Source organism: Anolis sagrei, chromosome 5 (genome assembly GCF_037176765.1).
Source record: "Anolis sagrei isolate rAnoSag1 chromosome 5, rAnoSag1.mat, whole genome shotgun sequence".
NCBI classification, from domain to species: Eukaryota; Metazoa; Chordata; class Lepidosauria; order Squamata; family Dactyloidae; genus Anolis; species Anolis sagrei.
The window spans coordinates 25,790,329-26,066,686 of record NC_090025.1 but is presented as its reverse complement, the minus strand read 5'-3'; the positions used below and the strand labels follow the sequence as shown (position 1 = coordinate 26,066,686).

Genomic DNA, 276,358 nt, shown 5'->3' with positions numbered 1-276,358 from the left:
CCCAATGTATGTCTTTCACTCAAAAAAAAACACAGCAGAAGGGACTTAAAAGCCCCAAAAAGCTAAATGACGAAAAGATAAATGACAATACAGAAAAGGGGAAGAAAGAGGGAGGTAAGGGGAGAGAAAAAAGAAAGAAAGGGAGGGAACGAAAGAAGGAAAGGAAAGGGAGAAGGAAGCATGGAAGCAAAGAGAGAAGGATGGAAGGAAAGAGGTAGAAAAGGAAGAAAGGAGAGAAAGAGGGAGGGAAAGAAAAGGGGGGAAGGAAGGAAATTTAGAGAAGGAAAGAAGGAAGGAAAGGGAGCAAAGGAAACGGGGGAAGATGTAGAGAAAGAGGGAGGGAAGGAAAGAGAGAAGGAAGAAAAGAGAGCAGAAGAGAAAGAAAAAGGGGGAAGAATGGAAAGAGATAGAGAAAGAAGGAAGAAGAGAAGGAAAGACGGGAAGGAAGGAAGGAAAGAGGGAGTGAAGGAAGGAGGGAAAGATGGAGAGAAAGAGGGAAGGTTGGCCACAGCAACGCGTGGCGAGTACACCTAGTTTATATAAATAAAAATGTAATGTTCGTTTGTGGGATTAACATAGCTCAAAAACCACTCGACGAATTGCTGCCAAATTTGGTCACAAGACACCTACTAAACCAAGGAGTGACCATCACTCAAAAAAATTGATATTGTCATTTGGGAGTTGTAGTTGCTGGGATTTATAGTTCATCTACAATCAAAGAGCATTCTGAACCCCACCAAGGATGGAATTGAACCAAACGTGGCACACGGGACTCCCATGACCAACAGAAAATACTGGAAGGGTTTGGTGGTCATTGATCTTGAATTTGGGACTTGAAGTTCACCTACACCCAGAGAGCACTGTGGACTCAAACGATGAAGGAGCTGGACCAAACTTGGCATGAATATTCCATATGGCCAAAATGAACACACATGGAATTTGGGGAAAATACCAGCAGACAAGAGTCCTTTGTCTCACCCTAGTCATTCCGCAGATATATAACCCTTTTTCCTAGTTCCAACAGACCTCAGTATCTCTGAGGATGCTTGCCATAGATGTAGGCGAAACGTCAGGAGAGAATGCCTCTAGACCATGGCCATATAGCCCGAAAAAACCTACAACAACCCAGTGATTCTGGCCATGAAAGCCTTCGACAATACAAAATAGACCTTGACATTTGGGAGTTATAGTTACTGGGATTTATAGTTCACCTACAATCAAAGAGCATTCTGAACCCCACCAACGACAGATCTGGGGCAAACTTCCCACACAGAACCCCCATGATCAACAGAAAATACTGAAGGCCATCCAGTCCAACTCCCTACACCAGGGCAAGAAAATGTAATCAAAGCCTTCCTGACAAAGGGCCATCCATCCATACACATATATATGATACACAGAGAGAGAGATATAGTGTAATAGATTTGAAAGTGACCTCTAAAGAAGGGCAATCATATGTTGCATGTTCCAGAGTAGGCAAACCAGACAATCTCTACATTAACACTGACAAAGGAACAGCAAGAAATACTGTTTACCCACAAGCATAAAGAAATCACATATATTAGAAACCAACACTTTCTCATTACTTTTCCAGATCACCAGACTGGGCCACAGCGTGGCAAGGGATGGCTAGTAATAAATAATAAACTTTATTTATACCCCACCACCATCTCCCCCAACGGGAGCTCGGGGCGGCTTACATGAGGCCAAGCCCGAACAACAAATTGCAATCAAATAAGATACAAATTGCAATAAAAAACAACATAGCATCAAAATATAAAACATATATGCATATAAACAATATACACTAAACATAAAGGGGGAAAAAGCAGGAAACTAAACATAATGACAGTGAGCGGGCTGCATGTACATGAAATGATTTAAAAGGGGGGGGGGGCATTTGGGTGTGGCTGGAAGGCAGCCAACTATCCCATTCCCTAAAACAGCAAGGAATCATAGAATATTAAAGTTGGAAGAGACTGCCTAGGTCACCTAGTCCAACCCCCTGTCATGCAGGAAAAGCACAAAGTATCCCTGGATAACCAGTGCCTCTTTAAACGTTTCCAAGGAAGGAGCTTCCACCACACTCCAAGGTAGAGAGTTCCACTTTGAACCCATTGCTCTTTGTCCTATTGTTTATTTGTTCGGCTACTTCCATTCCTGTCGGCCGTCACCACCCACAGCTCCAGACATGTAGCGGGTGGGGGGGGGGGGCTTGAGGGGCTTCAGCCCCCCCCCCCAAATTCTCAGGGTGGTCCGCGAGAAGGCCTTACTGGTACATTATTTAAACTGTTATGTTTATTCATATCATGATCTGATCACCACGCTCAATATATCCCATATGCATGGGTGTATTGGGATAACGATACAAAAGGTTTGCTAGGGTAGATCCTCTCTCACTCAGCCCCCCCCCCCCCTCGCGCATCTAAATCCTGGCTAAGGGCCTGTCCAGCTCCTTCAAGGTCAAGCCAGTCACTTCAAGGATACCATCCAGCCATATTACCCTTGGTCGGCCCCTTTTCCTTTTTCCTTCCATTTTTCCCAACATCATTGCCTTCTCCAAGCTTTCCTGTCTTCTCATTATGTAGACAAAGTACTTCATCTTTGCCTCTAATATCCTTCCCTCCAGTGAGCAACTGGGCATTATTTCCTGTAGTATAGAGTGGTTGCATCTTTTCACAGTCCAAGGCACTCTCAGAATTTTCCTCCAGAAACACAGTTCAAAAGCTTCTCTCTTCCTTTGCTCAGCCTTCCTTATGGTCCAGTTCTCGCATCCACAGGTTACTACAGGGAATATCATTGCTTTAACTATGTGGACCTTCATTGCCAGTGTGATGTCTCTACTCTTCACTATTTTATCAAGATTGGTCATTGCTCTCCTCCCAAGAAGTAAACGTCTTCTGATTTCCTGGCTGCAAGTGCAGTAATCATTGCTCCTAGTCCTAGAAAACAAGTCTGTTCCCTCTTCCTTATGACGCCCTTTCACATATTTATACATGGTTATCACATCTCCTCTCAACATTTGTTGAAAGACAGGTGTCTTTGGGTAATAGATAATGACTGGGGCGTCCATGGAAGTTGGACCTAGGTTGGAGTGGTGGAGACCAGATAAGCAACTTTCTCTTGGGTACACAGAAGAGTGGATGACCTGGAAGGTGCTGAATAGGCTGCGCTCTGGCACCACAAGATGCAGAGCTAACCTCAAGAAATGGGGCTAGAAAGTCAAGTCCACAACATGCAAGTGCAGAGAAGAGCAAACCACTACTACAATGCAACCTGAGCCCTGCTACATGCACAATGAAGGACCTTCTCACAGTGACACCGGAGGCACTCCAACATTTAGCATAATGCCGATTTCTTTTTTTTTAAACTTTTTTTTAAATGCATTTTAACTGTAGCCTCAACATGCTTCTGACATGATAAATAATAATATAATGAGTTGAAGAGGAAGACTGGAGAATAGCCTACTATCCAGTTTCCCCTATTACCTAGTTCCTCCTGCTCCAAAAGACAAGCCTTCATTAGATGAGTATTTGAGCATAAATGGATAGTAGGCAGGCTTCATTTTTAAGATGGGCATTTTGTGAGAACAGGATAAGAGATAAGGCTTAATTGGGGGAACGGGATAAGCAGGCTTCATTTTTATGATGGGCATTTGGAGATAAATGGGTAGTAATTGGAAAATTGGCATTTTTGAGAAAACTGGCTGGTAGGTCAGGCTTCCTTTCTGTTAAGACTCAGCTTTCTTCTCCTTCTACTTCTGGCTCCCCTGCTGAATCACTGGGCTTAGCCCCTCTCCTCCTTGAATCTATAATAGTAAGATATGAGAAAGTGTTTCTCATCTCTGGACATTTGTGTCATGGTTCCTGCAGTTTTTATGAAATGTATCTAAAGAGAAGGTTAACTGTTGCACTGGAGCACCTAGAGAGGTATTTTCTCAGGTGTAACAAAATAGAGGTTTTTTCCCACCATCTCCCCCTTCCACAGGGGTCCTGTGCCCACAACCCAGGTAAATGTTGTATTTTGCATCTGTTTCTGAATGAAACCAAGACCGACACAATCCAGCAAATGTCAGCCATGACTAAAGCACCTTTTTAAAACACACATATTAGAGTGTCTCATCTTTAAACAAAATTAAATTTATTCCAACAGAAATATTAATAAATCCTCTGCAAACTTACAGTATTTGGGTTCAGCTACAGATTTAGCTATGAGTCCTATTCAGATTTATGAGACAAGTAATTCATGACTAACATCTCATTCCATTGTGTTGCTAAGAACTGATAATCACCAAGTAAGCCAGTGTTTGCTGTGCGCTGCCTGTTATCTTTTAAAAGTATTATTAAAGCTAAGTATAGAACGAAAGGGTATTGTTCACTGTGTGTTTATTTTCCAAAATATATAATTATTTCCATGTGCATGCTTGGTAGATTTTATTTCTGAAGCAGCCATTACATGGAAAATTATTGCCTTACCGACACTAATAAATAAACATTATTCTTCCTGGGCTTGTTGTCTCCCCCTGGTTCCTGCCTAATCATACTCACGTCACTTGGGTTCAGCCTGATCTTGTCAACAGCATATGCTCACCTAAAAATGAATTAATAAACCAGTTTCTCCTCAATTTATTCAGCCACACAAGTTCATTTTGAACATTGGGTTCTACCCTTTTTAACATGGTTTGTACAAAGGCCTTTCTAATACATGTCTCCTTTCCCTGCCCCCAGCATAAACAACAAGCACCCTGTGTTTATGGTAGAACAACAAAAATCACAAAATCCTATGGCTAGGTTATATTAAGATGAAGCACACGGTGACTCTGTGCAATAACAGATGCTGACAATAAACACAATGATCAGGCCTTTAAGCTTTTTGATAAAAACAGCACATATTTCTTGAAATCAAGGAGGGAAACATGTAGGAGTACAGCTTCTAGCGGCTATAGCCAGCATTGACAATACTGCAGAATGCTGTGAGCTGCAGTCCATTCCTTTTTTGGCGTCTCATGATTCCCAACTTCGTCCCAAATCCAGTTGCTCGTGTGAACTTCAATAGACTCCGTTAAGTAATTGGATTTATATAAATGTTGACATGTAATTTAGGGTCACCTTTATTGAGCCAATCCAAAAGCATAAAAATATTTGATGCAAGACAACAGGAAATGAGAGAAATCTACTTCTAGGAAGGGAAATTCACTCCTGAAAGAGTTATCATGGGGGAAAGGTGTCTCCACTGAAGCTTTATCACCACTCCTTGTTTCTACAACAAGCCAAATTTTTTAAAATACAATTATCACAGGGATGGAAAGTGAGGTGAAATCTGAACAGGAGCACAGACAGCAAAACAAATGCCACAGGATGTTAACCATTCCCTATGCTAGCCAAAGCTTTTAGATAGATAGATGATAGGTAGATATATCTATTGAGCCCCCTGTGGCACAGTGGGTTAAGCAGCTGAGTGCTGAACTTGCTAACCAAAAGGTTGGCAATTCGAATCTGGGTAGTGGGGTGAGTTCCCACTGTTAGCCCCAATTTCCACCATCCTAGCAGTTTGAAAATATGCAAATGTGAGTCTATCAATAGGTATCACTCCGGCGAGAAGGAAATGGCACTCCATGCACTCATGCTGGCCACATGACCTTGGAGACATCTATGGACAGCGCCGGCTCTTCAGCTTAGAAAAGGAGATGAGCACCACCACCATCCCGCTGCCAAGTCGGACATGATTAGACTTAATGTGAAGGGGAAGCCTTTACCTTTATACTCTCTCTCTCTCTCTCTCTCTCTATATATATATATATATGAGGCCACAGAGTGAAGAGGGGGCAGCCAGAAAAAGGGGGAAGCTCCACCATGTCTCGCCCACCACCAGTTGGGATTGAGCCCTGGAACTGAGGGAAAGACAAGTAGCTAGAGGGTCACAAGGGCTAGTAACCCAGATGATACTGCTGCAAAATTTAATTGCTAAATTACCGAAGTCAGAATATTATCCAAAGTTAAGCTATTCAGACAGAAATGCAAAAGAATAACACAGGATCATATATTTTGAGAAATGGTAGATTTGCATGAGGCTGAAAATAGTGGATCTACAACAAATCAGATAAAGGTAAAGACTTCCCCTTGACATTATGTCTAGTAATGTCCAACTCTGGGGTGTGACTGCTCAACTCAATTTTTGAGTCAAAGAGCCAGCGTTGTCCGTAGATGCCTCCAAGGTCATGTGGCCGGCATGCCTGTACGGAGTGCCGTTACCAAGCGCTGTTACCTTGCCGCTGGAGCAGTACCTATTGGTCTACTCACGTTTGCATGTTTTCGAACTACTAGGTTGGCAGAAGCTGGGACTAACAGCAGAATCTCACCCTGCCCCCTGGATTCAAACCGCTAAACTTTCGGTCAGCAAGTTCAACAGCTCAGCGATTTAACCTGCTGCGCCACCAAGTGCTCCAAAGGAATACAGGAAAGGAATATAAATATAATTGGAGTTATACTGAAAAATGAACCTGTTCCAACTTGCATACGAACTTAAGAACAAACCTACAGAACCTATCTTGTTTGTTGCCTGTACTTTTGGATTTTGCTGCATCCCTCACTATATAATTTTTCTTGTACCGTTCAGCTGTTGATTGAGTGGGTCTGATCTACTCTTCAGGGCATCTTAACCTTGTATATATAGGTAGAATCAAACACAATAAATCAGTATTTGCAAGCTTTGAGGAACAGGCTGGGTTTCCTTTTCGTGGACTGCATCTGAAGTATTTTCTGCAAAGGGTTGCTATGAGTTTTCCAGGCTGTATGGCCATGTTCCAGAAGCATTCTCTACTGATGTTTCAGCCACATCTATGGCAGGCATCCTCAGAGGTTTTGAGGCCTGTGGAAAACTAGGCAAGTGATGTTTACATATCTGTGGAAGGTCCAATTTGGGAGAAAGAACTCTTGTCTGTTTAAAGTGTTAATGTTGCAATTAATCTACTTGATTCGCATTTAAAAGCCTTGCATTTTCTGCAGAGTTAATGTCATGGATAAATAGGATATATGGTGTGAATGGAATTCATAGAATCATAGAATCGAGTTGGAAGAGACCTCAAGGGCCATCCAGTCCAACGCCATGCCAAGAAGTAGGAAAATCGCATTCAAAGCAGTCTCAGCAGATGGCCATCCAGCCTCAGCTTAAAAGCCTCCACCACACTCCAAGGTAGAGAGTTCCACTGCTGAACAGCTCTCACAGTCAGGAAGTTCTTCCTAATGTTCAGGTGGAATCTCCTTTCCTGTTTTGTTGTTTATTCATTCAGTCGCTTCCTACTCTTCCTGACCTTATGGACCAGCCCACGCCAGAGCTGCCTGTCGGCTGTCACCACCCCCAGCTCCTTCAAGGTCAGTCCAGTCACTTCAAGGATGCCATCCATCCATCTTGCCCTTGGTCGGCCCCTCTTCCTTTTGCCTTCCACTTTCCCCAGCATAATTGTCTTCTCTGGGCTTTGCTGTCTCCTCATGATGTGCCAAAGTACTTCAACTTTGTCTCTAGTATCCTTCCATCCAATAAGCAGTTGGGCTTTATTTCCTGGAGGATGGACTGGTTGGATCTTCTCGCAGTCCAAGGCACTCTCAGAACTTTCCTCCAACACCACAGTTCAAAAGCATCTATCTTCCTTCGCTCAGCCTTCCCTAAGGTCCAGCTCTCACATCTGTAGGTGACTACAGGGAATACCATGGCTTTGACTAGGGAGATATTTGTTGTCAGTGTGATGTCTCTACTCTTTACTATTTTATCGAGATTGGACATTGCTCTCCTCCCAAGAAGTAAGCGTCTTCTGATTTCCTGGCCATAGTCTGCATCTGCAGTAATCTTTGTGCCTAGAAATACAAAGTCTGTCACGGCCTCCACAATTTCTCCCTCTATTTTCCAGTTGTCAATCATTCTTGTTGCCATAATCTTGGGTTTTTTTTATGTTTAGCTGCAACCCAGCTTTTGCGCTTTCTTCTTTCACCTAGTGCTTTAAATCTGTTTAAATCTTATGTATCCCAATCTTGAACCAGTCTGTTCCTTTCCTGTAGTTTGTTTGAAAGGAGTATGAATGAGGCCTAACTGGGCTGAAGGCACTATTCTAAAATATTGCCTGGGCACACTTGGGCCCTCCCTCCAGGTGTTTTGGACTTCAACTCCCACAATTCCTAACAGCCTACCGGCTAGGTTCTTGTAGGTTTTTTCAGGCTATCGGGCCATGTTCTAGAGGCATTTCTCCTGACGTTTCGCCTGCATCTATGGCAAGCATCCTCAGAGGTAGTGAGGTCTGTTGGAATTAGGACAATGGGTTTATATATCTGTGGAATGGCTGGGGTGGGGCAAAGAGCTCTCTGTTGAAGCTAGGTGTGAATGTTTCAGCTGACCACCTTCATTAGCATTTGAAAGCCTGGCTGCGCCTGGGAAAATGTTCTGTTGAGAGGTGTTAAGATGTGCCTGGTTGTTTCCTCTCTGCTGTTTTGCTGTTGCAATTTTCAAGTTTTTTAATACTGGTCGCCAGATTTTGTTCATTTTCATGGTCTCCTCCTTTCTGTTGAAATTGTCCACATGCTTGTGGATTTCAATGGCTTCTCTGTGTAGTCTGACATGGTGGTTGTTGGAGTGGTCCAGCATTTCTGTGTTCTCAAATAATATGCTGTGTCCAGGCTGGTTCATCAGGTGCTCTGCTATGGCTGACTTCTCTGGTTGAAGTAGTCTGCAGTGCCTTTCATGTTCCTTGATGCGTGTCTGGGCGCTGCGTTTGGTGGTCCCTATGTAGACTTGTCCACAGCTGCATGGTATATGGTACACTCCTGCAGAGGTGAGAGGATCCCTCTTGTCCTTTGCTGAACATAGCATTTGTTGGATTTTCTTGGTGGGTTTGTAGATTGTTTGTATGTTGTGTTTCCTCATCAGCTTCCCTATGCGGTCAGTGGTTCCCTTGATGTATGGCAGGAACACTTTTCCTCTGGGTGGATCTTCATCTTGACTCTCATGGCTTGTTCTTGGTCTTGCAGCTCTTCTGATGTCTGAGGTGGAATATCCATTGGCCTGTAGAGCCCAGTTGAGGTGGTTCAGTTCATCTTGGAGGAGGTGGGGTTCGCAGATTCTTTTTGCACAGTCTGCCAAGGCTTTAATGGTGCTTCTTTTTTGACTTGGGTGATAGTTGGAGTTTTTATGTAGATATCTATCTGTGTGTGTGGGTTTTCTGTAAACGGTGTGACCCAATTGTTGATCTGGTTTACGGATGACTAGGACATCTAGAAAAGTCAGTCCTCCTTCCTTTTCTTTTTCCATAGTGAACTGGATGTTAGGGTGGATGCTGTTAAGATGTTCCAGGAACCTGTTGAGTTCTTCTTCTCCATGGCTCCAAATGGTGAAAGTGTCATCCACATATCTGAACCATATAGTGGGCTTTTTAGTTGCTGTTTCAAGAGCTTGTTTTTCAAAGCGTTCCATGTAGAAGTTAGCTATAACTGGGCTGAGAGGGCTCCCCATAGCTACTCCATCTTTCTGTTCGTAGAATTCATTGTCCCACTGAAAATATCTGGTGGTGAGGCAATGGTGAAACAGCGCCGTGATGTCTTCTGGGAACCTCTGGTTGATGAGTGCCATGGTGTCTGCAACTGGGACCATGGTAAATAGAGACACCACATCGAAGCTGATCAGTTTGTCATTTGTATTTAGCTTGAGATTGCTGATTTTTTCAATGAAGTGGGCCGAGTCCTTGATGTAGTGTGTTAGGCTGTTAGGAATTGTGGGAGTTGAAGTCCAAAACACCTGGAGGGAGGGCCCAAGTGTGCCCAGGCCTGGTGCAGTTGAGGCCTGTCTTTGGGGGCGAGGTGGTCTCTCGGGGGACGACGACGGTGAGGGGCAGGCCTTGCATCACACATGCTGACAGACACACCCCTGAGTGACGAAAGCCCGGCCTCCTCCTTTCCTTTCCTTCCTCGCCGCCTCAGCGTGACAGGCCCACGCCTGCCTCTCCCACGTGACCTGAAGAGGCTGGGAAGGCGAGGAGAGAAAAAAAATACACCGGGGACTACACTTCCCAGAAGGCGCCGCTCTCCCCCCTCCCCCCGCGCACGCGCCGAGCCGCCCAAACCGCCGCCGCCTCCACGTGACCCGCGGGCAGCCAATCAGCTTCGAACCTGGCTCGTTTCCCCCCTCCCCTCCGCGCTTGGGCGAGCAGAGCGATCTAAGATGGCGACGGTGGAACCGGTGAGTGTCCTCCTCGCCTCGCGTTGTGCGGCTTCCCTTCCCCCTTTCCCCCTCTTTTGAGTCCTTTAAAAGAAATCTTTAAATGTCTCGTCATGATTAAAAGGCGGTGGAAGGAGGGAGAGGAGGGGAATTAGTCAAGGGAGGGAAAAAGAGAGTGAGTGTATGACTGTGAGTGAGTGTGTGGCGCGCGCATGTACGGCAAGCGAAAGGGGCCGGCGTGCGCGAGGGCGAGACGCTTCGCGGGAAGGAAGGGAGGGAGGGAGGGAGGGGGTGAAGGAGGAGGAGGAGGCCGGGTGGGTTTTGATCGGAGCGCGCGAGGGATTGTGGCGTCACAACTTGGGCGGGGGCAGCGAGGGGAGGGGTCGCGTGGCGAGAAAGAGAGGAGAAGGAAGGCCACATAGGCCTGCTCGTTTGAGAGACCACTCGCTATGGCCTTTTCTCTAGATTGGCCCATCTCTTCTCGCCTACTTTGAGAGCCCACCCCTTCCCATGCTTATAGTATAGCACTAGATATAAATTATAACATTGGGGGAGAGCTGGGCGGCCTTTGCCTTTTCTCTGCCCCTCCCAGTCCCCCTTTTCCTTCTGCTTTTGAGGTCCAGACCACTCTCCTTTGAAGCCTCTCTTTTTCTCCCCACTTTTGAGGAAAATTCATATTACAAATATTAAACATTGCTGTAGTCTCCTTTACTTCCTGTATTTCCCCACCTCCCATCTCTTTTTCTTCTATTTAAGAGACCCACTGGTTTGAGGAGCCAGCACTCATCAGTATAAAGACAGAAGAATTAGACCCAACCACTCACCATAACTTTAGGATAAAGATATAGATATTAGCCCCACATCCTTATAGGCCAAGAAGAGCCTGCTCTGGGGCTTCTCTGGCTTTTGCTCATTTCTACTTAAAAGATTCAGTAGTTTAAGAGGGAACTACTCACCATTACTTCATTATAAAGATATAGATATTAGCCCTACGTCCTTATAGGTTGAGAAGAGCCTGCTCCGGGGCTTTTCTGGCTTTTGATCATTTCTTCTACTTAAAAGATTCAGTTGTTTGAGGGGTGACTACTCACCATTACTCCAGGATAAAGATATAGATATTAGCCCCACGTCTATATAGGCTGAGAAGAGCGTGCTCTAGGACTTTTCTGGCTTTTGCTCATTTCTACTTAAAAGATTCAGTAGTTTGAAGGGTGACTACTCACCATTACTTTAGTATAAAGATATAGATATTAGCCCCACGTCCTTATAGGCTGAGGGGAGCCTGCTCTGGGACTTTTCTGGCTTATGCCAGACTGCTCACCATTACTTCAGTATTTAAATATTAGCCCCACGTCTATATAGGCTTAGGGGAGCCTGCTCTGGGCTTTTCTGGCTTTTACTCATTTCTTCTACTTAAAAGATTTAGTAATTTGAAGGGTGACTACTCACCATTACTTTAGTATAAAGATATAGATATTAGCCCCACGTCCTTATAGGCTGAGAAGAGCCTGCTCTGGGGCTTTTCTGGCTTTTGCTCATTTCTACTTAAAAGATTCAGTAGTTTGAAGGGTGACTACTCACCATTATTTCAGTATAGAGATATAGATATTAGCCCCTCATCCATATAGGCTGAGGGGAGCCTGCTCTGGGACTTTTCTGGTTTTGCTCATTTCTTCTACTTAAAAGATTCAATAGTTTGAGGGGCGACTACTCGCCATTACTCCAGGATAAAGGTATAGATATTAGCCCCACATCCATATAGGCTGAGGGGAGACTGCTCTGGGACTTTTCTGGCATATGCCAGACTACTCACCATTACTTCAGTATAAAGATAAAGATATTCGCCTCATGTCTATATAGGCTGAGAAAAGCCTGCTTTGGGATTTTTCTGGCTTATGCTAGACTACTCACCATTACTTCAGTATAAAGATATAGATATTAGCCCCATGTCCATATAGGCAGAGGGGAGCCTGCTCTGGGCTTTTCTGGCTTTTGCTCATTTCTTCTACTTAAAAGATTCAGTGTTTTGAAGGGAGGCTACTCACCATTACTTCAGTATAAAGATATAGATATTGGCCCCACATCCATATAGGCTGAGAAGAGCCTGCTCTGGGACTTTTCTGGCTTATGCTCATTTCTTCTACTTACAAGAATCAGTAATTTGAAGGGTGATTACTCAGTATTACTCCAGGATATAGATATTAGCCCCACATCCATACAGGCTGAGAGGAGCCTGCTCTAGGGCTTGTCTGGTTTTTCCTCATTTCTTCTACTTGAAATACCCATTAATTTGAGGGCCAACAACTCACAATTCTTTCACACACACAAATATTTGAGTCTTTTGTGTATCTGTATATAACAGTGGTCCACATTATTATAGGCAAAAGAGGAACCATCCATCTCTTCCCCTTATGACACCCAGTTGTTTGAGGAGCAACCATTCACCATCCTATATATATGTTAGGTCCACATCCTTATAAGCAAAGGGAACCTCCTCTAGGGCTTGTCTGGCCTTTTTTCGTCTGTTTTCTTCTACTTTAAGAGACTCAGCAGTTTGAAGGTTTGGCAGTTCAGTCACTATTACTTCAATATACTGGTGATAAAAAAATAACATTGGTCCACATCATAACAGGCCAAGGAGTTTGGGTGTCCTTTCCTTTTGTCTCTTCTCTCCCTCACCCCAACATCCTTTTTCTTCTGCTTACCAGGTACAAGATTATCTAGAGACATTATCTTCCTTTTCTTATTTTTCCTTTCTTCTCCCCAACTTTTCAGTCTGGCCTAAGGAAACCTAATCATCACCTGGTCTGTAGATTGCGATCATTTTTTCCTTATCTTAAAAATCAACTTGTTCTCCCCCCCCCCCCCCCACACACCTTTTTCACATCCTCAGCTATTTTTGGTCTCTTCTGGTTTTTCCTTCAGTCTCTAGTAAAAGACGTGCGACAATGGGGCACTCTTTGGGATCAGAGGTGAAAAACGACCATTCAGATTTTTGTGATCTAATCTGAGTTCTGTTTTTTGAATAGTATCTTGCATCTGCCCAGTTTCCACAGTTAACAAAAAGATTGGCCTTCACCAAAGCTGCCTGCATGCTGTCATTTTAGACTTAGCAGATATGTTGTTCCCTTCAGCTGTGACCCATTATTGTGAACCAAGGGTCATTTGAATTATTAATTGTAAAACATTTTTTTTCTTTTTTCCTGTGAAGTGTCCTAATGTAAAGCCAGAGGCTGGGGCTCTGAGAATTTTCAGATATTCTAGGATTTGTAGGTAAAATCTTTGATCATAGTAAAGCTTGACCTGTAACATTGATTTCATCACTGCGTAGAGCTGAAAGTCAATTTCCTGGGTTAAATAGCAAGATACAGAGACTGAGGGTTGCTGGGTTGTAGCATGTGTTCATTATGGCCTTTTGCCACATTCTTTAGGAAAATGTCACATTCTATTTCAATCATAATTTTGCAGAGTAGGCATAGTTTTAAAACATTGTTTTTCTTGATCCACAGATGTTTCTGAATCTGTAGGGATTTTCATTGGGATAAATGAAAGAGTATGGATTGATCAATTATTGCTAGTTGTAGTCTTAAAACTTGAAACTGCTTTCCAGTACTCCCCTGTGTTAACCAACCATACATTTTGTCAGTTTTGTCAATTTATAAAGCAAGTGTGGGTGGATACAGGGCTCTTGCCTCAAAATACTAAGTTCATAACCTATTACTCACCATGATTAAAAAATTTCCTGGGCTATCTAATATAGTAATGGTAAGTATTAGTTCTGTAATGCCCTGTCGTAATTTCATATTAAAGTGTGGTAATTTGTTAATCTGTATTAATGCTTATACAGAAGAAAGGTGTAGAAATGCAATGCTCTGCTATACCATGAAATGATAGCTGTAAGCTTCAGATCATCTAATACCAACCAGATACAGTTTCTAAAGTGCTTAAAATTTCGGTTTTATACAGCTATACTCACTATTCAGAAGAATTGTTTTCCTGTTCCAAAGGTATATTACCACATTTCTTCAAATGTAAGACAGCATCGATTGTAAGATGCACCCTAATTTTAGTACCACCAACACCAATAAAAATAGATGATACATCTGCAATTGTAAGGCCCACTCCATTTTTAGAGATGTTTATGTAGGTAAAAACTGTGTCTTAGAATTAAAGAAATATAGTATTTTAAAAGTTTGAAATGGATGCTACCATGTTTTTTTCTTGAACAATAAGTCATATGAAATAGGCAGGATTTTTAAGACTATAAATATTTGTTCTATTGTTTCCTTGACACATTGGGTAAGTACGAAGTGTTGACTTCAACTTGTGGTATCCAACAAGGATGTGTCAACACCAATTTCATTGCTGCTTGGATTCATAGTTGAAGGTGTGATTATTTTAATGTGGATCATTGACATATATCATGTACTTAAAGAACAGTGTGATTAAATCTTGTAACTACAAGTAGTGATTCAGGTAATAAAACCGAGTTGCCAGTCTGCTCAAGAGACAAGGAAGTACTCCCAAAGCAATACGAAGAGACCCAGAGAAATCCCTGATTTCTGATAAATGAGTTTGAATTCTGAACTTTCATTTAAATTCATCTGAAATTCTTTGATCTCTTTTCTTTCCGCCTGTGATTGTGTATGGATTGTCTGACTCTTCACACAAATTCTTTCTGCTGACACAAAATTGTAATCCTATCCATGCTATAAAGATCAGGAAAGTTAGTTTCTTTTACAAGGTTAATTTTTTTCCAGCATGTTGTAAATAAGTTTATTTACACAGTTTTAAATAATCACTTATTTTATTTATGTAGGAAACCACTTCTAATCCTCAAGCTTCAGAAGAAGAGAAAACTGAAACACCAGCAAGTCAGGAGGTAGTCAGTCCTGAACCATATATTAAGCATCCATTACAAAACAGGTGAGGCATGTGTCCTCTTGAGTAGTATAATGGCATGTTATAACATTGAAAACTCTGTCAAAAAGCGTACTAGATTGTTTATGCTTCATGCAAATCTGATTTACAAGTTACGTATTCCTTATCCAAAATGTTTGGAACTAGAAATGTTATGGAATTCAGATTTTGGAATGCATGTATAACAAATTATCTTGGAGATGGGATCAATGTCTAAATATGAAATTCATTTATCTTCCATATATACCTTATATACATAATCTGAAAGTAATTTTATAGACAGATTTTAAAGATTTGGTGCATGAAACAAAATTTGTATACATTGAATCATTAGACAGCAAAGTGTCACTATCTAATTGGACAGTTTGGTGTATTTTGGAATTCCAGATAAAGGATGCTCAACCTGTTTCACAAACCTACATTTTTGTGTTACTATAGCTAATAATATACACAGCATTCATTTTATTTGTGAGTTTATTAGGCACCATTGTTAACCTCTGAAGTGCAGTATTGTGATTGATTAATATTTCCTTTAAAAAAAATTATCAGCTGAATAACAACCCTCTGTTTTGCAAATAGTATTAGATTGTTTCCTTTCTGAGAAGTTTTTTATTTAGGCTTCTGCACCAGCGTTTAATTTTGAATGTTACTAAAATCTTTAAACATTCTTTGTCCCTTTATCAAGCTGGCTGTTGTCTACTGCTTCTAAATACTCTTTTTCTTTAGTGTATATGTGTGCGTGGATGCACAAAAGATGGGTTAAAATAACTAAAATAATCCCTATAGTGAGGACTATAGCTAGATTTCAAACCAATCAAGCAAAGTTCAAAATAACCATTAACTACAGTACTGTTCTTTTAAACCCAATGCATAATCAAATTAGTAAGAAATAAGGGGAAAATCATACTTACTATTTTATTCCATGCATAGCCTTTCCTTCAGGTGCTTCATTTTCCATTTGACTCTTTGAATATCATAGCAAGATAATAGTTTACACAAGGGTCAGATTTAATCAGATCCAGTATCCAGTAGTACTTTGTCAAATGTTTCTGGGTAGCCATTCATCTCCCAATGTTTAGCCCTCTCAGATAGAATCTGTGGCCTTTGAACATTAAGTCCATTCTACATTTAAGTGTGTGGAAATTAGCTGGTAGAAACATATTCCTCAATCACTTTTCCCAGTGATGGTCCCTCCAGTCCCGATAAATTATATACTGAGAAATTGGGATAACTACATTTTATGAACTTTGCTCCAATCCTGCAAATGGTTTTCACCCAATTTTTGATTTCTCTCAACTTCATCCCCTTCAGCAGAATCTTACAACTCTGTGTAACATTTTCAGATGGCCTTGAGGTTATACCATGGGTAGGAGGGAACAGAGAAGTCTGGTTTCATGAGTCCGCCTCCACACCCCTAAATATGGATCCAGCCATTTATATAGACTTATCAATTATCAATATGGCATGTCACTGGCAGTTGTCTTTTTTGAGAATTAGATCATAATAGTGCAGTAAATTCTGTATTTTAGAATGTTCACCTCCATTTTGGGGGGAGGGGGAGTGACAAGATGAAGAACATGTGGCCCAGATCTTATGATTTTTTTACCATGGGTGCACTTATTCTGGCTTATTCTGTGAGTGTGGTCCAGCTACATTTGAGCCTCTGCCTTGCTCACCCTTGAACTACAGGAAAGAGGAAAACAAGTGGTATTTGCATTTGTCTGTGTTAGAAAACTACTAAATATATGTTGCTTTTTAGGCCTTCTTACATTAATTCAATTTTCTGTCTTGCTTTTACTAACCTTGTTCCTTTGCACTGTTGAAATTAACTTACATTTTTGAGATGCTGTATATGTAAAAACTGACCTCACGGATAAGTCAACAGTATTGAGGTGGGGTATGGCTCTTTTTAGTTAGATCTCCTTTCTACATTCAGATCAGTATTATCTCAAACAGAGAAACTCTAAACTCTGCAGATAACAGCCTCCAATGCTGTTATAGAAGTTCACAATCTGCCCATGCGCTGAGAAACTGCTTTCATAGAAAAATGTTCTTCTGCAGCAGGATGTGTAGTTTGGTGGGAGGTATGGAGTTCTGGCTCCCATTCCCTTCTGACATGAAATGGATAATACGCATTTGGAAGGAAATAGTCTATGGACCTCACCACCGCCATGCATAAACATTATTAATTGTTATTTTAAAGTTTAGTTGGTTTAGGTGTTAAGTATAATGCTGTATTGCATTTCCATGAGTATCTTAAAATAATATAGACCGTATTTTCTCAATTATAAGTAACCATCAATTTTAAGATGCACACTAATTCTAGTACCACCAACAGGAAAAAAAGAAATACACATATATGTCGAGAGAGGACACCTCTAATTCTAAGATGCGCCCCATTTTTAGAGATGTTTATGGGAGGAAAAAGTGTGTCTTAAAATCGAAGAAATACAGTTTTATTAGTGTAATAAAGAATGCCTTAGGAAAGCATATAATTTGTATGATGTTATTTGATACTATGACATAGCAGGATGTTATTTTTTAAAGTGCATCCTGTGAAGGTTTCCCTAAGGCAGTATCCTCATTCAAAGGAGCACATCCATAGCCACCATGTATGCCAAGCCTTTCTTTTTAAAATCTAGTGTCAGGTCAGTTCTTTAGTTGGAAGGAGTGGTGATGCCTGAGGATCATCTATACTGTTGAATTAATCCAATTTGATACCGCTTAAACTGCCAAGGCTCAGTGCTATGAAATTCTGGAAGTTGTAGTTTGGTGAGGCACCAGCTCTATTTGGCAGAGAAGGCTAAAGACCTTGTAAAAACTACAGCTCCCATGTTTCCATATCATTGAGCCATAGCAGTTAAACTGTTGGCATGCTTCATTAGTGCAGATGCACCCTGAATTCATCGCCCTCATTGAAGTGCTTTACTATTCTCACAGGCTCTGTATCTTCAGCACTTGATTTTGACTCACGGATGATAATTTGCAATACAGCATCTATATCTGTAGGCATGGAAGCTTGCCTCCTACATGTCTTTTCTCTAAATCAGCTGTGGCATTGATGTTTTGTTAAGTACATGTTGAGAGTCTATGTTTCAAACATCTATCCCTCAAAGGAGATTGAATAGGTATTTATAATCTTTCCCCCCTTTTTTGGCTTAGTCATTATGTCTAAATATAAATATAGATTGGCAGTCAAGTTTCTTCCTCTGGTTGTCAGTACTGGCATATACAATTTCAGTACCACATCAAGAGATCTGAAAATTAAGTTGGAGTTGGGGGTTTCCTTGATTTGTGTTTTCCCTTTTCAGATTTCTTCAGTGCTCCGTGCCATTAAGTTTTCATCTTTAAAAACATAATTGGGTGCAAGGTACTGCACTATACCTAACTGAAATTAATTTTTTTTCAGGTGGGCGCTCTGGTTCTTTAAAAATGACAAAAGTAAAACCTGGCAAGCAAATCTTCGTCTGATCTCAAAGTTTGATACTGTTGAAGATTTCTGGGCGTAAGTGAAGCTTTCCAGTGCCACTACCATTAGTTGCTAAATGTCATACTTTACCTTATAGTGTATTACTATGCTGCATTTTGAAATCACTGTTGAAAAACTATGTACACTAGTTTTGGAGACCATGTGGAAAGTTTCACATTACGATTTTTAAACTATCAATTGACGTTTGATTTTTTTCTCCCTTTCTGTTCATCATTCAGAATGATCTAAGGAAACAGGGAAGAGAATAAGTTGAATGAAAGGGTTTCTCCAAGAAACAGAAAACAACTGGGCAGGGACTTCAATTTTTAAAGTTTATATATTAAATTTAATTTAGGGCCCTTTTGGATACGAAGAAATCCAGGGGATCATGCCTCATTGTCTTAAATTGCAACAGTGTAAATATACATGAGAGAGTTCATATCCCTGTTGCTGCTATTTAATAATATGGTGCACAGTGATTTGTAGTCTGGAAATTGCAGCTCCAAAGCCTGCAGGTCCAGGAAGCACACTGTACTTGGCTACCCCCCTCTCATCCTTATAAATAAGGATGTATTTATATTCAGAAACAAGTTAAGATGATATCATATATCTTATGTTTTAGGTTTTTTCCATATCTTTGTACTTTTAGAGTTTACAGCAATTTACTTCCTTAAGAGTATTTTGTGTCTTCCCAAACAGGTTGTATAACCATATCCAGCTTTCTAGTAACTTAATGCCTGGTTGTGACTATTCACTCTTTAAGGTAGGTAAAGAATGTTGGTTGGTTGGGTTTTACCATTTTGGAGTTTGGGAATGGAGGGAGGGACAGTCACTCCAGAAGAAAGTACCTTAAGTTGGTATCTAAAATGCAACACTGTGCAAACTGTTTACCTATTGCTTTAGACAGTTGCCTTCTCTGTCCAAAGCATAGCTCTTTAATTCTAAAACAAACATGAAATTTAAAAGATGACCTACACCAAACACAGACTAACAAACTTTGCTATTTGGAATTAGTATGACAATTACCTTAAATGTCTCATCTTGTTACTCATTGTCACTTTTTCATACTGATCTCTCTAAATGAAATTATTAATCTAGCCAGTCTCTGGACTTCTAAAGCATTTGGAAAGATTTTTCAATACAGTAGCTCATACACGAATATTCAGAAGAGAACAGTTCTTTGTGGTATATGCGGTTGTCAAGTTACGAACAAGATATGTTCTGTAGGTTTGTTCCTAAGTTGACTGTGTATGTAAGTCGGAACAGGTAGATTTTTAAAGTGTAACTGCATCCAAATGTAAAATATATATTTAGCTGGGGATAGCATAGGAGGGTATTAACACCCCTGTGATGTTTGTTTTGCTGTCTGTGCCCCTGTTCAGAAGATTTCACCTCACTTTCTGCTTTTGTTGTGAAAACAAGGATTGGTGATAAAGCTTCAGTGGAGACACATTTTTTCCCATGATAACTTTCAGGAGTGAATTTCCCTTCCTGGGGTAGATTTCCCTCACTTCCTGTTGTCTCACCCCTGTTCTTAACTATGAGTCATTTGTAAGTTGGATGTTTATGACTCGGGGACTGCCTGTATATATGAGTAATATATTGTAAATGTGAGGATAATTGGACTCCCAATTGATACTTTAAATCAAGCTGTGCTTGATTTTTCAATATACAGATTGTTATATATTTAAATTTCATTTTTTTAGGATGGTATTGAGCCCATGTGGGAAGATGAAAAAAATAAACGAGGAGGACGATGGCTAATTACACTAAACAAACAGCAGAGACGAAGTGACCTTGATCGCTTCTGGCTAGAGACAGTGAGTATTTTGTGTTGTTTGTCTAGTAGTCAAATGTGAGAAAGGAGTTGTTATTTTTTTTCTATATTTCTAAAGGGTGAACATAATAGCTGTACCATTCCTTGATGAAAGCTTATTTAGCTTGACAAAAGGAGTGGAGATCAATTGATGCAGCAAATCTTTGAGACTTTTAAAGCTTATTTGATTCTGGAATTCTCTCCAGTAGGTAAGGCTGGTTCTATAGCTCTGATACTTCTGGATGTGGGTAGAGGAAATGCAGTTATGAAATAGGGAGACAGCTTAAGGGCATAATGCACTAAATCTGAATGAGCATATTATGGAATAGGGATGGGATTCCTTCATGGTCAAGGAATGGGCACAGGGCACCTCTCCAGGTAATGTTGGTCTCAACTCTCTGTGTTCTTACCAAACATAGCCAAGAGGGAGAAATGTTTTAGGTTGTTCAGCAATACTGGAAGAAAAAAGAATCTTCTGGGGTTACATGGAAGCAATGGGCTGGACCAATTCCAAAAATGACTAGTTAACATTCTTTATACATTTTTATTCATACACCTCTATATAGTCACTCAATCCGCCCATTTACACTGCCTACAGTGATTACTTTAGCCATTTATCACTTGCAGTTAATACTGTCCTTTGCTTGGGTTGCCCATACATGAATCCTTAGTTATTGACTTGGGATGCAGCTGAGTAGGATTTCTTCCTAATGGTATTCCCAGCAAAGGGATGTCGGAAGAGCCTCTTCTCAGCAATGTTAAAGTCTTGTGAAGTTCTGGAAACCTTATGTGGTTATCATGTGCTCTCATTGACTTCTCAAAATACATCAATATATTAGAGCACAGCCAAGGATCTGGAAACTGCTGTAAGAAAAATTGCTGCAGAGAAAGTTGTATGCTCACATTTTTTTCTGTTTATTTTGTTAGAAAAAATCTTTTATTGTATTGACTAATTATGTAGAGTACTTGCTGTCTTTAGCAGGATGGCATTGGAGTGTGTGAGTGGCCTAAATAAGAGATGGTTTTTAACCTTGAAATTGGCTCCTTGTGCTCCAGAAGCATTGATCATTTCAGATGACATTTTAGGTCATGGAGCAATGGATCACTGTGCTGGCTCAATCCTTTCCATACTGACAATATAATATTCCATTCAACTAAGTGTGTAACCTTTGCTTTTGAATATCTATGAGAACGTTGGAAGTTTGGGTTTGAATGACATCAATTCCTTGAAAATTCCAGAGCTGTCCCATTTCTTAATACAGCAGTTGGAGGCTGTGGTGAAACAGATTGAATTTGCTCCAAGGCAAGAAGGCATGTCCTCTAAAGTGGAATGTGTTCAGGTGGTTGGTGAGGGTGTGAATCTCCCATTCTGATCAGGTTAGGAGATAAGAGATTATTCTAGTCCCCATTTGGTCTTCTCCATGTGCCAACTGTGACCCAGAACCCAATTTAACAATTTCTTACGCAAGTTTATTGTTCTTACTGGAGAAAACATCTAAACTTGGTCCATATTTCAGAGATATACATGTACATTGTGGCTTACAGGGATTGTTCAATGGTGGCTTGGAATTTTCAGCTAGTCCAGAATCCTTCTGTCCAGGGGCAGAAACATACTAGTAGCCTCTTCTGTGACAATGGCATAAAGATAAATTTTAAAATTCCCAAAAAGGCAAACCTTGATTTTGCCATACACTGTAGCCTTCCCAGCCATTTTACCTGAGCATACCCATCTGTAGCCTTCCCTGCCATTTTACCTGAGGTTTCTCTAGCAATAATTTGAATAGCTCCACTTTTGATACAGTGGACACCATTTTGCTACACCATTGTATGTCATAGGATTTGAGCATCCACAGATTTTGTTATTCCAAAATCTAATCCTAGTGGATGCTGAGAACTCACTGTATGGGTCATTCCTTTCTTGTGACCACTGAATGCATTTCCGAGTATATGAAAAAAAGATATTGGCTTATAAACACTGCTCTTTATGTTATGCGGGGCAGACTCTGTTTTTGTTTCTCCAAGACTAGAAGAAAGGAAAGAGGGAAGAACCTACCAAATGCCCCAAGATTATGGAACAGCCTCTCTGATCAGGCTTAAAACCATAGTGGTTTTTAGTGATTTCTCAGTGGCATCCAAATGAACATGTTTGTTTGTGGAATATTGTATGAATCATATGTAAGCACATGTAATTCATTCTGTTGGATTCTGTTTAATATTTTGAGAGAAATATGCATACATATTTAAAACAATATTACCTCCTTCCTTACGTTTGATGTATTTGCTTTACCTTCCCCTCTCACAGTGAGGCAGAAAGAGCAAGGGTGAAACTTGGTTTTCCAGACAAAAATCTCTTCTGCTCCTTCAGTCAGAGAAATATTATTTGTCATCTAACACAGTTTAGAGAATGTATTTACAAATTATGGGATTTTGGATAAGATAAAGGTATTTTAAAGGGTTAACTAAAGCTGTTTCAATTTATATGGACCATATACAAAGATCGAGCACACAGAAGACTCTAATTATGCCATTTCCCAGTCCATCCTGAGCAATATATGTATGACTCTCATTGTAGACAGTTTGAAAGGAACCAAACAGTATACTTGAATTGACACACCTTCCTCCTAAACTTACAATCCTCCATGACACCAATTAATTGTGTTAATTTTGATCGGTACTTACAGGAGTTAAATATTTTGTGGAATTGTAAAGTCCCTGAGAGCTACTGAAACCCTTCTAGATTGGTCATTCTGAGGAGTTAAGGAAGCAGCTATTAGAAGCAGGAACTTTTTTTTATAGTGGATGAAAAATAGTCACCCAAGAAATCAGAGTAAGCCTCTCCTTTATGTAGTAATAACTTGCTTCTGTTTGCTTAATTTCACTTGTTCTCTTATGTGATTTTCACTTTTATAGCTGCTGTGCCTTATTGGAGAGTCCTTTGATGACTACAGTGATGATGTATGTGGCGCTGTTGTTAATGTTAGAGCTAAGGGTGATAAAATAGCAATATGGACTACTGAATGTGAAAACAGGGATGCTGTTACACATATAGGGTAAGTCGTGTTAATTAGTTACACGGTAAAAGTATGTCTCTTCAGGCCACCCTGTACCCCATTGCGCCGGCCGAACCAGTTTTAATTGTGTCTTGATGTAGTTATTATTGTTATTTTGCTTAATTGTTTTGATTTGCTTGTCTATTATTGTGTTATGTTTTATTGTATTGTGTTTTGAGGCTTCGGCCTGTGTAAGCCGCATCGGGTCCTGCGGGGAGATGCTAGCGGGGTACAAATAAAGTTAATAATAATAATAATCTTTCAGCTCTTGAGTTTCACAGTTTTCTTAGGGAATATTCTGAGGTCATTTGCCATTGCCGTTCTTAGAATATAGCCTATCGCACCTGGTATTCCATAGTGGGGTCCTTAGTGTGACATTCACACAATTAGTTTTGATACAATAAATCATAATGGCAACAAACTGCAGCAAACCTTAGGTTTGTGTGCCTCCCACCCCAAAAAAGCACAGCCAAAATGACACAATTTCTCTTTAATTAACCACAAGCCATTTCATACAATTCCCATGCTGTAATCTTACATTCCAGTTAAATTTTAGAATAATTTGTTTTTCTAGGGATGCTGTTCTGAACTATGCAGAAATTAATTTGCTTTCCATACAGTAATGGTCAGCTTCTGGACTTGTACATTACCTACCATTATTTTCATGGAAAGTATAGGATAAACAGTAGTCGAACCATTAAACCGTCTTCATTATGCTGAAATGAAATGTTTGATATGCAAATAAAAGCCGCATCGAGTCCTTTGGGAGATGCTAGCGGGGTACAAATAAAGTTTAATAATAATAATAATAATAATAATACTCTAGCTAAATATCATAGTTGTCAGGAATCAGATTCTATTTGGCTACAAGTCCAAGAATGCTTATCTGAAATGCAAGTAGAATTTCTTGCTGAACACAGTGGAACCTCTTGCTGATAGTCATGTATAGTATTGCACTGTTAGGCTTGGATCTGTATGCTATTTTAAGCATACTGCTAACTTTTCTTTTTAAAATCCCATTGTAAAAGCAATATTTTAAAAATCCGATTGCAAAAGCAGTTGGCTAAAAACATGATGTTTTTACTGTTACTCACTTTTCAGTGTCTATTTCCTGAAAACCTGTTAAAAAATTAAGTATTTAGTACAGTGCTGTGTTATAGCTGTAGTTTGTCTATTGAACAAACATACATTGCCAAAGGCAGCTGTCTTTAATCTTTTGGTCTCACATTAAACTTAAATATACAAAATATATAAGGAGGAAGAGGGCAGAGAAGATGATATGCTGCTAGGTCTGCAGAAAATGAGTTTTTTTTTTCAAACCTTTGTGAATACTTCTGCTCACCAAACATTTTCCCCTTTTGCATAACTGTTCAAAAGGAAGGTGTTCTATACTTCTTTTGTCAGTAGATCCTTCCTGCCTTTCTTGTTAAATATCCTAAGCCAAAATATAAAATATTGAGTAAGAGTTCGTGTTTTTAGTTTGTTTTTAGTTTGGATTGTGATTTTATTTTTTTTGTAAAGGGGGAGCCAAAGGTTGGTCTCATCTTCTGGTGGGCTCTGTTTGATTTCCATGAGATCAGCAAGGATTTCGGCTGTTAGCAAGAGAATGACTCTACTTCATCCTAATTTGTTCTCTCAAGAAAGCTTAGATATCCAGGACTGGGAGTTTTGTGTGGAAGGACTAGGATTTCTATTTACTTGTGATATATTAAACAAATTCCCATGTTCTCTAATTTGAAGTGTAGGTTTTTGCAGTACAAAATGTTAGGTTTGCATCCAAACAAATATGAATTTTCTGCCTGGTTTGATAATAGGCTAAAAAGTAATAAGATTCAGCATGTGGTGTTGATTATTTAGATTTAGTAGGGAACATTATTAATTGTATCAGTAATTGTATTATTTGTACAAATAAGTAGTATATGAATGTGTGTCTGTGAAAATAATGTGCTACTGTTTTCCTCTGAAAAATACTGCTTAAATTAATTTTTGTGTGTTTTTTGCCCCCAGGAGAGTATACAAGGAAAGGTTAGGACTTCCTCCAAAGATAGTGATTGGTTATCAGTCCCATGCTGACACAGCTACTAAAAGCGGTTCCACCACTAAAAATAGGTTTGTTGTTTAAGAAGACACCTTCAGAGTATTTCATAGGAGACTGCGTCAAGCAATCGAGATTTGGGAGCTGAACCAAAGCCTCTATAAAAAGCAGAGTGGACTGCATTTAATTCTGATTTCCATCTAAATGTTGCTAAATTTGTGAGTCTTATTTGCTTTTGTCTTGTACGTCTGTGTTTTTTTTTCTCTATCCCATTTTTTTTGGCTGAAGTAACTTTTATTCATCAATCAGAGAATTTCAGTACAACATTTGCCCCCTGAATCTATGAAAGGTCTCCCAGCCCACTCTGTGATGCTTCTTAGGAGAGTAATTATTATATGGAAAGAATACCTGAAAACAGTGCCATTTCTACAGGGGAATAAACTGCTACCTTTTTTCATCTTTGCATTGTATGCAATAACATGTTTTGCTGGTTTGGAAGAAAAGTATGATGCATACATTTTTCTAGCAAATCTTTCTTTATACAGCATTGTCATTGCTGTAACGGAATGCTGATGGCTGCTAGATTTAATTTATTTGTTTCCCTTTCTGATAACATTAGTGATATTCTGATTTCAGTTCTTGCTCATGTAACATTGGTGAAGGATCTGGGAATATGACAAAAGATTTAATAAACATTAATTTTGTGCATTCTTTGGTAATTATTTTGTAACATCAAAGCTTTGCTACAAGTTTCATGCATTTCAAGTCAAATCAGTGATATGTTTGTGTGATTTCCTGAACATAATTGTGGATTTTTAAAAAATGTAACACCATAATTACATTCCTTACTAGAAATAGTATTCCTGTTTTTTGTATCTTATGCTGTATTTTAACACTTTGTATTCCTTAGGTTATATTTTGCTTTGGTTTAAGAGCGGCTCAAATAGAAAAGCAGTCCCATTCATATTAAGACAGTGTACAAAACTGTAAATAAAATGTGTACAGTGAATTGTCTTTTAGACAAGTAGATTTTGTCCTTTTATTTCATTACACTGATGTGTTTTGTACTACTCCTGACAAGACAATCTCTGTTGTGGCTTCTGTTGTAGTGTATCTTCCAGAAGCAGTTAAGTCTTAATCTACAGATGAATTCAGGCTGTGCTAATTTTAATAAATCTTAGATAGCATTATCTTCAAATGGAATCTCATTACTGTGATTATATCTTAAATTAATATGTTCACTTAAATGTTCAGTGTGTGTTATTGTTGCCTGGTCAGAATATTAAGAAATTGAACAGCATAATTAGAAACTGGCCTACCATTACATTATCGAATCTAGAACTACTGAAACTTATATGTTAAGAAAATGAGCCAGTTATGCATTTAGCTTGCAGGATCACATACTTTCCATCCTTGAAATTTTTTGTCCAGATTCTAGCAGGTTAATTTAAATAGCCTTTTAAGGGAAGTCCCCTGGAAAATTAGCATGTCCATTTCCAAAATATGTGAATTAAAAGCCAATGTTGTATAGTGCTTTGAGTGCTGGACTACAAGTAGCAGGGTTCAAATCCCTGCTGATCTTTGGGCAAATCACATTTTCTCAGAGGAAGGTAATATCAAACCCTCTTACCAATATAATCCCGTGCAAATCTTACCAATATAATCCCGTGATAGGCTTGCATTGGGATCACCAAAAGTCAGAAACAACTTTGAAGGCACACTACAACGACATAAGTGGATACTGTGGCCCTAGTCCAGTTGAACAGTAGAATCCAATTAATCCCAGGAGAGTTTTCAGATGGTTTGGTTTGGTTTTGTAAGTTGTCACCAAGAAGACAGTGCTTGTGTTCACTTGTAGAACGCTCCACACACCCTTTTACATCAACATTAAATGTCTTAGTAAAAGGTTTTTCCCATATTGTGAACTTTATACTTTGGTTCCTGCAGGCTATAGAGCATGAACCCAAATAGCTTTTTATATTGTCACTGAAACTATATTTTTTCAGTAAACTCCCCCCCCCTCCCCAACAATAATGGAATAGCCCTTGTATTAAGGTGAATATGGTCTGTAGTAATGTCTAATTCAGTTGAAGGCATTGAAGTGACTGATCAATAAGATCTTATCTGACATTACTCCCATCAAAACTAATGTTTTTCTTTACCCTTGTTTATGCAAAACCATTTTGAATTCACAGTCTTGCAAATGACCAGTGTAATATGTTTAAGCATTTAAATATTGTGCTTACCGGATTTTGGTCGAATGATAAAAAAGGTGACAGCCATGGCTTGCTATTGTCTTTATGCTGTCTTTTGACACAGTTATTGAATGTTGTAGAACCTAGTTGGAGATTGTTTCACCTTTCACTTAGGCTTCCAAAGTCTTGGTACAAATGTAGAAATATGGATGTATTCACTGCTGCAAATGTTTGTATTCATATGTTTTACTTCCTTATTTTGTTACTTCAGCAGAATGCTTCATAAATAATTGTAGAGCTTTCTCAGTCAGTTGGCCGCTGTCATTGCTAGTAAACGTGATACAGAGTGTAGAAATATCTATAAACGGTATTAGGGAGAGGTATGCGATTTTGATTAGCAGTTGTTGTTTCCAATTTGGATTGGACTCCACAATGGTGGCAGGTTAATCTGCATTGCAGACCCTTCCATTATCATTAATAGTATCAAACTGCTTGATTTTCTTAACTCTCAGAATTGGCACAAATGTGTTGCCTCACCTTGCAAAATAGTTCCCATTGGGATAAGGTTAAAATTTGCATCATTGAGTTGCTTGATCAGGATTGCTTACTGTGCTTACTTCCTACTCATGTCCATTTCAAGCTAACATCTTTAACAGTTATGAAACTCTTGAGGTGCATATGTGAAATGTTCCCAATCACCCTGGCAAATCTGATTCACGAGTGGGGCAGCATTGCACATGAAAGTGACAAGAGTAGATAATAGCCAAATGTAGCCTTCTTATTGGGATGTTTATACATTAATTTCTTATGGCTTTCCAAGTATATTTTCTATTGAAAAAGGCAGGGCTCATAGGAAACAGCCATTGTGATGAAAAGTTAGAAAATCTTTAGGAAATGAGTGTGTTTACATTCTGGTGCATTTGCTATTGCCTAAACTGGCATAGAACATATATTTTCCAACAAAATATTGGCCATGGTCAAAATCATCTCCGTGAGGGAGGAGCATGCTACAGGTTCTTTATCATGCCAACAAGGTTGATGAAAAAGATCAAGAAAATTATTTTCCTGCATCAGAAAGATGGTCAGTTAGACTGTGTTCAGAGAGTATAGTGAAATGTTGAGAAGAAATAGAAAAACATATTTTTAGGGGTTTTTTTCTTGCCAGTTCCTTGAAAGATATTTTGGGAAGAAAAAAGCTGATTAAAATCACATTTTAGAATAAATGCTGTGTCAACAATAATCTAATGGTGCTACAAAACAGAAGGATGAGTGTTCTTGTAATTAGAACTACAGGCAGTCCCTGAGTTACTAACATCCAATTTGTAAATGACTCATAGTTACAAACAAGGATGAGACAACAGCAAGTGAGAGAAATCTACCCCTAGGAAGGGAAACACTCCTGAAAGAGTTATCATGGGGAAAAGATGTCACCACTGAAGTTTTATCCCCAATCCTTGTTTCCACAACAAGCCATTTTTTTTTCAAAATCCAAATCTCACAGGGACAGAAAGTATGGGGAAATCTTCTGAACAGGGGTACAGACAGCAAAACAAACATCACGGGGGTGTTAACCCTTCTCAGTGCTATCCAAAGCTAAACATATCCATATTATTAGCTAGACTTAAACTTCAAAAATCAACCGTTCTGACTTACAAACAAATTCAACTTAAAAAATCTACAGAACATTGTTCATAACTTGGGGACTGCCTGTACAGTAATAATAATAGTTGTCATGAAAAGCTTATCGTAACATGAATACTAACATTTTTTAAAAAATGTATTTTTAATTATGGCTCTTCTAAGCTACATTATGCTGAAACATTGACTCAGATCAGGTGTTTTAGGTGTGTACAGTTAAATAAAATGATTTGTATAAAGCACACAAAGCAGAAATGTTTCACTTTTAATACTGCATATAAGCAAAAAGCCTCATGGAAACTGAATATCCTTCTGAAATGTCACAACCATCCAAAAGGAAAGGCATAAAGGCCACTGCAGGGATCATGTAAGTAGACTTCTGAAACATAAATTCCAAGATTCTTAATTACATAGTTCAGGGTTATTTTGTTCTGGAGGTGTCATCTTTCTCCTTTGCACCCAATGAGTTTCTCAGATGTGTTGGAAATATTTAAACCTGGGGGTAAGGAAGAATACTGATGTCAAATGAGTGTAATGGGGCAAGCAATGCATTATCTATAGTGAAAGCCCTGTCTGCCAAACAGGAAACTACAGCTCTGAATGCATGTTTTCCATCTGAGATACAAGATCTCTCTTATCAGAGAATGCTTGGACAGAAGGAGATACCACTATTTTTCAGCTACATGACTCAAGCTGAAAGGATGTCATTATTTTGAAAGTCATGTCAAGGGCTGCAACAAATCTACTGCAGGTATATCATCAAGTCTTCATTTTGTCCAGCTATTTGTAAGAGAACTGTTCAGAGTGGTTCAGTAACAGTGGAAGATGGTTGATTGAACATTTTCCCTGCTATGTCATGTTCCGGCTCAAAATTCCCCTTCAAAGCTGCTGTAAGCCACACAGCAATCAAAAGGCCTAAGTATTTGCAGCTGGTCTTTTTATCTCTCTCCTCTTGGTCGGGTAATAGCTTGGAAGGGTATATATATATTGGTTGAGGGAAAATACTAGAGGGAGGTTTACATCCTCCCTTAGTTCCTACTAAACTTTGAAATGGGGATGGATGAGGAAGATTTCGTCAGACCTCATGCATAGCTTTTGTTTTGCCAGTAAAGCTGCAAAATTGTTCTTGGGAACAAAATCTACCAAAAAAATTAAAAACAAAATCGCAGTGATACACTATCATTAGGTGCAAAGGCTGCAAATATGAGCAAGATGTCACAAAACAAATGAGGGAAGAGGAAGAACTGGAAAGTTGGACAAAGCTGATGTGATATCCACCTCAGATCAGTCTCCAGAAAGAATGGGATGAGTTTGCAGACATTCCAATAAGACAAATAAAATGTGGCAACTTCTGCCTTCTACCTAGCACAGTCAACAGTGGAGAATGGTGAGGACTACAGTCCAATATCTGGAAGGTTGCAGTTAGCCCATACCATTTCTAATTTATGATTATTTTGGAGTCATCACCATGTTGTAACAGTTTGAGTATTGCAGTAGGACTCCCAAGAGCCCAGAATTTCAATTCATGTTTATCCACCGAGTAACCTTGGGCATGTAACCCCATCAGTGTTTGAGAAAGGCCATAGCAAACCACTGCTAAGAAATCAGTTGGTGAGCGTGTTATCTGTAAAATGCAAGGCACGAAGCTGATTGGTTGGGCCACGTCCGGTGAGCTAGCTGAGCCTGGGAGTTTCAGCAACTGTTTCATATTCAGGTTTTAGTTGCGCAGGTGCTTGCATAGAGAGAAGACAGTTCTTGCTTCATGAGCTGCTGGAAGGAGATGTTCTACATGGACACCAAAAGACCATTTATATGTCTCTGTAAAGGACATTGTGTGAGTCAGTGCAACTGATCTCATGTTTGTAAATATGTTCTGTGTTAGAGTAAACTACTTGTTCTTTATTGATCATATGCATGGCATATTTTCTTTCTCTGGCAAGACCGTTGGACTCATAAAATGGGAACTACATGTGATTTTCATTAAGCCAACAACCACCTCTGAATAAATCTTGCCAAGAAAATACTGTGATCGATAATGCTGCACATATGGCTTGGTGGCTGGTGTTTAAAGTCAGTCTAACAACATACTTGTAAAGCTGCCATATGCAAGCCAAACTTGTGATGCAGAAAAAAAGAGAAAGGAAAGTAATGGAGCTGTGAAGATGATTGGGAAAACTTTTGGCAGCTGAAGCTGTATGTGGACAAAGTCCAGGGGAACTTGTCAAAATGCCATCAGCTGCACAGCAGTTTGCAACTGGCATTTTCTGGCAGAGAGACCCCTCCTTTCTTCTGCAGCTGTTGCTGGGAGTGAGTCAAGCCAGCAGATGTTTAAGTTATGGTGGGGTTCTTGAACAGAAATGTTTAATCGTGTCAGGGTATGTATGTGTGTTATAAGGAAAAGCCATATGAATAGATTGACCATCATATATCTGGAGAGAGAGAGAGCATGTACTCATTGTGTGTATATAACTGGTCCTCCATATCTGCAGAATCAACCTTCCAGTCTTCAAAATATTTAAAAAATCTAAAAAGCAAACCTTGTTTTGCCATATTATATAAAGGACACTATTTTATAACACCATTGTATATAATGGGGCTTGAGCATCCATGGAATTTAGTGTCTACAGGGGATCCTGGAGAAACATCTTAAGGGGTACAAACAAGCCATGGTACACACATACACTGTGTGGGTGGGAGTTATGTATACACTATATAAACATTCGTGAAACCAAAATGAGGTCAGTGCCCCACAATAATCTGACACTGCCTCCATGAGTTCCCTCCTCTAATCTCCAAATTTATGGCACTCCAGAGAGTAAGACACTGAAAAGCATTCACACCTAAAACCCAATATTTTCTGTGTTGGCATTTTATTAGTAGTACTGCATTCTTCTTTCTTTGGATGCATAAACTATTTCTAAATGCTTAGCTGAAGTTTTAATTTACTGCACTGGAGATGACCTGGAAAAAAATTAGTGCTTGGTGGATATATTATTTTTTTGGACTACACAAAGGCCAAAGTGAATGGTAGAGTCCATCTGCAGAGCACAGATAATATTTGCCAGAACTAGGCTGGCCATCTTAAGGCACTAAGGACCACTATCAGTTACATACAAGTGTATTGCTTTGACTTGGGCTGTATTCTTAATCTGCAAAGAAAAGATAGCAACTACATTTCTGTCACGCTGACACCAAAGCTGATAACAAAATAAAACCAAGTTGCCTTTTCTACTAAACCTAACATACTTCTAGATTCATTGCTTCGTGTGGTTTATTGTTATTTTAATGGTTTCTTGTTCTAATTATTTTAAACCAATTGTACCTTTAGATTGTAACATGAACCTTGTATCTCAGTCAGTGGTTCCCAACCTGTGGGTCCCCAGGTGTTTTGGCCTACAACACCAAGAAATCCCAGCCAGTTTACTAGCTGTTAGGATTTCTGGGAGTTGAAGGCCAAAACATCTGGGGACCCACAGGTTGAGAACTACTGATTGAAATGAAGGTATGGGGCATGGGGTTTGAGGGCATATTGCAATGGTAGAAGTTTGGAGAAATTGAAGAAAACAATTAATTGGAAGGGTAAAATTATTATTGTGAGGCAAATGCCTAATTCTCTAGATACAGTAGAGTCTCGCTTAACCAACCTTCACTCATCCAACGTTCTGTATTACCCATTGCAGTATGGCTCCCACCTGGATCCACAGCTGTTTCAATACATTGCTATGTTTTGGTGCTAAATTTGTAAATACAGTAATAACTACATAACATTACCATGTATTGAACTGCTTTTTCTGTGGATATCTGTCGATTTGTTGTTAAACCTGATGTTATGGTGCTTAATTTGTAAAATCATAACGTAATAGGCTTCTCCTTAATCCCTCCTTATTATCCAACATTTTCACTTATCCAACATTCTGCCAGTCCATTTATGTTGGATAAGCAAGACTCTACTGTACATCCCTTGTGAGAATAGCCTGGATTGCTCTATCTTGGTTTCTTTCCAGAAGAATCAACAGGATAGTACATACTTAACGAAATCTGTTTGATGAGCAAGCTTCCACCACAAACCTGAAGTTAAATGAAAAGGATATTTCATACTCACCTATTTGCTTTTAGAATATAAAGCAGGAATATCACCTGCTGTCAGAAGATTCCAATATATCTGAGGAGATGCAAAATACTCTCCTTCGATTGTGGCTATTTGCATGTTAATGCAAATTGAATAAATCTGTGCAACTTCATGAAGATACAAAAAGTTTCACATACCCTTAACATAGCCCAGTTTTAGTATATAGTTGTTTTCCACAAAGATATCGCCAGACTGAGAGCCAGGGAACTCATAACTATTGGCCTAAGCATCCAAAAAGAGAAAATATGTAAAAACATGGACATTTTAAGATATGGAATAAATTGCTATGGTGCGGCTTCTACACAACAGAACATTAATAAGCCTTTGTTTTCTGCATAACTTATGTACATATAGTGATTCCCAATTTTTTAGGCGTAGCCTCCTATTTTTCATCACAATCTAAATAGTTGCCTTATTTTCTATGAACATAGGTTGAATCTCCCTTATGCAGATTCTGAAATACTCCAAAATCCAAATTCACCACAAGAGTCCTTCAGACGGTGACATTTTTTCTTTCTGGTGGTTCAATGTATACCAAATTAATTACATGCACAAAAATATGTGCATGTTTTGAAGACTTACACAAGGTTTATTTATTTATTTATTGTCATGTCAGGAGCGACTTGAGAAACTGCAAGTCGCTTCTGGTGTGAGAGAATTAGCTGTCTGCAAGGACGTTGCCCAGGGGACGCCCAGATGATATGATGTTTTTATCATCCTTGTGGGAGGCTTCTCTCATGTCCCTGCATGAGGAGCTGGAGTTGATAGAGGGAGCTCATCCGCCTCTCCACGGATTCGAACCTGCGACCTGTCGGTCTTCAGTCCTGCCGGCACAGGGGTTTAACCCACTGCGCCACCGGGGGCTCCTTAAGGTTGTTGATGACCCAGGTTCAAGGAACTCTCTCATAGTTTCCATATCTCAAAACTGACGTGATGCCACAGAATAACAAATAGTCTTCAATCCAAGAACAAACTGGACCTCAGTTGCTGATATGAGAAGACTTCCTTCTCATTTCTTTCTGTAGTCTTCTCTACAGACATGAAATCTGCTCAGTGGAATTTCATAGGGATCAATAGGAGGAGAGAGGATCACCACATTCCTTAGATCATGGACAAAAGCAATTTCAACATTGAAATAATGCTATTTGATCATTCCCAAACTGTTATTTGGGAATAAGCCATATTGAACTCAGTTAAGCATATTTCACTGTAAACATGCATTGGTTTGGATTGCATGAGTATGAATTTCATCATACTTTAGACACTGTTCTAAATGTACTTTTTATTCTTATGTGCTCTCAAGTTGTTCCTGACATGGCAACACTAAAGTGGCTCTTTAACAGGGTCTTCTGGAGCTGAAAGTGTGTGATTCATCCAAGGTTGCCCAGTGGGTTTTCATTACCGAGCCGGGAATCAAACTTTGTCAAACCATGCACCACGTACAATAAAGTCAATCTACTTTACTATGGAATAAATCATATAGGAGTGGGAGTTATTTCTGTGTAGGCATGCAAAGGACTGCATTGCAAAAAGAACATCAGTTCACTTAACTTGATGGAGCCTATTCTTGAGTAAACATACACAAGAGCGTTGTGTTCAAGATGTTAATTTTAGAAGGAATGGGCTGATTATATATGGAGGGATGGTGTTTAGTGCGTGAGTAGCATAGCAATTACAAAATCCTGCATTTATTTTTGGAAACATGGTGGGGGTGGTTAGCAGCTGTAACAGAACTCCTTACCTACATTTTGCAGTATGCACATTCAAGGAGTTGGGTGGAGGGGGGGGGGGGTTAATGGTAAGAAAACCACAGGTTTTTAAAGAACAGAGGCATGTAAGAGCCTGCTGATGGAAGACGAAGCAATGATTCAGTTGCCACAGATCAGTCCCTGCTAAACTGCGCCCTATTGCTATTACTAACTCATCTTCCATTTCACTCCTTAGCCAAAGCTTTAAGGGCAAAGAATGTTGCCCAAATTTGTAGCATTTACACAAAGGCTAACAATCTAACATCCTGTTCATGACATATGCTTAGGTGACAACATCTATTTTTGGTTATTGCAGAGGGAGAAATTCAACACCTCCTTTTGTGGAAAGACCCTCATCCCCAGACAGTCCCTGGCAGCAAAAATACACTCCTAATGAATGAAGCAAACTACGACCCTAAGGATAATGGTAAATCAAGGTCTGGGGGATTCTGAGATTCGTAGCCTATCAAGATAACTTTCCCATTTTTGAGGGTAATGGCCCAAAAGCTAAGATGGAATTATGAAGGAATTCTACAAATGCATAAATAAGAAGGATATTGAAAAGAATGGCTGGAAGCTCCAATATCAATAAAGTGATGATTCCAATTTGGGTTTTAGTCTAAACTTTAATAATAATAATAATAATAATAATAATAGTAATAATAATAATAATAATAATAATAATAATAATACAACTTTATTTGCACCCCACCACCATTTCCTATAGCAGTGGTTCTCAACCTGTGGGTCCCCAGGTGTTTTGGCCTACAACTCCCAGAAATCCCAGCCAGCTGTTAGGATTTCTGCGAGTTGAAGGCCAAAAACGTCTGGGGACCCCAGGTTGAGAAACCCTGTCCTATAGGGACTTGTGGCAGGTCACAAAATAGCACACAAAGATGCCATACATAAAATAATACATAAAATAAAATACAACAACATGAAAACAACAATATATAGGGACTTTATAGGGATTGTTCAAGATTCTGAGTTGCATTCGGACGGTAGGGCTCAGCTTCATTCAGTGTCAAACTAAACCTAAAGTAGATTCGCTGTCACAGCAACATCAAAGCCACCAGCTGCCACAGTGGAAGCATCTGTTTAGATTAGATCTACATAAAAAGCAGAGTCTAACAGCCACTAGAACACAAATATTAATTTCCTGTGAGGAAATTAGGGAAACCATATCCTAGCGTTCAAAATAATAGTCCTATGCAGAAAGCAGCTGAGTCAAGGCTCCTTTCAGACATCTGAAAACGCTGAGTCTGGACTCAGGAATGAAAAAGATGCGAACTGCATGTACTGATTAAAAAGGTGATTCATGTAAGGGCTATCCAGTGCAGTTTCCTTCCATTTAATGCAGCAGTGGCTGCTAGCAATCTGAGCCACCTCTGATGTAATAGAAATAATTGTACACCTCTTTGCTTCCTATGTAGAGCTCACAAGGAATTTATGTTAGTGTGTTTTTACTTGATGCCTGGCTGACCTAAAAGATGGTGTCATCATCTATAATTAGCAGATGGTCCATAATTAGTAGTCTTCACATCTTCATTTCCTTAATACCTTTTACTTGGTGTACTGGTTTTTTACAACGTTGTGGAGAAGGAAGATTGCTCTGGTGGATATAATCAATTTCCCTGGAATGTATGATCCTTCTATCCTCCATCACACTGTTTGGAAGATACTATTTCTTCACCAACTTTCAAAAATGGGAAAGTTATATTGATAGCCTACAAATCTCAGAATTCCCCCAGACCTTGATTTACCATTATCCTTAGGGACGTAGTTTGCTTCATTCATTAGGAGTATATTTATACAAAATCGTAACATCAATTTAAAAAATACTTTAAGGACAAGACTTAGAATTGACACAAACTTCCAAGTGTTAAGAGCGGCAATCAATGAAAAAAACTTTGTATTGACTGAGGGCCCTTGTATACTGACCATTGCCTTGAGTTCCTTCAGGGAGAGGTGGCAGGTTGTAAAGAAAGTATTATTATTATTATTATTATTATTATTATTATTATTACTATTATTATTTATATAGGTTATTACCTATAAAGCTGTGGGTGCCCCCCAGCTGGCATACCCTCCCAAAAGAGATTAGATTAGCCCCCACCCTTCTATCCTTCCGTTCCAATCTGAAAACTTGGATGTTCAGAAGGGCCTTTGACCTTGAGTAGGCTGAATGGGCCCATATGAAGCTGACACTTGGCACCTTGTGAATTTTTATCTACTGTTATTTTAAAACTGTATTATTTTGATCATATGCTACATGTGTTGGCGGAGGTTGTTGTTATAATTTTATGTGACTTGTTTTATACTTTCGTATCATTTTTACCTGTTGTATGTTATATGTGCACCCTGGAGTGCCTTGTAAGCCACCCCAAGTCTCTTTGGGGAGATGGTGGTGGGATATAAATAATGATGATGATGATGATGATGATGATGATGATGATGATGATGATTCCCTAGGACAGGAGGTACATTTACACTGTAGAATTACTGCAACTTAACACCACTTTATCTACCATAGCTCAATGCTGTGGAATCACAGCACTCTTTGGAGAAGGCTAAAGACGTTGTAAGACACATCTCCCATGAATCCATAACGTTGAGCCTTGGCAGTGCCAAACTCTATTAATATAGTGTAGGTGGACCCTTGATTATTCTGAACTTCATCACCTAGAATGTAGAACCAAATAATAGGTTTTAAAAAAATAAATGTAAGTCACATTTTGATTAGTTGAAGCCATTTTCCCCACATCACACTATGGTTTGTTAACTTACTGCAAACCATAACTAAAAGCTATGGACTATTTTCTGGGTTTCCAGGGTATTTCAACTCTGGCTTCTAAAGGACCACAAACATGCCTTGTGCCCACCTTGTTTCTACAACTGTCCATTCTGAAATAGAAACTAACAAAAGCAATGAGAAAGAAACAAAAGAGAAATTGGGAAAACTGTTTGGTAATTCGCTAAAAAATTGTTTGTCTAAAACAGTGGTTCCCAACCTTTTTTGACCAGGGATCACTTTAACAGGGACCACTTGAATAGGGACTACTTTGATGAGGGACCACTTTCCAACATTAGTACCAAAAAGGTTATGGATCAAGTTTTGGTCAACTTTAGATTGGGTTGAGTTATTTGGGGTGCTGATTCAGAAAATTGCATTGGATAGCTCTAGTTTCTGATACAGAACATATGCCATCCAGTAGTTGCCATCTACTCGCTCACAGAAAACCATATTTAATAATCTACAGCTGATGTAGTAGTAGTAATTTTTTGTGAGTAGTCAGCCTCTCACTAAAAGAAGGTATTGCGAGACCAGTCACTCTCATGGTTGCATGGTTTCAAGCCAATGGTGTAGTAATGGTGAGGCCACGAATCATAGTCTCATTCTTGTGGACCACTGGTTGTCCATGGTCATAGGTTGGGAACCACTGGTCTAAAACAACATACCATGGCTATGTGGAACCATGGCTTACCATTATATGTAAATTTTGTCTGAAGCTGGCTTTTTTTTTTTTACATTTGATAATTTAGTTCTATGATACTTGCAGGAAAATTAATGGGTTTACATAGGATCCAGCAATATCTCTTGTAGAAACTGAGTATCCTTTACCCAAAATTCTGATGTCCAAAATACTCTAAAATCCAAAAAGACATTTGTCTTTTGTGATGGTTCAATGAACACAAACTTTGTTTAATGTACAGTGTTATTAAAATATTGTATAATTTAAAGTTCAGTCTACGTGGAACACACTCCCAAATGAGGTAAGATCTGCTCCCTCCCTCCTGGCTTTCAGAAAGAAATTAAAATCATGGCTTTGGGACCAGGCCTTTGGACAGTAGATGTTTGTAGAATTTAAAGGGCATGGACTAGAATGACAATACTAGTGTATTGAATATAGGAACATGGACAACGGATTATGAGATTGGATCTTGATTCTACCTATGAGACACTAATGAGATGTTATAGTTATGTTTAACTGATTGTTTATTATATCATTGTTCTTAACTGTTTTTTAACTCTTTTTATGATGTTGAACATTGAATTTTGCTATTGTTAACCGCTTTGAGTCGCCCAAGGGCTGAGAAAAGCAATATATAAATGAAGTAAGTAAGTAAGTAAATAAATAATAATAAATATGTGTGTTAGGTGTATATGCAACATAAATAAATTTTGTATTTATACGTGAGTCCCATCCTCATTATATATCTGGAAGTATTCCAAAAAAATTTACAAGTGAAATGCAGAAAACTTCAGGTTCCAAACATTTTGGATAAGGGATAACCAAGCCATATAAACTCAATGTATGATTCATTTGTTCAAAGGTCCACTTTAATTCATCATACTAAAGAGGTTACTATCCCGCTGGTGCAACTGCAAAAAGAACCATAATATCTCTGTGGCCAATTCATTTTACAAAGCTTTTTCATGTACAAAACTTTGCTTGTGGAGTGGCCCAGAAGTTTGACACTTCTTTGGGTCAAAGGTTCCACTGCATCAGAGTCCAACAGAATAATCTCTGTTTTGAAGCTCTGACTGGGCATGTTAATTGGGGTCACTTCAAGCAAGAAAGAGCTATATTTCTTCTCCATTGCCAATAGGCTTCAGCTACATGACAATGTAAGGCAGGATCATGGAGTGGATCAAGTACAAACGTGATTAGAAGAGAAGGAGAGTGGCAGGTTGTTTTCTCAAACACAGCTACTGCTGTAATCACCACACACAAAACATTTGGCACTATATTCTTTCAAAATAATACTGTTATGGATAATTCTCTGGGATTCAGGCTCTCAGTAGATGTCAAAAATGTGGTGGTGTTATTAGATCCACTGTTTTGTTGTTTATTTGTTCAGTTGCTTCTGACTCTTTGTGACCTCGTGGATCAGCCCACACCAGAGCTCCCTGTCAGCCGTCACCTTCCTCAGCTCCTTCAAGGTCAAGCCACTCACTTCAAAGATAACATCCATGCAACTTGCCTTTGGTTGGCCCCTCTTCCTTTTTCCTTCCATTTTCCCCAGCATCATTGTCTTCCCCCAAGCTTTCCTGTCTTCTCATTATGTGGCCAAAGTATTTCATCTTTGTCTTTAATATCCTTCCTTCCAGTGGGTAGTTGGGGTTTATTTCCTGGAGCATGGACTGGTTTGATCTTCTTGTGGTCCAAGGCACTCTCAAAATTTTCCTCCAACACCAGAGTTCAAAAGCATCTATCTTCCTTTGCTCAGCCTTCCCAAAGGTCCAGCTCTCGCATCCTTTGGTTACTATGAAGAATACCATTACTTTAGCTAAACAGATCTTTGTTACCAGTGTGATGTCTCTACTCTGACTATTTTAATGAGGATCTTCGTTGAGTATTTTATTGATGATGGTTTTATTATACCATATCTGCTCCAGGTTAATTTTTAATAACTAAAAATCAGCAATGCATTCTGTAATTAAGAAATAATCTATCCATCTGCTTCGTTTTCTTCTACTGAAGGAAAAATAATAAATAGCTTACTAGGTAGCACTTTCTGCCACTAGGTGGCTAAAAAATTCATGTTTTTTTCCACAATACAGACAGGTTGAAGATCATTGTGTTGTTGAAGGCTTTCATGGCCGGAATCATTGGGTTGCTGTGAGTTTTCTGGGCTGTATGGCCATGTTCCAGAAGCATTCTCTCCTGATGTTTCACCCACATCTACGGCAGGCATCGTCAGAGGTTGTGAGGTCTGTTGGAAACCAGGCAAGTAGGGTTTATATATCTGTGCAATGTTCAGGGTGGGAGAAAGAACTCTTGTTTGTTTGAGGCAAGTGTGAATGTTGCAACTGGCCACCTTGATTAGAAAGAAAAGAAAAGAAAAAAGAAAAGAAAAGAAAGAACAAGACTCAGAAAACAGGGGAATTCCAGACAGGAAACAATCAGGACCAGCTAACACCTCCCAATAGGAGCCCCCGGTGGCGCAGTGGGTTAAACCCCTGTGCCGGCAAGACTGAAGACTGACAGGTCGCAGGGTCGAATATGGGGAGAGGCGGATGAGCTCCCTCTACCAGCTCCAGCTCCTCAGGCGGGGACATGAGAGAAACCTCCCACAAGGATGATAAAACATCAAATCATCCAGGCATCCCCTGGGCAACGTCCTTGCACACGGCCAATTCTCGCACACCAGAAGTGACTTGCAGATTCTCAAGTCTCTCCTGACATGACAAAAAAAAACCCCACCTCCCAACAAAGGATTCCCCCAGGCAGAAAGCAGCCAGGCATTGAAATTGCAAGGCCATTCAATGCTAATCAAGCTGGCCAATTGCAACATTCACACTTGTCTCAAACAGACAAGAGATCTTCCTCCCACTCTGGATATTCTACAGATATATAAACTTCACTTGCCAAGTTTCCAAGAGACCTCACAACCTCTGAGGATGTGTGCCATAGATGTGGGTGTAATGTCAGGAGAGAATACTACTGGAGCTTAGCCATACAGCCTGGAAAACTCACAGCAACCCAGGTTGAGTATCCTTTATCCAAAATGCTTAGGATCAGCCAGGAGTGTTTTGAATTTTGGATTTTTTAAATTTTGTAATACTTGCATATTTGTGTGTGTGTATTCATTGATGTTTCATATGCACTTTTTACACAGGTAAATATATACAATTTTGAATAAGTTTGTGCATGAAGCAGAACATGTGTACACTGAACAATTAAGAAGTAAGGTTGTCACTATCTCAACCACCCACATAGATAATTGTGGATTTTGGAATATTTTGGATTCCAGAGTTCTGGATAACCTGCATTTCTGTTTTTGACTGATTGGAATCTATTAAACTTTGTAGAATAAGGTGCATATTATTAGCTCTCAGAATTCTACTAGTATAGTCCGAACCATACCTCTTTCTCATCGACAGTATGTTTTTATTCCAATGTGCTTACAGAATTTAGATTATTGTAAAATTTGGCATTGTTGATAGGAAGTGCTAGAATCTGGACAAGAAAAGGTACAAGCCTTGCCAGCGTTTTCCCTTCTTACAAGCTCACAAATGAATCTTTTGGTTAATTCCAGTTCTCAGTTAGCTTTATATTCAACACATGCCCACAAATGTCAGTTTGGAAGTGGGACAACAGGATTCTTTTATTGCAAAGTTTATGTGAACTGCAGAGTTGTTGTCCTGCACCAACCACCAACAAATGTTTTGAAACTAAACACAAAAGCCAGGCAGCTATTTCTGCTTCCTCCTTGAATGCTGGAAGAATATCTATTTAATTTTTTTTCAGGACTGAAAACACATAGAAAAGCCATGATTCTGAAGAATTGCTTCTTGAGTATGAGCAGCAAAGAATCCCAGATACCTTGAAGAATAACAATTTTGTCATGAAATTTGTATTAAAGTTATTTCTTTATTACACCAACTGAAAGGACACAGTCGTGCATGCAAGATGCTATAGAAAGATTGCTCTCGCTTTCTCTCTGTTTCCAGATCTTTGATGGTCCTTTTCTGAACATGTTGTAGCTTGATAATATCTTCCCTGAAACGTGGTGCTGAAAACTAAACATGGAATATACTTGGAATCCAAAGTCCTACCAAAGCAGAATAGTTTCTCTACTTCTTTCTTTGATCTGGTGTTGACTCAGTAGGAGCTGCAAAAGAAGGGCTGGGAAGTGGGGAAGGGAGGACAAAAAGTTGCTGGGAATGCACAATTTAACTTTTTAAAAATTAATCCACTCTTTATATTAAAAAGGATAATGGAGGAAGAAAGAGTGAGTGAATGTGTGAGTGAGAGACCTAGATGTCACAGGAAAATATTTGGGGTTTTGTGTGTAGCAACAAAACAATCCCCTTCTATAGTGGAAGCTCCGGTTAAGGAGCAGGCAAATACAACTTGTCTTGTCAGTAGAAAAGTTTATATAGAAATATTTACATATGTGTAGCAGAATATTTTGTCTCTTCTCCAGCCCTCCTTCCTGATACTCTCAGTTAGTTTATACCAGTGGTTCTCAACCTTCCTAATACTGTGACCTCTTAATACAGTTCCTCATGTTGTGGTGACCCCCAACCATAAAATATTTTTGTTGCTACTTAATAATTCTAATTTTTCTACTGTTGAGAATCGTAATATAAATATCTGATATGCAAGCTGTATTTTCATTCGTTGGACCAAATTTGGCACAAATACCGTACCCGATACGCCCAAAGTTGAATACTGGTGGGGTTGTGGGGGGGGGGGGGGTGATTTTGTCATTTGGGAGTTTTAGTTGCTGGGATTTATAGTTCACCTACAATCAAAGAGCATTCTGAACTTCATCAATGATGGTCTTGAACCAAACCTGGCACACAGAACTCTCATGACCAACAGAAAATACTGGAAGGGTCTGGTGGACACTAACCTTGAGTTTTTGAGTTGTAGTTCATCTACATCCAGAAAGCTCTGTGGATTGAAACAATGATGGATCTGGACCAAACTTGGCACGAATACCCAATATGCCCAAATATGAACACTGGTGGAGTTTGGGGAAAATGGACCTTGACATTTGGAAATTGTAGTTGCTGGGATTTATAGTTCACTTACAATCAAAGAGCATTCTGAACCCCGCTAAGGATAGAATTGGGCCAAATTTCCCACATAGAACCCCTATGACCAACAGAAAATAGGAAAGCCCCTACCTTAGAAACCTTTAAAAAGAATCTGAAGACCAGGCTCTGCCGTTGCACTTTTGGAGAGTAGTCACATAATCTTAAACTATTGCTCCCCTCAATGTTCTTGTCCTAGGAGCACACACCCCCCCCCCCTTGTATGAAGGTCTGTCTATCACCCTATCTCTCTACGAGTTCTCCCTTACACATAATTCTGCTCCTTTATCTCACCCTGAGTTTTTAAACCATTTAAACATGCTGCCTGCTCACTGTCATTATGTCTAGTTTACTGCTTTTTTATACTTTGTGTATATTGTTGATTGTATTTATATGTTTTATACTTTATTGTGATGTTGTTTATGTTATTGTAATTTGTATTTGATTTTATTGTAATTTGTTGTTTGGGCTTGGCCTAATGTAAGCCGCCCCGAGTCCCTGTTGGGGGAGATGATGGCAGAGTATAAATAAAGTTTTATTATTATTATTATTATTATTATTATTATTATTATTATTGGTCTTCAGTCCTGTTGGCACAAGGGTTTAACCCATTGCGTCACCAGGGGCTCCTGGAGTGATAACACACTTCATTTTGGGGAAAATAACACTGGGTTATCGAGTGGAAATAAAAAGTTCTTAGGGGTGCTGGGAGCTCGTAGGAAAGATTTTGGGATGAAGTAAATGGCACGTGGATTACCAAAGTAAAACTGGAAATATAATACCCATGACATCCAGGACTTTTACAAAAATCTATCTAGTGGCAACCAAGAATGAAATTAATTCAATTTCTCAAATCTATCCACAGTTAAAAGATGCCGCAATATCTTGTTTAGTGACATGCTGTTGTTTTGTACAAGCCCCTCAAAAGCTACTTTCTGCCCTCCTTTTCCCACTGCCAAAATGTCATAGTAATGCGAGAAGTTGTCATGCATTTCACTTATCAGCTATTTGCACCCTGTATTCTATACAATTCTATGTATGCAATTTATTTATTTCAAGTATGTAATTGCATTTAGTTTAGCCTCATATTACATTGAAAGATTACGTGTAAATTGGTTCAAGCTTCCGTTTCCAGGGGATGTGGCTGCTATACATGCTGTTGGCACATCTCTGTGCCTGTGATTTAATACAATAAGGGCAGGAAATTAAGAGTGAAAGGCTCAAGTGCACAGTGTAGAAGTGATACAAATAAGGCCAGCAAGCTGGACATTCCTGGGAGATCAAGATTTCAGAAGCAATTGTCCCACTGTCACGCATTGCAAAGAGCATTGGCAGACCTGGTGTTGTTGGCTGGCAGGAAGCTTTTTGATGCCAGGCATACAGACTGACAGAGGAGGCATAACAGCGGGGAGTTGGACAGCTTCAGTACTCATAGTTCACAGTGTTGCCTGTCATTCAAATCATCCTGTTTATTAAATATAAAATATTAAATATATGTATCATCATAACTTTGGGCAGTAAGAAATGATTGGTTAGTAAAGCTTACGTAGTACTGCTGGATGGAAAGCCCTGTTGGCTTTAAATGGCATCTGTTTCTTTGTTTTTTGACCTCATTTCCTTTTTAATTGTCCAGTTACACTACAATCAAACCTCTTTTTACCCATCATTTATCTCTGGAGATATGTTAATATTATGTTAAGGAAACATGACTTGTTCCAGCTAAAAATCATTAGAGGATTTCACTTCCCCCATGGTCCATTTGAACATAAAATATGACTCACAGCAGGCCTATCTGAACGTGAAAAATAAAACTTGTTTGCCCCATATTTTCCAGATCCATATGAAGCCCACATTTTCCCTATTAGCATCTTAAGAGGCCACGTGTGTTCCCTAGGTACTCTCTCCCTTATGTAAACTTGTTTGTGGAAAACTCCTCTCATTTGTATTATCGGTGGCCAGATGGCAGTGGCCTCATTGCCTTTTTCCCCTTCCTGTCATGCATGCAAATATTTGTATTTCCATCTTAGTTATCCAGTTATGCAAAGGTACACTAATCTTGATTTGTAAGTATATTGATCTGCAGTTATTTTCATTGAATGAAGTTATAACATTGAATGAAACATACAGAATGATCACAGAATGTCTAAAACATACACCTGTTGATTAACTCTACAAGCTAGCTGGCATTGCTCCCCCTGATGTGCGACGGGAAGTTGCTGCCAATTTTGAGAGAAATAAAAGGAAATTTGGATGGCTTGTGAAAGCCATCCATAGCATAGCTATCAGCCTCCTCCCAGTAGACTCAAATCAAGGAAAAGATTCTCTTAATGTTCCCCTAGCAACAGCAAGAATATCCCTCTGGGCAGCTAAAGCAGGAAATTGGAACTAGATGACCCCCCATGAGGGTCTACTTCCAGGGGCAAACCAAAATGGGCAACTTGGAACAGACTCAGAAGTGGAGTGGGCAGATCAAAAAACAACCTGACAAAATGGCACTACCTAAAATAATCTTCCACCTTGTATGACTGTGGAACAGAACAAACAACTCTACATCTGTATGCTTATCCACAATGTGCTGCCTCATGCACAGAGGAAGAATTGTGACTGTGGGGCTTTTTTTTCCCCCCGTTTCTTATTGGCTGAGATCCTACTGGTGCACATAGGTCTACACATGCCCCAGGAGAAGTGTCTGCTGCTACATCCTACCCATGGAGGAAGCAGAAGGTCATTCATAACAGAGAAAACTTGCTGGCAACTCAAGAGAGACCTTAGGGCAGACTCTAAATGGAACATGCCCACTTTTTCTTCTCCCAGGAACCCAGAGCAGCCAGATATTCATGATTTGAACCATCTTGCTTTTCTTTCAATTTCCTACTAGTAACAAAGAAGAGTACCATCCCCTCCTAGGGCTTGATAGTTGCTGGGTGGAGGGAAGTTTTTGGATTGAGCACAAGGACAGTCTATACAAAAGGGAACTAATTGGTCCATAAGGCACTAACATGATGTCAGCCACTGTAGGCCATTATTAAAATACTTACCATGCAAGGCTATGGATTCCATGAAAGTCTCTTGGAGGTCATGGGGTAGCTTTAATCTCCCTCTCCGGCCATGGAAAGAGAGATCTATGTTTAGAGGAAGAGATTTGAGTTTGATGTGGAGATGGTATCCTCATGCAAGTCCTTGCCATGGTTCTTATTTAATGACCTTAGGAAAGGGCCACAGTAATGATAGGCAAAAACTTGCATGACGCGTATCTACTTAGTATCAGTACTCCAACATCAGAGCTGACAGAAAAAAACTGAATAGGCACAAAAATTTCTGCTACACCAAGCATCCAACGCTCTTCTGATCTGTGGCTATGGGAACATGGTAGGAGCTGATGGATGGCATCCTGTTTGTGACATGTCATATATAAATGCTATATATTCACACATATCCCTTTTTGGATGAGGTGCAGAAGGTTAATCTGTTAAATTTGCACTGTGTGCCCATATTCCTCCCACAGGCAGTTATCAAATCGTGGGAAGGGTTGTTATTTCCTTCCTACCCATATAAAAGTAAGAAGGTATACAGACCATGAAGAAACAGCTGCTCTGGTTTTTTTGGAGGAAGGAAAAGAAGTCTGCATTACACTCATGAGCACACCCTTGTTTCTCCTTCCCCAGCTGAGTCCAGCTGCTCCTCCATGGCCAGAATTGCTTCCTTTTCCCTCCCCTTCTCGTCCCTCTAATAAGCCTGAGCCCTTTCTAGGACTTGACAGCTGGTTGGAAGGTGCAGAACTATATGAGCAGAGGTGTACTCTGTAGGATCTTGAACAATTTAAATAAATCTCCATCTATTGGTAGGGGGCATCTTGACCTGCTATGCCAGTCCATGGTTCATTTCATACAAGCATCAGTCATACAGTTTTCTTTCCTACCTGGCAGCTAATCAAGAAACACCCTGATTTGTAATTATGCTTATGGGCTCAATCTCTCTCTCGCTCTCTCTCTCTCTCTATATATATGCACTGTAATCTGTATCTAACTGTTATCAAATATTAGCTCCCAAAATTATTAATTATGAGACGCCATTGCCTTTTCCATTTTGCCCTGGAATAGCCTCTCATGAATTTCCTTGAAATGTTTCTTTACCACATCATGGACTTTAGGACTATCATAGTCCTTTCATAATGCACCAGGAGACTCTGGAACACACAATGTGCATAAGAGCCCTTGAGTCCTTTTCCTGAGTCTCCTCGGGGAGATAGGGCGGGATAAAAATAAAATAATTATTATTACTATTATTACTATTATTGTTACCTGATATGATCTATCTCTGGGAATGCTTTCTCTTCTATGCCCCCAAACCAGACCCATTCTTTTGACACCCATTGAAATGGCCATTACATTTAACTCCCTTTATTTATCTGGACGGATACCATTGTATCAACCAGAGATGGAATATTAAGACCCATTTTAGCCATTTATTGATGCTCCATCACATTCTTTTTCGATCATGGATCAATAAATGGATATACTCTTCAAAATAGTCTAATAACAGTTTTTAAAAGTTCCCCACCATGGAGATAACCAACCAGCGATGACATAGGGCATAGCCCTGAACCACTCAGGGAGTAGACCCTAGTTGGACACATTTTAAGCCAATCAGGAGTCAGCACAGTATTCTTGAATAGCTGTAAAATGCAATGAATATGCTATGTATTCACAATTGCGGTATGTCATTTCTTTGGAATGCTTTCTCCACTGACACCTCTGTGGCCACTGAGTATAAAAGTCTCTGATTTTGCCTTCAACCCGTCAGTGTCTCATTCAGTCTTCTGCGAAGCTAGGCACGCCTGACTCTGAACCTGCGGCCCTTGTGGAAGCTGTAATCACATAATGTAATTGTAGAGTTCACACACTAATTCTGCCTGCTTGGCTGGCAAGTTGCAAGACTGTTCCAGCTAGCTATTGTAGCTTTGCTAAGGAAAACGGAATTTTAAAGTTCTGAATACTTGTCTGTTTTGACAAATCAATCAGATATTATTGGGCAATGATCCAAAAAAATGGGCATGTGTATGACATCTAAAAGTTGAAATGTGCCTCCTGGGATATAAGAAATGTATATTTTAAAGATGATTATCTCAGCAATTCTTCAACGGAGCATGTCATCACCACAAGGCTCACAGGCAACTGGCTCATTTTACTTCAACATGTTCATACGATGAACCCCTTGAGTATAGCTGTTTGCTTCCATTATATGTTGCTTTCATTATTCTGCCATCTGGAATTAATCACCACAAGGTTTAGCAAAATACTTTGCTCTGTAAGGTGTGAGATGTTATGCTCAAATGAGGTAACATTCTGGGTTATCTATATCAAACAATATAAATGGGTCTAGATAGCAATTCTCTTACACATACCTCTTACCTGAAAGGAAGTCCCATTTAACTCAATGCATCCATTAGATTAAAATGTTAGTAATAATTCCAGATATCTTTGGTACTATAAGGGTGAAGATCCCTTACCTGAAATGCTCAGGAGAAGCATTCAGATTTCTGAATACCTGAATATTTACTTATACGTACATAATGAAATATCTTGATGGGACCCAAGTCTAAATATGACATTCCTTTATATTTCATAAACATCTTATATACATAGCTTGAGGTAGTTTTACATAATATTTTAACTAATTGTGTGCATAAAATAAGATTTATGTATATTGAACCACCAGAAAGCAGCTGTGTTACTATCCCAGCCTTTCAGGTGGGCAATTTCAGAGTATTTTGGAATTGCAGATAAGGGATGCTCAACCTGTATAGTTTTGTGATGGAAGAGGAAATGGTAATCTTGTCTTTAATTGTCAGAATTCCTACCACAATGCATTTTCTGAAATTATTACAACAGAATCCACAACTTTTTGAAAGTTGAAAAACAATTTACATTGATGGTGTCATGATACCCTCCACTTTTTCACACTTCTTCTACTACTCACAAAGACAATGTCTACAGGGATAATTCAATTAATCTTTCCTGTAGCTCTCTTTTAATACCCCTGACTTGTTTCTGAAAACAGGCTTTGGCAATCAATGTTCTATTAAGCTCAAACTTATTGAACCTGTATTTCTGGAGGTCAAAGTTCAGAGACAGGTCATGGTTCTGGACATGAGGCAATGGCCTTTACATTGTTTAATATGCTTTGTCCTTTTGCCTTTTGTGGCAATCCATTGCTAAAGAGATGTTGAGCCTTGTTATACCTCTCGGGGACAGCTTTTGCCCAGCATCCTTCTCTGTAGGTATGGTGGATAAGGTGAATTTGGTGATAAGTTTTGTTGTTTTTTAAGGTGAAGCCTGTTACTGGAAAAGGAAAGTAGAAAAGGAAGAACAGGAAAGAAAAGTGTAGGAGTAAATAAAGGGATAGTTAAAGCAATGGTATTCCCCATAGTCACCTACGGATGTGAGAGCTGGACCATAGGGAAGGCTGAGCGAAGGAAGATGCTTTTGAACTGTAGTGTTGGAGGAAAGTGCTGAGAGTTCCTTGGACAGCGAGAAGATCCAACCAGTCCATACTTCAAGAAATAAAGCCTGACTGCTCATTGGAGGGAAGAATAGTAGAGGCTAAGATGAAGTACTTTGGCCACATCATGAGAAGAAAGGAAATCTTAGACATTATGCTGGGGAAAATGGAAGGAAAAAGGAAGAGGGGCCGACCAAGGGCAAGATGGATGGATGATATCCTTGAAGTTACTGGATTGACCTTGAAGGAGCTGGGGGTGGTGACGACCAACAGGGAGCTCTGGCGTGGGCTGGTCCATGAGGTCACGAAGTGTTGAAAATGACTGAATGAATGAACAACAACAACAAATAAAGGGAATAAAACTAAAACTGATGTAGCGGTCCTTTAGTATCTGTTAGGGCAGGGGCTCTCAAAGTATGCTCCGTAGAGCCCTTGGGGCTCTGTGAAGCATACTGAGGGGCTCTACTGTTTTCTCCTCCTCCTCTTCCCCTCCAAGTTTTCCCTCCTCTTTCCTGCTCCTCCCCCACCCCCAAAAGCCTTTTCCTCTTTTTCTTCCTTGCTTCCAAAACCCTATTTAATTCCTACCACCCAAGGAATGCTTTGATTATGCTTTTCCTGTATGGCAGAAGGGTGTTGGACTGGATGGCCCTCAGGATTGCTTCTCCTCTTACTACTACTACTACTTCTACTACTACAACAACTACAACTACTACTACTATTACAAAGACTATCTGTTGGGGGTGCTTTGATTGTGCTTTTCCTGCATGATATAATATAATAAATAAACATTTCTTGAGGCTCCATGAGAAACTTTTGCTTCAAAAAGAGCTCAATGGCTGAAAATATTTGAGAAGCTCTGTGTTAAGGTTTTGTTCCAAGAACCCAATAGATAAGAAGCTCCAATATTGCCCAAATCTCATTACATACAATGGTATAGCAAAATGGTATGCTTTATAGAAAATTGTGAAATCAAGGTTTGCTTCTTGGAACCTTAAAATATATATTTTTAAAGCTGTGGTTGGTTTGTTTTGAGTATTTATACTGTGCTTTTCAAATTTCCCAGAGTGGCTTACAATTAGTTGGTTTGACAGTTCCCTGCCCATAGACTTGCAGTCTAAATGGGGTATCACACACAAGGAAAATGGGTTGCTATTGTTGTACATCTTCAGGTTATTGTATGTCTTCAGGTTGTTGTTGCATGTCTTACGGCCACTCTAAGTTGAACCTATCATGGGGTTTTCTTGGCATGATTTGTTCGGAGGGGCATTTGCCATTGCCTTCTCTGAGGATGAGAGATTGCATGACTTTCACAAGGTTACCCAGTAGATTTCTGTGGCTGAAAAGGGATTCAGACCCTGCTCTCCAGAGTCATAATCTTATGTTCAAACCATGACATCACATTCTGAAAAAGGATAGAAGTGCGAATTAAGTTCTGCAGTACCTGGTTGTTGTCCTTCCCACTCAGAGGTGGCAATAATGGTATGGAAATGGAGGGAGGAGACTCCTGCCAACTGTATGGATTCAGACACAATGGACCTCAGCGTGGCTGCCCTTTTTGCCCTAAGAGACCAGAGCAATGACAATTGGACAGAATAGATGGGCTCTCATTTGCTGTTGGAGTCAAAAACACAAAGGGCCTGTTGGCATGTCATCCAAATGAGAAGCGACATAAACTAGGAAGTACCCAACATAATCCACAAGAATGAAGAGTCACATCTCCAAGTGCTCAAAGGATGGCTGTTTAATTTTGAAAAAAGCCCATTGTGTTTTTCCTATATATATAGTACAACCCCCATATCTGCGAGGAATATGTTCCAAGACCTCCTGTGGATATCTGAAACTGTAGAGAATAATGAACTCTGCATTTTGATTGTGCTCGGGCTGGAAGCATACCAGAGACTCAAACCAGAGGACATACGAAGGCCCACAAACATTTTCAGGGGAATCTTTTTTCAAGCGGGGGTAAATTAAACTGCAGATATCAAATCCACTGATAAGGGGGTTGTACTTCAATGGCCTTCTTCAGGTGACATAAAGATTTTGGTGAGTTTTAATTTCAGGAAACAGATACAAACATCTCCGAACATTGTGATGGGTGCAACCAGACCCACAGAATGCCACCCTATGGCCATTATCTCTACTACAGGTATATTTACCAAAATGACTCAATTTGAGAACTGTGTTAACAAGCAGAGGTACACTTTAGCCAATTTTACCTCTTGCAATAGCAGTTTTGCCATCTATGTCAGTGGTTCTCAACCTGTGGGTCTCCTGGTGTTTTGGCCTACAACTTCCAGAAATCACAGCCAGTTTACCAGCTGTTAGTATTTCTGGGAGTTGAAGGCCAAAACATCTGGGGACCCACAGGTTGAGAACCACTGATCTATGTTATACAATGAAAGTGTCCTACAATTCATGGGGAAAAGACAGTAATAGCACAGGGACTGTGGCGCAGCTGGCTGGGAGTCAGCTGCATTAAGATCACTGCTGACCAAAAGGTCATGAGTTCAAAGCTAGCCTGGGTCGGAGTGAGCTTCTGACCAATTTGTGTAGCTTGCTGTTGACCTTTGCAGGCTGAAAGACAGTTGCATGTGTCAAGTAGGAAATTTAGGTACCGCGTATGCTAATTTAACTAATTTATGATACCATAAAAATCTCCAGCAAGCATGCAAAGAATGAGGAAGTACTTCATCAGTGTCACAAATGGACAGTGAAGCGACACCTCCCCTGGTAGCCAGAATGCTCTCATCAAAAAAGCTGTAGTGTTAAGTAGCCTCTGTGTGTCTATATGTTGTGTGTCTATGGTATTGAATGTTTCCGATGTATATGTACATTGTAATCCGCCCTGAGTCCCCTGCGGGGTGAGAAGGGCGGAATATAAATACTGTAAATAAATCTCTCAAAAACCATATTTTAAATATAAGAAACACTAAAGCAGGTGATCCCTTTACTGAGCCATTTTTGCAAGGTGATGGAATTCCATCATCCTGCAACCAACCTCAGATTTTAGAATAGAGAAAAGTAAGTTTTTAAAAATTGTTTCCTGGAGGACTAAAGTATATGAAGAGTTTGATTTTCTCCCACTGAGAAAAATTAACTGAGAACTTTTTTTAGCACCATTACATTTGTCCTTGAAGAGTATTTCACTTCCCTTTCCTCCCCCCGCCCACCATCTGCTAGCATTAAAAGCCTTGAACTCAGTTCAGGTGTTTCTTTTCTGTTCAGGCAATGTAATTGGAATATCGGCTTCAGCTTTAGCTTCAGAAATTTCTGCATTAAGATCTCATGTTAGTATGAACAGATTTTAAACAGAGTACATTGATTAGAATGACTTCTTGGCTCCTTCCTTATGGAAAACAGCTTCTACTGCCCCTAAAATGACAAAGAAAGGGAGACAAAGGGACACAATTGTTTACAGGCTGTTGGGAAATATTTTCAGGCATTTTTTTTATTTCTCCCCCAAAACAATAGGACAATAGGAGGTGGAGTTCGAAAGGTAAGGAATAGCCCTTTTTACTTTGAATAAACAGTGGTAATTCCAGTTAGGTATTAAGGAGAGAACAAAATCAGAATGAATTCTTTGTAGTGGAAATTCCATTTGCATCTATTTTTTATTTTTTAGGACTTATGGTTGCATATAAACATTGCAATATATGAAGACTTTTTCAAGAAAGCCCAACACTGCTCTATCCCTCTCCAAAATTTCTATCCTGTTTATATGTCACCTGGTCACACCCAGCATTATTTTTAAATGTTTAATTAGTACATTGGCCCTTCCATAGGTTTTTAAACATCGCTGTGTTATTGTTAATGTTTATTGTTATTTTCTGTTTATGAGTTTATTGTTTGTATTACTGTTGCTATTGTTTTTGTTGTTGTATTGTGGGCTCGGCCTCATGTAAGCCGCAACGAGTCCCTTGGGGAGATGGTAGCGGGGTACAAATAAAGCTTTATTATTATTTATTATTATGCTGGCGCCTTATTGGAAGCATTCTGGGCTCAATTCAAGATGTAAGTTATTACCTACAAAGCCTTATACAAGCAATCTTTGAGCTTCAGGTCCAACATATCTTTGAGACTACATCTCTTTCTATGAAATGGCTTGGGCTTTGAGATCAGCAGAGGAGGTCCTTCTCTCGGTTCCACCACCATCTCAAGCATGGTTGATGGGAATGAAAGAGGGGGCCTTCTCTGTAGTGGCTCCCCAGCTCTGGAATACTACCTCCCTCGAAAGAGATTAGATTAGCCCCCACCCTTGAATCTTTCCAATCCAGTCTAAAAACATTTTAAAGTAGGTTTTTGGCCCCAAGTAGGCTGAAATGGGCCCATATGAGACTGACACTCTGGCACTTTAGTTTGAATTACTGGCAGCTAGTTTTAACTACTGATGGTTCTGCATTTTAAATTATGTTATTTTATGTGTTGATAGTGGTTGTTTTGCAATTTTTATGTGGTATTATTTTATACTCATGTATCGTTTGTTATATGCTGCACTGCAGTGTATTGTAAGCCGCCCAAATCCCTTTTGGGAGATGCTGGTGGGATATAAATAAAGATGATGATGATGATGATGATGATTATTATTATACTTTTGAGACAGTTCATATGAACCATATTTAATATATAATGTTTTGTATTGTTACCAAAAATATACTGGAACTTAATCTGTAATTAAAATAATAATAATAATTAGAGTTGGCCCATAGAACCCAGAAAATGATTCACCATCAAGGGCTACTGGAACTTGTAGCCCAACCGCTTGTGGAACCATAAAGTTTCCATCGTTTTCAAGGAGGTCTAGAAGATTTGGGAACAGTGAGAGGTCAAAAATTGACTGAACAGTTATAGCCTCCATTGCGTTAGGCAAATGGCTGGTAAACATTAGGAAGGAACGCTTCCCTCTCTCCTTTTCTCTCATCCTAACACATGCCTGTGTCAAATTCAAGTAGTTTTTCAAGCTTTACAGTTAGAAAAATAATCAGATGCGTTAGTCAGAAAGTTGAGCTGGAGCCCAGAAACCATCTTTAGGAATTTAACAGGGAAAGAGTACTTACTGGAGTGTTATTACTGTGAACGGCCATCTCTGCACCACTTACACATATGTAAATAAATAGCAAAAATACCATAAGCCTTCAATTATTCCAAAGGAAAACTGAATTTTGCGGAATAAACTCTCCAGAGAAGTATAATTTACAGTGCTGGATCTCTCATTATTCCATGATCTGGTGATTGTAATAAGTATAAATGTTTAATACAGTATTATCACATAATTATGAGGGCTAATAGAACCATGTCCTTCTTACATCTGGTCACTTTTGTAGGCATGCACGACTTCAAGTAGAACTAATCTTGAATTAGTAGTTTATACATTGCAGCCTTTGTTTACCCCAGTTAGATCTGTTAGGAAGACTAATCTTGGGAGCACATACATACCATAACACAGCTATCACGTTGTTCTTTTCCAGCATTTTGCAGAAGTCTTCAAGGGCAATTTCAACTGTCTGTTCATGGAAACTACCACCAGATGTTTCCATGCTGTAGTTTACAGCTATTTCATAATGGAAAAAATGTTATGGGATTTGCTCATGCTCTCTCGTGTAGAGAAAAGAGGAGACCTGGGGCTCTGGAAAGGAGATCCTTTTGAAACAGAAGGAGCACAAATCATTCTACAGAGACACCTTGCCCTTTTTGTGTGGTTTGAACCATAAGAGAATTAGGTCAGTGTTAATGCCAGCACATGTTACTGTATCCCAACAGCATTGCACCAAACTCAAGAGCCCAGATCACTTTTCTTTGTCTTCAGGGTGTGTGTGGCCATCTCAATGTGAGAAAATTGCCTTGAAATGTCATGCTTCTTTATGTTTTTCCTCTTTGTGGCTACAGGCTACTTTACAGCAGCTCCTGTAAATTGTTCACTAGATCCTGGAAAACTTTCTTTGGTTAGGGGACAACATCCAACTGCTCTTAAAAGCCACACTTGCAAAGGTGTTAAAAACAGAGCTGGGAAAAGCGTGTGTTTTCCAGTTCAGTACAAGGGTTGGAATATTTAATTTCCAACCAGTTAAATATTTTCCAGTTTGCTAGACCTTGTGACTTTGAATTGTGTACTGTGAGCAACTGTGGTTCATGCTTAACTGACTTGTGATTAATGATATCAGTAGGGGCATCTCTAGCTCTCAGGATTTGGACTTAAAATCTCAAGAATAGGATGCTCCTTATCCGATTCCTGCCAGAAATGCAGTAGCAAGGGGAACTGGAAGAAGAATTTGACTGACAATGCAAAATTCCTACAAAAGTCACACTTTCCAGCTCCTCCTTTCCCCAAAATCTGAAGCTTGGCTTGGTGGATCTCATTATAACATACAGTGAAATACCCATCTGGTTTTCAACCCACTATAGTGGTATTTTTGGATAAATTATTATCTTTGGAAATGCATTAGGTAAAGGTAATGTCCGACTCTAGGGGTTGGTGCTCATCTCCATTTCTCCGGTGTTGTCCCTAGACATCTCCAAGGTCATATGGCCAGTGTGACTGCATGGAGCACTGTTACCACCTATTGATCTACCCACATTTGCATGTTTTCAAACTGCTAGGTTGGCAGGAGCTGGGGCTAACAGTAGGAGCTCACTCCACTGCTTGGATTTGAACCGGTGAACTTTCGGTCAGCAAGTTCAGCATCTCAGTGGTTTAACCCACTCCACCACTGGGGGCTCCTAGTTAGAAATCATAACGTTTGGGGAAAATGATATAACCTTTTGGAAAATGGAATCTACCTGAGAAGAGTTAAAAACTCGCTTGAGTCAACCTTCTCCTTAGTGGTAAACATCCACCAGTATTCATGCAAGCCAATTAGGTTTCTCAGCTGTTAAACTGATATTCTAAATATCTCGTTGGACTGTTAGGGATAAAGATATGCCAATGCACAAAAACATATATAGCAGTTTCAGAAGTGTCCTTTCAGTTCCTCAAAAACATCTACCTCCCTTAAAACATCTTAGTTCAATTCATGCTCTTGAGAGACCAAAAAAAAAAAAGTAGACTTCTTTAAAATAACGTAGTTGGTTTACTCATAAACTTCATGTATTTAGCATACAGGTACATTGCTTTTCAATTCAGTTACAGATAGGATTTGAAGTAGTTTCTCTATGTAGGTAACACAGGGCATCTTTCTTATAATCAACAGCTCAATAGTCTAAAGCATCTCTCTGTTTTGAGAGTCTAATACAGTCCCTGTCTAGTCTGAAAGTCCAATAGAGTCGAAACTGTACTGTTTCTACTGAAGTCTCCACATTGAAAGTCTAGGTTTCTGCCTTTCTAAAAACGGAGTCAGAATCCTGAATAGGCCCAGTTCTGATCACATGATCTGCAGCCCCTCCCACAATATAGAGTTAAGGAAATTGTATATCAATACACGCATATACAACACAGTAAGCAATTTGAATTATATACATAACAACTAGTGTAGGAGGCTTGTAGAAGGTTGCTAGGATAGGTAAAAGGCTGCAGCTACAGCACCTTAAGAATGAACATAAGTAACAGAAATCCTACATGGCAGCTGCAAGGTGTCAATCCAGACCAGCCCTGTGTAATGTTTGGGCCCCACAAATGACCAGTAAGTGGATACTGAGTCTGACATCTTTTCTGGTGTACACACAAAAAAAGTTTTGACTGCAGTCTGTCACAGTTTAACACAAGTCCATTATCAGGCATTACTATCTCCTTGTACAGTTAAGTAATTCTGATTAATAGTGGGCAGGCTTTTGGGATGCAGAATTAAATTGATTTTTTTTAAAAAAAAAGGCCAAAAAGAAACACTATTGGATCATTTATATCTATCTTTTCTCCAGTGAGCTCAATGTGGCATATATTGACCCTGTTATGCACTCTTCTCCTCAAGGCTGAGAGAGAATGACTGATTCTCAGACATCCAGGAGGTTTTATGACTCAGGGAGGGTGAGAAGTACCATGACCCCCAAATTCCAGTCCAATGCTATATAAATACTTCACTACTTGATTAGCAGCAAACCATGGAAATCGTTATTCAAGACATTCCTATGAACTCTGGATACTGGTATGATTCAGGACTCAGAATCATGTAGTCCTCTAGATGTTGTTGGATTGCAGTTCCCGATGTACCTCACCATTTGTGAGACTAGCTATGGCTGTTGGAAGTTGAAGTCCAACAATGTATGGAGGCCACATAATTTGAGCGCTCTAACTGGAGGTCAGTTGTGACCAGCAGTGCTGCAGAATTCAAAGAGGCATGAATGGAGAAAGGGATAAACGTGCCAAGAGGAAGGTACATCAAGCCAACCCTGACCAAAACCTCCTTCCACTGATGTCCTCACTGCGGGAGAACATGTGGATCAAGAATAGGGCTCCACAGTCACCTACAGACCCACAGCTAAGATACCACATCTGGAAGACAATCATCCTCGAGCTACGAGGGATTGCCTAAGTAAGTAAGTAATTCCCATCACCGAGGCCCCATCTATACTGCCATATAACATCCAGAGTATCTGCTTTGAACTGGATTATATGGCATTGTTGTTGTTGTTCATTCGTTCAGTCGCTTCCAGCTCTTCATGACCTCATGGACCAACCCACGCCAGAGCTCCCTGTCAGCCATGGCCCCATCCCCAGCTCCTTGAAGGTCAAAGCAGTCATTTTAAGGATACCATCCATCCATCTTGCCTTTGGTCGGCCCCTCTTCCATTTTCCTTCCATTTCCCCCAGTATAATAGTCTTCTCTAAACTTTCCTGTCTTCTCATTATGTGGCCAAAATACTTCATCTTGGTCTTATATGGCACTGTAGACTCATATAATCCTGTCCAAAGCAGATCTGGATTATTTACTTTGATAATGTAGATTATATGGCAGTGTAGATCTAGCCTGAGACTGGCCTTTAGTCTGATGTAGATAACTTCTACACTGCCATATAAAATCCAAATTATCTGCTTTGAACTGGATTATGTGACAGTGTTGATTTATATAATCCAGTTCAAAGCAGATAATGTGGATTATCTGCTTTGATTATCTGGACTATATGGCAGTGTAGAAGGGCCTGTAGTCAGGTTCTTTAATCCTCTTGATAGTGTGCTGAACAAAAATGTTACTAAATGTTAATGGTTCATATTAACTAACAGTTATCTTCAAATCTTCCCAGATTCTAGCAAATCTTTCCTGATTCAGCACAACCTTATTGTCTCTGTGGCTTTCAGCAACCAATCCGCGTCACTCCTTTTAATTACTGCCCTGTTTAAATAAGATTATAAGACCTCATAGCAGGCAGGAACTGACACTTCTGAGTACACAGTGTTGAATAAAATGTTAAATAGTACAGATAGTTCCAGCAGCAGATGAAAGAACGAAGTAGAGACTCCTAGTTGAAAACAAGCTGCAGTCACGTAAACAACAGAACTTAGCACTAACTAGGCAAAGATTTATTTTTACCACGTAAGTTTTGGATAATTTCTTCTCCTCCTCTCTGATGTAAGAGACCAGATGGACAGGATTGGTGTCGTATGCAAGCAGCAAAGAAATTGATTATTCTTTTATTGTTCAAAGAATTATATTTATTTTAATGTATATTCTGTCTCTCCCCAGGGATGGAACTCAGAGGCAGCTTACTCAGCTTGAATAATCAGCCCCAGAAGTACATCTGTGTGCCTTCAACCTGCCTGATGACTTATGGCAACCCATGAATTTCATTGGGTTTTCTAAAGCAAGAAATATCCAGTCCTGGATTTACCGGTTTCATCCTCTGAAATATAGGCTCCATCTACACTGCCATATAATGCAGTTAGAAAGTGTATTATAAAGTCACTGTAGACTCATACAGATCAGTTCAATGCAGTGAAATTTCATTACATGATAATAATAAAAATAATACACTATATTTATATTCTGCCCTTCTCCCCTAGAGGAGATTTACACCATTTACATACATAGGCAAACATTCAATGCCTTTACAATCATATACAATGAGACACATAAACAGAAACCAAGGCAGAGGCTTCTCCTTTCATTTCTGGCTTCTGGAGGTGGTGCTCATCTCTAGCTCTGGGAAAGCACTTTTCTCCTTTTTCAAGCTGAGGAGCTTGCGTTGTCATTTTCTGGTTGAGAAACACTGCCTAAATGGTCATCCTCCAAGGAAGCCTTGCCTATTATCCAGTCCCTCAAACATATGAAGTCTTGCCTACTGAACATGGTCAAATTTTCCCCATGCCTGGTGCAAGATGCTCCCTCAGTCCTCTTCCACACAGCTGAATAAAATCTCACATTATCTGCTTTGAACTGGGATATATGGCAGGGCCACCTACACCCAGGGACCACTGTGGACTCAAACAATGATGGAACTGGACCAAACTTGGCACAAATATTCCATATGCCCAAATATGAACACAGATGGAGTTTGGGAGAAATAGACCTTGACATTTGGGAGTTGTAGTTACTGGGATTTATAGTTCACCTACAATCAAAGAGCATTCTGAACCCCACTAATGACAGAATTGGGGCAAATTTCCCACACAGAACCCCCATGACCAACAGAAAATACTTAAGGCCATCCAATCCAACTCCCTTCATCAGGGCAAGAAAACGTAATCAAAGTCCTCCTGACAAAGAGCCATCCAGCCAAAGATATAGATAGATAGATGATAGCCCCCGGTGGCGCAGTGGGTTAAAGTACTGAGCTGCTGAGCTTGTTGATCGAAAGGTTGCAGGTTCGATTCCAGGGAGCGGCGTGAGCTTCCGCTGTCAGCCCTAGCTTCTGCCAACCTAGCAGTTTGAAAACATGCAAATGTGAGTAGATCAATAGGTACTGCTCCGGCGGGAAGGTAATGGCGCTCCATGCAGTCATGCCGGCCACATGACCTTGGAGGTGTCTACGGAAAACGCTGGCTCTTCGGCTTAGAAATGGAGATGAGCACCACACCCCAGAGTCAGACATGACCTTTAGATAGTTAGATATGATTCACAGACAGATATAATATCATAGATTTCAAAGGGACCCCTAAAGAAGGACAATGATATGTTGCATATTCCAGGGTGGGCAAACCAGACACTCTCCACATCAACACTGACAAAAAAAACAACAAGATATACTGTTTACCCACAAGCATAAAGAAATTACATAGATTACAAACCATTACTGTATTTTCCAGATCACTAGACTGGGCCACAGCAACGCGTGGCAGGGGACGGCTAGTCTATATAAATAAAAATGTAATGTTCATACGTGGGATTACCATAACTCAAATACCACTGGGCGAATTGACGCCAAATTTGGACACAATACACTTATCAGACCAACAAGTGACCATCATTCATAAAAACACAGCGGAAGAGACTTAAAAAGTTAAAAAAATAAATAAATACATTACAACGCATGCACAAAACCACATTTATACACAAAGATATATATACACAAAAGACACATATACACAGACTGGGACACAGCAACACGTGGCAGGGGATGGCTTTGTTGTTGTTCATTCGTTCAGTCGTCTCCAACTCTTCATGACCTCATGGACCAGCCCACACCAGAGCTCCCTGTCGGCCGTCACCACCCCCAGCTCCTTCAAGGTCAGTCCAGTCACTTCAAGGATGCCATCCATCCATCTTGCCCTTGGTCGGCCCCTCTTCCTTTTGCCTTCCACTTTCCCCAGCATAATTGTCTTCTCTAGGCTTTGCTGTCTCCTCATGATGTGGCCAAAGTACTTCAACTTTGTCTCTAGTATCCTTCCCTCCAGTGAGCAGCCGGGCTTTATTTCCTGGAGGATGGACTGGTTGGATCTTCTCGCAGTCCAAGGCACTCTCAGAACTTTCCTCCAACACCACAGTTCAAAAGCATCTATCTTCCTTCGCTCAGCCTTCCCTAAGGTCCAGCTCTCACATCCGTAGGTTACTACAGGGAATACCATGGCTTTGACTAGACGGATCTTTGTTGCCAGTCTGATGTCTCTGCTCTTTACTATTTTATCGAGATTGAACATTGCTCTCCTCCCAAGAAGTAAGCGTCTTCTGATTTCCTGGCCACAGTCTGCATCTGCAGTAATCTTTGCACCTAGAAATACAAAGTCTGTCACGGCCTCCACGATTTCTCCCTCTATTTTCCAGTTGTCAATCATTCTTGTTGCCATAATCTTGGTTTTTTTGATGTTTAGCTGCTTTTGCGCTTTCTTCTTTCACCTTGATTAGAAGGCTCCTCAGCTCCTCCTCGCTTTCGGCCATCAGAGTGGTGTCATCTGCATATCTGAGGTTGTTAATGTTTCTTCCAGCAATTTTCACCCCAGCTTTGCACTCATCCAGCCCCGCACATCGCATGATGTGTTCCGCATACAAGTTAAAAAGGCTGGGTGAGAGTATGCAGCCTTGCCGTACGCCTTTCCCAATCTTGAACCAGTCTGTTGTTCCGTGGTCAGTTCTTACTTTATATAAATAAAAATGTAATGTTTGTTTGTGGGATTAACATAACCCAAAAACCACTGTACGAAGTGACACCAAATTTGGACACAATACATCTAACAGGTCAAGGAGTGACGATCACTCATAAAAACATGGAAAAACATAGAAGAGACTTAAAAAGCTAAAAATCAAAAATTACATAACACATGCACAAAACCATATATATATATATATATATATCTGCTCAAACACACATATACATACAAATATATACACACATATACACACACACAACGCATATACACAGACTGTGCCACAGCAACGCCTGGCAGGGCACGACTAGTAAATTAATATATTGTCGAAGGCTTTCATGGCCGGAATCACTGGGTTGTTGTAGGTTTATTCGGGCTATATGGCCATGTCCTAGAGGCATTCTCTCCTGACATTTCGCCTGCATCTATGGCAAGCATCCTCAGAGGTAGTGACTTCCAACAGACCTCAATACCTCTGAGGATTCTTGCCATAGATGCAGATGAAACGTCAGGAGAGAATGCCTCTAGAACAGGGGTCCTCAAACTTTTTAAACAGAGGGCCAGGTCACAGTGCCTCAAACTGTTGGAGGGCCGGATTATAATTTGAAAAAAGCATGAATGAATTCCTATGCAAATTGCACATATCTTATTTGTAGTGCAAAAAACACTTAAAAACAATACAATAATTAAAAAGAACAATTTTAACAAGTATAAACTTATTAGTATTTCAATGGGGCCTGCTTTTGGCTGCTGAGATAGGATTGTTGCTGTTGTGTGCTTTCAAGTTGTTTCAGACTTAGGTTGTGGTCTGGGCACCACAATGGAAGAGAGATGTTGACAAGCTCTTCAATTGTGTAGTTGCCGTCCAGAGGAGGGCGACTAAAATGATCAAGGGTCTGGAGAACAAGCCCTATGAGGAGCGGCTTAAGGAGCTGGGCATGTTTAGCCTGAAGAAGAGAAGACTGAGAGGAGATATGATAGCCATGTATAAATATGTGAGAGGAAGCCACAGGGAGGAGGGATCAAGCTTATTTTCCGCTGCCCTGGAGACTAGGATGCGGAGCAATGGCTTCAAACTACATGAAAGGAGATTCCATCTGAACATGAGGAAGAACTTCCTGACTGTGAGAGCCGTTCAGCAGTGGAACTCTCTGCCCCAGAGTGTGGTGGAGGCTCTTTCTTTGGAGGTTTTTAAACAGAGGCTAGATGGCCATCTGTCAGGGGTGATTTGAATGCAATATTCCTGCTTCTTGGCAGGGGGTTGGACTGGATGGCCCATGAGGTCTCTTCCAACTCTTTGATTCTATGCTATGACCCTGAGTGAGGGCCAGGTAAATGACCTTGGCGGGCTGCATCCGGCCCCCGGGCCTTAGTTTGAGGACCCCTGCTCTAGAACATGGCCATATAGCCTGAAAAACCCCACAACAACCCAGTAAATTAATAAATAAATAGGGCTGAGTGGAAGGGCCCTGAGTGTGGACTCAGATAACCCAGTTCAAAGAAGATATTCTGAGATTTCTGCCTTGATATCCTGGAGCCCCTGCCACACAGCTGAATAAAAGCCCACATTTTCTGCTTTGAACTGGAATATATGGAAGTGTGGACTCAGATAACCCAAGCAGGTATTGTGGGCTATTCTGCCTTGTTGTTCTAGGTTATGTATCTGTGAGGAAAATCCCACATTGTCTGCTTTGAACTGGAATATATGGCAGTGTGGACTCAGATTAACACAGTTCAAAGCAGATATTATGGGATTTTCTGCCTTGACATTCCGAGGGCCCTTCCTCACAGCTGAATAAAATCCCACATTTTGTACTTCGAACTGGAATATATGGCAGTGTGGACTCATATAACCCAGTGCAAAGCACATATTGTGGGATTTTCTTCCTTGATATTCTGAGGGCCCTTCCACACAGCTGAATGAAACCCCACATTTTCTACTTTGAATTGGAATGTATTTATTTATGTATTTATGACATTTATATGGCGCCCCTCTCACCCCAAAGGGGACTCCGAGCGGCTTATGGCAATATGGACTCCAATAACCCAGTTCAAAGCTGATATTGTGGGCTATTCTGCCTTGCTGTTCTGGGTTATGTGTCTGAGGAATGGACTGAAGCGCTCCCTTCTTCACCCCCTGTGTTTATAAGGAGCAGCGCCAGGCTCCTCTCCGCCTCATTGGGCAGCGTGTGGCTCCATCAAACCCTCCGCAGCCAATCGCGTGCCTGGCCCCGCCTTTCCCCCTCCCATCGATGGCCTGAGAGAGCGCAGCGCCTCATTCGGCGGAGGCGCCTCCTTCTCGCGGGCTCTGAGGAGGCATCGCTCTCCCTTCAGGGAAGCAGGGCAGGCAGGCGGGCGGGCGGGCGGGGGCGGCTCGAGAGAGGCCACCTCCATGCGGCGCCTCGGAGGCTGCCTGGCGGTGCTTCCCTTCAGGGAAAGGTTGGCCGGCCGGCCAGCGGGGGCCTTGTCCTCCTAGTCCTCCCTCCCTCCCCTCCCCTCCTGAAGCCTTTCTCTGCCTTGGCTGCTCATCCTCCCCCTCTCCACACACACACACTCACAGAAGGGGGGCCCTGGCTGCCAGTCACGGGTCTTCATGAACCCTAAGGATGTCCGGGAAGCACTACAAGGGTCCTGAAGTCAGTTGTTGCATCAAGTATTTCATCTTCGGCTTCAATGTGATCTTCTGGGTGAGTGCCATGAATGGGGATCATGAAGAGGAGGAGGAGGAGGAGGAGAAGGCTATGTTATGGAGCTGGGGAGCATACCTTCAGTCAAGGTTCAGAGACATTATTATTATAATTATTATAGTGACACAGTATGTCACAGCAAACGACATCTATATGCTGGGTTCCGTATTATTATTATTATTATTATTATTATTATTATTATTGTAGTGACACAGAAACTCAGTATGTCACAGCAAACGAGATCTATATGCTGAGTTTTGTATTATTATTATTATTATTTTAGTGACACAGAAACACAGTCTGTCACAGCAAACGACATCTATATGCTGGATTTCGTATTATTATTATTTTAGTGACACAGAAACACAGTGTGTCACAGCAAACGACATCTATATGCTGGGTTTTGTATTATTATTATTATTATTATTATTATTATTTTAGTGACACAGAAACACAGTATGTCACAGCAAACGAGATCTATATGCTGAGTTTCGTATTATTATTATTATTATTATTTTAGTGACACAGAAACACAGTATGTCACAGCAAACGAGATCTATATGCTGGATTTCGTATTATTATTACTATTACTATTACTATTATTTTAGTGACACAGAAGCACAGGATGTAACAGCAAACGAGATCTATATGCTGGGTTTCATATTATTATTATTATTATTATTATTTTAGTGACACAGAAACACAGTATGTCACAGCAAATGAGATCTGTATGCTGGGTTTTGTATTATTATTATTATTATTATTTTAGTGACACAGAAACACAGTGTGTCACAGCAAACGACATCTATATGCTGGGTTTCATATTATTATTATTATTATTATTATTATTATTATTATTTTAGTGACACAGAAACACAGTATGTCACAGCAAACGAGATCTGTATGCTGGGTTTTGTATTATTATTATTATTATTATTTTAGTGACACAGAAACACAGTGTGTCACAGCAAACGACATCTATATGCTGGGTTTCATATCATTATCATTATTATTATTATTATTATTTTAGTGACACAGAAACACAGTATGTCACAGCAAACGAGATCTGTATGCTGGGTTTTGTATTATTATTATTATTATTTTAGTGACACAGAAACACAGTGTGTCACAGCAAACGACATCTATATGCTGGGTTTCATATTATTATTATTATTATTATTATTATTATTATTTTAGTGACACAGAAACACAGTATGTCACAGCAAACGAGATCTGTATGCTGGGTTTTGTATTATTATTATTATTATTATTTTAGTGACACAGAAACACAGTGTGTCACAGCAAACGACATCTATATGCTGGGTTTCATATTATTATTATTATTATTATTATTATTATTATTTTAGTGACACAGAAACACAGTATGTCACAGCAAACGAGATCTGTATGCTGGGTTTTGTATTATTATTATTATTATTTTAGTGACACAGAAACACAGTGTGTCACAGCAAACGACATCTATATGCTGGGTTTCATATTATTATTATTACTATTATTATTATTATTATTATTATTATTATTATAGTGACACAGAAACACAGTATGTCACAGCAAACAAGATCTTTATGCTGGGTTTCGTATTATTATTATTATTATTATTATTATTAATATTATTATGCTCTCTCAGTAACAGTGAAGTGAGATGTTCAATTATTATTATTATTATTATGCTTATTATTATTATAATTCACAGTAACAGTGAAATGTTCTGTTATTTATGGAACTGGGGAGCATACCCTCTAACTGTTCAGAGATATTTTTATTATTATTATTAAGGTTCAGAGAGAAATGTATTATTATTATTATTATTATTTTAGTGACACAGAAACAGTATGTCACAGGAAGTGACATCTATATGCTGGGTTTCGTATTATTATTATTATTATTATTATTATGCTCTCTCAGTAACAGTGAAGTGAGATGTTCAATTATTATTATTATGCTTATTATTATAATTCACAGTAAAAGTGAAATGTTCAGTCATTTATGGAACTGGGGAACATACCCTCTAACTGTTCAGAGATAAATTTATTTATTTATTGTTAAGGTTCACAGAGAAATGTATTATTATTGTTATTATTATTATTTTAGTGACACAGAAACACAGTATGTCACAGGAAGCGACATCTATATGCTGGATTTCGTATTATTATTATTATTATTATTATTTTAGTGACACAGAAACACAGTATGTCACAGCAAACGAGATCTATATGCTGCATTTTGTATTATTATGCTCTCTCAGTAACAGTGAAGTGAGATGTTCAGTTGTTATTATTATGCTTATTATTATTATTATTATTATTATTATTATTATTCACAGTAACAGTGAAGTGAGATAACAATAATAATCTGTCGTTCATGGAACTGGGGAGCATACCCCTCAGTAACTGTTCAGAGATAATTTTATTTATTTATGATGATGATGATGATTATTATTATTATTCTTCACATTAACGGTGAAATGAGATGATAATAATAATGTTCTGTCCTTTCATTTATGGAACTGGGGAGCATACCTTCTGTAAAGGTTCAGATAGAAATGTATTATTATTATTATTATTATTATCATTATCATTATTATTTTAGTGACACAGAAGCACAGTATGTCACAGCAAACGAGATCTATCTGCTGGATTTCGAATTATTATTATGCTCAGTAACAGTGAAGTGAGATGTTAAATTGTTATTATTATGCTTGTTATTAGTCACAGTAACAGTGAAGTGAGATGATACAATAATAATAATGTTCTGTCCTTTGACTCATGGAACTGGGGAGCATACCTTCAGTAACTGTTCAGAGATAAAATTATTTATTTATTATGTTGATGATTGTTATTATTCACAGTAACGGTGAAGTGAGATGATACAGTAATAATAATGTTCTGTCCTTTCATTTATGGAACTGGGGAGTATACCTTCAGTAAAGGTTCAGAGAGAAATGTATTATTATTATCATTATTATTTTACTTACACAGAAACACAGTATGTCACAGCAAACAAGATCTATATGCTGGATTTTGTATTATTATTATTATTTCTCAGTAACAGTGAAGTGAGATATTCATTCATTATTATTATTATTATTATTATGCATATTATTATTACTATTATTATAAGTCACAGTAACAGTGAAGTGAGATAATAATACTCTGTCATTTATGGAACTGGGGAGCATACCCTCAGTAACCATTCAGAGAGAAATGTATTATGATTTATGATTTATTATTATTCACATAACGGTGAAGTGAGATGATCCAGTAATAATAATGTTCTGTCCTTTCATTTATGGAACTGGGGAGCATACCTTCAGTAAAGGTTCAGAGAGAAATGTATTATTATTAATAATAAATAATATTATAAATAATAATAAATAATAATAAATAATATTATTATAGTAACAGTGAAGTGAGATAATAATCATAATGTTCAATTATTGTTGCTATGATGCTTATTATTATTACTATAATTGTAATTCACAGTAACAGTGAAGTGAGATGACAATAATGTTCTGTCCTTAATGGAAATGGGGAGCATATCTTCAGTAACAGCTCAGAGAGAAATTTATTATTATAATTATATTATTATTATTATTATTATTATTATTATTATTATTATTATTATTATGCTCTCTCAGTAACAGTGAAGTGAGATAATAATGTTCTGTCATTTATGGAACAGCAGAGCATGCCCTCAGGAACTGTTCAGAGAGAAAATTATTATTATTATGCTCATTCAGTAACTGTGAAGTGAGATAATAATAATATCGTTCTGTCATTTATGGAATTGGGGAGCATACCTTCAGTAACAGTTCAGTAAGAAAATTATTATTGTTATTATTATTATTATTGTGCTTATTATAATTATAATTCACAATAACAGCAAAGTGAGAAAATGAGAATAATGTTCAGTCATTTATGGGACTGGGGAGGTAGCATACCCTCAGTTACCATTCAGTGATTTAATTTATTATTATTATTATTATTATTATTATTATTATTATTCTCTCTCCATAACAGTTCAGTGAGAACATGATAATAATGTTCAGTCATTTATGGGCCTGGGGAGAGAGCATACCCTCAGTAACCATTCAGTGATAAGTGTATTATTATTGTTATTACTATTATGCTCTCTCAGTAACAGCTCAGTGAGAAAATAATAATAATAATAATAATACTTCTTCTTCTGTTCTCTCAGTAACTGTGAAGTGAGATAATAATAATAATAATAATAATGTTCTGTCCTTCCATTGTTGAACAGGGGAGCATCCCCTCAGTAACAGTTCAGAGGGAATTATTATTATTATTATTATTATTATTATTATTATTTTCAGGGCCTTTCCACACAGCCATATAACCCAGAATATCAAGGCATAATAACCCACCATATCTGCTTTGAAGTGGGTTATCTGAAGCCCCTTCCACACAGCTGAATAAAAGTCCACATTATCTGCCTTGAACTGGAATATATGTCAGAATGGACTCAGATAACCCAGTTCAAAGCAGATAATGTGGGATTTAATTCAGCTGTATGGAAGGGGCCTCAGTAACTATGAAGTGAGATAATAATAATGTTCTGTCACTTATGGAACTGGGTAGCATCAGTAACAGTTCAGAGAGAAATTGTTATTGCTATTATTGTGTTTACTTCTATCCCACTTTATCTCGCTAAATAGGCACCCGTGATAATAATGTCATATTATTCATGGAAATGGGGAGCATCATGCATGCACTTTCTCAGTAACATGAGTCAAATAACAACAACAGAGGCAACAACAATAATAATGTTCTGTTCTTTCATTCATGGAACTGGGGAGCATAATGCACGCACTCTCAGTAACATAAGTGGAATAATAATAATGGAAATGGGGGCATCAAGTGTGAACTTTTTCAGTAACAGTGTATGAAATCATAATCCTAGTGTTATATAATATGATTTTTATAGGTTATATTATTTAATTCATGGAAATGGGAAGCATCATGCATTGTCAAGTGAGAAACATACTCACCCACAGAAAAAGACTGAAAAAAATCAACACAGAGTTCAGTAGTAAATTTCTGATAAGGGTTTGTGTTGTGTGTCTTTATGTGCATTGTGTGTGCGGGAGCATTACAATGAACGTCCTAGCAGTTCTGGACTATGTGTGTGTGTATGCATTCTCTTGGGGATTTGTAAGCTTTCTGTGTTGCTTTCCCTGCCAATCTCTCTCTCTCTCTTTTTTAAAAACAACAACAACAACAGTAACAACAATGAGACAACAATGGGATTTCAGTTCCCTCTTCAGTGGTTCTCAACCTGGGGTCCCCAGATGGTTTTGGCCTACAACTCCCAGAAATCACAGCCAGTTTACCAGCTGTTATAATTTCTGGGAGTTGAAGGCCAAAAACATCTGGGGACTCCACGTTGAGAATCACTGTGTTAGCTAAATAGATTTCATTTGTCAGTTGTGTGACTCTCCACAGCTCGCTCGCTCGCTCGCTCGCTCGCTCCTTCCTTCCCTCCCTCCCTCCCTCCCTCCCTCCCTCCCCCAGTTGTGTCTGTATTGTTGTGATTAAGCTGATAAGAATTTCCCAGTCCGGTTGGAGAATTTGGTGGTTCCAGAGTGGAAAGGGTTACACAATGAGTTCTAGGCATTAAATGGGTTTGTTATGGTTGAGTCCTCTTAATGCAGCAGGAACAACAGTAGGGAGGGGGAGAGAAGACTGTATTTAGCTACTGCACACACACACAACTCTAGGATTTTTCAGGATTAGAATAAGCATTTGCTTGAGACTGCCTCTGTATGCCAATCTCAACCTTAGGCACACTTCCCTGACCTTTTATATTCTTCAGATATCTGAACTGTGTTGTTGGAACTGTGTTCTTCTGCTTATTACATCACTTTGTGATTATTATATCATGATGTATGTTTGGATCCACTTTGAGTTCATTTCCACCTCCTTTCCACAAGCATTTTGCCAAACTTGTTTTGATCTCTTGCTCCCTAAGCTGAAGAAATCTTGCCAAGAAAAACCCCATGATAGGATCACTGAAAGTTAGAAATGACTTGAAGACACACTGCAGCAACAAGAAGTAGGTAGCTTTAAGGAGGTTTTTACTTGGCAAAATTATGTCGAACTGTTTTTTTTTTAATTAAATGAATAATTACGAGTCTAGAGGAAGGATAAAGTGGGCTGTTCAGGTAACTGGAAGAGTATTGACCAGTATTGGGTTTACTGGCAGCAACTGAGTGAGTAGCCTTTGATGTGAACATTAGGGTAAGTAGGTCAATAGGAAAATCTCTGAACTATTTCTGATTTCCATTGCTCTCTCTGAGCAGGATGTTATGTAAAGGAAATTGCTTCTCTGTTAACAGAGGCATGGATGCACATGAGTGCAAAACCAGGAAAGGTGTGTAGTATCTCTGTTGAGAGACAGTGAAAGCAGGCTTGGTTAGAGCCTCCAACTGTTAAATGGGAAATGTGTTAAAACTCATTCTGAGCTGTTGTTCCAGATGGAAAGGAAAAGGAAATGCACTCCATTCATTGCCACCTTGTTGCTAGGATGACACTTTGTTTATATCTGGCACTATGATCAAAGGTTCATGGAGATGCTGTTGAAGACCGGAAGAGGAGCAAATTATTAATGCGGCTGTCCAAAACCTGCTGATAGGGGATGTTCCATGTATACAACAAAAAATGAACTTTAGTTCACAAAAACTGTTAACACATTAAATATATGTGTTCTTTAAAATTTCAGGGTTCTTGGATATATCTGGATGTTATATAAAAAGAAGACCAGGATATGTAATTTTAGAATAAGCTTTTTCTTGAAAACTGAAAACAAACTGAGATAAAAGATGGTAGTAAGTTTGTGTGCTCCTTCTGGTGTAGCTCAAGGAGCTGTGTAGTCTTGTGAAGATTGTAGTCAAGTTTATAAAAATCGATGGTACAAGCAAAAAGATCATTTTAGATGCTTTTCATTGTTGGAGTATTAGCTTTGTTATAAACATTTTGAAGCTGTTTCTGATTTATGGTGATTGTAAGGTGACCTTATCATAAAGTCACATTGTAAGTTTTCATGATTCAATGGGAATTCGGACCTTGTTCTTCAGAATCTTAGTCCAGCTCTCAAACCAGTATACCAGACATTCCTTTCTGTATTTCCAACCTTAGAAATAAGAAAAAAATATCCAGTGATGACTTTATTGTTTCTTAAATATTCCTGGTGTCATCTTTGTATTTTATTTGTTTCATTACGAATCGGAGGCAGTATTCGATATGGAAGGCGTGTCTATTCTCCAGTATACAAAAAGAATACATCTTGGAATGCATAATTTGGTTTTGTACAATATAATTTAAATACATCATGTTAGTTTTGATCCTTTGTCATAATTTTATTGCTTGTAATCTTTTAAGTGTGTGTGTGCATTTGCTTTTGAAGGGCAGCTGTGTAGTTTAATAGACCTCTGGAACAATTATGGGAAAATACCATAGGATTTGAATTTCCAGTCCAATTATCCCAGGAAGTAATGCTCTTGTATTCTAAACATTTCTTCTTAACCAAGAGATTAGAGATGTGTTAATGGCTGTTGGAGTGATTTGCAGAGATAATTTACATGGAACTGGAGTGAAAGGCCTGGCGTTGGTATTCTCTCTAGCTTTTATCTAGGTTTTGAATCCTCATCTCACCCTGTCTCCTTTTTTCCTTCTATTTGAGCTTTAGACCTAGAGTTGTAGCATGTTCTCAGACAGAATGCTTTCTGTATGGGGTTTAATATTTCCGTTGTTGGCAAAAGAAACTTCCTACTTCCCAGATTCTTTTACTCTGCTAATGCATTCAGTGAGCGTGGACTACATGTATCATCCAACACTAAGTGCTTAATCTGCTCTAATGTTACTTGGAGACTTGAGTATCATTTCTCTGTTGGTTTACCTGCTCTGATGTCATAAAAGCAGAGCAACATTACGGCTAGGCAGTTAAGTGTATTGCAGACATGTAAAATTTAAGTTAGGACCTCAAAACACTTATCATTTGAAAAAGTAGGTAAAGTGTATGCTCACACTTTAAATACTGTGGCTGACTCCTGCAGAATTCTGGAGTTTGTAGTACCCTATGGCTGAGAATTTCAAAGGCCCTCTCCTTAAACTACAAACCCCAGAATTCTGCAAGAGGAAGCCACATGATATAAAGCAGGAGCACACACTTACTCTTTCAAAAGCTAGCATGATGAGGCAATAATAGGTGTTAAACCAGCGAAAGAGTTGCCTGCATGCACTACACTGCTTCAATGCATTTTGTTTCCAAAAATTGGCTGAATAAGCTTGAAATTGATTGATGGAATGCCTTTTAGCTAAAACATTGTTTTTTTCTGGTGTGTCTGTGTAGGAATAGAATTAATGTAGGGAAACATGCTTTAAACATGAAATAACTCCTGGCTTTTTGCGAATTCATCTGCTTCTCAGGCAACGAATATTAACTTTGCACTTTCTCATGAAATGGTTTGGCATGTAACCCAAGTCTGGTTCACATATCAGGGCTGATATTTTATGTTAGTATTTTATTTAACTGGCAATCCATGGAGCTAATTCTACAACCCCTATGATGTTAGATCTATGTCGTCATGAATTTTCATATGGCTAAACTGCCAGTTATTGGTTTGCACGTTACATTGAGAAATTGTATTGCATAGTGGTTGGATTGCGTGAGACCCAGGTTCAGAGTCTTACTCAGATGTAACTTGGACTTGGTGATCTTAGATTGTTCACTCTTTTTGCACTACCCTCCATCAAAGGATGATAAAATGGGTGGGGAGGGATTATGTCCATACCTGGAACTCTTTCGAGGGCAGGTGAAATAAATCCTTCTGAAAGGACAAATCATAGAATGCCATTTCTAATCTGTAGGCATTTTGAGATGTGGGTGCCTCAGGGTAAAGTGTTCTGTATGTGCAGAATATTGTAATGTATTTTGTTGTGTTTTGCTGCCAAGAATGACAAGTGGTGCTCTATCTTCTGTCACAAAATGTTTTGGCTGGCTTTGGATCTTAACCATGCACCTTATTTGGGGTAGCTCAATTTTCTGATCTGTCTCAGGTAACAAAATGTGAGATGACCCTTCTTCTGTACCATATAATAACTTATAGGCTACAATCCTATATTCACCCATAGGGAATAAGACTGCTGAGCTCAAAAGGACACTTATGAGTAAATATGTATAGGGTTGTGCTGTGCAGATTCTTTTCTTCAAAAAAAAAGAAAAAAAAAGAATCTCACACTAGGAGGAAAACCATAAAAGCATGCTTTCTGTCTTTCTGCAGTTTGGTGCCAACTCATCTTGTGCCCTTAAAAACCCTTTATTCTGTAGTTTACTTCTATTATGCTTTCTCTAGTTTATCTCAGCCTGGCCAGCCACCAATTGCTGTTCAGGATTTGTCACACAAATCAGAGACTTTTCTGATGTAATGATACACTTGTCTATTTCTGATGCATTCTGGCATGGAGATCTGAAAGTAGCTTAAGTCATACTCTGTGTCTTAATTTTTGCTGAGCATGTGGCTGGGCTTATTTTTGTGATAGTCACAATATGGGAGGTTTAAATGTCTTCTGGCTTAGTAGAAGTGACAGAAAAAGTAGGCTGAAGCTGGTTATGTAAGTTTTCTGTAGGAAAAGCATGTAAATGTGTAACCCTGCCTCCCCTTCAACAATAACTAAGTTGACTGTAGCTTGCACTATGTAACACAATTTTTCTTCTTGGGTTATAAATGTCATTTCCTAATTGATTCTATCATAAAAAAAACATGGAAAAAGTTTATTAAATTGCAAAAATGCTTTTATGTGACATCCTGCATCACATTTTTGCTATAGTTTTTTAATGAATATATTGAGTTTCAACCAATTCAACATAGTTTGTGACAGCCACAACTACTTTCCAGAAAATCAAGTCTGCCAGTATTTTGAACTAGTCTGAAGCTTATTTAAAGAGGAAATTTTGGAATAGACCAGGGGTCCACAAACTTTTTAAACAGAGGGCCTCCCGCACAAACTGTTGGAGGGCCGGATTATAATTTGAAAAAAATATGAATGAATTCCTGTGCACACTGCACATATCTTATATACAATACAATAATTAAAATGAAGAACAACGTTAACAAATATTCACTTATTAGTATTTCAATGGGAAATGTGGGCCTTCTTTTGGCTGAAGAGATAAGATTGTTGTTGTTGTTGTTATTGTGTGCTTTCAAGTCATTTCAGACTTAGGTTGACCCTGAGCGAGGGTCGGGTAAATGACCTTGGAGAGCCGCATCCGGCCCCCGGGCCTTAGTTTGAGGACCCCTGGAATAGACTGTAGTGAATAAATGCCGTATTTCCTTATGTAATAGTCACCACTGCATAATAGTTGCACCCCCCCCCCCCCTTTTGGGGTCCTGGTTTAGGGATTTAACAGTTTCTCGCATAATAGTTGCATTTCCCCCCTTCCCCGCCACCACCCCTTGGGGCAGCTCCTGTAGCTCCGAGGGGCAGCCATAAAACTGGGTGAAGGCATGAGAGCTGGTAGGCTTCCCATGGCTGCCACTAGCTGATTAAGGACTCCTAGTTCTCCCTGCAGGTGTGTGTGCCTACATGTCTACCGTGGAGAGCTGGGAGACCTCAATCAGCTGGCAGCAGTTGAGGGACACCTCCCAGCTCTCACTAGTAGGCATGTGGTAGGGTGAAGGCTCACCTGTACGCATTTGCCACGGACTTCTCCATGTGACTCTCTTCTCCAAGTTCTGGAGCGTTGCCTTAGCGAGACAACCCTCCAGAGCTTGGAGGGTGAATGTGAGCCTTCACTCACCAGCATACCTAATAGTAAGAGATGTCGGGCCTTCCTGGCTGGTGGCAGCCAAGGGAAGCCTGTAGTTCTTGCCAGCAGGCACACAGGTTGTGAGGTTTCTCTTGATTGCTGAGGAAAGCCCCATAGGTGTAAACATTTTTCACCAAATACTACCCCTTCATCAAACTAGAGAGAAAAAATCACTTAAAATTTAATTTCTGCCTCCTGCAGAATTCTGGGGTTTGTAATTTAGTAAGGCTGTTAAAGCTCCTCCCTAAAGTACAAACCCCAGAATTCTGCAGGAGGCAGAAATCAAATTTTCTGCCTCCTGCAGAAAAAAAAGTGGATTTTTTCCTCTAGTGTGGGAAAAGTGTGACTATTATGTAGTAAAATGCAGTATTTAAAAAGATAGGGCTGTGTGTTTGGAGATGTCACCCCCAAAAGCAGTACAATATAATTCCAAAGTCTTGCTTTAAAAATGAGATTTATAGTAGGTTGTAGTAAAACTTAATTAAAATGTATTTACTTACTTACTTACTTACTTACTATATTTATATACCGCCCCTCTCAGCCCCTCTCACAAAACAAAACTGAAGATTAAGACAGAGTAAAATTAAAAGTGTAATTTAAAGCCATGCAGCCCCGCTATAAGTCCAACTTAAGAACATATCATTACAGAAACTACTTTGTTCAACTGATAAGAAACAAGAAATAATTGTTCAATATTCTTTGCAATTAACTGCTATATTGCAGAAATTATTTGATTTTTGTTGTAGGTTTTTCGGGCTATATGGCCATGTTCTTGAACCATTCTCTCCTGATGTTTTGCCTGCATCTATGGCAGGCATCCATTGATTTGTTTTGATAAATCAAAAAAGCAAGTTGCTGTTATTACTTCATTTATATACTGTTTTTACTCCCACCCCAAAAACACAAAGCCACAAGCTAAAAGGTCACATTGAAATACTGAGAATGCTCCATTGCATACAATTTTAAGCAACTTATACTCTTTTTACACAGTTTAAGCTAAAGAAGTGCAGATATTCCCTGAGTGTATCTTCACTATACAGTTAAAACCGTTTGATCCCACTTAGATTGCCATGATGTTTCCATGGAGAATTCTGGTATTTGTAGTTTGTTCAAGGACTTAGAATTCCCTGTTAGAGAGCTTTAGTGCTGAATTTCTAATTTAGGCAAGCGTTTTGACAACTGGCTGATAAATGAGTTTATCACTTAATGGTGATACCTTACTGTCTTGATACATGTGTTGAGGAAATTTGACGTGATGCTAAATATATTGTTTAACAGCAGTAGAAGATTTGTGGTACAGATAGTTGAGAAATCCTAAAAACAGTTAAAGTAACTAATAGAGTGAGAAAAAGAAAAGAGCAACAGAAAACAGAAAAACGTCAGGAGAAATGCCTCTAGAACATGGCCATATAGCCCGAAAAAACCCACAAGAACTGAACAGAAAATATTGTTTCTGTGCAAAATGACATATGCTGAGTTGTTGAATATAGTGATGTATGTAAAGACATGTAGATTACTTTGTCCCCATAATAGCTTGTGGAGGTAGGAAATACCATATTGTTATATTCTCTTTGCCTGTTTCACTGTAGATATTTGCTAAAATGTTGGAAATAAAGCTTTAAAATGCTTTAGCAGAAATAGACTGAATTATACAAACAGTCTAAACAAATGGTTTATGCCAGCTGTATGTTTAATGCAATTCACAGTGCCCAGCTTTTCCTAGTATAAAATATAAAGGCAAGGAATGGAGGGAAGAATTTTAATTTCTATTGTAGAGAGCACACCGCCCTATATTATCTTTCAAAGTGTAGCCCAACCTGCCACTTGCTACTATCCCAGGGGGTGATTCCTTTTGGCAGTTGTATCATTCTGCTGCCTGGAGCACATGTTAGTGTTTAGTTGCTGTGTCCAGTGACCACTGATATATTTATTGCCAGGTAGTAAGCTATAAGATGAACACAAATGATGTTTAAGAATAAGTTATCAATGCTAAATGGGGATCTTTTGTAATAAAAGCTTGCTTGGTACCTTACCCAAGATGAGACTTATGTACCCTAAATTAAGATGTGGGGAAAAAGTCATTAGCATCTGGAGATTTTCATGTGCTGCATCCAGATTTGCCTCCCAAATCATTTCCTCTTCCTGTCGAGTCTTAGATGCCACTTTAGAGGAATCTGATAGGAAAGAGCAGTTTAGAAATCTGTGCTCTGCAGGAAATCCAGACCTGAAAAGAGATATTTCCTCACAGTTTCCATTAAAATTAGTAAAAGATATAGGAGCATGCACAAGGTGTGGCCTTGGAGTGGTTATTGAAGGACCCTATGTGGCCCTTTCTATTCGGCATATGAAGTAGAGAAGTTTAGCATGTGTGAGATTGTGTCCAGACACTCCTACATGGAATATTTTGTGTATAAAAACTCAGGGAAGCCATATGCAAATACAGTGGCCTAAATCCATTTGCTAATCGCATCTAGACTAAAGCCATTAAATAAATTGCTGAATGATAAGTCAACACTTATACAAAATCTCATAGATTCATTGAATCTGTTGTAGGGATGTATCCATACTACAGCTATGGCATGTTAATTTGACTATCATAGCATCACTTTAAATGTTTTGGCTTCATCCTATGGAATGGGGTTTATAAATAGTGTGATTCTTATGTTTCTTTGCCAGATAACTCTGTGCTATATATATATATAGTTCAGGGGGACTAGAAATTCTAAATAGTTTACCAGACTACATAACTTGACGATTCCATAGGATGGAGCTATGGCAGTTAAAGTGGGATCAAACTGCTATAATGGTTCAGTGTGGACACACCTTACCTGGGTGAAAATCGTGTATGCAGAGTATGGTGGTCTACATGGAGGTTTCATCCACTGTCATATGAATAATTGATTTGCATAGGGGGATCTGAAGCATCCCTAAATCATTGGTTTAGTACAGCAGGCATAATACAGGAGTAGTAAAAACAATAGCTAATTAAATTAAATTTGTTTACCTTGCTGGCTAATTTTAGTTAACATTAATCAAGGCTTCTATCTTCCATCATGTTTTGAATTGAATTTTCTAATCAAGATTTAGAGCAACAATATAAATCAAGACAACAATATAAAACATTGTAAAGGTACTATGTACTTAAAATAATTGGCATACAGATCCTGTCTATTAAAATCCCATTTAATATATTTAGAAATATCCAGTTAGCATTGTAACCCTGTTGTTTTGGTTTAAATGCAATGCTAAACAGTGTTTAAAGCCAGCACAGAAAAGGAGAAAACAATGCATTTGCCCAAAATTGCTCCTGGTTTGCAAATAATGGCTTGAATGGAACTGACATTAATGTTTGTGCCACACCAGAGAGGGAGTGATTTCACTTTCATTTGCAGGAGTAGAATAATAAATTGTGAAACATTCATTATGAGAAATGATTCAGACACAAAATGAAATACTTAAACCACATGAGGAATGGCTAATGGTTCTAACCATAATATAGTGCCTCTCCAAGACTGCCTGTAAACTGGCCCATATTCTTTTAGTGTATGTGAGAAGACAGTAGAGAAGTAAGATATGGCATTTCTATCTGGGGAAAGGATGCATAATGAAATAATGTAAAACCAATTATTTACCACTTGAGGTCTGATCCTTCAGTTAGATTATTGTATTCCCTTCTTAAGTGTCCCTCTATGTAATCCAGTTACTGTATTTTTAAATGGCATTTCCCCCAAAGTTTTCATAAATGCATCTGAGCCAAATTTTAAGAACAGGTACTTGTTGATAGTTATTGCATTAAAGGGTGGCTGGCACTGAGCTATAAGGTATTTAAATTTGGAAAGAGCAGCTGGTGTGTGAATAAAGTAGCTAGACTATCTGCTTTTTTCCTCTGAGTACCTTGAGTACTTCTAACTACCGCAGTTTGTTTTCACCCTTCTTTTCAAACCTATTTTGGAGTGCAACAAGACATTTTCCAAGTGAAATATGTATTGATGCACACCTTCAGAATGCAGGACCTAGGCCTCTTCTACACAGCTGTGAACTGAATTATATGGCAGTATAAACTGAGTTCATCCCGTTCGAATCAAATAAAGAGGATTTTCTGCTTTGATAACCTAGATTATCTGGCAGTGTAGAAGGGGCCCTAGATACAGGGTTTGATTTGAGTTGGGTCTAAGATGCTTTGTGCTGACTTGAAAATGGTAATGTGACTGGTTGCATTCTTCCCTCTCCTTCTATCTGTATTTTTGTTTTTGTATTTTTCTCATCTCCCTTATCTCATGTCTATATCCACATATTTTGCAAAAGGCTGATCTGAATGAAAATGGAAATGACTAGATTTTTTAAAATAAGGATCAATGCAGCTGTGCATATTTTTGCATTCTCCTTGGATGCCTGGCTGGACCAACTGTATAGTGTTCCTGCACTTCATAGTTTACCATGATACCATTGCTTGTAAGCTGTAGATGATGTCTTCTCCCATGCTTTATGTTGCCAGTCTTGTGTTTTCTGAATAGCTTTCTGGTGTATTCAGACAGACTTCTTTGTTCGTCTGCTAATGAGGGTCAGTTGCTATTTATCAGTGGAGTTTCAAGTTCTGTATTCTCCCTTTGTGTGACCTCTTCCTACGAGGTCTGAATTTAGTCCTAAACACAACTAGAGTAGACCCATTGAATCAAGGGGATTTTAAAAAATAAATATTAACACATTCAACAGTTTATTCCAAGGCTTTACTCCCTGTGAGATCAAAGTAGCAACAATAGACATGCTCAAAAATTTGGATTTTTTTACGACATTGAAGCTATAGACAACTGTGACTGCACTGTTACAGTCACATATTGGCAGCTAGTTGAAATGTTTCTGATTGTAGGAGTGTAGGGTACACTCTAAAAAGCATACAATTGCTCCATAAAGGTTTTTTAAAATGTTTATTAAGAGTGCTTTTTGAATTAGAGAGAGATAGCAGTCTCTGATCTGTATGTATTTAATTTATATCCCATTTCCATCCCATATGGGACCCAGGAATACTTCCATTGTATGGGTGTATCTCACTTTAGGGTGCTTTGCTTTAGAGCAGTGGTTCTCAACCTATGGGTCCCCAGATGTTGGCCTTCAACACCCAGAAGTCCTAATAGCTGGTAAACTGGATGGGATTTCTGGGAGTTGTAGGTCAAAAACCTGGGGACTCACAGGTTGATGACCACTGTTTTAGAGCATTTTGTTAATATGACATTTTTTGTTATGCTGCACAGCACCATTTTATTACTCATGTTCCATTTACTTACAGCATCTCTGTATTTAGTTTGTTTGTGCGCTTTGTATCTGAGTGTCATATTCTGGTGATTTTAAGCATATATTATTTTTATGCATATTTTAAAGGCCTAGTGTTATTGCTCTCTTACAAAATGATGGCATAAATATGTTTTTAGACCACTGTAACCAGTGGCATGTGAAAAAAAGCTGGGATTCAGTTTGAGGCAATGTTTTCTTAAAGATGATGGTATGGAACAGTGGTTCTCAACCTGTGGGTTCCCAGTTGTTTTGGCCTACAACTCCCAGAAATCGCAGCTGGTTTAACAGGTGTTAGGATTTCTGGGAGTTAAAGGGAGTTATCTAGGGACACACAGGTTGAGAACCACTGGTCTAGAACCTGACCCTCCATATTAATAAGATATGACTGAAAAATATGAATACAATTAAAAATAATAATAAAATAAACAATCCACTCTTTCCCCTCTAATAGTACATTGAAGCCCGGGGGGGGGGGGGGTGCTGTGTGTGGAAGGGAGGGACATTAGCAATCTCCCTCATTAGATAGCCTTAAGAAACAGTAGCCTAATATAAATAAATGGATACAAGAAACTGAATGAGTACAAACAAAACAAGCCAAAACTGTTGCTAATTTTTAAACAAAATATAGGAAAAACAATCAAGAGCTTTCTTCTGTTTCTCTATTGCTCCCTCCCACCACAAGCTATGGAAGACTATTACCGGTAGCTCTTAAGTAAGTGCTGTACAAATTTATAAGTGTGCTTCATGCCTAGCTTCTGCAGCAATGATTTCACAGTGCAATGGGAGAGTTTTCCCAGGCTTTATAGTGAACCTCATTTGTGCAGGTTCTATTTACAAGGTGTTCCCATTGACTTTCAGTGTAAGTTCCTTGGTGTGTCAGCTACATATTCAGACCCACTTGGTTTTATCCAGTATGAGGGGGAAAGAGGTGAAAAGACTTTAGAAGTACCATATCCATTGTTTACAATTTGCCTAAATGTCTGAAGAATAAATGCAGTGTAGTGGGCAGTGTAATCAAAAAGTACCCTCTGATAAAAATGAGTTTATTTTCCCATCTTTTGGAATAAATTTACTTGCTAAAGAAGTGATAGTTCATCTTGCATATAATGCTGTGAGAAAGGTAATAGACTTTAATTGGGGAATAGGGCTTATATCAAGAAATCATGTACAAATACTGTGGCTTGGTGTATTTGAATATGTTGTCTCAGTGCAGCTAAAATTTTGCCAGTAGCATATGATAAGTGATTATTCACCCTCAGTTTGTTGTCTGTAAAATGGGGATGATAATGACTTGCATCACTGGGAAGTAGTGAGAGGGAACAAAACCTGGGTTGTGAAATAGCTTGCACTGTAAGTAATCTATACATGGTACTAATGGAATGCAGCAGTGGATAATGGCTCCCTTGTCTTGCTTTGGCTATCATTGGTGCTGGGGAGAATGTCAGCATTCTTATCTCCATCCCTCACCAGCATTATTGTACCTCTGAGTCCTATCCCTGTCAGGCACTCTTTAAAATACTGGACAGTAGCTTAATGTCTTCTCTGATGCAAGCTTTAAGAATTAGGAGGAAGTTAATGGATCAAAGGCTACCAGGAAATGTGTTGTGTCTTTAATAGCTTTAATAGTATATGCAGATAAATATGGAACACTTCTGTTTTTACGGGAAATATTTATGCTTTATCTTTTAGGACATTGTCAGTGCAAGGTGGCTTTCAATCATAGTGAAAACAAATATAGTTGGCCCTCCAATTTTACAGGGTTTAGGGGCACAATATCATGGCAAAAGTGGAAAAACTGTTCAGTGAGGGGTGGTTTTTTTTACCTAAGAGAACACACATCTAGGCAGTTTTAGGTCCAGCAGCACAATTTTATGGTCAGCTTTGATGTTGCCCATAGAATTGTGCTGGAGGTCCTAGAAATGGTTACAACATTTTTGGTCACATATAGGGCAGAGGATGCAGTGGCAAATAACAGTAAGCCATGAATAATTAAAATATAAGAATGTTTAACTTGCAAATATGAAAAAAATAATAATATAACAAGCAGTGTTAAATCAGCTTAATTTAGAATGGTTGGTTGGCTCTCCTTGAAGACATCTGAGGCATTGTTTAAGCAACATTCTTACATGAAATTTAAGTGGACCTAACAAAACATTCCTAAAATGTACTTTCTTCTCTTTCATAGCCTCCATTTCTTCTATTACATAGCCTCCCTTTCTGTGAACCAAATCAATTAATTGTTAGAAATGTATTTTTGAAGGCTCTAATGGCCGGAATCACTGGGTTGTTGTAGGTTTTTTGGGCTGTATGGCCATGTTCTGGAAGCATTCTCTCCTGACATTTCATCTGCATCTATGGCAGCCATATAGCCCAAAAAACCTACAACAACCCAATTGTTAAAAAGTTAATTAGTTCTGAATTATTGCTGAAAAACAGGACATTCAAAAGCACATCTGCACATTCCTTTTTTGGTGCACTGACTTGCTTGTAACCCATTATTTATCTTGTATATATTCTTACATGAATATAGACATGGGGTTTTTTAGATAAAGGTTTAGAGATAAAAAAAGTTGGAGTCATATTAAACCTCGACATAGTTCTGCTTTAAAGCCATCCTTCACGTACTGTGAACAGACAAGAAGGCTTCTTTTGACAACCACAAATAGAGCACAACTTGGGTATTTTACTGCTTACTTTTTGAACTCCCTTGTCAAAAAGGATTCTGTGTGATTTGGCCAATGTTATAAAAGGTGAACAATTTATATAACCTGAAGAGAAACCAGACTATTTGAAGAGAAACCAGAGAAGGTTAGAAGAATAACCTGTTGATAGACTCATATGGTGGCCTAGGCTCATTGACCTCAGTGTTCCCTGCTTGTCCTTTGGGAATGAATAATCCACCATCTAAGGATGTGATGCTGGATGCACTGTGGAAGTGCTATAAAAATGGTAGAAGACCAGAACCAGATGTGATTGCCAGGAGGCTATCTCTTAATTCTTAGCCTTGAACTTTGTCTTTGCTGTGGATTTTTATGGACTGTAATGTTATGTCTGATATTTTCAATTTTTCTAATGGAATAGGAACAACATTGCTGTAGTATAGAACCTTCATTTCCTATCTAGTGTACATGACATAATTAAGAGCCGGGCTGCATAGTCTGTTCCTCATGGTGGGAAGTAGCAGTTCTTCTGCACTGAGGAGGTTTTGTCTTCTATTGTTTGTCAGCTTTCCTGTCATTTCTTTTGTCAGGCCATCTGGAACTGGAGAAATCATGTTGATCCATACCTTTGGACATCTGCCTTACTGGTGTAAACTGAACTGGAATAACTGTTGAGTTAAGGAAATGGAAAAGTGGGAGCTTTGTTTTGTCTTAATTCTCCAGCTCCTATGTTGAAACCACCCCACAGCTCCATTTGCTTTGTTTTCTTAAGCAAGGTGCTTCCTGGCCTGTGTGATCACAGAGTAAACAGATAAAAGCTTGCTGGAAGAAGGAAATACTTTTGGACAAGGGTTCAAAGCAGCAGGCCATTCCAGATTATACAAATCTGATAAATACAAACTCCTCAGCAGGAGTTTTGCGATTCCACCTAGCTTGTAGTACTTAGATGGAGAACTGGTGCAGGAGCTATTGGTACATTTGCTAAGACTTTGCATACCCGTAGTGGCCTGGGAGTGGCCTTAAAGAGAGGAAAATAGGGCCATCATCATAATATGGCCATGGTGGTCCATGCTCTCGTTACACCTAGGATAGACTACTGCAACGCACTCAATGTGGGGTTGCCCTTGAAGACTGCTCGGAAGCTTCAAATAGTCCAACAAGAGGCAGCCAGGCTAATAACTGGGGCAGCATACAGGGAGCATACAACTCCCATGTTACGCCAGCTCCACTGGCTGCCAGTTTGCTACCGGGCACAATTCAAAGTGCTGGCTTTGGTCTATAAAGCCCTAAATGGCCCTGGCCCAAATTACCTGTCCGAACGCATCTCCCCCTATGTTCCATCGCGGAGATTAAGATCCTCCTCCGAGGCTCTGCTTTCTGTCCCGCCATTGTCACAGGCGCGATTGGTAGGGACGAGAGACAGGGCCTTCTCAGTGATTGCTCCCCCGCTTTGCAACTCCCTTCCTGGTGAGATCAGGTTGGACCGCTCCCTCCTGTCCTTTAGAAGGATTGTAAAAACCTGGCTGTGGGGACCAAGCTTTCGGGACAGGGCAATAAAGCGGCAATAGGAAAGATGACCAGGCCAATTAGATTTGACGCTGATGACTAGGACGGTTTTAAATGGTGTATTTTAATATTTTGATAAATGCTTTTAAATGTTTATGTATGTGTATGTGAATTTGTGTCCCGGCATTGAATGTTTGCCATATATATGCTGTGCTCTGCCCTGAGTCTCCTTCAGGGTGAGAAGGGCAGAATATAAATGTTTCAAATAAATAAATAATAACAGTAACAACAATAAGGGAAAGAGGTGGGGTTTTTTTGTTTTTTTTTTTTAAACAAAGGCTGCAGTTTCATGGTTATGGCCTTTTGTTACCTGGAGCAATTACGCCTGTTTGGTAGATGGACAGCAGCTTTCCAAATCTTTACTGTCTTCTGTTCCTTATCCTATATCCTGGAGATACCACAGATTGAATGGGAAACACACCAAGTCACTAATCCTCTCCTCCAGAAGACAAGAGCTAGCTTATTATATTATTAGAAAGTTGGTGCATGAATGCTTGCATTTTCAAGTGATGGCTTGCATAGGTGATGAGCCATCACAGGTAAAATACTGAATAGAAACCATTTCATCGTGGTTGAAAGAAGTTGCACACTCAGCTCCAAGTCATCAGGTGGGGAGATATCAGATGATTACATGCATGTATCAGCAAGCTCCAAAATAGATTCTAGAGGGTGATGAGCATTTATCTTGCCAATGGGCTAGGAGGCATCATTTTGTTAATACTCTTACCAAACCAGTTTTTCATTTAAATTCATCTGGTAGCACAGTCATGATTATTATCCCACTTGTTTCAAGGCCTCAAATGATCTCTTTCTCTCTCTGTGTAGATTTACAGAATGGGGAGGGCGGGAAAGGAGGGAGTTGGGCTGATCAATAGTGATTGACCCAAGGTCACCTTCTGAATGGCTTGACTAAGGGGCAGTTTCAGATCTTTCCAAGTTCCCTAATAGCTATCCTATTCTGAACCTGTGACAGGTTAAGGTGAGCAAGATTTATGGAGAAAAGCATATTTAAGGAAGTACTTAATGTATTTATATATGTGTCTGTGTGTGTTGTTGTTGTTTTTGCATGCTTGTATGAAATTAGGGGACTTGAGCAAAGCCTTGAAATATTTATTCATGTTTTGTCTTCAGGTACACCTCCTATTATCTTTTCATAAAAAGTCATACCATTAGTACTATGTAAACAAGGTGTTTTGAGCATTGAGTTATCTTGGAAACCCACTGAGTGACCTTGGAGAAGGCAACCCCACTCTGAACATATCTTGACAAGAAAACTACATTATAAGTCAGAAACAACTTGAAGCAACAACAGCAACAACAAATAAGGACTAGGAAAGAGTACATTCAGTATTAAGGACAGCTTATCTCCACATTACTGCCTGTCTTCCCCTTAATTAGCTGCTGCTTGGCTTTAGAATAAATTCAGTTTTCTGTTTAGCATTCTGAGGTAGAAAAATATCTACTAGATTGGTTGTTTAATGCACACACCAGTGCCCTTGGGCTATTTTTTATATTATCTGGCATCTGTGCTACAGTTTTCTCAAGGGAGCATCTGTCTTTGAGGAATCCCTTCTACAAGACAAAGAAAAAAGTAAAAAAAAAAAAGGAGAAAATGCTATAAGCTTCTTTTGATTAATTAGGGTTAATGTGCTGATAATCCTGTGTCCATCTTTGTTTTGGGAATGGGCTAAGTCAAAGAACATTGTATATATAAGTCAAGTGTGCATGCATACACATATGTGTGCGTTCAGGCAAACTGGAACATAGTGGCTGCCTCTCAGAGCCATGCTTCTAAATCTGGCTGTCGTCTTCTATGCAATCACAAAATTTTTACAGGGATATTCCTCCTTATCCACAGAATGAGACTGCTAACTCAAGTAGCTGGTTTTAGAAGTCATGAAACGACAACAAGTGATTTCTATTGAATGAGTTGTGTAAATATAAGGAGAGATGCTTGTGAGATTTTCTGCCATTTTGTGCATAAATAAGTTAGCTGCCTCTAGAATAATATCCTTTAACATGAATGTAGTGTTCTCCAAACCTATACAACTAAACTCTACTTATTGTGTTCATACACGTAAGGATAGAAATCAGTGGGGTTTCCTTTTGAGTAGACATGGATAAGATTGCATAGTAAATGTTTCATATTAGAATTGAATTTCCATTTTGTTATTTTATTAGTGATTATGATTACATAATGGAGCCCTCCTCAACTTGATGTTTCTTCAAATGTGTTGAATGACTGTGCATGTCCTTATACTGTCTTGGCAATATTAAAATTACAGCCTTAACAGAACTCTAGGATGCCTACAGGAGACTGCATGGCAAGGCATATTGACATCAAAATTGTATACCTGCCATTATACATGGGATTCCTGTTGGTGCATTATACTGGTGTAACAGTTGTCATAGATGAGAAGAGTCAGAAGAAAAAGAATTTGGAGATCTGGAGAGGGGAAAACGAGGTACATTGCCTGTGAAGTCAGATTCTGGAGAAATAGTTTACTTATAACAGTCAGATTTTTGTCTTCCTTCCCTTAGCACTTTTGTACAACACTGGGAAAAGTCAACGCATGGTGCACTAGCAAAATTCCGGCCATATTGCAATCATTGCAAAACATGCTATGGAGTACTAGAAATTTTAAATATATGTTGCCAATTAGGGGTAGAGAGTGAAGCAGAGAGCTAATCTGGGACCATGGCATAGTGGCAGGACTCATGGAAATGTTTACCTTTGGTTTGTACCACAGTCTTGATCATAATCAAGCAGGTGTGAGGGCAGGATATTGTTCAAATTATACAAATAAAACTACGTTTTGCCTAATGGTTGCCTAAATTGGAAATGACAAAAACCTCCCTGCAGCAGTTGAAATTCAAGTGATCAATGTGCACTTTACAGCTACTCTAAATTTTGGTTCTTAATTCAACCAGAGTCTACAGATCATCAGCACTACATAGATGTTGCTGGCTTTCCCAGGATAACATCAGTTGCTTAAACACACAGCCAACTGTCAAAACCTAAACTAAACGTCACTTTGAAAAGTAGAAATCACATGGTGCTTTTGTACCATTGTATCAAGCTGCACTATAGTAGTCTGTTATTTTCAGTATGAAAATAATTAGTTATCCAGTTTGTCTAAATTCTGTATCTCTTTGCATGCTGACTGCAATGCCAAAAATGATTATTGTAGTTTTTTCCATTGTAGTTAAGCAAATGCAAGAGTTAAAAATGCAATTTTTCACACCCATATTCCTTCTGCATTAGTATATGTAATATAGTCTTTTCCGCAAGGAATTCAATCGAGTAATTCTTTGGTGGGTGGATAAAATATGTTCCGGAGTAACTGCCAGATCCAAAGCACTGGTGTTCAGCAGAAAGTATAATATTCTGCTCTTAATGGGATTTTATTCTTTATCCTAACTCTACCCATTCCTTTTATACTCCTATGTAAGAGATCCCATTTAAAACAATGCAGCAATAAATGGGAAGGAACAGTTTTGACAAGGCTTCAGCATCAAAATGTCATATCAGCAGCCCAAGGACACTGTTGATTGGCATATTGGGTAGAATATTATTTTTCCTGCTGTCATCAGTACAAAATCTACTTCTTCCTAGACACTGTTTACCTATCATTAGGGTTATAATAGAAGAAAATATCTGAATCTGTCTGATTTTCTTGCGGATGAATTAAGTTGAGGTTTTATGGGTTGTCAGTTCTGGTTGTATCCACATGCATTGTCAGTCTTATTCTGTTGAAGTCCAGATAACAAGTTTCTTTCTATCTGTTCAGCCTTTCTTCTTGTCACAGTCATTTCCTGAGCTACCTGCACATTTAGAAGCTAATTTTGGAAAGCTGGACTTAGTTGTAAGGTATTCCAATGAAAGTCTCTTAGGTATCTTTCAGCACTTTTGAAAGATACATTCCCTTTTATCATAAGAGCGAAACAACACATTATACAGAGTTGCTGTGTTGTGTGTTTCATTCAGCTAAGAGAGCATCTACACAGTTAAAGCTACTTAACAATTCGTGCCAGTTTTGTAACCACTTGAAATGTTATGGCTCCATTCTGTGAAATCCTGGAATGTGTAGTTTGGTTAAATACTTAGGAGTTTCTGCTAGAGAAACCCACTGTACTCTTCTAAATTACAGTGCTATAGCTCATTAGCATGATTCTAGGAGCCCCCGGTGGTGAAATAGGTTAAACCCTTGTGCCGGCAGGACTGCTGGCCAACCGGTTGGCAGTTTGAATCTGGGGAGAGCGGGTTGAGCTCCCTCTGTCATCTCCAGCTCCCCATGCAGGGATATGAGAGACGCCCCCCACAAGTATGGTAAAACATCAAAACATCCGGGCATCCCTGGGCAACGTCCTTGCAGATGGCCAATTCTCTCACACCAGAAGAGACTTGCAGTTTCTCAAGTTGCTCCTGACATGGAAAAAAGACGCATGGATTCTTAATTTCCAATCATATAATACTGTAGAATGATATAATTGGAAACTGCTGTGTCACATTGGTAGTATCTGAGGCTGCCTTGAGCCTTACTTTTGAGGGAAATACATAGAACCATATAATTGAAAGGGAGTTCACAGATTGGGTTGTTGTAGGTTTTTCCGGGCTATATGGCCATGTTCTGGAGGCAATTTTTCTCCTGACGTTTCGCCTGCATCTATGGCAAGCATCCTCAGAGGTAGTGAGGTCTGTTGGAAGTAGGAAAAATGGGTTTATATATCTGTGGAATGACCAGGGTGAGACAAAGGACCCCTGTCTGCTGGGGCTAGCTGTGAATGTTTCAGCTGATCACCTTGATTTGCATTCAATGGCCTGGAAGCACCTGGGGGGAATCTCTTGTTGAGAGTGATTTTATGTGCCTGTTTGTTTCCCCTCTGTTGTTTTGCTGTTGTAATTTTTGAGTTTTTTTAATACTGGTAGCCAGATTTTGTTCATCTTCATGGTTTCCTCCTTTCTGTTGAAATTGTCCACATGCTTGTGGATTTCAATGGCTTCTCTGTGTAGTCTGACATGGTGGTTGTGAGAGTGGTCCAGCACTTCTGTGTTTTCAAATAATATGCTGTGTCCAGGTTGGTTCATCATGTGCTCCGCTATGGCTGATTTCTCTGGTTGGAGTAGTTTGCAGTGCCTTTCATGTTCCTTGATATGTGTCTGGGCGCTGCGTTTGGTGGTCCCTAAGTTCACAGATTGTTGTATTCAACTCAATGCAGAATCACCACCTGGAGCATCCCCAACTGTTATCTATCCAGATCTACAAATTTGGAACTGTGATTCTGAAATTATCAAGTAACCAATGTTGTATTCCATATTCTGTTAGGTAGCTATTGAGTAGTTGAACTATTTTTAATGAAATAATTTTGCATATATGAAAGGTTATCTTTAGAAGAAGTGTAAACTGCATAGAATAATTTCATTTTGTTGTTCTACTTATTTATTTTTACTATTTTGGTACTTATATTGACCTTTGCATCATATAGTGTTTTTGCTGCTGGTTTTTGTGGTTGTTTTTAGGGACTGCTATTTTATTTCTCAGATGCCAAAGAACAGTACATCCCAAAACAATCTTAAGAAGATAAACTGACTGTCTCCAGAAGGGGCTACTAAAGTTTTCCCTTTGCATTCAGTTATTAAAAGTGGAACTCTATGACCCTGTTCAGTCCACTTTTTTATTTTAAAACAAATTGAACAAAACTCTCTTGAAAGTAAGGAGGAAAATAAGTTGGGTTATTTATTACTGACAAAGGTATATTATCAGTGAAACAGCTGATATGTTTCACTAGGCACAACACGATGCTTAAGTAAATTATTATTAGTAAGTAAAAGTATATTTTTTTTGTTTCAACATATTATGTTTTAATTGAATGCAGAGAGTTGGAGCCTGGTTCAACAATTCTACCTCAAGAACAATAGCTAAACTAGTTTTGACCTCTGAATGTATATGTTCAGTGAGCAGATCAGGTATTAAATTGAACTGCAAGACAGCTGTTGCAGATGCTTGAATCCATCTTGCTGTTTGTTATAAAGCTGGGAACAAAAGAGCTCATTCATTGTAATTGTATCCTGCGCCCCAAGGTGTCTAATCCTTAGATGGAGCTAAGGACCTGAGAAAATCCTTAGACTAGGTCGTGCCTGGTATTTAATTTATGACACTCCAGTCATTTACCATTTTTGTTGGCCTCCACATTTTTCCCCCCAAGCTTAGTTTCAAGAAGCCAGTATTGGCCTTTAAAAGTCTTGAATAATGTTGACCCAAGATACTTGAAGGACTATCTTCTGTTGCCTAAGAACAACACTCGTATTCCTTGTCCTCTATAATGGAGGTATATTAGAGGAAAAGCTTTGGTGGTTTCCGCCACACACTAGAGATCCCACAGCTGGCGGTCTTCTTCCTTAGTTGAATGATAAAAGAATAATAATTTTATTTTAGAGATTTCCTGTAAGCTATTTAACTATTGTGGGATTGGGATCATCATATAGTTTAGCCACTTCCTTAACGCTCAGTTGAGACAGCAGTTTGTCTCTTTGATTTTAAAGTGTTGTTTTGAATTACGTTTAGCATTCTAATTATATATATTTGGCATATACACTTGATAGTAAATCATATTGAAATCAATATGGGAAGTAGGCATAAGGTTGGTTTATGCAATACCCAAAGGTTGTAAAATACACCTATAAAAAGATGTCAAGTTGGTAATGCACAGGAGGTAATGATCTTCTGTAGTCAATGGGGTGGAATGAACATTCATCGAAAGCCTTAATGTAGGTTGATCATACCCTTTTCTACTTGGGTTGTAAAAAAATGTACCACAAATGGTTACTCAGGAGGAGACTATCCAGATAGACCCACTATTGGAAGGAGCTTCAAAAATTATTACACTGTGTAAGATGATACCCCCAGATCAAATGACCACATATGCCTATGTATAAATTGGGCCAAAATTATGGATTTTGATATGATTCATGGGTAAGTTGAGGATCATTCTGCGGAAGGGAGAAATGTTAATGCTGTCTCAGGAAGCCAGCTGATCTTGGCTGCCGCTGCCATTACTCACCCAGACATTCAAAAAAGGCCAGAAGCAGCACCACAGTGAAGAGAGTAGAGGGGATTGGCACTTCTTTTAGCTTCTCCTGGGATGGACTAAACCCTTGCCTTTGACCTATGGATATATCAAGCTTTTGAATTTGATTTTGTGACTAAAATTTCTAGACCTATACATGAGTCTATAGGATGAATACCTACAATAAATGCAGTATTTAAAAAAGGTAGGGAGCTTTAGACTTCAGTAGATTCCTTGCAGTCATTTTTGGATTTTTTTCTTGTAAGTCCATGTTTGGCTTGGATTTCTTTTTAAATGTTCAGCAAACTTTCAATAGTCTAACAGATTGAAGAAAAATGGACAAAATTGTCATGATAATGAGGCCAGTCACCCAACTTGTTAGTATTTTGTAGCAACTTTTACATCAGGGTGGAGAACATTTCGGCCATATTTTGTACTGAAACTCCCAGAAACCCTCAGAAACCCTTACCATTATCCATGTTGGCGGTCTGCAGCTTCTGTGAATTGAAACCCAAACCGAAAGTACAGGGCCAGGAAAAGATCCTCCCCACTCCCCAAAGTTGAATTCCTTTTGAGATTAAAAAAAACTTCTTACGCAAAACATTTTCATAATATATTTGTTATTGAAGGAAGGAAGGAAGGAAATTGTAACACCTTGAGGTGTTTGTGCGCATTCCCCTTTGGAAAATATTATGAACTTAAAAGATCAGAACATAGCTGAGCTTCTGTTGTCCATGGTTAAAGTTTTATTAGTGATTGGCAATGGCAGCATTAAAAATACAGAAAACCTGACAAGCTAAGCCTGTAAATGTCATGACAATGAACAAAGTAGGAATGAGCAAGGTGATTAATTTTAAGATAAACTATATAGCATTTTGTGATTGTAGTAGTTGCCTAATGTTCACCCAAGGATGCCTTTTTCCTTCACCCAGCCTTCATTTTTCATATGATTATATTTGGTGGCCAAACTTAGAAATATATGATATTTTAAGATGCTGGGGGAAGCAGGTGAGACAAGCTTGCCTGCTGTTCTTTTTTCTCTTTGTTTACTTATTCACACATATGTAAAAAGCTACTGTTTATTTTGCTTGTTGTAACCAGACACACATGGTTACAGTAAGGTTGGCTAGAGCAGAATCCCATTTTACTGAGCCCAAGCTTTATTTACCACTGCCTTAGAGCCGTAGCAAACTACAGGAAGCGAGAGCGAGCTTGTGCTAGAGCTGGCTCCAAAGCCCCGCCTTTTTTCCCCCGAGGCTATGAGCCAGTTTTGCTAGCGAAACAATTCTGCATGAAGCAGCAGCAAACTACGATCCATGCGAAGCCGTGTCATTGTGTTCTTTCCTTTGAGTAGGCATGGTGTCAGATCAGAAAAGAATGGGCGATTGTGAAGATAAAACGGATTATGCAGTGTGTGTTGGGTGGGTGGGTAATTGATTTTGTAATTTGGGAGTTGTAGTTGCTAGGATTTATAGTTCACCTACAATCAAAGAGCATACTGAACTCCACCAACGATGGAGTTGGGGGGATGGATCTTGGGGGGGGGGGGGAAACCATGACATTTGGGAGTTGCAGTTTCTGGGATTTATAGTTCACCTACAATCAAAGAGCATTCTGAACCCCACCAACGATGGAGTCTTGGGGGGAAAAAACCATGACATTTGGGAGTTGCAGTTTCTGGGATTTATAGTTCACCTACAATCAAAGAGCATTCTGAACCCCACCAACGATGGAGTCTTGGGGGGGAAAAACCATGACATTTGGGAGTTGCAGTTTCTGGGATTTATAGTTCACCTACAATCAAAGAGCATTCTGAACCCACCAACGATGGAGTCTTGGGGGAAAAAAACCATGACATTTGGGAGTTGCAGTTTCTGGGATTTATAGTTCACCTACAATCAAAGAGCATTCTGAACCCCACCAACGATAGAGTCTTGGGGGGAAAAAACTATGACATTTGGGAGTTGCAGTTTCTGGGATTTATAGTTCACCTACAATCAAAGAGCATTCTGAACCCCACCAACGATGGAGTCTTGGGGGGAAAAAACCATGACATTTGGGAGTTGCAGTTTCTGGGATTTATAGTTCACCTACAATCAAAGAGCATTCTGAACTCCACCAACGATGGAGTTTAGGGGGGGGGGAACATGACATTTGGGAGTTGCAGTTACTGGGATTTATAGTTCACCTACAATCAAAGCATGGCTAGTTTTCAGCTTGGAGGGGCCAGCCGAAAACTATACAACATTTATACTATTTTATTTTTAATTTGGAATCTATTAGTCATGTAATTTACTTACATCTATATAATTCAATAATTTCTTTCTCAACTTTCTGGTCGTTCACACAGTCATCCATCTTTAATCCTCTCTCTATTGCTAGAGAGACTGCTCTACCAGTTGAATCCAGCCAACTGAGAGAGTATGCTGGCAATGCAGCCCTAGCAAAGGAAAAACCACTCTGGCAGGGAGAAAGGGGCGGAGAGAGAGGCACAGTCTCATGACGTCAGGGCCATGCTAGCACAGTTTGCTCCAGCAGGAGGCTAGTTTGCTACGGGCCTTAGGCCCGTCGCAAACTCTGTTCCTGCGGGAGGAAAATTGCTAGCATGTCCCTGACGTCACGAGACTCCGCCTCTCGCCCCGCCCCTTTCTCTGCCCCTTTCTCCATGCGAGCGTGGTTTTTCCTGTGCTAGGGCAGCATTGCCCGCATTTTCTCTCAGTTGGCAGAATTCAACTGAGAGAAAATGCGGGCAATGCTGCCCTAGCAAAGGAAAAACCACGCTCGCAAAGAGAAAGGGGCGGAGAAAGGGGCGGGGAGAGAGGCGCAGGCTCATGACGTCAGGGACTTGCTAGCAAGGTTTTCTCTCGCAGGAACAGAGTTTGCGACGGGCCTTACTGTTGCAACCTGAAACTGAAAGTCTGTTTCTCCAGCTCTCCTTTGCCATCCTCTCAATTCTGATGCTGCTAGAAAACTTCTAGATAGATGTGATAAAAAGGAAAAGAAGGGACTGGGTGCATCTAAAAACAGCTTATTAAAAATAGGTCTTTTTGTCAGAGGTTTTGCTAACTGAAGTATGCCTGTAATCCTCTCTGAAATTATTCTTCTCTGTGTGTTGAGATTAAGATGCACACACACACAAGCTTCAAAACAAAGCAATCCCTTAAAATGTCAGATTTCCTTCCTAAGGGAGCAGTTCCAGGAGAGGAAGATATTTTCTTGACATCTTTGTAATGCATTATTGGTGTGAAGTCATCCTTAAGACTCTGAAAACATAATACACCATCTACTTTTCTTGTCAATGAAGCAGGAAATAGTGACAAAGCTCTGGTGGTATATAGAAGGTCAGATCCTCAGAGCAGCAGAACAAGTTGGTAACAGCCACCGTGGAATACTACAAAACCAGCAATGGTTATTTGTATTGTTGCATTTTTAAAGAAATGGGTTAACTTTGTCAGCATCACTACTTGGCAAGTTGATTGTCTGCTCACCCAGTTTTTCAAGGGCAGAACACAGTAGAGCTTTGATTTTTCCTTAGAGATATAAACTGTTTTGTCAGACAAGCCCTGTTCTTACATCCATGTAGAAAGATCAGATTTTAACTGAGAAAGGTAGAGCAGATATGTTTGTGTGTTAGTGCATTCAGTGAATAGCTGTCTTTAGGAGTATGAACTATAGCACTTAGGAAAGATCTGTGTAATATAGTCTTATATTCTATTACCAGGGAAAATGTCAGTAAGTACTGATTTGTATAAGACAAGTCCCAAAAGCTGCACCAGATGGGGAAAGTCAGCCTGGTTCCATTCTTTTTGAGCTTCTAATGGATAGCCTAAAGAGAATTATTATCACAACCTTGGGTTTTTAAACTGGTTTTTTATGTGTTACAGAAATAATGCTTTAAAAAAACTATTTTAAATTGGGGGGGGGGGGGCTGGTGGATAGAAAAATGATGATAAACTACAACAGCCGAATATATATATATTTATTTATTATTTGCCATGTACATTTGTCTCAGAAGAGTGGTATGAGTTTACTGCTTTCAATCATGATGATAGGACAGTAGAGACGACCTCTGTGCTACTCCACAGTAGTGTAATAGTAATCATATGAATAATAAGAATAAGAATTTGTTACCTGCCTCTTCTCACAACTCGAGGCAGGTACAGCATAGGTAAAATTAAAATACATAGATAAAGCAAAGAACCATTATATATAGCTATAGATATATAGATACAGAACAAAGTTTAAAACACCAATACTAATAACGTTCAGGAAAGCCTAGAGAAGACAATTATGCTGGGGAAAGTGGAAGGCAAAAGGAAGAGGGGCCGACCAAGGGCAAGGTGGATGGATGGCATCCTTGAAGTGACTGGACTGACCTTGAGGGAGCTGGGGGTGGTAACGGCCGACAGGGAGCTCTGACGTGGGCTGGTCCATGAGGTCACGAAGAGTCGGAGACGACTGAACGAATGAACAACAACAATAACGTTCATTTAAAATTCATAGCTTAACATTGACTGGGTGGGGTTTCTCTGATAGCCAAGGCTGGGTATCACATGGAAACCAAAAGTTTTGAGTATTGCATTGACCTTCAAGGCTCCCAGAGTAAGTGGAGAGGTCTCTTTTTCTCCTATGGCCAGAACATGGATGTCAGCTTGAAAAGAAATAATTTGAGACAGACTCTATAGAATATTAAACTATTTTAGAAATTGATGCAAGCTATTCCTTTTTACAGTGCCAAAATAGAACTCATTCTGTTGCTGTGGATGTTAATTCCTGACAAAAACGTTGCTTCTAATATGAATCTGAATATGATGCTGTTATTGTTCATTCGTTCAGTCACTTCCTACTCTTCGTGACCTCATGGACCAGCACACATCAGAGTTCCCTGTTAGCCATCGCCACCCCCAGCTCCTTCAAGGTCAAGCCAGTCACTTCAAGGATAATATCCATCCATCTTGTCCTTGATCAGCCCCTCTTCCTTTTTCCTTCCATTTTCCCCAGCATTATTATCTTCTCCAAGATAATTTCCTGTCTTCTCATTATGTGGCCAAAGTACTTCATCTTTGTCTCTAATATCCTTCCCTCCAGTGAGCAGTTGGGCCTTATTTCCTGGAATATGGATTGATTTCATCTTCTTGCGGTCCAAGGCACTCTCAGAATTTTCCTCCAGCTCAAAAAGTGTTTATCTTCCTTCACTCAACCTCCTTTATGGTCCAGCTCTCACATCCATATGTTGGTATGGGAATATCATTGCTTTAACTATGCGGATCTTCATTGCCAGTGTGATGTCTCTACTCTTCACTATTTTATCGAGATTGGTCATTGCTCTCTCCCCAAGCAGTAACCATCTTCCAGTTTCCTGGCTGAAGTCTGTGTTTGCAGTAATCTTCATGCCTAGAAATACAAAGTCTGTCACTGTCACCGAATATGATGACGAGCACATATTGCTTTGTGCAATTCGTAATTCAGGACTTGGAAATTGCAGAGCCCTTTTCTCAGTCCCGTCCTTTGGTGTTCCCCAGATGGCGATACCCCCTTCCTCATGACACCATCATTTTGTGATTTTTCAGCTTCTGTTGAGCATGTTACCTATTCTACAAGGTAGAAGTACATCTTCTGAGACTTAGTTACTGGCAACAAGAACATGAAATCAAAATGTTCTGGTGTGTTTGGACACACTCGCCTTCGAAACACAGCCTCTCACCCATGTTGTCTTTGAAATCATATTCATCCACTCAGGTTCCACACTCTTGTTAATAAATCATATAATGTTAATCTGTTTTATCAAGCCATTGAGATTTGACAGCATAGCTGCATTTGGTATACTCAAGCTTTTGCAGTAAGAGTCAGAATCAGACTTGCCTTCATTGGTACAAACTTCTGTGGTTTTGAATTAGAATTGTTCATTTAAAATGTAAAAAAAAGTTTTTTAGAGAGTTAGTTAGTATCTTGTTTTTATTATGCTGAAGTGACATAGTCCCAATTATTTGGCAGCCATCCATCTTTTATTATACTGTAAGACATCTGTTTTACTTATAATCACAATATTGCATCTTGAAAATAGAAGGAGTGTTACTCTAAGGACAAACAACTGAATCCATACTTAATTGTAGTTGCTCATAATAATGTCTAGTTGATCTCTCAGAATGCGTCAATCTGAATCCAGTTAGCATTTTTGCTTTTATTTTTGCATCACTCTATTCAATTATGGCCTTTATCATTGTGATTGGCAAGCAATTTATGGATTGATTATACATATTGTGGACTTTTTGTGTCTTTTGACATTCTGTTTGTACAGTATGCCTTCTGTCTTGACCCTGCTTTCTCCAAAGTATATATTTATATCTTGTGGACAAAGGTAAAGCAACCTAGAAGGGAAAATTAGTGTTCACAAGCTTCTTCACATAGAGATCTCTGCCCTGCTTCTTGTGAACATAGTAATAGCCAGTGTATCTATACATTTAGAATAATCACATAGAACCCAGCCTCCAGAAATTAGATTACATATTTGAATGTTCTGTCATGCTTTTGAATAAAAACCTAGTCATTTGCTTGGGGAAAATCAGCATGTCTGGAAGGTGAGATATATTACATCTATTCTTGTTGTCTCTTGGACAGTTTTTTAAGCACATGACATCAACATGGTCAAAAACACACTTTGCTTGTAAATATAGCTTCAGCTCACTGAATAACAGTATTTGATAAAACATGATGAAAGTTTGATGAAACCATTTACTGATGTTTGATGAAGCCAGCAATTGACTTTCATTTTCAGCTGTTGACAGCATAGTGTGAGATCTAAGTTTCCTAGTTTAAAGTAATACTTGAAAAACAAACATCTTCTGCTTTAAAATTAGCAGTAGACAAGCTGGTGCACAGTCAGTGAAGCAGCACATAGCAGCTGATAATGAAATCTTCACCAATTTGTCTTAAAAGCAAAGGCTTAGGATGAAATTTAGAATACTCTCCTCTATTTCAGCAATGAAGGGTACAGTATTGACCTATTCATATATACTGGTTCTACATTAGTTTAATCTTAGCATTAGATAACAAAGGTAAGAGAGTGCAAAATGTGAATTCATTTTTGTTTGCTAACTTTCTAAAAATCTGGTTCTTAATTATTATACCTATTGCAACAAGTATTTATGCTCTCTATTTCTTGTTGTGTCCACATTAAAATTCAAGTGTTTATTCCTGCACTGAATGTCTGTATGTAGAACAAGGAAGATGTGGTCTACAGATACCTCTTTAGGTCCAACTTAAGCTCTGTGCTGAAGCATAGAGGCCACTCTGAAGACAAACATAGATCTTCCACTCTAGTTAGTGAAAAATCTATGACTTGACCTAATTCATTTACATACTAATTGTGCCAGACATTTCTATGCTTTTATTTTTTTTTTAAAAAGCTGGTTTCCTAGGAAACCCATGCCTTCTTGTCAGTGCAGTAATTGTGAGGAGGCCGCTGTGTGTCTGACGCATTGTTCATTTGTGAACAAAAGGCAGTAAAAGGGGGGAAAAGAGGTGGATTCTAACAAAACAGCCTGACATTTTTATTTTGCTAGCACATTAAATGTCCTGCTTTCCCATGTGCTCTTAATAAAGATGTTCTTGTAAAGTAAATGGAACCAAAAGTAGAAGCAATTTTGTTTGGAAGGAGCCTGGCCTGTCCCACATAGCTACACTTTTATTAGGCAAGAAATCAAATGAATTTTAGTTGAACACGAGTTTGTCTTATCTGAACAGAAAGCATGAAAAGCCAAAGGACCAATAAGAACCTGAAATTGTCATTGAAGCTGATGTTTCTATCTTTCTGAATGTCTCATACTCTCATTGCATTTGAGAATTAATTCTGTGTTGTGGTACTTAGGAGCAGTGCCATGGTGCAAATAGGTTGCAGTGTTTTGGAAGACATTGCCCATGTTCCGATCTCTTGAAATCTCCAAAATTGTGCCCTCCAGATATTTTGGATTGCCTGGTGGACTACCCATTGGCCATGCTGGAGTTAGCTATAGGGAGCACACAGTGCCCCTGTTAAAACAGCTCCATTGACTACTGATAAGTGTCCTGTCTCAATTCAAAGTGCAGGTTATTATCTATAAAGCTGTAAACGGTTTGCGCCCTGCGTATCTTTGTGACCACACCCCCCATGTACCTGTGCAAGTGTTAAGATATGCCAAGAAGGCCCTTCTTGCAGGCCTGCCACTGTCACAAGCGCGGTTGGTGGGGATGAGGGACAGGGCCTTCTCAGTGGTCACCCCCTGGCTTTGGAACACCCTCCCTAGGGAAATTAGGCAAGCCCCACACTGTCCTCCTCCTGTAGGGATTTAAAAACTTGATGTTTAAACAAGCCTTTGAGAATGTAAACTAGCCCCAATGTCCACAATTAATGACACACCACTGCACTTTCATCCGTGCCTTTGTTCCTTAGCTACAGTTTGCACTAATCCCATTCCCTTGTCTTGTTTATAGTTTGGCCATGTCTTACGACATTTGTCACTATAGGTTATTGGGTGTTGCTCTGAGTTTTTAAATTGTTGTTTTTATATGCTGTTGGTTTTAATTTTTTGTATTTTACTGTATGTTTATTTTATTCATTGTTTTTAGTCCCTTTATGTCATGTGTAAGCCGCCCTGAGTCCCTTCAGGGAGATGGAGGCGGGGTACAAAATAAGGTTGTTGTTATTATTATTATGCTGACCGGGACTAATGGACATCGAAAACTAAAACATGTGGGCTGGAGAATACAGTGATTCCTTATTGGAAAGATCTTGGCCTCCTTTCAGATTTGTGTGCTCCTTCTCCCCTTTCATCTAACAGTGTTATGAACCAGATCAAAAGCTTTAACTTCAATTTCTGGCTAACATTTGCTTGCTGTGTCTTTTGAACCCAGCACTAGAGTTTAATATTAAGCATTTTTATTTTAACACTTTTAAAAAAGTTTTTTTCAACATTTTCTAACAGAGGTGGCTACAGGTCACCCCATTTTCTGCTGATGTTCTTGAAAACACGTTTCAGTGATCTGCAACTCTGTCCCAAGTTTTCAGTCCAAGAAACAAAACAAAACATGATGCTTCTAGGATGAAGTGTTCCCAAGTGATGGAAAAAACAATGCATTTGGAAACCATGAGTTCATGTGTCTGTTAACAATGTATTTTATAGCCAAGTGCAAGAGCAGAAAGGTCTACCAAATTTCATCACCAACTCTTTTGTTTGCATGCTGAGAACAGAATTCTGTTCCATTTTGTCAGTCCATTTTATTTTTTCTTCTGCAACAACAGCCATGTATGTTTCATGCTGAAGTTTTTTTAAAGGACACTTTTGTATACTTCATTCTACTAGTCCCTTATGAATGGATTATTAATTATACAGCACAAACAAGTATTTATTCTGAATATTCATCTACACCTCTGCTGACCATTACATTCAATTGCACATAAATAGCTGTTGTGCACTAGTTTAACAACCAGTTGTCTTAATAACTAGTGCCGTGATGATGAACCTATGACATGCGTGTCAGCACTGACACGCATGGCTATTTTTGATGACACGCAGCCACATGCGGCCGCATACAGAGAAGTACACCTTATAAGAGCCAATATAATTCCATCCTTAAATTTGTAAAAGGCTCTACAAATTTAACATCTTCACGTTTGACCATTGTTCACTCCATAACTCAGTATGGAATATACTTTTTCTTATTTAAACTATAAATATTGCAAAATTATGTGGGTTTTTTTCCTCAAAGTTGACACCCCACCCAAGTTATGCTCAGGTCTTTGGCAAATTTTGACACACCAAGCTCAAAAGGTTGCCCATCACTGAACTAGAGCATAGTCATTTTGGAGAGATAAAGTGAAGATCCGATTGTGTCTAATTTATTGAAAAGTTTCAGCTCAGAACACACAAATGACCTAGATATTTTATGAAAAAAGGGAGTATGGTGCTTCCAGATACTTTTTATTTACATTAAGCAGAGTTTAGAATAACTAGTTAAAATGGCGTATTGCAATTTGCACCACTTATTTAACTATTTTAATAGTTAATCATTGACAGTCCAAACCACTTGTGTAGCACTAGGCAGGGGTAGCCCAAAGCTTGAGATTGTCACTGGCGTGGTGTCTGTAGTACCATGCTGTGTTCAAGTCTACTCTGCATCCTTGTACAATTTTGAAAAGGCATCTCCAACATGAGACCGAACCAGTTCACTTTGGAACATACTGTGATGTTGATGTTGTCCTTAAAGATATTCTAGAAACTAATTAGCATAAAATATTGTCTTCCGGTTGTCATCTAGGATGGATGCCCCAGAGAACATTACCATATAACTGTTTGCTCTACACTTGTTTCCTCTTTTTTCTGGGCTTGGTTTAGGATGCTGTCTTGCTTTTTAAAACCCTGACTGGTTGCAGCCTGACCTTTCCATTCTTTCTTCTGTACTCTATAAAACACATTGAGATCTTTTTCCATATTCCCTCTTCCTTCAAGGCAAAATGAATGTCCAAAGGAGTACATATACTTTGGCAGTGATAAAACATAATTCTTGGGGAGATCCACTGATTCCAACACTGAATTTTCCAGCCCAACCCCTGTGGAAAAACTTGGACTTTTCAGAGAGATCTTTGATATGTGTTGCTAATGAAAATCAGTCGTCATGTTGTGTCCAGACCTTTCTTCCAGTCTACTTGCTGGTTTTATTCCTTTACAGTTTGGTTTCTGGATGTGAGTTTCATTTTATCTGAGGGATATTCTTCATATTTGCTTTTTGTGCTTGTTTTTCCAATGGTATTCTATTAAATTTTATGATTGTTCTCTGCTTTCATTCTTCAGAATCATAAGGCACAATACAAATGTGTCCAAATAAATAAATAAATTTTCAAATTATGCTCAGGGTATTCATGTGTGAGAGAAAATCCCATCGTGAGCTGTAAGGGGACAAAACAAAGCCCTTGTACTTTCAGGGTTTGGGAGATCACAGTAATGAGTTCTTGTTTGAGCAATGTTAAGCAATGTGCTCAGGTTCATTTGTAGCCAGTTGGTTAAGATCATGTTGCTTCTTTTGTGCAGTGAGTGTTCTGTTGTGGATGAATGAGTCATTTATGAAATGCCAGGCAAGGTCAGTGTTCATCTCCCCCCCCCCCCCCCCCCGGCTGCAGTCACCAACTACCCAGCTATAGGAAAAGAAAGAACATTCTTTTTGTCTCTACCCGCCCCAGGAATTAATATATTTTGAGGTGGGGTGGGGGAGATGCCTTGGCAGCATTTCCATAAATGTATGAATTAAAACAATACAGCCACCCCTCCATAATTTCAGGTTTGACGTTTACAGATTTGATTATTCACAAATTTAATACGTTATCTCTAAGATATCTTGGTGTCCTCCAGTGCCTTATGTTCCACTTCCACCAGACACTAGAGGACCTAGAGGTTCCTAGAGAGAACGCTTTCCCAGGCATTTGTATTTCAATGGGATTCTGTGGTCAACTTCAGGTGGAAATTTACTGCAGAGTTGCCCTGGAGGACCTTGAAATTATCGGGTTAAAAAAGGTATGTTTATTTGTAGTTTTTCCACTTCTGTGGGGGTCTCACGCCCCTAACCCCAGCAAATGTGAAGGGATGACTGTACATTTTATTTATTTAGAGAATTTTTACCCCACTCCTTAGTTACAAAGGCACTGAGAGTAGTTTACCAAATTTCAATTTGCCTTGGTGACCTATTGGCAATAACCAATGAACCTTAGTATGCTATATGTTGCTTTATTTCCAACCAAGCAGAACTAGAAAGATTAGAAACCACTCTTCTAATATATAAACCTTGGATATATTAGAACAACAAATCAGAAGTGTACAAAAAGTTGTGTAACTTCAGATACAGTAAACATAGTTTGGATCTTTACTTGGAATGTTTTATATGGCATAGGATGTCACTTTAAGCAGAGGCGGCCCTAGGTAATTTTCAATGGTAAGCAAACAGTATTTTGCCCCCCCCCCCCCCCAACCAATCACTGATATATATTTTCTGTTCGTCGTGGGAGTTCTGTGTGCCATATTTGGTTCAATTCCATCATTGGTGGAGTTCAGAATGCTCTTTGATTGTAGGTGAACTATACATCCCAGTAACTACAACTCACATATGTCAAGGTCTATTTCCTCCCGAGAGCGCCTCAAGAGCGCCACTGGGCAAAATCAACGATACTGCAAATGCTTACTTTGCGTAATGGGTTGAGCCGCCCCTGACTTCAAGACCACCATTTGGTACTCAAAAGACTTGCTATGTGTACTACTCTCTTACCAGATCACATTCTTTATATAACCGGGATATTGACATGGTTCTTGCATGTTAAAAGAAAGTGCTATTGTTTCTCTTTCCTGTTGCATGCTTCATGGGTGATTGCTTTTTAATATACAATAATGCAGGAAGACTAACTTTAAAATCTTGTTAGTATGTAGTCTCATAGCACAAAGACTTGTAAGTAAGCTGTGAGACTCACCTACTTAGTATGTGAAAAGATGGATTTACATGTGGAAAGCTCTAGAAGCATAATTTAATGGTGTTGCCATCACATAAGTTTTTCTTCTATGCATACTTAGAATTAAATCCAGTTTTAGTGCAAACTAGAGTAAACTGATCGAAGTCATTAGGAATTACATCTTTGTTGGTTAACAAATTCCATTCATTTCAATAGGTCCACTTTAATTAGGACTAAACTCAGATTTAATACTTCAAATGTATCTTGTTTCATTCTCCTTCTCCATTTAATCCAATGTTTTGGTCTTGTGCTCAGAAAATAAATTTGTAAGTTATTGTCCATAAACTGTGGTAAATGAGACTTTTTGCAGTTTTTTTAACCTATGAAGTATGGATGTTGTCTTTTAAAAAGCGGATTGTGAGCAAGGATTTTCTAGGTTTTGAGCATTCCAGCGAAAGGAAAAGATACCCGAGAAATAAAATTTATAAGTGGTAGGCAGTCAGAATGCGATTTATGCACCATGAAAATTCATTCAGCAGTGGCTGAGCATGCAGTTGCCTGTGTTTGCATAATGGGCCCATTGTATTGCTAGGTTCAAGGACAAAAGTATTTGGATTATCTGAGGTAACCATGCTGATTTATCATACTGTCCTGATCCTTTAATAACTGTGGAAAAAAGTGGAGTTGCTATTGTAGACGTACACATTAAAGGCAAATGTGGCGTGATTATGGGTGTGGAGTTTTTGTAAGAAATGCATGCTTCCTTTCATTCTGAAACAATATAAAATGAGACTTAAAAAAGACTAGCAGCAGCCAAACCTTAATTTCACCCTCAAAAAGAACAAATAGATTATCACAGCAGTACCCTTTTTATTTCTTTGTAGTTTCTTTCTTCTGTAGAGGGAGAGAGGTTCTAAACCAGAAAGGAAAGAAAAAAGACCATTCATCATTGTTGGGGGAGCAGCGTAGAATACATGACAAAATAATTTATGAGGACAGATCGTTAACTTGAGGACTGTCCATCCTCTAATGCCTGCCCTTGCTCCCTGTGAAAGATTTGTCACACTTGTCATTCCAAGATAACTTTTGTCCATTGTCTCATTAGCTGAAATGTACAATCAGCCTAATGCTAGGTCTTCAATTCACAGATGCAAAAGTGAATACTAAACACGCTGTGTACATATAAAAGTAATTCCAGAACTGTATCTGCTAAACCTGTTCTCTAAGGAGAACCCATAGGGTGAAATTTTATACTAAAAATTGGGAGTGCTCCACTGCCCATACGTTTCAATTTTGGTCTTTAGGGGCCTACTAGTAATAATTAAGAAGCTACTCTAGGTTTATTACTTTGCAGGAGAAACCACACTGTTTCCATTCAGATAGAGCAGCGATTCCCAACCTTTTTTGATCAGGGACCACTTGACTAGGGACCACTCCCCAACATTAGTACCAAATGGGTTACAAATCATTTTTGTCAACTTTAGATTTGGTTTGGTTATTTGAGTTGCTGATTCAGAAAACCGCATCAGCTTTAGTTTCTGATACAGAACAGATGCCATCCAGTAGTCGCTATCTCCTTGCCCAAAGAAAACCATATTTAATAAGCCTCAGCACCATAAGAGGGTGTGAGGGACAAGTCGCTCTTTTTGCAACGGTGTAGTAACGGTGAGGCCGCGGACCATATTTTAGTTCTTGTGGACCACTGGTGGTCCATGGACCACAGGTTGGGAACCACTGAAGTAGAGGGTTCTGGAAAAGTAAAGGAATTCTCACTATAATAATAATAGTCACAAAGTAACAATCAAGGTTTTGTGTGCTACGATTATGATATCCAGCAGCCATTCTGACTTTGTTCTTTGAAACTGACATGGTGGTACACACACATTCAGGCATTGATCAGCACAAATGTCATCCAGTGATATTTTCTTTCTTCCCTTTTCCCAGTGGATCCCTTTGTACTCCCTGAAAAACAACTGATAAATAACATAAAACCGTATAAACTATGTTCATCTCATTAATGTAAATTAGAGTATTGGGTTAATGTTGTTGTTGCTATATATAAATAATTGAAGATCAGAAATCCTTCTCAATATAATAAAAACCACAGAGATTGTCTGAGCCTTCTGCCCCCTGTGTATGTAATTTATTTTGATAAAATCAAGAAAAAATGAAATTAGAAAAACCACAAAGAGTGCTGTGTAGAACTGTAGCTCCCAGCATTTTTTTTATTATGGCTAAGCTTGCTAAAGAACGAAGGACTAATAGATTCCCACCTAGCATGTTTTCTTTATAGAAATTGTACTTGTAATGGTATGAATAGACTGCAATCTGCAAAAGCTTATGTAAAACAGAACATTTTAGCTTTCAAGGTGCTAGAGTACCTGCTTTTGCTGCAACAGGCTAAGACTGCTACCTGCAATCCTGCTCTTATGACTGTTGCCTCCCTGGATCCCAGAACGTGCCCAGCCTCGCTATGCATCAAGCTAAATGTCTGTTCTTTTGAATTAAAACAAGATAATGGGTATAATCAACAGTTTAAAACAAACTTTAGCTATATAATTGACCCTCTTTATCCATAAAACTTGCACCCACAGATTCCACCATTCATAGCTTGATAATATTTCACACACATTCCTCAAAAAACTAATAAAGAAACCAAATCTTGGTTTCAACATTTTATAAAAGGAACACCATTTTACTACATTTTTTATATAAAGTGGGACTTGAACATCCATGGATTTTAATATCCACAGGAGGTCCTAGAACCAAAACGCATATTCCAAGGGTCCACTGTATAATAGTCTGAAGTTGGCAGTGGATAAAAAGGTAGATGACACTTTATGAACATTATCTTTCTCTTCAACATTCTGAAATGAACAAGAAACCAATGTGGCTCCGTTAATTGGCTCTTAGAATTACTAACTTAAATGTCAAAAGGAACAAGAAAATGAGTTGGGACAGATAAGACTTCATTAAAAGGCATATTTTGCCCTCTGTGCTCTAATCCAAAAATGGCTGACAGTGGAGATATTGTTCAAATTATTGAAGAACCCATGTTGGAGAACAGAGCTTCTTTTGATTCACATGAGTTTTTGGTCTAATTTTTTTAAAAGTAGGAGCTCATTGTAGATAATATTACAGCTGTGCAGTGAAGCATTATTTGTCATGGGACATCATGTAGTCAATACCATAAAGCAAGTCATGTATATAGGTTCTAATTGGATAATGACTTGCATTATCCCATGGTTAGAGTTTATAAAAGTGTTGATGGTCATTATCCACTGTAAGGGCAGACACTTTCCTATGCATGGACTAAGAACTACTAGAACTTGTTTCTCCACTCAAATGGAGGAACGTTGTCCTTAACCAAAATGTCAAAGTGAAATTTCATCCCCAAATGTCTAAGATCTAAGACAGTGATATTGCAACTATCATCCAGCCAGTATGGAATGGCACTGTAGCCAATGATTATGCTGGCTGAGGGATTCTGGAAGCTACAATCCAGTTCCCCCCAAACATAATAATCAACACCCTGATATCTTTATTTAGCGCATGTATACCTTCCCCTCAACCAAAAAAGCTCCCTGAGCAACCTACAAATTGTTATTTTGACAATATTTTGACATACTTTTGCATGTACTGCTTCATCTACTGTGCTTTTTTCACATTCTGGAAGGCTTTAATGATAGACATTAAATGATAGACATTAAACTAAGCCATGATTTCATCTTATGCCAGAAAACAACCAGTAGATTAATCAAACAGCTAGTTGTGAATAGTTTCCCTTATGAATTGTGTTCTCTGCCCCAGCTTAGGCAAAAAACATGCAATAAAAGACAGCTTGTTCTTCAAGGTTAAGATCCACATTTAACAAAGCATTGCATGAACTGGAGGTAGTACCAAAGGAGAACATCCTGACCTTCTCTAACAAGCTGTGTAAAATGTTTCAATTTCCTTTTAATGATTCATATGAGTTTAATTATAAAGTAACTTCCCTGTGCTTATGTGTACTTATGGGTAGTTTTATAATTATAATCTGTGCTTTGAATTTGTTTTTGCTCACTTTAAAATGTCTTTGACTCATTTCCTCTTAAAAGTACTGATAGATTATAAATAATTTAATGTAGCTAATTAAATTATTATTCTGTCTCTGTGCTCAGTGTTCTTTACTCACATCATATTTGCTTAAAAACCATTGTAAACATTTTGTGATACAGCATTGGATATGCTTTTGTCTCTCAGATTTCTCCTTTGCTTGTTTCTTTGAGCACTGCTGTAATCCTTTTTCCTAAGCTGCTGGCTTTGAGATTTTGTGGTGACCAATGGATTTCCCTGAGAACTTAGTCAGGTTTCTTCAAGGAGAAGATCAGATAAGCTTGCCTGAAAGGCAGATGGACCCTGCAGTACTAATCTTCCTCTTGCCGATTGTACATAACAAGGGAACATCATGCTTGTAAGCGACATGGTGGTACACCATGCAAAATATGAGCATGTGTTCCCAAGAATATGACCAAGGGGCTAGTAGGTATGAAAACACCTTTTAAAAATTAATTTAAAATCACACATTGTGCCATGTTTATTTTATCATTGCTGTTCTAATGCTTCATTGAACTCCATTTTGTTTTGCAAGAACGAATAACAATATAGATTGGGCTCTTCCTCATTGAGTTTCTGTTTGTATTCCTTCCTCTCATATCAGTCTATGTTGGTAAATGCCTCACCAAAGATGATATTAAATAAGGTAGAAATGTTTCTCCATAAGCATGAATCACAATCCCAAATCCACAATGGGCAATACCAATCTTGAATTCCACAGGGATGTGCAAACATTTGTGTCCTGTAGAACTCATCCTTTCAAATCTGTGAGATTTTGATGGTTGTGAAAGAGGCAGTCTGCATATTGTCTAGGAGAGATTATAGGTAGCTCTGAACAGGAAGGCCTTTTCAGCAGTGACATCCTCATTTTTCCAGTAGCCTCCCTTCTTGGATGGCTTTTTGACATTAGACAAAATACGTTTTGCCTGTGCTTTCTAACTGATTTTCATAAATTTGTCATGCAGTTTTTATCAATTAAAGGCAAAGATGCAGACCCATAACCTTTTGAGACCACAACAGTATTACTTTTATTTCCACTGCATGGCACCATGTTTGCAGTCTGCCTGATAAATAAGCCAGTGAGATTTGAAAGTCATTAATGATAGTTCCATTCTAGAGAACACATAGATCATAAAGTCTTTTTGAAGTTGCTTGAAGAAAGATAGATCCTGGAGGTGGGCAGAATAAATGTTTCTGTCCTTTGCCTTTGTTTAATTCATGGCCATGCTACAAATAAATGACACCCAAGAAGTAAAGAGTGTCTGCTACATGTTCACCTTAGATCTCCATACCTCTTTTGTTGATCTTCCTTCCTGCCTCTTTCCCAGAAGCTGTGCCCCTTTCCTGTTTTTGCTATCTCTTGCAGGTTATTTGTCCTCTCTGTGTGAGAGTGAGTTAAAAGAGAAAGACATTGAGTCAACTGTGATGAAGTTGCAGTGAAATGAACTGTGTTTACAGACCAACCACCCTGTTTTCTAGTGTGCTTTTCTTGCCTTTTGCCCTCCTTGTCCCTTTGGAAGGGGGAACAAATGCAAAAATGTGTTCTAACACCATCTGTATAGATCACAGTCCATTTGCTTATTTTACCAATATTTCTTTTTAGTTCTGGGATTTGTTTGTGAAGAAACTGGGTTAAAGTAGAAACAACACAGAGATAACTGGCATGCTTTGAGGAACTGTGAAGTCTGCAAGAATGCTAAAAGTCTTTAAAAATAGGGTAAAAAGTGTGGTCCAATTAGGACTGAATGTGCTCAGAAGTCTGAACACGAGAAGGTGCTTTATACAGAATCAGACAATAGATACATTTAGCCAGGTGTGTATGTGTGTGCATCTCTCCAAATGTGTGAGACCGCTGCTCCTAGTATTCTTCACCATTGGCTTTATCGTGTAGTTACCAGCCTGAGATCTAGCCAGTTATAATCCATAATGGTTGTGGTTCTCTAGGGTTTGAGGCAAGATTCTTATTCTGACATGGAGATCCTTGGTGGTCTTCTATCCATGTACCAGCCAGGTTTGAATCTGGTTAGCTTCCAAAACCAGTCAAGATTGTAGATGTTCTGGGTGATATGGTGGCATTATGTCTTTTGTAATGGGAAACTTAAGAACATCTACAACAGCCATTTAATGCAGTATCAAACGGATATTGAAGAAAGCGGTTTATGATAATCGGTGATCACTCGTGTCTGAGTATGATTGTCTTCCAAGTGTGGTGTCTTGGCGGGGGGGGGGGGAGGGGTCTATGAGTGACTGTAGAGACCTATTCTTGAGCTGCATGTTCTTCCACAGTGAGGACATTGATTTCCAGGTGAAAGGCCATCCCAGTTAGGGTTGGCTTGACATGCCTTCCTCTTGACACGTTTCTCTTTGAATTCCACAGCAGTTAGAACACTCAAGGGCCAGGACTTCCCAGTTCTTGATGTCTATTCCACAGTTTTTAAGGTTGACTTTAAGCCCATCTTTGAATCTCTTTACCTGTCCACCAACATTCCGTTTTCCATTCTTGAGTCAGGAGTATAGTAACTTCTTTGAGAGACTGTGATTGGGCATTTGGACAATGTGGCCAGTCCAGTAAGTTGATGGTAGAGGATCATCACTTCAGTGATGATCAGTGATGATCTTTGCTTCTTCCAGCATACTGACATTTGTCTGCCTGTCTTCCCAAGAGATTTGTAGGATTTTTTTGGAGGCAACACTGATGGAATTAATCCAGAAGTTGAGTGTGATGTCTAGATGGTTCCCATTTTGCGGGCGTATAACAGGATTGGGAGGATAGTAGCTTTATAAACAAGAATCTTGGTCTTGGTCTCTCTACGAATGTCCTGATCCTCAAACACTCTCTGCTTCATTTGGAAAAAGGCTGCACTTGCAGAGCTCAGGCGACGTTGTATTTCAGTATCAAAGTTGGCTTTTGTGGAGAGGTGACTGCCAAGGAAGTGGAAATGGTCAACATTTTCTAACATTACACCATTAAGCTGTATTTGGAGAGGGATGGCTGGTGACTGCTGGAAGAGCACTTAGTTTTCTCTATGTTCAGTGAGAGGTGAAGCTTTTTGTATGCTTCTGCAAAGGTGTTTAGAGTGGCTTGTAGGTCTTCTTCTGAATGAGCATTATCATCAGCATATTCGAGTTCTACAACAGATGTTGTTGTTATTTTGGTTTTGACTTTCAGTCTGCTGAGGTTAAATAACTTGCCATCTGTCCAATAGATGATTTCCACACCGGTAGGAAGCTTTCCATCAACAAGGTTATAGTGATGAAGATGGAGAATAAGGCTGGGGCAATAACACATCCCTGTTTGACACCTGATTCCACTTTAAACGGATCACTTTGGGAGTCACTGCTGTCCAAGACAGTTGCAATCATATCATCATGGAGGAGTCGCAAGATGTTCACAAATTTGTCAAGGCATCCAATTTTTGCAGGATGGTCCAGAGAGTACTGCAATTCACTGTGTTGAATGCCTTTGCAAGTTCAATTAATGCTATGTACAAAGGTTGATTTTGTTCCCTGCCTTTTTTTTTTGGAACTGTTGTATAGTGAAGATCATATCCACTGTTCCTCTGGAGGGGCAGAAACCATTCTGGGATTCTGGGAAGATGTCTTCTGAAATAGATAGAAGGCAGTTTACAAGGATTCTTGCAAGGATTTTCCCTGTGGAGGTTAGAAATGTATTTATTTATTTGTTTGTTTGTTGTATTGATATCCCTCCTTTCTCTACCCTGAAGGGGACTCAAGGCAGCTTTACATATGTCAACTATTCAATGCCTTTGGGCAACAAGCAATTAAAATACACTTAAGTTAAAATTAAAATTAAAATTAAAATTAAATGCACATTTAAACATATAAACCATTGCATTCACTGTTAAAATCGTAATCTGAGGCTGTTCCAAAGATCAAATGCACATATTTTAGAGTTATTAGACCACAGAGACAGGTTTTCAGTTTCCTTCTGAAGGCCAGGAGGGAGGGAGCTGCTCTAATATCACTGGGGAGGGAGTTCTACAGCTGACAGGCCACCAAAGCCTGTGACAGTGGTGGGACTGAGAGCAGGGCCTCCCCTGATGATCTTAATCTTCTAGGTGGTTAATAGGAGGGGGATACAAGTTCTGACAGGTACTCTTTTTTTTTAAAGGGTGATGATGGTGGCATCTTTGAATGGTGGAGTTGTTGTGACAGCTCAGGTCTCTTTAAAAATTTCAGAAGAGATCCCATCAGGTTCACTGACTGTTGTTTTTTAGTTGGCTGATGGCTTTGCTGACTTCCTCCATACTAGACAGTGCTGCAGGTTCATCCCTGGTTTGTTTTTGCAGGATTTGTGGGAGAACCTCTTTGGCCATGTTGGAGCTACAGATCAGGAGGTTGGGGTAGTGCTCTTTCCAATGTAGTTTGATTGAATTTTTATCTTTTAGAAGTTTGACCCATTGGATGAGTGTAGAGGATGCATGACATAAGTAATTTCACTGGGCAAATAGTTACATAGGAAATCCTGGAACCAGTTTGAGGCCCAGATGGCGATTGTACAAACCACAGAGCACTTACACACATTTAGGGCTTTCTTTTGTGCACCTTTGTTTTTTGGATGTCATAATTTGAAGCTAGCTTTGAATTGCATTAAATGGTCAGTGTATATGGGGCCTTAGAGGGGGTGGGGGTCTCATGATTTTACCCACTTCTCCATTAATGTTAAAGCTAGATAAAGTGAAGTATTTTCAGACTTGGACTACCGTTTTGAGTTTTAGTGACTTGAGGAAGCACCTTTAGTCCAAACATAGGGGACCCACTTATTTTTTAAAATGTGTATATTTCATGGTGCTGTTGTGAATCACTGCAAGTCAGCATGAGACCAGTACTGTATCTTTGATTTAGTTTTGGAAAAGTAGTGGGGTAGTAGAGTGCATAATTATTTCCTAGTCTTCTCTTTGGTGTTGGAGGATTGTTCAGCCTATAGGAGTATGGGGCATATTGCATTGATATAGCTAATAATTCCCTTGCAAATCTGTATTCAAGATATGTATATAATGGAGTGACCCACAAAATATGCCTATGTTCTAAATATTATTTCCAATGAGAGTAGAATAATTGAAATTCATGGGACTATCAGTACTGCTGACCAAATAGTCATATTTATTTTACTGGGCCTTCTTTTTTTGGGACTTAAATTGGATTTGGATCTATATGTTCCTAAAGCGTTAACAGGATCAGGATTTATCTCTGGGCTTATCCCTGTGCTTACAAAGTACAAGTGTGTGCAGTGAACACTCCAAACAAAATAAATGAACTAAATAGAACCCAAATCCTTTTCACCCAATGGTCCCTTTGATTAGGGAAGACCAAAAAATAATAACCAGTCCTGGGAAAGTCTAAAGAGGAAAATTCCTAAATTCTCATCTCTTGTAGCAGTGCAATTGTGTGACTTAAGAGGAAAGCAAAACTATGCTGTTGGTCTTTCTCTAAGAGAATGAATCACCTTGTCTGGGGTGTGGTTCACTTTCTTTTAAAAATAGTTGGCTCATGTTCTTTTCTGTGTGAGCAATCTGTATCACACCAGAACGCCTTCACAGTTCCCTAGGAGGGAGAGGATAAAGGCTGGCAAACTTCAAGAGTGCAGCTTGTGGCAGACGGATCTTAGCAAGGCTGGGGGCCAGTTGTTTTGCTAGCTTTTCTTTTATCAAGCCATCTGCACTTCATACAGTTCCATCTCCTTGTGGCTGAAAGAGATTTCCTAATGCTATCCCCCCCTGACCAGTGTGTGCCAGCAGAAGGGATTAGCTGCAAGAAAATGGGGAAATGCTCTACCTGGAGAAAGCTTTGAAAAATGGAATAGAGCTGCAGTCCAATTAAAGCAATTTTAATACATGGATCAGATGAGTTTTAATCATTTCAACTCCATGACATCTTTAGAAGCTGCTAAAAACAAAGAAAGTCTACTTCTTCTTTTTTAGATAGCGTGGTTTATATGTTAGACATGCCTCACTTTAGGAGTACCATTCTTCCTACATAAATGGAGTTCACCATTTTCTAAGATAGTGCTTTTTTATAAGCCATGTGTCTTTCAAAAGTCTGCCTAATTTTAATTGGGGCCGGGAGGTTCTCTTTGCAGTCTATTCAATGTGTTTAATATATTCATTTCACAAAATACATGAACTCCACCTTTCTCCTAAATTGAATTTGGAGGTTGCATACGTAAAAAAAAACAACACTGCATAATAATGCAACAGTTTCCAAAATGCCTAAAATACACTGCAAAATGCTTCTACTTCAGGAGAAAGGTAGCATATAACTAAACAAACAAACAAACAAAATATAATGAAATAAAATATTTTTGCCTAATGTCTTAATCAGAAAACTTTTCTGAATCCCCAGTGCACTTCTTCCCTAGACTATTTCATATCAAGGGATCTGATGGGGAGAACTGGTAATTATTATTTTTTTGTACTAGTGCTCTTTTTTCTGGAAAGATAAGGACCAGCAACTGCTGACTGGTAGACCAGTACCAGCCCAAGGACCACAGCTTTGAGGAGCACTGCCTTAGATGGATTGCAGAGCAAGACTGTCATTTGTCTTTGCACATGGGCAGGTTAATTGATTAATCTAGTAAACATGGCAGCTTTAACATGAACTGAACTTTTGCCCTTTTCATCCCCTGAGAAGAGATTGGAGAAAGTGTGGGCTATGTTGCCTACACAATCCTGAAACCATAACCCTGTAGCCATCCAGTGCTCCCCACTTTTTGCAGCACCCCCTTTTTACTAAGTGGGCCCCATTTGCCCTTTCGAAGATGTGTGGGGAAGGAGTTTTACTTTGTTCCACCCGAGCAGAGGGGTTGGGGCTTCCCTTCTCAAACTAAGTGTTGTTTCTCTTTATTCTCTGATTTTTCAAGAAAGGGGTTAAAACTAAACAAAGAACAATCGTAAAAATTTGTTCTTCACGCCACTTAGATGCCACAAGGAACCTTTTGAGTTAAAAAAAAACATTTTGGGGATCAAGGCAGATGGCATGGGAAGGGAATGTAACCTTTTAAGCTCCAGTGTGGGGATATCCATTCCCTGGACCTCTGGTAGTTTCCGATCCCTTTTCTAAAATAAAACAATTACTTACATTTTTGTTCATGCAAATCACTTTTTCCAGTTCTGAAGTTTGGCAAGTACAGCAATATTTTTATACACTGGATGATAACCTGTCACTTGTAATGCACATCACATTCTGTGGTGCCTTTTCCCTCTTATATGGAAGGGCATTCTAATCTTGAAGAGTGTACTGACAAACATGAAATCCCTCATGTTCTTTCTGAAGTTGAAGAGAAGATTTTTATGGGTATTTTTGTCTTCTTCCAGCCAGACAAAAGTTCAATTTGTAGAGTTTTCCCTGAACTGTCCATTTCTTGTGGGTGTGGAAGCAGCTATTCTACCAAATCCTTGGACAGCACTTTTTCGGTCATAGAAAACTAATATGATTCTGAAATGATATAATTACCTATGCATAAATATTAAGTCCAGCTTTTTTTGGAGCAGCACTCTTCTTAAAAAGGCAAGGTGCTATCCTTAAAAGGGAAAGGAAAGGAGAGAGGGTGGGAAGAGATAATAATATAAGCGCTTGAATTTAAATTCAATGTGTTCAAAGGATACTAGCTATATGGAGGGTGTGAATTTTTTATAATACCTTTCCTGGCTACTGATTGGCTTTCAGGTACTGGGAATGTAAAGCACATTATAACTGGGAACTATGAACTTGGACAGATTTCATATATATGATCCCAGGTGCTTACTCTTCCTTATTATAATGATTACAATAATGATAATAATAATGATAATTGATAATAATTAGGCGTCTTTATGGGAGGAAGCATGAAGTATAAAATCGATTGACCAATTAATGAACAATAATTACAGCAAGATCTGTAGGAGCAGGCCATCTTCATGTTTTGTTGCTGTGTGACTTCAGCTCGTCATGATGACCCTATTTCAGGGTTTTCTGTAATAGGATTACCATACATTGGCAACACCTAAAAACATGCTACAGCAACAATGTCACAATCAGAATATCACTTACCAAGTTCTTCCCGTAGGTTGTTTGTTTATATTCAAGGATGGAAAGGTACTTTAGCAAGCCCAACAATCTGCATTCCATGCTGTTCTGTCCACTTATCTACTTCCAATGGAAGGAGGGGAGATATAGGTTTCATGCAAAACCCACTCCAATGTCTCCATGTATCTGACTTTGCTCTTTCATACAGAGCTTTGAGGAAGGTCCTGTAACCATGATTGGGTGACCATCAATTTTACATCAGTGGTAAGATTGGATTCCTGCTTTTGGAAACTATTAATAGCTTTCAGCTAAACATTATTTCAGAGGCATTGTTCCAGAGCTGCCTTCAAACCATTGGGGTCAACACGTGAATACATTTCGGTAATGGTGTGTATATGTGTGTCCACACTCATATTCCTGTCTCCAGCATTAGCTCAAGTAAATGTATGTGCAGGACTTTAGTCTTTTCTGCTGAAGTTAGTACTGAGGCATCCTTTTTCTCACTGCCACTGTCTTAAAAGAATCAGTTCAGTTCAAGTTCAGATTGCGGCAATTCAGCATCTATTCATTGTTATCATTGTTACATTTTGTGAAACAACTATTTTTATTTTTTTATTTTAGAAATTGAAAATATCCATGGAAGAGTTAAATACTGGAAGATTTTCCATCTTTAGAGTGTTTCCATGAAAATTTTTCAACTATGCTGGGTATAAATCCAGTCCATCAATAACACATAAGCCTAAGAGGAAGGAAGCCTGAACAATTATTCAACGTCAAGGAAGGCTGCTTTGGATTTTCTTTCATTTGGGGCAATCATAGCACCCCACCCAGCAGTGGATTAAAATGGTTTCTTTCTTTTCTGTGTAGCTTTTTGACTTCTCAGCATTGAGGATTTGCAGATTATACGGTGATCCATTATTATCCACTGGGGTTTGGTTCCAGAACACTCGGTGGATACTAAAATCTATAAATGCTCAGGTGCCATTATATACTATGGTGTAGTCAAATGGTTTATTTAAAATGCTAAAATTAAGGTTTGATTTTTGGAATTTTGAGTGTTTGCACGTGATATTTTAAGCTGTGAATGATTGAATCCGTGAATACAGAATCCATGGATATGGAGGGCTAACTGTATCAGATAACAATAATAAAACGTTTTGTATAGTATCAAGAAATAATAAAATGATTTGTATAGTATCAAGAAATAGAATTTAATCTTGTTAATAATTTATGGAGAAGTTCACCATATGTGTCATGTCATTCCAGCTAATGTTCAGCTAGAGTGGAAATAGCAAATGTATTTTGTGTAGAGGAGAATATCTCTCAATGCAGCTAGCCAAAAAGCTGCTGGTTCTCAAGCTCAGCTTTAAAGGAATCTTAAACTGGAGCTGGATGGGTTTCACTCTCACTTCACAATTCATAATGGAACTTGGAGGGCTGAAATGCAAGGCACTGCTGCCCCTTCCACCTCATCTGCCCGATTCATACAAGTTGCACATGAATACGACTACTGTCTCATCCAGCTGGGCAAAATGTCATGTGGCCTCGGGCCCAATTTTGAAAGCCTTGTGGAAGCAATTAGTTCAACTATCTGGCAAGAGTAGTCTGTCCTTCCTTTATCAGTCTGTTATACAGGGAAGAAGAAAAAGACGGTAGAAACAGAGAGAAAGAAGATTTGCAAAACATATCAGAAAACTTACTTATTGTGATGACCACTTCCAGAGTCTACATAGCCAGCATGACTATTATCCAGAGTGATTGGGGTATTCTGGAAATTGAGTTTCTCTACAAATCGTGTTTCCCTAGGTTGCATCCACACTGTAGAATTGATACAATTTGACACCACTTTATCTGCCATTGCTCAACGCTATGTCAGAGAAGGCTAAAGACGTTGTAAGACTACAACTCCCATAATTCTGTAGCATTCAGCCATGGCAGTTAAAGTGTACCCGATCAATTCTATTGTGGATGCATCCTTAGCCTATTTCCCTCAATTTCTGTCACATAATCCCTCTGGTCTACTTTCTCCAGATACAGGCAAAACTGCTGCATCAGCCAAAACTGATAAAAAGCATACTAGGTGCAGGATGTGTATCCCTTACCTTGAATTCAAAATCCAGAATACTCTGAAATCCAAAATTTTGCACATGGTTGGTTGGAGTAGTGACAACTTTGTTTTCTAACAGTTCAGTGTATGTAAATTTTGTCTCATACCCAAAAATATTTTTTTAAAGTTGTGAATAAAATTACATTCAGGCTATGTGTATTAGGTGTATATCTATATATATAAATTTGTTAGGGGCATCCAACGAGGAAACAAAACTCAAAAAACCCCCAACGAAACTTAACCAAAATTCCCATGCCCATAACACAACCCACAAGGTACAAACATATCTACTCAAAATGAAAAACAACACAACAACACACTCACAAAACGGCAAAACAACAAAACTCAAAAATCCCCCAACGAAACTTAACCAAAATCCCTGTGCCCATAACACAACCCACAAGGTACAAACATATCTACTCAAAATGAAAAACAACACAACAACACACTCACAAAATGGCAAAACAACAAAACTCAAAAATCCCCCAACGAAACTTAACTAAAATCCCCGTGCCATAACACAACCCACAAGGTACAAACATATCTACTCAAAATGAAAAACAACACAACAACACACTCATAAAACGGCAAAACAACAAAACTCAAAAATCCCCCAACGAAACTTAACCAAAATCCCCGTGCCCATAACACAACCCACAAGGTACAAACATACCTACACAAAATGAAAAACAACACAACAACACACTCACAAAACAGCAAAACAACAAAACTCAAAAATCCCCCAACGAAACTTAACTAAAATCCCCGTGCCCATAACACAACCCACAAGGTACAAACATATCTACTCAAAATGAAAAACAACACAACACACTCACAAAACGGCAAAACAACAAAACTCAAAAATCCCCCAACGAAACTTAACCAAAATCCCCGTGCCCATAACACAACCCACAAGGTACAAACATATCTACTCAAAATGAAAAACAACACAACACACTCACAAAACGGCAAAACAACTGAGCATGCGCATTGGCGCCCAGCCGCAAGTTCCATCGCGCGCGCACATGGCCTTCCGGCCAACGTTCCCTCTGTGGAAACCATGCCCACTCCAAGCCCCGCCGCGCCGCTTCCCGCACACACACACACCCTGCCGCACACACACATGCAACCCCACGCTCCATCACTCCCCCCGCCGCCGCACACACACATGCAACCCCACGCTCCATCACTCCCCCCACCGCCGCACACACACGCAACCCCACTCCCCCCGCCGCCGCACACACACACGCAACCCCACTCCCCCCGCCGCCGCACACACACACGCAACCCCAGGCTCCATCACTCCCCCCGCCGCCGCACACACACACGCAACCCCACGCTCCATCACTCCCCTGCCCCAATCTTACCTCCTTTTACTTCAGGCCACCTCCAAACCCCACCCCGCCCCTTCCCGCCCTGTCAAAATCTAGGAAAGACAGGAAGGAAGGAAAGAAGGAAGAAAGAGAAAGGGAGGTAAAGAAAAAGGGGGAAGGAAGGAAAGTTAGAGGAAGAAGAAAAGGAAAGAAAAGGAAAGATGGAAGGAAAGAAAAGAGAGACAGCAGAAGAGAAAGAAAAAGGGGGAAGGAAGGAAAGAGATAGAGAAAGAAGAGGAGAAGGAAAGATGGGAAGGAAGGAAGGAAGGAGGGAGGGAGGGAAAGAAGGAGAGAAAGAGGGAAGATTGGCCACAGCAACACGTGGCGGGTAAAGGTTGTTATTTCTATTATTATTATGATGCTATTGTTCCTATGAGACCCTTTTAGGGGGAATGGGAGAGGTGTCAGGTCCCAGAGGCAATGCATTGCATTATTGTTATTGTTATGATGGTGGTGAAATAAAAGGAAATAAAAAGTGAAAGAAGGAAGCAAACAGGGAGGGAAGAAAGGCAAAGGAAGAAAGGGGGAGGGAATGAAGGAAAGAGAGAAGGATGAAACCAAGTAGTGAAAGAAGGAAAGAAAGAAAGAGGTAGAGAAGGAAGAAAGTAGAGAAAGGGGGAGGAAAAGGGGGAAGGAATAGGTAGGGACCTCTCTTTCATAATAGTCCAGATATCTACCTCAACTTTGATAAGTTTTACTATAGGCCACAGCAACACGTGGCAGGGCACAGCTAGTGAAACATAAATTAATTAAGTTTAGATGTGGGTTCCATTTCCAATCATTCCAAAATTCAAAAGAAAAAAGAGATGTGGAACAGTTCTGGTTCCAAGCATTTCAAATAAGGGATACGTGACCTATAGTGCTCCCTACAGAGGACATGGCATCAGAAAAAGCTTACAAATTAAGAGCAGCGCCATCTGACAGTGGCCACAAATCAATATGCTTTCCCATTTGAATATGATTGGATTTGCCTAGATTGTAAATTTCAGCTGCCTCTATAGTCATCTCCATTTTAACCCAAAACCTAATTAGCCAGGGTCATCACTTTTTAATGAAACGTGTACTTCAAACATCAAGTGTTCTTCACTGTGTCACAGACAGAGGTGTGCCAAAGAGTCAGCGCCTTCCTATTGACCTAGCTTGTTATCTTAAGATCCAGTTTTCCTCAATTGTACTGTCAGAAGAATTAGAACTGTTGAAGCACTGTGTATATCATTGTATGTCTTTTCAACACCTTTCCTTCTTTCTCAGCCTATGCCTATTGTTTTAATACTACATATACAAAGATAGAATAGATATTACAAAACAGCATTATCATTTGTTAGCATAGATAGATAAGCAAAGTTTATTGAATAGTCTATTGACCGTATCAACATTAAAAACAAAAAACAGACACGTGCACAAACAGACAACAATCACCATCCCAAGACCCCCACAACAGCAAACCAACACACATTAGGTTAAAAGATGACTAAAAATATTATCATTAAAATGTCAAGATAAAATTTCATACCACAAAAATATTATCATTTGTTCTAAAATGCAAAAAACGGCATTATTGGAAAATGTGGAGGCAATCTAAGGCACCTGTGAGCCAACAGATAGATACATTGTTTTCAGGTTGCCTATATTCCTGCAGATTTTAAGTTACTGCTGCTTTATTACTTACATTTATATCGTACATTTCATTGTACTCAAAACATTATAGCTTTCTTAATCATCCCTTTATTATCACAGTAATCTGGATGAGAGAGAGAGATCGATCATCTTGAAGTCACCAATGCTAAATTCCATATTTAGGCCAAAAAATAATTGTGCAGATATAGAATGGGGGTTTACATGTCTTAGCAGTACTGCATGAAAAAAAGCCTTTTGCTTATTGCTGATCATAAGTTGCACTTGAGCAGTGTGATACTGCAACAAAGAAGGGAAATGCTATGCATTAACAGAAGCAGTTTCCAAGTGAAACTCTGCTTCTGGATTAGTCAGGCCTCATCTGTAGTACTTCATTCAGTTTGGGTGCCTCATTTTAAGAAAACATGTTATCGCAGGTTCAGAGGAGAACAAGGTTGAAGGAGCTATGCATGCCCAGCTTGGTGAAACATGATTTTACTTTTGAATTATCTCAATGGCTCTCATAGAGAGGAAAGGTAATAGAACTGAATGAAGGGCCTCTCCAGAGGATCTTAGGATCCAGATAGGATTTTTTTTCTGTGTCAAGAGCAACTTGAAAAACTGCAAGTTGCTTCTGGTGTGAGAGAATTGGCTGTCTGCAAGGACGTTGCCCAGGGGACGGCCAGATTTTTTTTTTGATGTTTTTACCATCCTGTGGGAGGCTTCTCTCATGTTCCTGCATGGGAAGCTAGAGCTGAGATGGGAACTCAGCCTGCTCTCCAGATTCGAACCACTAACCTGTCGGTCAGCAGTCTTGGCGGCATAAGGGTTTACCCATTGCGTCACCGGGGGCACCTCCAGATAGGATCATATAAAGGGAGATAGATATTTTGTCAATCAGAGCCATTACTTTGCATTATGTTTGGAAATGAACTGACAGCCAATGGAGCTGCTCACATAACAAGGGGGCTGTATTACTTCAAAAGGTTGATGATTCAAATTAAGATTGGGTTCATTTTGTTTTGTAAAGACGAATAGGAATCTGTGCTTGTATGTTTTCCACTGAAACATCCAACTCCAGTCATGACTAATTTTGGCAGGGTTTGATTCAGAACAAACAACTGTTTAGTTGAACTGTTTGGTTGAACTGTTCTAACTGTCCATCCAGTTTTTTTCTTTATCCTAGTGTCTCTAGTCATGTTGAAAATTAAGAGTCATTCATTGCAAAACATAATATTTTCCTGGTGGGTGGTCAATTTATTACTGCTTTCTTTAAAGAGCTCGCTAGAAGAATAATAACCACAATGGGACTTGAAGCATAATTATTATGAAGATATGCACTGTGAGGAGCATCTTAGGGAACTGGACACATTTAGCTTTGAGAACAAAAGGTGAAGAGGTGCCATGATGGCCACATTTAAATATTTGAAACAGTCATATTGAAGATGGAACCACATTGTTTTCTGCTGGTCCAGAGAGTAGGACATGTAACAGTGGATTCAAGCTATAGGCATAGTGGACAAGAACATTCAATACCTTAGGATTATGTTAAAAAAACATGATTCATAGGACAGATGTTACAGATGTTCTACCTTTTACTTTTAGGTGCCTCTTTGGAAACTGTTTTGCCTTTACTTATGCGAATTGGAGTGAATAATGTAGCTTAACAACGCTTTCTTTTGAAATGTGCCATCCAGTAATCGCGTGATATGACTGCTTATTAAAGCAGATTTCAATATTTTATTTATATTACTGTGTCTGAAATCACATCTGGGAATAGATTTGACATCTGGAAACATACACTTCTTGGATGGATACTTTTGTGATAGGAGTTCAGTCAAGAAGTAGCTAATCATTCATTGAATCTTCATTTACTAATATTTTGAATGAGGTTTTCCTACTGGCAGTGGTTCAAGGACAAAGAAGCAGACTGCAGGCTAGTCAGAGATTTCTTAAGTGATTTTGCATATGTCTATAAAGTGTATATGAATTCAACAGCTGGCATCAATAGCTTGCTTTCCCAGGGTAGCTGGCTGTGATTAGCCATCTTGAAAAGAGGTCTTGGGTTGTCAGCTCTTGGCAGCAGTGGAAAAGGACATTGGAAAAACAATAGAACCACCCTACTTGCAGGCACATACATTATAGTATGAGCTTTCATGCTCCAATAATACCTTTTCCAGATTCCACTGATAGTTGATAATGCAATGGGACCTTGTACAAGCACCTTTGAGGCTAACAGAAAAATAAATTGGTAGCATCAGGTTTGGTACACAGAGGATGGTTCCAGACTACACTTTAATGTGAGTGCAATCAGGTTTTTAAAACGTGATTGGACTTGCATTGAAGTTCAGACACATCCCAGACAGTGCATGCTTTTCTGGGGCGGGTGTCCAGATGCCCTGCCAGAAAGTCTGCCGGGACACAAAACAACCTTCTCCCCAAAAAAGCCTAAAAAAAAGAAAATAACTTACCCAGCCACCATTCCCGTTTCTCTGGAAGTGTCCTGGTGCATAGAAATGACGCACCAGGAGGAAGGGAGCAATTTTCCTCCCCCCCCTTCTCCTGGCACATCATTCCTACGTGCCAGGAGAGCTCTGGAAAAGAGGGTATGGTAAGTTATTTTCCTTTTAAAGGCTTTTCTGGGGGGGGGGGGGGGGGTTGGGGAGACCATTATAGGCCTCTTAGATATTCTGGGCTCATGGAGCCCAGAAAATGCGAGGGGGATGATGGCCCCTTCAGAAGTCCCAGGACACTACCCACAGCTGGAAATTTTATTGGAACAAAGCTGCCTTGTCCCAAAAGAATTCACTTTTATGTGGGTCATCATTTGGATGGCCAACATGAAAACGTAGGAAAACACACATTTTGGATGCTGTCTGGATGTGCTCAAAGTCTGTTTCATCAGGTGGCAGATAGCATCTGATGGAATAGACTTAGCCACCAGCATAAACTTGCATAGACTTTTCCTCAGTCTCAGATATGCTACAAAATTTCTGTATGTATTGATCCAGACTAACATGACTATATCTTTGAATTTTAAGTTTAACCAGGTTGCCTGCATTTGAATGTTTTGACATTATTCAGGTAATAAAAAAATGAAAATGTCCAAAATCTTTCAGCTCTGGCGTAAGGAAGCATGTGTTTTTTGGAATGTGAGTCCCTTTTTGTACATTGGGTCCTCTTGTTGAACCTCAGCTCTGGCAATGTACACTCAGCACAATCAATGGTCAGGAATTCTGGGAGTTTAGTCATGTGATGTCAATTTTGGGAAATGCTAGTGATATCTCTGGATAGGGAGAGCGTTCATGTAATTAAAAAATTTGTCATATTTTAACTCACAGAAATATATGTGCTAAATGGGATGAGAAAAGAAATATGCTTATTTAGCATGTTCTTTAATCTCTCTCTCTCTCTCCCCCCCCCCCCCCCCAATGCTTCCATGTTTTCTTGGGATAAAACAATTTTTTCAGTTGGGCAATAAAAAGTCATCTCCCTCCTCCCACCTAAATCTAGTTTCTAGTTTCAACTAGAGTAGACCAATTACAATATTAGGATTTACAGAAGTGTAAAAATCTGGACCTAATAGTTGGATTCATGTTTATAGAATTGATTCTCAAAATGGAATTTGTACCCTGCTGTTAGTAGACTGTCTAAAAGTAATTTATAAAATGCAAGAGGTAAAGTTTGAACCTTCAGAAAGCAAAAGTATCATTATCTCGGCCACGCATGTGGACAATTTCAGATTTTGGAGCATTTCTAATTTCCAGATAACGGTGCTCAACCTGTAATAAGAGTGAACATATTTCTGCAGCTACTATGCCACAATGCTAGGCATATACCAAAAAATAGGAAGATGCTGTATCTCATTTTCACAGTTTTATATATGTACTCATATTAGGCATAATAGATAACTGAGTCATATATGCCATTTAATGTAGTGTGAGTTCTACTGCAGGTTTTCTAATTTGGTGACTAGATGAGGAGAAATGAAAGGAAGAGGTTCTTGCATAAAACTTACATCAAGGCAAGACTAATTTTCCTTTGAATTTCAGAGTGATTTTTGAACTTTGGTCTAAGGCATACTGAAATGAAGGCAACCAAAAGTCCAGAGCATAAAGAAAATGTAAACAGAAACTTCTAAATTTTTAATCTCAAAAGCAGTTGATATTTTATACATATTGCCAAATAGAATTTTGTTCATTGCCCTTAAAACTTTCTCCATATTTTCTCCAATATCTTATAAGTTATGAAAGGATATTGTTTTCGATGCTTTGTGGTTAGCAACAAGTAAAAAAATCACATTCGTGTGACATTGATTAATTTTCTTCAAAAATTTGGTTAATTTGAATCTCCTTGGCCATTCTTGAGTATAGATTTTAGATGCCCTTAGTACAAACCCAGTCTTTAAAGATGAGTCACAGAAGAAGCGGGGTATGGTTTAATGTTAATTACCATCTAGTGTGTCCCTTCGTATATTTACTGAGCAACTTCCAGCCATATGTATTTTGAGTGAAGACAGCTGAACCACAAGGATTTAATAAAACTTAACAAGGCAACATTTGTAAACCTAGAAAATCACTAGTAATTAGAGCTACATTGAACAATGCCTTGGCTGTTTTAAATACAAAGTTTTAGTCCACATTCTGCTTTAGTGATTCACTTAACTGAAATTTTTGAGATGAGGAATGGGAAACCTTGGGTCTTCTAGGTGTTTCCATTTTCCAGCACCCTGCAGCCCCAGTCGGCATGGTTAATGCCCAGGAGTTGCAGTCCAAAACATCTGAAGGGTCAAAGGTTCCTTATCTCTTTGTGGACTTTCACCACGTCTTGGTTTTTCAAAAGCTATGGCTTTATAGGTTTTTAATATTTGGGTGCAGGACTTGACTTTAGATCTGTCATTCCATGCAGACATTTGAATGGCCATTGCATATTTTTATCACTCTTGTTTCAGCACAAGTTATTATATGATGGTGTTGATTTTAAAATAAAGGAGCATATCTTCCATGCATTGCCTGTTTCTTAGTATGGGAGAAAACAACCTTGGCCCCAACTTTCATAATCCCTGGTTACCAGTTTCATTGATTTCATCTTACAAGTGTTGTCCAAAACATTTATTGCATACAGGTTGCTTACCTCCAGCGTGGCCAATACCACATCCATAGAGAACCCAGTTTTTAATGGCGAAAATACCTCCTTGTCAGTTTGTTCCAGTTTCTACATTTTCAAAAGTCTTGTCTGTGCTTTTTGTACCAATTGGGATATAATCCATTTTGAATAGGATAAATGTGATGTGTCATGCATAAGTCAGTCATCTCTTTGTTTAAAAATTATCCTCTTTGGATGTAATAGGACTTAACCTGGAATTAGGTGTGTTTTGGGATTTTGATCTGGCCTTGCAAAAATATGTCGGGGATGAATTCCCTTAGCTAGCAGAACTTGTCTCATCTGGAAGGAGAATGAGTCACGAATCTCATTGTTGGATGCACAAAAAGTACGGGTTACTGGATGTCTTGGTTTTGATTCCTGGTCTTATCAGGATCAGAATATGTGAATCTGATAATCTTTTAAGTACAATTCATGGAGAATTAGATTGTTTTCTTTTAGTTTCAAAATCTCATTTCTTTTCTTTTCCCTACATGCTGATGTACATAAAACTGAACATCTTCAGGGATGTTAGAATGTAAGGTCAATTTGACAATTTTGGTTTCGCTGAATTTCTGATTTTTCCAACTGGAGTTTATTTCATTCTTTTTCTGTATCAGTCTGCACAAAATTTGTTTGTGTTTTCATGACTATTTCCTCTTAATATACATATTTTTGTGCTCTTTTTATTCTAAAACATGCATGTTTTCAAATGATATTTTCTAATGCAACAGGTTTAGCAATTTTCATTAATTGATGTTTTTGTGCCCACTTTTTATTAAGTTGCATATTTTATAGATGCTTTAAATTTGAGAGTTATACTGAGGAATTCAGAAAAATGAACCGACAAAGTAAATTTGGTTCTCTAGCTTGACATTTAATGTGCTGAGAAGAAAACAACCAATATATGAAGCTGAGTTCTGAGAGGATAAATCACAAAAGCAAGCAAGTTTTTTTTCAACCATGGTTTTCCTGTTTTACATGCTAAAGGCATGGTTTGAGTTCTGAACTGTGGCCTCAAACAGATTTTATTATTCCATCCAGGGGAGAATTGTCCCAGATGGTTTACTATGTTCACCAACATGCAACAAGTCTTCCGTGGGATTGAAAGAATTACATCAATTGTTAGACAGAGAACAGCAACTAAAAGTTCAGCTGAAGTCATCTCCCTCAATCAAAGCATTCCAGAGATAAGATTATTTGCACGCTAAAGAATTGTTTTCTTTTGTTCTGTTCTTTTTTGTTTTTCTTCCCCACCCTTTGTTTCCAAGCTGTAGGAAAAGTAGGGATGTTTTATTGTTGTGTTTGAAAGAAGGCGAGCAATCACAGCTATGCTTTGTGGAGCTGGCAGCTGCCCAGGAAATGTACACCTGAGAAATGTGGGATCTCAGTACAGGTCATCCTCATGGCAGATGGAGTGGTATAATAGTATTCCCTTCTGTAATCCAGTGTCTGTATTTATTAATCTTCATTGTATTCAACAAAATCTTCCATATCACTGGTGACTTGTCTAGAATCAGGCCTCAGATTAATACAATAGACAACAGCCTGAAAAAAAAATGCACTGCTATTCTCAAATAAAAGCATTTGGATCTGTTCTGGCTTGGATGATATAGTTCAGTGGTTCTCAAGCTGTGGGTCCCCAGATGGTTTGGTCTTCAACTCCCAGAAATCCTGACAGCTGGTAAACTGGTTAGGATTTCTGGGAGTTGTAGGCCAAAACACCTCAGGGCCCTCAGGTTGAGAACCACTGTTATGGTTCATACAAGTGTGGTGGATGTAACTTTGGCCTCTGCTTCTGCAGTAGTCAGTGGATTGTTTTCAGTTCTTACTGTCCAAGGATGCAGATAGATATTTCCACTATATCATTTTTATTTCAGTATAAGAAAAGGAGAGGTGGTGTAATGTCAACTAAGGTACATTGTTTACTTTTTGCTTCTCTTTTGCTTTTTACACATTATAGAGTGAAATTATGAATATTTGTAGGCAGATCTAAGTAGATTTTGGCTGCTATTTTTTTTAAAAAAATTAAAAGTTGCTTTTGTTTTTACGGTGATGGAAATGTACATCCATACCTATATTCCTTTTCTTATTATACAGCTGATTTCTGAAACAATGTACTTGGCGTTGGCATTGTGTAGGTACAGTTTGTTAATGGCTATAGTAATGAAGATAAATATATACTAAACATTACCTCAGAGTTTGAAGACATAGCTTAAGTGCAGTGCAGAAACATGAGCCTTTGGCAAAGCTCCTGGAAAAGTTCATAACCCTGTGATTTGGCGACCATTCAACATCCTACCTGAGCCAACTTGTTTGAGGAGAGCTTCATGGAAGAGAGCATTTTTTGATGTCTGTGGGTGTGTGCAAGTTGTCCACCAGTGTCTGGAATATGACTTAACTTTGGGTTAAGTTCTTCTTGAAGAAGTGGTGTGATTATAAAAACATTTGTTCTAATGAGACTATATTCTTACTTACTCAGTAAATACCTAGAAATTGCATTGTAAAATGTTTTTGGAAGTGGGAAAATTGGCAGTTTTTAGCAAAACAAATTGTTGCCATAACATTGAATAGACTGACCAACTCTCCCAAGAATATAATTCTGGAATTACTTACAGTTATGATTTTGGGAGTATGGGAAAGCAGTTTAAATTTCTACTAATGCAAACTGAAAGGCTGCACATTGAAAGGATGGCAATGATTAAATTATGACTTCACTTTTAGAGACTTAGTTTTCAGTGATCAAAAACATGTTTTGGTTCTTGAATCAATTGCAGGCCTTTCCAGTGTGAATGAGGCTAAGATAGATGTGCGTTCTCAACTATGACTTTTGAAATCCAACATTCGATGGGTGTCCTTACTAACTTATGACTATGATTCTGAAATCTTCCATTTCCAAGAGATTTTCTGAATACGATATATCCCAACTGTCCCAACTTATTTTTGTACTATTTTTAGGAGGTTAACCATGACCTGTAGACTATATCTAGAATGTTGGCATCTAAAGTCACTGAGTTCTCAGAGTTAAAGATTGAAGAGATGCTGATTCATGTCAAGGTTAAGTAGTCCAGCATCCTGGATTTATTTTTTCTAGAATAAGTTAGACAAATGCAGTGAGCCACGTATGAAAGCAATAGCCTCCTATTGCTGTCATCAGTAAGCAGTGAGAGTTGTTGTAGCCCAGCATCTGGAGGACTACCAGTTCTGTTTTAAACTAGATCATAATTGTTCTTGGATTGCTATTCTGTGCACTTACTTACAAATAAACCACATTGAATGTAAGGCATCTGGTTTCTGAGCTGATATGTAATGGCTTGTGCTGTTAATGTCTAAGGTTTCATCTGTAATGGTCTAAAATGCATTAAGAACATAGTTCTTAATAGTATAACGTCATAGGTTTGCACCTATGCTCTTCTGGTTATGTGCTGTGGGGGACCAGCGATTATTTTTTCCAGTGCTCCAGGACCGAAACTATATTCATTCCTATTGGGCACAATTGTTTCTTTCTTTCCTGAAAACTCCCTGGGAATTGGCAGGCAATAATTTAAAGACTGTGACTGGTCTAGGAGTCACTACTTTGAGTATTACTGGTCTAGACTCTGATCTATAGCAGGGGTCCCCAAACTAAGGCCTGGGGGCCAGATACAGCCCTCCAACATCATTTACCCGGCCCTCACTCAGGGTCAACCTAAGTCTGAAACAACTTGAAAGCACACAACAACAACAACAACAACAATCCTATTTCATCAGCCAAAAGCAGGCCCACACTTCCCATTGAAATACTGATAGGGTTATATTTGTTAAAATTGTTCTTCATTTTAATTATTGTATTGTTTTTAAGTGGTTTTTTGCACTACAAATAAGATATGTACGGTGTGCATAGGAATTCATTCATGTTTTTTTCACATTATAATCCAGCTCTCCAACAGTTTGAGGGACTGTGACCTGGCCCTCTGTTTAAAAAGTTTGAGGACCCTTGATCTATAGTATTTGTCTATAATGTAATACTGTACAAATCCACATGCTTTATCAGAAAGCCACCAGGCTTGCTGTGTTAAATTGGGACACATCACATTAGAGAAAAAATCCATTTAAAATCCGGTTTCTGCCTCCTGCAGAATTCTGGGGTTTGCAGTTTAGGGAGGAGCCTTTAACAGCCTCACGAAACTACAAACTCCAGAATTCTGCAGGAGGCAGAAACCGGATTTTAAGTGGATTTTTTCTCTATTGTGAAAGAGACCCAAAGAAAGATTGTCAAATACTTCAGATACCTCCCAAACGTTTAGTATTTTTCTCGTTTTAAACTGTAGACTCACATTTATGAATTAGTCTTTGATATTTATATTTGTAGAAGTTTGGGGGCAACTAGCTTTTTTGAGAAAAGAGTTTGGTTTTGTCAGTTTTGCATGAAACTTGGTGGGCGACAGATTTCAAGGATTATAGCTGCCAACAGTCTTTTTATTTCATTCAAATCATAAATGAAATAATTATCAACCTGAGCAATGCTAAGTAAACCTCCTAGTGTGGAATAAATGTAATTCCAAATATAGAGTAATGAGCTTGGGCAACACTTGTGTTGTGATATTGTTAGTATTAACAGTGTCTTTTTCTCAACAACTTGTACTGGTGCATCCTTTTGCATGTCTTTTTAGATTGTTCTCTAAACTCTGATTTTCAGGTATTTTGAATTTCAACACCCTACCTAAATCTTTGGGAATCACTGGTTTAGTTTACCTCTCCGTGCGTAATCCAAATTTCAGTCAGGATTTTTCATATACCTGGTTTGAGTCAAGGTTGTTCTTCAAAATTGGAACCTTGCCAAGATATGATATAGCCTTCCATGTGGTCTTCAATAAATGCTTTGATAATATGTTTATATATGACTAACTAATTTGATGTTTCTCAACCTAGGGATCGGTACAATTCATAACAGTAGCAAAATTACAGTTAAGACGTAGCAACAAAAATAATTTTATGGTTGAGAGTCCCCACAACATGGGGAACTGCATGTTAAACCACTGAACTAATTAAACCAAAGTATAATATAAAATAGTCCCGTTGGAATGTTTTCTCTTCTTAATTCCATTTTGTTTCTCTTTCAGTTCCTGGGAATAGCATTTCTTGGAATTGGACTTTGGGCCTGGAATGAAAAAGTAAGTAGAATTTGGAGAAGTTATTAATTAATTAAATGTGTTCCCTTCCTTCCTCCCAATTTCCCTTTGCTTGAAAAGCAGTACAGCATTTCTTTGCGTGGCAGTAATGCCATACAAAGAAAGTTCTTGCAGGATATTAACTCTGTGTTTGACCAGTATAGGTGAACATGTGGCCTCCATTTGTCAGCAAACTTTGTATTAGGTCATTCCTAATAATTGGCCTTAGACAATATCTGGAGGATCACATACTTCCCCATCTTGTCTAGACGGCAAGTAAATATTTGATTTTTTTTAAAAAAAAGAGTTTTAATTTATTGTACTTGCATTGTTAAAACATGAAGCTCATTGGTGAATTTAACTAAGAGTGGCAGGCCTGTATTTTTAGGTTCTAGGCTGAGCTGGTAAACATTGCCTTTTTGAATTATAGCTTCTCCAAACAAATATAAATTTGGGAATTTTTCAGAAAAAGTAACTTTTCAAAATTCTGAAAAGGTGCATTGTTTAGCTGTATTTGAATCACCTGCAAGGAAAAATAAAGCACCTGTTTTCTTTTTGTAAATGTATGTAGGTGAATTATACTATAAAATGTGCAGAAATGAAGAACTATCAACTCTATACTTGATTAGGAAAGATTGTCCCTAGCTTTAAGAAAAGATGCCCATTCAGTGCTCTGTTTTTGGGATTGTTGGATTGTGACTGGAGACTAAGGTATGAGTCCATACTCATCCATGGTTATCTATGGTGACCTTGGGTAAGTTGACAATCTCAGTCTCGGAGAGAGGCAAAGGCAAACCTCTCTCTGAACAAACTTTGTTGAGAAAACCCTGTGAGGGGATTGCTGTAAGAAATAACTTCAAGGCACACAACAACAACAGAGAAGATATTTCTAGTTTTGGTTTGCATTCCATATTTTATTTTTGCTTTGACCCAAAATCAGGCTTGACCTGCATATCGTTGGATTCTGTATTTGCCATTTGCTACCATTTTACTTCCCATGCAATGACATCTTGAAAGTTGTAGTTTTTACAAGGTCTTTAGCCTTCTTTTCCAGAAAGTACCAGTATCTCACAAAACTATAAATTCCAGGATTGTATAGCACTGAACCATATCAAACAGCGTTAATTATACATTGTAGATGCACCCTAGGAGCACTGAATTGGAATTTAGGAGACCATTTTTAGCTTGCAGAAGAGAAGGCTAAGAGGGGAAGTCATAGGGAGCAGGCTTGTTTTCTACTGCCCTGGTAACTAGGAAGCGGAACAATGGCTTCAAACTACAGGAAAGGAAATTCCACCTGAACATTAGGAAGAACTTCTTAACTGTGAGAGCTGTTCAGCAGTGGAACTCTCTGCCCCAGAGTGTGGTGGAGGTTCCTTCTTTGGAGGCTTTTCAATAGAAGCTGGATGGCCATCTCTCAGGGTGCTTTGCATGTGATTTTCCTGCTTCTTGGCAGGGGGTTGGACTGTATGGCCCACAAGTTCTCTTCCAACTCAGTGATTCTATGATAATACGTTTAGGTGCATATATACTATAGAATTAATACAGTTTGACACCACTTTACCTCCCATGGTCCAATGCCATGGAATCCTAGGGGTTGTAGTTTTACCAGGTCTTTAGGCTTCTCTAGAAAAAGTGCTGGTGCTTCACTAAACTACAAATCCCAGGATTGCTGTTTAGGGCATTAAGTTGATTGTTGTAAAAACCAACATGGGAAAATTCGGTTTTAAAAGGCAGCCCAGATTTATGTTCTGCTGGACACAATTCAGTCATAATATATACGGAAGCCTGTACTAAAGAGATCTGCATCTATGTATGCAAATTATATATAAACCGTTACAAGGGTTTATTTAAATTTTACAAAAGGTAAAAATTAATTGATTTCTCATCCAGGTCCCATTTCATAAAATAAGATATTGTTAAATTGTATCACACCACAAATCATCCCATACCAGTAGGTAGCCTTCAGTTGCAATTAACTGATGCTTTGGTGAAATCGTGCAAGCAATAGTGGCTGGTGGGTTTTTTAAAAAATGAGATTTTTCCTTGCAGTCATTAGAGAATGGAATAGGGCTTGCTCACCAAGCAACAAAAAACAGGTTTGACAACCAGTCAGTCCGGCTTAAAGAGAAACTCAAAATTAGCATCCTAAACTGTGAACCTGAAAAGGGGCTGTTTGAAAGATGGAGGCAGAGAACTCAGAAGGCACAATGAGACAAGTGAGTCGCTTTATCCAGTGATTTATGGGGTTTTTTTTCCTTTTAGCTTTTCCTTTGAGCTCCAGGAAGAAACCTTTCCATACGCCACTCACCATGTCTTTTCCTCATTGTGTGAAAATAATCAGTGATAGGCACCTTCCAGCTAATAAAGGCTTAATATTTACTAAATTTCTATCTTAATGTAGCAGTTGTTGCCAGAACATCATCTGCTTTTTCATAACTCTGCGTACTAATTTTATTCCATCCTGTACCGAGGTTGGATCAATTAGACTGCCATGTATTTATCTTTGTTAAGACACCACTGTCAAAACAAATATTTTTTCAAAACCCTCCTTTACTACATGCACAGTTCCTTGAGCTATCAACTAAAAATTGCAGCTTGATACTTGTCTGTGTTGGTAGTGAGACACTTGACTCTACTTGAGGAAGACATATCAATCTTTCCCCCTTAGTTGTGCAATGCAGATCGTAAATATTGCACCTTTCCAGCCCTGTCCCTTTTTATCACAATGGGGTCTGCACCTCTTCAATCCAGATGTGCCTCTTTGGTCTCTGGAACATGAGGTAGAGAAGATGTTTCTTTGAAGAGTTTTAGCAGATCTGCCTCTTGAAAGGGCTCCATGTCAGATTAGAAACGGGACCCTTTTCTGCAAAGATCAGTTTTCAAGTAGCAGTCAGCCAAGTCCTTCCTTTGGCTCCAGTTTTAGTGCAAATTGAAGGGTGTTGGCAGCAACCTTAAGTACAATGTTGAGGAGAATTGCGGACTGCCTCAAAATGTGGAGAAAGTTGTCTCCAGCCTCTATATTAGGTATTTGAATGATTACTTTCCTATTCTTGGACCAGAGTTTGAGGGACTTTGCAGAAATCCTTTCCTGGCTCATTTTGTGCAAAGTAACGATCAGGTGAGGGAATCTCTGCTGTGATATCTTTTTGTGATATCTTTTAGTTTCCAAACTTGGGTCTCTAGATTTGTTGGACCAGCTCCCAGATACCCCAAACAATGTGGCTAACGGACTAGAAATTCTGGGAATTGTAGCCCCACAACATTTAAAATCTCACAGTTTGGAAACCAGTGCTGTAGTAGCCTGTTTTAACGCAAATGACTTTTGTTGTGAAGTGAAGAGTTTTTAAATTTTCACATGGATGTTCATTTTTGGATGTATTTGTATCTGGGTTTTTAGTTCTGTTGTCATTAAAATGATTGGTGCTTGGTTATAAGTGCAAGCTTTGAAAATCCTTTGGAATACTTTTAGGATATAAATAAACATTGAGTAACTCAACCAGTGGCATATAAATTTTTTTGGCTCTTCAGACAAATGTTTGCGTCTCCTCTTAATCGCAAAAACAGTCCCTTCTTTTGAAAGAGGAATATGCAATGCGGTGTTGAAAGAACCAGTTGATATGGGCCTTCCAGTAATTACTGTTGACCTGTCCCCTTGTTGTTTCAGAGCAGGCTGAAATGTTTCACTGTGGCTATCAAAGAAGAAGAAGAAGAAAAAAGTCCTGTGCTTATTAAAGACTAACATGTCAGAGTAGTTGCATTTCTTTTCATGCTCTGCATATATTTATTAGTCAGGGTTCACTGGTCATACAGATGCGTGGGAAAGTCCACCTTCTATTCAGCAGAAAGAAAACGTCCATTAGAGAGGACTATATTTTGGGCTTTCTTTTGAAGACCACCAACACTTTGTTCTTTGTTACTGATTTTTCTCTCTCATTTTACAAGAATGCTTTTGGTTGCAGGCTGCTTCTAAAGTTTCTTTCAATTGCAGTAAAGTTAGTGTGTGGAAAAGCCTGCTGACATGTGTACATGCACGTACAGCTATCTGCTTATGCAACACCACACAAAAAAAAAGAGGAAATGTATTTTCCATAGTCTCCTATTTGCATTAAACATGGCTTGGCTTGAGCATAGGTATATGCTTAGATGCAAATTTAGAAAGGATGACACATTGAGTATCCCCTATCCAAAATACTTGGCACCAGAAGTGTTTTGGATTTTTTTTTCAGATTTTGGAATATGAGATACCTTGGAGATGGAACCCAAGTCTAAATATGAAATTCATTTATATTTCAAATACACCTTATACACATAGCTTGAATGTATTTTTATACACAATATTTTCAGTTATTTTATACACGAAACAGTATTTTTGTACACGGTATCATTAGAAAGCATAAGTGTCACTATCTCAGGCACCGATATGGATAATTTCAGATTTTAGAGTATTTTGGTTTTCTGTTGGGTTAACTACTGACATGCAACTTTGATGCCTCTCTTTGGACCAGGCAAAACTTCAAATACAGGACATTTTCAAATCTTGGGATGATTGAATCTTGTTCCCTTTGTCAAATCTACTCAGACTAACACCCACCCACCCCCCTCTGGCCAACCCCCTAGGTCCCAAATTTTGGTTAATGCACTTTGTTCCCAGTTGCACTTCCTACTCCTTTCTAATTTAAGATTTTGCCTTTTCTTGTGGTTTCTTAAATTGATGTGAGATATGCAATAAACTCTCTCAGCGGTTAGATATGAGTGCATCAAAGTGATTAGAAAGGGAGGACCCAAATGTAAATAAAAAGCATTTTATGAGTTCATTTTTATCAAATGTTGAGTGAGACTGGCTCAGATGTGTCAGTGTGAAGGGGAAAAAAGCTCCCCTGGAGTTTAGTTCGATTGCAATGCATTACAAGAGGAAAGGCGCGGGGCAGGCAGCTGAGCTGGAGACCAGCCAGGAAACTCCTCTGCTCCTTCCATCTTTCGAAAATACAGATCTCGGGGCTGGGGCCAGCATGAGATGCAGGGGGGAGAGGATGTTGAATGCATCACTCCATAGAGTATTCCACCCACTCACCAAACACATTTATGCAAACATTGTAGTTCCGCATGTAGTGTAATACAAATAACATTTTGGAAAGAAGTTGCATTCCTTGCCTGAAAGAACATTGATATTTGGATTGTGTGTGTGTGATCATATTTTGTTCATATTTTGTGGGAGTGTAGACATGTGTGTATGCACGTACAGCTATCTATCTGTCTCTATCAAAAATAAAAGCACAGTATTTTGAGATATGTCCAGCAGAGAAGATGGTTCAAGTCCCACCAAAATACATAGATGTCTTATAGGCACAGCCACTGAATACAGATATGCCTCCATTAATGAAGTAGATGTTCTCCTGGGCATTACTTTTTTCACTGGTACTAGAGACAGAATTGACATGGAAAAAATAGAGTTCTATTCAACTACTACAACACACAAAGCAGTTCAGTATGTTTCACCAAACTTTTTATTCAAAAGGGTGGGTGGGTGTTAGTCTGAGTAGATGTAAAACGAAACAACCAGGTCAGAGGAGCCTTGCATATGCAAACAAAACATTTTGAATCTTTCAGAGGGTCCTCTTGCAGGCTTCTAGCAAAATGCTTCCAGGGATAGTGTTTTCCTCACCAACTTCCACATTTTTTTATGATTTACATTTTGGTAGCCAAGCATATGAATCTGTGGTTCTTTGTTTTTTAACATGCTGGAGGCAGTTGGCTTATCTATTTTCCAGCTTTCTCTACATTTTCTCTTTTATGTGGACTAAGCAAGGAATTCTGAAGCTGCTGTTTACCTGTGTCTTGTAGGCAGGAAGACACAGATGCAGTAGGATCAGTTAGAGTAGAATCCCATTATTTTCCAGCCCAAGCTTTCTTGTGTTATTTATTGCAAACAGACTGTCCGAACCCCCCCCCCCCCCGAAGCCTATCATTCCCAATTTTTAATCAGAACTTTCCATGGTCCTGAACCCTATCTTCAGGATAGATCTGGTACGTTGGAGAGCACCATCAACATTTGCATTAAAAGCAAATGGATTCACTATCCTCTAATTTGGAAACCACTGGCTGGTAGTAAATTCTAACTTTTTTGACCATAATAAGTGAAAAACACACATGGAAGTGTGTTCAAATTTCTCTGATTCTCCTCTTTTAATGTAGTACAGAATGATGGAGAATACTGCTTCCAATAATGCGTTGATGTTTGTTCAGTTAACAAATTTCATATACTTTTTACAGCATCTCCGAAAGCATAGTCTTAGAAAAGTTGTAGTAGTCACTAACATATTTCAACATAACTAATTAATAGATCAACTGGCAGATTAAAGTCTTCTATCAGACAACAGTTCTAATCCTTTGAACTTACAAGTTACCAGTGCTGACCTTGCTCAACCTCTTTCTTTCCTATCCTGTTTTCATTCTTCCCTGGCCTTTTGGTATAATGGTTCACTAAGTGACATGTCTTGTATTTCCCTCACAAAGGATATGACTGTGTGCCTGATCGCATTGGAGTGGTGGTATGTTTTAGAACAGATAAAGAACTGTCAGGAAACATCACTTTCAAACATAACCATATTACTATCTACTGGACTTAAATGCAAAATGTCTGTGTTGCTGTTGCTCAGTGTCAAAAAGAATAGCAACAGAGCTACAGCATTAGTTGGATATATCTGTAATCTGAATGTTTTTCTCTCTCTTCTCCCACCCTCACCCATTACCCAAGGGAGTGTTGTCCAACATCTCCTCCATCACTGACTTGGGAGGATTTGATCCAGTTTGGCTTTTCCTTGTGGTTGGAGGAGTGATGTTCATTTTGGGGTTTGCAGGATGCATTGGAGCTCTGCGGGAGAACACCTTCCTTCTCAAGTTTGTAAGTAGCCTGCACAATTGCTGTAGCCATTGCTTTATTCAAGAGGCATCCCCAAACAAAGTGCTCCTTTTAAGTTGCATGGATTGTGTTATATTGCAGATGCCCTCGCTTTACTTTCAAACAAAAAATGCCTCAAATATATGGCATGTAAGACCAATTAAATATTTCTGAGGATTCACTTTCAAGTGATGCACTTTCTAATGGATTACAGTAAGTCATTCAATGCTTTTAGTGTTGGACAAGACACAGTGTGTACATTTGATAATTACATGTGTATAATGTTCTGGACCACAGTGTGAGATAATTATTTTAAGATGTCTGTGTGACACCCAGATTCTTCCAGACATTATGGCTACATTGGTTAAGGGATTCTAAGAGTTTTCATCCAAAAAAGTAAATTTTCTAGGCTGTGGCTTTGACAAGTTATGTGAACCAATCTCTGTTCTGAGGCAGGCCACCCACATTGACTATCCTATGTAATTTGTAGTTATCAGATATGCCATAACCAAAGATTTCCACTTCTTCCTACTTTCTCCTTCCTCATCCTAAATCTGTATTTGCCACCACTGACTGTATTTCAGACTGTATTTCTTTTGGGCCAAATGTTTGAATAGGTTTACATTTCATTCATTCTTTCCATGGAACAATCTTCTCAGTTCTTCAAGTGAGTTGTGGTTATTACAGATTTCCCAGCCTTCACTCCAAAATACCATTCTCATAGACAGGAAAGCATTCTGTTTTTACTTTGTATCTCCATTGTAATATGACCGCTTCTGCAACCTAATATAATTTTTCCCAGTTCAAAAAGCTTGTAAAAATGTTTAGGCTTTCAACTAATTAGTATGTAAAGGTTAGACCGGGTGATATTTGGTTAATGTTGTAGTAGTTAATAAGGTTTACCTATAATCTCTTGGCTCCTTTGGTTGAGCCATCTGGTGGTCTCTTGCTTTTATGGTTCCTTTTTGGAAAATGGCTAAATTGAGTCTGGACAAGATTGGACAACCAGTATGCAAGGCTGCTTCTTGCTTTTGAAAGACAGGTTCAATGATCATTTGGATCATTTCCAGTCTATAATATTCATACAATTTGCTAGTAGTAACTACATTACTCAGGTTTTATTTGGACACAAGCCAAAGGTCATGGTCACCAAAGAAGAGAATTCGTGGGAAATGGTTTGATGTTTTACTACTTTAGAAGCAGTAATTCCTCTTGACATGGTTGCCTCTGTGGTGATTTGTAGTGCCTTTAGGACAGTGCCTAGGCAAGACCCCATCTGTCTTCATGATGCTCAGGAGTGTAGCAAGGGTGCATTTCATGTTGAAGAATAGCCACAGATGGCTCAGTTTTTCAGGCCCATGTCTGAACACACATCTGTCCCCTTCAGATATTACAGAAAACAGGTCAACCATGATGTGGAAATATGAGAATATATTTTTCTGATGCATGGAGCATTCCATGATTCTATGCTTTTCTGTCTCTATCCACTCAAAGCACATGTATGCGCCCAGAAAGAAGCTGAGTATTGTGAAAATTAAGCAATGGGGTTTTTCTCGTTTTGCAAAATTGCATTTTGGGGTCGTCTTTTGTGTTGTATAATTTTCAAGATTTCAGAGGCAGTGTCTATTCACTTCCCAGTATAATGTAGAAGCCATAAAGACTAAAAACTTTCATCTCTTGATTCAAAATAAGAACACTGAGTCTCACTTTTGGGGAAAAGGCAGGGTATAAACAAAGTTCTTCATCATCATCATCATCATCATCATCATCATCATCCTGCATTAGGCACCCAATGCCATATTATATAGAATGATATGCTCTGACTGTTAAATGTGGCAGCCAAATAAAGAAGAAGAACTTGACTAAAATATTTCTCCTTCTTTGCAGTTCTCAGTATTCCTGGGAATTATCTTCTTCCTGGAACTCACAGCCGGTGTTCTGACATTTGTTTTCAAAGACTGGATCAAGGACCAGCTGTATTTTTTTATCAACAACAACATCCGAGCATACAGAGATGACATTGATTTGCAAAACCTCATTGACTTCACTCAAGAATATGTAAGTGACAATTCTACTTGTTTAGGAAAAATATACCTTTTTATAAGGTGACTTCTCCCCATTTCATACTTATTTCTTTTCCTCGTTTTTTCATTTCTAAAAGAAGCAACACAAACATTTGCGGCATGATTATAATTGTAATCTCTGTAATGGTCCTAATTACCTTGATTAGAAAACACTTTGTATATTACCTAGATATTGTGTCAACCATTATTTTGGGTCATACGGTGGGCCCTTGATATCCACTGGGGCTTGGTTCCAAAATCTGTGGATGTTCATATCTCTGTACACTGTAAAATTGTATCCCTATGTAAAATGGGTTAGTTGTTTGTTTGGGGGATTTTTTTTTTGCACAGTGTTTGTGTGAAGGGGGGTATTTTTTTTGCCATAGGTATTTCAATCCATGGACGCAGATTCCAGGGATATGGAAAGCTGACTGTAGTTCTTTCAGGTGGATTAATGGTAATTACCTTTTTCTCAGTGGAAATAAAAATGGGAAAGCTTTCATTATGTTTGCAGCCACAGATTCTATTCAAAGTGAATGTTAGAATTTGGAAGCTGTCAGGAAAGCAAATCAAAAGTAAGCCATGTACAATGTTGCATACAAACATTGCATTTAAGGTACATGAAATAAACCCATTTAAGGTGCATGCAATAAATAAATAAAGTTGTTCTTTGGTTTCTGGAGCCAGCCAGAGGTTAGTTCTTCTTTGTTTATTACATGGATCATGAGTGATTGTGTTTGTAGTGAACGTGGTGGGAAAGCCAATGCAAGGATGGATTTTAGCCTTCATGTGAGATCAAGATGGATTGTATTAAATGCCTACTCTACAATTGGTAGCTGCCTCTCTATGGCTAGTTGTTTACATGTGGCAGGTTGCTATATATATTGGTATATTCTGTCTTATGCTGTGAATAGTGTGGAGAAGATCACCTAATCCATCTGCAGCACTCCAACATAGGACACTTTTTAAAAATTCTCTTGTTCATCTTAATTTTCAGTAGGTCAAATTGATCATGTGTTAGAACAAACAGTCATATAAGCTCTGCATGCATTTCCAGCATGGAAATACCTTGAAATTATGCTTACCTAAATCGGTAGCTTATGTACTGTGTATACATGAGTCTAAACTGGGTTTTTTGCCCTTTTTTAGGCTGAAAAAGCCCTCCCTTAGCTTATATTCGAGTCAAAATTATTTATCATTTTATTCTGTTATTATTACATTTATTATTTTACTCTATTATTGTTATTATTGCATTTACATTATTTTACTCTATTATTATTATTATTATTTCATTTACATTTTTCTTCTTCTTACATTTACCATTTTACTCTATTGTTATTATTACATTTACATTATTTTACTCTATTATTAGTCCTTGTATTATTTTTCTCTGTTTATTATTATTATTATTACATTTATTATTTTTCTTTATTATTACTGTGATTATTACATTTATTATTTTACTCTATTATTATTGGAAGGATATGTAAGCACATTTACATTGTAGAAGGTTAGAATAATGGTTTAGTCAGAGTTGGACAGTTTTATCTTAAATTGTAGTTTTATGTAAATATTCAAAAACATTTAACCTACTGATGCTTCAATTAATGTAATTTTATTGGTATCTATTTTTATTTTGAAATGTATCAGTAGCTGCTGCATTTCCCACCCTCAGCTTATGCTTGAGTTAATACGTTTTCCCAGTTTTTTGTTGTAAAATTACGTGCCTCAGCTTATATTTGTGTCAGTTTATACTCTAGTATATACGGTATGTGTTGGGCTTTGTTGGTCCATGTTTCAAGTCTTCAACGTCTTTTTACCTATAGTACCAACACCAGCGAAACTTTGCCATAAGGGCCAAGTGTTAACAGTCCTTTATCAACAAACAAAAAACAAGAAGGCAGCACTCCTTTCATCTCTTTTTGTCATGGAAAAAGTAAAGAACTGGTAAAAGTACTCATTCCTCGTGGAGTCATTATTGTTACATTTCTCTCACTCTCTCTAGTGGCAATGCTGTGGTGCCTTTGGAGCAGACGACTGGAACCTCAACATCTATTTCAACTGTACGGATTCTAACGCCAGTCGAGAGCGCTGCGGGGTCCCCTTTTCCTGCTGCACTAAAGATCCTGCTGTAAGTTGGAGCTGAAACCTGGCAAGGCTGCTGTTCCTTTCAGAAAAGGCTGTTGCTACTAAAAGAGCTCTCTGTGCGTTGCATATTCAGTATCTTCTGCCTCTCAATGCCCCCTTCACTTCTGCAGGCGTCTCGGTCACCTCACAAGCATCTGTAGTAAGACTGTGGTTTTCAAACTAGATACCTGAATTCTAATAATAGAGTGTTTTTTACAGTGAGGAAAAAGAGATGAATCTACTCTATTCAACAAACTAGTGAACTTGAACTGCTCGGATATCAGGATTGCATTCCTATAAGATACATCTTCTTAGCAGAAATCGTGGTTATTTGAAGTTTGGGGCTTCTGTTCGGTGTAGGTTGGGGGAATATAGTATACTTCTGAAAATTCAGACTTTGTAAGAGATCTGCCATGGTGGTGGATGTCAGAAATATTAAAAATTAACTAGGTATTTTTAATTACCTTCAGTCTGAGGGAACTCTCCGTGTTTTCAGATCTCAGTGAGAGAGGCCTCAGTATGATAGGCCTCAGTCTGAGATAGCCTTCAGTAGTCTGTGAGAGGTCTCTGTGGAAGAAGGGCCTCTGTGTGTTAGTAGGCCTCAGTATGAGTAGGCCTCAGTGTTAGTTTGCCTCCATCTGAGAGAGGTGTCAGTCTGAGAGAGCCTTCAGTAGGAGAAAGGTCATTGTGGGGTAGGCTTCAGTGTTAGTAGGCCTCGGTGTGAGAAGCTTTGGTGAGAGGAAGCCCTAGGTTGAAGGCCATCATATGTGAAGCTCCAGTGTGATAGCTGCTGTATATAAAGCTACTGTGTGAAGCTTCTGTGTTACTTCGATGTGAGAGGAGGCTCTGTGAGAGTGAATCTGTTTATCTGCATGAGAAAGAAACCCAGCATGGAAGCAAAGAAGGAAATGTAAATAACTTGATTTGTGTTATGGAAACCTTGTTCTTGTAAATAGTGCAACCATATTTTTTTACTACATAGAAAAGCCTGATATAGAAGAGATAACATTGATCTGTGTGTTTTTGTTGTTTTTATCACTTTGCGCTACTGATGCTGGGTCATGCTGTTGCTGATAAGTTACTCTGCTGTACATATAATAAGCCCATTCGCCTAACAGTGGAGGCTTCTTCTCTGGAGGCTTTTAAACAGAACCTGGATGGCCATCTGCCAGGGGTGCTTTAGTTGTGCTTTTCCTGCATGGCAGAAGGAGGTTGGATTTGACGTCCTGTGTAGTCTCTTCCAACTCTATGATTTTATGTTGTGTATGTGATATACAATAGTTATAAATTGACTTTATTTAGTGGATGTGTCTGGTGCAGAGTTTTGGGAGCGGTAATCACAATAAGTAGTTCTCAAACCTTTGAATCCAGTAACTGAATATCTCAGGTGTTCTCTTCATGTATAATCTAGCATTACATTAGAATTCTACCCTAACCTTGTAAATCTGTAACAAGCAAGGGTCTGGGTACAAAGAAATATCCAATGAAGTTAAGCCTACCATCCTGATTTTTTTCAACTGAGACATATAATTTACAACTTGAGTGGAATTTGAGTGAGCAAGTTATTAAAAGGGATTAAGTGGTTGGAGCATTCCGACCCAAAAACGTTGTGGTAGGAAGAAGCATCAAAAGCGGTACTATAGCCTGTAGAGGTTTGGCATGATGAATAGTGAAATTTATTGGCACCTATTTTTTGTTTCTGCTTTTAGGAAGATGTCATTAATACTCAATGTGGCTACGATGCCAGGCAAAAACCCGTAAGTCTCCAAGGGCTTCTCCTTGGGTAACCTCTGCAGGAGGGGATGGGAAAGGAGCTGAAAACCCAAGGAAATGTTAAGTACTTTGTGTCTTTGTTGTTTTCTCCAGGAAGTTGATCAGCAGATTGTTATTTACACAAAAGGCTGTGTCCCTCAGTTTGAGAAATGGCTTCAAGACAACCTCACTATAGTGGCTGGCATATTCATTGGGATTGCATTGTTGCAGGTAGGTCACAGTGGACTCTTTAAAGTCAGCAGATAGCCAGCAAACCCCAAGAGGAAGAGCAGATCTCCATGTATAAAACCCCTGATAGAACGTATAGTCAGCCCTCCATGTTTGCAAATTTAACTTTTATGGATTTGATTAATATGGTCTCTAGGAATCTCAAGGTCCTCCAGCACAACTAAATGGTCAATGTCCAGCTGAAATTGACCATAGAGCCACACTGGAGAATTTTTAGATTCTTAGAGAGTTGTTATTTCAGGTTTAAAAATGACGTGTTTCTCACTGTTATTAGGGATCTTGTGCTTCTAACCCAGTGGTGTCACACATGAGGCCCACCAGATGTTTTGGATGTCACTCCCAGAATTTCTGACCATTGGACAAACTGACTGGGGATTCTCCAGACACCTGAAGGGTAACATATTGGGATCCTCCAGTGCAACTCTTTGGCAGGCCTGCACAACATGTGACCCTTTAGGTGTTTGGGACTCCAACTCCCGGAATCCCCAGCCAGATTCCTCTTTAGAAATCTTGTGGTCCTCCAGTGCAACTCTATGGCAGGCCTGCACGAGATTCCTAAAGAGGCTTTCTCAGGTTTCAAAGAAGTTTTTTATTCATGTTTTTTTGTCATTTTCACAGAGGGCCTTGTGCCTCTCTAACCCCAATGAATGTGGAGAGCCCCATCCCAAGTTTGATTTCCATGTATGTATGTGTGTGTGTGTGTGTGTGTGTGTGTGTGTGTGTGTATATATATATATATATATATATATATATATATATATATATATTTGATGGGCTCATGGGCCCTTACGCCCTAAACCCACACCCACAGCCTACTGCTTATCAGGCAGAGAAAGGGGAAAAGACAGATTAGGTATTAAGCAGATGGTTTTTATTGGCTCATAGGGACAAGAAAGTGGAGTGTACCTGCTGACAGAGTTTATCCTTTTTATCTCTTCTCCTTGGAGTAACATTGGTAAAAGTGTCTCTCCCTTGTCTGCTCACCATTAATAAGCAGCAGCATGTCCTCCTGGCAGTTAACAGCTACAGCAAGGGTGGGAAAGATCTACAGTAAAACCCCTTATGGTGCGCCCAGAAAGCCATATATGCATGCATATGCCACACTTACAACTTACACAGTTGTAAGTGTGACTTATGCATGCATATATGGCTTTCTGTCACTGACAGGATTCTGGTCAACATTTCCAATTCGTTTCATGTTCTAGATTTCATGGCTTCAGTAGCAATGAAGGTGGCCTTTTTGACCCTGATCTGAGTATCCAGAAAAGAAACTGTAGTACTTTCTAGAACAGTGGTTCTCAACCTGGGGTCCCTAGATGTTTTTGGCCTTCAACTTCCAGAAATCCTAACAGCTGGTAAACACCTGGGGACACACAGGTTGAGAACCACTGTTCTAGAGTGTTTGGGATGTTCTAGAAAGGACTTGTTAACTTTTTGAGTACTCAGATCAGGGTCAAAAAGGCCACCTTTGCTGGGTCTTTTCAAGGTGTCTGCTCCCACTGCTGCTCAGTAACATTCCCAGAAAATAGCTTTTTATTTCAAAACCTGTGGTTGTAATCCATAACCCTTGATGCCAGGGCAGCCCTGGAGTCAAAGGTTATGGATGATAACCACAGGTTTTGGAACAAAAAGCTAATTCTCTATTTCAGTAGGACTGGTCTAGTGTGTAGATATCTTGCAATTTTTGTCAATAATAACCAAAGTTACATTTCTTGCACACATATTTTGATTCAACTCCATTTCTGCATCTGATGCCCAACTCCATCTTATTTCCTTCCAGATATTTGGGATATGCTTGGCTCAGAACCTGGTTAGTGATATTGAAGCTGTCCGAGCCAGCTGGTAAACTGGCTCACCCCAAGTGGCACAAGACGCTGGACAATTAAACCTCAACTCTTGGAAGACTCCATTGTGTCCTGTGGACACACCACTATATGGAAATGGGTAACAGGGAAATCTCGAGTTCTCAGATAGTTGGAACTGCATGGGACCCTTGTTCATCCCAGAGGGAACAGCTTCAGCCTCATGCTTGCTAGTGAGAGTTTTTGGAAAAAGCTCCCTTTTCAAATGTTTTGAGCCATGTATCTCTACTGTATTCATGCCCAAGTAAAGTGGCAGATGCTCCTTTCTTCTTTATTTTGGTGGTAAAGTGACTGCTATCAGTGGGACCAGAGTCAGGACGTAATTTAGTGGGGCATGTTGTTTATTCTCTGTGTGAGAAGCTTGTCAGACACAAGACAGTTTCTTCCTCTCTCTCTTCAGTGCACACCAAAGGAGTGGTGTGTGTGTGTGTTTTTTTAACAGACAAAGAGACCAGCAATCCTTCTGAGGGGAAAAATCACCAAACAGAAAACCACTTTGTACATCTTGGCCATTTTGCTTACCAGCCAGAAATAATCAGCCTACCAAAACAAATCTCAACGTTGGCTCTGTAATGCCCTCTATTGGGGAATAATAACTTTAATTCTTTTTAGGCTTCTTGGAGTCTTATTTCCAAAAGGGATAGAATTTTGAGATCTTTATCAGCATGTTTAAGGAGAAGCATCAAAGTGTGGTTGTTTTGCACCATGGTTGGCAATGTGTAATGTGAGAAAAGAAGTGAATGGCAAGGTTTGAGAATGAAAAGTGTTCTGAATCTAAAATGAATCCAAACTCAGAATATTCCAAACTTCGTGGGCAAAATTGTGAATCTCATGTTAGGCCAGCATTTTGCAAATGTATAAGATGCCCCGCTGAAGCCCTTCTAGGAGGATATTTCCCACAAATTCTGCATGTAATGGCTATAATATTTTGGGATCTGTTCAGTATGATTGTTTTGGATATTCATTCTACAGAGGCTTCCAGTTACAACGTGGTTATTTATTAGTGCAAAAGTGGATTCAGCTATGACCATTTGCATCTCTTTATTTTGCAGCTAGATTGTACCACTTGCTTCTCTCTCTTTTTTGTGCGTCTTTCCCACTGATTTGAAAATAGTAACACCTTTATTTAAAAGATTTATGAGGTGCGTGAAATAACCATTTGATTTTGAAAGAGGTGAAAACACTAGAACTTGGGAAGAACTGCAGTAGAAACCTCTTTAGAACTGTAATCCTCGATACTCTTTCTTCTCTCTGTTTTTCCTTTGAGAAATGTTTCATTGAGACTGGTTGGTGTTAATTCTAGTGAATGTCTCAGGGGTTTGGTTGCTGGTGTTCATATTTGAATTAGGTAGCAGTGAAAATGCAAAGCTGATGGTGCCTTCTGTTGGAAGAACTGCATTGAGCTTTTCTTATCTAGGGGACGGAGTCTGGTATAATCTCATTGGGCATGTGGGAGAATTCATAGTGTCTTATCAGTCTGTAGCAAGGAACATGTGATAGAGTAGAACGTGTTTTACAAATCCAGATATTACCGGAGTGCATAGCTGTGGAGACAAACTGAATCCGGGAAGAAGACAGATGCAAATCGAAACCAAACTGTGCACCTTCTTGCAAACCATCCTCTCATTTTAGTGAACAGTTGACAGTGTGAATGAATGCCTTCTCCAAAAGCTTCCATTTTCTATCACTATTTAAAGAATTAAGCATTCCAGATACACTTACCTCATTCTTAAAGAGACCCTGGTTATGACTGTTGGAAACTGTTTGTGCTTTTTGGAGATGGTCTACCAAAAGCTGGCTGCAATGCCGTTGGCTCTGAAAATGGCAATTTCAAACTAATCTCATGGGCAGCATAGTTTGCTGATCCTTGTTCCTTTCAGTAGCCCATCTTAGCATTGTTTGGGAGGTTGCTGAAGTGAAGGGAACAGAATTTTTGCCTCAAAGTGTCAGAAAAAGAATGCAACACTGTGGGTTCAAAAATGTTGGAAGAGCCTAGAAGCAGGGCATTTGACGTGCAACACCAAACAACCCAAGATGTCAAGAGAGACTGTGCAACTACGTTAAAGGAACATTCCTTTTTCTGTTTCTGCTGCTATATGTTTTAGAAGATGAACTTCCATGCTTTTGCTTGAATATTTACAGCTTTGTTATGATGAACCGCTGACTTGTGTTGTTCCTTACCACGGCTTATTTGTCTCCGATTGCAAAGACTGAGTTTCTCCTGTCATTTGTAACTAGTGTTACTATGTCATATTGGTCCTAAGAGTTGTCTTGTTGATTCCAGAGAAGGGTTAGACTCAAAACAGCTAGAATAATGTTAGCTATGTCCAAAAATTGTCGGTAGTGTTGTTTGCATGAGCAATGTCTGTATTTTGCTGGCTCCTGAAAGAAATTCAAATCTATTTTTAAGTAAGAAAAATCTTTGTTTTTCTCCTGACTAATATCGTTGTTTCTGATTGTTAAACAATTTAAGTTGTTGTATTTTCTTGTAGTTTTTATACCACCTTTTAACAGTTTGTTCAGATCTCATAGGCCCAGCGTCACTGGGCCAGCATTTGTCCCTGAAATTGAAGATGCTGTTTCCCACTCAAACATGGATTACCAGCTGTCCAAATGTAGACTTCTTAAAAAGGTCTTAAACTAACTGAATCCACAGACTCAAAATGGGAAATTTCACACATCACATATTAGGCTAAATAAACAAGCAACTGCCAACCAATTATTGATTTTGGTGGGCCGTTTCTGAGTACTGGGATGGAATATATGAATAACTCAACTTTTAAAGTTACCTTTAGTAACCTGCTCGTTTCCACGTGGACCGAAGTTATTGTTGCCATGATCAGGTGGAAAATTATAAGTGGTGGAGGAAGGGAAGTTGGGCAGATCATTTTCTCTCCTGCATATTGTTTTCTCCCTTGTTTTGTAATCTTCCCTCCCTTTAACGCTTAAGATATAAAAGTTCAAGAGTCTTCTCTCCTGAAGACTTTTTAATTGAATTGTGATCGAAATTTGTGGCAGCTGAGAGCAAAGGACAGAGGAGGTTCTGGAGGCCATAAATGGTCTGAACCATTTATGTTTAATACTCTGATATTCCAGCGTATATCTCAGGCATGGTGCACCTAGTTCTCCTAAGTCAGTTCCTCAAACTTTGCAGCATGTTAGGTTTGGTCTTTAATGTCTGAAGGTTCCTAGTTATTTTTCATGGCCCTTCTTTACCTCTCTCTCAGTTTGTTTTCTTTCTTGCAAAACAAAAATAAAAGCTCACGGTAAAAAAAATGCTCTGTTTCAAGTGATGCAAGTATACTCACCCACACATTTGTCTTCTAAATGTGGAAAATAAAGGAAATTCTTTGCTTCCTGGTTGGTTCAAGAGAAGCCTTTTAAAAACTAAATGCATCAGAATAATTATATAGATGTTTAAGTTAGCACATGCCAATGCGTTGCCCACTAACTTGCTCAAATCTCTTAGAAACTCAACACATTTGTATTTGCTGGATGTGTGTGGTCACATTTGTGGAGTGATTGAATGATCAATCTCATGTTTCAAGTCACAAAGCCATTTTTACAGTCCTGCAAAGAGTAGCTAAGTGTCCATATTGTGTTCTTTACTATGCATTTCTGTCCTGGACCAGCAAGAGCTCTCTAGAGTTTTCTTGTTGCTTTAATATTTTGCTTAAATAATTGCAGGGTTTAAATGTTCTGTATTGCCCATGCTGAGTGACCCATCTTGGTCCGTGTTTCCTAGCTTATTCTGTCCCTTGTAATTTGAAGCTGTGGAACCCCCTCACTGCTTTTTGGGGGGTTTGATCCTTTTTCTGTTCTCTGAACTGATTCCTGCTTTCTTTTCTGTGAAATGCTATACGTTTGTTGTGAGATGAAGACTTGGGGACTTGGCTTTTGCTAGGTTCTATCTGGTGTGTAAATAATATTTGAAATGTAAATAAGTAGCATGCAAGTGAACTGATCCATGCACAGGATTGTGATTCATCATAAATATGTATTTATACTGAAAAAGGATGTATGAGCAGTTTGCCTGTCCGTTATAAAACTTAAAAGCTTTACATATCTCTTGGTTCAAATGTGGAATGCTTTAATAGCCTACCATCTAGCGTCTGCCTGGCAAAACTGCAGCTTGAGAAAAATGGTAAGAACAGCCCTGCAGTTTTTCATGATGTTCATTCAAGAGCTGCTTTGCATCTCTTCTTTTCCTACCTGCTTTGTACAATGATTTATCTTACTTAGCTTCTGAAACTACAGGAACTTCATTGACTACTGCGTTGTCCTGAAACTAAATATCATATCTTCGCTGGTCACACTTACCAAAGACAGCTGAAGAGAGTGTATGTGAATGGGACTATATGAGGCTTGTTTTCCAAAATTCTTGTCTGCTTAATGGTCAGAATGTCAAGCACAATTTGATAAATAATGGATAGATCCATCCGGCCACGTTGTCCATTCTTCCCAACCTCACTTGAGCAGGCATTCACAAATGCTCTTTGCTCACTTCCATGTTTTACTGCGTTGTAGTAGGCATGATCCTTAGAATAACTGGAGTGGCACTGGTTTTGTTGGATTTAACAGTGTTGCATTTTATAATGCCACTGCACCTTTTAAATTCTCCATCCTTTTATTTCCACAGTGCAGAAATTAAGCTCATAAAGATCATTAAGAGGAGCCTTATTGCCCCAATTAAGAGGACTTTCTGTCATAGAAGCAACAAGGAGATCTGTGCAGGTTCATTTTGGGGCACGTTCGAGGCCATGTTACACTGAATTATCTTCATTCCTTCAAGAAAGTCCTACTGTTGAGGCAGGTTATCTAACTGTTGGATTGTTTTTAAGTCTGTGCATGCCACTTGTTTAGGAACATCTGTTGCTAAGTTCTCTCGGGAGTTTAATGCCAATTCTAGATGCTTTCAAGCATCATAAGTTCTCAAATTTATTTATATAAAATATAATGTAATAGTATGCACACACATTCTCTAGTATTTTAATCTTCCTTAACTAGGGTATGTCAACATGACATTTTTAAATGTCCGTTTTCTTGTCTGGGTGTAACCACTTCTTTTCATATATCTTGCTTTATAATCCATTTTTATTTTCAGTGTTGATACAACTTTTTCATGTGTTGCTGCAGATAAATTACTCCCATAGTTTGTGTGTGGAGGAAAATAATATATGAAAGCTAGTTTTCAGACTTGACATGAAAAGTGAGGTATAATACTCAAAGTGGAGTTAGTGACAAAATCATCTCCCCTTTTTCTCCCTAGAGTGCACTGTTTTTGAACTGAAAAGGTATATTTTCCCTTACGGTTGATGTGTCAACATCTTTTGGGACAGTCTTAGGTATTTGCAGGTCCAGCTCTTGATCCATGACAAGGCTTTCTTTGGAGATTTTGCTTTTGATGAAGACAACCCTGGATGAGTAGACAAACATGTCCCTCTTACATAATTTCAGTCTTCCTCTCTTTCTGGCATGGTATGGCTATTCCACCATCCAGGTAAATTGTATTACTGGTGAAGGAGGTCTTCAGCATTAGTAAGAATAGAGATGGCTCCTAAAGCCCTGCTTTTTTTTTTGTCTTCTGCCTCTTCTTGGTATTTGCAGGTATCACAGGGCCAAGAAGAGGGGTCCATTTCAGGACCTTATGGGATACCTTAGAATCTCCTTAGCCATGGGGGAGCATTAGGGTCGGTTTTATCTGTGTAATGTGCTGAAACTGTAGAGGTATGTGTGCATGTATCTGCAGATGGGTGTCTACACACTCCAATAAGTTTAAGGGTCTGTTAAAGTTCAGCATCAGTCACACTGAACCACAGTAGAAACTCTTTAGGAGTGCGAATGATGATAAAATAAACTCTACTTGTAAGTGTCTCACTACATAGTATGTGCCTAGCAAAGATGAACTTGAAACAAGTGTTCCGTTCACAGTCATACTTTAAAACAAGGTGGGGCATGGTCTGGTCTATGACTTTGCCTAGTTCTTAATACTGACTTAATTTCCAAGTATGTTTCTTCCCTAAATCGTTGCATGTTGTGATTAAGGACACTCACTGTAATTATCATGGTGTTGCGTTTTTAAATTTTCTTTTTATATGAATGTATTCTCCTGTGTTGAAAGTCTTGTAAATTGCGAAATTGATTGTAAAAGCCAATTACACTTATTGATGATGGAAGGTATTGTTATAACAGAATTGCATGCCAGTACAGTTTGGCAGAAATTGTGTTGTCTCATTGCCAGTTGGTCACGCTTGGTCTAGAAATGGATATACTATTTTGCTTACCTGTCATCTCATCTTTGCATTAGAGCATGGTATATTGTTGCCCATGCGGATTTCAGTGGATGTAACTGGACTTATACATGAAGTCAATACAACTTCTTTGTGTCAGTTTTTAAAGTGTTGACAGTGGTCTTCTTCATGCTCTCGTACCTTTTTTTTAATAGATGAAATTGGTAGGAATGTTTTAATACTTATTATGGACAACATAGTTTTACTAGTTGTGCAGTATTCTGTATTTTACTTGAAGTAAATCATTTTATATGCAATTTGTTAGTATAAAATTACAGTTTTATAAATAAAATTGAGTGACATCTTGTGTCTACATTTTGACTTTGATGCACAATACTGTATCACACAAAATGAAACTTCATCATTGCTTTAATAGAAAAAGAAAAAGCTTTCTAATTGTTAATTTTGTGAACATATACTTGGAATGATGTGGACAATGTATGATAACACATCCCAAACCAAATGATCAAGAGGTGAAGGGTTTCAGTGCTCTGTATTATTTCTCGCTTCTCTTCCAGAACTTGGATATTAGTCATGTGTATTTGGGCCAAAGGGCATACCGTTTTTGGGTTTGTTTCCATCTGACCCCTCATTTCGTTTACCCAGAAAGTTACCTGAAAGGGGAGGGCTGTTTTCTGTTTCATTCAGCAGAGATTTGGTCCATTGGCTACTATGAGAAATTTTAAAGGCTCAACCCTCAGCCATTTTAAGACCTATCTGCATGAAACCTACCTCAGTTGTAGACCCCATTTACAACTGCAGGCCTGCCAAGTTTCAAAACAATTTAGCAATCTACTGATGTTTTAGAATTACTTTAAGTTTTAAACATAACATTTTAAAAAATAAGATAAACTGCAAGAGAGGGTTCTGGGAATTGTAGTCATTGGTTGTGTCCATTCTCAACCAAACAGAGCATGGACACCACCAGGCTTTTTACTGGCTGAGAGACACACACAGAAAAACTTCAACTCCCATTATGCTCTGAGAGAAATTTTCAATGGCTATGCTATGCTAATGCCATTGGGAAAGCATGTTCTAAGGGCCTTCTCTGGATGAGGAGTGAACTTTCAAAAAAAAAATGGAGGAGATTTCATCTGCCGGTGAGATAAAAAGATATCACAGATCCCACTGCCTCAGGTATTTTGTGGTCTTAACTCTTTCCGAAAATATTGTCTCTCTGAATTAGTTTAATTGGTCTTTTCATCTCTCTATTCCCCTTTCTGTTTTTGAAAATTACACAGAAAATGGCAGCCCAAATCTATAAATCTTTTCATTAACAGCAACTCGAGTCCAACTCTATTGGATATGTTCCATTTTGGAGCAAAACCTCCATGATGGCAGAGGGAGTCTATTATTTTGATGCCAAAAAGTAACTTTTCCAAGTTCTGTTGCCTTCATGACTATTTAGTATGATACATTATTAAAAATGGGAGTATAGGTTTTTCTGTTTAATTTGTACATTCAACAGTTCAGTCATTCTGAATGGAGTCTTTCTATTTTGTTGCAAAGTACACAAGTCCTGGGCGAAGATTGCCTATCCTTTTATCTACCTAGAAATCCATACTTAGTTGAGAATCCAAATATATTGAGTTGCAGAAATTCAGAGAACTCAATCTTTTAAGATTTATGTGTGATTTTCCAACTATGAAATGTGCCTGCTGAAGTGTGTTCACATACTCTTTTTTCCTTTCTGGGGTGATGTGTCTACTCTGTTGGAGCTGTTGAATGGATGGTGTATGAATTTACAAGGCCTTTGAACAGCATTCTATTATGAGATACTGTTTGCATAACAGCCTCAATTGTGAATATTTTGACAAACTCTAAGCTTGTATGGGGAGCTATCTCAGAGCTCCTTGCACAAATGGAAGAGCAATGGAACTGCTAGCTCCACGATGGGAAGACAAAGCAGGGACACACTATCCTCCAGAGACTAGTCTTTGGAAGACCTGACTTTGGGGGGTTTTCTAAGCCAAGGCAAAATTCTGCCAGACCACAGTGGCTTTTTAGGGCCGATGGACCATTGACTTCAAAATTCCTCAAGAAAGAAGGTCTTTGATCTGTCTGTCTCTTTCATTTCCTTCCATCTTCTCACTCTTGCTGCCTGGCATCATATACGTTTGCCTTCACTTCCTCCTGTAACTATTCCACAATAGTATATAAGGTCTTCACTTTGGGACATGTTTATTGTTTCAAGGTCTTAGTTTTTTCGCCACTGACTTTCTGTCTTGTAGAAGATGAATAAGGATGATCCTGATCCATATCCAGAAGATGTTAAGAGTTGTGTGGAAATGACCCATCATATTCTCTCCAAGGAGAACCTAGCAGAGCAGAAGACTAGTCTCAGCTTTTTAAATAATGTTTAAAGTTTTTTTTTTAAAAAAACCCCAACCTGTTTTCTTATGGATTCAAATGCCTGTATACTTTGAGTAGATCTGAAATGATTTGGGAGGAATTCTACATGTACTAAAAGTGTGTAATACAGTACTTCAAGTGGTTCCTCTGTTAAGCAAGCATTTAAACCTAGAAGTACTGCAGTTATTGTGTGTGAGAAAGAGACTGGATACTTCCAAATAACTGTATTGCTATACAAAAGACAAAGCACAAAATAAGGTGTGAGAGCACTGGATTTTATTTGTTTACCTCTAGGTACCACGGATTTGACATTAATAGGCAAGACCAGTGAATGGAGCAGCAAGACTTCCTTCCTTCACTCATCCTTTTTGGTTGCCATTGTTTCTGAAGCATCAAAACGAGGCACTTTCTTACCTCGCTGGCAGTCCAGCTCAACCTTGCTGCCTCTTGTTTTTGTCCCTAAGCTAGTAGTACACTGTTACGGAGTTAGGGATATGAGAGGAAAGTCATCACTGTAGTACCACTTTTACATTATTATAGGACTACAACATGCACATTCTACTATGTGGCTCAAGCAACGAGAATACAAGTAGAATAACAACAGGGCTGAAGACTTGTGTGTTTGCGTGTGTGCATGATGAGAAAGAGAAGGGAGAAGATTTTGTTATGACAACTGGCTATGGGTTTTTACAAATCTTATTTGGAAAGGTACCTACAGCAGTTCGATTGTTGTGGGAATGTTACACGCATGCACATGTGACACAGTGGGGGGAAACGCAGCAGGAAGAGCAGCAGGACAGGACGAAAGGTGAAATCTGTGACACGATGCTATGTGGAATTGGATACCCTTCCTCAGCTTTCCACGGCGAGTCTCTGCTCTGTGAGGGAGGCCTGTTGGGCGACCGTTTTGTTCTCATGGCTGCGAAGTTTTGATACAACGTCTAGAAAGGCCAGGCTCTGCACTTCTTTGTGAAGGAGTTCTGTCAAACAGAAGCAAGACAGTTACTTTCCTGCTGGGTCTTTGTGTGCACAGCTGCTCTTTTGTCTGGATTTTCAGCAATCAACAGCGGCCTTGGCGATACACAATGCGGCCGGCAGAAAAACTATGGCGAGAACATTATTTTCCAAGAATTGTAGAAGGAGGCAACCATTCTGTCAAACCACTTTTGTCCCTGCTCTCTGTATGCAAATAACCTGTTTTTCAGATTTGCAGTTTAGAGGAAGACTGTGGTTTGGGTGAGATTTAAAAAAACAAAAACAAAACAGCAGCACAATAGATTGGATCTCTGTAATGTATTACGGTAACTTAATCATGTGAAAGTGTAGAAGCTAAAGGGGCATAGTAATGCAAGACAAAATGGTTCAATTTCCACACCCCGGAAAGTCCTAGAGAATACAATGACGTCCATGCTGAAGAAAAAAGCTGCCTGGAAATGCAGCATCAACAACTTGAATGTTAAAAAAAACATCAACTACTATTCAAGATTACAGTTATGGATTCATAATCTGGAGTTGCAGATCTGTAACTGGTCTGTTTTCAGTAAGATTGTGTAGTTATATATAAACCCCACATTGACAGCTGGATGGAGTATTCAGCTTTAAATCAGGGAGAAAGGAGGAGGATGTTTCCATCCCTCCCGCCAGTGAGCTAAGCCTGTGATTATTGGAAGACTATTGGACCTTGGACCGCAAGAAGATCAAACCAGTCCATACTCCAGTAAATAATATCCGGCTGCTCACTGGAGGGAAAGATTTTGGAGGCAAATATGTAGTACTTTGGTCATATAGTGAGAAGACAGGAAGCTTGGAAAAGATAATGATGCTGGGAAAAAAGGAAGGAAAAAGGAAGAGGGCCGACCAAGGGCAAGATGAATGGATGGTATCCTTGAAGTGACTGGCTTGGTCTTGAAGGGACTGGGGGTGTCCATGGCCGACAGGGAGCTCTGGCATGGGCTGGTCCATGAGGTCACAAAGAGTCGGAAGCGACTGAAAGAATAAACAACAACAACATTGGAAGCAGGCCCCTTGTTTCAAGTCCTTTTCATGGGTTCACTGGCAGTTAGGGAGGGGAGTGGAAATGCTTCCTTATGCCCTGATTGGACACTGAGAGGATTCAACCTGACTGCTGGCACTGAAGGTGGGATGTCCCTGTACTTATTTATTTATTTATCACATTTGTACCCCGCTCTTCTCACACCGAAGGGGACTTAGGGCGGTCTTAGAACAGGCAACAATTTGATGCCTATTGTAGATATTATTCAGTTCCACCTATGTAATCAAGTAGCCAATCTAGGATACCAGTGGCAAAACTAGCACCACGCTTAGGTCAGCAAGGCTTCTGTGTAATTACTAGTGCTTCCAGCAGTGAATCAGCAGGATCCTGGGCTCTGAATCTTTGTCATGTATTATTTTAAAACTATTCTTCATGCACGGTCTAAAACAATGATATAAATACTAAAAAAAATACCCTCTGCTCAAACAAACCCCCAAAGTCACTTAATTGTGAATTTGATATTAAAGAAGCAACAGAGTGAAAACTGCACCCTTCAGGTCTTGAGAAAATGAATAATGTAGATGCCAGGAAAAATTGTCCCAAAACGTGGAGAGCCGTCACTAAGAGAGGCATCTCACTGCTAGCTGCTTGTTTTATGGGATGAGCCACCTCAGGAGGCCTCGTCAGGAACAGAAATTATGTGTAATTAACCTTTCAGCTTGGGAAGAGTTACATCCAGAATTAAACCAATCATTTGTGTCAGGTATGTTCAAAGGCAAGCAGGCCTTGCAACACAAAAAGGCTCATGTCAGCAATATCGTACTTGTTTGTTCATTAATTTAATAGAGTTAAGTATTAAGAAAGAGTATCAGTCTTAAAACCTGTTGCAGCTTATCTGTTTGCAACATATTCAAGCTTTCTCTCTCATATGAATCTCTAGTATTTAGTTAAAATACTAGGAGGAGCTGCATAGTACAGTAGAGTCTCGCTTATCCAAACTTCGCTCATCCAACGCTCTGTATTATACAACGTAGTCTGTCTCCTGCCCGGTTCCACAGCTGTTTCAATACATGTGATGTTTTGGTGCTAAATTTGTAAATGCAGTAATTACAACATAACGTTACCATGTATTGATCTGCTTTATCTGTCGATTTATTGTAAAACATGTTTAGGTGTTTAATTTGTAAAATCATAACGTAATTTGACGTTTAATAGGTTTTTCCTTAATCCCTCCATATTATCCAACATTGTGGTGGCCCGTTTATGTTGGATAAGTGAGACTCTACTACATCAGTAAAGGGAAAGTGGAGCATATATGATGTAAGTATTCAGTACTTTACAGTGTATTTCTTTAGAAGTCTTGAAAGCTGCAAAATTTAGTCCTTGGGTTGGGATGGGAAACGGAGAGAGATGAAAAAAAGCTGCTAGTACAGTTTGTTTGGCCAGGCAAACTTTGAAAGAATATCTATTCCTCATTAAAGTCCAGCAGTTTCACAAATCGCACGATAACAGAGCTATTCTTAACCATTTCTGTTACCCATGAAGCATTGTTTGTAGTGACATAAAATCTGACCCCTGTCTGTCTACCAAGTTCCCTATATAACCTCCTTCCATTCATACCATCCCTTTAACTCTTCCTTTCTCTATCCATGAAAAGGAGAATGAATTAAAAGAAAGCTTAGGCTCCACAGCCTTTCCTGCTTCCTGGACAATTTAGAAGAAACTTCCTTTCGTATCCAGGCCATTCTGATGCATAAAGCGCATGCTTTGTCCATCTACGATAGCTCAGTATCGAATAGGCTGCAGCGGCAAAGTGATTCTGCTCAGCTCCTAAAAGCGCCCTGGTCCTTTCCTTTCACTCTCAGACACACACAGTAAGAATTGTAATGGCTATGAATGCACTACTTTCCTCCCATTCTTTCATGTTATGTACACATTTACATTTCCTATTATTTCTCTTTGATATAAGAAGCCCTGTTAGAACAGGAAGGCATTTTTGTTCTCAAGAGCAGAGGCACTAACAGCGGAGGCAGCAGCGTCAGCAGAAGAAACCTAAAAACAAAGGAGTTCCATTTCAGGAACTGGCAGACCAACCATTTAATATAACAGGCTGGCTGTAACCTTTTGTAGAATTTATACTTCCAATAGATTAGAACAAGGTATTTTAAAATGCCGCATGAAAAACACCTTCTTCACACAGTGACTGAGATCAGCAAGGCTAATTTTGGCACTGGGAAAAAGCCAACGAGGATGCAGGTTGGGAAGATGAGATGGATGGCTATTTCTCTCGTTTCACAGGGTGTGGCAAAGAGCCTACATTTGAGATAAGAAGCCATGAAAAACATCCACTTCAACCCTTCTCCTGATTTGAAAGAAATGTGTTTTAGTTGTGAGAAAACCTAGGACCAAGATAATCTATTAAGTGAGACAGTTTTTAATATTTGGGGTATTCCGCTATATTCTGGTACCAAATGCTGACTCTATAGTGGAATCTTTGTGCTTCCTGTAGAACAGCGTTTCTTAACCTGGGGGTTGGGACTCCTAGGGAGGTTAGGTTGCAAGGGGGTTTCAGAGGGGTCTTAGGAATCCCTTTGGCAGAGAAGGCTGAAGATCTCTCTGCCTGTTCTTCTCTTCCTTTTTGGAAACAGATGGTGAATCCTTTCACCAAAAGCCCTCCTCTGCTGTGATTGGCCAGACTCTCAGCCAAGGGGAGGGCTATTTCTGAGACTCCAAAGGGGAAGGGGAGAACAGGCGTGCTCAGCGCATAGCAGTGTGGTGTGCATATTCAGGTGAGGGAGAGTGTGCGAGGCTGAAGGAAGGCTTGTGCCAGTGATTCCCTTCAAGGCAGGGGGTCCTGTGTGAGAAGTCTGACCCAATTCTATCATTGGTGGGGTTCAGAATGCTCTGATTGTAGGTGACCTATCAATCCCAGCAACTACAACTCCCAAATGTCATGGTCGATTTCCCTCAAACTCCACCAGTGTTCACATATTGAGTATTTGGGCATATTCAGTATGTGTGCCAAGTTTGGTCCAGATCCATCATTCTTTGAGTCCACAGTGTTCTCTGGATGTAGCTGAACTACAACTCCAAAACTCAAGGTCAGTGCCCACCAAGCCCTTCCAGTATTTTCTGTTGGATATGGGAGTTGTGTGTGCCATTATTGGTTCGATTTCTTTCTTGGTGGAGTTCAGAATGCTCCTTGATTGTAGATTAACTATAAATGACAGCAACGACAACTCCCAAATGACAAAATCAATCCCCCCACCCCACCAGTATTCACATTTGGGCGTATTGAGAATTTGTGCCTAATTTAGTCCAGTGAATGGAAATATATCCTGCATATCAGATATTTACATGACAGTTCATAACAGTAGCAAAATTACAGTTATGAAGTAGCACCGAAAATAATTTTATGGTTGGGGGTCACCACAACATAAGGATTTGTATGAAGGGGTCGGGGCATTAGGAAGGTTGGGAACCACTGGTGTAGAGCAAGTCCTATGACACTCAAGGAAGTTTATGGGTTAGGATATATACATAGGAGTCTGCCTGCTTGTTTCTCATCTGCTACACTACTATACAATTGATTTCCAAAACACACTACTGCCTGAACAGTAGCAATGAGCAGAGGAAAGATACCAACAGCCACAGAAGGGTAAGACTCCTCCTCATGGTAAATAGCTAGAGGTTGTAAAATCAATTTTTGAAACAATGCTTCTGTTGAAAATAAGGGCAATGGTTGTCCTGGATTTTACACAATCCATTCTGAGAACCTGGTGATGCCAGGAACTGAACTTGAAACGTTTAAGCACACAAAGCATGTGTTCTACCTCAGAATGGTTCGACTAAATGCACTCTCCAGAATCCTCTTGTGACCTTGTGTCTATATAAATGGACTTATGTCTACAGGGAATTTCATTTGCACAGTTATAGAACATCCATTTGCAGGAGAGGACTGCTGTTATGTTATTACGTAGGAGAGCTGGCAAAGGGCCTGATGTACATGGGGTGCTCTTGCAAGTATCCTATCGCACACCTCTGCAATTCAATAAGGGGGATTCTTAGTGCCTCTCCTATATATATACATGAAGTTATGTAACATAACTGGTCATACAGGAGTTTAGCAACTGTTCCTGGTTTTTGTCTGGTGATTAATACAGCATCAATATAATAGATATAATGTCCCCACTTCTTTTCCCTGTTTGGAATTTAAATTAGTAATCTTACACTGACATGCATTCAAACTTGGCCACATGATCATGGGGATTGCTTTCCTGACAGATTTACTTCAATTAACAAATAGAACTGTGGCCTTGATCACATTAAGGTGATATGAGTCCTATAATAGTAGAATAACTTTTAATGGATCAAACTATTGGTTTGGATGGTTTGTATATAAAGACTCCCTGCAAGTTGAAATGAGACAGACAATAAAGCAGAAAGTAGTAAAAAGGTAAAGGTTTTCCCATGACATTAAGTCTAGTTGTGTTTGACTCTGGGGAGTGGTGCTCATCTCCATTTTTAAGCTGAAGAGCTGACATTGTCCGTAGACACTTCCAAGGTCATGTGGCCTGCATGGGTGCCGTTACTCTCCCACAGAAGCGGTACCTATTGATCTACTCACATTTGCATGATTTCAAACTGCTAGGTTGGCAAAAGCTGGGGGTAACAGTGGGAGCTCATCCTGTTCCTCGGATTTGAACCGCTGACCTTTTGGTCCGCAAGTTCACCAGCTCAGCAGTTTAACCCGCTGTGCCACAGGGGGCTCTTTAGAAACTAGTAATTCCTCTTTTATGTGGAAGTGTTCTACTTGTGCATACTTTTTCATGAAAAACCACTCTTTTCTTCAACCCATATATCAGCACAAATGTACATAGGATCCTACTGTATGCCCCATAATATTCAATGAGACTTACAGATAAATTTCTTTTAGATTTAAGTACAACTCATTAGCTGAATTAGAACTGCGGCCTACACTCAAACAGTTATCCTGAAGCAGTTGCTTCCATTTGTCAGAAAGATAAATGAATCCTTATCCTCACCCCAATTTTTCAGAAGTTGGCAAAAGGCAGAATCAGGGGCTGTAGCTCTCTGAATGTTGTCTTGAATACCAATTTCCAATGTCCCTAAACACTGATGATACCACAGTAGCTGAAGGTAAGGACCCAAGTTACCCACCCCATAACCTCACTGAAAATAAATACTCACCTGATCCCATAAGAGCACAGATCAGGACCATCGAATTGTACTTGATTTCTGGCGCACTTCTCTCATCCGATAGCAATCTGTGTAGAATCTGCACTAACTGAGCACTTTCGAGATCCTTCTCTGCAGTGGCTGTGAATTTGAACAAATGGAAGTTGGAAAAAAACAGAATGTTTATCCTCTATTCTTTCTTCTGTTTGGGTATGCCTGATCAGGTACAACTTTTTCTGGCCCAAATCTTGCCAAGTAAAGTGTGTGAGTGTATGTGGTGGATGGCCATATATCTCTTCCTGGACAGAGCAGAAGGTTCGATTTGGTTTCCCTTTTCCATATTTCCTCCACCAGCTATCATAGGGCTGTTGCTACGACTTCTGGTAGAAGTGGGGAGGCATCCAGACAACAAAGGTCTGAGTGGAAAGCATCTGAGTTCTGCAACCCACTTCCATTTCCTTCTACTCCATTGGCCTTGCTTCCCCACTTTTTTCCAGTACTCTTCACTAGACTTGATACTTGTGGGAGGGAAAGGTTTTAAGTGGGGCAGACAAAGAAAATGTCCACTGAACCACACCAAAAAAAAGAAAATAAATGAGTGGACACAGAAGTATGTGTGGAGCCTCTATATCAGGCATGGGCAAACTTCAGCCCTCCAGGTGTTTTGGATTTCCGATAGGCTGTTAGGAATTGTGGGAGTTGAAGTCCAAAACACCCGGAGGGCCAAAATGTGCCCATGTCCGATCTATATGATATAGGATCTCAGTCCTCAAGGCATATGAACCTGAAGTGTAGCCAGGACAGCGGCTGCTAGTTTCCTGTGCCCCTCTTGGTCTTGATTTACCCCTGAAGATGAATAGGAAAGCTGCCCCTTAGGTCAGCATTCCTACTCCACTTCTACCTCCCAGTTATTACTACAGCAACCCAATCATCCTTCTCCATAACCCTGCAAAGCCTTGGGAAATAGGAAGCACACATGACATCAATACAGCAAACGTAATGATAGCCTTGAGGATACAACTGGTAGCAATGTTGTGGCAGATTTTTAGGATTATATCCTTATCAGCCCCAGTCAGTATGGCCAATGATCAGGTATGATATAAACTGGGATCCAAACTACCTGGAGAACATCATGTGTTATATGACTAAGTATATCTTGGTATAAAGTGTTATAACAGTTAATCTGGGGAAAAAAGACTTTGGCAATAGATTTGCACATGAGGGAAAAGGATACATACTTGTGTGTTATGTGGGAGCTTTGTTCTGTCCATACTTTGAGAAAGTCTTCTCACATAAACAGCTTTTGAAGCTGAGTATTCTGGCCTGAATCCCATTGGTTGACCTCAACTCAAGTAGGTCTACTGGATCGACATATGAATGGTGAATCAGGCACCAATGGGACTAATTACAGGATTCAGGGCCTGCGTATATACTAAAATGTCAATTTTTACCATGGGACAGATCACCATCCAGCTATGCTTTTACTCTGAACTATCTACTGCTTTAACTGTGATTTTGAGGTAGATGACAAAGCATTAGCCATGGGATACTTACCTAATTCTAGAGCTGCTATTAGTGCCAGGGCGACAAGAGCTTCATTCTGCATTATTACATGTTCACTAGTTGCCATGGTAACTAAGTGCTTAATACCACCACTCTGAATAATGGTCCTAATTACATCCTAACAAATAAAAAATAAAAACACAGGATATGAGGAAAAGTTGCAGTGTGTACAGTTGAAATAAAATAGTCAATTCACCAACGCTTTGCACATTAAAAGTACAACATTCATATCAGGTATAAAGATGGGTCTCCAACTCATTCACAAGAGAACACAGGAAATGGATCAAAAGGTGGGTCCATTTTGGAGAGGCTTAGGAAGGTGAGTATGTATCGCTTGAAAAGACAAGATTAAGAGAGGACATGATAACTATTTTAAATACTTGAAAATATGTTGTATTGAGGAAGATGCAAGCTTAGCTTCTGCTACACCAGAGACTTAAGACATGGAGCAATGGATTCAAACTACAGGAAAAGTGATTCAACCTAAATAGTTGGAAAACCTTCCAGATGATAGGAGCTGTTCGATGGTTGAGTTTCCTTCTTCTGAAGTTTTAAACAGAGGCCGGATGGTTTATCTTAGGAATGCTTTGTGTGTTCCTCCATGACGGGTTGGGCTTGATGACCCTTCCAACTCTATGACTCTAACCACACAATAGCCTTTCTAATTATTATGAGATGGGCTCTATCTGGTTCTATTTACCCTACAATTTTCAGTGTTCAGAGGGAGATACTGACACTCAACATGCCAGATGAGCTGGTTCCTTCATTTGTTATATGATACCCCACAACAACATGTAAACATGTGTTTGCATCTATCTAAAGAAAGGACACTAATGCCAGCTTCTCCAATCTAGGGGAAACAAAATTGACCATTCACAGATTCATTAACACTTCCTTAAAGCCTAAAGATTAAAAACCATATTTACACAATTCTAATGTGCACTATTTTTGGCTAAACTGCTTAGCCAAAATCAGGGTGTGCATTATATTTGACGGTGCATTAGAATCGCAGCAAATCTGGGGGCAAGTGAGGGGGTGAACGGGCCAGTGAGCCGGCAAAGGGGCGAGTTGGCAAAGTGGCGAGTGCCCCCAGGAACCAAGGAGGAAGAGGCGAATGACTGGTGAAGGCACCACAGCCACTTTCTCATCTTCCTCCTTGACTTGCCAGGGCCACAACCTCACCAGCAGCAGGCCCTGAAGCTGAGGAGGAGCCAGTTTTCTTCGCTCTGGCTTGCTAGGACTTCCCCAAAAGCAGAGCCAGCCTTGGCTCCTCTGATGCAGAGCTCCTTTCCTTCATTCTCTCTTCCACCCACCATCCTAGTCTCTGCCTTTAATTTCTTGTGCCTTCTTTTCCTCTCTATCTTTTCTTTCAAGGCTTTTTTCTCTCCTTTCTTGTACCTTCTTTCTATTCTCTTTCCCTCTCTCTATCTTTTCTTTCAAGGTTCCTTTCTCCCATTCGTTCTTGCACCTTTTTCCATTCTCCTTATGCTGCACATTACATTTGGCAGCATACCCTTTTTTATTTCAGGGTTCTGAAAATTGAGGTGAGCGTTAGATTTGATGGCGCACTAGATTTGATTAAATTCTAGAGAGACATTAACTTGAAAAGTGAGATAACTAAAAAAAAAAATCTTGCATGGTTTGGTTGTTTCCCTAGAAGGCAATAGCTCCTCGCTTTCCTTGTGTAATTTTTTGAGATACCATCAACGCAGCATAACACAGACAGGCAAGAACTGCTCTTTCAACAACTTGTATAGAGGCCCAGGTGGTGTTCTACCAGTGCCGTTGCTACAGATGCAAAAACATGCACCTGCTGCTCTGTTAATGTTTTGAGTGTCAAGCATTTTTCTCTGCTTATTTTTTTTCTACCTTAAAGAACAGAACTTGATCCCACAGTCTTGGCATCTAAAATAGATTTGATATTTTGACTGTGAACAAGATGATTTCGTGAACGGCGGTGACAAGGAATCCTTTTGTGCATTCTCTTTCTTGTTCACGTCACAAGCCAAAATTCATAAAGATGGAGCATGTTTAGAATAGTTCCAAAGAAAGATTCTGTGACATTTTGCATACAAAGAAGGACACAAGGCAAACAGAAGCCTGGAACCTTGGTGTAAAGAGAAGCAAACCATAACTGCATATGCCATGAGAATTTAGTCCCAGATTTGGGGCAGGTTTAAACATGAGGCTTGATCCAGAAAAAAAGTTGTCCATATGCAAAGATAAGGGGAGATAGTGCCACTGGTTTGCTTCATATCTATCTAGAACTGTCTTTAGAATACCACAGATTGTAGTCCTCATCCTGGAGAGAGGTTTGGGAATGGGGCACAGGGCTCCGACTTAGGAAGAAGGAAAGCTACTCTGCCACACAAGATTCACAGCAACAACAAATGATTATACTTGTTTCCATTGTCACTGAATGGAATCACAATAGCAATGATAATGAAAGGGATAAGGAACTTCCAGCCTTCCAGACATTTTGGACTTCCAAGTCCTACACGCATCATTCATGACAAGGGATTGTGGGAGGTGATTGGCCAACCTTTTCTCACCCATGGTACAGATTGTCAGACTAGCTTTGGTGAAGCCGGTCTGTCCAAGAAGAAACACTCTAGTCTATGGGGTTCATGAAAAAGGGAAGCCTTGAAGTGTTTTGTGCAAGTCACTTACTTTTGATTTGCTGTGTCGTATAAGAGCGGAGAGCAGTCTGTTGGACTCCCCCATCACTCCTGCATGATCCTTGGCTTCACACCATTCCACCAGCCTTTCAACTAGCTTCACATTCTTCCCCAGCTGCTCGGCGGCTTCTGCTACAGAATGTTAAAAAGATGGTGCATTAATCTGGGTATCGTTAAGCAAAATTAAGTAGCCCCAGGGAAAAATGCAAAGGAAAATGTTGTGATTCCGAACTAAGGGAAGAAGAAAAGCAATAATTGTAGATAAGAAGCTCATGTTTGAGACTGTTAGGAAGAACTGTTATGGGGAAAGAGTTTGGCCCCTCAATGAAGAGCAGTCACCTTGTTTTCCAAGACTGTGCTTGGTTTCCTATCTTGGCCTGGTTTCACATTCATCCCACTTCTGTCTCTAGCTCTGGCTGTGGCGCATTGGTTGAATCAATTAGTAGCTAATATAAATGACTGAGCCTATCACCCATTTTCTCATGTGCTATGCAATATTGAACACTGAGGTATGTATGCTGGCTAGTAAAATTATGGAGCAAGGGCTAGCCACTGTGCTGGAGACGGGGGCTACTTTTCACCTTTATGCTTCCTCCTTCTGCATGCTACACTGCTGCATTTCTGGCAATCCAGAACCAATGCTCGGCTTTAGAACAGCAGGTTAAACCATCAGCTACAGAAAATTTTGCTGATGGAAAGGTCAACAGTTCAAGCCCAGGTTGGGGTGAGCTCCCAACAGTCAGCCCACCTTCTGCTGACCTAGCAGTTCAAAAACAGTACTGCGAGTACATAAATAGGTACTGCTTTGGTAGGGAGGTAATAAAAGGTGCCCATACAGACATACCAGTGATTCAATCAGGAGGACGCCTAAGGAGAACAAAGCTCCTCGGCGTGGAAGATGGAGTGACAGCAGCCTCCCACAGCTGGAGTCGAGCACAACCTCCAATGTCGGAGATGGAAAAAGATGGGAAGCCTTTACTTCTGTTTATGTGTTGTCTGTCTTTCTTAAATTTATAACGGCATTGCATGTTTGCTGTATATGTGTACTGTAATTCATTCTGATTCCCCTCAGGGAGATAGGGCGGAATATAAATAAAGTATATTATTATTATTATTATTATTATTATTATTATTATTATTATTATTGCCATGTATTCAAAGGATTGGGTGGGGTGTCCTAGGAAACTGAAAAATGGACGTCAGGGCTGCAACTGCCTCATGGCCCATGATTTTTCCATTCATTTCTTTTTCTCTTGAAAATCATCTTTCTCTGTTACATCTTGTACCTCAATGAGAAGTGTGTTGTATTGAAAAGCAGGACCACAACGTCCTGAAATGAGTGTGAGTGGACCATTCTATTTCGATGTCTTGTATGATGGACAAATAAATGCAAAAACAGCAGCTAATGCTTGGCACGTAAACCTGAATTACACTCACCAAATGGCAAGCAAATGGCTAAAGTCGATTCTAGTATACAAGTAAAACAAGTGTTCAAACTTGAGTTTAAGATGTTAGAGAAAATCCCAGGTTTTTCAGAAGGCAGTTCACAGTTCTCATTTTATATAAATATATGCATTTGAAGGATTTTCTTTAAATCCTTTCTCCCCCTTCTGTAAGCAACAGATGAAGGATTGAACAAAGGCAGTTATCATTTAACACAGATACGTTTATTTTTACCTTGTGCATCTATTAACATTCTCAACGTCCCGAGCAGCTTGAACTGAACAGGGGGCATCTCCGATCTGAGAAATTTCAGTACCGCTTCTGCCACACCCGCAGACAGCATCTTCGCCTTATTGACAACTGCATGAATAAAGAAGAGATATTATCTCACAAGGACTGCGGAGATGATACATCTAACCTGCAGGAAGAAGCTTAACTCCCTACACAAGATCTCTGGAACCAAATTATAGAGATTTGACCGTATGAGAATGGGGAAGATGCCCAGAGAAAAGAATAATGGATGCCATTTTACCCTTTCCACCTGCATTGATCTGGCAGAGGAAAAGTTGGATGGGGCAGTAATGGGGAGGGGGGAGTCATAATATATTATAAAGAGTGTTTTTAAAGAAACACTGATTCTGTTCTGTTTGTATGTCAAATGGAAATACTATTTGCTCTGTTTATGACTTAATGGATAGAAAATTCACAACACTTGCAACATGAGGAGGAGGAGGAGGAGGAGAACAACAACAACAACAACAACAACAACATTATTTTCTACCCCTCCTCCATCTCCCGAAGGGACTTGGGCCGGCTTACATGGGGCCAAGCCCAAAAAACATACAGTTAAAACAAGGCAAATAAAAATTTAAACAGTGTACAACCAACAACATAAGCAATAAGAAAACAGACATCATAAGCAACAACCAGAAATACTTCTAGTCTCGGGGGGGGGGGGGGGAGGCGGCGCTGGTGTACAAACAAGTTGGAGAATAGACTGGTCAAAAAGATGGATAGAACATGATAGAAAGTTACTTCTGGCAAGAGTCCTTTGTTGTTGTTCATTCGTTCAGTCGTCTCCGACTCTTCGTGACCTCATGGACCAGCCTACGCCAGAGCTCCCTGTCGGCCGTTACCACCCCCAGCTCCCTCAAGGTCAGTCCAGTCACTTCAAGGATGCCATCCATCCATCTTGCCCTTGGTCGGCCCCTCTTCCTTTTGCCTTCCACTTTCCCCAGCATAATTGTCTTCTCTAGGCTTTCCTGTCTCCTCATGATGTGGCCAAAGTACTTCAACTTTGTCTCTAGTATCCTTCCCTCCAGTGAGCAGCCGGGCTTTATTTCCTGGAGGATGGACTGGTTGAATATTCTCGCAGTCCAAGGCACTCTCAGCACTTTCCTCCAACACCACAGCTCAAAAGCATCGATCTTCCTTCACTCAGCCTTCCCTAAGGTCCAGCTCTCACATCCGTAGGTTACTACAGGGAATACCATGGCTTTGACTAGGCGGATCTTTGTTGCCAGTCTGATGTCTCTACTCTTCACTATTTTATCGAGACTGGACATTGCTCTCCTCCCAAGAAGTAAGCGTCTTCTGATTTCCTGGCTACAGTCTGCATCTGCAGTAATCTTTGCACCTAGAAATACAAAGTCTGTCACGGCCTCCACGGTTTCTCCCTCTATTTTCCAGTTGTCAATCATTCTTGTTGCCATAATCTTGGTTTTTTTGACGTTTAGCTGCAACCCGGCTTTTGCGCTTTCTTCTTTCACCTTGATTTGAAGGCTCCTCAGCTCCTCCTCGCTTTCGGCCATCAGAGTGGTGTCATCTGCATATCTGAGGTTGTTAATGTTTCTTCCAGCAATTTTCACCCCAGCTTTGCATTCATCCAGCCCCGCACATCGCATGATGTGTTCTGCATACAAGTTAAAGAGGTTGGGTGAGAGTATGCAGCCTTGCCGTACGCCTTTCCCAATCTTGAACCAGTCTGTTGTTCCGTGGTCAGTTCTGACTGTTGTTACTTGGTCCTTGTACAGATTCCTCAGGGGAGAGACAAGGTGGCTTGGTATGCCCATCCCACCAAGAACTTGCCACAATTTATTATGATCCACACAGTCCTTTAACCCTACATAATTATAACACTATGATATAACATCCCACGGAAATATGGAGTTTGCTTTTTGGTTAGACACTAGGTTAGGCAAGGACAGATGCGGCCCCCTGAATGCTTACCCTCCTCATTTTCCTTCTCATCTTGGCAGAAGGACACGGCAACCCACTTCATCCTTATGCCAAAAAGAGGGGAGGGGTAGACACACAGCAGCCAAAAGGCCTCTGGAGCGCTCTCAGCCATTATGCGTCTTGACCTCCTCCTGGCATAAGGTCAGTGCTAGCAGCCCCATTCTTATGCTGGGGGGACGGCTTGAAGCATGTGGCAGTTGAGAGTCCTCCAGAGCACTCTCAACCATCTCCTAGCATAATGCCAAGAGAACAGCCTGAGGATCTTGGGAGGGGGATCGGCGGAGGTGGAGAGATGGGGCCAGCTATCGCATGTCCTGCCTTCTTCCCGGCATAAGGATAGGGTGAGCAGCCCCATCCTTATGCTGGGAGGACAACCTGAGGATGACTCATACTCTGCCCCTTTTTGACCACACCCTCCTCCTACCGGGCCCACCCCATCCAGTGTGTGCCCAGCCCCCCTCCCTCCTGGCCCAGCTCTCGTGGCTAGGCCCACAATGCAGCCCCAAGACAAAAAAGTTTGCCCATGCCTGCACTATATCTAAGAAATAAAAATAACCCACTGTTCCTTAACTGAAATCTCAAAATTCCAAATGATGGAACCACTGCAGTTAAAGTGTAATTATAATGCTATATTTGTATAATCGGAAAAGCCTATATGAATAAAGAAGATGTGAGACTTTTTCAAATCTTTTCCTGCCTCTTTTCTCCCATCAGAACCAGACATACACCTCTCATGAAGCCACATCATGGATCCAGGGCTAGCAGCAATGAAAGTGTGAGACTTTTTGGGCCAACAGAGACTATGGCATCACCGCTACCTCTCTTAACCTTCTCTCTGAATTTAGCTCTAATTGCCACCTAATTGGCCTTTCCAAACTATGCCACGATAGCACTATGATTCCTCTTGAATGTCACAACCAGCCCTGTGCAAATGAATGTGCGCTCTAAACACAGTTAAGCAACAAAAGAGTTCTGTTTCGTGGACCTGAATGCAGATTACTCTCTGTATGCCGCAATTACATTCATGACAAACAAGTCACCTTGCAAACACCTGCAAAGAACATGCATTTTTGTCCGATCTCCCAAAGCTCTCTTCTACTGTAAATGACAACCGTGCCTGTTTCAGCCTATGAGGTTCTCCATCCCACGTGCGAAGCAGGAGGCAGACTTTGCTTCTCCATAGTGCATTTTAATTAAAAGTGAGAAGTTAGCTGGCATTTAGAATGGGGGCTAACAAGATGTTTCTTGTTCTGACAGAGACTCCCTAGCTTCGAAGAGTATGTTTTATTTTGTTTTTAAAAAGGATCTACTAATCTGTATTCCCCGCTCACTAATGAAATTTTAATATTATTACACTTATGGTTCTTCTCAGTATTTTGGGGAAATGAGTAAATGAATTGCAGAAGGAGAGAAATTAATTTGGGTAAACTATTTTCTGGTGTCCTTAACTTATGTTCCCTAGTCACTATGCAAATGGGTCCTAGAAAGCAAATATTTTACTTGCACCTAAATGGTCCTTTATAGCAGCTGAAAATAGAAAATAAAACTTGAATTGAATGAACTCCAGCAATTTTCTTCAAAGCCCCATTCGCACTAAAGAATTATAGCATTATTATTCCATTTTAATTTTCATGGTTCTGCACTAAGGAATCGAGGTATTCACTGATTTAGAAACAAACATTCACAGATCTTTCTTCTCTCATACTTGTACTGCAACAGTCATTTTTCGATGTTTAATAACACACTTAATTGCTTACCGGGGATAGCAAGGTTTCGGAGGGCGCTCAATGCTGCGTGTTGCACCGTGACATTCCCATCCTCCACATGTCTATCCAGTAAGTCCATAAGTTTTTGAACAATTCCATTATCTACCATATGGATGCAGTTCCCATCTGCAGAAGATCAATATAGCATGAGAAGAATAAAATACTTTCTCTATGTTAAAGCATACATGCCCCCCTTTATTTCAGTTGTTAAGAAATTGGGACATTTAAATCACCAATAGCTCTTCTGCAACATCAATTAATCATTTAAAATACAAGATCATAAAGCTTTACCATGCACCTACCTTGGGATTCATGACAATTTATAAACATCCCTTAAAAGAGGAAGGAAGAATATAGGATATAGTTATCTGATATTCATATAGAGCAAAATGAGCTGATGATATGCCCCAATCACCCAAATCTGATTGAGGCTGGCAGATATATATATATATATATATATATATAATATATCTAAATATATATGTTCGTATTCATATAAAACAGTAATTGTTGTAGTTTTTCAACAGATAATGCATGCTGCAAGGAGCTTTGAAATGGCTTAAAAGAAGCTCCCCGAAGCTATAGATGCTCTTACTGCCTATTACAGGGAAAACCAGCTGCTTCCTAATCCGACTAAAATGCAGACATGTGCTTTTCTTGAGCTCTGAAGATTACCTGGGAAGGAATCCCACTGGATCTTTGCAGCACACTAAAATACCTGGGGCTTACCCTGGACAGTGCTCTGACTTACAAGAAGCACTGCTTGACTATCAAGCAAAAAGTGGGTGCAAGAAATAATACCATATGAAAGTTGGCACAACTCAGGGATCACAAGCAGATATAGTGAAGACATCTGCCCTTTTGCTTTGCTACTGGGCTGCTGAGTACACATGCCCAGTGTGGAACATATCTAACCATGTTAAAACAGTGGATGTGTCTCTTAATGAGACATGCCACATTATCACAGGATGTCGATGACCTACACCATTGAAGAAATATTATTGTTTAGCCAGTATTGCACCACCTGTCATCCGCCGGGAGGTAGCAGCCAATAATGAAAGGAGCCAATCTTAAGAAATGGGGCCACAAAGTGGAGTCCATGACATGCGAGTATGGAGAAGAGCAAACCACAGACCACCTATTACAATGCAGTCTGAGCCCTGCCAAATGCACAACGGAGGGCCTTCTTATAGCAACACCAGAGGCACTCCAAGTGGTCAACTACTGGTCAAAGGACATTTAGTATAATGCCAAGACATCTGCCCTTGTGGTTTGCTACTTTGCTGCTGAATACACATGTCCAGTGTGGAACACATCTCACCAGGTTAAAACTGGATGTGGCTCTTAATGAGACATGCCGCATTATCACAGGATGTCTACACCCCACACCACTGGCGAAATTATACTGTTCAGCTGGTATTGCACCACCTGGCATCCATCCAGAAGTATTATTATTATTTATTTATTTACTTTACTTGTATACCACAGTTTCTCAGCCCAACAGGCGACTCAACGCGGTTTACAACAAGGATAAAAAACAATCAACGATATACAATTTAAAACCATAAAAGTATAATATACAATATTGATACAACAATAGACAACACAATGCATCTCATAACTAAGCAGCCAAAAATGAAAGGACCAAGGCAGTGACATCTCTGGCCCATCCTCTGTTTGGATATCAGCCAGCATGCCAATGCCTTAAATCAAGAAATAGCTGTCTAAGATCTACAGAGATATTTGTAGGAATACCTCAGCAAGCAAGAGTCCAAAAGTGGCAGACTAAAATAAAGAACCTCAATCCATGGCTGATATCGGATGACAGACTCTCCTCTGGGCACACAGAAGACTGGGCGACTTGAAAGGTGCTGAACTGATTGTTCTCTGGTGCCTTAAGATGCAGAGCCAATCTTAAGAAATGAGGCTACAAAGTGGAGTCCACGACATGCGAGTGTGGAGAAGAGCAAACCACAGGCTACCTACTACAATGCAGTCTGAACCCTGCCACATGCACAATGGAAGACCTTCTTACAGCGACACCAAGAGGCACTCCAAGTGGCCAGATTCTGGGCAAATGACATTTAGTATAATGCCAAGTTCTTAACTTTGTGTTTTGAAATGCATTATAACTGTACCCTCAACTTGCTTCTGACACGATAAATAAAATAAACAGATAATGCATATTGTCTTCTGAAGTTTCAAGTCCTTTTCCTAAAATAAAGGCATGTGTAATCCACAATGGCCAACATTTCCAAATAACAAGCATATAATTGAAAAGTATGTAAGCTTCTACAAATGTCAAATATAAAATGAATGCCTTGCAATACATCCAGACAAAAAAAGGCTACGCCCACACCATATATTGCTTTTAAAAACTACTTTCCCATGGTGAAAATCTTCCCATTGCTCTTTAGGCCTTAAGGTACATTTAAGAGAGAATGTTCTAAAACCAAAATTTCCACATGAAATGGAGTTTCACCCACTCCTTTCCCTTTCACTGCACCACAGGGAAACCACCGCTCCGCCTCACAACATTTATTTGAAAAGTCTTGACATTTAACAACGTGTCTGTATTTTAATTCCAAAATTTATTTCTCAAAAATCACCCCAGAAGTCAGCTCCTGTGTTGTACTGTTTATAACTCTTAGTCTTAAAGGCACGGTAAACATAAATAACACGGTCGTGCCACAACTACTATTTAGCTTTAGTGTCAGCAATCTGCTGAAACGTTAACCTCAATGATTCTCACCGTTCCGAGCGAAATTTGCAATTGCCAGGGCTCCTGCAAGCTGTAGCTGATGACTATTGGATGGGATCCATAAAAGCACCCTTTGGAACACACTGCCTTTTCCACCTTCAAATAATTTTTGCATTGATTCATCTGGAAAAGGAGGGAAAGGCACAGAAGCACGTTCAGACAAAACGAGAAGACATATGAACCTGATTTATAACAGGCCAAACTCTTGATCCATCTTTTTCACAGCTCATCTCCACTGCTGTTGGTATTCCTCCAACATTTCAAATTTTAGCAAAGTACGTGGCCATAAACTATTCCCTCTCCCGTGTCTATTATGGCTATATGATACTCATTGGGCTAATATCACATCAAAGTATCCAACCTCTAAATAAAACAAGCAGGATTGGCCATCTAACACCATCTATTCATGTGCCTTCATAAAGGAACTCTAGATGAAAACATTAAGTGGATTTCGCCACGTTTCTGCAACCTAGACTTGAGACAATTTAAGCCACAGTCTGAGATGTAATAACTAGCAACACCAGTAAGACTTTTTTATTGAAACAGGTGTCAGAATTCATTTGCTGCTCAGTAGGTTAATGTTCCTCCTTATTGATGTGTTTTATTAAATGTATTTTCCAGGGATTTGTTTTCATTTTATAAATCTCAGGGATTTAATCAGGACTTTTACATTCTATTTGTATTCTGCTGTTCGGTTGCCTTGAGAACTCATTTTAGGAAAAAAGGGAGGATGTAAACTCAAAGTCATCAGTTTGGGTTATGACCATGGAGATCACGGTTCAAATCCATGCTCATCCATGCAAAGTAGCTGGGGGTCCTTGGGCAAGTCGCACGCTTTCAGCCTCAGAGGAAGGCTGAATAATTCTAAATAATTCTCTGAATAATTCATGCCAAGAAAATCCCATGATAGGTTGCCTTAGGGCTGCCACAATCTGGAAATGACTTGAAGATACACACCAATTTATTTATTTACTATATTTATACTCTGCCCTTCTCACCCCAGAGTGGCCTTATAATAGGCAATAATTCAATGCCACATAAAACAGACATAAACATTCAAAACTTAAAATTAAAAAGCATATAAACATCAAAACCATCTAAAAAAAACCCCCCACTCAATCCAAAATTGTAGTCATGATTGCATATATTCCATCTTCACTTATTGTATTGCATTATTCTCCAAAGGCTTGGTCCCACAGCCATGTTTTAAATTTGTTTCTGAAGGTCAGGACGGAGGGTGCTAATCTGATTTCGCTGAGGAAGAAGTTCCAAAGCTGAGGTTCACCACTGAGAAGGCCCTGTCTCTCGTCCCCACCAATCGTACCTGTGAAGGAGGTGGGACTGAGAGCAGGCCCTCTCCAGAAGATGGTTCACTTTCGAGATGGTTCATAGAAGGCCTGAACTGTTTAGAGCTTTATAGGCTAAAGCCAGCATTTTGAATTGTGCTCAGTAGCAGACTGACAGCCAGTGGAGCTGACACAACAGGGAAGTTGTACGCTGCTCTGGTGAGAAATGGGTCTGCTGCTCGTTGGATCACTTGAAGCTTCCAAACAGTCTTCAAAAGCAACCCCACGTAGAGTGTGTTGCAGTATTCTATTTGGGATGTAACCAGAGTGTGGACTACCATGGCCAAATCTGACTTCCCAAGGTACACAAGTTTTAATTGTGCAAAAGACCCCCCCCCTCCCCAGCCACCACCAAGAAGTGGGGCTCCAGGCTCAGCAATGAATCCAGGAGAACTCCCAAACTGTGAAACTGTGTCTTCAGGGGAAGTGTAACCCTGTCCAGTACAGGCAGTAACCCTTTCGACTGACCAGGAGTACCTCTGTCTTGTCTGAATTCAATTTCAATTTGTTCGCCCTCATCCAGACCATCACAGTTGCCAAGCACCAGTTCAGGACCTGAACAGCCTCCTTAGCAGCAGGTGGGAAGGAGTACAGATGACATCGAAATCCACAACAACTCCAAACTTAAACAAATAATGGATCTGATGGAATAATGGTAGTATGATAATGTTATTATATACAATAGGATGATTCCACCTCGAGACTCACCTCCTAGCAGTAGCAAAACCATAAGATCAGAAGCAGTTTTAAGCTCCGCTATGTCATCTTCTTTGTCACTATCTACAGTCTTTTGGACTATCTCAAGTAGACACTCAACGAGGCCTGCTTCAACCAACTGCAGTTTAATAATATCTGGATTAAAAAAAACCAAGAATATAATTGGCTCATAAATATAAATATCAAAAGAGCCGTAGCACTTTCACTCCCCAGACATTATTTATTATTTATGACATTTCTACCCCGCCTTTCTCATCCTGGAGGGGACGCAAGGCGGCTTTACATACAGATGATTTGATGCCTTAAAATACAACGTACATTTAAATAAATATTAAAATAGAATTTAAAAGTACATTTAAAACAATACATTCAGCGTTAAACATATAATCCACGAGTGTAATCTGGACCGTTCCAATGGTTATTTCACATTGTTCTAAGTCTATCTATTGCACAAGTTCTCTAAAGTCTTGGTCACAAAGCCAGGTTTTCACTCTCTTGCGGAAGGTCAGGAGGGAGAGGGTTGATCTAATATCCCTGGGGAGGGAGTTCCACAGCTGAGGGCAACCACTGAGAAGGTCCTGTCTCTCATCTCCACGAATCACGCCTGTGAGGGAGGCGGGACCAAGAACAGGGCCTCCCAGATGATCTTAAACTCCACGGTGGTTCATAGAGAGAGGTACATTCAGACAGGTAAGCTGGACCAGAACCGTCAGGTTTTGGAATGCCCAAATAGGACTTGTGGCATTTTAATGTGTTCACACCATTTCCACCATGCCCAGAAAGTGATTAATCTTTTCATTACCTATCTCTGTATATAATAAAAGAGAAAATATGTATGTCTGTATGTATTTTCCAAGATGGCTCCCAAATCCAGAAAGCACTGTGAACTCAACCGACAATGGATCTGGACCAAACTTGGCATACATACCCATCATAACCAACTTTAAATTCTGGTAAGGGTTTTTTTTGGGGGGGGGGGGAATTGACATAGGGAGTTGTCATTCACCTACATCCTTATGAATTTTCCAGTGGAACCATCATAAAATCAAAAACAAACAATGACTATTTCTAATAAACAGCATTACAAAAGACCTAACCTGGGCATCACCAGATACCTAAGCAAGTCTTATAATAAAATTGGATTTAAATTTTTACACTTGGGCTTGAACTCATGCAGTCAGTGAGGTCAAAATGGCAGGCAGTCCATTCTGTGGCCATCTGGGTCCCAGCAAACATCCCGACTGGAGCAAACACAGGACGAACATAGTAAAGAGAGCTGGTATTTTCATATGTGTTTAGAGATGACAAATATCCTTTATAAACTGCTGCTCCAAATGCCACCACTTTGCCCCCTGAACTGTAAATGGAAGTCCCAGAGAGGGGACATTTGACCCTTGAGTTGGGTATGTATACACTACACACTTGCTGAACAAAGATGGGCTAAATCATAGTTCCCACACAGGCAACCTCATTATGAGAAGCTCTGGTTTATCTTTCTGTCACACATCCTACTTCCTGTCACAAAAGCATCACCAGGAGCTCACCATTTTCTGCCAAAGGAGCCAGAACTTCAAAAATCATCTCTTTCTTGTCATGTTCTATCTGTTTTTTGAACAATTTCACCAGCTCTTCGGCGATATTTGTGTAGGCGAACTGCTCTTTGCTTGATTCTGTAAAATTAAAACAGGAGAGAGCTAAGTGCACGGAAAAACAGACTCAAATGGCAGGACTGTTTTCCCTTCAGTTTATTAGGAGGTGACTTGGAGCAGTGATTAATAGAGCTAAACAGTCTTCACAGACAGGAACAATACACTCCAGTACTTAAGCCTGTCACTAAATGAAAAGAAAAACATCTTGGACTTTTAAGATAAATAGGCTGACCTGAATTATTAATTATGCTCATCGCTGTTAAAAATTTGCACCAGAGGAATGTGAATGTATCCATAGCAACAGCGGAATTACTAACATAAATTAAGCCTTCAGCTCCCATCAGGCAAACAAGAAAAATTACAGACCGAGTGCACCAGGGTTTTGATTGAAGAGATTAAAGGTCAGGCCCAGCGCTTTGACATTTACATGGCTACATGCTGGTAGAATTTGTTCTGGTGTTGCAAAACAGACATATTCAAGTGCTTAGATTCAGTGGTCTTTCGGGATACCTTGAATTCAACTGTTTTGCCTCTTAAGTTTATTGACCTATCACATTTTAACTGGAAAGTGCATCAATAAACATGCTGGTGTAAAGAATTAATTTCAAATATTTAACGTTCTAGACCAGGGGTCCTCAAACTAAGGCCCGAGGGCCGGATATGGCCCTCCAAGGTCATTTACCCAGCCCTTGCTCAGGATCAACCTAAATCTGAAATGACTTGAAAGCACACAACAACAATCCTATCTCATCAGCCAAAAGCAGCCCCACACTTCCCATACTACTAATAAATTTATAGTTGTTAAAATTGCTCTTCATTTTAATTATTGTATTTTTAATTGTTTTTGCACTACAAATAAGATATGTGCAGTGTGCATTCAAGTTTTTTTTTTCAAATTATTGTCTGTCCCTCTAACAGTTTGAGGGACTGTCATCTGGCCCTCTGTTTAAAAATTTTGAGGACCCCTGTTCTAGACCAAGGATTCAGTTTTGGGCTGCAATTCCCAGTTGCCCCAGCCTACACACTAAACAGTGAGGAATGCTGAGTGGTGCATTGACACAACAGCCAGAGGGATACATGGCTCCTACCTCTGGCCTAGACAAAACATGAGGATGGCATAGGAAAGGATATCCATAATTCAGCAAAGGAAGGAAATGTTTCCATTATATTTATTATTGGGTTATCAGTTTTATTGATATTAACTGTCACGATTTATGTAAAATCATCTGTGGACATGATGCTTTATAGCAGGAGTGGGGGCTTAACAACCTCCGCTGAACCACAATCTCCACAATCCCTGATTAAGGCTCATGGCTGATGTGAGCTGGAGATGTTACTGAAGGGTCGTGTTACACCCCAGCCAGGATTCACCTTGCACTCAACACCAGCCAGGAATCCAAAAGTAGTAGTAAAGTAGTTTATTGAGAAAAGAAAAAAAAGAAAAAGAAAAATCACTGTAAGAAATAAGAAAGGCAACATCCAATAGGTAATGGGAAAAATAGTCAACAAGTAATAAGCCAAACCAAACTGGCAACAGGAAAAAAACACTCAAAAGGTAATAATCCAAACAGTCCAAATTCCATAAAACAAGGTACAGGAAAACCAGACTCAAATATGAGCATAAATCCAGGAAAACAAGAATCAAAACATGAACATGAATCCAAAAGCAAGACTATAGAGACTTCTTAAAACATGAATCAAAACTCCCAAGATCTGAGACTCAAAACATAAACTGGAAACAAGGCTTGAGATCCCCACTGCTTAGCATCTGATCTGAATTCTCAATGAAACAACTCTCTGATTTGAGGTCCACAGGACATGAAGGTCTGTGACCTTGGCTGCCTTGCCTGTGAGATTTCTCACACTGCTGTTTCTCATGGAATCTGTGATTTTCTTAATTTGATTGCTTCTTATCTAAGATGAAGCCTGCTGGTGCAGGTGTGTTTTCCAGTAAACTTTCTTGCCCATCCAACTCTTTATCCTTATCTGGGGTTGCTATGAAAGGTATTTGCCATCCAGTGCATCTCACTGTCTGCTGGACTCAGAGGCAGCTTCACTTTCAAGCCCATTCTTGCAGACAGGATCTAAACTCCCCTCATTTCCCTCATTGAAAAACCTATCTACTTCCCCAGGCCCTGGAATAACAATCCCCTCATCTTCATCAGACAAGTTTCCACATTGGCAGTCTTTAGGAGGAGCCTGAAAATATGGCTGTTCCAGTGTGCCTTCCCTGAATAAGGAAACAATGCCCTGCTCTGATTAATTCTCTGCAATTGCCCTCAGAAGCACTTTACTACCCGTTGGGTTGGTCTCCCTACATTATCTTTTAAAACCCTCCTGCTTAGATACATCCTACCTCTGTTCACGCCCAGTGTTTATTTTAAAATTTTTAATTTATTACATCTGGCCCAGCCATAAGGTTTTAAATGATATGTGTTATTGTTTATATGTGAGTTATATTAATTGTACTGTTTTATTTGCTTGCTGTTTTGTTTTTACTGATGTGTTGTTTGGGCTTGGCCTCATGTAAGCCGCCCCGAGTCCCCTTGCGGAGATGGTGGCGGGGTATAAATAAAGTATTATTATTATTATTATTATTATTATTATTATTCATCAGATGGATCTTGAAGCAGGCAGTGGGAGCTTGTGGATCCTATTGGTGATGTCCCTCTTTTGGGTCACTGGATAGCTCCCTAAAAGTTCAGCCAATACTCCATAAACACTGGAATCATTTTTGAAGGAAGAGATCAGCATGCAGGTGTTCTGACAGCAGTTCTAAGCAGTAGGGAAAGATAAAAGCAAACCTAACCTGGTTACAGTTGCAGTGATATCTATCTACTTTAATTATGCTATCATTTTCCTGTCATTTGTATCATTTAGGTACAGATGAACAACAAAAAGTCGTGGGAGTCTGGGCTATGAATCAAGCCTGTTTCTCATCCCTGATGCTTACATGAAATTCACCTTCTATTTATTATTCAGTGCTTTTGTAGATTTATAGCTATAACTTTTCTCTCTCGGCTTCAGTTTTAGAGAATACCATAAAGTACAGTTCTTGGAGGAGTCTGCTGCTAGCATGGAAAAACACTAGGGAGTTTCCACATGACAGCACTTACACATTTATGCAGATACAATAGTTTTTCGTGATTCTTCACCATAGTGATGAACCTCTGGTAATGGACAGCTTTCATTCTCTCCCCAATATGGCTTTATTTTATTTATATTCCACCCTTCTCCCAAATGACACTCAAAGTGGGTTATGATGTAAGTAAAATATACCAATTAAACCAATATCTATAGATATTTGTACCAGATTTTGGGGGGGGGGGGTGCTTACAAGCCAACAGGGCAAGAAGAAATCAGCAGAATAAGTAGAAGCAGTGGGAAAGTATGACTTATTTGCATTTTGTTTGTAAACCAAGTAGGGTCTTTTTGCAGGCAAGGTACAGTGGCACTAGCAAGATTAATGAGGAACTGATGAGTCAATAGTTGCCTGGTTGTACTCAGAGGAAAGTCCATATTATATTGTTCCAATATAATTTTATTTGTTGTTCTCCCATTTCTCATTTGCTCAGACTTAGCTTCTATGCCAAATGATGAACAAGCTGTGAAAGCTGATCTACCAAGAGTGATGGCTGCTCGCATGACTGAGATATTTTCTCATGTCTTTCCATGGTACCATGTAGGTATCATGTAGGTTGGAAGTATTACTTTTTGGGGTTGGAAGTATTACTTTTTGGATTGAGCTCCCAGAATATCCCAGTCCAAAAGGCCCTTAATAAGACACTTTGAGGACAAAAAGGAGAAGTTAGAAAGGCAAATAGGTAGGTGGAGGTAATTCCAGTATTTTCCCCCTATTTTGATTTTTTTCCGTGACAGTAAAGAAGAGCAATGTACATTTGATAAATAAAGAGAAAAATGTTTGGAAGACTTACCAAGTTCTGCTAAGTTTCCGAATGCAACAAGGCACATTTCTGTCAAAGCTGAATTTTGGCAATGAATGCCCAACAATTTCACTAACGTTGGGATAACTCCCATATTGATGAGCTGAGACTGTAGGGTATCTAAACACAGACACACAGAGACACACAAAGAAAGAGATGAATTCAAGTTAGCATTTTTCTTTGAAGTGTCATCTTAATCCCTGTATTCTTAGTCATTGTTCAATATCAGTAAAAAAAAAAGTCTGCAGGCAATTGAAGCCAAAAAGTAAAAATTATTCCACCTCCTTGTTCTTCTGATATCTGGTTAGAATTCAGACCTATTGTGGGAAAGAAATCCACATGTGGTCTACCCATTAGGAAAAAAATGGCTCTCAGATTGTACACACAATAAAACTGTGTTCGTTTTTCAGCCATTTTGGGGATAGTCCCCCCCCCCCCCAAACATTTTGGAAATTGTAGTTTGCAGAAGTGAGTTGTGATCAACAAATGACTACTCATACTTAAGGGAATCTGTAGGACCAATATGAATTACTGGTTAAGGGCCTACTTGAGTCATCAGAAGACTGGGACATCATGTGCCTTCTTTCTGCCAACCAAAATATATTGAAGAACATAGTTCCAGTCAAGAGTGGGGGAAATGGTGCAAATTACTGGGCCCTGTAGTCCAGAAAAGAGCTCAGGGCCTGATTGTGTTGCATATATTTTTATATTTCTAGTGCCATTATTTCTTTTTTTTTAATGAAACCCATTGTAGTGTTAAACAAAAAACACAAACATGTCATTTCTTGACCAAGAATGACTCTAACCAACCACAGTTAAATAGGAAGAACAGGTTATAACTATATTTTAATGTAATTTTAAACAAAATATATAAGCTTGTGAATTTATACTCTGAACTAATTATTTCCTGAATAATTAGTTGTTGTTATTGCTGCTGTTGTTGTTGTGTATGTAAAATTGTGTGAGAGCGTTCAGTACAACCTCAAGGCCTGTACAATCGGGATCCTGTATCACAGTGGTTCTCAACCTGTGGGTCTCCAGATGTTTTGGTCTTCAGCTCCCAAGACTTCTAACAGCTGGCAAAGTGGCTGGGATTTCAGGGAATTGTAAGCCAAAGCATTTGGGGACTCATTGGTTGAGAATCACTGCTGTATCATGTGCACTGTAACAACACCACAGTCTCTTGTTGGGTCTTCCCTTCCACAGGAGAGGCTTGGTTCCATGTCTCTTCTCCATGCTAAAAATGGCTAATCATCCAAATTGCTAAGCGCCTTTAGTAATTCCTACAGAATGGACAACCTGAAAGCAATATTCGAATGGTAAGCATAATGAAGTTTGGATCCAACTCCTATTTATTCTAAAGTTTAAGAGTGTGCAAATAATGTGGTGCTTTCATATGCACCACTGAGGTTTGGAAGCTTAAATTTTCTCCTTCAGGAGTCCCTACATGCCTCCACAGCAACAGGTTTCTACTGGCATGCATTTCAATAGGCAACCTGAAACTTTTGTGGGATTGTGGCCTTTTACTGCAAAGTCTTGCTGTTAGGTCAATGAATATAAATTCCAAATTTGTCAAGGGAATTTAAAATTGCCAAACTATACTGTGTTTCCAAACTCTTTTCTAAATTATTGAATGTGCACATGTCTCAGTATTTCAGTCATAACATAACAGAATAACTATTTGGAGCAGAATAAAAACAAACAGTAACATTATTACATACATTATGCCATGCCTTCCTATGTTACACAATTTCCAATTATTTGCAATTATTAGGTGATTTTAGTGAACAGCATTAGTTATAGTAACATGATGTCCAAAACTGTCTTCCTCCTCCCCAAATGAACTTCCCTTTCACATAGCAGCAAGAATAAGAAACCTGTGGCCCTTCAGATCTTGCTAGACCGTAACTCCCACCAGCCAAATCAAGCATGATTAGTGACCAGGATTGGTGTGAGTTGTAGTCCAGCTACATCTGCGAGTCCACGGTTCCCCAGCCTTATAGTAGGGTAAGCCAGCAAAAGCTAAAGTATTTAAGATACTTAAGAAAATGTTATGCAAAGAACAGAAAAAGCTCAGGTAAACAAGAAGAAATTTAACAACAAAGAGGAATGGAAGAGTCAAGAATGCCTTTGGTCACCATAATGAAATCACCTTTTAGTGAGTGAAGTTTACAGTAATTCATTTCAAAGAACACTAGTTTAAGATGCCTGCAAACAAAAAGGTGTTTGTGATTCACACCCAGGAGGTAAGAAGTAGTACAGTATGACCCCAGTATCTGTGGTGGATACATTCCCAGGCTTTACGCTGGTATTTGAAACTGTGGAGAATGATGAATACTACTGAAGTGAAGTTGGAGGATGCAAAAATGCCTAGCAAAGACATAAATAATGAAACCATGGATACCTGTCCTTAAGACACAGAAATCATACTGTACTTAACATTCACACACATACAAAAACACTACAACCTTAAAACAAAAGAGTTCCTTGGTTCAAATGAGTATGACATAGTTGAATTGCACTTAAAAATAATGATGCAGAATGAGATGTAGACATGAATCTCTCAGATTCCTCCAGGGTTTCCCCCAGAGCAGAATGATGGGATCTGACAGATTCACTTTCTGATTCTTTATTTTTAAAACAAGCAAACAAAACAGCTGTATGTGAACAATTCTTTGGTAAATGGCAAGTCTTCAAACAAGTATTTCTGAGTCAAATGGGAGCAATTACCTGTTCCCAGACATTCAAAGGCACCAAACTTCTAACAACAGTAAAAGAAACTCAACCCCAAACATTACTAGCTGATAAAAGCCAAATGTGTATTTCAGTGTCAGTAGGACCGATGACTGACAAGTCAGAGGTTCGAATCCAGGAAAAGCATGGACAAGCTCCCTCTGGCAGCTACAGCTCCCTATGCGGGGACATGAGAGAAGCCTCCCCCAAGGATGATAAAACATCAAAACATCTGGACGTCCCCTGGGCAATGTCCTTGCAGGCGGCCAATTCTCTCACACCAGAAGTGACTTGCAGTTTTTTAAGTCGCGCCTGACACCCCCCCCCCCAACCATTATATATAGTCCTCTGATACTATCATAATTTCCATGGCTCCATCCCATGAAATCTCAGGATTTTTAGTTTCATGAGGAACTTAGAATTCTATGCCAAAGAGATCCAACGCTGTAAGTAAAGGTAAAGGTTTCCCTTTGACATTAAGTCTAGTTGAGTATAACTCTGAGAGGTGGTGCTCATCTCCATTTCTAAGCTGAAGAGCCAGCACTGTCCATAGACGCCTTCAAGGTCTTGTGGCTGGCATGACTTCATGGAGCGCCGTTACCTACTGATCCATTCATATTTTCATGTTTTCAAACAGCTAGGTTGGCAGAAGCTGGGCATAACGTTAGCTCACCCCACTTCGTGGATTCAAACTGCTGACTATTCGGACAGCAAGTTCTGCAGCTCAGCGGTTTAGCCCGTTGCACCACCACAGCTCTAATGCTGTAGTTCAGGGTAATACCATTGCAAATTCGAAGTATCTCACTGAATTACAAATCTTCTTCAGGATGGAACCATTGCAACTAAACTGGTATTAAACTGCTGCAATTCTGTAGTTTGGATAAACCTCAGGTATGAAGGATACAGCCAATTTTTCTTCATTAAATCTTTCTTGACCTAGACAGGCTCTGCTAATAGTCACAGATGTCTATTCGTAACCAAATTTAGCCTTTCAGACAAAGATATGAATTTGCTTTATACCACTTCAGATCATTGCCCATCTAGTCCAGGAGTACCACTGATACAATCTAAGTTCTCTTTCTCATCCCTGCTCCCTGCTGTTTTTATAACTGGAGATACTAGATACTGAATCTAGAGTTTTGTGCACTTTGTAGAAATATAGTGGGGTGGAAAGAAGCAAAAAACAAACAAACAAAAACACTGATATTTTTAGTACATGAAGTGCATTTAATACATGTATACTGCAATATATGATATACATTAAACAATAAAATATAATTCTGATTCAATTTTAAGGGATTATAATCAGCTCTCCACACCTGCAAGTTGAACTTTTGTGGATTTCATTATATGTGGATTTGATTGATATGTTCTCACTAGGAATGTCTAGGTCCTGTAGTCAACTTCTACCACTGGTGGAGCTAGTCCATGAAAACAAAGCATACTGGTAGTAAATATAGCTGCTCCATTTATATATGAAAGAAGGATTGTGTTGAGAGCGGAATAAAAGAATTGAAAATAAAATGTAAAGTAGGCAAAGTGAATGGGGAAGTCACCGTGCTGCAGTCACTGTACTGTTTCAAAAGGTATTTGGACAGGCTTTAACAGATAAAACAGCGTGTCTTTGGAAATTGTATCTTCCAAATCAGTCAAATGCACTCCAAAAAGGGTGACTTCCTTAAATTATGGTTTTAGTGTGCTTCTACACAGTAGAATTAAGATAGTTTGGTACCACCCAACTTGCCATGGCCCAGTGCTATGGCGTCCTAGGACTTGTAGTTTGGTGAGGCATCAGCACTCTTTGGCATAGAAGGCTAAAGACCTTATAAAACAGCAACTCCCATGATTTTATTGCATTGAGCCATGGCAGTTAAGGTGGTATCAAAATGCATTCATTCTATAGCACAGATACACCCCAGATGTCCTGCAAAATAATGTATTCATGCAGCACTCTTTGTCTACAACGTGGGCAATAAAAAGCAAAGCAATGTTTCAAAAGACAATCAGAGTCTTGAGAATAAAAAACATCTTTTCAATTTCCTCTGATTTGTATATCAAGTCAATAGAATCTACAAGTCATTAATGCTGAAGCCAGAGGGAAAGGCTGTTTTGGTAGAAATCTAAATTCTAGCAGTAAGACAATCAATCTGCTATATTAGTCAAGAGCTCATCTATTTCAGTAATGAGTTTAAAGTCTGCAAACCTTTCCTTCAATTTTTTAATTACCAGAAATATTAACTAGACAAGAAGCGGTTCTGTGAGTTCCAGAAGATTAACAGAAACTGGTGATATGCAGCTTTGCAGACAGCTTTTCTGGGCATGCTTTCTCATCCCTGTTCTGCAATGTATAATTCTTTTCTTTCCCACTTGTTCTTACGTAGTACAGCATGGCCTCTCTGAAACAATGAACACAAAGCACCATACCAGACACCCACCTCCAGTTTCTTTCTCTTCTCTCTTCACCAGGTTCAGAAGACAGGCCATGTGTTCACACTTATACAACAAAGACTGCCATATCCTGATTTAGATCCTTTGTCCACACCCTTCACTGCCTTCTTTACTAGCAGTAGCTATGCAAGGTTAAAGATGTGAATTTTACCCAGCTCTATTGGAGATTCCATGCACATGTTGATATCACTGAACTGCTATGATATATCATTTTTTCTAGTTGGGTAAATTATGATACTGAAGCACAAGAATGTGGCACAAAGGAGGCTTTTTCCAGTACCATTTAAAGATTTCTGAATTCAACTTTGGAAGGACATGACAGAGAAAAAACAAATCCTGATAGTCATAAGCTCTGTTTATGGGACTTCAGGTGTCAAGGCTTTCAGGTGCCTTGACGTCTGAAAGCCAGAAGGCAATTACTACCTTCTACATATAAGAACATAACTACAGGGCTGATGGTAGCGAGGAAGATGTGCCAGTGTAGTTTCCTAATTAAAGCATTGAAAGATAGTACAAAGAGACAGACCACTGATTTACCTTACTTAGCATTATTAGAGGACTTTTCTAGATTAGTCTTAAAATGTGCAGGTTTCGGGATACAACTCTTTGGCTTTGGCTGTCTGTTGGTGCCTTTGCATTCACTTGTTTCAGCATGTTTGTAGTATTTTTTTGGATTTGCACTAGGGGCTATTCTAAAGTTTTTTTTCTTAAAAAAACTGGAAGTTGTTTACTAAGACATAGGGATTTCACCCCTCTCTGAGGCTGATCTTTTTAATAGTGCAAAAATACAATTTCACTTTTTATTTATTTCGTATCAAAAGCATTGCATAGATACGTATAAAACTGATAAAAATAGAAGAAGCACAGATGGTTAAATATTTTATTGGCCCAAAATGGGCAACAGCGACTGCATTGTCTGTAGCTTTAAACAATTCTTCCTCTGTACACGAGGCACAACATAGTGGACAAGCATACAGATGTGGAGTTGTTTGTTTTGCTCCACAGTCAGACAAAGTGGAGGATTCTTCTAGGTAGAGCCATTTTGCCAGATTATTTTTGATCTGTCCACTCCACTTCTGAGTCTGTCCAGGGACTGCCAAGTTGCTCATTCTTGGTTTGCCTCTGGAGGGTTCTTCCAATTGGGATTTCCTGGTTTAGCTGCCCAGAGGGATACTCTTGCTATTGCTGGGGGATGTTAAGAGGAGTGGTGGTTCTCATGAAGCTTTTCCTTGATTTGAGTCTACTGGGAGGAGGCTGATAGCCATGCAGTGGATGGCTTTCACAGTGATCAACCTCATTTCACTCACAGTTAGCAACTTCCCATCACACATTTGAGGGGGGGTGGGGGTGGGGGTGGAAAGAGCCTAAAGACTGAATACATACAGTCAGGTGTCCCCTGGGCAACATTTCTTGTAAACAGTTAATCTTTCCAAACCATGCACTGTATCTCATTTTTAAAACGGAATTTATTTTTCAAAAGAAATCTAGTTACCATTATCTCCAGAAGCACAACTTTCACGCAGTATGCAAACAAAATACAAGGCACTGCGGATACAAAACTTAGGAAAGGAGAAAAAATTGGCTTGAATATTGATTCCCTTTTAATTTTTGCTTAGGCAAGGTTTCAAGAGAAGGATGAGAAATGATAAGCAGCAGAACATAAATCAACTTCTGTAATATATTCAAATCACATTCTTCCAGTAAACTTGCAAGATTAAGACGGGATCAATGGTTTAGAGTACACTATTAAGGTATTTTTCAAAGGCAATGCATGACAGACTGAATTTTAATGTGAATTGAAATGAGAAGCTACAATATAAAGAATGTTTTTTAGATAAATATATATTGGTGTATGCAAATAAAGTTTGAAAATAAGGTCAACTCTTCCTCATCAACTTCAGATATAGAAGTTGATAGAACAGGTTTATATATTTTGTGGTTGCCAGGTATGAACACTGATCCAGGAAAAAGTTCCACTAAACCAAACTGGCTTTACTTTTGCATAGACCAGTGGTTCCCAACCTCTGGTTTTCCAGTTGTTTTGGAATTCAACTCCCAGAAATCCCAGCCAGCTGATCAGCCGTTAGGAATTGTGGCAGCTGAAGTCCAAAACACCAGGAGGATCAAAGGTTGGGAACCATTGGTATAGACATATCAGTTGTCAGGAGAGCACAACTAGAAGGATGCTATTTCACGCATATCACACACCCTATACTAGGGAATGCTTTGGTTTACTCTGGTTTAATGCTTACAGAATTGTAATCTGAGTGTTATTTTCAAATCTTAGAGAATATGCTGCTATGGTCTTTGTGTTAGGCTAAAAGCAGCACAAGGACTAGGATCCAATGATATACTCCAATGTATTCCACTTCTGCTACCAATATCAGTGAGTCCCTTGTCTCTTGTAGTCCTCTGTGAACTCCACAAAAACAGCTCTGGTAAGCTAAAAAACTGAAAGTTAGGATTTCCAAGGCACAGAGAAATTTATCAGGACAAAACAGTTTTTTCAAATAATTACATTTTAAATTCTTAATTTACAAAATCCAGGACACCTCTTCTATCTTTCAAGTGGTTATACTACACCTTAATACGGTGATTCACTATCTGTGGGTCCCCAGATGTTTTGGCCTTCAACACCCAGAAATCCTAACAGTTGGGAAACTGGTTGGGATTTCTGGGAGTTGTAGGCCAAAATACCTGGGAACTCACAGGTTGAGAACCACTGCCTTAATAACTATGGGAGTCAATTAAGACCTAAATCCAGTTTCTAATCTAAGCTAGAAGAAACTTGTTGAGTCAAATATTAAATTACTTACGTAAACCTTATTGTTTTAATGGATGTATTCTAACAACCTCTTCACATGGGGCTAAATTTGGTGGCATGCACCAATTTAGCCCTGGTCACCTACCGAACCAACTGGCTCCCATCAGATGACGCGGGTGCAGCTCCATGGGTGAAGGAGGGTGGACCTGGCACATGATGCTGCCTGGGCAACACAGGAGGGTCTCCATGTTGTCGTTGCAATCTATGGGAGGAAGCCGTGCACTCACACTTCCCTCATCTGATTGGCCTCAGCTGGAGCTGGGCAATGTAGGGTGTGGGGCACCGGGTTCCCCACACCCCTCTATGAAGTGGAACACCTCCAGCGGCTGTGTGACAAGGTCGTAAGATAGAGCGAGCTACTGCAGTTCTGCCTAAATCTTCCAAATAAGAAAAGTTTTAGACCAATCCACTGACAGACTAATCCATTGGGAACAAAGTGACTAGGTAGACAGCACTTCCTATTACGAAGTGGGTATACATTACAAAATATCATAAAGAAATATATGGATTTATAAATAAAATTGTGGTATGTGCGGCATCTATTCCTGCAAAAGCAATGTTTCTCCAGCATATTGTGAGGTTTTGAATAAATGAAGGTACTTTGTGAATTAGGCCTGTGATATTGGATTGATAAAATTGTTTTCCTCAAGCCTGTTTTCTTTGTGTATGTAAGCAGAATTCACACTGAATACCATTTTTAATGGAACATGGGAATGGATTTCTTAGGTTGTTTTTGCACAAAGAATGGATGGTAGGTATCATTTGGAGCACAATCAGTTTTGCCCATAAATTTAGTGCCTTTGTAGTACAAACTGCCTCTTCTATAGAAAATCAAGGATGCTGTGCTGAAGCAAAGGAAGTGAATACACTGACAAATGTATTATCAGCTGAAGATTCAGACATCCAGGAGCAACTAAATTGCTGCAGAGTTCAGAACGAAGGATGTTTTCATTGAAAATCTCAGTGGTTGGTAAGTTCTGGCAACGTTTTGACACCACTGCTTCAAAAGGATAAATATTAAAAACTCTGCAGAAAGCTCAGTGGTTGAAAACATGCTTTAGATATTATGGGATGCAAATTTCCTAAGGGTGCCTTACCACCCTGTCAAAACATACATACATACATGCACGAACACACTTCCTTGATTATATCACCTGAAATATCTGAAGATACTAAAGAGGTTTTATTTAAAGAAAAACATACAGGTAAAATATGAGGATATCAGCAATATCCTCCTATTTTTCTTCTTGCTTAGAATAAGCAGCTCATTTAATATTTATACATTGTTTGGAGTACTCAAAAACTGTTTATTTGAGAGCTTACATTTATAATTAGTTTATTCAGAGCAGACTCATAGGTGATTATGCAGAACAACCAGTTTAACAGCGATCCTCTGAGGCCAGGGAGGATGGGAAGCAAATCTTGGGCTGTACAAAACCTGTCTTTTGGAAGTGACAGGTTTTTTTCATTCTTTTTATTTTTAATATTGGGATGAACCTAAGGAACTGCATCAAAGGCTAAGAAAACTTTACATTGAAACCATTTTACAGACAGAAAAAGGGGGACGAGAAAGATTTCACAGTCTTGCAAACATCAGCAGAGTAGGGTATCATAAGCAAAAGAGGCATAGATGTTATTACAGAATGCAGCGATGTATTATTATAGGAGCCCCTGGTGACGCAATGGATTAAACCCTTGTGCCGACAGAATTGCTGACCGATAGGTCAGAGGTTCGAAAATGGGGAGAGCGGGTTGAGCTCCCTCTATCAGCTCCAGCTCCCCATGAGAGAAGCCGCCCACAAGGATGGTAAAACATCAAACCATCCAGGCACCCACAGGGCTATGTCCTTGCAGACGGCCAATTCTCTCATGCCAGAAGCGACTTGTAGTTTCTCAAGTTGCTCCAAACATGAAAAAAAAAAGTATTATTATAGAAATTTACACATTTTTTGCTTTATTCTCAACATTTAGTCAACAGATTCTTAACCATTTCTGGTTCGTATGTATATTCTTGGCTTTACAAAAATAGTTTGTAAAGCTGAAAGTCTAACACAATAATTTATTTGCTCACACATGCAAACAAATGTACATTGATTCCTATATGCTGAGCCTTTGGTTTCAAGTCTGGGATCAAATCCTTTTTTCTTCAACTAGCAATCTTTTTAATGCCTAAAAGAGGATCGAAAATAAAAAGAATTCCACACTGAAGTCAGAATGTAAAGGAGGAAAGCATGAAGGAAGAGTGCATTGGCCTAATGTTCAGAAGCCATGGTTTATGAAGCTTGCAGAGCATGTACAGAATGAGCAGCGAATGGGCAAAGAGGAGGACAACATTCAAGACCATCTTATTATTCCCAAAGATACAACTCACTTGCCTCTGAAAGTAGTTCCATACATTTCAGAGAGGAAACTAAGATGTATGACCCTTTTGTGCATGCAAAGCAGATACCTCCACTGAAACCAATTCAATATAGCGTACGCGACACAAAACTTAACGTACACCTAAAAACAATGCATATAGGGAAGGGCAGAACCAGAATACCTAGAACTGTAAATGTTATTTAGTAATGTTACTTTTATTAACATAAAGGGAAGCACTAGTTTCCTTGTAGCGAAATAGCAATGTTGCTTGCTGGATTTTCAAAACAAAATGCACCTAGAAATGTATCCATGTTATTATTTAAAATTATATTTTAAGACAAAGGGTTTGCTTTTAGCATTTTTGTTTACCATTCTCATTGCTATAGTTCATCAGCATGCCACAAAAGACTGTCAAGAGCTTCTCATTGGCTGGATCTGTTTTACTGCACAGTGACCTTAAATGGTCTATTACAATCTCTGCCCCACCTGCATGGTCAACTGCACTCCTGCCCTCATCTGCAAAACAAAGAGTCAAGTTAAGAAATAAAATTAAAAAGGCACTTATGAGTTCCAGACATAACAATTATAATAAAAGAGAAAGATAGTCTTGGATTATCAATGCTAGTGTGGCCATAATCCAATGTCATGTTTACAGTGATTTCAGTTTCATGTCCATCTCCTTGCAACCATCACCACTGCATGAAAAACAATTCTTTTCCAGTCCTTTTGAGCAGGATTTGAAGGTCCACAAGGGACTCACTCCCCTCCTTTTCTACTGACAGACAGCTCCCTTGGTATAACATTGGATCCTGCTCATTTTTATCATAATATGAACTGAACCAAAGTATCTGCAAAGCAGGACAAAGCTGCTGCATGCATCTCAGCTGAAGGATTTGTGTGTGCGTGCAAAGAATGAACCTGTGAAGAGAGAGTGGGAAGCACCTTGGCATCCCTAATCTATAGCATATTGGGAGGAAGGGGAGTACTCAATCCTTCCTTGATTACCAATAGCTCATTAACCATTTTCATTCACCGAAGATAAATCTTCCTTCTACTGCAAGAGTGGGGAATCTTTGAACTTCAATTCCCAGGAGTCCCAACCAGAGGAGGTTGTGGAGATTGCAGTCTAAAATATCTGGAAAACCAAACCTTACCTACTACTGCTTTTCTAGGAAGCACAAAAATAAGAAGCAGAGCTTAGGCTTCTTTGGGACAGCATATACCACTCGTTCTCAACCTGTGGGTCCCTGGATGTTTTGACCTTCAACTCCCAGAAATCCTAACAGTTGGTAAACTGGCTGGGATTTTGGGGAGTTGTAGGCCAAAACACCTCAGGACCCACAGGTTGAGAACCATGCATATACTATTATTCTTAAGAGAGGTAAATCCTGCTTAGCAGCACATCCATGGAGAGCAGCTCTGGGTTTATTTGCAACATAAACGAGGACCATAAAATGCAAACAAAGACCACCTGCAAAGGAAAGAGTCAGTTATGTGGAAGGACAAATCGTCTTAAAAAATAGATTCAGGTCTGTGCTACCAGAGATAAAACAACAGCATATAATATAGAAACATGCAGAGGAGTTTTATAAACACCAGCTTCTTGGACCTGCAAGACATAGTTATGTGAGAAAGAAAAATGTTCAGTTGTTTAATTAGAAATTTCATCAAGAGAAAAGAATGATGTGAGATTAAATGGAAAAAGTCAAGACAGCCATCAATTCTACTAGAACTTCGAACTAAAACCATGTTATTACTTTCCAACATATTACCAAATCATAGTCAATTTTCAATCTGTTCTGTCGGCCTTGATTTAGAGCTGCTTGCAAGTTGCCTTTCAGCAGATCAGCACTCCTGTTTTTATGGTCCACAAAACTCTAAGGCTGGCTCTACACTGCCAAATAATCAGTTTGAAACCAGAATAAAGTGGTTTACATGGTGTTGACAAGTAATTCAAGTCGTGATTTGATTTAAAACATCTACACTGCCATATAATACCTACACTGACCATATAATGCAGTTGCATTATTTGGCAGTGCAGATCCACCTAATTTGATTTGATTTAAAACATCTACACTGCCATATAATACCTACACTGACCATATAATGCAGTTGCATTATATGGCAGTGCAGATCCACCTAAAAAGGCAGATCAGCGGTTTTAACATGGTTTCAGTCAAATCACAGCAGAGGCAAGCAATCAGCAGCAGTTCTATAATTCCAGGCTTTATTCAGTAGTAGGTTTCAGTATACTCATGCTGAATGATTCCTACATTTCTTCCAAATGCAGGACGTCACTGCTACGCACAGGGCCCACGGTCTCGGCTACCAGCATCTAACAAAATATGCCCTTTAAGAATATTCTATATCAGTGTTTCTCAAATTGTGCTCCTCCAGATCTTTTGGACTTCAGCTCCCAGTAATCCCAGCTGTTAGGAATTGTGGGAGCTGAAGTCCAAAACTGGAGGAGCACACTTTGAGAAACTTTACTAGATCATCCAGTGAAATGTGATGGTAACTTCCAGTAGAAGTAATTATTTCAATAGGGCTTGTTGTTGTTGTTCATTTGTTCAGTCGTTTCCGACTCTTCATGACCTCATGGAGCAACCCACACCAGAACTCCCTGTCAGCCATCACCACCCCCAGCTCCTTCAAGGTCAATCCAGTCACTTCAAGGATGCCATCCATCCATCTTGCTCTTGGTCGGCTCCTCTTCCTTATTCCTTCCATTTTCCCCAGCATAATTGTCTCCTCTGAGCTTTCCTGTCTTCTTCAATAGGGCTTGCTATTAGCCAATTTCTTGACAAGCTTCGGAATGTATTCCTCATGGATGCCGGATACAATATATTCAAAACTTGGAACAATCATTAGAATGCATCTACATGGTAGAGTTACTACTTTAACCACCATGTCTCAATACTATGGAATCATGGGAACTGGTATTTTGCAAGGTCTTTAGTCTTCTCTGCAAAAGATTAGAGATGACTCTCATCAAACTACAAAACTCATGATTCCGAAGCATTGAGTCATGGACATTAAGGTGGTGTCAAACTGAATCAATTCTACAGTGTAGATGCAGCTTTTGAAGGACCGCAAGCAAATGGAAATCAGCAAAAATGGCATCTCCATGCTTTCCCCTTACAGAAGTACGTCAATGTATATCAGTGGTTCTTAACATGTTTTGGCCTTCAACTCCCAGAAATCCTAACAGATGGTAAACTGGCTGGGATTTCTGGGAGTTGTAGGCCAAAACACCTGGGGACCCATAGGTTGAGAACTACTGATGTACTGTATGTGAAATTCCCAATCCCAAATTCCAACCTCAGGTACAGAAAATTGCCAGGGATGAATCAATAATGTACTTCTCTTTCAAAGAAAAATATGCACTCTGTAAATACAGAATGACACATGGTACTAATTAAAAGCTCCATCTTCTGTCTTTCTGATTCTAAAGTACCCAAGCTGTCCACAAAATACATCCACAAAACCCCAGTCAAAACAAGTTCAGAATACATTGCTTCGCCACCTTCTCTGCTTGTTACCTTGTCAAGTTCAGTAGCAAAGTGAACTCCCACACAAAACTATTCACAGTTTCTCTAGTTACTAGAGTCTAGTAGTTTGGAAAGTGTTAGGGGTTGTTTTCAGTTATGTTGTTGCTGTGTGGGTGGGTTGTAGTATAAAAAAGCAAAAAAGTGTTGTTCTTTTGTAAACCTAATTGAGCAAATTGCTATAGTAACTTCAAGTGTGCATCAATACAGCTCCCGATAAGTAGCGATTCTAAACAAATAAACAAGGAAACAAATGGTTTTGTTTAATGATTGCAGTTTTTTATGCCCAAATAAATAATACGAAAATGTAGTAGAAAAATATATTACAAAGACATAATAGAAAGTAATGTTACATGTACCAATGGGGAGTTATTCATGAATAAAAATCCCAACTTAATACAACTTTGATTTCTTTTTTTGCCAACCAGTTCCTCCTGTGTGAGAACTGGAGCTTCTTATTGATTCAGTCATTTATATATGCATCCAAAGGAATTTCTTGTTTTATCAATAATTATTCATGCCTCCTGGAACTATGAAATATTTATAACACCTCCAGGCTGTATTTTGGGAAGGAGTTATATAATTTTTGCATATAACCAAAGTGGAGAGTAATCCAATTTTATCTTAGTGACTTCACTAGAAACCACCTGGAGCCGCGGTGGCACAATGGGTTAAACGCTTGTGCCAGCTGAACTGCTGACCTGAAGGTCGGTGTTTCAAATCCGTGAGACGGGGTGAGCGCCCGTCTGTCAGCTCCAGTTCTCATACAGTGACATGAGAGAAGCCTCCCATGGGATAGTAACACATCTGGGCACCCCCTGGGCAATGTCTCTGTAGATGGCCAATTCTCTCACACCAGAAGTGACTTGCAGTTTCTCAAGTTGTTTCTGACACAATAAAAAACAAACCATAGAAACCATTGTCTGTATAGCACCATTTCAAGAACTGAAGATGATAGTTGTTTATTTCAGCAGCTGGTATTCACAGGTAAGGAACAATCCAGGAGATTATCATAAAGCAGAGATAGACCAAGAGCAATGGCTATTAAGGGTATCAGGAAATACCAGAATCTGGATCTTTTACACATAAAGAATGTGACTGTCTTTGAGCTACAAATCTTCACTTTGAGAGATACTACTACCTCTAAAGCTGGAGATCCTATTTAGTTATTAGAGGACGAGCATCCCTTATTTGGAATTTTAATATCAAAAATAAATTTTTCTACATATGGGTGAAACGAAGACACCTTTGCGTTATGGTGGTTTAATGGACATAAATTGTGTTTCACACATAAAAGTATCAAGCAAATATTGTATAAAAATCCTTTCCTATATTAGTTTAAGACATATATCAAATATATGAAACATACACAATTTCGTATTTAGACTTAGGTCCCATTTCCAAGATATCTCATTATGTATGCATATGCAAACACAGGCATTCCGAAATCTGAAAAAAATCCCAAATCCAAAACACTTCTAGCCCCAAGCATTTCGGATAATGGATACTCAACCTGTATAACTAATTCTTATTGATCCTACAAGGCTTAGTGTTCTGGGCCTCTTTGGCTTTTCTGAGGTACCAGCACAAATAATAATAATCATCATTATCATCAACTTTATTTATATGCCACCACCATCTCCCATAGGGACTTGGGACAGCTTACAAAATAGCACACGCTGGTGTCATACAAAACATAAAATGCAATACATCAACATTGCATCAATAAAACATTTACATAAAACCAAACAGATACAATTAACACAAGCTAAAAATCAACAATAGCCATTGATTAAAAGGTCCATACAATCAGTTTAAGATCCCAGCCTTAAAACCAATCAAATGTTAATATAAACTGCTAGAATAGTTGAGAATCAGCCTGGCTACTATCTAAACGTTGTCAAAGACCTGCTGAAAAAAAAAAAACAAGGGTTTTTTTTTTCACTTTTCTCTCTATTTCACTTGGCTTTTTTCTCTATTTTACCCTGACAAAAATAAGAAGGGCAAAATATACTATTTTTAACAGTAGCTATTATGGTACTTAACTCTATGCAATGCATCTCACAAAGTGAATCAATTAGCTTCAGTAAATATTTGTGAAACCAATAAACAAGAAGGCTATGTTTCTCAAAGCTGAAATTAAAAACAAAGAGAAACCCATTATACCTTTATTTTGATTCAGCAAGTTGGGCTTTTGGGGATACTTTTAAATTCTGTTTCATAGCAGGGGGCATTTAGCAAGATGAGCTAAAAATGGAACAGAAAATCCCTCTTCAAGTGAGCTCTCATTTTAAAAAACGGTTGGTATTTCTGGTCTTAAACAAGAATGTCCTGAAAGTTGTAATGTATAAAAAATTAGTTTGGCCCTTCCAGCTCCAAAATTTGAATGTTAATTACATACTTAAACTGAACATTCTAGGTTATTTCCTTTGCTATAATTTTAAGTGGCACAAATGTTTTCCAAAGTTACTTTCATGTTTAATATGCAAATCTAGAGAAGTTTTATATGCACTCAAAAAGGATGTCTCAAGAATTCCACATTTGGCACATGTAAGTAGACATACCCTTCCCCTTATATTTTACATGTTTAGACTATGATATTGTTTCATCAGCAATATAACTAAATGACATCACAGTCTAATGAGTTCATAGCACACAAATGTTGGTATTTACAGTGATATATTTAGTTTCTGATCCACAAGATCAGAGTGCACTCCACTTGATGGAAGTTTTTGATTATTCTTGGTGGTAAGGATGTCATGGACAGAACATCTGGACACAAACTTCAAGTTGTTTCTTATTGAGACACTAAGGTAAGAAAACCTATCACGAGGTTTTCTGACAAAACGAGCTTCTTTTCTCAGGTTGAGAAAATGTGACTTGCCTAAGGTCATCCAGTAGATTTCTATGGTTGAGCAGGAATTTGAAACCTGGTCTCTCAGAGTCTTGGTCCAATGCTTATTGCCCTATCTCCCTGTTAAATGCTCACATAAACCCAAAAGAAAAAAATTAATTCAGAGCAAGATTGCAGAAGATGTGTTCCTCTAAGATAGCGGCTCCCAACCTTTGGGCTTCCAGATGTTTTGGTTTGGGCTCCCAGAAATCCCAACCAGTTTACCAGCTATTACGAATTGTGGGAGCTAAGTCCAAAGCACCTAGAGGACCAAAGGTTGGAACCACTGTTCTAAGACGTTGTTGGACTGAAACTGCCATCATCCCTAACTAGCATTGTGGATTGTGAGTGATAGAGCATGACTTATAGTCCCAAAAGACAGCCCCATAAATCTCATCACTGGTTTAGAAGTTTGAAGTATGATGTATCATCATCATCATCATCATCATCATCATCTACTACTGGAGATCGACAGGACCGTTTCTCTGCACAAAACGTCTAAAATTAGGTACAGGTTAAGCATCCCGTATTTGCAAATCCAAAATCCTTCAAAATTGCCCACATGGATGACTGAGATACTGATACCTTTGCTTTCTCCTGGTTCCATGTACACAAGCATTTGTTTCATGTATACAAATGTATTTAAAATACTGTATAAAATTACCTTCCAGCTGTATTATATGGTATTTATAGAATACAAATGAACTTTGGGTTTACAATTGTCTCCCATCTGCAAGATATCTCATTACATCCTAAATCCAAAATGCTTCTGGTTCCAAGTATTTTAGATAATGGATAATAAACCAGAGCTTATTTCATGGCAGTAGTTGGAAACAGATTTTGATAAACTGGCGAAAGATAAATTGACACAAGAGTTTGGGAGTGATAATCATCAGCTGAGACCTGGGCAGCTCAGCTGGTTGTTTTGACAGGACACATGAGGAGCTTCCCACCCTGTGCACTTGAATGCCTTAAAGAGAAGGTAGACAGTTGCCTCTCTTTTGACTCTTTAGTTTGGCTACACTAAAGAAGAAATAAACAAGTACTGTAAGCTTGCCAATCCAAATAACACTGCCCTCCCCCCCCAATCCCGTGATGGAAGAAAAAATAAGTAACAATGGATACTTACTCTCACCCCACAACAATAATCAAAACAATAAAAATGTTTTGTTGAGCTGTTTATGCAATGAACAATGAATCACTAATGAGACATGTGGTACAGTCTTTATTCCCAACTGGATTTTACTAGAATGATGGGCAATAATCAAGAAATAGTATTTGTTTCTTTAGTGAGAGATTATTTTGTGCCATTATTTATGTGTGGAGATGTACCAGAATTATATACTACATTTTAATTAAGATATGACTCAAAGGTTCTCCTCAAAATTTGACTGATATAGAGTAATAGAGTATTCTTCTTGCAGATTTCATATTGTATTTTATTATTTTGCTATGGGCATTTTGGAGAAGCCAATCTCTGATACCAATTGGGCTCGTGAGGACAGTTTTTAGAATTATATTTATTCATCAGCTCCACTGTTGCCAAAACCCACCAATACTACAATGCCAACTGTGCTCACATGCCCGTGCATTTATAATATTATCTAAAACAGGGATGGTTTAAATGAGGCCTTGGGGATGGTGACTGTGGGCCTCAAAATGCCCACATTCCTGATACTGGCTTTCTCCAAGAGTATCAGCTCACATTTTGAATAGGTTGCAGGCATTCTCTGTACTGTTTAGCGTAAAAAACATCTTTTTCAAAACCACTGCAATTGCCCGCCAGTGGTTTTTTTAAAGAACATGCAACATGTAACATAATATAAAGCCTATTTTATTCTCTTCGATACATGATCCTAATAAAATAACACAATGTAATTTCCTTCACTCCGTGAAAAAAATGGTAAACAATTAAGGTGGAACAATGCAAGGATTCTGAAGGGATCCATTCTTTCATTTCATCCATTCACTTTCAAATTAAGAAGCAGTCCTTCCCATTCAGATACCCTGGGAATTGGCAAATGACCCAAAATTGGTAACACCCAGAGCTGGGAAAATCTATTTCCTGAATGATAACTCCTTGAATTACCCAGGCAGCTTGGCCAATCACTATTATTGAATGCATTGTGGTAATGTATGAGAAATTTCAGCTTTTTCTCTGCATCTAATTTTTAAAGACATTAAGAGACAATTTTTGCCTGAATTTCTGGAATATGATAACTTCCAATGGTAGGTTTTATACTCTTTAAAAAAGGAGAAAGTAAGTGGCACACTGTACTTTTCAGTAACATTTTGGAGACACTAAAGCATGGGAGTTGTTGTTCACTCTGTACCCAGAGCACTCTGAACCCCACCAATGATGGATCTGGTCCAAACATGGCACACAGAACACTGGTGGCCAACAGAACATACTGGAGCCGTTTGTGGAGAGACCGACCACACACATAGGAGTTGTAGTTCACTCTGCACCCAGAGCACTCTGAACACCACCAATGACGGATCTGGACCAAACTTGGCACACAGACCCAACATGAATACAGGCAGAGTTTGGGGGTGGTTGCCCTGTGAATTTGGTAGTTGTAGTTCACCTGCATTCAGGGAGACTGGGACCAAACCTGGCACAGAGAAGCCCCATGACCATACTGTAGGGGGTTGTGGGAAATGACCTTGATTTTGGGAATGGTAGTGCACTTTAATTGCTGCACAGATAAGCAATAAAACACATCTCATAAAATATAAACTATCTAAACAATAAACAATCTAAACATATAAGCAATTACAACACATAACATCTATCAAACAGATTAAAACCACATATAAAACACCGAGGCACGATTTCATGTCCATGTCATACATCCAAATAAGCAACCTTGATAAAGAACAAAAGGAACCTATGATACTGAAAAGCATGGTTTCACCTCCAAACCGTGGAATGAGTTAGAACAAGTTCCTTCTTCAGCTCTAATGTGATACTTTTGAAAATACAATGGGCCCTTGGTATCCACTGGGGTTTGGTTCTAGGACCTCTCATTGATACCAAAATCCAAATTACAATGGCATATAAAATGGTAAAATTAAAGTTTCCTTTAATGGATTTATTAACATTATTTTCAAGCTATGGATAGCTGAATCTGTGGAGGCAGACTTATACATATATACAATGCAGTCACCTATTTTTACTGCTAGCTTGCAAAGTGGAAAAGAACAAATATAGATAGTACTATGGTACCCTAGAGACACTGCTGAGGTCTGCTGTTGCCTATGAAAACTTGTGTAGCAACAGAACAATTAGTCTCTAAGGTATCATGCTACTTAAAGATGATCATAGCTATTGCGGGGGGATCTTCTCTAATTTCTGTTCTTGATGCTCTTTCAGCTCTTTTTTCGAGAGCAATTTTTTCCAGACAGAAAAGTCAACACAGGATTAATAGTCTTCCATTTTCCTTTTTAACCCACTGTTGTGACCTGGCTGGGAATTCTACTGTATATACTCCTCACTAAACCGAAGTTTCCAGGATTTCATGGAATGTTGCCATGACAATAAACATGGAATCATAGTGCTGTAATTGCATAGTATAAAAGGGCTCCTGCCATCATAAACAGGAATTCTACCTGGACTTATATATGGTTCTTAGAGCATTCATTGGGGATACCTAAGATCCCACTTCACCTTGCCCAAATAGTTTTTTGGCTTTGTATATCCCTGAAAATGAAGCAAAATGGTCATGATTCCTCTTTGAGGAATCAATTTTTGGAGCAATGTGGGGCACAAGAGAGTAACAATAAGGGCAACTTCTCAGTAGGGGTCTTGCAGTGACCCATCCATGTTGGCACTGTAGGCCTAGAAGTCCACTGTATGCTTAGAAGTCCTCCATTTTATGAAGAGGATTGGACACCCCACTCCCCCAGTGAGACTCAAATGGTATTGTTTCTGAAACCTACAACTAAAAAGCAGGCAAAAACCAAACAATATGCACACAAAAAAATCTACCAGATTTTAAAACTCCAATTCACAGCAGGCTCACAATGGTTTCTTGAAAGGAGCTATGCTTTAAAGTAAATTTCATCTTATAGAGCATACTACAAACAAACACAAATGCAATCTACTACAAGCATCTCCTTTCTTCTTCCTTTCCAGATGCCAAATGTCAGGTCAATTTACATTTTTTTTCCTTCCAGGAACTTCTCAGATTTCATCTGTGGTGAGCCTCAAATGGAAAGGGAACTGCTGGATTAGACTTAAAGTGTACCTATTTCAGTATTCTGCTTCCCACCATGGCAAAACCATTTGCTTTTGGGAAGTCTACAAACAGGACACTAATTCAACATGCTGAGGGAGTCAGTGGGAACACAGGCATCTGATGTTGCCAACAGTTGACCCCTTCTTCATGAATCTGTCTGCAATCCCTTTTCAAAGTTATCTACACTAGTGCTGACTAAACTTTGTGGCAGTGAATGAAGCAAGTGAATCCAGATATTCATGAAAATGGACTAACTCTTCCCCACCACAACCCTAGACAACTCTGTGTGAAGGGACCTGTCTGGAGGGCCCTTCCAGACAGGTTCTATATCCTAGGATCTGATCCCAGATTTTCTGATTATCCAAGATTATCTGGCAGTGTGGACTCATATAATCCTGTTTAAAGCAGAAAACCTGGGATCAGATCCTGAGATATAGGGCCTTTCTGGAAGGGCCCTCAGTTCATGTAAATGTTATAAAGAGGCTCAGCAGACTCTGTTGAATGAATGTGTGGTGTAGGAATGGGAGAAAGATCTACTGTTATGGAAGGCAGAAGTTATGTACAACCCATTTCAAATTGTGCAATTAAGCACCCATTTATAAGTGTTTAGTCAAAAAATCAACTCAAAAACCCTGGGTTGACTTATCCATGGGTCAATGTGACTACTGTATCTTAACCCTTATCAAGACAGATCCATCACCATCTCAGAATGTAGTGGTGAAAGGAAGAGCTTAGTCCATCTCAGGAGAGCCTAAAAGAAGTACCAATCTCCTCTACCGTCTGTACCATGTGACCGCTTCTGGACCAGTAAAATGGCTGGGTAGGGAAATGGTGGTGGCAGCCAGTAGCAGCTGACCCTCCGAGGCAACATTGGTGCGTTCCCTTTTTGTGGAATGACCCATGGCTTATCCACGGTTCATATCAAACCCCCTAATTTTGACCACAAGGCCTGCCTTCGACTTATACCCGAGGTTGACTTTTATACTTTCCTCTATCTTCAGACAGAACACACTACGGTACATTCATCAGTTCAATGGAGGCCCTGGTAACCATTACAAGGCCACAAATTCCACTATGCCCTGTAGATATGCAAAGGTTGTATTACTAATATGTGACTGAAGTTATACAACCAAGCAGAATTAATTTGAAGGCTAAATTCAAATCCCCCAAATCACATTCAACCTGCTCTTAAAAGTAGGACATTCCCAGTCCCCTTATTTATTTTTCTGACATGAGTCCTCACAGCCATTTATGCTAGTTCAGTTTATTTCTTCACAGAGTAAATTTCTCTTTTAAGGATTACCAATTCAATGTGCATAGAAGTACTCGTGAAATAATCTCCCATGTGGAAAATTTGAAATCTAATGTGTTAGTCTGCAATAATTCTTACAAGACAAAATAGTTTTGTGACAATAACTTCTGATACTACTATTTATGGTAAAATAAAAATGTATCTCTAATAAAATGTCAAATATGTACATGAAAATGAGTGTATGAGTTATATCGTTCTATTGGCAAAATTTACCCAAGAATAAAAAAAATAGCACTGTGCTGAGCAAGGCAAAAACTGATAATTTTCTTGGGGAGAAATAATTTTTAAAAATCAGTTGAGCAAATCCAGTGATTGCGGCCATGAAATCCTTCGACAATACATGTTTTGATGTTTTTAGTCACCAAATGATCCCAAGGGCACTTGAAGATGCTGCATATGGAATCCTTGCCCCCACCTCCTAAAAACAGGCTGTTTCATGCCTCCCTAATAATCTAACCTAAAAGTAGAAAACAAATGTGTGGGGAGTCCATAAAAAGATGAAGCAATTTTTGCCTTGCTAATCTATGAGTACCTAAGGCTAGTAATGTGATCTGATGGAGAAAAATGTGCACAAAGTCATTTTTAAAAGTACACATTGCAAAATCTGCACTTTAAAAACACGTTACACAAAATACATATATCTGTAAAGTGTGTTTCAAAATGTGTTACTTGAAGAATACAAAATTGTGTATATTAGGAAAATATACTAAAATCTGCACATATTTCAACAACAAAAAACAAAACTGAAATCATATAATCTAATTGGCTGAGAATGTCAGTGGCATTTCACTGGATCAGTTCAAATGATAGGATAATGAACCTTGATTCATTTCCACACTCTCAGTCAGTAGGACACAGCCTAATTAAAGTCACCAGATCCTGTCTGACCTTGGAAGCCCTGGTTAGTAATTGAATGGAAGACACCAATGAATGCCAGGTGCTGTAGGCTATATTTCAAAGGAAGGAAATGGCAAGCTGTTTTGTGCATAAGAAAACTCTACGAAGTTCATGGGGTTGCCATCAGTTGACAGGTTACTTGAAAGCATATACAGACACACTTTCAAACAGAAAACTAGGGTTGTTTACAGAAGACGATCTTCCATTCGAAGGGCAGACAGGGAACAGTCCCCCTTTTCAGGATATCCTGTATTTTAAGGACTATCTCATCAGAATCTGATTTAAAGTTGAAGAATTACAAGAAGGGAGATCTGGAACCTTGAAGTTGTCCATCCACAGTTAGCTCCTGGAGACCAGGCTCAGCAGGCATCCAGGCAACCTGGACATCATTCCTTTCATTCAAGTGAGATGTATTGCAATTTGGTTCAAATTACACAAGTAAGCCAAGGCCCTCCATTGTACTTTCATAATAAACATTCAGATAGTTACATGATGGTTGCCCTACACCAGCCGCTGTTGAATGCTGCCATTGTACAAACAATTGCCTATTTGTAAATGTGCCTGCTCTTTCCACAATCTCAGTGAATCAAGAGCTACACCAAAGTCACTGATGAGTAGTTCTGCACCCTATGAGAAAGTGGAAAGCTATGTGCAACAGCTACACTTGCAAAACTACAATTATGCAACTGCAAATTGAATATGGAAGCATTGCCATGGCTCAAAAAATACAACTTGGTATATAAGGGGATTTATTACCTTCATTCTATATACAGTAGAGTCTCACTTATCCAACCTTTGCTTATGCAACGTTCCGTCTTATCCGACACCCCCTTTTTCCTCCAGCATTTACCCTTCAATTAAAGGAGCGCTCCCTAACTCTCTCTCCATTCCCAATAAGTGAAAATGGCAAGGTAAGGAGGAGGGAGGGAGGGAAGGGGGAAAGAGGCAGGACCAGAAGCAGAGGAATGTCCCCTCCTTCCCTCTGTGATTTCCATGCTCCTCTTCCGCATCCGGGCACTTCCTGCTGGGCTGCTCTACCCCCGAGGCATTGCCTTGCCTTACTCTTTAAGTCCCTGTTGTTAGTATTCTAAGTGTCTAGCGTCGCGTTGGACTGGTAACAGTAGGAGACACCATATTATTCGATATTTTCATTTACTCAATATTCTGCCAATCTGTTTATGTCAGATAAGTGAGACTTTACTCTCTCTCTCTCTGTGTATGTATGTATATATATATATATATATATGTATGTATGTATGTATGTATATATATATATATACACACACACACACACACAGGTAATGTTATGCAAATCTATAATTTCATTCGCCTTTCATTTTAATGATATCTGAAGTTCAGTGGCAAATCCAACTCTAATACTCTGAACACTGCTGTTGCAAAGCTGATGATGCAATCCACGCTATAAGCAAGGAAACTGCATAGCACTGCAAGGAGACCAATTCATTTGTGGCACCAAATTTACCAATCAGTGAGAGCCAAATGTGACCAGAATTCCATTCCATTTTATTACCTGGGCTGGAAAACAACAGTATACCACCTGTTGATCCTATTAATATTTCCAACAGAAACAAAATTAGACAAGTCTTTGTTTTTAAAAGCATTTTATCTATTTCTGTCCCATGGTAATTGCCAAGGATCTGTCTGCTTTCATTTTAAGAAGGGGACTCTTTTGACAGTCTGTCGTACAAGTTATGCTTAATTGTCACAGCATTCACAGATGTCCCACAAAAATCAACACTGCTTTCAACAAAACAAGAAAGAAAGAAAAATGAACAACAAGAAACAGACTTAAACCCCTTCCTCCAAACATTGGTATTTGAATACTTACGGCTGTCATAGCATATGTTGCCCAAGGCACGCCCTGTTTGAAGGAGCACTTCCTGATCTTTGCAGTTTAAGAGCTGCACCAGAGGCGGGATCAAGCCAGCATCAACGCACGGATTCCGCATAAACTCTACAAGCCACAGAGAAAGGTTTAATTACAGTGTAGTTGCTGGGGATCGAATGTTTTCTTGTTCGCAGAGCCTAGACCAGAAGCATCGGAATTGCATTTCTGTACAAGAATAAATGTAGGTACAGAATACAAATATTCGAGCTCAAAACAACCCTATGAATGATGGTCATATTCAAAATTCTAGATATCAGTTGTCAAATGTGGATTCATTTGGCAAGAAGATTTGAAATAACCTTTTTTGTTAGATCAGTTAAATACATAGCCTATTTTAAGAGCAATGACTAGAGACAGAAAAAAGATTACCAGACATCTATTGCATGTTAAAGAAGCACAAAACATCTCAATTAAAGAAAATTCAATTTAAGAAAGCAAAATTAACTTCTAAATTAAATATCCAAGTTCAGTGCAAAATACTGATAAAACCATAAAATGGGTGTAAAACAAAATGTCAAAGATATAGAATCAAAGGTGACAGCGGTATGAAAAGTGGATCCATGGTATCCAAGGCTTCCAAATCCATTGTTAGTTTCAGTCTAAACTATAAATGAGGTATCTAAAATGTTGAAGCTGTTTTGGGGGTAGGATTCAGCACCTTGGATGGCTCTTTTAGAGTCTAGTCCAGTGGTTCTCAACCTGTGGTTCCCAGATGTTTTGGCCTTCAACACCCAGAAATTCTAGCAGTTGGTAAACTAGGTGGCATTTCTGGGGGTTGTAGGCCAAAACACCTGGGGACCCACAAGTTGACAATCACTGGTCTAGCGTAAGGCCCCTTCCACACTGCCCCTATATCCCAGGAACTGATCCCAGGTGGACTTCTTATCCCAGATTATCTGGCAGTGGAGACTCATATAATCCAGTTTAAAGCATATAATCTGGGATCAGATCCTGGGATATAGGACAGTGTAGAAGTGGCCTAAGACCCAAAGCAATTTACTGCCCCAATGACATGGAAGACACTAATCATCACTGTCAGGCTCTCTCTGCTTAACCATCATGCAGTATTGAGTAAATCATTCAATTCTCCATTTATAGAATGAAAACGGAAAAGCAATGGATGCCACACGTTTTTGCTTAGGGAGAGATAAAAACAACAGTAACAGATACGTAGCAGACAATAGAAGCATTATCTATCTGTAGTCCTTACACTGAACTATAATGGACACATAATATTTTTATGTAATGCATTTATTATTCCAAGCTCACAGGTCAGTGGACACAGAATGAAGACACAGAAATGAAGACACACTGTTTCTAGCCACAGGGTTCCTATTATTTTTGACTTCCAATTTTGAGAAAAAGGTGGGAGATGGAAGGCTCTTTGTGAATACTTAATTTTTCAATTACACAACACAGCGTCATTCCGTTTACAACATGTATGCACTTGACATCTTTAGTGTCATATTCTAGCATTTTTATTTATTAATTTTACTTTTTTGCATCTTTGTTTTGGGCTGGGTGCTATTGTACTCTTAATAAATGATAATGTAAATATGTTTTTAGGTTTTTGTATGTACTGACAAGTGGGAAAAAAGACTTTGATTTGCTTTAATGTGATATTCACTTTACAGTGGTGGTCACAGTTGGCGATTAACCAGCTGTGCTACAGCCCAGTGGTGGGCTGGGATGTAGAACAGCTGGTTAATCGTCAGCAGCAATAAATCACTGCCAACTAGAAGGTGGCAAGTTCGAAGCCCAAGTCAGATTGAGCACCTGACTGCTAAGCCTAGCTTACTATCTACCTAAGCTTAGCTGTGAGTAGAGAAATTAGGCACCACTTAAAGCGGGGAGGTATTTTACGACACCATAAAAATACCAGTGATCAAAGAACAAGGAGGAAAAACTATGATCAAAAGGACTCAGCGTCATAGTGGATGGAGTGACAGCACCTCCTGTGGCCGGAATCGAGCATAATCTCCAGACGCCGAACTTGGAAAATGCCGAAAATGTCTGTCTATCTTGTATGTCTAAAAACCGGCACTGAATGTTTGCTGTGTATGTGTGCATTGTGATCCACCCTGAGTTCCCTTCAGGGTGAGATGGGCGGAATATAAATACTGTAGATAAATAATAAAACCTAACACACCATTTTAGTAAGGTATGCCTTAAAGAATGGACAGGCAATTGCAAATGGATAAGAGTCCACTTTTCCCCCTATAGACAACCCCCCCCCCCCCCGCCGCCACACAAGTCCAAATATCTCCATATTTCTCTTCAGCCATCCTCAAAATCGTGACAGGAAGTAAAACCATGTCTCTTCCTGTTTCCATTTTGATACTGACTGCAAAAGAAAATGGGGGTATTTACAGATAATATGGGCTTGTGGGGGTAGGAGTGTTTTTCATATTTCCATGCATTTTGGAGGATCTCTCTCTCATATATTGCCTGAAAACAATACAGAACATTTTCTTTTGGAATTTATTTGTGTAGACTTGGTGCACTTTGTAGGAACTGGGATAGTATCCAGGAACTGCATGCAACCCTGGTGGCCGTACTTTCATCACCAAGGTCACATATACTTGTGCAGCAATGTCACTGAATCCCAGCATCATGTACGTACTTTAGCAGCTCTCTGGCAGTATTTGCTTTGTCACACACCTATTCACCTGGAGCCAATGGCCACTTATTCAAAACGAATGGCTTATTTCAAGGCTGGGCTTTGAAATGCCCAATGTTTCAAATACATTTGAATGCTTTGCTTTTCTGAACGTTTTGTCTTAGAGTTGGAGAAAAAAAATAGGTACCCAATAAAAGTAAACAGTCAGAACATTATTTTCATATGCGCAGCTGCAGCAGTAACGTGTGTGCCAATGTGCAGCACATTCCAAAATGAGCCTCAGGTGCTGAATATAACCTCTGGCAGCTTCAAACAATTACTGTTGCCTTCCGGGATAATTATTTTCGGCGAGTTCTGAAAATTAACCCATATTGTATTATTGTGGCTATCGCATAGAGCAGCAGCATTTTGGAACAACAAAACAATATACTGCGCTCAGGGGTATGTGGAAATGAACCTTTGGGTAGTTTCTCGGCCACAGTTTTCAGCTATGACTCTGCTGTGATGTCTTTTATTCATTTAACACATTAAATTTAGAAGTTTGCATATCTGCACAAGGGAACACTGACAACAGTTACATGTTACTCAGGCTCTTTATTCAGGCCAGAAGGACCCTCATTACTCCATGGAGTCCTCTTCCAGGCATCAGGTCCAGCTAAGATTAAGTCGTTCTGTTGCAGGATATCTCCCCAAGTAAGTACAGTATATACTGGAGTATAAGCTGACCCAAATATAAGCCGAGACACCAAATTTTACCACAAAAACTGGGAAAAACATACTGACTCAAGTATAAGTCGAGGGTGGGAAATGCAGCAACTACTGGTAAATTTCAACATAAAAACAGAGACTAAAAATTACATTAATACAGGCATCAGTAGGAAAAATATTTTCAAATATTTGCATAAAACTGTAATGTAAGATAAGACTGTCCAACTCTGACTAACCCATTATTCTAATTTTCAATGTAAATGTGTTTATGTATCCTTCCAATAATAATAGAGTAAAATAATGAATACAATAATAATAATAATAATAATAATAGAGTAAAATAATGTAAACATAACATTAATAATAGAGTAAAACAATAAATGTAATAATAATAATAGAGGAAAATAGTGTAATAATAATAAGAGTAAAATGAGCAATGTAATTATAATAATAAATAGAGTAAAATAATGTAATAAAAATAATAAGATAAAAGAATAAATGCAATAATAATAGAGTAAAATAATGTAATAATAATAATAGAGTAAAATAATAAATCTAATAATAATAATAAATTGAGTAAAATAATAAATCTAGTAATAATAATAATAATAATAATAATAATAATAACAACAACAACAACAGAGTAAAATAATAAATAACCTTGACTCAAGTATAAAGGGGGCTTTTTTCAATCTAAAAAAAATCTGGAAAAACACAGCTTATACTCAAGTATATACGATAAGTAAGGTCCGGACAAAGTTAACCAGTGAAAATTTGCAGGATACAGCCAATTCAGTTGACAAGTGTTGACTGGATAAATCTCACAAGTTGCTGCAGGGCAGGAACAGCTTATTGCCAAGACTAACCCTCCAATTCCTATGCTCAAATTCAGGACTGGGCCCAGGATGCAGGTTTGTTGGATACAGATTTCCTTTTGCTTGCAGTTGTGCAGTGATGCCTCTTTTCTCTGTATCTAAAGGTATTACACTAGCCTGCAAACAGTGTTATAAATTCAGACTTCTCCATGTTACCAAAGCAACATTAAATTTGCTTTGTTCCTGCCATCCCCTATTAGATTTGTGCTAGCATCTGGTAAGAAGGTAACAGCAGCCCAGGGAAACTATCTGGAGCTTGTAGTTGCCTGGGAGCTTGCTGAAGATGACATTACAAGATATTTGGAATCACTTTGCTGGGCCCTTGTGAAAATCCCAGCAGTAAAAAGTACACCGACATCTTCCTTTATTGTGTAGGCCGACGTCCCACAATGGCCCTAACAGACCTTTAGAGAGAAAGCAAAGCATCAGTGTAGGATGAAACCGATCAAGTGTTTCCTTGGTACTGACAGATGTTATGTAAGAAACCATAAAAAAGGAATACCAACGAATTATAGCATGAATGTAAGTTATAGTGTTAAATCGAGAGATATGTCTCCGGCAGCATTTGTTGGCACAACTGTGGAAGTCTGCCGCATAGTTTTCCCCAATTAGCAAAGAACAACATCATTGAATATTTTCTACAATGGATAATACTTTTAAAAGGATCATGAATGCATACTGCTTTGATGTATCAAACAAATGGATGACTCAGAACTAATGTATTATCAAGGCAGAACAAAACAAAAAAAGAGTGGAGAAGAAATAAATAAATAAATAAATAAATAAATAAATAAATCTATTCTATAAAATGAAAACATAAATGAAGTAAAACATACTGACAAGTGATCTGCAAAACTGAAGATGTTCCAGCCGAAAAGGCCTTGTGGAAAACCTCACCATTTTTGGCTACTTCTGCTATGATGTTAGCTACTTTTGCAGTGCAGGAAGATTGTGGAGTCAATAGACTTGCAAACACCTGGAGGATCCCGCTTTTCTGGATTTTGTCACTTGTCTCCGTATCTGAAAAGGAGGAAATAGATGTAACACAGAATACTATAAAAGAAAGGACAAAAACAGAATTTTCAGAAATGAACAAAGGAAAGTTGGATGGGTAGTATGTCTAACTAATTTCAGAGCAACAGAAACCTGGTTCCAAAAGAAGCTGCAGATTTTTCATTTACACTTAAGAAAGTGTTTCTCAACCTGGAGGTTGGGACCCCTGGGTGGGTTGTGAGGGGGTATCAGAGGGGTCACCAAAGACCATCAGAAAATACAGAATTTTCTGTTAGTCATGGGGGTTCTGTGTGGGAAGTTTGGCCCAATTCTATCATAGGTGGGGTTCAGAATGTTCTATGATTGTAGGTGAACAATACATTCCAGCAACTACAACTCCCAAATGTCAAGGTCTGTTTTCCCTCAACTCCACCAGTGTTTGGGCATATTGAGTATCATTTTTTAAAAAATTACACACACACACACATACATATATAAACATACACAGAAACATGCAATCTTCAAAATTCAAAATACAAGTATTTTCCCCCATCCCACCACTTCCCCGTCCCATCCCCCGTAAACCTCTACCTGTGACTTCTCATTACATAATACAAAGGTACAAGAATACTACTGTATTTATACCTCAGCATATTTGAGCATTTAATCATTTTCCCCTGGTTACCATTTTATATACAAACATCTGTCTAAGGTTCTCTACAAGTATTCATTTTTTTATTTTCTTCATCATCCTATACAGCATATTGAGTATTCGTGCTAAGTTTGATCCAGATCTATCATTGTTTGAGTTCACAGTGCTCTCTGGATGTAGGTGAACTACAACTCCTAAACCAAACCCTTCCAGTATTTTCTGTTGGTCATGGGAGTTCTGGGTGCCAAGTTTGGTCCAATTCTATTTTTGGTGGAGTTCAGAATGCGCATTGATTGTAGGTGAACTATAAATTCCAGCAACTACAATTCCCAAATGACAAAATCAATCCCCCCCCCCCCCCAAGTATTCAAATTAGGGCATATTGGGTATTTGTGCCAAATTTGGTCCAGTGTATGAAAATACATCCTGCATATCAGATATTTATTTACATTACAATTCCTAACAGTAGCAAAATTACAGTTATGAAGTAGCAATGAAAATATTTTTATGGTTGCGAGTCACCACAACATGAGGAACTGTATTAAGGGTTGCGGCATTAGGAAGGTTGAGAACCACCGGTCTTACTTATTTAAGAGAAACAGAAACCTGGTTCAAAGGAAGCGACAGGATTTTTCATTTACACTTAAGTCATCAATCATCTACGTTGCACCTCTTCTTTTCAATACAATGAACCACTAAGAAGCTCAATGACCCCTAACAATATTGTCTGCAATTAGTGTGCAAGACACAATAGTGCGATCACGCTTGCTGCACTGCAGAGGAATTTGCACATTATCGCCTTGCTTTTATCACCCATCCTTGTGACAGACTTCTTGGCTGTCTAAATTAAATCAATTGGATAAAATGCATCCTGAAAAGAAGCACAGAAAATAAAATTAACCTCTTGCCTCAGGTTAGCTGTGTGCGGCAGAGATGCCCTGATTTATTTTACTCAGATCAGAAGCACCAATAAAACACAGTGACTCGGGCTAAAGCAAACCTCTGGCAAAAACTGGATTATCAGATATTTGTGTTTTGGTATAAGAAGACAGGCAATGTAAACTAACGTTTTGCCCATTTTCTTTCTTCCCCCCTGCCCTTCCCTGAATGTTTTGTAGTAAGCATCATCATGTCATCTGTTGCAAAAAAAATGTAAAAATTAGCCTCGCCCACATAGGACCTTCATTCATTGTTTTATGAATGCTTTGCTGCTAAGTGCACTAGAAACTATTTGGAAACCAGCAGGTAAAAAATGGATAAGTTGTCAGCTGTCACTGATTATAGAAATCATGTGACACACACACACAAACACACACAACACTTTTGCACGGGCTTCCGATTTGTTTCTGGGGAGGTCTGATTTGGCCATGGTGGTCCATGATATTGTTATATCACAGATAAGACTACTGCAATGCGCTCTACATCGGGTTGCCTTTGAAGCTTCAAGTGGTCCAATGAGTGGCAGACAGATTTCTAACTGGGGCAGCATACAGGGAGAATACAACTCCCTTGTTGCACCAGCTCCACTAAACAAAATTCAAAGTGCTGGCTTTAGCCTATAAAGACCTAAAGCAAGACACTGTGAAGTCAACACTAAGTAAGCAGGATCCAAATCAAGAAGAAAGACACAACAGTGACAATGTTTCCGGAGCTCAGCATAAGGGGAAAAGATTAACCATTGCCCCAGTTCTCTCGTTTTATTCTAAACTGCAACTCACACAGAACTCTGGCAACTCTTTAAAAAATATGAAAGGGGCCGGGCTGGTAGCATAACTGGTTAATCAGTTGCAATAAATCACTGCCGACTGAAAGGTGGCAAGTTCGAGGCCCGAGTCAGGGTTGAGCGCCCGACTGTTAATAGCTGTTAAAAAAAATGCTCAGCTCACTGTCGACCTAAGCAGTTTGAAAACAGTTGTGAGTAGATAAATTAGGCACCGCTTAAAGTAAATAAAAATGCCGGAGAGCAAGGAGGAAATACTACGATCAAAAAGGCTCGACGTCATAGTGGACAAAGTGACAGCTCTCCCTGTGGCCGAATCGAGCAACCTCCAGGAGGATCCGAAGTGGAAGAACTGCTGAATGGCCTCTATCTGTCTGAATGTCTTGTATGTCAAAAATGGCATTGAATGTTTGCCGTGTATATATACTTTGTGATCACCCCTGAGTCCCCTTCAGGGTGAGAAGGGCGGAATATAAATACTGCAAATAAATAAATAAATAAATAAATAAATAAATAGCTTAGAGTGGATATACAATGGGTCCCTGGTATTGACCAGAGTTTGGTTCCAGGACACCAAATCTCTGGATGCTCAATTCCCATTATAGAAATGTCCCATAATAGTAAAACTGTGCCCTTTATTGACAAAATCAAGGATCGCTTTCTGAATTTAAAAAAAAATCAAGCCACACGTGATTGAATCCGTGGATACAGAATCTGTGGATATGGAGGGTCAGCTGGCTGTGATGTTATATGCACCACTGCAAAAAGATTCTTTTTTTGCTGCATACTGGCATGGTAAAAAATAAATAAAAGAAATACAGGTCACGGAGAATGTACATTTTTTTCCTTATGCAGAATTTTTTCAATGGCAGACCTTGTCTGCTGAAAGATTTTGTATTTCTTTTAGATATATATAATTTAAAAGCACATTTTAAGTGCCTCGTCCAACCTCATCAGCATGGGGCCCACTAAATGTGTTCGTCTAAAATACTAATTATTCCCCGCCTTCCTGTGCTCTGTCTGCAAAAACAGTTTAAAAGCAGCGACCCATTCAAGTAGGATTGATTCTGGAAAAGAGGGGTGAAGAGAGGGGTGGGGGGAGGAAGAAAAGCAAGCAAAAAAGCAGGACAAGACCAACTCTATTTTAGAAGCAGTGCCCTCAGGTGGCTAAGTACTCTCAACTGTTAAAATATTTAAAGACTCCTTCTTATTTTGCATGTACGGGCTTGAAACAAAAACAGACGAAGGTTATGTCAGCATGCTGGGGGTGGGGGGAATATCGCCCTGTGAAGGACAATAAAGATGAAACCTTTACTGGGCTTATCTTCTCCCTGGAAGCAAATCTTACAGGATCTCGGCTAATACCAGATCCCTGGATGTATACTGAAATATAATACAGTTCCAAACTGCATTTTATGGCAATGTAGATCCTGTATTGTCGGAGGCTTTCATGGCCGGAATCACTGGGTTGTTGTAGGTTTTTCTGGGCTATATGGCCATGTTCTGGAGGCAATTTTTCTCCTGACGTTTTGCCTCTGACGTTTCCTCACTACCTCTGAGGATGCTTGCCATAGATGCAGGCGAAACGTCAGGAGAAAAATTGCCTCCAGAACATGGCCATATAGCCCGGAAAAACCTACAACAGCCCAATGTAGATCCTGCCAGAAAGAACTGCTATTTACTACATTTTGCTTTATGTAGACTAGAACTCTCTGGGAAATGAAGGAAAAATGAGAAACAATAAGAAGGAGGTGGGAAAGAGGGGAGGTTCTTATTACCTTTGTAAAGAACTCTGGAAGAAAACTATGAAATAACTATAAAATTACGACTAACTGGTAACTCATTTTTCTCATGGAAAAGGTATATAGTGGGTCCTTGGTATCTGCTGTGGTTTGGGTCCACGACCTCCTATAGGTACCAAAATCCATAGATAGTCAAGTCTCATTATATACCAGAGGTTCCCAACTTTTATTTGACCAGGGACCACTTGATCAGGGACCACATTGGATAGACCACATCAGCTCTAGTTTCTGATACAGAACATATGCCATCCAGTAGTCACCTTCTGCTCACCCATAGAAAACTATTTTTAATAATCTAGAGCGGATCTGGTAGTAGTAATCTTTCATGGATAGTCAGCTTCTCCCCTCCTGACATCCCTGTTGCCTCGGCACTATAAGAAGGTTTTGTGAGACCAGTCGCTTTTGTTGCCACATGGTTTCAATGAAACAGTGTAGTAAAGGTAAGGCCGCGGACCATATTTTTGTTCTTGCAGACCACTGGTGGTCCACAGACCACAGGTGGGAACAACTGTTACAATAGTGTTACAAAACAATGTCCCTTAAATAAAATGACAAATCAAGGATTTACTTTTTGGATAGATTTTTTTTTAAGTGAAGACTTTCAAAATATGGGTGGCAGAAGCCCTGGATGAAGAATCTGTGGATACGGAGAGGCAGCTGTACATGAAAATTACTTCATCCTTCTGCAGTGAAACTGTCATTCTGGCCCCATCTTACAGGCCTAGGAAGAAGTTTTAAAAATAATATCCCTACCTCTCAAAATATTAATCTGGATAGCTCTGTCAAGTGTAAATCATGATACCAGCGAGAATCTTATCTCTTTCCTTCTGGTGGCAGCGAGATAGGTCATTCTGTGCAATGGGAAGGAGAATTTAATCATGTCTATAGATAACTGGTTCAGTGGACATTTTAAATTAGTTGTCTTAGAGAAACACACACACATCAAATTAGATAGGGGAAGGAACAAATAGAAAGTGTCTCTTCTGCGACAGTGTGATTGGCCTTTATCAGCCACATGAACCACAAGGAAAATATCAGAGCGGTACACCCATATTTCGTAGTAATATATGGACAAAATCAATACATGATATATGAAAGAGACAGTATCCTTTTTTACCCATTTACTGATGTAACCATTTGCAAATGGGTCTTGCAGACCTTTGAGACTGAGAGAAAGAAGTTGGTAGTAAAGTGTATTTGTATGTATCTGCTATAATAGTTGTACAAATTTTAGATCTAATACATTTATTTTGAAAAATAAGAAAGTATAAACAACAAATTTTAAGGTAAGTTAAGGGCCGGGCTTTAGCACAGCTGGTTAATCACCAGCAGCAATAGGTCTTTCCCAACCGAACCAGTTTGAGCCTGATTTGAGGTGAGCACCCAACCTTCAGCCTAGCTTACTGTCCACCCAAGTAGTTTTAAAATAGCTGTGAAGCTGTGAGTTGATAAATTAGGCACCGCTTAAGCAGAGAGGTATTTTATGGCACCATAAGAAGCCAGCAATCAAACAACAGGAGGAAAGTCTGTGATCATAAAAGGCTCGTCATCATAGAGGATGCAACAGCACCCCTCTGTGATTGGAATTGAGCATAACCTCTAGGACACTGAAGCCACATACTTCTATCTGTCTGTCCTGTATGTCTAATGGCATTGAATGTTTGCCATGTATGTGTTCTGTGATCCACCCTGAATCCCCTTTGGGATGAGAAGGGTGGAATATAAATACTGTAAATAAATTAATAAATAATAAGTTTCTAAGCACTGCTCTGGAATAGTGCCTTGTAACTTGTAACTCCGATACACATTTGGTAAAGATAAAACTAGCAAGATGTGTTGAAAACAGGGGAAGCATTCAGAAGACACTTTCCCCAAAGAAGATGTCTGATAGCAAAAAATATCTGTTTTTAGAGTATTTCAAATTTCCAGAAAGGGAGGCTCTGTCTGTAAAAATGCCCAGTGGGAAGCAGACAGCATAGTGGGGGTATCTGTCAAATGAAAATTATAAGGAGATTTTGAAAACAAAATGGAACAGTTTTGTCCCTCTGCAAATAACTATCTACCCAAAAATGATGGATAAGTGCTGGAGGCTAAGGCTGTAACCAGAGTGCCCAATACAACATGCACAATGTCTAACAGACTTGTTGTCAGATTAAGGTGGAAATATTAACTGTGCTTTACATAATGTGAAAACGGACTCCCCCCCCCCCCCCATTTCCATTCCTGTTTGAAATTCCCTTGTAAATTAACCACTGTTCATACTACGAACAACACAGCACACTCTCTGTAACTGTCAAATAATTTAAAAGTTCCTTTGGGCACGAATTTTCAATACCATCATTTTTATTATATTTACATAGAGAGTGCAGTTGGACAGTTCTTTTCATATCTCATCATAGCAGATATGAGCTGTTACATGTCTACCATAGAGTACTCTTGGGTTTAGCTAAGACTGAGAGTGGAGAAGAGGGCAACATGGAGACCTATGTTTCTTCTGTTCAAATCTGCTGGAACAGCTGAGCAGGAAGAATAGCTGAGCAGTGATGGACATTTCTGCCTCTTAGCCATTGCTACAAATGTTGACTCAGCCTACTAGTCCAGAGGGTTTCATCAATATAATACAATCTGACCTGCTGAACAACACTGCCTGCTGAATTCACCCGTCTTCCTGCATTTATATAACAAAACTCGTGAACCCAAAATGCCAGTGCTCGGGAACTGCTGTCCAAGTTTCCAGAGTGAAAGCTGTCTGTATTTTCATTCTTTTCAGAAGCCCTGGGGTATTTTGATGCCTTGCTCTTATGGAAAAAAGGCACATTTGCCTTTGATGCATATTACAGCTAATTTGCACTTAGCAAATTGCTGAAATGATGCACAGAGAATTGTGAAAATAAAATAAATGGAGTGATATAAAATATAACTCCAAGATTGTTTGGTTGAGATAAGTAATATCAAACTCACAGCAACCCAATAACTAATTTATTCCTAAAAGCTCTTGAAATATCACCTCTGAAGTATCTAGATTGATTTTATGATGCAAAGAAAACCTAGATATGATAGGAGAAAGTGACAAATATTATTTAGTCAAAAGTTTCAGTCATGAACGAATAGCCAAAGCCATTTGGCATCAATCCCAGCCTTTCCCAACCTAGTGCTCTCCAGATGGTCTTGGTATAACACTTAATCACCTTGAGCCAGCATGATAGCAGTTGGGGAAGCTCATCTAACCTTGGAGGGGAAGCTACTAATGGCTGGTTTAAGGCCATTCCACTCTCTTGTATCTTTGCAGTTATGATAAATTAGAGATGGGAATAGTATGATCCTGTCAGGATCATTGGTCCCACCCAACTATGTTTTTTTCATATGCTTTATAATACTGGATAATGGATTGTGTTTCACAGCTGGTAATGCTGTGAAAAGAGATTGTTTACCATTTGTAGCTTGCGATAATGAGCAGATAAGTGAGGAGGAAAACAATATGTGAGTTACCAAGATCATTCCTGAAAGAAACCTAGTACAAGGGGGAAAGAGGAGTAAGCCCTAGGAGGATAGAAAGTTTTGAGTTGTTGGCAAATGGGATGAAAGCCCACAAAAAGGTTTGAACTGCTTTGTTCTTTACATATCCTACACAGCTCAGTGGTTCTCAACCTGTGGGTCCCCAGATGTTTTGGCCTTCAACTCCCAGAAATCCTAACAGCTGGTAAACTGGCTGGGATTTCTGGGAGTTGTAGGCCAAAGCACCTGGGGAACCACAAGTTGAGAACTACTGATATGGCTGAAATGCTTCAGTTCTGACAACAATGATATGCTGAGATCAACTCAGTTTTTAAATAAAGCTATTTGAATCTACTGAAACTGATTCTGATTTCTGAACTGAAGTCAGCCAGTACATTACAGACCCTCCAAGTGTTGCTGGGTAGCAGCCATAGTCAGAAGAGCCAACGGGAAGAATGATGAAAATGCTGTCCAACAACATTTGGAAGGCCATACAATTTCCACATCCAGGATAGATCAATATCACACAAAATGATAGGAAAAGCTGTTTCTGATTTCACTTTTGTCCGAAACGTTGCTCACGAAATAGGAAAAAAACATTGTTCTGAGATGTTATATCTCAATGCAGATTCTAATAACACATTTGCAATTATAAATCTTGCTCAATTATTAAGAGGGCCTTCCTTGAGTGACATCAATCACAACAGTACAATGGATGGCCACCAGGGACTTGGTACAGTCATTCCCAATCTCCACGAATGCAACTCTATTGATAAAGAACCACTTCATTGATAGCATTTATACATAAGCTTAAGAGCCTTCTATTCTGAAAGCACTCAGTGCTTGATTCTTTTACTATTTAAATTCATTGGTGGTCCATATACTCTACAATTTGACTGTTTTTCTACTGTTTCAGATGATTACTTGTTTTAACCTTAAAATCCATTAATTTAGTGATTGGTGAGTTTTGTTTTGTTTTGTTTTTAGGGTTTTTTTTCTTTGGTTTGGATTGTTTTTTTGTATTTTTATAAGTTGAGCAGAGAAATCTAGGCAAAAGCTTTCCTGGCCGGGAATCACTGGGTTGCTGAGAGTTTTCCGGGCTGTTCTAGAAGCATTCTCTCCTGATGTTTTGCCCATATCTATGACAAGCATCCTTAGAGGTTGTGAGGTCTGTTAGAAACTAGGCAAGTGAGGTTTATATATCTGTGGAATGTCCAGGGTGGGAGAAAGAACTCTTCTGTTTGAGGCAAGTGTGAATGTTGCAACTGGCCACCTTGATTAGCCAATTAAATGCGGCCAATTGCAACATTCACACTTGCCTCAGTCAAGAGATCTTTTTTCCACCCTAGACATTCCACAGATATATAAACCTCACTTGCCTAGTTTCCAACAGACCCCACAGCCTGAGGATGCCTGTCATAGATGTGGGAGAAATGTCAGGAGATAATGCTTCTGGAACATGGCCATACAGCTTAGAAAACTCATAGGAACACAGTGAGCTATAGAGATAATTTGCAAGTTGAGTAGAATATAAGCATATTGAAGAAATAAGTATCTACTATAAAATTGCAGCCTGACTGCAACCAAATTAATAGCTTAGTCTATAAAGAGTGACTCATGGGCAAGCTCCTGCCTTCTCTTTTTCTTAAACTCAATCACATGTGAGATTTACTCTTTTGGAGGATGGGGGATTATGCACCATAACTGCAAAGATATTCTAAATCTATACCAAATGCTGAAGAAAATTTCCTTAGTTTCATAGTCTCCCTTTTACATGCACTTATCAAAAGGGAAGGGGACAAGTGGATAAATAAGTAATGATCAGGCACATGCAAGATGACATAAAATGCTCATCTTGTTCTTGTAGCAACTGAGGTGGCGAGGTAGGGTGGCTTGGGAAAAGGAAATCGCCTGACCTAGCATAAAAACTGCAGATCTAGGCATCCATAAATATGCGATGAAGTTTCTGACCATCTATGTTTAGACCTTTCAGTTCCACCCATCTAGTCCAACATCCTGCCATGCAAGAACACAACACTCCTGATAGATAGCCACCCAGTCTCTGTTTAAATTTGTCCTAAATAAGAATCTCCACCATACTCCAAGGCAGTGCATTCCCCTGCCAAACTGCTCTTACTTTAAGAACTTCCTTATTAATAGTAATCCCAGCACTAAAAGTATTAGGAATAAAAAGCATGCACAACTATACTACCCTTTTAAAAAGCAACATTAAAAGTAAAACACAACGCCCTCTCTACCAAAAACCCCTTAAGACCATTCACCCACTTAAGTAGCCCCACAAAAGTAAAAAAAAAATTCATCTTGTAAAAGTGCAGAGGGTGCAAAACTACGTTTTTTTCTAGGTAAAATGGAAAATACTACAAAGAAGAACTATTTCTACTATATCATTGTCTTATATCTCCCTGTTGAAATTAACATGTGACTGGCTGTGATGTGTTTTCCAGACTTTTCTGTTAAGAGATACAGATAATTCCATTCTATCTGATAAGAAGATGACCATTGTTTCCTGATTAGATTCAACAATGCTTGCATCACAGAGGAGATTTGGGACACTCCTCAGAAATGAATTAGTGATCATCTGCCTTCTATCTGGCTCTATGATTAATGCACAGAATTATATCTTCTCTGGTAATGTCATCCCTGTGACAATAAAAATATTACCTAATCAATAGGAAGATGCCTGTTATTGTAACGTGTTCTAGCTTTCTGGTTCCTTCTCTGTCTCCATATTCCTTTCAAAGTTGGTCGGGGCAACCATATCACCACTGTTTTAGGAGTTACAGGGGACTGTATGAATTCTTTCTAACACAACATTTCTTTAATTCTGTATGTACAAAATTCTATAGAAGGACTTATTTGTATTGCCAAAGACTTTCATGGCCAGAATCACTGGGTTGTTGTAGGTTTTTTGGGCTGTGTGACCATGTTCTAGAATGCTTCTAAAACATGGCCATACAGCCCGATAAAATTACAACAACACAAGGATTTATTTATTTTTCTTTTCCAAGTTTATTAGATGCTATGCTCTTTCTGACATGAGCATCATTTTACTGAATATACCTGGCCCTTGCATGTTCTTTCCAAAGATTTTCCTCTCTGAACTGCTATTAAATTAGGTTAGATGTTCACTTTTACCACCACCATACAAATAAATTTATTTATTTATTTTCCCCCCATACCCCACTCTTCTCACCCCAAGGAGGACTCCGAGCGGCTTACAGATTGACCACTTCAGTGCCACATTACAATATAAAAATATATAAAATACAACACATTAAAACATCAACATAATAAACATACAAATACATAAACTGTTAAAACTATATAGCTAAAACCGTGGTCATCCTTTATGTTGCTGCATATCAATTCTGTGTTGCACTATTTCCTGATCCCAGAGCCAGGAATTAACTTTTTTTATAAAGAAAAGGACAGAGGAGGCCAATCTCACATTGTTGGCGAGGGAGTTCCATAGCTAAGGGGCCACCACTGAGAAAGCCCTGTCTCTCATCTCCACCCATCACGCTTACAACGAAGTTGGGTCCGAAAGTAGGGCTCCCCAGCAGATCTTAATGCTCTAGCTGGTTCATGGGGGAGATACATTTGGATAGGTAAGTTGGAATGGAACTGTTAAGGGCTTTATAGACTAAAGCCAGCACTTTGAATTGTGGTCAGTAGCAAACCGGACGCCAGTGGAGCTGTCATAATACGGGGTTGTATGCTCTCTTACATAGCTCCAGTGAGGAACCTGGTTGCCATCTGTTGGACTACTTGGAGCTTCCGGACAGTCTTCAGAGGTAACCCCCCATAGAGCGCATTGCAGTAGTCTATTTGGGATGTAACAAGACCATGGACCACTGTGGCCAAGTCCGACTTCCTAAGGTACAGGTGCAACTGGTGCACAGGTTTTAATTGTGCAAAAGGTGCCCTGGCCACCACTGAAACCTGGGGTTCCAGTCTCAGCTATGAATCCAGAATTCCCAAACTGTGAACCTGTGTCTTCAGGGGAAGTGTGACCCTGTCCAACACAGGCTGTAACCCTATACCTTCTTCGGCCTTTCAACTGACAAGGAGTACCTCTGTCTTGTCTGGATTAAGTTTCAATTTGTTCGCCCTCATTCAGATCATCACACTTGCCAAGCACTATTCCTTAGCAGTAGGTGGAAAGGAGTGATAGAGTTGGACATCACCTGCGTAGAAATGGCAGCGAACTCCAAAATTCTGGATGATCTCCCCCAGCGGCTTCATTTAGATCTTAAACATGGGGGACAATGCTGAACCCTGCAGAGAAGTCTGATGCTCTCTCCGCCTGTTCTTCTCTTCCTTTTGGGAAACAGACGTCAGCGTGTAGCCCCACCAAAAGCCCTCCACTGCTATGATTGGCCAGCCTTGTAGCTAAGGGGAGGGCTGTTCCTGATACTCCAAGCGGGGGAGAGGAGAGCAGGCATTCTCGGTGCATGGCAGCATGGTGCACATGTACAGGTGAGGGAGAGTGGGCGATGCGGGAGGGAGGCTCGTGCCAGTGATTTCCTTCAAAGCACTGGGGCAGTCTGTGTGGGAAGTTTGGCCCAATTCAAACCCTCCCAACCCCACCTGTATTCAAATTTGGGCATATCGGGTATTTGTGTCAAATTTGGTCCAGTGAATGAAAATATATCCTGCATATTAGATATTTATATTACAATTCATAACAGCAGCAAAATACAGTAGCAATGAAAATAATATTATGGTTGGGGATCACCACAACATGAGGAACAGTACGACAGGGTTGCAGCATTAGGAAGGTTGAGAAACACTGCATTAGACCATACAGGATATGTATGCATTTTGTCTTTTCTAAGCTATTAGGATAATAGCCCTAATAGCAAATAGTTTTTGTAAAACTATTAGAAAAGCACGGAAAACAAATTAGACACAAGCATACAAAGGCTATTTATATACTAGTGATGAGTAAAATGCAGCCCATGGACCATGTGTGGCACCAAATACAGCACCTGAAGCACATATGCTCCAATTGTTTTTTAGATAAAGGTTTCAGGCCAATTTTGGAAAATTTTCCATTTAAAAATGGCTCTAAGCCCACTTCCTACCCCCAGCCCTAAAACCCTACTGCAAATGTGGTAGTTTGTTTTTCCCAAATCCACAGAGCTACCCTCCAAAACTACTGACAAACAAAAAAGGGCCAAAATTGGTCAAAATGATAACTGGAAGTGAAGTCACATCACTTTCAGTGCACTAAAATGTTCTGGCACAGAACCCACCCTCTTCTGCATTTGCCTACCTCTGTTCTAAGAAACTGGGTCCATGACGTGATTCTCAAAGAAAGGAATTGTATAAAGGTATAGAATGAAGCATGAAAATCTGACTCTGAGGAAAGCTCCTTGATTATCATTTCTTCGATTGACTGTGAGTCATTCTTATATAAGTAAGAGTTGAAACTAGCTGTTGCACGCAAACTGAGACACTCTGACACTGCCGGCATAGACGTTTTTATTTTAATCCAGCAAACACTTCAGGCTAATTCGCACTTACCCATATAGGCACAGGAACATTTATCTACATGGTGTGACTTCATGCCACTCCAGGGATGTGTGCAGAAAGCAGTCATGTCAGCAAAGGCCACACCAAGGTTGCATCTCACACAAATATCAGCAGAGCAGAACACAGCAGGGTTTATATGGACTGAAAAAGAGAAGTTGTCTTCTCCAACCCAGATAATTCATCTTCCTAGCCCAATACTGCCAGCTATTATTGCAGTGTTTCTCAACCTAGGGGTCAGGATCCCTTGGGGGGGGGGGTCGTGAGGGGTTTCAGAGGGGTCGCCAAAAAAAATCAGAATACACATATTTCTGATGGTCTTAGGAACCCCTTTGGCAGAGAAGGCTGAACCTTGCTCTGCCAGTACTTCTTTTTAGAAACAGATGGCAAATCCTCCCACCAAAAGCCCTCTTCTGTTGTGATTAGCCGGCCTCTCAGCCAAGGGGAGGGCTGTTTCTGAGACTCCAAGTGGGGAGAGAAGAGCAGGCGTGCTTGGCACATGTTAGTGTGGTGAACATGTGTGGGTGAAGGAGAGCGTGTGAGGTTGGAGGGAGGCTCACGCTAGCGAGTCCCTTCAAGGCAGGGAGTCCTGTTTGGGAAGTTTGACCCAATTCTGTCATTGGTGGGATTCAAAATACTCTTTGATTATAGGTGAACTATAAATCCCAGCAACTACAACTCCCAAATGTCAAGGTCTGTTTCCTCCAAACTCCAGTTTTCACATTTAGGCATATTGCGTATTTGTGCCAAGTTTGGTCCAGATCCATCATTGTTTGAGTCCACAGTGCTCTCTGGATGTACAACTCCAAAACTCAAGGTAAATGTCCACCAAACCTTTCCAGTATTTTCTGTTGGTCGTGGGAGTTCTGTGTGCCAGGTTTGGCTCAATTCAATCACTGGTGGAGTTCAGGATGCTCTCTGATTGTAGGTTAACTATAAATCCCAGCAACTAAAACTTTCAAAATCCCTTCCCCCCCCCCCCCCCCCAACTCCACCAGTATTCAAATTTGGACATATACGTATTTGTGCCAAATTTGGCCCAATGAATGAAAATACATCCTGCACATACATGGTATTATTGGCTATGACTCTACAGAGCCTGAAGCAAAAAGCTTCTTTCAGCATACAGTTACTCAAAAGATGAAGTGAAAGATATGGACACCTCTACTGGAAGGGACTGTCCCAACTTTGATACAGAGAACCTTCCACCATGGCCACCTGTATCAGCTACAGAAATTAAGAACCTGGTTGCCCAACTACGATCAGGCAAGGCTCCAGGAGAAGATCTTATCCCAGCAGAGGCCATCAAGAACAACCTGGATTTCTGGACCCCCATCCTAGCCTCACTTTTTACATGTATTGACAACCATGGCCAAATCCCCAAGGATTGGGGGCTTGCAATCATTGTTCCCATCTATAAAAAGAAAGGGAAAAAGGATGATCCTGCGAACTATCGACCAATCAGCCTCCTTAACACTATCAGCAAGCTATATGCTAGACATCTACAATGGAAACTCCAAGACTGGTTGGAACAAGAAAGCATATTAGCTGAGGAGCAAGCTGGATTCAGGGAAGGTCGATCCACCATAGATCAGTGCCTAGTGCTGCAACACCTTGTGGAAAAATATTCCTCTCAAAACATAACCTCACTGTATGCTGCTTTTATTGACTTTAAAGCAGCATTTGATTCCATCTCGCGAGTTAAACTTTGGGAAAAACTGGAGAGTTCTACAATTGATCGCCGTCTATTATATCTAATACGCCAACTTCATGAAAAGACCACACTCAAAGTAAGATGCAACCCACAGGGCCACCTCACTGAGGCTGTTGAAACATGCAAGGGTGTCAAGCAAGGCTGCATTCTGGCCCCTTTGCTGTTCAACTTCTATATAAACTCCATAGTGGCCCAGCTTCAAAACATGGACTTCCACCCCCCAAAGCTGGCGGGAAGACACATCTCCATCCTGCTCTATGCAGATGATGCTGCTGTACTCTCTAGAACACCCATTGGGCTCAAAAGAGCTTTGAGAGCATTAATACAACATTGCAACACAGATCAGCTCCAACTCAATTACAATAAAACCAAAATCATGGCTTTCGCTAACAGGCCCAGGACTTACTCTTGGAGCATAGATGGTCATAAAATTGAACAAGTTACATCCTTCAAATATCTAGGTGTAGTTTTCCAATCTAATGGTAGCAGAAGAGCCCATGGGGATCAAGTATCCAACACCGCGCAGGGGAGCTCAATTGCCATTCTTAAATATCTCAGGACAAGAGGGGGTCACTTCACACCGGCAGCGCTCAAGCTGTTTGAAGCCAAGTCATTAGCCCAACTCTTGTATGGTGCTCAGCTGGGCCCCTTCCCCAGTTTTGCCCCATTAGAGGTGGTTCAGTCCAAGTTTCTGAGATCGGCCTTGCAGGTACCTAAATGTGTTTCTAATGCCACCCTGCGACTAGAGACGGGTTTTATGAGAGTGGAGGCCAGGGTGTGGGTGGCCATACTTAACCTCTGGCTCAGACTGTCCCGTGCACCCCTTGGCCTTGCTCCACTAACCATGGAGGATGACTTCCAATCCACATGGAAGCAGGCGGTAGCATCCAAAATCTCCTCGTTGGGATTTTCTCCAGGTCTACTATTAGCTATGGATTACAATCAAGCCAAAGCACTTATTAAACAACGTATCACAGACACAGAGCGCCAACTAGATCTGGCCTCGGCTCCAACCTTTCTTGTCAGTGAAGACAGCAGATACCTTGCCTCCCCTATGGCATATGTAACATACTTAGAGGTTCCTATTCATCGGAGGGCTTTTACCCTGGCCCGATGCCACGCTCTCCCATCAGCTGTACCCGAAGGCCGCTACCGGAAGATCCCTTTCCCAGAGAGACTCTGCCCCTGTGACTCGGGCCATGTGGAAACAATAGAACATGTGCTCCTTCAGTGTCCATTCTACAGGGATACCCGTGCCAGGCTTATCTTACCTCTGATAGACAAGCACCCAGGCCATTCAGGACAATTTTATACCTCCCTGCTACTTGCGGATACTAATTCAGCTACAACCTACAATGTCGCAAAGTTTTGTGCAGCAGCATACAAAATCCGCCAGGGAAAGACTAGTTCCAAAAGTCAACTGTGTGTCCAGTAATCGTCTTCCCTGAATCTACAATTTGGTGATGGATCTGGACATTGTATGTTTTTACCCTGTTTCCCCTTCTGCTCCCTCACCCATATTGTGTTTTTAGTAGTTGTATTTATATTTTTAATGTACCAAACATGCCAGGTTTGTAAGGAAATGTGACACTATTTCCTGTGCTGGTCAATGACCGAAATAAATGTTTTGATTTGATTTGAAGTGAAAGATACCAGGAACTGGGACACCCATTGAGCTACCATTGAGCCAAGGGATGTGTGGTGAAGTGGTTTGAGTCACGGTCTGGGTTCAAATCCCCACTTGACTGTGGAAACCCAATGACATGCTCTCTCAGTGCCAGAGGACAACAAAGGCAACCCTCTTTTGAACAAACCTCAGCAAGAAAGTCCTTTGATAAGATTCCCCTTAGGATGACTATAGGTGAGAAATGACTTGAAGGCATACACCATTAACAACTACTAAATTGTGGCACCACCTCATCTCATTGGTGTTATCTGTGTGCTTTGTCCACAATCTTTTTTTTTCAGTGTAGCATCAGACAACACCATAGGAATGTAGTTCCTATGTTTCTGTAGCAAGGGTGAGAAGAGGTACCAGTGCTAGAACTGCTAATTAACATTGCTAATATGCATCTGTTGGCCTACTGCCAATGTAATGTTTTTATATCAACATATTACAAAATCCCACAGAAACAGCAAATAATATAATATGACCAAATTCCATAGTTCAAAGGTGGATTTCGTTCTCACAAGCCCCTGGATACTTGACTGTTGTTTCTCCAATTGTCAATGACTCTTATGCCCATATAAATAAAGGAGAGCCTCCTCCTTTTTACTTTTAATAATGATGAGTGCATGTAGTACATGATGGCTTTCGATGCAATGGCACGTATTAGTAAGCTACAAGGAAAAGCTTAAAGAAGGTTGAAGTAATTATTTTCCCTGAAGTCAATTAACTTGCTTCACAAGGTTAAAATGTCTGTTTTCAAAACAGTGCATTCCCCTCTACAAGAAAGCTGACTTAAGAACATAATCTCATGACATACTCATGATAAAATGTAATTTCAAGCAGCTATTTAAAGAACGTCACCTATGAGTCAAATGCAGGCATTGGCTTCCTGTTCCTCTCCTGAAAACTGAAACAACTGATCTATGTGTTGCACTTATACGTATGTATTAGAAGTTGAGATCCAACTTTTGCATATTACCAAAAAACCCCAATAAAAACGTGTATATGAAAACTTAACAGGAATGCTATCCATGTCTGTATGGGTTCCCATGTCATTGGGCAAATGCATTCACTCTGCATCTGCCCATTGAGAAGTTACTCAATCTATTAGGCAGGTAACAGTTCAGCACCTTGGATAGCTCATTTAAAATCAAGAGTAAAAAAAAATCAGATTTACCATCATGTTATGTCATCCACCTGCACCCATTCTGTTTCCGTGTGCATTTGAATGCAAAATCAAAAAGATCAAGAAGATGGCAACTAGAGTACACTAGCAAAACAACAATTGGAGTTATTGAAGAGAGATACTTTGTCCATTTCGCAATTGCATGGATTAGTGTTTTTTGAACCCTTGCACTCTGCATGCTTAGGTATGGAAATTATTCAGTGAAGAAATACAAGGAAGTATTATTCTGAATCTAACAACCACCATCTTAAAATTGTTTACATCCTACCTTCTGCCATACTATTCAGAGTACTAGGAATTTTATGGCATTATATTCTTAATATTTTTCAATTTAGATATTTCATCAGGAATGTGCATGCCTGGATACCCCTCCCTAGTTCTTTTTGCAGTTCTTGAACTCTTCTATTACCCTGTATTACTTAAATGCAAATGTGGTTGATAAAATCCATTTAAGGTTCTCTTTAATCTACTGAGGGTCAAAATTATCTTGATAGTTGATATGTTCCCTAACTTACACTGACTGTTACTCGTCCTTAAGAGTCAGCTGTGCTACTGTAGTCTATACCACGGACAACTGAAATTGCTAAAATACCAAAGGATTATGAACCAAAGCAAAGAAGGAAACAACTATTTCTAACTACAAAATGTAACACAGTTATACTGGGCAAATGGACATGGTGAAGAAATATGTGTCATTGACATCTGTACATGTATGCAATGCTGCTATGATATATCTATTGAAAGGGTCTTCATTTCCTAAATTTGACATTTCCTAAATTTGAAATGTAATTATATATAAATACAGTGATTTGACAAGTGCCAAACAATATTGTGTTGTGTTATTATTTTAACACCATTTAGAATGATGCAGTGGCATACTAGGACTCCTAGATGTCAGGTGTCGGAGGTGGCCGGAAAGGTCTTCACAGTTAAAACTTGTGCGCCACCTGTGCCTGTATCCTGAAAAGCCTGAATTGGCCACAGTGGTCCACGCCTTAGTTATATGCAGAATGGACTACTGTAATGCACTTTGCGTGAGGCTGCCTTTCAAGACAGTTCAGAACTGCAGCTAGTGCAAAGGTCAGCTGCCAGATTATTAAGTGGAGCTAACTAGAGGGAACAGATCACATCCCTGTTGAAGCAGTTCCACTGGCTTCCAACAAGTTTCTGGGCTCAATTCAAGGTGCAGGTTTTTACCTATTAAGCCCTATATGCTTCATGTCCAACCTATCTTCGAGATCACACATCTTTCTACAAACCGGCACAGGTTCTGAGATCGGCAGGAGAGGCCCTTTTCTCGGTCCCACCATCGTCTCAAGTACAGTTGGTGGGGATGAGAGAGAGAGCCTTCTCTGTGGTGACTCCCGGGCTCTGGAATATGCTCCCTAAAGAGATTAGATTAGCCCTCATCCTTCAATCCTCCGTTCCAACCTGGAAACATGGATGTTTATTGACCTTGAGTAGACTGAATGGCCCATATGAAGCTGACACTTGGCATCTTGTGTATTCAAGGCAGTTAGTTTTATCTACTGTTGTTTTAAAATTGTATTATTTTGATTTAATGCTACATGTGTTGATGGTGGTTGTTGTTATAATTTTATGTGACTTGTTTTGTATTTTTGTACCATTTTTACTTGTTGTATTTTATATGTGCACTCTTGAATGCCTTGTAAGCTGCCCCGAGTCCCTTCGGGGAGATAGTGGCAGGATATAAATAGAGATGATGATGATGATGATGATGATGATGATGTTGATTAGATTCTTTTTGTGCATAATGCTCTTAAAGTCAGGTGCCACCAATTCTTTTGGTCAATAAACTTTGCATTTATTCCTTTTGATATTAATTCTATTTTGATTATTCTCAAATCTTAATTAAATTCAATGGACTGTATCCACAGAACAACACTTCACCCAATCAGTACTAGCCTTTGCTAAGTGATTATGATTTATTGTTTTTTAAAAATATTTTGGGTGCTCACATTCCAATGCCATTGTTTTAATTTCACTTCATGGGCCTCCTATGTTTGAATGTACTCCGTTTAGGTCTGCATCCCTCCTTATGAACCAACTCAAGCCCTGAGGTCCTCAGGGGAGGTCCTCCTCTGGGTCCCACCCCAGTCACAAGGACAACTGGAGGGAACGAGAAAAGGGGGCCTTTTCATTGGTAGCTCCCCGACTCTGGAATGCCCTTCCTAAGGAAATGAGATTGGCTCCCTCCTTGTTGATTTTTGGCTCCAGAAGCAGGTTTTGGAGACAACCAGTCTTAAATGGAGGTATTTTAGTAAGATCAATGGTTTTTAAACATTTTTATGATTTCATTCCAACAAGAGCAGGTATTTTTGATGTTGATGTTATGCTATGTTCTTATATGTTTTTAGTAATTGCAATGGTTGTATTTTAAATTATGTTAATTTGACTACTGGGATTTTTGTTTTTTGTTTTTGTATTGTTTTAACTGTTACTTGCTGTAAGCCACCTTGAGTCCCAGTAGAAGGGGCAGGATATAAATAAAACTTACTACTACTACTATTACATCAATATTTAGTGCAATTAAACTTGGCCCTCCTTCCCCACGGATCTCCATCCATGGATTGATTCAGCCATCCTCAGCTATAACAATAACATAACTTTATTTTTGTATCCCGCCAACATCTCCCCAAAGGGACTCGGGTGGCATAGTTAAAATATAATCGAGTAAAATACATAAAACAAGATCATAAAACAGTATAAAACAACCATCAAACAAACAACTAATAGCCTGTCATAGGAAATCAATTACTGAGCTCAGGTGGGTGGGCTGGTGCAAATCAGTAGCAAGGACAGGGCTGATAGATAAAGTGCAGAAGCCAGGTAACAAATTAGGAGTAGAAGGACAATATGAAACAGAACACTATAGCTACGGGCAAGGAAGGAACAGTAGTAAAGTGCAAGGGTTATAACTGGGCCACCCCAAAATTATCTAGGGAACTGTTTAATCAAAAGCATAATGGAACATCCATGTTTTGAGGTGTTTACAAAAAAGTGGACATGGTAACTAAAAACAATCAGGGGGAAAATCCAAAGAAAGCTTTATTTTTCCATTTTATATATGGGATGCCATTCTACTGTATTTAATGGAAGGGAATGAGCATCTGTGGAGTTTGGGAGAGGGGTTCTGGAACAAAACCCCAGCGGATATCAATGGCCCACGCTATAGTATTACAGGGAACGCTTTAGGCCCAAAACAGTGATATATTAAATATAGAAAACAAGGGGAATAGCTTTGCCTTTTTAAATCCTTTTAAGATTTAACACCCAGGATAACAAAGTCTCCTTTATTTTCTCTTTACTGTCACATTTTGGAGGCTTTGTTTATATCCTTTCTCTGATTTTTCTCTCCCCCTTTCTCTAGTTAAGTCACCCATGCATCCCAGTTAATTTGTGGCTGACTTTGTGCGAGAGACAGAAGCCAGCCCGCAGCTGTCACCGGCAGCCCTAAAGCAGGAAGCCCATAGTATAAGGCAGCAACACTCCTCTCACTTCAACCATTAGAATGAGAACACCCATCTGCTGTTCCCTAGAAATTTCCTGGAGGCTAGAGATGTGTGAAACTCTCTCTTCATGAGCCTTTTGTTTGGTACTGATCGCATTCCCAAAAGCTAGAAGGTAAGGACCCATGTGGGAGACCCAGAAGGAGAAGGGCAAGGAAAGAGATAACAAACCAGGCCCTGTTTCAGCTGTCATGGATTGAGAAGAGGATTAACAATATGTTGCAGAATTTAGGTACCAGCATGAAATGTACATTGTCAGCAATACCAAGACATATTCTTATTCATGCTAGACAAGGGTTCATTTAAAAATAGTGAGAAATAAATAGCTTTAAAAATCCAAGCTGTTTACTTTTCATACCAAGGTGTAACTATACACTGAGTAACATTTACTGAAGTGAAATTCAGATTCTTTCTCATGAAAAAAATGCAATTTTAATATGTCTCTAAACTATCAGTTTCAATTTTGTTGAGAGGTTCCTCCATATACTATTCCTTTGGGCTTTTCACCCTATAGTCACTGTTGCTGTTGTATTGCTTCGGGTTGTTTCGACTTACAGCAAACCTCCAAATTTGGAAATGGCTTGAAGGCACACAACAAGAAGAATCTGACTGCCTATCAATCAAAAAAATTCAGAATATGAACAAAACCCAATACAAGCCAAAACCATATCCATACAACAAAAAGAAAAACAAGCCAAAGATATTGCAACATAATCAAATTAATACTGGAGTAAACTCAACCAGTAATCCCAACTAGCACAGACTAGCAAATCAGTGTGACTTCCACAAGTGCTAATTTACCATTCAGCAAATCTAACAGTTGTATTTAACTCACTGTTTTCAGCTAGTATCACAAAAGAGAAAAAAGATAGGCACCAGTTCATTTTCACTGGGAGACTGTTCCAAAAGAAAGGCACCAACACTCTTATTATTGGTGAATTGGATACTACCAATTCTCTTCACCACTGTTAAAAAGGCAAGAGCCCTGGTAGAAAGTACGATATATTCTGGTGTATAAGACTACTTTTTAACCCAAGAAAATCTTCTCAAAAGTCAGGGGTCGTCTTATACATGGGAGTATTCTTATACATGGGAGTGGTCTTATATGCTGGCATAGCCTTATACACAGGAGTAGTCTTATACATGGGAGTAGTCTTATACGCTGGAGCAGTTTTATACGCTGGAGTAGTCTTATACACAGGAGTAGTCATGCACAGGAGTAGTCTTATACATAGGAATCGTCTTATAGAGCGGGTGCTGAAACTTCCAATTGGATTGGAGAATCTGTGGTTGCCGCATATGGTGGGGGGAGCTCAAAAATGGCAATGGCCATGTCCCTGCCGTATGCAGCGACTATATGAAAGCATTAAGGGCGACGCTGCACAAGTACGGTAGAAGAAAATCCATTCATCCAGGATTCGTGGACTTAATGCGGTCCTGATGGTGAGGTGAAGGGGCACCTCACCAGGAAGGCGTAAATGAAGGGCGGAGCAAGTTGTAGGCATCAGGGGCACCCAGGATATGGAAAAAAGCGATAGAATGGCTCTGGGCCCAGACAAACACACCTCTTTTACCTGTCTGACCTCCTCTTCTGCCTCTCAGATCTCGTTCCTGAAGACTGCAGCTGCACATGTGCGAGATCTGAGAGGCAGAGAAGGAGGTACAGTAATAGGAAAATTACCATATTGAAATTAACTCTGATGCTTTAAAAAAAAATTGTGCGCGTTGGAAAAGGGTTAGTCTTATATGGCAAATATATCCCAAACTCTATATTTTAACTGGAAAAGTTGGGGGTCATCTTATACGCCCAGTTGTCTTACATGTCGGAATATATGGTACTCCAATAAAGAACTTAAAGATCAAAACACATTTATGTAGACTAGATAACAGAGGTATTAAAACGTGTTAGCAACTACAATTTAAGATAAAGAAAAATGTATTATATGTTTCTCTGTAATGTACTGGAACATTTACCTCTTCATTTAGAAGTCACGTGGGTCTTTTCTTTAAAGAAATGCATGGCTCTCCTTGGACACAACAGTCAAACTCATGAGATAACATAAGGGTAACTGCAGGAAATGGATGCATTAGCTAGGGAACATACCACGCCCCTGCATCTCCATTTCTAAGCTGAAGAGCCAGCATTGTCCATAGACACCTCCAAGGTCATGTGGCCAGCATGACTGCATGGAGCACCATTACCTTCCTGCTGGAGTGGTACCTATTTATCTACTCACATTTGCATGTTTTTGAATTGCTAGGTTGGCAGAAGCTGGGGCTAACAGCAGAAGTTCACCCCGCCCTGCCGATTTGAACTGCCGACCTTTTGGTCAGATATTAAGCATATAATTTTTGCTAAAAATAAATCCCTAGTCTAATCCCAGCTACATATGAATAAGTGTGGCAAAGGCCCACATTTGAAAACCTAGGCAAACAAATGCTATTTTTTGAAGTCATAACCAATCTAGGTGGATCAATGTTAAGATATGTTCCTATGAGAGAAATACATCTTCATGTGAAATGTCTGTATTTCATACAGTCCAGATAAATATATTTTTCACTTCTAGAGCAATGTTGAAATATTTAAAAACCAATTAATTAATATTTAGCAGAACCACTATGGTTTACAATTTAAAATAAACAAAGATTTACTACTGTTCTAAAATGCAGAATGCACAAACACAGGAAGAGTATATGCTCCCAACAGGAGCACCTCAAAGCAGTGGGCTTTCCAACTAATCCCTTGTTTGATTTCCTCATAGCCAATGTATTCTGTTTGTTGTTGATGCCGAGATGTAAAGATTTCATACAATAAATATGAAAATCCACCAGTACACAAGATATACAAACACAAAGATAAATAAATAATAAGGATCTACATAAATTAGATGGTACATTGGATTGCACAGAAAAGGTGCATAAAAATAGGTACATTTTCAAGTAGCATCAAACTTACATGCCTTGCTCCAAACAACTACAGAACAAAACTCAACAGTATATTGTGCTACTAGCTGATCTCAAAGACAGAATGGCTCTATAAGAGAAAAAGCAGAAACCTGTAGGCCCCAACTCATTTAGGCCCTTATACTAAAGGGCCCTGGCAGCAAACAGACCTGATATGTATTATTGATAGTTTGCCCTTGCAACAAAACCATTCCAATACTTACATAGAGCTATGCATTTCCATGTAAATAATGAAGGACAAATGATAGAGAGAGATTGGCCGAAACCCTGCAGGTACTTAATCCCACGTGATCTTGGAAACTAAGAGGTGCCAGCACCGGTTAGTACTTGAATGGGAAATCACCAATGAATACCAAGTACTATGTGCTGTATTTGTGAGGAAGGAACTGATAAAACTACCTCTGAATATTTCTTCCTGTTTTCCTGGGGTTGCCATTAAGTTGACAAGTTAGACACATACAAATAATATGAGATTGGGAGAGAATGCACACAAAACACATCAACTCACACACTGTAGAGTTGGGGGGGAAACACATTCTTTGTGCATTTCTGTCTTGCTCTGTTATTAATATCTGGGTTGTAGGGCGGTGTCGAATGCCTAATTCACCCTCCACCGTTCTGTTCAGAACAAACTGCAATTCCACCAGATGCACTTACGGTTTTATTCCATTTGATACACTTATTACTTCCATAATCATTTATTGATTGATTCATATGGTATGAAATTGCAGAGAACAATAAAACTTACTGTTTTGAGCCAGTGCTTGTAGCAGACAGTCCAAACACCCCTCCAAGCTATCAGCTGTGCTGTCAACAGCTGTTATCTTCAGCTTCTTCAAGGCATCCGTTAGATTATCTGCTTGGATAACATGAAGGAGAAAGCAAAATCAGTACCATGGTCTGTCAATTGTATCTCATGGGCTTAAAAGTGCAAATCAGCATAGATAAGGTGATGCCAAACGCTGTTTCAACATAAGGCAGCTATTGTTTTGTCTCTCTCTCTCTCATTCTCTTCTGCCAAAGGGGAAGGATGTTTTTGGGCTGTGAAAGGAAGGCAGAGTTATTATAGCTCTGTGGTTGCAAGACATACCATAGAATTATAGAGTTGGAAGAGACCTTGTGGGACATCCAGTCCAACCCCATTCTGCCAAGAAGCAGGAAAATCGCATTCAAAGCATCCTCAACAGATGGCCATCCAGCCTTGTTTAAAAGCCTCCAAAGAAGGAGCCTCCACCGCACTCTGAGGCAGAGAGTTCCACTGCTGAACAGCTCTTACAGTTAGGAAGTTCTTCCTAATGCTTAGGTGGAATCTCCTTTCTTGTTGTTTGAAGACATTGTTCCATTGCATCCTAGGCTCCAGGGCAGCAGAAAACAAGCTTGCTCTCTCCTCCCTGTGACTTCCCCTCACATATTTCTACATGGTCATCATGTCTCCTCTCAACCTTCCCTTCTGCAGGGTAAACATGCCCAGCTCTTTAAGCTGCTCTATATAGGGCTTGTTCTCCAGACCCAATATATTTTTCCTTAAATTTTTATCTCACCTTTGTCTTACAATCAACCAATGAGACAGATTGGACTGAGTAACAGCAACCGGCTCAAAGTCATCCAAGGAGCTAACTGGATATCTGAATTTGGATTTTTCCAGTATTAGTCAAATTCTTTAGCAACCACATGATTGATAGCTTTATAAAAACAAATCTCCCAAATTGTGCTTCCCTTGCTTTTTACTTTAGTGATATTAGATGGTGTCAGACTCTCATGGAATACTTGATGTGAAAAAATTGCCCTACAAGTACATTTAAATAAATTGCATTATTTTGGTTTAGTTAAAGTGCATTCCCAGTGCAACTAAAATTCTTCATTGTACTGTAAAACCTCTTTGGCTTTTATTTTAAAGTGTCACTCAGGGGAAAAAAATCTAACATTTAATCTCTACAATTAAATATCATTTCCAATTTGTTTCTGAGCACAATTCAAGGTACTGGCTTTGCCTATATAGTCCAAAATGGTTTGGGGCCAGTCTACTTGAGGGGCCGCATCTCCTCCTATCAGCCCACACAAATCCTGAGATCATTAGGAGAGGCCCTCCTTTCGGTCCCACCACCATCACAAGTGCGGCTGGTCTGAACGAGAGAGGGCCTTTTCGGTGGCAGCCCCACAGCTCAGGAACTCCCTCCCCAAATAGGTACATTTGGCAATCTCATTATTAGCTTTTCGCTCCCAGGTTATGGAACATTGTTATGGAAGTAGGCCTTCCATGACAACAAACAATAGCAGCCTATCTCAGTCAAACAAGGCGCACATAGCCAAAGACTTGGAGCTATGAGACATTTAGTTTAATGTTTTTAATATTTCAGGAAACCTCAGTAGCCTGAGGCATGGGGATTTTAAATTATAATGAAATATGTGATTATTTTATGCTAATTTATATTTATGTAATTTGAGGTTTTATGCAATGTGTTGATTTATTGTTTATATGTTGGGTTGGTGGGATTATGGTTTTCTGTGTTATGTAGTTTGTTTTTTCTATTTTGTTCGCCAATCTGTGGGATATCCCAATCTGTGGGATAAAAGTGGGATAGAAGTAAATAAATAAATAAGAATTTCTTTTTCTTCCTTTCCCTCCTTCTCTGTATTTAATAATGCTCATCTTTCCTGTTTTTGTTGCTGTGTGCCTACTAGTCATTTCAGACTCATGGTGACCCTAAGGCAGTGGTTCTCAGCCTGTGGGTCCCCAAGTGTTTTGGCCAACAACTCCCAGAAATCCCAGCCACTTTACCAGCTGTTAGGATTTCTGGGAGTTGAAGGCCAATACATCTGGGGACCTGCATGTTGAGAACCGCTTCCCTAAGACAACATTATCACAGAGTTTTCTGGGTCTGGGAGTATGTGACATGCATTCTGGTCACCATGAGGATTTTCATGCCCAAGCCTAGATTTGAAACCTAGTCTCCAGAGTCACAGTCCAACATTCAAATTATTATACTCTGCTGGCTCTCCATTATTTCTGTACTTCAGTACACATCACTATTCCATTGGAAGAGACATAGTCATAAAATTGTGGCTCATGTCTTGGGTACAGACTTATGGAATAAGATTCCTCTGGGTAGATCCTCAATATAGGGGTTTGTTATTTACATCATAACTGGAACTTCAGACACAAATACTTCTACAATCTTTTCCCCCCTTTCGTTTTATTTTTATCACCAATATAGGAAAGGAATAAAGACTTTTTGTTGTCTCTGTGGCTAAGCTGTCCAAAGTCAGAAGTTCTTGATGATCTAATGCAAAATCTAATGTAACCTCCAGCCTACCTTCTGATGACCCCATGTCAATATTAACCATTGCATGCCATGACAGAATGTGGAAACTTCCAGGAATGAAAAACAGAAAAATCCAAGGAGTTTCAGTTATGAAATAAACATCTTGCCTCCTGATGATTCTTTAAGACAGACTTCCTATAGCGGCACAATTATTTTCCCATAAAACATAACGAGACCTAGAAGCACCAGTTATGTCAAATATTTTGTTTATCCAAGAGGCATAATATGTGCGAACAGCTGCAGTTTAATTCTACCTTCCTTCTGCCAGCTGATGACTAACCGCATGTGTGAATAGACTAATATTTTTAAAAGACATGGAATAACTCAGATTCCATGCCTACTAAGGCTATAATCCTAACTCTCCTTATTTGGAAAGAAGTCCCATTGAAAATAAAGGGAAACCAAATACCTATCAGGATGTCAAATCAGCAAAGCAATGGTATTTCCTTCCTTCAAGCCCCACTTAAGTAATTATCCTGAATCAAATCTTGCTATACAACAACATTGTAGCATTTCCATCGTTTGCAAGTTACAAGGTACATGAACAAGTATTACGCCACCCTGAGTCGCCTTCGGGCTGATATGGGTGGGATAAAAATAGCGTAAATAAATAAATAAATAAAATATAAAATAAGATTTGCTAAAAAGCAGAGCATTCCCCCCCAAAAGGGATCTAAAGAACAGTGTCTATCCTGTTTCTTCCTTTTTGTCATTTAGAAATGTCCATGGTTATTCTGCTTCCCTCCCAAATATTAACAGGTACCTATTGGGATTTCTATCAATTTCACTTCAACTTTTGATTCTTCAGCAATCATTATTTTATGTAGAATGATTGTTTAGAGTCTGACTGACTAATATATGTGTCTTCTTTGAGAAGGCAACCTGAATACAGTAGAGTCTCGCTTATCCAACCCTTGCTTATCCAACATTTTGCATTATCCAATGAGCCTTGGCTGCTTCTGGCTTGGAAGAATAAAAACAAGGCTCTACCTCTTCCTCGGAGAATTGTAATGAGGCTCCTCTTCCTCCCTCCCTTCTTTCTCTGGCTCTTGCTCCAGACTCCACTTTCTTCTTTGCTCTCTCCTCCCTGAAGCCTCGCATTCAACCCAGGTGAGGCTTTGGGGAAGCGCATGGGTAAAGGGGGAGCCCCACCGAGGCTCTTGACCTCAGTGCCCTTCCTTGCCTCACCCCTCTCCCTGCAGCCCCGGACCAGCCCCCCCCCCCCCATCTCGCTCTCTCACCAGCAGCAGAAATATTTGCTTTATGGAAGAGGAAGGGAAAGAAAGAAAGGTCTTGTATTGTCAAAGGCTTTCATGGCCAGAATCCCTGGGTTGTTGTAGGTTTTTTCGGGCTATATGGCCATGTTCCAGAGGCATTCACTCCTGACGTTTCACCTGCATCTATGGCAAGCATCCTCACTACCTCTGAGGATGCTTGCCATAGATGCAGGAGAAACATCAGGAGAGAATGCCTCTGAAACATGGCCATATAGCCCGAAAAAACCTACAACAACCTAAAGAAAGGTCTTGCTCTCTGGTGCTCTTGACCTCAGCACCCATCTTCACTTCGTCTCCCTCCCTGCAGCCCTAGCCCAGCTCTCTCTCTCTCATTCTCTCTCTCTCACACAGACACCAGCAGTAGAAATGTTTGCTGTATGGAAGCGGGGGGGGGGGGGGGGAGGGAAGAAAGAAAGAAAAGGTACTGAAGGTGGAAGCAAACTCTGCCTTTGCTCAGGTTTAGTAGGCTTTTACTTAATCCCTCCGTATTATCCGAGATTTTCATTTATCCAATGTTCTGGCGGCCCGTTTATGTCAGATAAGCAAGACTCTACTGTAGTCAATTTGCCAGAAAATGGGGCTCTATATGTTTGCCTGTGTGGGGCTGTCTCAGGAAAAAAAGAATCAGCAGTCCAAATTTGAGAGGAGATAAGAAAGAATGGAAAAGTCAAAATTACATTGCTAGAGTTAGCTAAATGCTGGGGTACATACAGTAAATATGGCTCCCTGCTTTAATGGTCACTTGTAAATAAACATATTTTTAATAAAGGCATCATAGGCTTCCAGTTCTATTTCACTGAGACTCTTATGATCTCTGAACAATAGAGGAATTAAGTAACAAGATCAAGATAAGATCAACAACATATGAAGAAAGTTTTTTTTAAAAAAAAATAACAAAATGGTAAGTACTTTACAGGCTAAAACACAGAAATTATGTATACCAATGTTCATTTTTATTATGATTTTTTTTCTTTCATTACACAAATTCACAAATAGCGAAGTCTGCAATCTGGTCTCAAATCAATTAATAACAAAATAAGCTCTTCTTTTCCAACCTGTTTGGGTTTCCCATATAATATATTAAAATGCAATATGAGAACTGCAGAAAAGGAAAAGTTCTCTTTCAGTAAAAGCTAACAAACACATTTCTATCCAAGTAAGGTATAATTGACAAGAATTCCAACATGAAGATTGTTTTTGGTGGTGGTTTCAGGTTGTTTCCAATGTATAGCAAAACTAACTCGTAAATGCTTCACATGGTTTCCTGGCAAGATTTGTTCAGAGGGGGTTTGCCTTTGTCTTTTTCTGAGGCTGACAAGAACATGATTTGCCCAAAGTCACCCAGTAGGTCCCCATGGCTGGTTTCCATAGTTGTAGTCTGAGATCAAAATTAAGTGATATTGCTTCCTTTAGGTAAAGAGAACTGATCCAGGCTACACGCTTAAGCTATATATACACTACAAAAAGCATTTTAACCACTCGTGGAACATTGCGTGCTTATCAAATCAACATTATCTCTATTCTCTTATCTCTCCTAATTTGATGTTATCTGCTAAGGTGATAAGCATGTAATGTTCTATCATTCAAGTCATCTAAAAAGGTTTCCAACAGCACAGGGCCACAGAGAGAACCTCAGTAGATACATCTTTCCAGGACAAAGGGAAACTGGTGGTGAGCATTCTTTGGGTGTGGTTTATCAATCAGTTACTAATGCACCATTAAATAGTGCCATCTAAACCATAGTTTTCTAGCTTGTCTACATGAATAACACAGGAGACCTTGTCAAAAAAATTATAAAGCTTAAGATATACTATGCTTTGGTCAGACCTCACCTGGACTACTGTGTCCAGTTCTGGAAACCACAATTTAAGAGAGATATTGACAAACTGGGTCATGCCGAGAGCGGGGCAACTAAAATGATCAAAGGTCTGGAGACCATGGCCTATGAGGAGTGTCTTAAAGAGCTGGGTATTTTTAGCCTGCAGAAGAGAAGGTTGAGAGAAGACATGATCGCCATGTTTAAATATTTGAAAGGATGCCACAAAGAAGAGAGAGCAGGCTTGTTTTCTGCTGCCCTGGAGACTAGGACTTGGAGCAATAGGTTCAAAATACAGGAAAGGAGATTCCACCTGAACATTTGGAAGAACTTCATGACTGTGAGAGCTGTTCAACAGTGGAACTCTTTCCCAAGGGGTGTAGTGGAGGCTCCTTCATTAGAGGCTTTTAAACAGAGGCTGAATGGCCATCTGTCAAGGGTACTTTGATTCTGCTTTTCCTGCATGGCAGGGGATTGGGCTAGATGACCTATGTGGTCTCTTCCAACTCTATGATTCTATGATACACTGACTTATGATCTGATCTACCAAGCTTATAATTATATCAAAAAAGAGATAAGATGGGTCTGGCATAGCTTGTTTTTGGAAACCCATGATGGCTGTTAGTAATCCTTTCCCAAGTGCTTACAGCATGATTCATTTATTATCTGCTATAGAACTTTTCCTGACATTGACATCAAGTTGACTAGTCAATAGTTCCTTTGGTAGTCTTTTCTGGCTACTTTAAAAATGAGGATATCTGCCCTTCTCTAGTCCAGTGTGATCTCTCCTGTTCTCAAACAATTCTCCAAGATTTTCAAAGATGGCTCAGAGAGATTACAACGGAAAGTTCTTTTAACATTATTGGTTTGGAAGACTGCTAGCTAATATGTCCTTACCAACCACTGTAACATGGAATTCATCTCCACCAATCAAACGTAACTCCAAAATTCAAGCTCATCTTCTGCCATTCCAGCTGTTACTGGACATTTGAAATCTAATGTGTTTTCCCCTTTCCAAGATAATCAATACCTTTTGTAAATTCTTTCAAAGTAATCTGTATGCTTTCCTGCTCCCTCCTGGCCCTATCTCTCCCCTCTTCCCTTACGCTGTATATCAGAAACAAGGAAAAGGAGGACCCCAGCTGTGAATAGGCAGGCAATCAGGAATGTAAAGTGATCCTAATCACCGAGGATACATCCAAAAGGCTAGGAATCATTAGTCATAAATTAAACTTCTAAAAAATACATAAATACTAAGCTGGTGAATTCTCATACTTCAATTAAAATCAACCACAGAAAAACATATGCATTAAGTCATTAGCACTTCTTCTCATATCATTATATTTCTATTCCAAACTGTAACTTCCTTCAATCATATTCAAATGGTTCTCAATAAATTGTGGTGATAGGTAGTTTTATATCCACTGGCATACACTAAACTACTTTGCTTAATTTTTAAATGTAGCTGTAACATTTGCTGGAGTAATGCCTAGCAGACAATTTTACAAAACCATACAGCTGGGTACATGTCTAAATTCTTTGACAAGTGCTTGGATTTCAACCATCTGGTCTTCATGGACCTACTGCTTATTTTCAGGTTCAGCACTTGTTTGCAAGTACTTTCATATCTTTGTGATCTTATTTTGGTACCTGAAAGACAACTGACATACTATGGAGTGAGTTATAATTTAGTAACAAAGAGTTTTGTGGCACTCCAAAGACTTAACAAGTTTTCTCTGGCGTAAGCTTTTGTGGACTGCAGCCACCACCATCACAAACGAACAGATGTGACTAAAACTTGTTAGTCCTTAATATGCTACATGACTGTTTGCTGTCATTTTTTTTCAGCAACAGACTACCACAAATGAAAATGTACACAAAGAAATAAGACCCACGACACCTGCAATGTGCCACACATATGCAAGATTTTCCACCACCTCTTCCTTCTCTCTCTCATCATAGTAGGTGCCAAAATTATGGTTCTTATCCTTCTCTCCTTTGACATACTGTTTATTCCGCCATGTGAGGGGGAGATGTAATACATGCATTTTTAAAAAGCGTGCAGCACCATTCAACATAAAACTAATTCAAAATTTATATAGCAAGGTCTTTGTTTTCCTAGAACTCTATAGGTAGTCAAAGCTGTCTCTAGGAGTGGCAAGACAATGCTCCATTCTGTTTTCTAAATTCAAAAGCAAACTAGATATACTCAGTTTGACTGGTCTGCCAAGCTAACTGCTTTAAAAAAAACCCCTGTAAAATTGAAAAATTTGGGGCACTCTCAGAAATGTGCTAACACTGTCAACTATATATTCAATTTCACTTTCCAGGCAAAAACTAGAATATGGTAAAGGTTTCCCCTTGACATTAAGTCTAGTCGAGTCTGATTCTGGGGAGTGGTGCTCATCCCCTAGAATCAAACACGACCAGGCTTAATGTCAAGGGGAAACCTTTACTTATTATTTTTTTCAGGAAGGAGACATGGGAGTGTTGGAGGAACTCACAAGATTTCTGTTGGAGAAGGCTGAGCAAAGAAGTTTTAAAGAAGGGATTCAAGCAAGAGGAGATGGAATAGTGGGAGTAACTGGAGGGACAGACATGAGTGCTGCTGGAGGCTAGGCAGTGAGGAAGTTAAGTAGGGCCTACAGGGAGAAAAAAAGAAGAAAATAATAGTAATAAAAATGTAATATGAATAAACTTGTAAAGAATGCGAACAGATAATATTGAAATATGTCACTATAATGTATGCCTACAATAGACAAGTATTATCTGTTCAAAAAAAAATAGGGCCTACAGAAAAAGGGGAAGGAAAGATGGTGTAGATTGGTGTGGGATCCTCTTGATTGCTGGAGCAAGCAGACAATTATTTATGTCAAAATGCAACAACTGAAGGTGGCCATTTCAAGTATCAAGGACCTTCAGCTTTTGCAGGAGGAGTCTTCAGAGGCATGGGTGGGAAAACATTTGTATTTTGTGGGCCACATTTTACCCACCTTTGAATTAAATAATATTTTACTCATACATTAAAGCTACTGTATGCTTGTGTGTGTGTGCATACATGTGCATTCAAATCACCTGGCAATTTATGGCAATCTACTGGAATTAATAGGGTTTTCTTAGGCAAAGTGGTTTTGTTAGTTCCTTCTTCTAAAACAGTGGTTCCCAACCTGTGGTCCATGGACGACCAGTGGTCCGCAAGAACTAATATACGGTCCGCAGCCTCACCGTTAGTACACTGTTGCAACGAGAGCGATTGTTCTCGCAAAACTCTCTTATAGTGCTGAGACAACGGGTATGTCGGAAGGGGAGAGGCTGACTACCCATGAAAGGTGCGGCAACAAGCCTCCTGATTGCTGCTTCTCTTCCTCCTCCCCCTTCCCCCTGAGTGGAGCCGTTCCATGTGGCACCCTGAAGTAGGGGTGCCTTAGGTGTCTTTGTATTTAGGCCTTTTCCTGGGGTTATTTGGGGTGCCAAATTGCATTGGATAGAACACATCAGCTCTAGGTTATTTAATATGATTTTCTATGGGCAAGCAGATGACAACTACTGCATCATCTCTAATGTTCTGTATAAGAAATTAGAGATGATGTGATGTATCCAATGGAATTTTCTGAATCAGCACCCCTGATAACTAAACCAAATCAAAAGTTGACCAAAAACTGATTCGTAAACCTTTTGGTACTAATGTTGGAGAGTAGTTCGTGGTCAAAAAAGGTTGGGAACCACTGTTCTAAAATATAAGTATTGTACTAATCAATTGACAATAAAAAATTTGTGTCACAGAGAAAATTTCCTTTGTGCTTCCTCAATAGTTTGAATGCTTTAACCAACAATTTTGTTGATCAATTCTAAAGAATTTATATAGTTTTTAAAAACAAAAAAAAGTGAAGTGATGTATTTGGTCTGGTGCAGATGCATAAAAGAGTTATTACAAAATAAGTTCAAATCTTTCATAGTAACAAATGCCTCAGGCCAATTTAGATTTTATAAAACACAAGAAAAGATAACAGTTAGCAATTTTAAAAAATCTATACTGTACTTAATTAATATTTGTTTGTAATCAAATGGTGTAATCTTGTTAACTTTTCATTCTTGGGATGAAGTGTTTTGTACACTGAAATAAATGAATCTGGCACAGTCTTCATTGCTTGCTTTGTAAGATATATGCAAATCTTGCATTCAGCAACACGAACAAAGTCCCTGAGAAACTGAGAGTATGAATTGAACAGACAGGAGTTTGGGGTGGTTTTTTAAAACTGGTGCCAGAGATAAACAATGTCCTCAATGGATAACAACAATTTAAAGCTCTTTGTAGCCATAGCGAAATCAACACCAGAATAAATTACTCATAACAAAGATTCAACAGCAGGTAGTAATTAATCAGTCATGGTAAAGCAGAGCTGGAGAAAGCGGCTTCCATCTCTTTGGTGCTATATTGATTGCTTTCAGGAGCATAACCCTGGGAAATGCAATGCTTCTCCATCAAAAAGGCAGAAACGGAGAGAGAAAAAGAGAATCTGCTCGAATGTAGTTCCATATATAGGTCTTCTACAATAATCCATACTAGCAAAGAACTACACCAAGCAATCTATATCTCTATCTCTATATCCCTTTCCCTCAAGGACTCAAGCAAATAAAACAGAAAACTAATTAATCAAAGATCCACAAATGTCATTACATTAAATATAATTTTGCATAATGAAACTGATACCATATTATACAATAAACTCCATTTGGTCACACACCCCTCCCCCCAAATCCTGATAATTCTCTTCCTCTGTAGAAACATACACATTTTAAAGTAGTTCTTTCTTGAGTGAAGAGAAAATGTGATTTCTTTCAAGCACTCAAGGAAACAGCTTCATATTTCTTGCCACAAGCAAGTGTATGATATTGATATTTTCAGACATGTTCCAACCTTCATGCACAGCTGGATGAATCACCACATTTCAATTTTTAAGAAAAAGCACAACATTGGCTGATAAGTGTTTAAGATGATTAACCGTTGTTCAGATTTCAAAACCCACTTAGCAGAAAAGACAGCACAGAGTGCAGATTAACTAAAGAAAATAAAGTGTCCTATGTGGGCTGAGACATATTTTTTGTCTTCAAAACCTTGGATTTTGTTTTCCTGGTACTTCATATATTCTAAAGGAGGTCCCCAACCCAGGTATCCAAGGGTACTGCTGGAACAAATGAAGACTTTCAAATCCATGTTTTACAAAGCTGACAATTCTTTACTGTTGACATTACACCGAACAGGTATTTTAATCTGTGAAATAGTATTATTGATAAAGCATATAATGGTTGGGCCATCAAAAAATACGACTCCGGCAACTAGGATGTTGTATCCCAGAGTAGGAACTCCTCCGTACTTAATCACCACACCAGTTCAATAAAATCAGCAAGCAGTTTATTGAAGAACATATAAAGGCAAAACAAGAAAAATGGCAAAAACGGTATAGTCCAAAGATATGAAGTAGTCCATTAACTTCAAGGAAGAAAGGTATAGACCCAAAATCCAAGGATGCAAAATCCAGGTAAACAAGACAGCATGAAAATTCAATACACAGAACTCCAGAACAATCCTTTAGACTTAGAAACAGGAACTTGACAAACTTGGAATATGAAACTACAAATTTCCTTGGCACAAACTTGATGCACAATGTTCTTTAAACTCCAACATTGCCCAAACTAATCTAAAATCTTTTCCCTGTCTCATATAAAGCTTTTCCTGTCTCATAAATGATCAAGAAATCATTGTGTTTACCTTTACAACCAGATAACTGCCTCTTTTCTCTTTTCTAATAAGCACAGTGAACTTCGGCTATCTTGGGAACTCGCCCTAAGTTTATAGAAGTTTTGTCTTCTGTCTCCTGGCTCATTAAGCTCTGCACCTGACAATTCATCCTCAGAAGACAATTCCCAAGAAAAAGGCTGCTCTGGGTCCCCTTCAGGAATTTGGCCTTCTGATTCTGCAGGAGAACCACAACATTCATTTTCAAAGCTTGAAACCTCAGCCCTTTCAGTAAGACCAGGATTTGAAATCTCAGGCTCAGCAAAACCAACATTCCCAGTGACATCAGACACAATCATTGACTGAACTACAACAATAGGGGAATAATGAGTGTAAAGAGAATGGAACTGTTCAAGAAGCAGACTTTGAAGGCATTAGGAAAGTCACAATTCAAGTTAATCTGGATAATGTTATCTGTCCAGTACCAAATTTGTCAACAAGAATACCCTGAATACTACCTTCAGCTCCACACTACACTAGTTTGAATTAAATATCTGCATGCATTCATACCAATATTCATACTTGGAAAGCTGAAAGCAAGAGTCAACTGAATTTTTAAAAACTGTATGTCAAGAAAGCTGAAACATGAATTGCAGGTGGGAAGAAGGCAGGTTTGTATCTGCTGGTAAAGCTCTTGATGGTTTGTAATTAGTTGGCTGGCAAGGATTTCAGACTCCCAGTTAGTAAGAAGAATAGCAGAAAAATGACATCCTCTCAGAAAAATATACCTCTGGCTATTATCCTTTTCCTCAGATTAATTGGTGAATTTTGCCATGTAAAACTCCACCCAAGTGAAATCTGACTGATTCCTATACATAGCAGCCCCCTGCATCCACAGGTTTTGCACACATTGATTCAACTAACCATGGTTCAAAAATATTTGGGGGGGGGGCCCTCCAGCACTCATTTAAGTTGCTTGCCATTTAGTATAAAGGGTCACCATTTTATTAGGAGCCACAGTTGCGCAATGGGTTAAGCCCTTGGGCAGGCTTAACTGCTGACCTGAAGGTCGGCGGTCTGAATCTGTGTGACAAAGTGGGCTCCTGTCTGTCAGCTCCAGCTTCCCATGCAGGGACATGAGAGAAACCTCCCATAGGATGGTAAAACATCCGGGCATTCCATGGGTAACATCTCTGCACATGGCCAATTCTCTCACACCAGAAGTGACTTGCAGTTTCTGAAAAAACCCATTTTATTACAGTAAAATTACATATAATGTGATGTGAGCATCCAGAGATTTCAGTATCCATGGGGCATCCTGTGAATCAAACCCCAGAAGATCCCAAGGGCCTAACAGTCCTTCATCCAAACAGCTCAGGATAATGCAACCAAAGCCTCTAGGCTGGGTGCTGGGTGAAATGCCGTCTTGCTTCTTAACTGCAGAAACAACTGCATAAAAACTTTGTATATTTTGTTTTAGCAGACAAGTCTTTGTAGATAAAACAGAGGCACTGATTCATGGTGCCAATTCATGTTATGCATTTGTTAAACAGTTTCAAATATGGATTTTAATGTAAAAGATGTTCTCTGTCAAGGGAAATTCAGCAATACAGAAAAGCACACAAAGGCACACAGAAAAGCACACAGGGAAATCTCATGTGTCAAGATTTTAAAAAAGATTTCCATAAACTAATTCTCTCTCTGTGGCGTTTCATTCAAGGCAAACAGTTATCTTCACATTTTCAAAATACGCCTGTGCCAAGATGCTGTAAAATTAATTAACCAATTTAACTGATACATTTCAACCAATTTAAACTGCATCAGTTAAGAGCAAGGCCATTAATTATACTACAGTCTTCAGAATAGAACACCAGTCCCACAAAAGATCAGATGCAATGGTCATTTCTTAATTCTTGTCTTGAAATGTGAGAAATCTTTTTAATTTAGAAAAATTTAAAAAAATCCATTTCAAATTATTCATACCAAGTCCGTGTCTATGGTCACAACAGGCCACTTGATCTTTCTCCATCAAAATATGCATGAATGTCTAAGAAATCATGTAAGAGTTTTATCTCCCTCCAGATTATTAATTCATTAAAGGGCTTGTGCTGAGAGTCGTTAAAGAAACCCTAATGATTGCAGTTGCAATGAATCAAGAAAAGTAAAATACAGAAAAGATTTCAGCAAGGTATGACATTACTAGTTTTCAAGTTCCATACTCCAGGTGAGCATTATGTATGCATTTGAGCTGACATTGTTATAGGGAAGTCATATTTACAACATCATTAATTCAAATATACATTGGTTTTTGCATTTTATGTTTTGTGTAATACTGTGTTTATTGTATTGATGGGCATGGCCTTATGTAAGCCGCCCCGAGTCCCCTTGGGGGAAATGGAGCGGGGTATAAACTATTATTATTATTATTATTATTATTATTATTATTATATTTGGTGCGTTATGCTTTATACAAACTACACAAAGCATTTTTGCCCAATGATAATATATGGTGTGTGTGTGTATATATATATATATACATATAAACCATGAGAATGGTTAATTTGCAGTGATAGTAAACTAAGGCTGGATCCACACTGCCATATAATACAGTTTCAGAAAGCAGATTAACTGCATTGAATTGGACTATATGAGTCTACATTGCTGTCTAATGCAGATCATATGCAATGTTGGCCCCTTGCTCTACGGTTATGAGACTGGATGGAAGCTACAAGTCCTTCTGGAGCACAATGATACTTCCCATATCGATAGAAGTTGTCTATCCAGAAATGCAAAATGTTCCAAAATCCAAAACGGTCCACATGGACGGTTGAGAACAAGTCATCTTTACTTTCTGAAGGTTAAATGTTCACAAACTTTGTTTCATGCACAAAATTATTTCAAATATTGTATATAAAACGATTTTCAGGCTATAGGTATATTTGAGAAACACAAATGAATTTTGTGTTTAGACTTGGGTCCTATCTCCAAGATATCTCATTATGTATAAAGCAATATTTTTTTAATCCAAAGCACTTCTAGTCCCAAGCATTTTGGATAGGGGAAACTCATCTTGTATTAAATATTGTAACAATGGCGTGAGACTTGGCAGTTAAACCACATCAGTGTTATTCTTCAATGGTTTAGAACAGAGTTTCTCAAACTGTGCTCCTCCACGTGTTTTGGACTTCAGCTCCCATAATTCCTAACAGCTGACTGGGATTTCTGGAAGCTGAAGTCCAAAACATCTGGAGGAGCACAGTTTGAGAAACACGGGCTTAGAAAGATCACTGCTTGGTCTTTAATATGGGTAACACTGGTGGCCAGCATAATTCTATGGCGGGGTTAAGGTCGCAGGGGGTAAGATTCACTCCAGGGACAGAACTGTGTAGCCCCACAGGTCTTTTTAATCAATGTCTTTGCCACAACTAGAAACAGTATGACATTTGCAGCAGGCTGGGGGGTGGGGTTCACTATAATCCTCTCTGTAGGCAATGGATGGTGGTTTCTGAAGCAATCCTTGCTGACCTCCAGCTGAGGCACTTTATGTGAATGCCGGCACAACACTCGGCACTCAGCATGGGTCATTTTATTTTGCACTGCACTACTAAAAGCAGTGGCATTGAAACAACAAAGCTGGCCTGTACAGATTTTTCAGTTCACAGCAGTCACTGCTTCTCTATTTAAACTGTGTGTTTAAATAGAGACACAAACATTAGAGCAAAATATGAATGAATGGGATGATGGATGGATATTACAAACTTCCACTGATTCTAGCAATATATATTTGTTCATACATCCAACAGCTTTTCCCTCTTTCACTGCGAGCCAAATTCTACTGCAGTGTTTCCGGTGTGAATGTTGCAGTTATCACCCCCAGACAGGTGCTAAATACAGTACTCAACTTGAATTCATCGTCTTCACTGCTTATCTTTCAATGTGTCGAACACTCACACAAGAAGCAGACTTAAAAAAAATTGCACAGCAGTGCAGAGATTTAAAGCAGAAATCAAGCCAAATAACACGTTGCCAACAGAGGAAGACGCTATTCCTCCTGTCCTGTCACTAATCCAATCATAAAACTAGGATCGCCACCATCCAAAAAACCAAAACACATCACCAAAACTGGATCTAATAAGGCAGCATAAATTTGTACCAATTTAATTGACTCATGCTATACAAGAGGTCGGACAACCATTTTAAGAGGGTATGCTCTTAAACGGTATAAATCATGTCTCATTCTCACAGCGTTCACAGTGAAGCAAAAGTGTTAGGAAATTTAAATCATATCTTACATAAACTGTTGTTGTGAGTTGCACACTCAGGCAACCCAAACTATGATGGATTCTTGTTCTACTAGTCTTGCTCATGGCTACAGAGAATGTCTCTCTGTTGACTTAAAAAAAATATCAGAGCCAAGGAGCCAATCAAAGGAATCCTCAAAATGTGGCCCTTCACCTATTTGGGCTTCCAACTCCCAGAAGCCCTAGCCAGCTTTCTCAATGGTCAGGAATTCTGGGATTTGGAGGCCCAATCAGCTGGAGGGCCACAGTTTGAGGATGCCTGCAGTACAGCATACCATTCCCAGTGGCCAACGCAACACTTATGGGAAACCCACAAACAGAACATGAATACAATAGTCTTCTATGTGTATGACTTGTCCAACTTCACCAACTGGCTTTCCATAGCTGAGCAGGATTTTTACTTAGTCTCCAGAGTCATAGTTCAATGCTCAAACCACACACTATTAAAAATTGTTGTTGTTTATTCATTCAGTCGCTTCCGACTCTTTGTGAACTCATGGACCAGTGCACGCCAGAGTTCCCTGTCAGCCATCACCACCCCCAGTTCCTTCAGAGTTAAGCCAGTCACTTCAAGGATAACATCTATCCATCTTGCCCTTGGTCGGCCCCTCTTCCTTTTTCCTTCCATTTTCCCCAGCATCATTGCCTTCTCCAAGCTTTCCTGTCTTCTCATTATGTGGCCAAAGTACTTCATCTTTGCCTCTAATATCCTTCCCTCCAATGAGCAGTCAGGCTTTATTTTCTGAAGTATGGACTGGTTGGATCTTCTTGCAGTCCAAGGAACTCTCAGAATTTTCCTCCAACACCACAGTTCAAAAGCATCTATCTTCCTTCACTCAGCCTTCCTGCTGATCCAGCTCTCACATCCATAGGTTACTACAGGGAATACCATCGCTTTAACTATGTGGATCTTCATTGCCAGTGTGATGTCTCTAATCTTCATTTTCTTATTGAGATTAGTCATTATTCTTCTCCCAAGCAGTAAACATCTTCTGATTTCCTGGTTGCAGTCTGCATCTGCAGTAATTTCTGCACCTAGAAAGATAAAGTCTGTCACTGCCTCCATGTTTTCTCCCTCTATTTGCCAGTTATCAATCAGTCTGGTTGCCAGAATCTTGGGGTTTTTTTTATGTTTAACTGCAGCCCAGCTTTTGCACTTTCTTCTTTCACTTTGATTAGAAAGCTCCTCAGCTCCTCCTAGCTTTTGGCCATCAAAGTAGTATCATCTGCAGATCTAAGGTTGTTAAAGTTTCTTCCAGCAATTTTAACCCCAGCCTTCGATTTGTCAAGCCCCACACATCGCATGATGTGTTCTGCATACAAGTTGAATAGGTTGGGTGAGAGTATACAACCCTGCCGTACGCCTTTCCCAATCTTGAACCAGTCTGTTGTTCCATGTTCAGTTCCTACTGTTGCTACTTGGTCATTATACAGATTCCTCAGGAGACAGAAAGGTGAATTGGGATTAAAACAGCTGTGCAAAAAGATTTCCCATTAATGTAAACAAATTCTTCTATTCTTTAATACCATGTTATTGAGAATGTTTCCAATCTTGAAACTCTCTTGGAAAACAGTAGGAAGTTGATGTGACACAGAAGAAAGCCTTCTTGGTTTTGGTAGCTAGCCACTTACAGAATCTCCAGTTTTTGAAGGGATAGATGAAGCTGAAGAAGAAATGCTTTTTTCCAACTTTGGTTCCTTCAAAGCCAGCAGTAGCTTCTTTCCAGTGCCAGATCAAGACATTGCATTTTATTTAAGTATTTGTCTCACAGTTGCATAACGCTTTAACATTCTTAGTCTTTTAAAGCAATTGCAATGTATTTAAATGGTTTAATATGCTTTTATCTTGTCCATCCGCTTTGCTGTTGAGGTCTTCAGATTGTTCTTGGAAGGATCCTTCCCTGTGGCCCCTTCTGAGAGTACATTACTTCCAACTATTATACCCACAGATTCACTGGAACACACAAACCTCCTCACCACAAGGTGACAATCCACTGAGGGGACTTGAGTTGATTAGTTTGTTGAGCATCTTACTGCAAAACATGCTTGACTAAATAATAATTGTTTCTTTAATCAGAGAACTACTTCTCTCTGCTTCCCATATTCTCTTTTTACTTGGTCATTAAACATTTATCTCTTATCTTAATAGGCGATGGAAACTTCCTTAACAAACTTGGAAAAAGGAATAGGTTCCTCATTAAAAGTCTGAACCTTTTTATAAACATAAGAGATTAAAAGGAGTATGTGTCTCCTGTCTATTCCCTCCTTCCACTGTTTCATGTCTGAGTGGTTAAAGCAGAAATTAGTAGCTGCAATATGTGCTCTGTCTGCAAACGAGATCAGAATTAAGAAGGACAGTTTTGATAAAGTGCGGCAATTTTATTTTTAGTATTACTCTGTCTAAGACTTTATATGGTACAGCATTAATCAACTTTTGGTTATTGCGTTTTACGGGATATTGATGGTTTTAATTATGGAAGTTTTAACTACTAAAAGTTCAAGTGCTTTATTGCTGATTTCCAATTTTGTACATATTTACCATTATGAAGTCAACTGAATTTGTCAAAGTTACAAACACAGTAAATACCTGGATGTGAATACTCAACAGCTCAACAGTAGGGGAGAAATTCCCAAAGATGCCACTATATTATTTCTGCTTCCATTTCATACGTTACTATCTGAATTCTTTCCTCTTTTTTCAATTCTGTTTGACAGCTTTGAACAGCAACATTCTTTCGAAATGCTTCATCCATGATATTTTGTTCAGTGAACCTGGTGGATATCCAGATCACCTGGGAATGCACGACTTTATCTGAAGACACCGAAAGCTATTACTTCAGAATCTTCTCATGCTGCTGTAAATATCCTGATTGTATGAAAGTTCTCATTCTTTGTATGATATGTGCACGTAAACCTATTAACTACTGTTTTCCTAAAGCCATTTGGCACAAGATAGCTGCTTTTGGCCTATAAGGCTCTGACCATATTTCATCCAAAGCCTATTCTATCTCACAGGCAATATTACACAGTTCCCAAGATCAACACAACTCGAGGGTTAAAAAACATCTTGATCCTTTATGCTTGGAAGATCATGAACCTCAAAACACAGTTCATGTATCTCAAAACTCATGCTGACATACATAACCAAACCAAATATATTTTTTAAAAACGACAATAACATTGCATTGGAGTCTCATTACAGTCTTGAAATCTAATAGCCCATTTAAAAAAAAACGTGTTAACTTATTTTACAAGCATTCAGATAACACCTTCTAATTACTGTGAGGATACAGGGAAGTGAATTTCTTTTGAGAAAGATGACTATGCTTTTATTTGTTCCCCATGACCACATTCTGAACTCAAAACACTATTATCGCAAAGCATATTTTCCCACTGAAATGCTATTAATTCTTCCCGGCCTCCCAACATCCCCCCCCCCCCAATTATTTTTGAATATGAAAATGTACTTTATAAATAATAAAAATGTATAAAAATAATGACACATAATAAAGGAGAATGTAAACAAATAAACTTGCTTGGTTCCATCCAGCCACTGTAACAAGGAAGCATATTTGAGGTAACACAATGTGTATTGGCCAGTGTAACAGCAAGGCAAAACCATTCCTATGCAAAAATAAGCAAAGAAAAATCAACTTTTTGTGTCCCATGCTCTCCTTAGGTAAATTGCTTAGATTCACCGGAGCCCCCAGTGGCGCAATTGGTTAAATCCTTGTGCCAGCATGACTGAAGACCGACATAGGTTCAAATCTGTGGAGAGTGTGGGTGAGTTCTGTTAGTTCCCGCTCCCCAGGCAGGGACACGAGAGAAGCCTCCCACAAGAATGGTAAACCATCAAAACATCCGGGTGTCCCCTGGGCAACGTCCTTACAGACAGCCAATTCTCTCACACCAGAAGCGACTTACAGTTTCTCAAGACTTTAAATACGTAACCTCATAGATTTTCCCACTACATGGTCTCAATTGCACATAGAAGGAAAAGGGAGGCAGATGAGGAGAGAAAGAGGGCGGCAGCCAGGCTACTAATGGGAGCAGCGCTCATGGAGCATATGATTCCGCTGTTGCTCCAGCTCCATTGGCTCCCAATTTGCTACCGGGCACAATTCAAAGTGTTGGCTTTAGCCTATAAACCCCTAAACCAGTGGTTCTCAACCTAGGGTCCCCAGATGTTTTGGGCCTACAACTCCCAGAAATCCCGGCCAGTTTACCAGCTGTTAGGATTTCTGGGAGTTGAAGGCCAAAAACATCTGAGGACCCCAGGTTGAGAACCACTGCCCTAAACGGTTCCAGCCCAACTACCTATCCCAACGTGTCTCTCCTTACAAACCTTCCAGAAATTTAAGATTATCTGGGGAGGCCCTGCTCTCAATCTCGCCTGCCTCACAGGTGTGCTTGGTGGAGACAAGGGACAGGGCCTTCTCAGTGGTGGCCCCTTGGCTGCGGAACTCCCTTCCTGGAGATATTAGATCGGCCCCCTCCCTCCTGACCTTTAGGAAAAGAGTAAAAACCTGGCTCTTTGAGCAAGCTTTTGGAATCTCATTGTAATCAGCATTGTGAACGAATATGGAATGGCTTAACGATCCAAACTGTTATGAATTTAAACCTGGAAGTCATTGATTTTTATAGTTTTAAAATTTTTATATGGATTTTATTAAGTGATTTAACCTGTTTTAAATGATGTATTTATGTGTGTTTAGCATCTAATTGTTGCCAGTCTGTACACTGCCCTGAGTTGTCTTCGGGCTGAATAAAAGTGTGGTAAATAAATAAATAATAAATAAATAAATAAAGAGCAGCCCTGCTGCCATGAGAGGGAGGTGGACAGAGGGAGAGGGAGAGCAACCCCGCCCCCCACCATCATTAAGGCACAAGAGGGAGGCGGACAGTAAGGGAGAGCAGTCCCGCTGAGAGTGCGGGGGGGGGGGCAGGCCGGCCAGATGAGCTGCCACGAGAGGGGTGGGTCAGAGACTCGGGACAGAGGAGCCTAGAGGAAGAGGAGGGCAGAGGCAGCACTGTACTCTCTCATGTCCTCGGGGCTGCTCGTACATCAAAATGGCACTCTGAAGTCAAAAATGGGATGCTTGTAATTTGAGGTTCCATTGTAGTGCTTTCATTCCAGAGAAGATCTGTCACACAGATTTTTAGTAAATACTGCAGTTGACATATTTATTCAGGTGGGACTATATATGGACTGATTTGCGCGCGCTAATATTTAATGTTGTTTTGTATGCTTCCCGTTTGAACTGCTGCTTCCATTATGTTGTTTTTCAATGATAGCATATTCAGAGTGTTTCTTGGCTGGAGTTTTGTTTTTATTTTTGTAAACCACCTTGAGAATAAAAATTTAAAAACCCAGTACACTGGCATGTTTATTGAATATGCTTGGCTGCGATCCTAAATGCACTTGCCTGAAAATAATGTACTTACTCCAAACCAAATCTATTCGGAATTAGGGTGCTGAGTAATGTCAAAAATGGCCCTGAACATCTCTTGGATTGCTTCCATTTTTGAAAGCCAACAACCTCTGCAGTAGCAACTAATTACTTCCATCCACCTGGAAAGAAATTTGTAGTTTAAGCAGTCCCTCAGAATGGCTAGACCTTTTTATTCACCAGCTTGGGGCAAATAATTAGAAACTGAATGGGTGACGCCTGGCTCGAGAGCAGTACGTGTGAAAAAGATCTTGGAGTCCTCGTGGACAACAAGTTAAACATGAGCCAACAATGTGACGTGGCGGCAAAAAAAGCCAATGGGATTTTGGCCTGCATCAATAGGAGCATAGTGTCTAGATCTAAGGAAGTAATGCTACCCCTCTATTCTGCTCTGGTTAGACCACACCTGGAATATTGTGTCCAATTCTGGGTGCCACAATTCAAGAGAGATATTGACAAGCTGGAATGTGTCCAGAGGAGGGCGACTAAAATGATCAAGGGTCTGGAGAACAAGCCCTATGAGGAGCGGCTTAGGGAACTGGGCATGTTTAGCCTGAAGAAGAGAAGGCTGAGAGGAGATATGATAGCCATGTATAAATATGTGAGAGGAAGCCACAGGGAGGAGGGAGCAAGCTTGTTCTCTGCTTCCTTGGAGACTAGGACGCGGAACAATGGCTTCAAACTACAAGAGAGGAGATTCCATCTGAACATGAGGAAGAACTTCCTGACTGTGAGAGCCGTTCAGCAGTGGAACTCTCTGCCCCGGAATGTGGTGGAGGCTCCTTCTTTGGAAGCTTTTAAACAGAGGCTGGATGGCCATTTGTCAGGGGTGATTTGAATGCAATATTCCTGCTTCTTGGCAGGGGGTTGGACTGGATGGCCCATGAGGTCTCTTCCAACTCTTTGATTCTATGATTCTATGATTCTATGAACTGGGTAGGAGAACAGCTTTTCAGCATTCAGTGTTGTTGGAGTGGGAACAACTTCTTTATGAAATCATAATTTCAAAAACAATGACTCATGTCAATATCAGCAGCAGACTAATAGACACAAAACAAGTTAGCTCTATGTCAAGTTGTGAATTAAAATGTACCCTTTGGACCAAAACTAGAAAAAATGACTAAGTTTTTCTTCAAACAAATGAAGCATGAACAACTTTTAACGGGTGGGAATGACAGACTCATCTTGCAGAATCACTGTGAACTGTATCCAACACTTTTTGCTGCTAAAATTCATTAAAATAACGAGGGAAAGCTGCATTGCCATTCTAGCATAAAGCATGTGTTTTATTTTACAGCCAGATAGCTCTACTGAAAGAATGGTTCCGCTAAAAAAACAAACAAAGCAGAATTGCTTAGTACCTTGTTCAAATGTCAAAATGTGCCCTTTCTTTACGTACAGCAATCTAAGAAACTAGAAAAATAGGCAGTGGGGCATATTCTGTGGACATGTTGTCTACCCCAGTAAAAGCCTTTTTCTAAGGTATATAACACAGTGGAGCAATGGGTTAAACCACTGAGCTGCTGAACTTGCTGACCAAAAGATCAGTGATTTGAATCTGGAGAGCGGGGTGAGCTCCTGCTGTTGGCCACAGCCTCTGCCAATCTAGAAGTTCGAAAACCTGCAAATGTGAGTAGATCAATAGGTACCAATTCAGCGGGAAGGTAACAGCATTCCATGCAGTCATGCTGGCCACATGACCTTGGAGGCATCTACAAACAACACCGACTCTTCGGTGTAGAAATGGAGATAAGGACAACCCCCCAGTTGGACATGACTACACTTAATATCAAGGGGAAATCTTTACCTTTACCTTTAAGCTATATAGGTGGTGGTCTGCATTCATAGGCTCTGCATCCATGAATTCATCTCACCACAATTAAAATTTTTTTAAAAAATTAAAAATTTACTCCACGCATTTGAGTTGTTTACCATTTGATATGGGGAATGTCGTTTTACTGTACCACTGCATATGATGAGACTTGAGCATCCAAGGATTTTGATATTGGGGTGGGGGGTTGAAACCAAACACACTACGAGTCCACTGTATGTTTTATAACAGGGTATGTTTATGAAATTGTGAAATACATATTTTAATTTGATTCCCATCACTGTCAGAGGTCGACTGGATGGAATGAAATATTTTAGGACTAGAGAGCAATCTGCCAGGCTCTTCTCTTTGCAGGGCCTTTTCCGTGGTGGCCCCCCGACTCTGGAACACCCTCCCCAAAGACCTTAGACAGGCCCCTACATTGGCTGTCTTCAGAAAAAACTTGAAGACCTGGCTTTTCCGATGCGCCTTCCCAGATTAGGAAATCTCCACTACCAAGTCCCATAAGCACTTTATCAGAACCAATTACTGCTGCACATCGCACATCGCACTTGCCCTGGAAGCCCTATATACACCTCCTGTCACATCAGCACTTTTAATCTTGTACCCATTGCTCTGGCCCGGCCCAGTTTTATTGTGTTTAGTGTATTGTGCCTGTTGTTTATTTTGCTTTATTCTGTTTTTAATTGTTTGATTTGCTTAGATTGTATTGTTGTGTTGTGTGTTGAGGCCTCGGCCTGTGTAAGCCGCATCGAATCCTTCGGGAGATGCTAGCGGGGCACAAATAAAGTTTAATAATAATAATAATTAATGTTATCTTACTTTTGTTCTTATTTATTGTTGTTCTAGAGCAGACATGGGCAAACTTCGGCCCTCCAGGTGTTTTGGACTTCAACTTCTACAATTCCTAACAATTTGCCCATGTCTGCTCTAGAGGATTCTAATTTTCAATACTGGTTGCATTTTAGGATGCTTTTTTATACTTTTAGTAAGTATTCTTTCCGCTGCTTTGAATATAATCCACAGAGACGTAGGACTTCAATACATAGAATGAAATGAATGGTAAAGAATTAAATATAATGATGCCGTTTAGTTGGAAACTGCAGCCCTCATCCTGTGGAAGTAATTCCTAGGTATGATGTATTATCTTCCACTGATAGATGACAAAAGAAGAGCCAACAACTTGGTGATTGTTGAGAACAAATGTTCAAGAAACATAAAGGAAAGTTATTATTAAACTAGATGTTCCCATCTTAGATGCTATGTAAAAAAATCTCAGCAACGCTTAAATTACATGTTTATTTGTTATTTCTGACTGTTTTATTGTAACACTGATCATACACAAACTGGCATGTTATACAAATAAAAAGTATTTGCAAATAAAGAGCCAAGATCCAGGAATGATTTTTGCAGATAAAACACCCCACTGTAGCAAGAATAACACACAATGGAGATAAAAAAGAAATGATTAAAATGGCAGTGTACAAAATATTCAGAACACTTATGATAGTTAAATATATGTGTTCTAGGATGCGAAATTTCCACAGTTACTAAATGAAAAATCTGCCTGGAAGCTCCCCTGAGTAAGTCTAGCTGAATTAAATTGGAAGATTTATTTCAATACAACTGGCAGAAAGAACAGAAGAGAACTACTCAGTAATTCTCCCCTTACTATCAGCTACGAAGTCTTCATTTCAGCCATAACCTGTGAACTCACAAGGTAGCCTTAGGGAGGTCACTCTTTTCCTCATGCTACTCTATTCTGTCCCCATTGTATTGCCATTAAATGGATGACATCATTTTTAAGCCTGTAATTGGCCTGAAAAGCATTTGTCGTATTATTTCACAACTGCAAATACAATGATACCTTAGCATTTTCAAATAAAAAATGGTATACCTTTCGAGTATAAGCCTAGTTTTTCAGTCCTTATTTAAAGCTGAACCTCCCCCCGCCCTCGGCTTATACTTGGGTGAGGGTCCTGGTGGGAAGGCTTGGAGCTAAAATAAGGGCTTCTTTCAGCCCCATTGCCTTCCTGCCAGGACCCTCACCTCTCCGCAAAGCAACCTTCCTCTCTCGGGCAGCGCACACCTTTCTCTCCTCCTCTCTTACCGCCAGTCTTTGCCACTTTTTCTTATTCATATACACACAGCATTTCTCCCAAAATGTATAGTTAAAATAAACTATGGTGATTATTGGAAGGATATGAAAGCACATTTACATTGAAGAAGGTTAGAATAATGGTTTAATCAGAGTTGGACAGTTTTATCTTAAATTACGGTTTTATGTAAATATTCAAAAACGTGTAATCTACTGATGCCTCAATTGATGTCATTTTATTGGTATCTATTTTTATTTTGAAATTTGCCAGTAGCTGCTGCATTTCCCACCCTTGGATTATATTCGAGTCAGTACATTATCTCAGTTTTTTTTGTGGAAAATTAGGTTCCTCGGCTTATATTAGGGTCAGATTACACTCGAGTATATACGGTAATGTTGTTCATTCGTTCAGTCTTCTCCGACTCTTAGTGACCTCATGGACCAGCCCACGCCAGAGCTCCCTGTCGGCCGTCACCACCCCCAGCTCCTTCAAGGACAGTCCAGTCACTTCAAGGATGCCATCCATCCATCTTGTCCTTGGTCGGCCCCTCTTCCTTTTACCTTCCACTTTCCCCAGCATAACTGTCTTCTCTAGGCTTTGCTGTCTCCTCATGATGTGGCCAAAGTACTTCAACTTTATCTCTAGTATCCTTCACTCTAATGAGCAGTCGGGCTTTATTTCCTGGAGGATGGACTGATTGGATCTTCTCGCAGTCGAACTTTCCTCCAACACCACAGTTCAAAAGTATCTATCTTCCTTCGCTCAGCCTTCCCTAAGTTCCAGCTCTCACATCCGTAGGTTACTACAGGGAATACCATGGCTTTGACTATATAGATCATTGTTGCCAGTGTGATGTCTCTACTCTTTACTATTTTATTGAGATTCGACATTGCTCTCCTCCCAAGAAGTAAGCGTCTTCTGATTTCCTGGCCACAGTCTGCATCTGCAGTAATCTTTGCGCCTAGAAATACAAAGTCTGTCACGGCCTCTACGTTTTCTCCCTCTATTTCCCAATTGTCAATCATTCTTGTTGCCATAATCTTGGTTTTTTTGATGTTTAGCTGCAACCCAGCTTTTGCGCTTTGAGAATACTTATCTCAATTTCCTCAGAACAGTGCTTCCCAACTTTTTTTTTTGACCAGGGACCACTATGCCCAGGGACCTCTATGATCAGGGACCACTCTCCAACATTAATACCAAAAGGGTTATGAAGCAGTTTAGATTTGGTTTGGCAATTTGGGGTGCTAATTCAGAAAATTGCATTGGATAGACCATATCAGCGATAGTTTCTGATACGGAACATATGCTATCCAGTAGTCACCATTCTGCTCACCCACAGAAAGCATATTTAATAATCTAGAGCTGATTTGGTGGTAGTGATCTTTCATGGGTAGTCAGTCTCTCCCCTCCTGACATCCCCATTGCCTCGGCACAATACGAGGCTTTTATGAGACCAGTTGCTCTCGTTGCCACATAGTTTCAAAGCAATCGTGTAGTAATGGTGAGGCTGCAGACCATATTTTCCTTCTTGTGGACCACTGGTGGTCCACCACTGCCTTAGAAAGATGCTCTACCTGAAATTACTTCAGGTCAATTGACAGCAAAATCTGCACTATACTGCTATATAAATATATTTACATATTTTTTCTTGAAGAGTATAAGAACAAAGCACAACTGCATACCTGGCCCTCTAATTACAGAATATATTCACATTTACACATAAAACTGACTTGGCAATTTAGTGCTCATGGGAGCAAATCTTTGATTCTTTGTCATGATTTACCAAGTGGGTAGGAGCTCATAAAGAACATCTAGTACTAAAAGGAAAATCATTGTTAATACATTATTTCTCAGTCTTTCCAAGAGTTATAAAAAGTGCAGAAAATAAACGCTGTAAAGAGCAGGCAAGAAGATTAACACAAAAGCCACAACACAGACCTCACAAGCGTCATACTACTATACATTTCTTGAGCAAAAAAGGTTATTACAATTTGCAGGGTTTTGAAAGGATGTTGTCATAAAAGGGCTTTTCTTCAAAAAGGAAATATAATTTCTGAAATGTAAAGTTTGGCACATGCCCTGCTGGCAGAAACTGGGGACGATTACACAGACATACAAGCTTTCATTCTGGGTTACTTCCTCTTGAACAGCAGGAGTGCCTGCAGAATCACATATGGGCAGCTAAACAGTGGCCTTTTCTATCCTTTCAAAAAAAAAATCCCATGTCATTCAGCCACATCTTCACTCTTCTTCCACATATAATAACATTATATATTGGGACAATGCATCAGAAAATTACAATTTTGCAAGCGATGCAATGACTGTCAAATTGATAAAATGCCACAACTTGTGGGGTTAAAGCGAGAGGCTGTGCCAGCATGAGGATTCATATTGCCAAGCCACCTTTATCGAATGCAGCCTCACAATGTCATCCAAAGCTCAAAATTCTTCAACACAGACAGGCTACCCGGCTCCATGAACCTATATAAGATTCTTTCCCTACTTCCTTTTGCACTACCTGAATTATTTCCCTCTCAGTCCTCCCATCTTCTCCATCCGGCCTTTCCAGATTTCTACTTCTATTCTGCCCATATATTAGACAACCTTCAACAATTATATCCCAAATAAAGCACATTATAAAAGGCCCACCATTCCACTACTTTCATGCCTGTGTCCCCTTTTAATTCCCACAGCACGTCGTCCACTTTTCCACAGGGCCTGTATGATGTTTTGGTTTTCCATTTTTTTCCAGCACAATACCTGGCACCTTGCCTTCAGTAGGTGATGTGGTCAGGAATATTCCAGGATATCACAGAAATACAGGTAATACCTAGGCCAGAGATCACAAGCAAGAGAACGTCTCTTTTTGGAACTGTATGTACAAATCTCTAGAGCACATGTATACTCAGTCTCAGCTCAAACAGCACCTGCTATTTATGATGTTAGAACAAGATCCAGACTCATTCCCAAAGCATTCTTAAGAGGGAACAGAACTACGTGTTTCTGTTCTGCAAAATCCTAACAGGCATCAAAGAATGGATCTATTCTGTCCCAGTGAAATGTTCCTGAGTGGATAACAGAAATTAAAATGGCTTACTACAAAGATACACAAAGAGACCTTGACTTTTTAATGGCAAATTTGAGGCATATAAAGTGCAGCCACCTTTTGTTCTCGTTGCATAGAATGTTAACATAACAAGGCCATCTTTCCATCACTTTTAACTGTACATGTTGGGTATGCTCACAAGAATATATATTGTAGCTTCTCATACTATCCTTTCAAAATCCTGACTCCATTAGGAAGACTGTCTTACAAGCGCTGGGAAGAGTTGCTAGTTTTCACATCCTGCTGGCCACATCAAGATTAAAGTCAGAATAAGCAAGATTACAGTCAGAATAAGCTCTAAACCAGTGCCTGTCATCAGTGATGGATTGGATGAGGGCTAATAAGTTGAAATTAAATCCACACCAGACAGAGGTACTCCTGGTAAGTTGGAAGGCGGATCAGGGTGTGGGATTACAGCCTGTGTTGGATGGGGCCAAACTATCCCTGAAGACACACGTCCGCAAACTGGGAGTGATTCTGGAATCATCACTGACCCTTGAACCCCAGGTGTCAGCAGTGGCCAGGAATGCCTTCATACACTTAAAACTTATGCACCAGGTGTGCCCATATCTTTAGACGCCACATCTGGCCATGGTAGTCCACATCTTAGTTACTTCCCGTCTGGACTACTGCAACACACTGTACATGGAGCTGCCTTTGAAGATAGTTCTGAAGTTGCAATTAGTTCAGAGATTGACAGCCAGGTTACTAACTGGAACGTCATACAGTGAGAGGACAACTCTCATGTTGCGACAGCTCCACTGGCTGCCGATCTGCTTCCGGGCTAAATACAAAGTGTTGATCATTATCTTTAAAGCCCTACATGGTTCAGGCCTAGACTATCTGAAAAACCGCCTCTCTGCATATAAACCAACACAAGCACTGTGATCTGCAGAGGACGCTCTTCCCTTGATCCCACCACCCCCATCTCAAGCACGGCTGGTGGGAACGAGAGAGGGGGCCTTCTCCGAGATTGCTCCCTGCCTCTCGAACTCCCTCCCCAAAGAACTAAAAACTGCCACTTCCCTCCTCTCCTTTAAGAAATTGTTAAAACTCACATGTGTACTCAAGCATATGGGGGGGGGGGGAATTAATACTCTATTTAAATTTTGACTCAGCTCATGGAGACTTACCTGCATCAGGATGGTCTATTGTTAAGTATATGATTCATTATACATGTGTTAATTATCTCTAACCATTATTACAGTCATTAAAGAAATGTGTCCCAATTATTTTACTTTGTATATTTAAATTTCATCCTTGTTATTGAGTTGTTTTATAAGTATATCCTGATGCTGTCTATTTGATTGTTTATTATTTGAAGTGCTTTATTATGTTATGTTTCTCAGGCATTGAACATTTGCTGATCTTTTGTTGTACATCACCCTGAGTCACTTTTGGGAGATAGGGCAGTATAGAAATAAATTATTATTATTATTATTATTACGGAATCTCCTGAAGCACCCCAAAATGACTTGACTTTCTGGGGGACACCAGAAGATGTCTAAAACCATATCTTCTTGAAGACCAAACAGATATCCTTTTGTGGGAGTGTCCTTACCAGCATTAGGTAAATGCTGTGGTTTATATGCTAAACTTTATGTAACACAGGTGATGAAAATAGTTTTTTTTTCAATATAGTAGCTCTTTTAAAAGAGCTACTATATTTCATTATTAATTCCAATACAGTCACAAATTACAACATAAATACAGCAAATTAAGTTGTGAAAAAACCATATGCATTGGAACAAATCTGAGATTCTTTTTTGATTTAGAAGACCAAGTTCTGATAAAACAAGCATACATTTTAAAATGTTTCTATAATGCTCAGTTTTGCAGTTTCTCAAGTCGCTCCTGACATGAAAAAAAAAAGTTTTGCCGATTTTACTTCAAACTGCTCTTCCTGTTTTAATACTTGACTTACTTACAATGGTAAGTCTTAAGGGGGAAAGGGGTACATTTTTATATAATTTTATATTATTAATCAAAACCTTTACATTTTGGCTCAAAACAAGGCTCATAAGGGACTATATGGGGGGGGGGGGGGTAGCAAAAGACAGTAAATTAACAGTCAGGCTGTTTATATGGTTTTATTGTTATCTCTTTTATGGGTGTGATTGTATAAATAAATATGTTTATTTTAATTATTTGATTTTTAATGTAATGTTGTGATGTTAGTTGACTTGATTACCATCTTTAGGGGAAAGTTGAGCCAAAAAACATTCTGTCAAAAATAAATAAATATCAAAACTTGTTAAAAGCGAAGCAAAAAAATAGTGTAACTATCCCCTTAAAGATATAGATGGAATTCTAGGTGTTACTTTAGGCAGTGGCATCACTTTAGGTAATGCATTTCTACCAAACTGTTTTTGCTGCGTACCTTCAAGTTATTTCCAATATATGGTGACTTTAAGGCAAATCAACCATGGGTTTTCTTGGCAAGATGTATTCACTGAAGCTGAGAGTGTGATTTGCACAAAGTCACCCACTAGGTTACTATGGCTGAGTGGAGATTTGATCCCTCGTCTCCAGAATTGTAATCCATTATTAGAACACTAGCATAGTTTTGTTTCAAAACTGCAAATACATTCATAAGTGAAGAGCAGTCCATGTCCTAAGCCATTTAGGAGCTCTATAGATAGGTAAGAACCAGCACTTTGAATTATGCTTGGTAACAAACAGGTAGCCACTCCAGTACAGCTTATGTAAAGCTAGTGGTACTGTGACCTAAAAACATACCAGAAAGCAATACAACGGCAGCATTTTGCACCAACTTAATTTTCTGAAGAATCCCATATGTCACAGTAAATTAAATGGGAAGTGGTAAAAACATGGGTCACTATGGCTAGTTTCACCATTACCAGGAAGGGACATAACTGTTATGCCAACTGGAACAGAACACAGGCACTCCTGGCCACAGCAATTACATCATCATTCGAAAGTATTGCTAGACCTATAAGCTCTCCAAAACAGCATACCTGATCCTTCAAAGTGTATATAAGCCATCCAATAAAAGCTGTATTCTCAATTTCAGATTAGTTTATCTACTATGCTGGAGCTCCCGGTGGCGCAATGGGTTAAACCCTTGTGCCAGCAAGACTGCAGACCTACAGGTCGGCAGTTCGAATCCGTGGAGCGAGGTGAGCTCCTGTCTATCAGCTCCAGCTTCTCATGAGGGGAAATGAGAGAAACCTCCTATAGGATGGTAAAAAAACCGGACGTCCACAGGGCAGCATCCTTGCAGACAGCCAATTCTTTCAATTTGAAGCGACTTGCAGTTTCTCAAGTCGCTCGTGACACGAAAAAAAAATCTACTCTGCTCCAAACTGTGCCACTTGGATGCTTTCTCTTAGTTCCTAAATGCCCTGTACTCACATGAACTGATTCAGCCAGTTTTCTGTCTTAAATTCTGTCCCAGGTATTCCATGCTTGATCAAATGCTTAGCATCAATTGCTGGAAGGTAATGACAGGTGTTCCTCTGACAGTTTTAGCAGCCAGTTGCCCCAATAGCTTTGGGTCAAAAATAACTATCTCTAGCCATTTCCAGCCCTGTCCTAACATGTGTGCAAGTATTGTTTAAGAAATGCAAGATCTTCCCCATCTCACTCTCACCTATACTTTCAAGGCAGCAATGGTCTTCCACAGTGTTTCACAACCTTCCTAATGCCGCAACCCCTTAATACAGCTTCTCATGTTGTAGTGACCCCCAACCATAATATTATTTTCGTTGCTACTCCATAACTGTAATTTTGCTACTGTTATGAGTCATAATGTAAATATCTTATATACAAGATGCCTTTTCATTCACTGGACCAAATTTGGCACAAATACCCAATACACCCAAATTTGAATACTGGTGGGACTGGGGGAGGGGATTGCTTTTGTCATTTGGGAGTTGTAATTGCTGTCATTTACAGTTCATCTACACTCAAAGAGCATTCTGAACAACAATGGAATTGAACCAAACTTAACACACAAAACTCCCATGACCAACAGAAAATACTGGAAGGGTTTGGTGGACAACGATGCTGTGTTTTGGAGTTGTAGTTCACCTACATCCAGAGAACACTGTGTGGATTTGGACCAAACGTGCCATGGATACTCAATGTGGCTAAATGTGAACACTGGTGGAGTTTGGAGAAAATAGACCTTGTCATTTGGGAGTTGCAGTTGCTGGGATTTATAGTTCGCCTACAATCAAAGAGCATTCTGAACCCTACCAATAATAGAATTGGGCCAAACTTCCCACACAGAACTCCCATGACCAACAGAAAATACTGTGTTCTTTGGCAACCCCTCTGACACCTCTTCATGACCCCCAGGTTGAGAAACACTAGTCTTCTAGGTGTGCCTGGGTTAGATTTTTTTTTGTTTTTCATCTCAAATAATACCAAATTCTCTCCAGTTTCTGCTTTCTGTTCTCTTTTATAATTACTTAGCACATAGCACCAGGATTGTGGCGCTGAGTGTCAGCTGGATTAAGATCACTCTGACCAAAAGGTCATGAGTTCGAAGCCAGCCCGGGTTGGAGTGGGCTTCCAACCAATTGTGTAGCCTGTTGTCAACCTTTGCAACCCGCAAGACAGTTGCATCTGTCAAGTAGGAAAATTAGGTACCACCTTGTGTGGGGAGGCTAAATTAACTAATTTAGGAGGCCATAAAAAAGACTCCAGCAAAGCACGCGGGGAATGCGGAAGTACTTCATCAGTGTCGCAGATGGACCAATGAAAACGAAAGCGGCAGCTCCCCTGGCAGCCAGAAAAAGTTAAATAGCCTCTGTGTATGTCTGTATACGTTGTATGTCAAATTGGCATTGAATGTTTGCCATATATGTGTACACTGTAATCCGCCCTGAGTCCCCTGCGGGGTGAGAAGGGCGGAATATAAATACTGTAAATAAATAAATAAATAAAATACTTCTTCCTTTCCTTACCCAAGGATTAGTTTATTTACATTTGTGTATATATGTATGTTGTTAGTTTTTATTTAAAGTTTTTCCTTGAAAACAAGTCAGGGCCATCTGTTTTTTCCTTGGCTGATACATTTAAATGATTTAATTTATGTTAGCATTGAATGTTCCTAAACCATCCAACTGACAATGCCCACAGGAGAGTTTACAAATAAATCCCTCCAACATGGAATTCAAAGTGACATTTCACTTCTGGTTTCCCATCCAGCTACCAACCTGATCCAGCTTCAGCTAGGTGGCTGCATAATGCATCCTCGGGCCATGTGAGGACATAGAGCTTAAGCTAGCATCAGCATTTGAGAAAGTGAGGCCTAGTTCTTCATCGCACTAGATTTAAAGTAGAGAATGAATCTACTTTAAATCCAGTTTCTGCCTCCTGCAGAATTCTGGGGCTTGTAGTTTAGTGAGGCTGTTAAAGGCTCCTCCCTAAACTACAAATCTCAACATTCTGCAGGAGGCAGCAACTGGATTTAAAGTGGATTCATTCTCTAGTGTGATGAGGTCCTACTAGAAGAAAAACCTGAGTGACTGAGGTCCCTTCCACACAGCTGAATAAAATTCCACATTATCTGCTTTGAACTGGCATATATGGCAGTATGGACTCAGATAACCCAGTTCAAAGTAGATATTGCGTGTTATTCTGCCTTGAAATACTGTGTTATATGGCTGTGAAGAAGGGCCCTTACTATCAGAGATGAATACATCATTTTCCTGAAGATTTTCCTGTGAAATTTTGGTGATCCCAATCCTACTGGGATAAGTGGCCTAGGCTGTGTAAACTCCTAAAAAGGTCTGCGTAAAACTGCAGCCTGAAAATTGCCTGCATTGACAAAGAAGCCTGGAGGCTTACAAAAATATCAGGAGAGGTATAATGCAAGTTGGCTTTATCACGTGGGAAAACATGACGAAGAAGAAAGACCTGATCTCTTGAGAATTTAAGAAACCCAAAAGCAAAGAAATATCCGGATGTGCTAAGCCAACATGTTTCGAGAGGTAATTGATGAAACTGATATTCTGTATATCTAAGCAGGATATAATAGATGCAAGAGAAGCCTTGCAATGAGCTGCAGCAAATACTTGGCAAGTAATTTTGGAGAAGGCTGGGTATACAGCAGTGGTTCTCAACCTTTTTCTTTCTTTTTTTTTTTGACCAGGGACCACTTTGGCCACTCTCCAACATTAGTTCCAAAAGCGTTACGAATCAGTCTTTGGTCAACTTTAGATTCGGTTTGGTTATTTGGGGCACTGATTTAGAAAACTGCATTGGATAGACCACATCAGTTCTAGTTTCTGATACAGAATAAATGCCATCCAGTAGTCGCCCTCTGCGCGCCCACAGAAAACCTTTTTTAATCATCTAGAGCTGATGTGGTAGTAGTAATCTTTCATGGGTAGTCAGCCTCTCCTTTCCCAACATCCCCGTTGCCTCGGAACTATAAGAGTTTCTCGAAACCAGTCGCTCTTGTTGCTGCGTGGTTTCGAGGCAACAGTGTAGTAATGGTGAGGCCATGGACCATATTATCCTTCTTGAGGACCACTGGTAGTCCACAGGGAACCACTGCCTTAGAAAGATGCTCTACCATCCAATAGTTGCCATCTGCTAACCCACAGAAAACCGTATTTAATAATCTAGAGCTGCGGATCTTATTATAGGTCTTGCAGCCCAGCAGTGGGCTATAGCCCACAGGTTGGGAACCACTGGTGTAGAGGCTTCAGTGTTGGATGACTCTGGAAACCAGGGTGTGGTGGTCCTCTGCTCAAGCAGCAGGTGACCTTGGGCAAGTCACACTCTCTCAGCCTCAGAGGAAAACAACACAAATCTCCTCTTGCTAAGAAAAACCTTGTGACAAGTTTTGCCAAAAATGGGAAATGACTTGAGGTCACACAACAACAACAACAACAACAACAGGTACTTAACTTGATAAGGTGCTTTATCCTTTTTTCCTCCAAACTCTGGATCAGAGATGCCTCTCCACCAGGCAAACTTCGGCCCTCCAGATGTTTTGGACTTCAACTCCCACCATTCCTAACACCATTCCTTCAACTCCCACCATTCCTGTTTTGGACTTCAACTCCCACCATTCTTCCTAAGTAAGAAGAAGACCCCTTGTACTTTATTAGGAGTTCATCCATGTGTTTTGAAACACAGTAACTGGTTTGCTTGGGTCTAAATTATAACTTTTGTTAAATTCTGCAATTATTTGAATATGAAAGGAAAATAATAAAATGCATCTGTGCTGTCCTAACCGGCTGTTAGGAATGGTGGGAGCTGAAGTACAAAACACCTGGAGGATCAAAGTTTGCCCAGGCATGTTTTACACTGTAAAATGAATGCAGTTTGAAACCACCGGGTTGTAGGTTTTTCGGGTTGTATGGCCATGTTCTAGAAGCATTCTCTCCTGACGTTTCACCTGCATCTGTGGCAAACATCCCCACAACCTCTGAGCATGCTTGCCACAGATGCAGGCAAAACGTCAGGAGAGAATGCTTCTAGAACATGGCCATACAAAAACCTACAACAATCCAGTGATTCCGGTCGTGAAAGCCTTCGACAATAGTTTGAAACCACTTTGGCTGCCATGGCTCAATGCTCTGGAATGGTTACGAGTTGTAGTTTGGTGTGGCACCAGCACTCTTCAGCAGGGAAGGCTAAAGTCCTTGTGATGCTACAACTCCCAGGATTCCTTGACATTCCATGAGCCATGACAGATAAATCGGTACGAAACAGCATTGACTGTACATTGACTGTAAGAACTCAACTCCACATGCATGGGTGGAGAATGAATGCAGTTTAACAGCCTTGTCTACACTGCTATATAATCCAGGTTTGACATCTACTCCACATGCATGAGTGCATCCACAACTCAACTCCACTTGCATGGGTGGAGAGAATGAATGTAGTTTAACAGCCTTGTCTACACTGCTATATAATCCAGGTTTGAAATCTACTCCACATGCGTGGGTGCATCCATAACTCAACTCCACTTGCATGGGTGGAGAGAATGAATGCAGCTTAACAGCCCTGTCTACACTGCCACATAATCCAGGTTTGAAATCAAGTCCACATGCATGGGTGCATCCACAACTCAACTTCACACGCTTGGGTGCATCCATGCTGCAGAATGAATGCAGTTTAATCAGCCCTGATTGAGGTCATATAATCTGGATTCAGGTTTGAATCGGATTATATGTCAGTGTAGATCTGGCATGGGCCAACTTCGGCCCTCCCTCCAGGTGTTTTGGACTGCAACTACCACAATTCCTAACAGCCTGCCGGCTGTTAGGAATTGTGGGAGTTGCAGTCCAAAACACCTGGAGGGAGGGCCGAAGTTGGCCCATGCCAGATCTACACTGACATATAATCCGATTCAAAGCAGATCACATGGATTCAATGCAGATGGATCCACCCTCAATGACATGAAACCTTTTGGGGGGCAGAGAAAAAAGACCTCCCAGGACTCCACAGACAGCCTCGAGCCATGACCAACCCAAGTGGCATGAAACTGCGTTAACTCTCCAGTGCAGATGCACCCAAGGGCTCCACCCCACTCCCAGCACTTCTGCTTCCTCCTCGCAGAAGCAGAATTGAGACTTACCCATGTCTCCGCCAAAGAGAGGAATGAAACAGGAGAGAGGAGGCGCTTCCCTCCCTCCTTCCTTCTTTCCTTAGCTCTCTCTCTCTTCCTCCTTTCCTTGGGATGAAGGAAGGGAAAGGTGGGGCCCGCGAGAGGCCAAAAAGGTTCTGTGTGTGTGTGTGTGCGAGAGAGAGAGAGAGAGAAGCAGGCGCGCGCTCCGCGACTGAGGCGTGTGCGGGGTCCCCGTGCACGCGCCGCCCGGAGAGGAGCCTGCGCGCGCACCTCCTTCCTGGCCCCGAACCCTGTTAGAATCCAGGCACGACTTTCACTGCCCCGTGGGATCACGGGGGTTGTAGTTCCGAAGCCGCGCCGGCGCGCTTTGCCAAAGGAGAGTTAAAGGCCCCCGCTGAACTACCACTCCCATGATCCCACGGCCTTGATCTCTCTTAAAGGAGGCGGAATAATAATAATAATAATGAGAGGGCTGGAAAGCCACTGCGCTTGGAAGGACCCCGCCTTGCTCCTAAAGAGAACATAGTGATAATTGAA

General features: G+C 39.5%; 3 protein-coding genes across 7 annotated transcripts; 2 read left to right on the top strand and 1 right to left on the bottom strand.

The window, feature by feature from the left end:
- Positions 1–10,130: 10,130 nt before the first annotated feature.
- EIF4E (eukaryotic translation initiation factor 4E) lies at positions 10,131–26,685 on the top strand. Its single transcript, XM_060779200.2, has 7 exons — positions 10,131–10,218; positions 15,017–15,123; positions 18,527–18,622; positions 19,286–19,349; positions 20,293–20,406; positions 23,313–23,452; positions 25,460–26,685. The coding sequence occupies exons 1-7, from the start codon at positions 10,201–10,203 to the stop codon at positions 25,572–25,574; spliced, it is 654 nt and encodes a 217-aa protein (XP_060635183.1). The 5' UTR covers positions 10,131–10,200; the 3' UTR covers positions 25,575–26,685.
- A 38,267-nt stretch (positions 26,686–64,952) lies between these two features.
- On the top strand, positions 64,953–154,338 carry TSPAN5 (tetraspanin 5). Its single transcript, XM_060779201.2, has 8 exons — positions 64,953–65,378; positions 132,734–132,784; positions 139,539–139,685; positions 141,570–141,740; positions 143,751–143,876; positions 145,582–145,629; positions 145,739–145,855; positions 147,654–154,338. Exons 1-8 carry the CDS (start codon positions 65,298–65,300, stop codon positions 147,717–147,719), a joined length of 807 nt encoding a protein of 268 aa, XP_060635184.1. The 5' UTR covers positions 64,953–65,297; the 3' UTR covers positions 147,720–154,338.
- A 2,298-nt stretch (positions 154,339–156,636) lies between these two features.
- On the bottom strand, positions 156,637–276,085 carry RAP1GDS1 (Rap1 GTPase-GDP dissociation stimulator 1). 5 transcript variants are annotated; one of them, XM_060779203.2, is made up of 15 exons: positions 275,831–276,085; positions 239,073–239,183; positions 213,941–214,063; positions 208,781–208,906; positions 194,410–194,556; positions 183,666–183,794; positions 179,626–179,751; positions 178,073–178,216; positions 176,010–176,141; positions 173,249–173,383; positions 169,488–169,613; positions 167,803–167,942; positions 165,124–165,250; positions 163,582–163,710; positions 156,637–157,357 (listed from the first exon to the last, which is right to left on the bottom strand). In XM_060779203.2, the coding sequence occupies exons 1-15, from the start codon at positions 275,832–275,834 to the stop codon at positions 157,230–157,232; spliced, it is 1,827 nt and encodes a 608-aa protein (XP_060635186.1). In that variant the 5' UTR covers positions 275,835–276,085; the 3' UTR covers positions 156,637–157,229. The 5 variants fall into 5 exon arrangements, with proteins under 5 accessions (XP_060635186.1, XP_060635187.1, XP_060635188.1 ...); XM_060779204.2 differs by having other exon boundaries at positions 167,803–167,939; XM_060779205.2 differs by having other exon boundaries at positions 239,073–239,180.
- Between the last annotated feature and the right edge of the window lie 273 nt (positions 276,086–276,358).

What these genes read in the sequence shown, in the direction of transcription:
- EIF4E (XM_060779200.2), top strand. An exon ending in ACTGTTGAAGATTTCTGGGC is followed by an intron (nt 18,623 to 19,285) that starts GTAAGTGAAGCT and finishes CTTCCCAAACAG; the next exon opens with GTTGTATAACCATATCCAGC. An exon ending in GATGCTGTTACACATATAGG is followed by an intron (nt 23,453 to 25,459) that starts GTAAGTCGTGTT and finishes TTTTGCCCCCAG; the next exon opens with GAGAGTATACAAGGAAAGGT.
- TSPAN5 (XM_060779201.2), top strand. Translation starts at nt 65,298, where the DNA reads ATGTCCGGGAAGCACTACAAGGGTCCTGAAGTCAGTTGTTGCATCAAG. An exon ending in TTTGGGCCTGGAATGAAAAA is followed by an intron (nt 132,785 to 139,538) that starts GTAAGTAGAATT and finishes CCATTACCCAAG; the next exon opens with GGAGTGTTGTCCAACATCTC. An exon ending in TTGACTTCACTCAAGAATAT is followed by an intron (nt 141,741 to 143,750) that starts GTAAGTGACAAT and finishes CACTCTCTCTAG; the next exon opens with TGGCAATGCTGTGGTGCCTT.
- RAP1GDS1 (XM_060779203.2), bottom strand. An exon ending in GGTTTTGCTACTGCTAGGAG is followed by an intron (nt 176,142 to 178,072) that starts GTGAGTCTCGAG and finishes CTCCTTTTCCAG; the next exon opens with ATGAATCAATGCAAAAATTA. An exon ending in CTGTGCTCTTATGGGATCAG is followed by an intron (nt 157,358 to 163,581) that starts GTGAGTATTTAT and finishes TCTGTTTGACAG; the next exon opens with AACTCCTTCACAAAGAAGTG.